The sequence below is a fragment of the Macaca nemestrina genome, chromosome 7, assembly GCF_043159975.1.
Source record: "Macaca nemestrina isolate mMacNem1 chromosome 7, mMacNem.hap1, whole genome shotgun sequence".
NCBI lineage: Eukaryota > Metazoa > Chordata > Mammalia > Primates > Cercopithecidae > Macaca > Macaca nemestrina.
Window position 1 is genome coordinate 151,599,744 of NC_092131.1, and position 275,914 is coordinate 151,875,657.

General features: G+C 41.1%; 4 protein-coding genes, 1 non-coding gene and 2 pseudogenes across 33 annotated transcripts; 4 read left to right on the plus strand and 3 right to left on the minus strand.

The window, feature by feature from the left end:
* The first annotated feature begins 4,614 nt into the window (after positions 1-4,614).
* On the plus strand, positions 4,615-51,499 carry LOC105490462 (ubiquitin specific peptidase 50). Of its 14 annotated transcripts, none has more exons than XM_071066868.1 (9): positions 4,615-4,841; positions 6,832-7,021; positions 7,811-8,006; positions 10,339-10,554; positions 12,781-12,923; positions 21,288-21,420; positions 37,473-37,520; positions 39,545-39,609; positions 51,221-51,499. In XM_071066868.1, exons 1-9 carry the CDS (start codon positions 4,805-4,807, stop codon positions 51,429-51,431), a joined length of 1,239 nt encoding a protein of 412 aa, XP_070922969.1. In that variant the 5' UTR covers positions 4,615-4,804; the 3' UTR covers positions 51,432-51,499. The 14 variants fall into 14 exon arrangements, with proteins under 14 accessions (XP_070922969.1, XP_070922977.1, XP_070922968.1 ...); XM_071066867.1 differs by having other exon boundaries at positions 4,616-4,857; positions 6,827-7,021; XM_071066870.1 differs by having other exon boundaries at positions 4,617-4,857.
* LOC105490448 (ubiquitin specific peptidase 8) lies at positions 50,978-129,382 on the minus strand. Of its 7 annotated transcripts, none has more exons than XM_071066862.1 (20): positions 129,240-129,382; positions 114,373-114,541; positions 110,970-111,114; positions 102,918-103,003; positions 93,339-93,501; positions 90,214-90,256; positions 87,379-87,523; positions 80,814-80,976; positions 75,414-75,558; positions 74,908-75,131; positions 70,031-70,615; positions 67,164-67,250; positions 61,687-61,767; positions 61,079-61,341; positions 58,397-58,609; positions 57,634-57,844; positions 55,944-56,057; positions 54,802-54,944; positions 53,324-53,456; positions 50,978-53,153 (listed from the first exon to the last, which is right to left on the minus strand). In XM_071066862.1, exons 2-20 carry the CDS (start codon positions 114,474-114,476, stop codon positions 52,968-52,970), a joined length of 3,234 nt encoding a protein of 1,077 aa, XP_070922963.1. In that variant the 5' UTR covers positions 114,477-114,541; positions 129,240-129,382; the 3' UTR covers positions 50,978-52,967. The 7 variants fall into 7 exon arrangements, with proteins under 7 accessions (XP_070922963.1, XP_070922960.1, XP_070922961.1 ...); XM_071066859.1 differs by having other exon boundaries at positions 55,944-56,180; XM_071066860.1 differs by lacking the exon at positions 129,240-129,382 and adding an exon at positions 129,106-129,239 and having other exon boundaries at positions 55,944-56,180.
* Positions 80,983-87,315, minus strand: LOC112428084 (small ribosomal subunit protein uS10-like; annotated as a pseudogene).
* Positions 129,383-133,486: 4,104 nt separating the features above from the next.
* Positions 133,487-136,025, minus strand: LOC105490442 (adenosylhomocysteinase-like; annotated as a pseudogene).
* Positions 136,026-195,099: 59,074 nt separating this feature from the next.
* LOC105490483 (GA binding protein transcription factor subunit beta 1) lies at positions 195,100-269,863 on the plus strand. 10 transcript variants are annotated; one of them, XM_011756206.3, is made up of 10 exons: positions 195,100-195,582; positions 204,254-204,277; positions 239,884-239,991; positions 244,616-244,783; positions 247,458-247,652; positions 249,193-249,340; positions 249,660-249,773; positions 258,541-258,726; positions 262,013-262,128; positions 269,705-269,863. In XM_011756206.3, the coding sequence occupies exons 3-10, from the start codon at positions 239,884-239,886 to the stop codon at positions 269,855-269,857; spliced, it is 1,188 nt and encodes a 395-aa protein (XP_011754508.1). In that variant the 5' UTR covers positions 195,100-195,582; positions 204,254-204,277; the 3' UTR covers positions 269,858-269,863. The 10 variants fall into 10 exon arrangements, with proteins under 10 accessions (XP_011754508.1, XP_070922981.1, XP_011754502.1 ...); XM_071066880.1 differs by having other exon boundaries at positions 249,193-249,304; XM_011756200.3 differs by lacking the exon at positions 204,254-204,277.
* Positions 195,589-203,195, plus strand: LOC139355436 (uncharacterized). Its single transcript, XM_071066882.1, has one exon. The coding sequence runs from the start codon at positions 195,845-195,847 to the stop codon at positions 196,190-196,192; it is 348 nt and encodes a 115-aa protein (XP_070922983.1). The 5' UTR covers positions 195,589-195,844; the 3' UTR covers positions 196,193-203,195.
* On the plus strand, positions 203,053-203,155 carry LOC112428733 (U6 spliceosomal RNA). Its single transcript, XR_003020782.2, has one exon. It is a non-coding gene; the product is annotated as a U6 spliceosomal RNA (small nuclear RNA).
* Positions 269,864-275,914: the final 6,051 nt, after the last annotated feature.

The window sequence follows — 275,914 nt, forward strand, 5'->3', positions numbered from 1 at the left end:
GGCCAGGCGCAGTGGCTCACACCTGTAATCCCAGTACTTTAAGAGGGCAAAGTGGTTGAGCTTGAGACCAAGAGCTCAAGACCAGCCTGGGCAACATAGTGAAACCCCCATCTCTACAACAAAATTTAAAAATAGCTGGGTATAGTGGCATGTGATATAGTCCCAGCTACTCAGGAGGCTGAGGCAGAAGGATTGCTTGAGCCCAAGAAGTTGAGGCTGCAGTGAGCCAAGATCACGCCACTGCACTCCAGTGAGCAACAGAGCGACACCCTGTCTCAAAAAAAAAAAAGGAAGAAAGAAAATATCAGATGTGCACCCATAAAAAAGGATGAGTTCATGTCCTTTGCAGGGACGTGGATGAAGCTGGAAACCATCATTCTCAGCAAACTAACACAAGAACAAAAAACCAAACACCACATGTTCTCATAAGCAGGAGTTGAGTAATGAGAACACGTGGACACAGGCAGGGGAACATCACACACCAAGGCCTGTCAGGGAGTGGGTGGCTAGAGGAAGGATCGCATTAGGAGAAATAGCTAAAGTAGATGACAGGTTGATGGGTGCAGCAAATCACCATGGCATATGTATACCTATGTAACCTGCACGTTCTGTACCTGTATCCCAGAACTTAGAGTATAATTTAAAAATAAATAAATAAAATATCAGATGTAATCCATTGAACAAAACAGTAATTTGTGAGTCCATGCTGATTAAAATAAAAGAATAAACAGAGACATAGCCAGGTGCTGTGGCTCACGCCTGTAATCCCAACACTGTGGGAGGCCAAGGTGGATCGCTTCGAGCTCAGGAGTTCAAGACCAGTATGGGCAACATGGCGAAACCCTGTCTCTACAAAAAATACAAAAATTATCCAGGCATTGGTGACACGCGCCTGTAGTCCCAGCTACACAGGAGGCTGAAGCTGGAGAATCGCTTAAGCCTGGGAAGTGGAGGTTGCAGGGAGCTGAGATTGTGCCACTGCACTCCAGCCTGGGGGACAGTGAGACCCTGTCTCAAAAGAAAAAAAAGAGAAACTTCTCTTTATAGTAGAGTACCAACAGATGAATGAGTCAGAATAATGATATTAGAAAATCACCACTTGGCAATCACCATAGCAAAAATTAATCCGGCCAAGAAACATCAATTGCTAAAACTAGTGTATGAAAGTTTGATGAGGAACAGCATTTACACAGTCTCAAAGTCCTCCCTGCAAAATGCTTCCTGATGATTACAAAAGGAAAAACTACATTGGAGAAACCTGGGAGACCCCACTTCATTCAAGTTATCACAGTTAATCACAGTTCACATAACCAGTGCTGGGACAAATCAAAATTGTATAACATTTGATACAAATGCAATATGAACACAGCTTCACTTCAGTGATATTCTTCATAAAAATGCATAATGTGAATCTAACATGAAGAAACATCAGACAACATTGTTCCCATAATGTTCTTTTATGGCGATTTTGTTTTTTTCTGATCCAGGATTCAGTCCGGATAGATGTAGCTTCTGAATAGAAATTAAGGGATATTCTTCACAATAATTGGTCAGTCATCTTCAAAAGTCAAGTTCATTAAAATCAAGGAAATACATAGAACCGTTTCAGGTTGAAGGAGCCTAAAAGAGACAATGACAACTAAATGCAATATGAGATCTCAGCTAAACCATATCTGGTTTTCCTTTTTGTGTTTTTTGTTTTGTTTTGTTTTGTTTTGTTTTGAGACAGAGTCTTGTTCTGTCTCAAAGCTAGAGGGCAGTGGCGTGATCTTGACTCACTGCGATTTCCGCCTCCCGGGTTCAAGGGATTCTCGTGCCTCAGCCTCCAGAGTAGCTGGGATGACAGGCCTGCCCCACCATGCCCAGCTATTCTTTTTGTATTTTCAGTAGAGACAGGGTTTCGCCATGTTGGCCACGCGGGTCTCTAACTCCTGGCCTCAAGTGATCTGTCCGTCTCAGCCTCCCACAGTGCTGGGATTGCAAGTATGAGCCACCACTCCTGGCTTTTGGGGTTCTTTTTGAGACAGGGTCTCACTCTGTCACCCAGGCTGGAGCACAATGGCACAATCACAGCTCGCTGCAAACTTGACCTCCTGGGCTCAAGTGATCCTTCCATCTTGGCCTCCTGAGTAGCTGGAACTACAGTCATATGCCACCATGCCCAGCTAATTATTATTATTTTTATTGGTAGAGGGAGGGTGGGGAGTGGGGTGGAGGGGGAACGGGGTGGGGGTGAGGGATATTCTCACTGTGTTGCCCAAAGTGGTCTTGAATTCCTGGACTCAAGCGATCCTCCTACCTCGGCCTCCCCAAGTGCTGGGATTACAGGCATGAGCCACTACACCCAGCCCCATGTCTGGTTTTAAACTAAGTTTAGTAGTTTGTTATATAGCACAGAACATTAACACAGATAATCTAATTCATGAACATAGATACGAAACCCTTGAACAAAAAGATTAACAACTAGAACCCAACAATTCATGAAAATAACTGCATCACAAACAAAATATACCTGAGGAATAGAAGATTAGTTTAATATGTGACCATCATTGATAATGAACAACAATAACAGAATAAGGAAGAAAATCTCATGATAACCTCAATAAATACAGAGAAATCTGGTCACAATCATGAATCTATCCATTCATGATTACAACTCTTCAAAACTATGACTGCAAACATCATGCTTAATGGTGAATTATCCAAAGCTTTCTCTCTGAGTTAAGGAATTAGCTATCTCCACTTCTATTCACTAGTTTACTATATTCACTTTTTTCACTATTTTACTGGCAATCCTCACTAGTAAAGAAGGTAAGAAGTAAGACTTAGGAAAAAATTAAACTGATTTTGTTGCAGACAACTTGAATGTGTTTATAGAAAATCCAAAGAACCTATGTAAAAAGTAGACTTAAGTAAATCAAGTTAGGCCATACGTAGTGGCTCACATGTGTAATCTTAGCACTTTGGGAGAGTGAGGTGGGAGGATCGCTTGAGCCCATGAGTTTGAGACCAGCCTGGGCAACATAGCGAGACCCTGTCACTATTTAAATAAAAATCAAAAAATTAAAGAGTAAGTCAGGTTAGAAAGGTTCCTAGATAGACAACCAACATATGACAAATAATTCTATTTTTACCTACCAGCATCAAACACAAAATGAAACTTTTAAAAGACCCTATTGATTAGGAGAAAGTGAAGGACTTGGGAGAGCCTCACTGACAAACAGAGCAAGTTTACAGGATTTAAGTCCTGCAGAACCACCACTGAGGTGACTTCGAGAGATACCTCTGTAAATACATCACAAATATCAAATACCTACAAGACAAGACACCTCTGCTTGCCAGGATTCCTTATCCAGGTGTCAAAGAATGAATATTCTTAATATCTTTGTGTAGCCTGAGAATATATGTAGGTTTTTTTAACCATTTGGACATAAGTTGGGGCGCATACTATGGATTCTTCAATACCTTGCTTTTTTTGACTTACCAGTCATGTATCTGGAGAGAAATCCATTTTAGCAAAAAATATGTCTACTGTATTCTTTATTTTTATTTTTATTTATTTATTTATTTATTTTGAGACTGAGTCTCACTCTGTCTCCCAGGCTGGAGTGCAGTGGCGCGATCTCGACTCACTGCAAGCTCCGCCTCCCGGGTTCACGCCATTCTCCTGCCTCAGCCTCCGGAGTAGCTGGGACTACATGCGCCCGCCACCTCGCCCGGCTAATTTTTTGTATTTTTTAGTGGAGACGGGGTTTCACCGTGTTAGCCAGGATGGTCTTGATCTCCTGACCTCGTGATCCGCCCGCCTCAGCCTCCCAAAGTGCTGGGATTACAGGCGTGAGCCACTGCGCCCGGCCTATTTTTAATTTTTTAAACTTGCAGAAGAGTTGCAAGAATAATGCTCGTTAGTGGGCCTTCACTTGGATTCACCAACTGCTGGCATGTGGCTTTATAGTATATGCTTTATCACTCCCCTTCCTTCCCGTCCTCGGGTTCCTGTTTCTTCCTGAACCATTTGAAAACAGGTTGCATATATCATGCCCCTGTCCCCCAAAAAACTTCAGTGTGTATTTTCTAAGAACAAGGGCATCCCCTTGCATAAACACAGTACAATTTTATCAAATTCAGAAGATTCAACATTAATAGAAAAAACCATCTGCATATTATCCATATTCAAATTTCATCGATTGTTCCCATAATGTTCTTTTATGGCAATTTTTTTTTTTTTTTTTTTTTTTTTCTGATCCGGGATTCAGTCCGGATAGATGTAGCTCCTGAATAGAAGTGAAAGTCCTCCCTCCCCAGGGTGAGGAAATTCCCTCAGGGCTCCTAGGTGTGGTGTAGTCGCTGGTAAGGGGGAATGAGTGCCCAAAGCAGGCAGGGTTGCTGTAGTGTCCACTAACTCAGTGGTGGTAAATCTTTTGTGCACATGTAAGTGTGTGTGTGTGTGTGTATAATATATACACACGCAAGAGAAACTGAGTGATGGAGGAAGGGAGGTTATATGTGTAATTCATTCTCTGAAGCCTAATCTTTTTAAAACATTTCAGACAACCAAGTAACAGTGTCTCATGGCAACATGCTAGAATCTTGAAGGTGAATGGAAAGGATTATGATGTATAGAAAATCCAAGTTGGAGTGGTGCCTGATACAGGTGAAAATCAGTTTGCAGCTACTGGAAGAGAGAGGAGCATATCAGTTGTTTAAAACAAAAAGCCAGTGTTAACAGGCTCAGAGAAATGAAGTTGAAAGGAATAGTTGTAGCTGCTGAATAGAAGCGAAATTCCAACGTGGTTCCATTAAAATGACTTCTCAGCGATCTCTCCCTGCAGATGACTTCGGTATCTACTATGTCCTGTGAGCCTTGATCTACTACAGCTTTCTAGATAAGCCCAGCTCAGAGGAGTCAGGGGATACATGCTACATTCAGGAGGGTTCTCCCAGGTGTGACCCATGGGAGGTCCCCCGAAAGGAAGGAAGATTGTGCCTAATATCTTGGCAATAAATACATGTTCTTCCTAAAGGGTGACAGTCTAGGACCTCCTGTGATATCAGTGAGTAAAAGTGAAAATGACCATTCTTATAACAGTGAACACTTTTCAAACTGGCATAACTGTGCTTAAAAGCATGTGAGGTCACTGTCTCATGGAGGCCAACTTTAAATACAATATATGGAAAGAAAAATCCCAGAGGACATAGATACCGGGTTGCCTGGCACGATATAAAAAATTACAAGAGGGGCTGGGTGCGGTGGCTCAAGCCTGTAATCCCAGCACTTTGGGAGGCCAAGACGGGCGGATCACGAGGCCAGGAGATCGAGACCATCCTGGCTAACACGGTGAAACCCCGTCTCTACTAAAAAATACAAAAACCTAGCCGGGCGAGGTGGCGGGCGCCTGTAGTCCCAGCTACTCGGGAGGCTGAGGCAGGAGAATGGCGTGAACCCGGGAGGCGGAGCTTGCAGTGAGCTGAGATCCAGCCACTGCACTCCAGCCTGGGCGACAGAGTGAGACTCCGTCTCAAAAAAAAAAAAAAAAAAAATTACAAGAGGAAGCTCTGTGCAGGGAGAGGAGGTGCCCTTCGGAACCCTCAGTGTTCTCTCCGTGCAGGCAGGTCTGGCCAATTCACATGAACACTCTAATCCTGTAGCTTACTGGGAAGGACATCCTAGACCAGTCACTTAAAAAACTTTTTTAAGTTGTCATTTATTGATGAACCTGTGTCAAGTACCTTGCATGATACCTTCATAATCCTCACAACCATCCTATAAGGCAGATGACATTATTCATATTTTATAGACAAGAAACAGACATAGAATCCCAGATCCTATAACTAGTAAATGGCATAGTTGGGATTTAAACTAAGATCCATTTTTTACAAAGTCTGTGTGCTTTCTCCTTTCCATGTATATATGTGTGTGCGTATTTATATGTATATAGCTATATACATATATACATATATGTGTGCTCTTAAGATATCTATATGCATGCTCTTAATATGTGTATATGTTATGCTTTCGATATATATGCTATATATACATATATACACAAATACACACATATATAAATCACATATATAGGCAATCTTAATATATATAAATCCAAATATCTCAATGGATAGATATATTGGGAGAGAGGGAGGGAGGCAAACAGATGATAGCCAGGTATTCCTTTTCTCTACATACCACCACACACCCCGCGAGTAAATGGCTAAATCACTTCAAACCTGACATCTCATCTGTAAAATGGGATGTAAAAATAATTGTTCCTGCCTTACACAATTGTTGAGAGATTTAATGGGAAAATGCATGTTAAGTACTTAAATAGTGCCAGGCTCACTACCTGATAGCTATTGTTTTATTAACTTTTAATAATAATAATAATAATTTAATTACTTGTCCAGCAAGTTGTCGGTTGTCTTGCTTTGGTTTTAGAAAGAAATTTCTATCTGTCTTATTTGGCTTCAGGCACTTGTTCACAGTTCTGTTCTAAGTAATGTAATTTTGTTTTTAATTTAATTTAATTTAATTTATGTAATAGAGACAAGATCTCACTATGTTACCCTGGCTGGTCTCAAACTCCTGGCCTCAGGCAGTCCTCCCACCTCGGCCTCCCAAAGGGCTGGGATTACGGGTGTGAGCCACTATGCTCTGCCATGCTGTAATTTTAGACTCCAAGTTCCCATACTTCCTGTCCTTGGTGGGGAATGCATTTGGAGGAAGTCTTATTAAGAACTCTTCTTTATTTCACAATATTGAGAGGCTTATTGTCATTTGTACTTATTTTGTTCTCTCAAAACCCTTTCTTTCCATGTGGCACCAACACAGTGCAGAGTGCACAGATTACTATGATACCCTTCCAGTTAAGGAGGCTGATGGGAGCCAGCCCTGTTCTCAGGGCGTCACTGGCTTGCGGAACTTGGGCAACACATGCTACATGAATGCCATCTTACAGTGTCTCTGCAGCATCTCGCCGCTGGTGGAATACTTCCTCTCCGGGAAGTATATCACTGCTCTTCAAAAGTAAGCCCATTTGCATTCCCTGCAGCCCAGCTCCCACCCCCACTTCCCCACAGGTGAGGTTAGAGAAGGAACTCTGGAATCCCTATTAAGGGATTAAACAAACAAGTCAGTAGAGGTTGTAGCTTCCCAGATAACATGCGAGAGTAAGTAAAAGTGGGAAGGGCAACCAAGAAATGAATGCAGCTCCTTTATTTTTATTTTTATTTTTTAAATTTTTGTTGTTGTTGAGACAGGGTCTCGTTCTGTTGCCCAGGCTGGAGTGCAGTGGAACGATCTTGGCTCCCTGCCACCTCTGCTCCTCAGGTTCAAGTGACTCTCCTGCCTCAGCCTCCTGAGTAGCTGGGATTACAGGCACGCACCACCATGCCTGTCTATTTTTTTTTGTATTTTTTTGTATTTTTAGTAGAGAGGGGGTTTCACCATGTTGGACAGGCTGGTCTTAAACTCCTGACCTCAAGTGATCCACCTCTCCCAACCCACCACCTCGGCCCCGCAAAGTGCTGGAATTTCAGGCATGAGCCTCTGAGCCTGGCCTCCTTTTTTTTTCTTTTAGACAGAGTCTTGTTCTGTCACCCAGACTGGGGTGAAGTAGTGGTATGATCACAGCTCACCGCAGCCTCGACCTTCTGGGGGCTCAAGCGATCCTCCTGCATTGGCCTCCCAAAGTGCTGGGGTTACAGGCATGAGACACCACGCTCTTCCATTTTGAGACTAATTTCCCAGGCTTGGGTGATGAAGTGCCTTCTTTTCATTAAATCAGCCAGAAACATATCCCTTTCTTCTTCCAAGCGATTGCAGTGAGGTTGCCACTGCTTTTGCCTACCTGATGACAGACATGTGGCTGGGAGACTCAGACTGTGTCTCACCAGAAATATTCCGGTCAGCTCTTGGCAACCTCTACCCAGCATTTACGAAAAAGACGCAACAAGATGCTCAGGAATTCTTGATTTATGTCCTAAATGAACTTCATGAAGCTCTAAAAAAGGTAAGTAGAATTAATGACCTTGAAATAGGATAGTTCTGCACCTTTATCAGCAACTTCCATTTTTCCTTCTTTTGCTTGTTCAGTTAATATTGTCTACTTTGTGCCAAGCACTGTGGTAGGTGTCCCATGGAGAACATCCAAGTTAGTATTTCAATGTGTAGCTGTATTTACCAAACTTACTTGTCATCAGAATCACCTGGGAAGATTTTACAGCACAGATGTTAAGGCACATACTCCAAGGGTAATGAATTAGAACGTCTTTGGGGAAAGCTTACTTGGCATTTCCAGTGGTCAGCCAGGCGTGGGAAACACTAGTCTACTTTTCTTTGGAAATAAAGGCTGCATGGACTAGTTTTTAAAAGTGCAAAATATATTCCTCATGAGAAATATAGAATTTTATAGCTTACATTTTCTTGGGACCTACAAATCCATGAAAATATTAAGCTTGATATTAGATTAAGCAACAGATCTACGCACTACAAAATTTCATCCTCGTACCAAACACGCCTAACCTGAGTTCATCACCGAATTAGGACATACGTTTCATTAAACATGAAGTCATCAGTTACTCTAGAGGTTTTGCCTTTATTTACAAAACTCACTGCCCTTAGTCTTGGTCTGAGACCCACATTCTCTGAAAATGTGTCCTTGACTTTATGTAATGTCCTTCTGCTAATGTTACCTCACTGCACCTCTAATACCCAGGGAATGGTTAGCATCGAGATTGCAAACTATAGCTATTAATTGTTCTCATTGGCAGGCCTCAGTTCCGTTTTTCATTTAGAGTAATAAAAAAAATTCATGGCCGGGTGCTGTGGTTGACACCTGTAATCCCAGCATTTTGGGAGGCGGAGGCGGGTGGATCACTTGAGGTCAGGAGTTCGAGACCATCCTGGCTAACATGGTGAAACCCCATCTCTACTAAAAATACAAAAATTAGCCGGGCATGTTGGCGGGCGCCTGTAGTCCCAGCTACTCGGGAGGCTGAGGTAGGAGAATTGCTTAAACTCAGAAGGTGGAGGTTGCAGTGAGCTGAGATCTCGCCACTGCACTCCAGCCTGGGTGACGGAGTGAGACTCCGTCTCAAAACAACAACGAAAAAAAACCAACAATGAAAAGAAAGAAAAAAAAAACGTATTCATGGCAGCACTTTTTAAAGAGAAGAGGCGAATGGGCAGTAAAAATCCCTCATGTCCTCTTCTACAGCCAATCTGAAACAAATAGCATTCTGTTTCCCAAGATCAGACTAGGAATTAGGGGAATGAAGTTACTGTCAGGGTGGAATACTTTGGCAGCAGAGTGTGACGAAACAAGCAAGCAGAAGTGGAATGGTGAGCACAGCCCCAAATTAGAGCCAGCTGTGGAGCTAACGCATCTTCAAAATGTATATTCTACTGAGGCTCTTCAATCACTGAAAACTCAGGGTGTGCCCCAGAAACGCTGTTGCTGAGTATGAGCTAGATCCAAACCAGGCCACAAGGCTAGTTCTGCCAGGCTGCCTTAGGAATTTCAGATTTGCTCTCTTATCTTTTTTTTAAAAAATTAACCCTGTAGAGACAGGATTTTGCTATGTTGCCCAATCTGATCTCAAACTCCTTGTCTCACGTGATCCTCCCGACTCAGCCTCCCAAAGCACCACCATTACAGACGTGAGCCACCATGCCTGGCCAAGATTTGCTCTTTTAAAAAAGTGTTTTCTAGAAGTTAAAGGAGAAAAGGCTACAGAATTTAACCTGGAGGGACTGGAGACAGGAAAGATTGGATTTCTTAATATTTTACCTTTAGATCTGCTTGAGTGACCTAATGCTAATTTAGCTTACTTACCCCCTTCCCAGGAAAAACTAGCTCCCAAGGCTGGTAACTTATGGGGCCATGGGTATATGTTTTACCAGAGTTAGGGTGTCATCACTCCTCTGTTTCACCTAAAGGGAAAATATCTGAATTATCAGAAATTACACATGATATATATACTTTCAAGGATATCTTACTTTATTGTCTGAATCCAAAACTAAGTGGTTTCTGGTAGCAATGTATCATTCTGATAGAAAAAAAAGCAGTCATGTCATTGAAAACTTTTTTTTTTTTGAAACATGGTCTCACTCTGTCACCCAGGCTGGAGTGCAGTAGTGCTAACACGGCTCACTGCAGTCTCGAACTCCTGGGCTCAACTGATCCTCCAACCTCAGCCTCCTAAGTAGCTGTCACCATAGATGTGTGCTACCACACCTAGCTCATTTTTTTTTTCTTTGTAGAGATGGGATCTCACCATGTTGCCACAGTCTTTTTTAAATAACCAGTAATTAATCTGGGTGAAATTTGCTCCTTGATTCAGTACCACTACCCCCGGAGAAGATCACACGAGAAAGGTTCTGCTCAGAGATGCTGCAGGAAGTGGATTACCACTGAGACATCCGTCATCACCCAGCTGTTTGAAGGGCAGCTCAATTATAGCATCGTGTGTTTAAAGTGTGAGAAATGCACCTACAAGAACGAAGTCTTCACTGTCCTCTCACTCCCCATTCCATCCGAATATGAATGCTCCCTTCAGGTAGGAATGCGGTATTCCTGGACACTTTGTCTTGCTATACTCTCAGCCTGGATTTTCTCAGGGCTATTTCCTACATTTGTTTAGTATGAGAGGCAGCTTTATAACTTTAATTTTAAAAGAAATAGGCTGGGCGAGTGGCTCATGCCTGTAATCCTAGCACTTTTGGCCGAGGCAGGCGGATCACCTGAGGTCAGGAGTTCAAGACCAGCCTGGCCAACATGGTGAAACCCTGTCTCTACTAAAAATACAAAAATTAGTTGGGCATGATGGCGGGCACCTGTAATCCCAGCTACTTGGGAGACTGAGCCATGAGAATCGCTTGAAGCCGGGAGGTGGAGGTTGTAGTGAGCCAAGATCGCACCACTGCACTCTAGCCTGGGCGACAGAGTGAGTCTCCGTCTCAAATAAGTAAATAAATAAATAAATAAATAAATAAATAAATGAAAGAGGAAGTCCATGATGACAGAATTTTTTTTTTAGGGACATACTGGTCAAAAGTTACTAGGAATTCAATCATATTTTTAAATGTACTCAATGAAATAGCCTGATTGTAAAATTGGAAATATAGTGGGGTTTATTCAGTCTATTGAGATAGATTTGTGCATAAAAGAAATTTGTAATTTCTAGAAAAAATTTGTGACCCTCCCTTACCCCAGAGGTCTGTAAGGCCCAGACTTGGAACTAGATATAAAACATTCTAAACTCTCAGTCTCGCGCTCTTATATTTTGGACTAAAGCTGTGAAATGTTTTGGAAAGACAGAATGGAATCTAGTGCCTTGGTTTACCTCTCAAATTTTCTTCGCCACAATGCCAAAAGTTAATCTGTAACTGGGGATGTGGGCATGGGGTGAGTGGCAGTAGAAGGCAGCCAGCGATAAGGAGCAAACAAGGGGCAGACAGCAATAAGTTTTCTTGCAGAATTATATAAATTTATATTTTTTTCTTCCTAAATTATGAAAGCACATTTTATTGCTAAAAGTTTTACCTACCAGAATTGGAGAATAGAATCCTATTACTTATTCAGCACTGGGCTTTGTTTCTCAGCTCAAACTGCTAAAGATTGTTGGAAAGAAATTCCAAACACCCAAGTAAGGTGCCAGTGGGTCCTCTGCAAACAAAATCTGTGCTCATCTTCTTCTTCCAGTTAGTGGTTTGCAGAACCAAGGACCTGGCCACATTGAGGATCTCTCCTATGGATATGGGGTCTAATTTTTCCCTGTTCTGCTATCTTTATCATAGGCCACCCCCAAACCCTGAAAGTCATTTTTGTCACCAGATCATTTTAGCAATGAGATGAATAGCATAAAGCAGCTGCCTGATTTCACTGGTGAAAATTGCAAAGTTGCTTGAGCCATTACAGGCTCAAGCCTGTAATCCCAGCACTTTGAGAGGCCAAGGCAGGCGGATCACGAGGTCAAGAGATCGAGACCATCTTGGCCAACATGGTGAAACCCCATCTCTACTAAAAATACAGAAATTAGCTGGGCATGGTGGCATGCGCCTGTAGTCCTGGCTACTTGGAGGCTGAGGCAGGAGAATCGCTTGAACCCAGGAGGCGGAGGTTGCAGTGAGCCAAGATTGTGCCACTGCACTCCAGCCTGGTGACAGAGCGAGACTCCCTCTCGAAAAAATAAATAAATAAATAAAATAACAAATAAATAAATAAAAATTGCAAAATCACTATTATTCAGGAAAAAGAAAAGTTAAAATGCTGATTTATAGGCTGGGTGTGGTGGCTCACGCCTGTAATCCCAGCACTTTGGGAGGCCGAGGTAGGCAGATCACCCCCTTTCTACTAAAAATACAAAGATTAGCTGGGCTTGGTGGTGCGCGCCTGTAGTCCCAGCTCCTTAGGAAGCTGAGGCAGGAGAATCACTTGAACTGTGAGGTGGAGGTTGCAGTGAGTCGATGCCACTCCAGCCTGTGCAACAGAGCGAGACTCCATCTCAAAAAAAAAGAAAACAAAAAACCCAAAAAACTGATTTATAGATTATAAGTGAGGTAGGCACTCAAATCCATCTCAGTAACAAGAAAGAAACACCTTCTAGGTGGATTTTACAGGTATCTGGCTGCAACTAGTGAGACTGTTATCTTCTGGACTTGTTGACTTTGAGAAAAGCACTGAGAATTACATTTCCTCGGCATTTGCAAAATTCCAATAGAAACAGAGAGTGCAGGTCGCAGTTGATCCAATTTGGTCACCAAATCCTTTTTTTCCTGAACAGGACTGTCTCCAGTGTTTTTTTCAACAAGACACACTGACCTGGAACAACCAAATTCACTGCTCCTTTTGTGAAACCAAGCAAGAAACTGCCGTGAGGGCTGGTATTTCCAAGGCACCCAAAATAATTATTTTTCACCTTAAAAGGTATGGATTTTTACATTTTGTGGGCACGTATTTTCGAACAGCTTTCTAGAGATGTAATTCACACGCCAATAATTGGCCCATTTAGAGTATACAGTTCAATGATATTTGGTATATTACATTATTGTTTTTAAATTGTGATAAAATACATACAGCATAACATAAAACTTTGCCATTTTAGCAATTCTAATCATACAATTCATTGGCATTCATTATTCACAATGTTGTGCAACAATCATCACTGTTTCTAAAACTTCTTCATCACCCAAACAGAAACTCTGTAACCTTTAGTAACTCCACATTCCTGCCCCGCCAGTCCCTGGTAAGATACTTCAGTGATGGTCTGTCAAGGTCTTTGGTGTATTTTAAAAATTGGGTTGTTGGTTTTGGTTTTCTTTCTCTCTTTTCTTTCTTTCTTTCTTTCTTTCTTTCTTTCTTTCTTTCTTTCTTTCTTTCTTTCTTTCTTTCTTTCTTTCTTTCCTTCCTTCCTTCCTTCCTTCCTTCCTTCCTTCCTTCCTTCCTTCCTTCCTTCCTTCCTTCCTTCCTTCCTTCCCTCCTTCCCTCCTTCCCTCCTTCCCTTCCTTCCCTTCCTTCCCTTCCTTCCCTTCCTTCCCTTCCTTCCCTTCCTTCCCTTCCTTCCCTTCCTTCCCTTCCTTCCCTTCCTTCCCTTCCTTCCCTTCCTTCCCTTCCTTCCCTTCCTTCCCTTCCTTCCCTTCCTTCCCTTCCTTCCCTTCCTTCCTTCTTTCTTTCTTCTTTTTGAGATGGAGTCTCACTCTGTTGCCAGCTGGAGTGCAGTGATGTGATCTCGGCTCACTGCAACCTCCACCTCCCGAGTTCAAGCTATTCTCCTGCCTCAGCCTCCCTAGTAGCTGGGACTACAGGTGCATGCCACCATGCACAACTAATTTTTTTTTTGTATTTTTAGTAGACATGGGGTTTCACCATGTTGGCCAGGATGGTCTAATCTCTTGACCTCATGATCCGCCCGCCTCGGTCTCCCAGAGTTCTGGGATTACAGGTGTGAGCCACTGCGCCTGGCCAACTTGTTGGTTTTCTAATTGTTGAGTTTTAAGATTTCCCTTCCCTTCCCTTCCCTTCCCTTCCCTTCCCTTCCCTTCCCTTCCCTCCCCTCCCCTCCCCTCCCCTCCCCTCCCCTCCCCTCCCCTCCCCTCCCTTCTTTTTTTCAGTCTCTTGCTTTGTCACACAGACTGGAGTGCAGTGGTGCAATCTCAGTTCTTGCAGTCTCCACTTCTCTGGTTCAAGCCATTCTCCTGCCTCAGCCTCCAGAGTAGCTGGGACTACAGGCACCTGCCAGCATGTCTGGCTAATTCTTACTTTTTTTGGTAGAGACAGGTTTTCACCATGTTGCTCAGGCAGGTCTCGAACTCCTGAGCTCAGGTGATCTGAATGATCTGCCCACCTCGGTCTCCCAAAGTGCTTGGATTATAGGCATGAGCCACTGTGCCTAGCCAAATTTCTTGTATATTTTCAATAGCAGTTCTTTACCAGATGTGGTTTTTTGTTTTTTTGTTGTTGTTGTTGTTTTGTTTTTTTTAGTCCATGGCTTGTTTTTTATTGTCTTGACAGTTTTGTAGAGCAGAAAATTTTGACTTTAATGGAGTCCAGCTTATCAATTCTTTTGTAAAGGAGGCCTTTGGTGTTGTAGCTAAAAAGTCATTGCCAAACACAAGATTATCTAGATCTTCTCCAGTGTTATCTTCCAGGAGTTTTGTAGCTTTCTGTTTTACGTTTTGGTCTGTGATCCATTTTGAGTTAATTTTTGTGAAGGGTGTAAGGTTTGTGTGTGGATTCTTCTTCTTCTTTTTTTTTTTTCATGTAGATATCCAGTTGTCCCAGCACCATTTGTTGAAAAACGTTATCTTTTCTCCATTGTATTACCTTTGTTCCTTTGTCAATGATCAGTTGATCATATCTTTGTGGGTCCATTTCTCAGCTCTCTTGTCTATACCATTCTTTTTCTAATTTTTTTTTTTTTCAGCAATACCACACTGTCTTGATTATTCTGGTTTTAAAATAAGTTTTGAAGTTTGGTAATGTCAGTCCAATTATGTTTTCCTTCAGTATAGTTTTGGCTACTCTGGATCTTTTACCTCATCCCATAAACTTTAGAATCATTTTGTCAATATCCACAAAATAAGTTATTGGGATTTTGATTGGGATTACATTGTATTTACAGATCAAATTGGGAAGAACTGACATCTTGACAATATTGAAGCTTCTTATCCATGAATATAGAATATATCTCTGTTTATTTAGGTTCTTCTCGGATTTCTTTCATGAGAATTTTCTAGTTTTCCTTCTATAGGTCTTGTACATATTTTGTTAATTTTATAACTAAGTATTTCATTTTTGAGGGTGCTAATGTGAATGGTATTGTGATTTTTTTTATTTAAAAATTTTTGTTTGAGACGGAGTCTTGCTCTGTCACCCAGGCTGGAGTGCAGTGACACGGTCTCGGCTCACTGCAAGCTCCGCCTCCCGGGTTCACACCATTCTCCTGCCTCAGCCTCCCAAGTAGCTGGAACAAAGGTGCCCGCCACCTCGCCCGGCTATTTTTAGTAGAGACAGGGATCCCCCGCGTAGCTAGGATGGTCTCGATCTCCTGACCTTGTGATCCGCCCGCCTTGGCCTCCCAAAGTGCTGGGATTACAGGCATGAGCCACCGCGCCCAGCCTGGATCTGTCCATTTCTGACAGAGGTGTGTTAATATCTCCAACAATAAAAGTGGATTTATCTATTTCTCCTTGCAGTTCTATCAGTTTTTCCTTTGTGTGTGTGTGTGTGTGCGCGTGTGTGTGTGTGTTTGTGAGACAGAGTTTCGCCCTGTTGCCCAGGCTGGAGTGCAGTGGTGCAGTCTCGGCTCACTGCAAACTCTGCCTCCTGGGTTTAAGCAATTCTCATGTCCCAGCCTCCCGAGTAGCTGGGATTACAGGTGCGTGCCACCACATCTGCCTAGTTTTTGTATTTTTAGTAGAGACAGGGTTTAGCCATGTTGGCCAGGCTGGGCTCAAACTCCTGACCTCAAGTGGCCCGCCCACCTCGGCCTCCCAATGTGCTGGGATTACAGACATGAGCCACGGTGCCCAGCCAGTTTTTCCTCATGTATTTTGACCCTTTGTTGTTAAGTGCATGTATGTTAAGAATTTCTATGTCTTCTTGAAAAATGGATCCCTTTATCATTATATATGGCCCTTTTTATCCTCAATCACTTTTTTTGTTTTGAAGACTGCTCTGTCTGAAGTTAATATAGCTACTCCCACTTTCTTAGTGGTAGGATGGTTTGTTTTCCTCCATCTGTTTACTTTAGTCTCTATGTGTCTTTATATTTCAAGTATGTTTCTTGTACACAGTATATAGTTGAATTTTGTTTTTGATTCACTGTGACAATCTGTGTTTTAATTAATGTATATAGACCACTGACATTCAAAGTGATCATTGATGCTGTTGGGTTAAATATCTGTTGTACTTGTTACTGCCTTCTATTTGTTGCCCTTGTTCTTTGTGTTCCTGTTTTTATCTACCACTCTTTTCCTGCTTTTTGTGGTTTTAATTGAGCATCTTATATGACTCCATTTTCTCTCCTTTATTACCATATAAGCTATACTTTTAAAAACATTTTTTAGTGGTTGCCTTAGAGTTTGCAATATACGGCCGGGCGCGGTGGCTCAAGCCTGTAATCCCAGCACTTTGGGAGGCCGAGACAGGTGGATCACGAGGTCAGGAGATCGAGACCATCCTGGCTAACACGGTGAAACCCCATCTCTACTAAAAAATACAAAAAAACTAGCTGGGCGAGGTGGCGGGCGCCTGTAGTCCCAGCTACTCGGGAGGCTGAGGCAGGAGAATGGCGCGAACCTGGGAGGCGGAGCTTGCAGTGAGCTGAGATCCAGCCACTGCACTCCAGCCTGGGCGACAGAGCGAGACTCCGTCTCAAAACAAAAGAGTTTGCAATATACATTTACGACTAATCCATGTCCACTTTCAAATAACACCATACTGCTTTCCTTGTATCACTGCTGTCATTCATTTCACTTATATATAAAGATACACAAGAATATATATGATATATACATAAGCATACATAATTGAATATATTGTCTCTATTATTGTTTTGAATAAACTGTTATGTTAGATCAATTAATAATAAGAAAAAAGTTTTTATTTTACCCTCACTTATTCCTTCTTCAGTGCTCTTTCTTTATGTCGATCCAAGCGTTTGACCTATATCATTTTCCTTCTCTGTAAAGGATTTCTTTTAACATTTTTTTTTTTTTGAGATGGAGTCTTACTCTGTTGCCCAGCCTGGAAGGCAGTGGCATGATCTCGGCTCACTGCAACCTCTGCCTCACGGGTTCAAGCGATTCTCCTGCCTCAGCCTCCCGAGTAGCTGAGATTACAGACCTGCACCACCATGCCAGGCTAATTTTGTATTTTTGGTAGAGACAGGGTTTCACCATGTTGCCAGGTGGTTTTGAACTCCCTACCTCAAGTGATCCACCTGCCTTGGCTTCCCAGAGTAGCTGTGATTACAGGCATGAGCCACCATGCCCAGCCTCTTTTAACATTTCTTGCAAGGCAGGTCTACTGGCAAAAAATTCCCTTAATGTTTCTTTGTCCAATGACGTCTTTATTTCCCTTCACGTTTGAAGGTTAATGTTACAGGGTACAGAATTCTAGGTTGGTGGTTTTCCTCCCTTTTAACACTTTCAGTATTTTATTCCACTTTCTTCTTGTTTGCATGGTTTCTGAGAAGTTAGATGTAATTCTTATGTCTGCTCCTCTATAGGTGTGCTTTCTGCCCCCAATCTGGCTTCTTTTGGGATTTTTTTCCTTATCTTTGATATTCTGCAGTTTGAAAATGAAATGCCTAGGTGTCATTTTTCTGGTATTTATCTTTCTTGGTGTTCTCTGAGCTTCCTGAATCTGTGGTTTGGTGTATGGCATTAATCTGGGAAAATTCTCAGTCATTACTATTTCAAATATTTTTTCTGTTCTTTTCTCTTTCTTTTCCTTTTGGTATTTCCATTATACAGATGTTACATCTTCGTAGTTGTCCCACAGTCCTTGGATATTGTTGTGCTTTTTTTTTTTTTTAAGTCTATTTTCTTTCTTTCTTTCTTTTTTTTTTTTAGTAGAGATCCAGGGACGGGGGCAGGGGCTCTTACTTTGTTGCCCAGGCTGGTCTGGAACTCCTGGGCTCAGGCGATTCTTCCACCTTGGCCTCCCAAAGTGCTGGGATACAGGCGTGAGCCACCGTGCCCAGCCAGTCTTTTTCTTTCTTCTTTTCAGTTTTAAAGATTTCTGCTGAGGTTCCTCAAGCTCAGAGATTCTTTCTTCAGCTGTGTGCAGTCTACTAATAAGCCCATCAGAGGCTTTCTTCACGTGTTAGTGTTTTTTTCCTCTAGCAGTTAAAAAAACAAAAACAAAAACAAAAACTAACCACTATACTAACAAGGATACCTCTAGCATTTCTTTCAGTTCATTCTTAGGATTTCCAGGTCTCTGCTTACATTGACCATCTGTTCTTGCATGCTGTCTACTTTATTCATTAGAACCCTTAGTATGTTCATCAGTTTTAAATTCTCAGTCTGGTAATTCCCACACCCCTGCCCTATCTGGTTCTGATACTTAACTGTCTCTTCAAACTGTGTTTTTCGCCTTTTAGTATGCCTTGTAATTTTTTCCTGATAGCCAGTTATGATGAACTGGGTAAGAGAAACTGACGTAAACAGACCTTGATGATGTGGTGGTAAGGCGGAGGGGCAGGGGAAGCGCTGTATAATCCTATGAGTGGGTCTCGGTCTTCTAATGAACTTAAGCCTCCAGACTACGAACTTCACAAGTGCGCCTCAGTCCCTTCACACCTGCTTCGGTGGAACAGGATGGTTATGCGTGGGCTGGAGTTAGGTGTTTTCCTCCCCCCAGGTCAGTTAAGCTCTGATAAAACCCCAGCAGGTTAGGCTCTGGTTGATCAGTTTCTCCTGTGGGCGGGCGTGAAGAGCCGGGTGCGCCAGTGTATTCCAGAATGGTTCCTTTCCCTTCTTCCTCCTGCCAGAACCATGAGGAGAGTTGTCTCTAATACTTACCGTGCGAGTGTGGTTGGGCTCCTGGAGGGAAAACTCACGAAGTAGGGGCCCCCCGTGACTGGATTCTTTGGAGTTTTTAACTCTCAGACTCTTCACTGAGCCTCTAGCAAATTAGTCAATTACAGTCCAGGTTTTCCTACGCAGACCTGTTCCCTCAGAGGTTTCTGCTCGGCAGTGTTGGCTCTGGTAAGTTTGTGATTCTCTGTGTTTGCTGGTCTGTGTTTCCAATTTTGGGGGCAGTGGTTTGTCCTGTGACCTCACCGCTCTTTCAGCTCTACGAAGAGCTGTTTATTTTCCTTTCGGTTAATTCTTTCCTTCCCGAAGGAAAATAACCAAAAGTTTTATTTAGCTTTTAACTTGTTAGGACAGAACGGTGACTTCCAAGTGTCCTTATGTGTAGAACTGAAAACTAGACGTCTCTCATCATTGCTTTCGGTGTTCAAACTGTTCAAAATTGGCCAGTGGGAGCCCCTTCAAGTTAGCTCCTGGGGTCCCATGAGTTTATTAGGGTATGCTTACAAAAAAAAGTATCATTTTTAGTGCACAGTTCTGTGAATTCTGACAAATGCATGCAGTCATGTCGCCATTACAACCAACATATAAACCATTTCCATCACCTCAAAAAGTTCTCTCATGCTCCCAACTAATCACTGTCCTTCCCGACCCTAAGCCTATAGAAATTGCTCATCTGATTCCCAACCTTATAATTTTGTGTTTTTCAGAATGTGCTATGTCATACTGTATGTAGCTTTTAGTTTTTCTTTCACTTAGCATGATTCTTTTGAAATACGTGTTGTTGCATGCATTAGTGGTCCCTTTTTTACTGCTGTGTGCTATTCCTTTTTGTGAGTGTACCACAGTTGCACGTCTCCACCAGTTGATGGACATTTGGGTTGTTTACAGTTTTGAGTAGTTAGGAATACAGCTTCTACAAACACTAGCAGATAGCTTGTTATGTGGGCCTAAGTCTTCATTTCTCTTGGGGTGATACCCAGGTATAGAATTGCTGGATCACATGGCATTCCCTTAGTTTTTTGAAAACAGGGTATTTTGCTTTCTGGCACAAGAATGTCTCGATCTCAGTAATTTCCCAGCCTCAGACCTACATCAGCCATTTTTCCAAAATGAACATAATTTTTTTTTTTTAAAGCTTCTGAGTAACTGATGTGAGCCTAGATTTACAAACTTAGGATCTATGTAACAATACAGAATGTGAAAGATTTTCACAAAATGTTCTTATTAAAACATTATATTAAAACGTTAAAAAAAAAACCTCAGAGCTTGAAAACAACATTGCCAAGACTACCTGTGCCGAAATCAAGATAAGGAAAAGCTGAGTCAGCTTGGTTAGAATAAACAGGTTCAGTTGGAGCAAAAGCCTCAGGAATTATCAATGTGGTTTCCACTTCCCCAATGCTGAGAGCCTTGGTTATCCCTTTCTTTTTGCCCTACTAGATTCAAGTTTAGCTTGAATCTTTACTATCTCACTCCCTGATTCAACTTCCAGTCTCATTTTGGTGAGGTTTGTGGATGTGGTATTTAAATAGATAAGAGAAAAGTAATTTATAAGTCTGTACCAAATAATCTTTCCAAGAAATTACTTTTTTTTTTTTTTTTGAGATGGAGTCTCGCTCTGTCGCCCAGGCTGGAGTGCAGTGGTGTGATCTCAGCTCACTGTAACCTCCACCTCCCAGGTTCAAGTGATTCTCCGACCTCAGCCTCCTGAGTACCTGGGATTACAGGCATCCACCATCATGCCCGGCTAATTTTTTCGCATTTTCAGTAGAGACGAGGTTTCACCATGTTGGCCAGACTGGTTCTAACTCCTGACCTCAAGTGATCCACCTACTTCAGCCTCCCAAAGTGCTAAGATTTCAGGCGTGAGCCACCACACCAGGCCAGAGATTACTTTTTTTTAGAGATAGGGTCTCACTCCATCACCCAGGCTGGAGTGCAGTGGCTCGATCATGACTCCCTCAGCCTCCCTATGCTCAGGTGATCCTCCTACCTTAGCCTCCTGAGTAGCTGGGACTACAGGTGAGAATTCTATGTAGAGACAGGGTTTTGCCTTGTTACTCAGGCTGATCTCAAACTCCTAGGCTCAAGGGATATGCCTGCCTTGGCCTCCCAACATTGTGGGATTACAGGCATGAGCCACTGTGCCCAGCCAAGAAATTACTTTTAAGATACTTGGAATTTGTCATGTAGACAAATGAGTGGTTCACAAGCTTACTTTGTATTTTACACATTATCCCTGCAGGTTTGACATTCAGGGTACAACGAAAAGGAAGCTGAGAACGGATATTCATTACCCACTCACTAATTTGGACCTCACTCCTTATATTTGCCCAATTTTCCGGAAATATCCTAAATACAATCTCTGTGCAGTGGTGGTGAGTAAAAACAAACTGGTAAAAGTAACCCAATTTTGGCCGGGCGCGGTGGCTCACGCCTATAATCCCAGCATTTTCGGAGGCTGAAGCAGGCGGATCACGAGGTCGGGAGATCTAGACCATCCTGGCTAACACAGTGAGACCTCATCTCTACTAAAAATACAAAAAAAAAAAAAAAAAAATTAGCTGGGCGTGGTGGCAGGCACCAGTAGTCCCAGCTACTCGGGAGGCTGAGGTAGAAGAATGGTGTGAACCCGGGAGGCAGAGCTTGCAGTGAGCCGAGATCGCTCCACTGCACTCCAGCCTAGGCAACAGAGCGAAACTCCGTCTCAAAAAAAAAAAAAAAAAAAAAAGTAACCCAATTGTAAAGAAAACTCTAGAATTATCTGCTCGAATCCCTATTTCTCCTGTCTGTCCCTGACTTCTTTTATGCCCTACTTTAAAAATATATAGACCAGGAAACTCTCCACTTTGACCTAGACAAGTAGAGGAACAAAGAAATAAAATATACTGTTCACTGCCTCTTTATTTTCTCTCCACTCAGTGGCTATTTTAGATCTAAGGATACTTGCAAATTGTGCTCCTAGAGGCAGCAGGAGAAGTTGGTTCCAGTAGCTTAACATTGCTTTTGAGACAGGGCCTTGCTTTGTTGCCCAGGCTGGAGTGCTGTCGGTGGCGCAATCACAGCTCACTGCAGCCTCCAACTCAGTGATCCTCCCCGAGTAGCTGAGACTACAGGCATGTGCATTTACAAGCAGCCGAGACTACACGCATGAAAATACAGGCATTTTTTTTTTCTTTTAAAGTAGAGATGAGGTCTCACTATGCTGCCCATGCTGGTCTTGACCTCCTGGGCTCAAGGGACCCTCCCACCCTGGCCCCTTAAAGTGCTGGGATTACAAGCATCAGCCACCAGGCCCAGCCTTTGATAGCTTTATGTTGAATAACCATGAACCACTTTGTGGCCAAAGCCGCAAAACAGTAGGTACATACTAGCCACAAGATTCAATGCCTGTATACAGCCAGGCCTAGAAAAACTCTGGGGTCCCCATGGTTCTAAGTCAACTATGATCAATGAAGATTTCCTGAAGGAAAGAAAGCATGGAGTATAATTTAGACCAAATCACCGAATTCACATCAACCATCCCCAAGTAGCAAGCCTCTCTGGGTTTCTGTTCTGGATCACAGTGTTAAAGATCTGTCTCAGAACATACTCATATTTCAAATTGTACCTGGAGGCCCAGTTGTGTCTACATCAAATGGTTGAGACGCCCGCTGGAGCCCAGTATGATTCACGAGAGTCCACCGAAGTCTCATTTGCCTCTTCAGCTTATTGTTGAATTAGTGTCTTCGAAAATGTGAATCCCACTGGTCTTCCTCATGAGCAGCTCTCGGAACCGTACCTCCACACTTGAACAAAATTATCAGCTCAGTATTTTGTGTGTTCACTTCGAGCCTCGATATTCTCCTTTCCAATTTATCCTGCTCCCAAACATGGTTTTTCTTCTCTCACTTCCTTGCTTGGGAATCTAGAGTGGCATTCTCTTCTCTATTATATCAAATGCAGACTCTGATGTAGATTCCCAAACAGTGCAGGAACTGCCTCCTTTATACTTTACTATTTTTATTTCTCATATAGATGTTTCTGCTTTAAGAAAATCCAAATGACAAAAGTCTGAATTTAATATAAAAATTGTAATTATTGCTGGACTCACTGGCTGCCTCTTGTATTAATAATTCCAGCAATTATGGTGGCTGAGGTGGAAGGATTGTTTGGGGACAGGAGTTAGAGTCTATGGTGAGCTATGATTGATCCTCTGCACTCCAGCCTGGGTGACAGGGCAAGACTCCATCTCTTTAAAAAAAAAAAAAAAAGTATGTGCATTATGGAAATATATATGTTTATATAAAACATCACCCCAAACCTCCTATAAATTCTTAGTCCTAGGCCAGGCACAGTGGCTCACGCCTATAATCCCTGCACTTTGGGAGGCTGAGGTAGGAGGATCGCTTGAGTCCCGGAATTCAAGCCAGCAGCCCTGGCAACATGGAAAAACCCCATCTCTTAAAAAACAAAAAACAAAACAACAACAATAAAAACTTAGTTATTTTAGTAGTCAAACTATTATTGGTTGATTAAGCGGCCAAAAGTTGGTTTTGAAAGAGAACTATATTTAGAATTTGCTGCAAATTGATTCATCAGAGATAAAAACTAAGCATCTGTGAGGCTGGGCATGGTGGCTCACATCTATAATCCCAGCACTTTGGGAGGCTGAGGTGGGCAGATCACCTGAGGTCAGGAGTTTGAGACCAGTCTTGCAAACATGGTGAAACCCCATCTCTACTAAAAATGGAAAAAAATTAGCTGGGTGTGGTGGCGGGTGCCTGTAATCCCAGCTACTCGGGAGGCTGAGGCAGGAGAATTGCTTGAACTTGGGAGGCAGAGGTTGCAGTGAGCGAGATTGGGCCACTGCACTCTAGCTTGAGCGAGTGAGACTTGGTCTCAAAAAAAAAAAATAAAATAAAATAAAATAAAATAAAAAACTAAGCATCTTTGAAATTGTGATGTATGACAGTAGGACTAAAACCATCTAGAGCTTTGCTACTTAAAGTGTAGCCCTCAGGAGAACCATAGCATTGGCACCACTTGTTAGAAATAAAAAATCTCAGGCCAGGCGTGGTGGCTCACACCTGTAATCCCAGCACTTTGGGAGGCTGAGGTGGGCGGATCACGAGGTCAGGAGATTGAGACCAGCCTGGCCAACATGGTGAAACCCCATCTCTACTAAAAATACAAAAAAAAAAAAAAAAAAATTAGCCGGGTGTGGTGGCATCCGCCTGTATTCCCAGCTACTCGGGAGGCTGAGGCAGGAGAATCACTTGAACCCGGGAGGCGGAGGTTGCAGTGAGCTGAGATTGCGCCACTGTACTCCAGCCTGGACGACAGAGAGAGACTCCATCTCAGAAAAAAGAGAAAAAAAGAATCTCAGGCCCTATCTCAGGCTCACTGAATTAGAATCTGCATTTTAATATCCCTGTGTGGTTTCTGTGCATAATGAAGTTTAAGAAGCATACATCTCTAGACTAGAAGGGAAGGATTCCCCTGCGCCATCCTTAAAAGAGATTTATCCAGCCTTTGCATGAGCCCTTGAATAGTTTACTGCTTTGCGAGACAAGCTCTTTATTTGCTAGATTCTTTGTTAGATTTATTTTATGAACACTTACATAGCATTTGTTATGTATCAGGCACTGTTCTAGGCACTTTACAAATAAGCATTTAATCCTTATTCTAGCCTTTGAGGTAGGCACTCTGTATTATTCCCATTTTACAGAATGGGAAACAGGCACAGAGAGGTTAAATGATTTGCCCCAAATCATTCTGCCTACAAAGAGCAGAGCCAAGACCGGAACCCAGGCAGGCTGGCTCCAAACCGTCTTGCTCTCATCTCTGACGCTGTGCTGCCTCTGATTGTTAAGCATGTCTCTATACTGAGCCCAAATCTACCTTCCTCCTTGTAGAGTCTTCCCATTTGTCCTCATTCTGTCCTCTGAAGCAGTGATAGCAATATGTGTGTGGCTTACAGTTAACAAATGCTTGTACATATGCATTAGCAAAGCAAAATACCTTTTTTTCTTATACGTGTTCCTTCAAATATTTGAAAATGGCAATCATATGCTAACAATATCTAACTCCTTCAACCCTCCTCAAATCATTGGTTTCTAGAAAGAGTGTTTTTTAAAATGATGAAATACTTTAGGCACAGAAGTCTGAACGGAATAAGTAGTCATGCTATTTGCCACCTAGGTAAAGAAATAAAACACAGGCCAGGAGCAGTGGCTCACGCCTGTAGTCCCAGCACTTCGGGAGGCCGAGGCAGGAGGATTGCTTGAGCTCAAGAGTTGGAGACCAGCCTGGGCAACATGGTGAAACCCCATCTCTACAAAAAAATTAAAAAGTTAGCTGAGCGTGGTGGTACATACCTGTGGTCCTAGCTACTCAAGGGGCTGAGGTGGGAGGATCACTTGAGCCGGGGAGGTTGAGGCTGCAGCAAGCTGAGATAGTGCCGCTGCACTCCATCCTAAGCAACAGAGGGAAACTCTGCCTAAAATAAAATAATAATATAATACTGTAGATAAAACCCCCTGTGTATCTTTAATGATCTCACTCCCTTCCATTTCCTGATGTAACCATTACCCGAATTCGGTGTATATTATTCCCATGCATTCTTTTCCACAAATGTTTGCATTCTCTGTTTTGCATATTCTCTATATCTGGTATCATACTGAACATACTCTTCTATAGATGCTTTTTCTCTTCAATATTATCTTTAATGATATTAATCCATCAATACATTAGCTTTTTAATTTATTAATATTTTAATTGATAAATCAAAATTTTATACATTAATGGGGTACAATGTCATGTTTTGAGAGATTATGTATCTATATACACGCACGCACACACACACACACAATGTGGAATGATTAAATCAAGCTAACATATTTCTCACCTCACTTATTTTTTGTGGTGAGGCATTTGAAATTTGCTCAGCTATTTTGAAATACACGATACCTTTTATTTACGATAGTCACTCTGCCATGCAATAGGTGTCAGATCTCCTCACTGAAACTTTATACCCTTTGACCAAAAACTCCTCATTCCACACTCCCCTCCCCAGCCTGTGGTAACCACCTCTACTCTCTACTTCGATGAGTTCAATTTTTTTTAGATTCCACACGTAAGTGAAATCGTGCAGTATTTGTCTTTCTGTGCCTGGCTTATTTCACTTAGCATAGTGTCCTGCAGTTCCATCCATGCTGTTGCAAATGGCAGAATTTCCTTTTTAATGGCTGAATAGTGTTCCAGATATATCACATTTTCTTTATTCATTTATCCACTGACAGATGCTTAGTTTGATTCCATATCTTGGCTTTTGTGAATAATACTGCAATGAGCATGGGCGTGTAGATATCCCTTCAACGTATCGATTTCAATTCCTTTGGATGTATATCCAGAAGTCAGATTGCTGGTAGTAGGGTTTTTTTGTTGTTGTTTTTAAAGACTGGGTTTTGCTCTGTCACCCAGGCTGGAGTACAGTGGCACAATCATGGCTCACTGCAGCCTTGAACTCCCAGGCTCAAGCGATCCTCCCACTTCAGCCTCCCAAGTATCTGAGACTACAGGCATGTGTTCCCACACCTGGCCTGGTTTTAGTTTTTCAAATCTTTATACCATTTTCCATAATAACAGTACTAATTTACATTCCCACCAGCAAAGTACAGGATTCCTTTATCTCCACATCTTTGCCAGCACTTGTTACCTTTCATCTTTGTGATAATAGCCATTCTAACAGGTGTGGGGTCATCACTCATTGTGGTTTTCGTTTCTTTTTCCTTAACGCGTAATGATGTTGAACATTTTTGTCATGAACCCACTGGACATTTGTATGTCTTGAGAAATATCTGTTCTGGTTCTTTGTCCATTTTAAAATCAGGTTATTTGTTTTCTTGCTAATGAGTTGAGTTCTTATATATTTTAGATATTAACTGCTTATCAGATGTATGGTTTGCAAATATTTTCACCTATTTGTGTTATCTCTCCCCTTAGTTAATTGTTTCCTTTGCTGTGCAGAAGCTTTCACATTTGATGCAATTCCCTTTGTCTATTTTTGCTTTTATTGCCTGTGCTTTCAGGGTCACATTCAAAATAATCATTGCTCGGCCAGCGTTGTGGAGCTTCTCCAGGTTTACTTATAGTTGTTTCATAGTTTCAGGTCTTATGTTGAAGTCTGTAATCCATTTTGAGCTGGTTTTTGTTTATGATATGAGATAAGGATCCACTTTGATTCTTCTGCCTGTGAATATCCAGTTTTCCTGACACTATTTATTTACTGTCCTTTCCCTATTTTATGTTCTTGGCACCTTTGTGGAAAATCATTTGACCATAAATGCCTGGATTTATTTCTGAGCATTCCATCCTGTTCCACTGGTCTACAGGTCGGTTTTTATGCCAGAACATGCAGTTTTGATTATAACAGCTTTATGTAACAACATATTTTGAGATCAGGGAGTGCGATGCCTCCAGCTTGGTTCTTTTGGCCTGATTGTTTTGGCAATTTGGGGGTCTTTTGTCATTTCATATAAATTTAAGGATTTTTTTCTATTTCTGTGAAAAATTTCATTGGAAGTTTCATAGGGATTGCATTGAATCTGTAGATTGCTTTACATAATATGGACATTTTAGCAATGTTAATTTTTCAAATCTAAGAATACAGGATATCTTTTCATTTATTTGTATTTTCTTCAGTTTCTTTCTTGGATATGTAGAGTCTTCAGTATCTTTCACCTCCTTGGTTAAATTTACACCTAAGTAGTTTTTGTTGTTTTTGCTGTTGCAAATGGGATTATTTTCTTAATTTCTTTTTTGGATAGTTTGTCATTAATGTATAGAAATGCCACTGTGGCCGGATACAGTGGCTTATACCTGTAATCCCAGTTCTTTGGGAGGCTGAGGTGGGAGGATTGCTTGAGTCTGGGAGTTCAAGACCAGCCTGGACAACATAGGGCGACCCTGTCTCTACATAAAATTTTAAAAAATAGCCAAGTATAGTGGTGCACACCTGCTACTCCAGAGGCTGATGTGGAAGGATCGCTTGAGCCCAGGAGGTTGAAGCTGCAGTGAGCTGTGATTATGCCACTGCACTCCAGCCTGGGTGACAGAGCAAGACCCCATCTCACCAAAAAAAAAAAGAAGTGCTACTGATTTTTATATGTTGATTCTGTATCCTGAAACTTTATTGAATTCATTTCAGTTCTAACAGTTTTTTTTGGTGGAGTTTTTAGGGTTTTCTCTATATAAGATCATGTCCTCAGCAAACAGAGAATTTCACTTTTTCTTTTTCTATTGGCATGCCTTTCATTTCTTTCTCTTGCCTAATTGCGCTGGCTAGGAATTCCAGTACCGTGCTGAAAGGAAGTGGTGAGTGGCTGGATGTGGTGGCTCACTCCTGTAATCCCAGCACTTTGGGAGGCTGAGGCAGGCAGATCACTTGAGGTTAGGAATTTGAGAACAACCTGGACAACATGGTGAAAACTTGTCATTACTAAAAATACAATAAAATTAGCCTAGCATGGTGGCACACACCTGTAGCCCCAGCTATTCAGGAGGCTGAGGCAGAAGAATTGCTTGAACCCGGGAGGCGGAAGTCTGCACCATTGCACTCCACCTGGGTGACAGAGTGAGACTCTGTCTCAAAAAATAAAATGAAATAAAAAATATGATGTTGAACTAGATCTGCTAGTATTTTGTTGAGGATTTTTGCATCTATGTTCATCAGGGCTATTGCCTTGTAATTTTCTTTTCTTGTACTGTCCTTGTCTGGCTTTAGTATCAGGGTATTATTGGCCTCATAAAATGAGTTTAGAGCTATTCTCTCTGGTTCAATTTATTGGAAGGGTTTGAGAAGGATTGATACTAGTTCTTTTTTAAATGTTGGGTAGAATTCAGCTGTAAAGTCGTCTGATCCTGAGCTTTTCTCTGATGGGAGACTTTATTACTAATTCAATTTCCTTGTTATTGATATATTCTGCAACCTTCTCCTGGGCTCAACTGATCCTTCCACCTCAGCTTTCCTAGTAGCTGGGACTATAGGCACATGCCATCATGCCTGGCTAATTTTTGTATCTTTTGTAGAGATGGGGTCTCACTATATTGCCCAGGCTGGTCTCAAACTCCTGGGCTCAATCAAGCAGCCCACTTGGCCTTCCAGAGTGTTGGGATTACAGGCATGAGCCACCGCGCCTGGCCTTTTCAGATTTCCTATTTCTCCATAGTTCAATTTTAGTAGGTTGTATGTACCTAGCAGTTTATGCATTTCTTCTAGGCTATCCAAATTTGTTGGTGTATAATTGTTTATAGTAGTTTCTTAGGATCCTTTATATTTGTGTTACCAATTATAATGTGTCCTCTTGTTTCTGCTGTCTTTTGAGATGGAATCTTGGTCTATTGCCCAGGCTGGAGTGCAGTGGCACGATCTCGGCTCACTGCAATCTCTGCCTCCTGGATTCAAGTGATTCTCCTGCCTCAGCCTCCCAAGTAGCTAGAACTACAGGTGTGTGCCACTATGCCCAGCTAATGTTTTTATTTTTAGTACGGATGGAGTTTCACTGTGTTGGTTAGGCTGGTCTTGAACTCCTGACCTCAAGTGATCCACCTGCCTCGGCTTCCCAAAGTGCTGGATTACAGGCATGAGCCATTGCACTCGGCTTCATTTCTGATTTTGAGTTGTCTTTTTTTCTTAGTCTAGCTAATAGTTTGTCAATTTTGTTTATCTTTAAAAAAAAAAAAAAAACTCTTAGCTTCATTGATTTTGTTGTTGTTTTTCTAGTCCTTGTTTATTTCTGCTTTGACCTTTGTTATTTCCCTCCTTCTGCTAATTTTGGCCTCCGTCTGTTGTTCTTTCTCTAGTGCCTTGACGTGTAGTGTTAGATTGTTGAGATCTTCTTTTTCTGAAATTGTTTTTAAAATTAATACATAATAATTGTACATACAAGGTACATGTGGTATTTTCATACATGTATACAATATGTACTGATCAAATTGGGGTATTTTAGCTGGGCACGGTGGCTCACGCCTGTAATCCCAGCACTTTGAGAGGTCAAGGCTAGTGGATCACCTGAGGTCAGGAGTTCAAGACTAGCTTGGCCAACGTGGTGAAACCCCATCTCTACTAAAAATACAAAAATTTGCTGAGCTTGGTGGCGTGTGCCTGTAGTCCCAGCTGCTCGGGAGGCTGAGGCAGGAGAATCACTTGCACCAGGGAGTTGGAGGTTGCAGTGAGCTGAGATAGTGCCATTGTACTCCAGCCTAGGCAACAGAGCAAAACTCCATCTTAAAACAAACAAAAGAACCAGATTGGGGTATTTAAGGTTTCCATCACCTCAAACTTTTATCATTTCTTTGAGTTGGAAGTATTTCCAATCTTCTAGCTATTTTGAAATATGCAAATAATATGCAGTTATCATTAACTATAGTCACTATTATGCTGTCAAACACTAGAACTTATTCCTTCTATCCATGTTTGTATCTATTAACCAGCCTCTCTCTTTATCCTCCCCAAGTCCTTTCCAGCCTCTGGTAACTATCTCTACCTCCATGAGATAAACTTTTTTTAGCCCTCACCTATGAGTGAGAACATGCAACATTTGTCTTTCTGTGCCTGGCTTATTTCACTTAACATAATGACCTTCAGTTCCATCCATGTTACTGCAAATGATGAGATTTCATTCTTTTTAGGAATGAAGAATATTCCTTTTTTTTTTTTTTTTTTTTTTTCTGGGAAGAGACAGAGTCAGCCAGGCGCAGTGGCTCACACCTGTAATCCCAGCACTTTGTGGGGCCAAGGCAGGCAGATCACTTGAGCCCAGGAGTTTGAGACCAGGCTGAGCAACATAGTGACACCCCATCTCTACAAAAAATACAAACATTAGCTGGGTATTGTGGCACATGCCTGTAGTCCCAGCCCCTAAGGAGGCTGAGGTGGGAGGATCACTTGAGCCCAGAAAGGTTGAGGCTGCAGTGAGCCGAGATCATGCCACTGCATTTCAGTCTGGGAGACAAAGGGAAACCCTATCCCAAAAAAAAAAAAAAAAAAAAAAGACAGGGTCTCTCTCTGTCACTCAAGGCTAGAGTGCAGTGGTAAAATCATGGCTCATTACAACCTCAAATTCCTGGGCTTAAGAGATCCTCCCACCTCAGCTTCCCGAGTAGCTAGGACTACAGGTGTGCACCACCATGCCCAACTAAATTTTTAATTCTTTTTTGTAGAGACAGAATTGCACTATGTTGCCCAAGCTGTTCTCCAATTACTGGCCTCAAGTTATCCTTCTGTCTTGACCTTCCAAAAATGTTGGGATTACAGGCACAAGCAGCTATACTATGACCAGCTCGTATCTTGGCTGTTGTGAATAGTGCTGCAGTAAACATGGGGGTGCAGGTTTCCCTTTGATATGATTTTCTTTCCCTCGGATAGATGCCCAATAGTGGATTGCTGGATCATGTAATAGTTCTGTTTTTAGTTCTCTGAGGAATCTCCGTGATGGTTTTCCATGACGGTTGTACTAATTTACATTCCCACCAACAGCATCTAAGAGTTCCTTTTTCTTTGTATCCTTGCCGGCATTTGTTATTTGTATCTTTTTGCATTCTAACTGAGGTAAGATGATATTTCAGGGTGGTTTTGATTTGCATTTGTTAGACGATTAGTGATGTTGAACATTTTTTCATATAGCTATTGGCTATTTGTCATCTTTTGAGAAATGTGTATTCATGTCCATTGTGCACTTTTGTGTTGTGTTGTGTTGTGTTGTATTGTATTGTATTGTATTTTTTTGAGATGGAGTCTCGCTCTGTTGCCCACGCTGGAGTGCAGTGGCATGATCTCAGCTCACTGCAGCCTCTGCTTCCCAGGTTCAAGTGATTCTCCCACCTCAGCCTCCCGAGTAGCTGGGACTACAGGGGTGTGCCACCATGCCTGGCTACTTTTTGCATTTTTAGTAGAGATGAGATTTCACATGCTGCCCAGGCTGGTCTTGAACTTCTGACCTCAAGTGGTTCGCCCACCTCTGCCTCCCAAAGTGCTGGGATTACAAGTGTGAACCACCACGCCTGGCCCTTTGCCCACTTTTTAATGGGATTATTTCTTTTTTTGTTGTTGTTCAATTGTTTGAATTCCATGTATATTCTGGATATTAGTGCCTTATCAAATGAATAGTTTGCAAGTATTTTTTCCCCATTTTACATGTTGTCTCTTCATTCTGTTGAATGTTTTCTTTGCTATGCAGAAGCTTTTTAGTTTAACATAGTCCCATTTGTCTATTTTTCGTTTTGTTGCCTGTGCTTTTAAGGCCTTAGCCATAAAATCTTTGCTTAGACCAATATCCTGAAACATTTTCTCTGTGTTATCTTCTAGTAGTTTTATAGTTTCAGGTCTTATGTTTAAGTCATTAATCCAGTTTGAGTTGATTTTTTTGTTTTAATGTGGTGAGAGATGGGGGTCTGGTTTTATTCTTCTGCAGATGGATACCAGTTTTTCCAGTACAATTTATTGAAACAGGTGTCCTTTCCCCACTGTATGTTCTTGGCACCTTTTGAAAAATCAGTTGGCTGTAAATGCATGTATTTATTTCTGGGTTTTCTATTCTGTTCCATTGGCCTATGTGTCTTGTTTTTATACCAATACCATACTGTTTTGGTTACTATAGTTTTATAGTGTATTTTAAAGTCAGGTAATGTGATGCCTTTCTTCTTTTCTGATATAGATGTTTATTGCTATAAATTTCCCCCTTAGAACTGCTTTTGTTGGCTGGGTGTGATGACTCACGTCAGTAATCCCAGCACTTTGGGGGGCCAAGGCTTGAGCCCAGAGACTAGCCATGGTGAAACCCTGTCTCTACAAAAATTGAAAAAGTTACCCAGGCATAGTGGCACATGCCTGTAGTTGCAGCTACTTGGGAGGATGAGATGGGAGGATTACTTGAACCCAGGAGGTTGAGGCTGCAGTGAGCCGTGATCATGCCACTGTACTCCAGCCTGGGTGACAGTGAGACTAGGTCTCAAAAGAAAAAACAAACAAAAAAACTGCTTTTGCTGCATATCATGAGTTTTTGTATGTTGTGTCTCCATTTTCATGTGTGTCAAGGTATTTTATGATTTCCTTTTTGATTTATTTTTGGACCCGTTGGTGATTCAGGAGTATACTGTTTAATTTCCACATATTTATGAATTTTCCATGATTTCCCCATTATTGATTTCTGGTTTCATGCCATTGTGATTGGAAAAGGTACCTAATATGATTTCAATCCTTTTACTTTTTTTTTTTTTTTGAGATGGAGTTTTGCTCTTGTTGCCTAGGCTGGAGTCCAATGGTGCGATCTTTGCTAACTTTAACTTCTGCCTCCCAGGTTCAAGCAATTCTCCTGCCTCAGCCTCCCGAGTAGCTGGGATTACAGGCATCCATCATCACACCTAGCTAATTTTTTGTATTTTTAGTAAAGATGGAGTTTCACCATGTTGGCCAGGCTGGTCTCTAACTTCTGACCTCAAGTGAACCACCCGCCTTAGCCTCCCAAAGTGCTGGGATTACAGGTATGAGCCACCGCGCCTGGCCTCCTCTTACATTTTTAAAGTCTTATTATATGACCTCTAACATATGATCCTGGAGAATGTTCTGCATGTGCTTGAGAATAATGTTTATTCTGTTGCTGTTAGATGGAATGTTCTGTATATGCCAGATCTGTTTAGTCTGAGTGTAATTCAAGTCCAATATTTCTGTATTTTCTGTCTAGATAATGTGTTCATTGCTGCAAGTGGGGTATTGAAGTCCCCTACTGTTACTGCATTTCAGTCTCTCCCCTCATATTAGTAATTGCTTTATATGTTTAGGTGCTCTAACATTAGGTGCATGCATATGTATTTATAATAGTTAGATCCTCCTGATGAATTGACCATTTTATCACTATACAATGACCTTCTTTGTCTCAGTTTACAGTTTTTGACTTAGTCTGTTTTGTCTAGTTATAGCTACCACTCTAGCTCTCTTTTGGTTTCCATTTACCTAGAATATCTGTTTCTATTTCTTCACTTTCAGTCTATATGTATCCCTACTGCCTCTTGTAGCTAGTATATTGTTGGGTCTGTTTCTTGTTTGTTTTTGAGTTGGAGTCTTTCTCTGTCACCCAGGCTGGAGTGCAGTGGCGTGATCTTGGCTCACTGCAACCTCTGCCTCCTAGGTTTAAGCAATTCTCCTGCCTCAGCCTCCCGAGTAGCTGGGATTACAGGTGCCCACCACCACGCTTGGCTAATTTTTGTATTTTTAGTAGAGACGATGTTTCACCATGTTGACCAGTCTGGTCTTGATTTCCTGACCTCGTGATCCACCTGCTTTGGCCTCCCAAAGGGCTGGGATTACAGGCATGAGCCACTGCATCCGGCATGTTTTTTTGTTTATTTTTTTATCCATTTACACTTAAGATAATAATTGATATTTGCTACTGCCATTTTGTAATTAGTTTTCTGGTTATTTTTTAGAGCCTTTGTTTCTTCCTCTCTTGCTGTCTTCCTTTGTGATTTGATGGTTTTCTGTGGTGGTATGATTTGAATCCTTTCTTTTTAGGTTTTTGCTTTGTGGTTACCATGGGGATAACATAAAACATCTTTTACTTATTACAGGCTATTTTAAGCTGATAACAACTTAACATTTTAATAGCAATCAAAAACTATACTTTTACTCCCCCTCAATATTTTATGATTTGATGTCAAAATTTACATTTCTGTAATTTGATTGATACATTAGCTTTAGTACACTCATTTTAACTGCCTTTATTAATCCATTGTAACTATCTATCATTTCTTCTGTTGCTGGGCAGTGAGGTTATATCAAATACTTTGCTTTTAGAAACAATACTGTAGAATGCATTGACATACACTTAACACATAAATTTGTTTTTGTGTATGTGTATGCATGTGTATGTTTTACCAGACAAGAGAACTACAGTCCGAAATCTCTCCTTTAATCTATTAATGTAGTAAGTTACATCAACTGATTTATTCCTTAATTTTGTTTTTGCTAACGGTGTTTAAATATATATATATATATATATACACACACACACACACACACACATATGTATTTTACATCTATTATCACAACTGAGAGAGTAACCTATAATTCTCTTAGACTGCCCTTTTCTGTTTTGGGTATCAGTCTTATTAGAATAAGCCTCATGGGCTGGGCACAGTGGCTCACGCCTGTAATCCCAGCACTCTGGGAGACTGAGGCGGGCGGATCATCTGAGACCAGGAGTTCGAGACCAGCCTGGCCAACATAGTGAAACCCCGTCTCTACTAAAAATACAAAAATTAGCCAGGCATGGTTGCACACGCCTATAATCTCAGCTACTCGGGAGGCTGAGGCAGGAGAATGGCGTGAACTCGGGAGGCAGAGGTTGCAGTGAGCTGAGATCACGCCACTGCACTCTAGCCTGGGCGACAGAGCGAGATTCTGTCTCAACAACAACAACAACAACAACAAAACACGAGGCTCATAAAGTGAGTTTGTCACTCTTTTTTCTGGCACAGATTGTATAAAATAAAAATCTGTTTCTTGAAAATCTGTTAGAATTAAGCAGGAAAACCATCTGGTCTTGGAATTTCGTTTTTCTTGGTGGGTAGATTTTAAAATGCTGACTTAGGCTGTTTTAGCCATTATAGGTCTAGTCAGGGTTTCTATTTCTTCATTGTTTTTTTAAAAATGCTTTTTTCCTTTTTTTTTTTTTGAGACTGTGTCTCTTCTCTGTTTCCTAGGCTGATGTGTAGTGGTGCACAATCTCGGCTCATTGCAACCTCCGCCTCCTGAGCTCAAGTGATTCTCCCATCTCAGCCTCCTGAGTGATTGGGACTACAGGCAAATGCCATCATGCCCAGCTAATTTAAAAAAAAAATTTGTAGGCCAGGGATGGTGGCTCACGCCTGTAATCCCAGCACTTTGAGAGGCTGAGGCAGGCGGATCATGAGGTCAGGAGATGGAGACCATCCTGGCCAATGTGGTGAAACCCCATGTCCACTAAAAATAAAAAAATTAGCTGGGTGTGGTGGCATGCACCTGTAATCTCAGCTACTTGGGAGGCTGAGGCAGGAGAATCACTTAAACCCAGGAGGCGGAGGTTGCAGTGAGCCGAGATCTCGCCACTGCACTCCAGCCTGGCAACACAGTGAGACTCCTTCTCAAAAAAAAAAAAAAAAAAAAAAAAAATTGTAGAGACAGGGTTTCTCCATGTTGCTCAGGCTGCTGTGGAACTCCTGGGCTTAAGCAGTTGGCCTGCCTCAGCCTCTCAAAGTGCTGGGAATACAGGTATGAGATACTGCCCCCGACCAAAAATAACCTTTATTGAAGTGAACATATATACAGAAAAGTACACAAACCACGAGGATAAAACTTGATGGATTTTCAAGTGAACATACCCATGTAACCAGCAGAACAGAGTTGAAATGGAATGTTACCAGCACCCTATCTGCACTTGTACCTGCCTTTGAGTCTGGAAAACCACTGACTTCTGTCAGGACAGATTTATAGATTTTTGCCTGATTTTATGCTTCATATAAATGGAATTGTATACTATATCCTTTTTTGTGTCTGGCTCCTTTCATTCAAAATTATGTAACATTCATCCGTATTGTTGTATGTATTGTAATTTATTCATTCTCATTGCTGTATAGTATTCCATTGTATGAAAATACTACAATTTAGTAATTCATTGTACCATTTAGGAACTTTTGGGTAATTAATAGCTTTTGACTATTGCAAAGAGGATTGCTATAAACATTCTTGTTTTTTTGGGGAACATAATGTACACAATTCTTTTGACTACATACCTAGGAGTGAAACTCCTGGTTCAAAAAAATGCATATGTCTGGCTTTAGTACATACTGCTCAGTAGCTTTCCAAAGCGACGGTACCAGTTCATACCCCCACCAGCAATGACTGGAAGTTTCAGTTGCCTTAAATCCTTGTTAGCATTTGGTAGTCTTTTGTCCATTTTGTTTTGGCCCTTCTGGTTGCCCATATAGTAGAATGGCATTGTGGTTTAAATATCTACTTAAATTCATGTATTTTCTTTTGTGAAATGCCTAAACAAGTCTTTTGCTCTTTTTCCTATTCTGTGGCCTTTTTCTTATGGAATTGTAGTTCTTTTTAAATCTTGGGTGTACATTTTTAAATTACCTTCTGTGGCTTGATTCCGCACTCTTTTTTTTGAGACGGAGTTTCGCTCTTTTCTCAAACTCATGACCTCAGGTGATCCCCCTCCTTCAGCCTCCCAAAGTGCTGGGATTACAGGTGTGAGTTGCCGTGCCCAGCTTACTTTTTCATGAAATATTTTAAAGATATATCCATATTGTTGCATGTGGTTATAATTTCACTAGCCTATGATGTACATTGTTTGAATATATCATAAAGTATCCATTTTCTTATTGACTGACATTTCATTGTTTCCAGATTTTTGCTGGCACGAACGACATTATGGGGACATCCCTGCATGTATATGTGTGTAAGAGTTTCTCTCATGTATATACTTAGGAGTGAGGTCGCTTAGATCATAAAGTATGTGCATGTTTAACTTTCTAAGTAATGTTGTTTTCAAAGTGATTATACCAATACATACCCCTACCAGGATCATCAGACTTCTTAACTTTTGCCATCTAATGGATATAAAATTATCTCATTTTAGTCTTTCCTATTCTATGAAATATTTGTCTTTTGCACATTTTTACAAACTGGGTTATTTTTCTTATCGACTGGAAGGAGTCCTTTACATGTTCTAGATCCTGTCTTGTTATATGTTATATGTGTTAGAAATAACTTCTCTCAGTTTTTGGTTTGTTATACGTGATCTTTTTGTTTCCCAATTTTATTAAAAAGAAGTTCTTAGAGATAATTCACATACCACAAAATTCAGCTTAAATGTGTTCAGTTGTGTTTTTTGTTGTTTTTGTTTTGTTTGTTTCTGAGACAGAGTCTGGCTCTGTCACCCGGGCTGGAGTGCAGTGGTGTGAACTTGGCTCACTGCAACCTCTGCCTCCTGGTTTCAAATGATTCTCATGTCTCAGCCTCCCGAGTAGCTGGGATTACAGGTGCACCACCATGCCTGGCTAATTTTTAAAAATATTTTTAGTAGAGATGTGGTTTCACCATGTTGGCCAGACTGGTCTGGAACTCCTGACCTCAAGTGATCTGCCCATCTCTGTCTTCCAAAGTGCTGGGATTACAGGTGTGAGCCACTGTGCCTGGCCAGTTCAGTGGTTTTTAGTACATTCACAGAGTTGTGCAGTTATCACCACAATCCAGTTTTAGAACATTTTCGGTATCCCCAAAAGAAATCCTGTAACCCGTTCCTTCTCCCACAGTCCATGGCAACTACTAGCCTTATCTCTCGCACACTCTCTCTTTGTGTGTGTGTGTGTGTGTGTGTGTGTATATATATATATATGGACTTTTTTTTTTTTTTTTTTAAAGTCTTGCTCTGTTGCCCAGGCTGAAGTGCAGTGGCACGACTTCAGCTCACTTCCGCCTCCCAGGTTCAAGGGATTCTCCTGCCTTAGCCTCCCGAGTAGCTTGGATTATAGGTGTATTTTTGTATTTTTAGTAGAAGTGGGGTTTCACCATGTTGGCCAGGCTGGTCTTAAACTCCTGATCTCAAGTGGTGCACCCACCTTGGCCTCCCAAAGTGCTGGGATTACAGGCATGAACCACTGCTCCTGGCCTCTACTTTATATTTCTTTTTTTTGAGATGGAGTCTCCCTCTGTCGCCCAGGCTGGAGTGCAGTGGCCGGATCTCAGCTCACTGCAAGTTCTGCCTCCCGGGTTTACGTTCTCCTGCCTCAGCCTCCCAAGTAGCTGGAACTACAGGCGCCTGCCACCTCGCCCAGCTAGTTTTTTTTGTATTTTTTTAGTAGAGACAGGATTTCACCGTGTTAGCCAGGATGGTCTCGATCTCCTGACCTCGTGATCTGCCCGTCTCGGCCTCCCAAAGTGCTGGGATTACAGGCTTGAGTCACCGCGCCCGGCCTACTTTATATTTCTATAGATTTGCCTATCCTGCGTATTTTTAAAATTTTATTTATTTTATTTTTTGAGGCAGTATCTTACTCTGCTGCTCAGGCTGGAGTGCAATGGTGCAATCTCAGCTCACTGCAGCCTCAACCTCCCGGGCTCAAGTGATCTTCCCTCCTCCTTCCCTCGAGTAGCTGGGACCACAGGTGTGCACCATCACGCCCCAATAATTTTTGCATATTTTGGTCGAGATGGGGTTTTGCCATATTGCCTAGGCTGGTCTCAAACTCCAGACATCAAGCAATCCACCTGCCTTGGCTCCCCCAGGTGCTGGGATTACAGGCGTGAGCCACAGTGCCTGGCCTATTCTGGGTATTTTAATAAACAGAATCATAGAATATATGACCTTCTGTTTTTATCTCCTTTTATTCAGCATAATGTTTTCAGGTTTCATTCATGTCATAGCATGTATCTGTACTTCATTCCTTTTAATTGCCAAATAATACTCCATTGTATAGGATATACCACATTTCCTTTATCCAACCAATGATGGACATTTGGCTTGTTTCCACTTTTGGCTGTTGTAAGTAATGCTGCTATGAACATTTATATATAGGATTCTCTGTAAACATGTTTTCATTTCTCTTGGGTATATACCAAAGTGTGAAATTTCTGCGTCATATGGTAACTCTGTTTAATCTTTTGAGAAACTGCCAAATTGTTTTCCAAAGTGGCAGCAGCATTTTCCGTCCCCACCAGCAATGTCTGAGGTTCCAGTTTCCCCACATCCTCAACTAGACTTGTTATTGTCTCTCATTTTTTATTCCATCCCATACAAAGTAGGTATGAAGTGGTAAGTCATGGTTTTGAGTTGCATTTTCCTAATGACTAATGATGTGGAGCATCTTTTCAAGTGCTCTCTCTCAAGTTTTTAAAATAAAAATTTGCAAACATTCAGAAAATCTGAAAGAATTGTACAGAGAACATTGGTGTACATCATCTGGGTGTGGTGGCTCACGCCTGTAATCCCAGCACTTTGGGAGGCCGGGGCAGGCGGATCACGAGGTCAGGACATCGAGACCATCCCGGCTAACATGGTGAAACCCTGTCTCTAGTAAAAATACAAAAAAATTAGCCGGGCGTGGTGGCGGGCGCCTGTAGTCCCAGTTACTTGGGAGGCTGAGGCAGGAGAATGGCGTGAACCCGGGAGGCGGAGCTTGCAATGAACCGAGATCGTGCCACTGCACTCCAGCCTGGGCGACAGAGCGAGACTCCGTCTCAAAAAAAAACAAAACAAAACCAAAAAACAAAACATTGGTGTACATTTCAGCTGGATTCAATTATCAACATTAAGCAGTGTATACATTTGTATTACTTGTACTTTCTCTGTATATATATATATATATGTGCACATCTATACACATGTATATCTAACTTTTTGCCGAATTATTTAAATCTTATGACACTTTGTAGATCAACTTACATCTCTTAACCACATTCTTCTACATACCCACAATAGCAGAATTATATGTAAGAAAATTTAAAATTTCATCACTTATATTCATAGATTCATATTCAAATGTCAATTGTCACAAGGTTTTTTTTTTTTTGTAACTTTTTTTTTCAAAGACCAGAATCCATCCAAAATTCACAAACTGCATTTGGTTGTTGTATCTTTTAGTAATTGCTGACAATCAAGTTTTAATTTGGTTGGAACATCAATCTTTTCTAGTTAGTCCTTTTCTGTGTCTCATTTAAGAAATCCTTTCCAACCCTGCAATTACAAAGATATTTACCTATATGTCTTCCAAAAATTTAAATTGTTTTGCACTTCTGACAAAAATGTAGTATAAATTAGGGATTCAATTTCATTTTTCTCCATATGAACAACCAAATGTCTCAGCCTCCTCTTTTCCTCAGTAACATATAATGCTGGCTTTCCTATGCTGTATGTGTGTGTTGGTCAACTTGTTCACATTTGGGCTAATTCCATACTGTATTAATTACAGCTCTAAAATACATATTAAATTTATTTAATATTAATTGAATGCTTAATTTAGTTTATGAATATTAATTATAGCTATAGCTTTGAAATAAATATTGATATCTGGCAGAGCAAGAACCATCATTATTCCCTAAGTCATTACCATCACAACTTTATTCTTATTCTTCAGGAGTATTTTGATTATTCCTGGCCCTTGTCAATTTCTGTAAAAAATATAGGTGTGAGCCATGTATTTCTTTTCAGTCATTTTGGTAACTTATTCTCCAGATATTTGTCTGTTTCATCTAAGGTCTCAGTTGGCTGGCATCAAGTTTTTAGGGTATTAACAATAAATTTATTCTGGATCTGTAGCTATTACATGTTTTTTCATTTTTAATTTTATCATTGACTTGTCTCTTTTTTTTTTTTTTTGAGACGGAGTCTCGCTCTGTTGCCCAGGCTGGAGTGTAGTGGCGCCATCTCAGCTCACTGTAAGCTCCACCTCCCAGGTTTACGCCATTCTCCTGCCTCAGCCTCCCGAGTAACTGGGACTACAGGCGCCTGCCACCACGCCCGGCTAATTGTTTTTTGTATTTTGAGTAGAGACGGGGTTTCACCATGTTAGCCAGGATGGTCTCGATCTCCTGACCTCGTGATCCGCCTACCTCGGCCTCCCAAAGTGCTGGGATTACAGGCGTGAGCCACGGCGCCCGGCCTGTACTTTTTTTTTTATAGAGGGGGGCTTCGCCATGTTGCCCAAGCTGGTTTCAAACTCCTGGACTCAGGTGATCCATCTGCCTTGGCCTCCCAAAGTGCAAGGATTATAGGCATGAACCACTGCAGCAGGCTAACATCCAAAGTATTTTGTCTTAAAAGATCAACTTTTACTTTTTTTTTAATAGGTTACTCCTCTTACAGTGTTACCTCTTCCCTCTACTCCCTTAGGGTTTAATCTGTTATGTTTTAATGTTTTAAACTGAGTGTTCAGTTTATTAACACTCAGTCTATCCTTTAAGATACAAGCATTTAAAACTACAAATGTCTATTTGCCACTTTCTCTGCCTGTCTTTTTTTAATTATAGAATATTTCAAACATATACAAAATTGGACAGCATAACAAACCCCCATGCATCCATCAGCTAGCTTGCGAAGCAAGAGATTTGAATATAAAATAAATGATCAATTCATCTTAATACTGACCCACTCCCTTCTTGGCACCATATTAATTTTGAGACATTCTCAGACATCAGTGCATCCCATGTTTTGATATAATATTTTCATTACTATTTACTTATAAGTGTTTTATAATTTCTTATTTACAAAGTTACTTAGAAGTGTTTTTATAATTTCCAAAAGCATTGATTTTTTGTGGGGTATAATTTTGAATTGACTGCTAATTGTATTGTGTTCAAAAACTAGGGTCTATATTAAACTGTTTTTTGGTTTTTTTTGAGACAGAGTCTTGCACTGTCGCCCGGGCTACAGTGCAGTGGCTTGATCTCAGTTCACTGCAACGTCTGCCTCCCGGGTTCAAGTGATTTTCCTGCCTCAGCCTCCTGAGTAGCTGAGATTACAGGCGCCCACCATCACGCCCAGCTAATTTTTTGTATTTTTAGTAGAGACAGGGTTTCGCCATGTTGGCCAGGCTGGTCTCGAACTCCTGACCTTGTGATTCGCCTGCCTTGGCCTCCCAAAGTGCTGGGATTACCGGCATGAGCCACCACGCCCAGCCTAAACTAACTCTTTTATGTTTGTTGAGACAGTGCAGTTCTATTTCAGGAGTCAGATACTTTATGTCATCTAAGTATGTGTTATAAAAGCTGTATCTATACTAATATTTTTGTCTGCTTGATCCATAGTTGAAATCTTCCATTATGATGGTAGACTTGTCAAAACTTCCGTATAGTTCTGTCATTTGTTTTTAACAAATCTGTTTTGTTAGGTAGGTAGCAGTTTCAAATTATACAATTTGGGTGATTTAAACCTTTTTTCATTATAAAGTGACTCATTTATAATACATTCTATCTTAGAGACCATTTTAGCTGATGTATAGCTACTTTAACATTCTCTTGGTAGTTTCTACCTATGACAAATTGAGCATCCCTAATCTGAAAATCCAAAATGCTCCAAAATCTGAAACTTTTTAAGCACCAACATGATGCTCAAAGAAATACAGCTTTTCTGAGTTCTAAATGTTATATAGCGCATAGAACTGGATTTGTTGTTGTTGTTTTTTTTTTTTGAGATGGAGTCTCACTCTGTCACCCAGGCTGGAGTGCAGTGGCATGATCTTGGCTCACTGCAACCTCCACCTCCCAGGTTCAAGCAATTCTCCTGCCTCAGCCTCCCAAGTAGCCGGGATTACAGGCACATGCCACCAGGCCCAGCTAATTTTTGTATTTTTAGTAGAGACAGGGTTTCACCATGTTGGCCAGGGTGGTCTCGAACTCCTGACCTCAGGTGATCTGCCCGCCTTGGCCTCCCAAAGTGTTGGGATTACAGGCATGAGCCACCACACCTGGCCTAGAACTGGATTTTTATTTTTTTATTTTTATTTTTTGAGATGGAATCTCCCTCTGTCGCCCAGGCTGGCAGCATCTTGGCTCACTGCAAGCTCCGCCTCCTGGGTTCAGCCATTCTCCTGCCTCAGCCTCCCAAGTAGCTGGGACTACAGGCGCCCTCCACCAAGCCTGGCCAATTTTTTGTATTTTTAGTAGAAACAAGGTTTCACCGTGTTGGCCAGGATAGACTTGATCTCCTGACCTCATGATCCGCCCGCCTCGGCCTCCCAAAGTGCTGGGATTACAGGCGTGAGCCACCGCACTCAGCTAGAACTGGATTTTTAAAATCCAGTAAATATTTGGTAAATTTAGTACATCCCATGTATTTCAACTAGTAATAAATTCGGATTTACTTGTCATATCTTCTTTTGTGTTTATGTTAGCCTTATTTTTCTAATTTCCAGTCCCCAACCTTGTTGGCACCAGGGACTGATTTTTGCGGAAGACAATTTTTCCACAGACAGGGTTTTTTTTCCCACGGACGGGGGCCGGGGCGGGCATTGTTTTGGGATTGAACTGTTCCCCCTCAGAAAATCAGGCAGTAGATTCTCATAAGGAGCACGCAACCTAGATTCCTCACGTGCACAGTTCACAATAGAGTTCGTGCTGCTGTGAGACTCTAATGCAGCAGCTGACCTGATAGCCGGCGGTGCTCAGGCAGGTTTGCTGCTCGCCTCCTGCTGTGCAGCCAGGTCCAGAACAGGTCAGGGACCGGCAGCCCCGGGGGTTGGGGACCTCTGCTGTGTTGTTTCCCCTGTTGTTCTTGCTGCTACTAAATTGATAAAGCTTTCTTTATTTTCCCTCTACAACTTTGAAAGTTATACATTTTGATTCTTTAGTAATTATGCTAAAAACTACAGCTTCCATACTTAAAGCCTAAAGTTAATTAGATCCTTATACTCTGCTCCCAAACAAATGGAAGGCTCTTAGAACATTGTGATTCTGATCACTGAACTATTGTTTTCCGCATTTTTTGTTTTTGTTTTTGAGACAGGGTCTCGCTCTGTTGCCCAGACTGGAGTGCACTAGGGGAATCAATCATAGCTCACTACAGTTTTGAACTCTGGGCTTAAGGGATCCTCCTGCGTCTGCCTGTCAAGTAGCTAGGACTACAGGCATGCCACTGTGCATGGCTAACTTTTTTATTTTTTTTTAGAGACCAGGTCTCACTATGTTGCCCAGGCTGGTCTCAAACTCCTGGGCTCAAACGATCCTCCTGCCTTGGCCTCCCAAAGTGCTGGGATTACAGGCATGAGCCACCATGCCCAGCCAGTTTTTACTCATTTTTTAATATGCCTCTAAAGCAGACATTATTTATCATGGTTTTCTACAGTTCATATTGGGTTATATTTGCCTGGATCTTCATCAGTCTTTTTTGTTAATCACTGTCTATTATGTATCACTTCTTCCTTCTTTATTCAATTTTTAAAATTCATGTGGCACATATTTCAGTAGGCTTTTCAGTGAGGGTCTATTATCCTAAAGTCTCTCAGTCTTTGAAAAGTCTTTAGTTCACTTTCCTTCTTGGATAATAACTAGAAATCAAATTCTAGACTGACAGTTATTTTTCTCTATTATTTTGAAGCTACTGTATTGTCTCTGATTTCTATGGCTGGTATGGAGAACTTCTACCAGCAGATTAGATTCTTGTGGGCAAACTTTCTTTCTGGTTACTTTAAAGCTTTTTCTCTTTATCTCTGTTGTTCTGCAGTATTATTTTTATTTATCCCTGGCTCACTGCATTTCCTAAATGTGAAGATTCGTGTCTCATTAATCATTTTCAGCCATTATCACTTTTAATATTGCCTTGCTCCTCTACTCTTGATTCTCTCTTCCTAGAACTTCTACGGGACATACGCTGGATATTCTCATTCAATTTTTCATGCCTCTTAACCCGTATTTTCCATCACTACTCCATTCTTGCTAATTTACCCAACTTCAATTTATAGTTTATTCATTCTCTAATTCTCTGTCCTAATATCTTCATTAAGTTAATTTCCAGTGCAGTTGTACCTTGGTATCTGCAGGGAGGTGGTTCCAGGATCCCTTTGACTACCAAAATCCACAGATGCTCAAGGGCCCTATATAAAATGGTGTCTTTTATGGTGTTTTTTGAGACAAGGTCTCATTGTTGCCAGGCTGGAGAGCAGTGGCTCAGTCACGGCTTATTGTAGCCTCGACCTTCTGGGCTCAGGGAATTCTCCCACCTCAACCTACCAAGTAGCTGGGACTATAGGCACGTGCCACTATGCCTGGTGAATTTTTGTATTTTGTGTAGACAGGATTTTGCCATGTTGCCCAGGCTGGTCTAGAACTCCTGGGCTCAAGCAGTCTGCCCACCTCCATCCCCCGAAAATGTTGGGATTACAGGTGTGAGCCACCATGCCAGGCCTGGAGTAGTATTTGCATGTAACCTATGCACATCTTCCCATATACTTTAAATCATCTCTGGATTACTTATAATATCTAATACAATATAAATACTATGTAAATACTTGTTACACTGTATTTTAAAATTTGTATCATTTTTATTGTTGTATTGTTTTTTCAAATCTTTCCCATCACTTTAGTTGATTCTGAAGATGCAGAGCCCATAAATATGGACGGCCAGCTATGTTGTACTTCCCATTTCTGAAAATTCTATTTAGTTTCCAAAGTTTGTTTCCTTCTTCTAAATATATTTAATTTTAAATATACTTTATTTGTAGCCTCTGCTTAATAATTCTGTTATCTAAAGTCTTTGGGGGTTTAATCTTTTTCTTTTTTTTTAAATTATACTTTAAAGTTCTAGGGTGCATGTGCACAACGTGCAGGTTTGTTACATATGTATACATGTGCCATGTTGGTGTGCTGCACCCATTAACTCGTCATTTACATTAGGTATATCTCCTAATGCTACCCCTCCCCGCTCCCCACAATAGGACCCGGTGTGTGATGTTCCCCTTCCTATGTCCAAGTGATCTCATGGTTCAGTTCCCACCTATGAGTGAGAACATGTGGTGTTTGGTTTTCTGTTCTTGCCATAGTTTGCTGAGAATGATGGTTTCCAGCTGCATCCATGTCCCTACAAAGGACACAAACTCATCCTTTTTTTATGGCTGCATAGTATTCCATGGTATATATGTGCCACATTTTCTTAATCCAGTCTGTCACTGATGGACATTTGGGTTGATTCTAAGTCTTTGCTATTGTAAATAGTGCCGCAATAAACATACGTGTGCATGTGTCTTTATAGCAGCATGCCTTATAATCCTTTGGGTATATCCCCAGTAATGGGATGGCTGGGTCAAATGGTATTTCTAGTTCTAGATCCTTGAGGAATCGCCACACTGTTTTCCACAATGGTTGAACTAGTTTACAGTCCCACCAACAATGTAAAAGTGTTCCGATTTCTCCACATCCTCTCCAGCACCTGTTGTTTCCTGATTTTTTAATGATTGCCATTCTAACTGGTATGAGATGGTATCTCATTGTGGTTTTGATTTGCATTTCTCTGATGGCGAGTGATGATGAGCATTTTTTCATGTGTCTGTTGGCTGTATGAATGTCTTCTTTTGAGAAGTGTCTGTTCATATCCTTTGCCCACTTTTTGATGGGGTTGTTTTTTTCTTGTAAATTTGATTGAGTTCTTTATAGGTTCTGGATATTAGCCCTTTGTCCGATGAGTAGATTGCAAAAATTTTCTCCCATTTTGTAGGTTGCCTGTTCACTCTGATGGTAGTTTCTTTTGCTGTGCCAGAAGCTCTTTAGTTTAATTAGATCCCATTTATCAATTTTGGCTTTTGTTGCCGTTGCTTTTGGTGTTTTAGACATGAAGTCCTTGCCCATGCCTATGTCCTGAATGGTATTGCCTAGTTTTCTTCTAGGGTTTTTATGGTTTTAGGTCTAACATTTAAGTCTCTAATCCATCTTGAATTAATTTTCGTATAAGAAGTAAGGAAAGGATCCAGTTTCAGCTTTCTACTTATGGCCAGCCAATTTTCCCAGCACCATTTATTAAATGGGGGTTTAATCTTATTGCCTTCGGACTCTTATGATAAATTGTCTCCTTGCATGTTCTGTTATTTTGAATTGTCATCCCAACTTCATTGGGGTTTCATATGTGGATATCCTGTTCAGTCTGAGTTAACATGCAACAACCCAGAAATTCTGTTTCCTTCTGGCAATTGCCCTAGAAATACTTTTCATATTAAGTTCACAGGATTCTCAGACCACACAAGTAGTATAAATTTGAATCCCAAACTGGTGAGAAGGTGGGTCCACGGTGACAAATTCCCAGGAATGGCTTTTATTCTCTGTACCGTGAGTCCAAGCTAACACAAGTACTAGAGGGTGGATTTTTGTTTTAATCCTTTCATGGAGGGTGAATGTCTTTAAAGGTCCTGGCTTTGTATGGGGATCTCAATCCAACTTCTCACCTTGTAGGGGGCCTAAGACTTTGCCTCTAGTGTCCTTGCGTGACCTTTAAAACCCAAGCATACTGGTTACAGAGACCAGGGACTGTCTTTACGCTCAGGCAGTCACAAAGCATAAACCACACACCATACTGTTGTTAAATTTCCTCTTTAGGGCTCCGCCCAGGCTGGAGTGCAATGGCACCATCTCAGCTCACTGCAACCTCCATCTCCCAGGTTCAAGCGATTCTCCTGCCTCAGTCTCCCAAACAGCTGGGATTAGTCACGTGCCACCATGCCCAGCTAATTTTTATATTTTTAGAAGAGATGGGTTTTCACCATGTAGGCCAGGCTAGTCTCAAACTCCTGACCTCAAGTGATCCACCTGCCTCAGCCTCCCAAAGTGCTGGGATTACAGGCGTGAGCCACCACGCCCGGTAGAACCTTGATCTTTTAAATGTGAATTTTGGATATTTCTATTACCTGTAAGGAGAGAGGTGGAGAAGATGAAGGTAGAAGGGAATACTGAATAAATAACTCCTGTGTACTAGCTCTCAATACATGGGATGTTTGATAACAGATCTACAAAACAAGTCATGTTAATAGATGAGAAATTAAAGCTCAGAAAGGTTAAATAATTTCACTAAGGTCACCATGTACTATTACACCCGAATTCACAGTTGAAATTAACTAGATAAATCCATTTTCATTCTGGACATGGTGGTGTATACCTGTAGTCCCAACTATTTGGGGGGCTGAGGCAAGAGGATTGCTTGTGCCTAGGAATTCATGTACAGCCTGGGCAACATAGAAACTGTTTCTAAAAATAAATAGGCTGGGTGCAGTGGCTCACGCCTGTAATCCCAGCACTTTGGGAAGTGGAGGCAAGTGGATCACTTGAGGTCAGGAGTTCAAGACCAGCCTGGCAAACATGGCAAAACCCCGTCTCTACTAAAAAAACGAAAAATTAGCTGGCTGTGGTGGTGCATGCCTCCAGTCCCAGTTACTTGGGAGGCTGGGGCAGGAGAATAGCTTGAACCCAGGAAGCAGAGGTTGTGGTGAGCTGAGATCATGTCACTGCACTCCAGCCTGGGCAACAGAGTGAGACTCCATCTTAAAAATAAATAACTTTGGGAGGCTGAGGTGGGAGGATCACGAGGTCAGGAGATCGAGACCATCCTGGATAACACGGTGAAACCCCATCTCTATTAAAAATACAAAAAATTAGCCGGGCATGGTGGCACGCACGTGTAGTCCCAGATACTCGGAAGGCTGAGGCAGGAAAATCGCTTGAACCTGGGAGGCGGAGGTTACAGTGAGCTGAGATCACGCCACTGCACTCCAGCCTGGGCGAGAGAGAGAGACTCCATCTCAAAAAATAAATTAAAAAAGTTAACAAATAATCAATTTTCTTCCCTCTACACCAGAGGTCAGCAAACTTACTCTGTTAAAGGCCAAACAGTAAATAGTTTAGGCCTCGTAAGCCATACGGTATTGGCTGCAACTATTCAGTTTTACTGTTGTATCATTAAAGCAGCCACTGAAAAGTGTAAACAAATGAGCATGACTGTGTTCCCGTAAAACTTTAAGGACATTGATATTTGAATGTCATATAATTTTCACATGTAACAACACTATTATTACTTGGATCTTTTCCCCAACTATATAAAAATATAAAACCCATTGCTAATGCATGGGTCTTGCAAAAACAGCCTGGAGTCGACCCATGGGCCGTGGTTTGCTGACCCCTATCATACACTGTGACTCCTCCTTGGAAGTACACCCCTCTAATGCCTTTGTTCCAAACAATACTGGGTTGGGAAAGACATGGAAAAAGGAACATGAGACACATTATTTTTTGTGCTCTATAGGTGATTGAGGGGTGGCTGCTACATAGCTCCCTCAATTTGTGCTGTAGCAACATGTAGTTAAGATCCTTATTCTAACACTGAATGTCTCTTTTGTGGCTTATCCTAACCTTAAAATTGTAAGTTTATTTAAGTAAGATCTTTTTTTTTCTTTTTGAGACGGAGTCTCGCTCTGTCGCCCAGGCTGGAGTGCAGTGGCCGGATCTCAGCTCACTGTAAGCTCCGCCTCCTGGGTTTACGCCATTCTCCTGCCTCAGCCTCCTGAGTAACTGGGACTACAGGCGCCTGCCACCTCGCCTGGCTAGTTTTTTTGTACTTTTTTAGTAGAGAGGGGGTTTCGCCATGTTAGGCAGGATGGTCTCGATCTCCTGACCTTGTGATCCGCCCGTCTCGGCCTCCCAAAGTGCTGGGATTACAGGCTTGAGCCACCGCGCCCGGCCCTTTTTTTTTTTTAAAGACAGGGTCTCACTCTGTCACCCAGGCTGGGGTGCAGTGGTACAACCACGGCTCATTGCAGCCTCGACCTCCTCCCACCCCAACCTCTCAAGTAGCTGGGATTACAAGTGTGCACCACTATGCCTAGCTCATCTTTTTTTCTTTTTTCTTTCTGTTTTTTGAGACGGAGTCTTGCTCTGTTGCCCAGGCTGGAGTGCAGTGGCCGGATCTCAGCTCACTGCAAGCTCCGCCTTCCGGGTTTACGCCATTCTCCTGCCTCAGCCTCCCGAGTAGCTGGGACTACAGGTGCCCGCCACCTCACCCGGCTAGTTTTTTTGTTTTTTTTTTTGTTTTGTTTTTTAGTAGAGATGGGGTTTCACCGTGTTAGCCAGGATGGTCTTGATCTCCTGACCTCGTGATCTGCCCATCTTGGCCTCCCAAAGTGCTGGGATTACAGGCTTGAGCCACGGCGCCCAGCCTTTTTTTTTTTTTTTTTTTTTTTAAAGATATGGGGGGTCTCGCTATGTTGCCCTGGCTGGTCTTGAACTCCTGGACTTAAGCAATCCGCCTGCCTCAGCCTCCCAGAGTGTTGGGATTACAGATGTGAGCCACTGTGCCCAGCCTGAATTATCTTGTTGTAAAATTTCCTTTAATGCTTAATAGTTGATGTTTAGTAAGTGCTAACTAAATATTCACTGATAAACATTAATCAGATGCTGCCAAATATTGTCTTTATTCACAGATGATAATCAATGGGCACAATATATAAGCAGTTACAATGAAATGAGAAGCAATATAGCAGTCGGGCTATATGCATGATTTAACGACAAAATTACCACTTTTAATTTAGTATAAGGGACAATTTAAAAAGCATTTCTTGGCCCTATCATTTCTGTTCCAGTAGTTAGTGTTTGTATGTGAATACTAAGTTTGACATTCCTTTCTCCCATAGAACCACTTTGGTGATCTGGATGGTGGCCACTACACTGCTTTCTGCAAGAATTCATTCACCCAGGCCTGGTATAGCTTTGATGACACACGAGTCAGTGAGATTCCAGATACTTCCGTTCAAAATGCTACGGCATATCTCCTGTTCTATAGCTGCCAGCCCTTTTCCATACCAATACAAAAGCATTAAGAGCCAGGAAAATGGTGTTTCCTGAACACTGCAAAACAAGCAATCAGCATCTGGTGGTAGAATTTTGCTTGGTCATTAAACTCGTAGAACTTACTTGCATTATTAACATTTTTATGCCTTGTGGGCATGTTATACAACCTTTTATCTTAAGATAAGTCTGTCAATCAGAAGATGGGTCCTGGGTCACTTAAAAAGGCAGTGTGAATATAATACAGTGCTAATGGATGGAGGCCTTCAAAACACTGCAGATTATATAGCGAGTTCAGGTTTCAAAATTTGGCATTTATCAGAAAATATCTCTTAATTATATATATTCAACAAATTATTTCCCAAAGATACTCATGAAGCTAAACAAAAACAATTTTTGTTCAAATGGCTCTGAGTTTAAGAATATGATTTGAATATATCTGATACAATAATTTAGCCAAGAAGTAGTGTCTTACACTAACTGAAAAACATGGAAAGTTGTCAGCTTCACAGTTTGAACCGATCCTTTCATCATCTCCTTGAGAGCCTGCTAATGGTGGTATCTTTCTGAAGCACTTTTAGAATCTTATTTTTGTATGGAGTGTTTTACTGACTACATAGGTAGCAACTGAGTCCCTCGGTTAAATAAGTTATAAGCTCCTTTAACCCTCTTAATACATCACTCTGTAAAGATGTCATTTACAATGCAGTTCACTTTGCAATCATGCCTGACTCCCAGCATTTTTTACTTTAATATTTAGAATGAATATTCTCAATATATGAGAATCCTAGTCTTCAAAGTATGACTCTGGGTGTTATTATATAGCACGTGTGTATATAAAATCTATGGTTTTACTGTCCCATATTTGATAATACAATATTAAAGACAGAACACCCACAGGGTTGTAAATTATTTTTCTCATTAAGATTTTAATGTAGCTGTAAATGAAATTCTCATTTTAAAAAAATTAAAGTTTCCATTTTATTTTTTTTAGAATAAAGATTTAGTGCACAAATACAGCCCAAAGCCAACAGAAAAATCGCTTTGCCCTGTCATTTCCCTAAGAAAGCACTGAAGTTACTCAAAATAGGCTGAAAGAAAAAAAGCAATCCTCTGAGTTCTAGGTTTCACAAAAGGACGTGTTAAACTATGTACATCGATTTGATGTGCAAGTATGCAATAAATATGTACACATACATTCCTATCTGCTTTACATCATTCTAGAGTATTCATAGTATATCAAGATGGGATTTAGAAATGTGAAAAGGCCATAACAGTGAAAAGGAAAAAAAAAGATACAATGGTTTTTAGACCAGTAGAATAATAATGCTTAGCTAGTTAATTATTTTAAATTTGGAGCAGACTAAAAAAGTTGTTTTGAAATAAATGGTACCTGTAAGTGATGCTTACTGCAATACTTGTTAAATGTTATTTGTCAGCACTGACCGGAATTATATAGTGCTAGTAACACAGCTCCCACTGTCCTAGAATTCCTCTAATCGGTCAGCTATAGCTACCATTATCTTGATAAGCATTTCAAGAGTTGTGTTGCTGAGCCTTTTAAAAGATAACTAGTTTATAACCTATGTCTCCTTATGTGGCTACATCAGTTACTCGTGGTCCCAGTGAAGTATAAAAGAGGATGTAAGCTGCTGACGATTTCACAGAAGAAACGGAGATATCAGAAACTTCATGATCATCAAACTTAAACCACCGTTGTCTTGCTGCATTTTTACAATAGGCTGTGTAGTGGCCTCCATCCAGTCCGCCGTAGTGATTCTGTGCCAAACAAGATAGAAAAATCAATTCAATTTCAATTGTTTAAAATATGCCAATAGTTTCAAAGCTTTATGTTATTCTTACTCTTCCTTGAGGCAGGAAACCACTTGAAACTTTTTTTTTTGAACTTGCTTTAAAACAAAAAGTCTTCAGTTCAAAGAGATACTTACTGAAACAGAAAACAAATTATATTTCTTCAAATTGTTCTTTGGACCAATAACATACTGTGACAAGTCAAGGTTTTCTAACGGGAAGTCCACAGATGTCTGTAATTTTTGTTTCCACCTGCCATCGTAGGAAAAACTGCAGAACAAAACATTACAATTACACTGACAGAGGAAGATACCGGGATGAATCCTCATTCATTAACATCCAGGTTTTTAGCCAGCACTATAAAATCCATTTCAAATACAAAGACTTGGAATTTTAGTAGTAGAGGAACCTGTTAAAGACATTTGGTTTCATTTCCATTTTACAAACAAGAAAACTGAGGCACATGGATATTTAATGATGTGCCTAAGGTCAAACAGCAAGAATGGTAGAGGTAGGACTACACTCTGGTCCAGTTTCAACTGCTACATGAGTCTTCTACGAAGGTAAGACCCACATGTTTATAATGCTGATCACCACAAAAGAAAGAATGAGAGCTGCTCTTGAGTGAAGCTTGTACTTCAGAGGAAACCAGAGCCAGGAATTGACAGTAGGGAGACTACTGACTAAAATAATGCCATTCAATCCATTATTCTGCTCCTTTAAACATTAAAACAATGATATCTTAGTTGGTGTAATATGGTTATTTCAGAATTTTCTAACTTTTCAACATTTAAAAATTTTAACAAATGTGTAATCACTTATAGCATGTTTATACTTCCACAATCCTCAAATAGGACAACGGAAAAAACTTTACACAAGAGAAATCTGAACATGTAAATGTTGAAATTAACATAAGGAACTAAGAATCTCAATACAAGATAACACATTTTTAACAAATGCTTTTTTTTTGACAAAAAAAGTGCAACTTCCTTTAAAAAGCTTTTCAAAAAATCAACTCAAAGTTCTTGAGTTACATGGATTATGTGAAGACCAAAGAATCAGCAAAAGATCTGGTTCGTGTTTTAGAACGCTTGTCATTATTCCTTCTATTATAGGACTAGATCTGTTCCATCAATTGGAAAAATCTGGACAAAATTATCTCTGCACTTAATGGTATCATTAACATATTTTACTGTTAAAATACTTTAAAATTATAAATTTCATTTAACACAGAACTAAGTCTGTTGTGCTTTAGTCTGCTGTTTGTTACATTTCATGTGCTAATTTGCATTTGAATTATACGGTAACATTTTTATACATTTTCACTTGATGCTTTGTAATTTAAAATTATATCTGAAATGCAATATTTTATTTTATAGAAACTGAGTCATAAGGAATTACATGAAATGGTGGTACTGTCATTTTGCTCTGATACTGACAACACTGAGGTGAACTAACGGTCTCATTTCTGCTTTATTTTCCTAGATCTACTGTAACCAGATAATTGTCCTTTGTTATGTACCCATGGCAGGTAGTACAACAAGTATAAATTACACAGGACTTAAAATTCCTTCATTTAACTTCACTGAACAGGAAGAAAAACTTTCCCCTTTACCGTTTCAGATGCACTAAAAGTACAGGTGGTAACTTCCAGATTTCTATCTTTTTTAGAGAATCTCGTCGAGCTCTGCAATGACTGCAGTAAAATCTGTTGTTATCTGTGAGTTTTTCTTCTTTGGAAAATAATCTAAGGCAATCCTGGCAGAAAAAAACAAGTAGCAGATCAGATACCCGTTAATTCGTTTCTTCAATACTGTCAGAGAGCACCTATTTAGTCAGTCATTCTGCAGGCACCAGTGATTCAACACCAATCTACACAAAAGAGTTCCTGCCTTCCCAAAGCTTGTGATCTAGTGAGGAGCATAGACAAGTGAACAATGACAGCAGAGTGTGGTGAGTGCTACCTACAGTGTGTTGTGATAGGACCCAGGAAAGCCCCTAACCTGGTCCATCAGGGAAAACCTGTTAGAAGAAATGACATTCTGGAGGTACTTTAAAACTAAAGGTATCAACAAGCTTTTAGATAAGAGACATTGTTGATACATGGAAAACAGGATATTTATTTGATATCCCCATGTAAAGCAAATGCTTACCAAAAGTATGCCTAAGTTAGTCAACAGACAACTCTCCAAATTAACTTTTAAAACTTTTTAAAAACATTAACAATCCTGAAAGAATATTTAATAAAGGCATCTTTAAAAAAGAAATTTCTAATTCTTTCTAATCTACATAGGCCTAATTATAAAACAGAATTTATGTTGAGTTTTGCCAATAACATTTTTTTTTTGTTTTAAGACAGAGTCTCGCTGTGTTGCCCAGGCTGGAGTGCAGTGGTGCGATCCTGGCTCACTGCAAGCTCCACCTCCCAGGTTCATGCCATTCTCCTGCCTCAGCCTCCCAAGTAGCTGGGACTACAGGCGCCCACCACCACGCCCGACTAATTTTTTGTATTTTTAGTAGAGACAGGGTTTCACCATGTTAGCCAGGATGATCTTGATCTCCTGACCTCGTGATCCGCCTGCCTTGGCCTCCCAAAGTGCTGGGATTACAGGCGTGAGCAACTGCGCCTGGCCGAGTTTTACTGATAAAATGTTTATAAGGGTAAAGACCAGAAATAAATTGAATAATATACATCTCTATATCCATAAGAACAGCATTTTTATCCAATACATCATTTTCTCTCTATCTTAAACTTACCTGTAATGTACATTTACTTGTGGATGCTAGCGGCAGAGACAAATACATGAAGGCCTCAAATGTCCTAGACTTTTTGTGACAGGTGAGGCACTGTACTGTAGATTTGAATTGACCCTGAAAAAGTGCAACAATAATAGACTCATTGAGCTGCTTGTGTTTCTGCCAGGCATGTTCTGCAGCTTTAAAGTCATCAAGATGTTCATTATTTTCTTCTTTATATCTCTTCCGATTATCAGCCTGGAAATAAGATTATTTAAGCTCTATATTAATATCTCAAAGACAACAGTTAAATAGAAATTGAAAGAATAAAAGTAAATACAAACACTTCGCAGATTTAGAAACACCTGTAGTTCTCATAAAGGAGTTCTGATCTTATTGAGTGTGGCAAAAAATAATTCTAGCCAAGAATACCGAAAAAACCCACTTTATCAGAAGAATGTGACTTGTTGAAATTTCCCAAATTTTTATTTAAAAAGCTGAAAAGGGCCAGATGTGGTGGTTCACGCCTATAATCCCAACATTCTGGGAGGCCAAGGCAGGAGGACTGCTTGGGGCCAGGAGTTTGAGACCAGCTTGTGCAACACAGTGAGACCCCCATCTCTACTAAAAAAAAAAAAAGAAAAAGTTAAAAGTTTGGTTTTGAGAAAAGATATCTCATATATAGCTGGGAACTAGGGCTACAACTGGACGGATATAATTTTGTTGCCCTAGCCTCATTTTTTATATATATATATACACACACACACACACACACACACACACACACAGATATTTTTGTGTAGGTGTATATATCTGTTCAGTGGTTAAGAATGGTGACCCCAAAAGTATGTGAGATAAAAAGTGCTAAAAAGAAGTTGTAGTACAGAAATGGAGGGTGGTCACTGATGTATACATACATGCCTTTGTAACTAGTAACATGAGTCATTTGGTTACATGGATTCTTTTTTTTGAGAAAGAGTCTCACTCTGTCACCCAGGCTGGAGTGCAGTGGTCACTGCAATCTCGGCTCACTGCAACTTCCGCCTCCCAGGTTCAAGCGATTCTCCTGCTTCAGCCTCCTGAGTAGAATACAGGCACATGCCACCACGCCCAGCCAATTTTTGTATTTTTAGTAGAGATGAAGTTTTGCCATGTTGGCCAGGCTGGTCTCAAACTCCTGACCTGAGGTGATCCACCAGCCTTGGCCTCCCAAAGTGCTGGGATTACAGGCATAAGCCACTGTGCCCAGTCGAGTAATTCTTATTTTAGAAGGATGTATAAGAATAAAGGCATGTGCCACTTTCAGCAAGGGACTAGGAAAAAGAAAAGAGTAAGGATATGTACAATAACATATATATATTATATATGTGAAATTATATAAATATACAGTAAAAATGCTGAAACTCATCTTTTATAAGATCATTTATGATTTTACTTTCACATACATGTGGGTCACAAACTCCAATAACTATTGTAACATTTGCAAATTTCTCAGCAATACTGCTTGCTAACTAGTAAATGCCAGCTGTACATGCTTCAAACACTGCACTTACCAGTGTTTCATAATTCTCTCCCACAGCCACTGTTTGAATGAACAAGTGCTGGGCTATCACCAACTAGAATTTTAAATTGCTATGAAAATAATAAAAATACAGCGCTACTGAGCAACCCTAAAGAGTCTCTGCAACTTAGAAAAAATCAAATTTCTTACTTTATTTAGATCTTCATGGAGACCATCCATTAGGAACAGAAGCAATTCTTGTGAATCTTGCTGACTGTATCCTGCAAACTGGTCATTGATCTTCCCAATGGTGATTTTAAAGTCTTTTGGACTGATATATCTATACTGTCCTGTCCACAGGGCTTTCATGATTATACCAAATTCTTCTGCCACTTCACCTTTATGCCCCAACAAATTTGACCTGTGCAAATAAAAGTTACAAAAGACAATAGGAAGTTTAAAAGTTCAGCAAGGTACAGTGGATTCTTGATGTCAACATGAAATTATTCACATACTGTAGCCCTACACCAAAATGCTTGCTTATTCACAGGTTTACTACCAGATTCACTTCAAAGATCCCAAAATTCAGGTGTTGCCCATGTGACAGGATGAAGAGATGGGGCCTTTACAGAGGTGCTAAGGCCATGAGTGCTCCCCTCCCTGGAGAATAGGATTAGGTGCCGTTATTAAGGGGCTTGACAGGAGGAGGTTGTCCTCTTGCCCTTCCACCTTCTACCATGTGAGGATGCAGCAAAAAAGCTCACCAGATACCGGCACCTAGATGATGGCCTTCCCAGTCAAGAACTAAGAGAAAATAAATTTCCATACTTTACAAATTACCTAGTCTCAGGTATTTTGTTATAGCAGCAGAAAACTAATGGACTAAGACAGTAAATATAGTTAGATCATCCTTTTAGCATTATAAAGCATCATTATTTAGGATTACAATGCAAAAAGTATGACATTTATTTACCTGTTAATATCATCCTGATAACAGTTTCGGTTGAAATAATCAGCCAAATGTGGAGCATTACATAGGCACTGCAATATTGAGTTCATATAACAAGTATTTCCTAAGTTACGAAGTCCAGTAAGAGCTGGTCCAGAACCTCCAAAAACAGGATTGAGGTTCCGAATCTGAGAAGCAGAAAGCCTTGAGATCTCAGCTTTAGGATAACATGTTGGCCTGAGGAAGAAAAAAGGATACAAGATGTCTTAAAATGCTGAGTATATGAAATTGGGGTTCTATACTATAAATGGCGGCCAACTGTAGCACCTGTACCACAGGCATTTTGTAAACAGTTGATATGTTAACTCATAAGATGCTGGGCCTTCCAAGACATTTCATATTTAGGTTAACATTAGTCATATGACTAAGGTCTCTCCATGAAACACATCCTTTAACCTCTGAATGTGGATCATGGTTCTTAGAGACACCATGAGATAGATTATCTCGCTTCTCATGAACTAGGAGCTCTAGTAGAGAAGGCTCTTTTCAACTCCTTTAAATGATCCTTGGAAGTTTGGCATTATCAAATGTTTGAACTCACCCAGAATGCCAAACAAGGAAAAATTAAAAAACAACAACAAAAAAACGTGGCCAGGTGCGGTGGCTCACGCTTGTAATCCCAGCACTTTGGGAGGCCGAGGTGAGCAGATCACCTGAGGTTGGGAGTTCGAGACCACCCTGACCAACATGGAGAAACCCCATCTCTGCTAAAAATACACAATTAGCCGGGTGTTGTGGCACATGCCTGTAATCCCAGCTACTCGGGAGCCTGAGGCAGGAGAATGGCTTGAACCTGGGAGGCGGAGCTTGCGGTGAGCTGGAGATGTGCCATCGCACTCCAGCCTGGGCAACAAGAGTGAAACTCTGTCTCAAAAAATAAATAAATAAATACCGTGGAGTAGATATCAAGGGAAGCAGAGGTTATTTGGGTACTATTACTTAAATTTTAGAGTGTTGACTATCCACGGATGGCTAGTCAAAAAATACAGTTCCAGCTGGGCGTGACGGCTCACGTCTATAATTCCACCACTTTTGGGAGGCCGAGGAGGGCAGATCACCTGAGGTCAGGAGTTGGAGACCAGCCTGGCCAACATGGTGAAACCCTATCTCTACTAAAAATACAAGAAGTAGCTGGGCATGGTGGTGGATGCCTGTAGTCCCAGCTACTCAGAAGGCTGAGGCAGGAGAATCGCTTGAGGAGGCAGAGGTTGCAGTGAACTGAGATCAAGCCACTGTACTTGAGCCTGGGTGACAGGGTGAGATTCCGTCTCAAAAAAAAAAAAAAAAAAAAGAAAAAAGAAAAAAAAAATTCCTTAGTTGCACTAATCACGTTTCAAAGTAGCCACAAACCATAGTGGACAGTACAGACAGAACATTTCTATCACCACGGAAAGATCTGCTGGACAGTGCTGGGGCAGAGAATGCCTTCTAGACTTCTGTAATATGGTGTTTTTTATTTATATGTGGAACTACTAGAACTGCTGAAGCATAAGGAAAATCTTAACTGATAGGTCTTTTCTCTTTTTTAATCAATCCTTAATGTTCTTCCACCCCTAAAAGTATACTGAGGACAGATTAAACTATATTTCAATCAGCTCTTCTTTACATGCACTCAGGTGCATGTACTCATGTGCTTTTTCTGTTCAATATACATAAATACATGAACAGCAAATGATAGTCCTTAAAACACTATCAAATTAACACACTTTACTAAGAACGATGATTCAAGAAGAAATTAAATCTCACTAGTTATTATAATGAACCCTAAAATCTGTAACAAGATTAACAGAATTTTTAAAAGCTCCTTCGAATACCTAGCAGGGTAAGTTCTCAGGAGGAAAAAATTTCAACTTTCTTAGGATGTGTTACTAACGAGGCTTAAAAGACAGCCTAATTAAAATTCCTTAGCAAATACAAATGTATAATAAATGGGGGAAAAAAACCCATTTATTTATACTTCCACCTATTTCCCCCCTCCTCCAAGAAAGTAAAGATTAGAAGTGGTACACACACTTTAAAATCATCTCCTCATAGCCCTATCAGTCATAAGCTAAGAGGATTCCAAAAGGGACGAAGCCAGAAGTATAGCTAAATAAAACACTATTTTGGGAAACTCAACCTACTGGTCACTATTTGTAAACAGAATAGCAAAAATACAATGAAGGAAAAAGGAACAGAATAAGGATTAGAGGCTGATATACTAAAGTGCTTGTTATTTTAATACTGTAGGAAAACTTCACTCACATTACTGGCTAAGGGAAAAAAAAGTTTGGAACTTGAGTGCTGCAACAAGGCAAGCTCAATAATCCTGAAAATTATGGTCCTCAAAGGGAGATTCAGGGACCACAGGAGGTCTATGAAAAATGTGAAGGTACTCTGGCATAAGGCTGTAAAACATAACAATGATTTTATATCTACATTAACACTTAAAATAATCCTCTCTGGTATGATATTAAGTGAGCACTTGGGAGAAAAACCAACAACATTTTCTCTATTCATTTGTTTTATTCTGTGGTAAATAATAATGGCTGGTATAGCCATCCACAGAAATTTCCAGCTCCCTGACACTAACATGCTGATAGATTCAGAGTAGAAATTTTGAAATACAGCACATTATTTTAGTTCTAGGAGTTAAGATAAACGTACTTGTTTTCTCGATTAACCGTTGGAGTTACTGTTGGCTTCCTCTTCTCTTCCTCCTGAATAGCCTGGGTTATATCTGGGGAGGAGTAGGAACGCTTCAGTTTGGAAGGTTCCCTATCCCGCTCAGCAGGAATCTGTGGCTTGGCTTTATGAGTTGGAGGGGTGGAAGGAGGTGCAGATGAAGGAGCCATTTCCGGTGGGTACATATGAACAGTGTTGGTGGGTGAATGATAATAACGAAAGGTTCCAGTGATTGGGTCAAGAAACTTAGATGGAAAAGAAAAAAAGAAACAGGTCAAAAATCAAAAATAAGCATTATATAAACAAATTACTCCAAAGTATTCTGCTAAATTTACTTCTGGATTAAAATAATTTGAATAAAATGGTGATAAACTTCAAAATAAATTAAGGTTTTAAAGTAATACACCATTTCTAAATGATAAATGCCAGAATGCTCATATATTGTAGCCAGCATCTCAGGTTGGGTATTGAGAAATCTCATAATGGAGAAATGGAATTGCCTCTGCATTACAGAAGATGTAAAACAAACAAATTTTAAAAACATTTTTTAGGAACACAGTGGCTACTTCATTGCTAATTCTGACTTTTACCTTGGCCCAGCCTGAAGGCAGTCCTGGTACAATCCTTCCCATTTCTTCACTTCGTGCTCTTGTCAAAGGTTCTCGTTGAGCCTAATTAAAAAAAAAAAAAAAAAAAAAAAAAAATCGTTTTTTTCAATTAAATTTTGTCATATAAAAACTTAAGCCACTTGTACCAAAGAATCAAAAAACCTTGCCTTGGCTGCCCTTCATATTTTAAAAGACAGATTCAGAGATGAAAAAAAATTATATTTTTCTCAAAGTCCAAACATGACTATACCAAGGTGTAGAGGAGTATGTCTAAGCCTGTAATGATAGCAGCTGGCGAGGTGGAGGTAGATGGCCTTCTGTGGTAGTTCACGGGGAGGAAGACAGTAGATCCAAGCAAATAAGAAAGGTTACTTTTTTTTTTTTGATTTTGCATTTCAAGGTAGTTTAGTCAAATTTTTTTTTTTAGTTTTCCACAGTAAACGATTACATAAAATATAAACCTAATGTATTCTTCAGGACTGAGTGTGCCCTTTCTCTGTATGCTAAGAGGTGTAAGTAGAGAATAGATGATATAGCATCCTAGCAAATGAATATTCACAAGAAAGGCTACAAAATTTCATTATCATGGCTTATTCTAAATCTACCTAAAGTCATCTTGCTCTGCTAACATTTCTTCTATATTCATTCATTCCACAAAATACTGATGAAATGTTATATAAGTAAAAACCAATATATTGAGGCATCAACCTCAATATAATTGAATATGATACTTCCACTTCCTTTAAAAATTATTAATAGAAAACAAAAACACTTGATGAACCACCCATTTCTATTTTTATATTCTTCATGTCTTAAAATATATACATTCTAGGCCAGACAGGGTGGCTCATACCTGGAATCCAGCACTTTGGGAGGCCAAGGCAGGAGGATCTCTTGAGCCCAGGAGTTTTGAGATCAGCCTGGGCAACATAGAGAGAACCCATCCCTACAAAAAAATTTTAAAAAATTACCCAGGTTTGACCAGGCACAGTGGCTCACGCCTGTAATCCCAGCACTTTGGGAGGCCGAGGCAGGTGGATCACCTGAGGTCAGAAGTTTGAGACCAGCTTGGCCAACAAGAGAGTAGAAACCCCATCTCTACTAAAAAAAACAACACAAAAATTAGCCAGGCATGGTGGTATGTACCTGTAATTCCAGATACTCAGGAGACTGAGGCAGGAGAATTGCTTGAACGTGGGAGGCGGAGGTTGCAATGAGCCGAGTGTGCCACTACACTCCCGCCTGGGTGGCAGAGCAAGATTCCGTCACCAAAAAAAAAAAAAAAAAAAAAAAAAAAAAAAAAAAAAAAAAAAAAAAGCCAGGCTTAGTGGCATGCACCTGTGGTCCTAGCTACTCAGGAAGCCAAGGTGGGAGGATCGCTTGAGCCCAAGCGGTCAAAGCTTGAGCCCAGGTGGTTAGGTGAGCTATGATCATGCTACTATACTACTGCCTGTGACAAATTCTGTTGAATACAAACATGTAATAAATAGAATCTGTGTGCTGGAAAAAAATTCTGTCAAAACGAAGGCAAACAGCACAACTAAATATCCACATACAAAAAGATGGATTTAGATCCTTACCACACTGTATATAAAAATTAACTTGAAATGGATCATAGATCTAAGGACTAAAACTAAAACCTTAAGAAGAAAACAGGAGAAAATCTTCATTACTTTATGACTTTGGGTCAGACAAAATGTTCCTTTGATACAATACCAAGAGTACGATTCACATGAGAAAAATACGACAGAATGGACTTCCACAAAAACTTTTGTGCTTCAAGAAACTCCATCAAGAAAATGAAAAGATAAGCCACATATTGGGAGAAAATGTTTGCAAATATCATTTATTTAAAAAATTTTTAGAGATGGGGTTTCACTACATTGCCAAGGCTGTTCTGGAACCCTTGGCATAAATGATTCTCTTACCTCACTCTCGCAAGTAGCTGGGTCTGCAGGTGTGTGCCACCACACCTAGGCTTATACTGATTATGACCTTATGGATTTCAAAAACACTGCCATCAAGCATTTAGCACAGTCCTAGAGACATAGCGGTTGCTCAGCAAATACAGTAAGTTTTAGCAGTGAGTAAATCTTGAGAAGGCTGAGCCTTCTTAATACCTGAGAATTACTTTAAAATGTTATTTAATCAATACTTGGTTGTCTGTTGCATTTTACACAGAATAAGTGTAGAGTGGATTATACAGTATGAGATTTAAGACAGCCAGAAGACAACTTTTGCTTTCCTTTCAATGTTGCCAAAGATCTGGGCTGTAGCTGGTGTGAAGCCCTGCTTAAAATGTCAGGACCAGTGGGAGTAACTGCGAACCTCAATTTTCACTTTCTGTTTGTTAGTCTTCACTTTGTGCTTCTGGTCATTTAATCCCTACTTTCTCTTTAAAAGGAACAGAAGAAGCGAAGGCGTGTGTGTGTGTCTCTCTGTGTGTGTGTGTGTGTGTGTGTGTGTGTTTTCATTTTCTCTTATTGTTAACTCATTTTGACTAAGGCTTAAGTTCTTAATCTTTGTCAGGCTTACACATCTTAGGAAATTTTATTTTTGTTCTTAGAAGAATTTTAATAAAATGTGTTTTTTTTATTTTTTATTTTTTCATAGGTTATTGGGGTACAGGTGATACTTGGTTACATTAGTAAGTTCTTTTTAATTTTTTTTTCCACAGGGAGTCTCACTCTGTCACCCAGGCTGGAGTGCAATGGCCTCATCTTGGCTCACTGCAACCTCTGCCTCCTGGGTTCAAGCAGTTCTCCTGCCTTAGCCTCCCAAGTAGCTGGGACTACAGGCGCCCGCCACCACACTCGGCTACTTTTTGTTGAGACAGGGTTTCATCATATTGGCCAGGCTGGTCTCAGACTCCTGACCTCAAATGATCCTCCCGCCTCGGCCTCCCAAAGTGTTGGGATTACAGGCATGAGCCACCGTGCCCAGCCATTAGTAAGCTCTTTAGTGGTGATCTGTGAGATTTCAGTGTACCCATCACCTGAGAAGTATACAATGTACCCTATTTGTAGTCTTTTATCCCTTGCCCCCAAGTCCCCAAAGTCCATTGTATCATTCTTACATAACATGTTTTTAGTGGGTTATGTGTTATATTTAGTTAATCTTAGATCTAAACAAATAAATTCTATAAATTATTTGACTTCTGTAGTTCATGAACATTTTTTTGTATATCAATATGTTTGTTGTTGCTGTGGCCCTTTAACTATTGCAGTCAAAAATAAGAAAATTGTGAATTCAGTCAGTCATTCTAGTCTTAATATATTTTATGTCATTTTTCCCCCTTTTGTTTGAGATAGGCTCTCACCCTTGTTGCCCTGGTTGGAATGCAGTAGCATGATCACGGCTCACTGTATCCTTGACCTCCCCAGGATCAGGTGATCCTCCCACCTCAGCCTCTCAACTAGCTGGGACTACAGGCAGGCGCCACCAAACCTGGCTACTTTTTTATATTTTTTTCTAGAGACAGGGTTTTGCCATGTTGCCCAGGCTGGTCTTGAACTCCTGGGGCTCAAGCGATCCACCTGCCTCAGCCCCTCAAAGTGCTGGAATTACAGGCATGAGCAACTATACCCTCACCCCCCTCCTTTTTTTCCCCTTTCTGTGGAGAAAAGGGGTCTTGCTATGTTGCCAAGGCTGGTCTCAGATTTTTTTTAATGGCAAAATACAGCAGAATGACTTAACAAAAATTTAACATGTTAAATTCACACGGATTTAGATCGGATATGGAGTCGGTCCTCTGTATTCATCGGTTCTGCATCTGTGAATTCAACCATCCACAGATTCAAAATACTTGAAAAAAATAATTCTGGGTGTACTGAACATGTGCAGGCTTTTATTATTCCCTAAAAAATACAGTATAACATCTATTTTCATAGCATTTACACCGTGTTAGGTATGTAATCTAGAGATGATTTAAAGTATATAGGAGGATGTGTATAGATGATATGCACACACTACACCACTTTATGTAGGGGACTCGAGCATCCTCAGATTTTGGTATGAGAGGGAGGTCATGGAACCAGTCATCTACAGATACCAAGGGAAGACTGTATATATATCCCAGAGAAGACAGATCTATGGAGACAGAGAGTAGACTCAGGGTTGCCTGGGCTTTAGGGTAGCCTAAATTGGGCATAGGGTCTCTTTGGTGTGATGGCAATCTTCTAAAATTGGATTGTATTAATGGTTTCACAACACTAAATTACTAAAAAAAAAAAAAAAAAAAAAAAAAAATCACTGAACTGCATGTTAAAAATGGGTGAATTTTATGGTATGCAAATTGTATCTCAAGATCTGAAGGAAAAACAAAGTCAAAGATGTCTTCTTCTTTTTTTTTTTTTTAGATGGAGTCTCACTCTGTCGCCCAGGCTGGAGTGCAGTGGCACGATCTTGGCTCACTGCAAGCTCCACCTCCCTGGTTCATCCATTCTCCTGCCTCAGCCTCCCAAGTAGCTGGGACTACAGGCACCCGCCACCAAGCCTGGTTACTTTTTTTTTTGTATTTTTAGTAGAGATGGGGTTTCACCTTGTTAGCCAAGATGGTCTCAATCTCCTGACCTCGTGATCTGCCTGCCTCAGCCTCCCATAGTGCTAAGATTACGAGTGTGAGCCACCGTGCCCAGCAAAGATGTCTTATACAAAGCCTATGTGTTTTAAAAATTGTGATGAAATACACATAACATAACATTTACCATCTTAACCATTTTAAGGTGCACTGGTTAGTGACATTAAGTATATTGCTGTGCCAACAATCTCTAGAACTCTTTTCATCTTGTAAAACTGAAACTCTGTACCTACTGAACAATAACTCCCCATTTCCTCTTTCTCTGGCTCTGACAACCACCATTCTACTTTCTGTCTCTATAAATTTGCCTACTTTACAAACCTCACAGAAATGGAATCACTCAGTATTTATCCTGCAACTGGGCTTATTTCACTTAGCAAATGACCTCAAGATTCATCCATGCTGTAGCGTGTCAGAATTTCCTTCCTTTTTAAGGCTGAATAATATTCCGTTATATGTACATATCCCATTTGTTTATGCATTCACCTGCTGATGGACATCTGGGTTGCTTCCATTTTTCAGCTATTATGAATAATACTCTAAGAACATGGGTGTACAAATACTTCTTGTTTGCAATTCTTTTGGGTATATACCCTGAAGTAGAATTGCTGGATCATATGGTAAGGGCTAAACATTTTTTACTTTCATAAAATAAATAGAATATGCTGTCAAACTTTAAACAGGAAGACAAACTCTATTTCCTTTAGCATATAAATGGAGTGATCGTGTAAAAACAAGCAAAACACCAGCTACCAAAGATGGCAACGATCCCCTTACACTGTAGATCTCATGATAAAAGATGACAGTGTGGTACGATAATCACATAGTTACAATCCACGTTTGGTTTTTTTCCAGTGTTTTCCTGCAATGAACTACTTACTTTATTTCTTTCGGTATCGTCTGTATCCTCTCTAAAAGTTCCTGTCCTTAGAATTCCACTTTCTGGTTGTCCTTTAATCTTAAATGGCTGTAAAATTATTAAAATTACAGAAGTGAAAGAAAACTTTAACTTTCCTTCCAACATAAAGCTACTAGTTAACACAACCGAATCTATGAGACTGAAAATGTAAAAGGAGAAAACAAGGCCTCTGAAAATTTTATTATATTTAACTGTCACAGTCAAAATACTTAAAAAACTAAAGAACTCTGATGAATCAGTGAAAAAAAAAAAGATGAAAATCAAAGTGGATTGTGAAGCACTGGTTCACATTACATGGCCAAGTATAAAATGCTGATCATTAATGTATATTCCCCAAGACCTAATTTGAACATTATCTTTTTTTTTTTTTTTTGAGATGGAGTCTCGCTCTGTCGCCCAGGCTGGAGTGCAGTGGCACGATCTTGGCTCACTGCAAGCTCCACCTCCCGGGTTCACGCCAGTCTCCTGCCTCAGCCTTCCGACTAGCTGGGACTACAGGCGCCCGCCACCAGAGCCGGCTAATTTTTTGTATTTTTAGTAGAGACGGGGTTTCACCATGTTAGCCAGGATGGTCTTGATCTCCTGACCTCGTGATCCACCTGCCTCGGCCTCCCAAAGTGCTGGGATTACAGGCGTGAGCCACCGCGCCCAGCTGAACATTATCTTTTACTTAAATATTATTATGATTTTGGTTACCTTGAAAGGAGTTGTGCTTCAAAAAATTTAAAGTATTCAAGAGAATGGAGAAATTAAGATACAGACCAATAGTCAAAAATGCAAAAATCTGTATTCATATCTTCTTATAACACCATACATTCTTTTTTTTTTTTTTTTTTTTTTTTTGAGGCCGAGTCTCGCTCTGTCACCCAGGTTGGAGTGCAGTGGCACGATCTCAGCTCACTGCAACCCCTGCCTCATGGGTTCAAGCGATTCTCCTGCCTCAGCCTCCCGAGTAGCTGGGACTACAGCGCACGCCACCACACCTGGCTAATTTTTTGTATTTTTAGTAGAGACAGGGTTTTACCGTGTTAGCCAGGATCATCTTGATCTCCTGACCTTGTGATCCACTGGTCTAGGCCTCCCAAAGTGCTGGGATTATAGGCGTGGGCCAACACGCCCAACCCATAGATTCTTTTTAAAAACTCATTTTAGTTTTATATCTTATTTTAAAATAACTCTACTAAAAACTTTAAAATTAGTGATAATTTTAACAAAATTTATTCTAGAATAAATTACATATTTCTCCTACTTTTAAAAGGAGCACACAAGGAATGCAATCTTAGATGTGTAGGAATATTTGGCACCTATATACTAAATGACTCCACAAATACGAATGATTTAAGTTCTAAAGACTGCATGCCTCTAGCATAGCAAGATGGAAAGGAAGTGGCTTTGGAATCTCACTGTCTATGTGATGATCTTAAGCAAATATTTAACCTCTAAACTTCAGTTTCACTTGTAAATTAAATACCTTATAGGATTATCATTAGGAGTAAATAAGATAATGCAGTGAAAATACCTGGCATATACTAGCTACCCAATGAATAATACTTAAATTGTCTCTTGGAGCTCACATGTTTTGCTCCTCCTGTGAATAAAGTTAGAGCGTTTTAGTACATGGGCTTCATATCCCTAATCTGGGGTGTTTAGAAGGTTTTTGCATGGAAGCTATCTTTTTTAATAGCAGAGGTTACCAGATAAGTGTTCCCTGGATAAGAGCGGCTTGACTATGAATTAATTTTGGTAACATGCCTGAATGGTGTTTGAGAAGTATAGAAGTTAACATTCTGTAAAGATGGTATCCTGCCTTCCATTAGAAGTCATTTTCGCACTGCTAAAAATGTTTTTTCCATTTACATATATGTAAAAAGGATTGTAACTGTTCTTGGTATTATAAATACATACTTGGTGTTCAAAAGGAAAAGGCATTGTTAATGACATAATGAAGAAAAAAAGAAAAGCATGGCATTATTAGAGACTGAAAAAGAATAACAAAAAACGTCCCCTAAAATTACGGCTATCAATTTTGGGTGTGTAGCCAAGGGCAAAATTAATTGGGTTATTTGCCAATATTATTTGAATAGATAAAGCAAGAAAAAAAATGACACTGATGTGACCAAAAAATCATTATATGCAAAGATAAATGTTGGGCCATTTAGATGTCACTGATTTTGGATATATTCTAAACAGATATAAATTTTATCATACAAATATTGGCATCTAGTTCCCCCATACTGAGGAGATTATATTTCACTCTAGTCTTTCCATGATCATATATCAAACATAAAAATGAAGAATGTAACTATTTATCTCAATTATTTGAAATATCGCCAGGCATGGTGGCTCACGCCTCTAATCCCAGCACTTTGGGAGGCCGAGGCAGGTGGATCACCAGGTCAGGAGATCGAGACCATCCTGGCTAACATGGTGAAACCCCGTCTCTACTAAAAATACGAAAAATTAGCCAGGCATGCTGGCATGCGCCTGTAGTCCCAGCTACTCGGGAGGCTGAGGCAGGAAAATGGCGTGAACCCGGGAGGCGGAGCTTGCAGTGAGCTGAGATTGTGCCACTGTACTCCAGCCTGGGTGACAGAGCGAGACTCCGTCTCAAAAAAAAAAAAAAAAAGAAAAATACTGCATTTTATAGATGTAAAATACAAAAAGCAATTTCATTCCCAACCAATCATTTCATAAATGTACGGCATTGGCCTCAAAGGAGAATAGGTGAGCAAATGTGGATAGATCAGTACTTTCTATCACCCCTGAAAAGACTATTTGAAATGCCTGCCCTTTTCACTTTGTTGGCAATATGTACTGTTTCTGCTTACCTTGCTTGAACCTGAATCCCCTGTCGCAGATGTATGGGGCACATCTCCTGTTGACTTTTTCTGTACTTCTGGGGTTGGACACCTTTTCCCCCTGTCTTCTACAGATTTCTTGGCATCAGAAGTTTCATGTTCACTTTTACTTTGTCTTTTTACTCCTGTTATTTCTTTGCCCCTCTTTGCTGAGGTTTCTTTATCTTCTTTCTTGGCCTGTTCACTTTCTTTCTTCTCCATTTCTTCTTTTGCTTTTTGTTGCTTCTCTGTAATTTCATTTTCTTCAGCTTCTTGTTTCTTTTTGGTTTTTTGTTCTTGTTCTTCCCTCCTCAGTTTCTCTTTCTGTTCCTCTTGCTGCCTTTCCCGAAGTTCTTTTTCTTGTTTGTTTTTCTCCATTAGAAGAGCAGTTTCTGCATGAATACGAGCCTTTTCTTCATCTGTTAACATGAGAGTTGGAGAGAAAACTACTGGCTTGGTGGAACGATCAGGAATAACTTTTCCATTCTGAGGAGATTGTTGCTCATGGTTTGTACTTTCAGATTTTGTTCTATGCTCTTCAGGCAATTTGACTGCTGGTTTTTTAGTACGATCAATCTAGAGCAACAAAGAGCAAAACATTTTTGTCAAAAATCAGGAAATAACCTCAGTTCTTGAGATCAAGTTGTGATAAAAAGAAGTGTCACTTTGTGGAGACAACATCTATCAGGCCATCTACTTGTTAATTACTCAGTGTCAAGATTTCTCATAAAACAGAACTTGAATGGGAGATATCCAAACATCACTGGAACTTACATCCTCTTGATCAACTTTCAATTCTTCCTGAGTGTTTTGTATACAAAAGAGTTAAAAATGTCTTTATTTAAAAACATAAAACCTAGACCTGGGCATACCTAGACTTAAGTTCCACTTCCAGGTATCCAAATGCCTACCCAATATTTCCATTTGAGTGTCACTGCATATATCTCAAACCTCATATAGCCAAAATGGATTCACGAATTCCCCCACCCCCGCGAACATGGTCCTAATCTCATGGATGTAACCACTCTCCCAATAGTTGCACAAATCAAAAACCTGAGTCCCATGATATGTTCTTCCCATATCCTTCTACACGCTGATAATTTTCCTCCTATATCTGTCCCTCCATCTCTTCTACCACAGGCCAAGACCATGCCAACCTCCTCTCTCACCAGGACTACAGCATAGTTTTTTTTTTTTTTTTTTTTCTTTGAGACGGAGTCTCGCTCTGTGGCCTAGGCTGGAGTGCAGTGGCCAGATCTCAGCTCACTGCAAGCTCTGCCTCCCAGGTTCACGCCATTCTCCTGCCTCAGCCTCCCAAGTAGCTGGGACTACAGGCGCCCACCACCTCGCCCGGCTAGTTTTTTGTATTTTTTTAGTAGAGACGGGGTTTCACCTTGTTAGCCAGGATGGTCTTGATCTCCTGACCTCGTGATCCACCCGTTTCGGCCTCCCAAAGTGCTGGGATTACAGGCTTGAGCCACCGCGCCCGGCCTATAGTTTTCAACTAGTTGCCCATCTCTTCTCTTGTCCCCGCTCCCCAATCTGTTTCTCCACATTATAGCCAGAGTACTCACTTTAAAACAAATTTGATTTGCTACCCACTATGCCCTCAGTACACCTAAAATCTTTACCATAGCCTGTAAGGCCCTGTGTGATCTTACATCTGCCTACCTCTCCAGTCATATGGTTGTGTATACTGGCTATACTTGCCTTAAAAAAAAATTATTCAAAGATGCCATGCTCCTTCCCAATTTAGGTCTATCAGCTGTTCATCTAGATAATGCCCACATTAGGTCTTGGCTTACACTCTCCCTCTGAAAAGACTTCCCTTGTCCCTAGAACTAGCCAAGTCCCCTGATACACGCTCTTATAATACCTTTTTCTTCTCCCTCTATTGGAATTCTGATCAAGTAACTATAATTACTTGTTTAAAATTTTCTTCCCTCCTAGAATATAAGCTCTAAAAGGATAGAGACTGTGCCTGGCACAGTTAATAACTATGTTACTGAGGGAACAAATGCAATCTTCCCTAACAACTTTTACAGGAGGTAAAATACTAACTGGTTTCCTTCAAGTTGCGTAATAAATTACCTAAGTTCCTGATTTAATGAGTTAAACGTTTATTACCTCAATTTAACAGAATATTAACACTAGAGAAGTGACCCTACCATCATTTCTTGAGAATACTGTGTAATGAAACAAAAATAAAAACTTTTAAGAACATCTGCCAATAACAATCTATATAGTGTTCTTACAAAACGAATTTATGTTTTTCTACTAGAAAACAAAGAAGTTGCTGGGCACAGTGACTCACGCCTGTAATACCAGCACTTTGAGAGCCCGAGCTGGGTAGATCACTTGAGGTCAGGAGTTCGAGACCATCCTGGCCAACATGGCAAAACCCCATCTTTACAACAAATACAAAAATTAGCCGGGCGTGGTGGCATGTGTCTATAATCCCAGCTACTCAGGAGGCTGAGGTGGGAGGATTGCTTGAACCCAGGAAGTCCAGCTGCAGTGAGCTGTGATCGTGCTACTGCACTCCAGCCTGGGTGAGAGAATGAGACACTGTTTTAAAAAAAAAAAAGAAAAACAAAGAAGTTAGCGTACAAAAAATAATTTTTTTCCTGTTCAGTTCTCTTTCTGCCTCTTAAAAAAAAATCCTTTGTCTCTTTTTCTGCATGTATTTGAGAATAAAGTAGGAAGAACCACTATGGGGATGAGGTTAACAATAAGAGGTGGAACAGAAACAAAAATAAATGTTGTTTCCATTTACATTTTGGTGGCTTGATCTATTTTTCCCTAATCTTACAAGTATAGTTATGATCATGTTACTCTCAAGCTTAAAATTCTTTAGTGGTTCTTTGTGCCTACAGGACAAAATTAAAATTTGATCCAAGTCTCTCTTGATGACTCTTGTCCATCCTTCTAATCTTACCTACTATCATAATTTCCTCTCTCCAACAAAGACTAGCGCCCACATATGCCAAAACTGTTCAATGGCCCCAGAGCATGCCCTATCCCTTTGGTCATACAATTGTCTACGTGTTTCGTCCATCCTCAAATCCTACTCTTAAAGCCCAGATAAAATACTGTCTCCTCCATGAAGACATCCTTGATCTTCTCAGCTAGAATATTCTCCTTGCTCTGTGCGCCAGTGACTTGTAGAGCAATTATGATATTTTGCCTTATGTCGTGGCTGATTTTATACAGATCTCTCCTTCTAAACATCAGAAGAATCCATCTCTTGTATTTACAAACTTTCATGCTGTCTTATTTTTTTTTTGAGACAGAGTCTCACTCTCACCCAGGCTAGAGTGCAGTGGTCCGATATCGGCTCACTACAACCTCTGCTTCCTGGGTTCATGTGATTGTCCTGCCTCAGCCTCCTGAGTAGCTGGGACTGCAGGCACGCACCACCACGCCTGGCTAATTTTTGTATTTTTAGAAGAGATGGGGTTTCACGCCATGTTGACCAGGCTGGTCTGGAACTCCTGACCTCAGGTGACCCACTCGCCTCTGCCTCCCGAAGTGTTGGGATTACAGACGTGACCCATAGCACCCATGCTGTTTTTTATACAGATCTTCAAAATGTGTCTAAAAAATTATACGTATCTTACAAAGTTATGTTGGGACACAAAAGGATTAGGGTTTAAACAGATTAAGTTGAAAGGAAATGCAATAACATAAGTTCTTTTCAGACTTTCCTAAATTTACCCTTTAAGAAAAGTTGTTTAATCACATCTATTTAGTCTGCAATTTATTCTGCAATACTAAAATGCCTTAAAAAAATGAAGAAATGAACCACTTCAGTTTATAACAAAAAATTACCAGATTTTCTATTCAATACCTGCTCCACAAATCAAATGTCATCCACTTTAAATGTGAAATACTGTTTTAAATATATCTGGGGAAAAAATCAAAAATGAATGCTAAAAATGTTATTGGGAAATGCATGGAGGGGGAACATTAGTTAACCTTTCTTTAAATAAAGCCAAATGAAGGAAATAAAGACTAAAATTTTTTTATTTGTAACGTCTTGATTATTTAAAAACTTTTAAATAATTATTGTTAAACATGCCTGTTATTTTTTTTTTTTTTTTTTTTTTTTTTTTTTTTTTTCATGCCTGTTATTTGCATGTCAAATTCTAAGGAAATGGAACTAAACTATTGTTTTAAAACCAAAATACTGACATCACATACCTACCATATGTAAGCCAAGCTATTTATGAAAACACTATGGGTCAAATTATAATACAAAAAGTCCCAAAAGGGCTATTCTAATTCACTGTGGTAATGCAATCTTTTACTGGCATTGTTTGTAGCAAATGGATTGCCAACTGGCTTTGGAAATCCCTTGAATTATCTACTCTAATACAGGCATGGCAATAACACTGAATTATGATGAAAAATTTTTAAACAAAAAATTTATTAAAACATACAGATTCTTCTCATTGATACTTTTTTCTAAGATGTTAAAGGTTATATATTAAACTTCATTTCTATACTGTATTTTTATTTTTTTTTTTTGAGACAGAGTCTTGCTGTCACCCAGGCTGGGGTGCAGTGGTGCAATCTTGACTCACTGCAACCTCTGCTTCCTGGGTTCAAACAATTCTCATGCCTCAGCCTCCCAAATGGCTGGCATTACAGGCACCCACCACCATGCCCAGCTAATTTTTGTATTATTAGTAGAGAGGGGGTTTCACCATGTCGGCCAGGTTGGTCTCAAACTCCTGACCTCAGGTGATCCGCCCCTCTTAGCCTCCCGAAGTGCTGGGATTACAGGCGTGAGGCACTGTGCCCAACTATACTATATATTTAATATTAAAACAAAAGCGAGAATAAAGTTAAAATCAAGAACATACCTGTGGAATATTCTTTATACTAGGCACTGGCTGAATTATGGGTGAAACATCAGATTTAGAAGCAGCAACTGGTTCAGCTGGAGTTGATATATTCAGTGGTCCCATTCTCTCATTTTGATCACTTATCAATTCTATATTTTCATCTACTTCTATAGATGGAGGTGGTATCTGGGCAGCAGGTTTAGAAGGAACTGATTCTTCCAATGAGGGATAAGTAAAATCCACTAAAATTCCAAAAATAAAAATGTTTTTTAGAATAGCAAAGCCCATACACAGTACTTACATTTCTCATGCATGTTAATGTAATAATTAAAAGTAAACTAAGTGAAAAAACAATTACAACAGTCTTAAAGAAAATGTGAACTTCCAGGCTTATATTTGTATGCCTGAAAACAAACTGCTCTCTAATAGGACAAATGCACACACAACCAAGAATGTTACTGTGAAAACAATTTTAAAGTATATTTTACCAAAGCAATTTTAAACAAAAATTTTCACATACATACATGAGATAGACACCTCTTCATTCTGGCGTCGTGGGGGTGGAGTGACCTTAGCATTTGTTGTATACTGGGGATAACAAAGGAGCCAGTTTTCATAGCCTCCCTCTAAAACCAAAGGCTCATTGCGCAGGATAGTTTTACTTTCCCACTATAAATAAGGAAATCGTATTTTTAATATGGCAGCAATCTATCAACAGCTAAAAACACAACAAATCTAAATTTTGAAGTTGTTCCCTTAACGACAAGATTTATCTTCTAAATAATGACAAAATGAGAACTGAATTCAAAATTCAACATTAAATAAAACAGTTATATAGGTGAGGTTTTAAAAACCATACAAATAATCAATGATCTTAGAAGAAAAATTAGAAAATAAATTACTAAATATAAAACAAAAATGACCCATAACATCACCACCCCAATACACTTTACATTCTGGAGTTTACTCTTATAGAGAATTTCCAATAAAACCTTTATGATGTTGCTTTTCTATGAACATCCTTCATCAATACAGAGCTATATCATCATTTGCAATGACTAGGTAATATTCGACTACTGACTGACTGACTGATTGAGACAAGGTCTTGCTCTATCACCCAAGTTGGAATGCAATGGCATAATCATGGCTCACTGCAGCCTTGACCTCCTGGGCTCAATTGATCCTCCCACCTCAGCCTTCCCAGTAGCTGGGACTACAGGCATGCGCCACCACGCCCAGCTTATTTTTGTACTTTTCATGAGCTGGGGTTTCGGCACGTTGCCCAGGCTGGTCTCAAGCTCCTGGGCTTAAGTGATCAAGCTGGCTCAGTCTCCCAAAGTGATGGGATTTATAGGTGTGAGCCACTGCGCACGGCCTATTCTACTTTACACACACACCCCAAAACTGAGTCAATCATTTGGGTTTTTTTTCCCCACTTAATTATAAGCATGCTGAAATAAACACAAAAGATCCTGATACATGCACATACCTAGTCACCTCCTTAAGGAAAATTCCCAGAAAGGGAGTTGCTTAAGCTAAGGTACATGAACATTTTAAGGTTTTCAACAGATGGCTAATCTTAGAAATGGTCACTTAAAAATATATATAAATATATTGGCTGGGCACGGTGGCTCATGCCTGTAATCCCAGCACTTTGGAAGGCCGAGGCGGGAGGATCACCTGAGGTCAGGAGTTTGAGACCAGCCTGACCAACACGGTGAAAACCTGTCTCTACTAAAAATACAAAAATTAGCTGGGCGTGGTGGCAGGCACCTATAATCCCTGCTACTTGGGAGGCTGAGGCAAGAGAATTGCTTGAACCCAAGAGGTGGAGGTTCCAGTGAGCTGATATCGCACCATTGCACTCCAGCCTAGGGGATAAGAGTGAGACTTCGTCCTGAGGAGAAAAAAAAAAAATTATATATATATTTATATTTTAAAATTTCTTAAGGATAATTACCTAGGAGTAGAATTGCTGGTTTAATATAATGCCCAGTTGCCCTTCAGAAAGGCTATACCAATTTATACACTTAACCAACAGGATATGAGAATGCCCATTATACATCTTCATAATTTTTACAAAACTGATGAACATAAAATGGTATCTTGTTTTAATGAGCATTTCTTTATTAGCAAAGTTGGACATTTTTTCATTTATTTACTATGCATTTATATTGTTCTATGACTTAATTATTTAATAATTGCATCCTTTGTCCCCTTTTCTATAGTTATTTGCAATTTTTTTAGTAAATAGTGAATGTACTCTGAATATTAGGGAAAAAAGGTCTTTGTCATATATATTGCCAACATTTTTCCTGATTTTTACTTTATGTTTTTTTTGTTTGTTTTTTAAACACAGTTAAATGTCTTTTCTTTTTGAGATGGAGTTTCTTTCTTTTGCCCAGGCTGGAGTGAAGTGGCGTGATCTTGGCTCATTGCAACCTCCGCCCACCGGGTTCAAGCAATTCTCCTGCCTCCCCCTCCTCAGTAGCTGGGATCACAGGTGCCCACCACCATGCCCGGCAAATTTTTGTACTTTTAGTAGAGATGGGGTTTCATCATGTTGGCCAGGCTGGTCTCCAGCTCCTGACCTCAAGTGATCCACCTGCCTTGGCCTCCCAAAGTGCTGGGATTACAGGTGTGAGCCACTGTGACCAGCCATAAACAGTCTTCATTTTCCTTTACGACATCTTGGTTTGATATCAAGGTAATAAAAAATACCAATGCTTTCTCCTAATAGTTTGCTGTTTCAATCTATACATTTATATCTTTTATTCATTTGAGATGTAGCTTGGTCTAAGAAATAAGGTAGGGATCCATTCTCTTTTATTTACTGGCTAGGCAGTTGTCCCCAAACCATTCATTTCAATCCATCTTTTCCTCAATGATTTACGTCACCTTTATCATACACTAATCATTTACATATCTTAGTTTGAACTTTATGAAATTGCCGAACTGCCATTTGTAGGTCAATGCCAGTTGAATCCTGGCAGTTTCATATAATTGTCCCATACTTAGGTATATTTCTGGGTTCCCTATGACATAGCATGAATTGTTCTAAGGCTTTTAAGACTGCCTTTCTGAAGGGCAATCAACTGACCCTCCTACCAGCAGAACGAGTTTTCTTCTCACCACATGCTCACCAGCATTCAGTGCTATCATTGTTAATAATTTAACAAATTGGCCGGGCGCGGTGGCTCAAGCCTGTAATCTCAGCACTTTGGGAGGCCGAGATGGGCGGATCACGAGGTCAGGAGATCGAGACCATCTGGCTAACAGGGTGAAACCCCGTCTCTACTAAAAAATACAAAAAAATTAGCCGGGCACGGTGGTGGGTGCCTGTAGTCCCAGCTACTCGGGAGGCTGAGGCAGGAGAATGGCCTGAACCCGGGAGGCGGAGCTTGCAGTGAGCTGAGATCTGGCCACTGCACTCCAGCCTGGGCAACAGAGCAAGACTCCATCTCAAAAAAAAAAATAATTTAACAAATTAACTGGGTGTGGTGGCTCACACCTGTAATACCAGCACTTTGGGAGGCTGAGGCAAGAAGATTGTTTGAGTATAGGAGTTTCAAGACCACCCTGGGCAACATAGTGAAATATCATCTCTACAAAAATAAAATAAAATGAAATTAGCTAGGATGGTGATGCACACCTCAGCTACTCAGGAGGCTGAGGTGGGAGGACTGCCTGAGCCCAGGATGTCAAGGCTACAGTGAGCTGGGATGGCACCACTGCACTTCGGTCTGGGCAACAGAGTAAGATATGTCTTCAAAAAGCAATAGGTAAAAAGAAATTTTAGAATTCAAAAAATAAAAATTACAGAAAAAAATAATTTAACAAGTTGAACTGAGTACAGTAAGTCCCCTTGTATCCGTAAGATTCAACCAACCAGACTTAAAATACACTTAGATGGGCCGTGCACGGTGGCTCACGGCTGTAATCCCAGCACTTTGGGAGGCCAATGTGGGCAGATCACTTGAGCTAAGGAGTTTGAGACCAGTCTCGCCAACATGGTGAAACCCTGTCTCCACTAAAACTACAAAAATTAGCCAGGTGTGGTGGTGGGCACCTGTAATCCCAGCTATTTGGAAAGGCTGAGGCAGGAGAATCGCTTGAACCTGGGAGGCGGAGGTTGCAGTGAGCCAAGATCACACCACTGCACTCCAGCCTGGGTGACAGAGTGAGACTCCATCTCAAAAAATAAATAAATAAATAAATAAAATAAAATAAATAAAATAAAAAATATACTTAGATGCCCAACACAGTGGCACATGCCTGTAATCCCAACACTTTGGGTGGTCAAGGTGGGAGGAATGTTTGAAGCCAGGACTTTGAGACAAGCCTGGGCAACATAGCAATACCTTGTCCCTACTAGAAAATTTTTAAAAATTAGCCAGGCATGGTGTGCACCTGTAGTCCTAGCTACTCAGGAGGCTGAGGCAGTGGGATCACTTGAGCCAGGAGTTCAAGGCTGCAGTGAGCTATGATTGTGCCATGGCACTCAAGTCTAGGTGACTGAGAAAAAGTTTGTCTCTAAAAATTAAAATTAAAATTAAAACATAAATAAATTTAAAAAATATATAGTTAGGCCTATGATAGTTATGTCTGTACTGAGCATATACAGACTTTTTTCTTGTCACTATTCTCCAACAAATATGGTGTAACAACTATTTACAGAGCACTTTTTATTAGTTATTATAAGGAATCTACAGAGGATTTAAAGTATATGAGAGAATATGTGTAGTTTATATGCAAATACTATACCATTTTATGTAAGTAAGAAACTTGACTATCCATGGATTTTGGTATTTGTGGGGGGCTCTAGCACCAATCCCCCACAGATACTGAGGGACAACCGTATTATTTTTTAAACCTTTGTTAACTTGATCAGTGAAAATGGCACTCGCTTTAATATGCATTTATCTGATACTAGTAAAGTTGCTCATTTTTATGGTTAAGTCCACTTGCATTTCACTTTCTGTTCATGGCTATCTGTGTGCACAACTTATTTTACTATTTTATCTTAAGTATTTTTCTTATTTGTAAAAGCTCTTTGGATTTCAGGTATTTTAAACCACTGCCATGTGTGTTGTAAATATTTCTGCCTGTCTTCTGCCTTGTAATCTTTTTTTGTGTGTGTGTGAGACAGAGTTTTGCTCTTGTTGCCCAGGCTAGAGTGCAATGGTGTGATCTTAGCTCACCACAACCTCCGCCTCCCGGGTTCAAGAGATTCTCCTACCTCAGCCTCCTGAGTAGCTGGGATTACAGGCGCATACCACCATGCCCGACTAATTTTTTGTTTTTAGTAGAGACGAGGTTTCTCTACGTTGGTCAAGCTGGTCTCAAACTCCTAACCTCAGGTGATCGGCCTGCCTCAGCTTCCCAAAGTGCTGGGATTACAGGCGTGAGCCACCACACCTGGCCCTGCCTCGTAATCTTATAAGATCTTTTCCCACCTAAGTTTTAATTTTACCACGCCCAGCCAAAACAAATCTTTTAAACCTGAATTTATAAAAAATTCTACAATCAAAGCGGCTGCTCAAGCCTGTAATCCTAGCACTCTGGGAGGCCAAGGCAAGTGGATCACCTGAGGTCAGGAGTTTGAGACCAGCCTGGCCAACATGGTGAAACCCCCTCTCTACTAAAAATACGAAAATTAGCCGGGTGTGGTGGCTCACACCTGTAGTCCCAGCTACTCAGGAGGCTGAGGCATGAGAATCACCTGAACCCGGGAGGCAGAGGATTGCAGTGAGCTGAGATCATGCCACTGTACTACCACTTGGGCAACAAAGTGAGACTCAGTCTCAAAAAAAAAAAAAAAAAAAAGATCAATATTTCAGTATTAAAGATAAACAACTAGTTAACATGCCTTTCTAACAACCAGAGGTGCCCTGCAATTACAATAAACAATGAAACTTGCAAACCTTGAAAAGTGCATCTTTCAGACTCCGGAGAACTGTTCCAATCTGTAAATCTTTGGCAGAACTAAACCAGTCAAGAAGTACCACATACTCCACATTCCCCCTCTTCTTCCATGTGTCTTTAGAATCATCTGGGAGGTGTGCTTCAATCCAACTAGCAGTGACTCTGAAATGTATTAACATTGAAATTGGGGCAAAAGTCAACAAGAGGTCCTAATATACTAACAGAAGACACTCAGTTTTGTTCTACAGTCTTGACCACACCACAGCAAATTTTAAGTAGATTTCTTTCTAAGGTGAGATTATATATTAAGATATTAAACAGCCTAAAATGTTTAACCCCTTCACTACTGTATAATATTGGAACATAGTTTTAGTAGTTATTAGAGACTAAAAGAAGACTGAATTCTTTTCATTCTGACCCTTTAAAAAAAAGTGGGGGGAGCAAAACTGAAAACAGAGAAAATTATCTGAGCTCCTCTTTCAGCCAAATATAAACTGGGTAATATTATTCATATTTCAGTTCTCTTATACCTGTATAATAGTCCACCATATACCAGGATGTTTATTCAACAAACACATATAGCATTTACCATGTGCCAGATACTGTTCTAAATGCTTTATTCTCATTGAACTCATTGTGTCTTCACAACAATCCTGTAAGACAAACATTATTTCTATTTTGGGGAAAGTGAGGCACAAACAGGTTAAGTGACTCGCTCAAGATAAGTGGAGCCAGAATTAAAATTCAGGCAATCTGGCTCATGTACATGTTCTCTGCTATGCTGCCTCTTAAAAATGTCAACTGTGAATAGCACCAACTCTACCTTAAAGCACAATGTTCACATCATCGTTTGCTCACATAAAAGCTGAAGTCCGGCTGGGCGTGGTGGCTCATGCCTGTAATCCCCAGCACTTCGGGAGGCCGAGGAGGGTGGATCACCTGAGGTCAGGAATTCAAGACCAGTCTGGCCGACATGGTAAAACCCCATCTCTACTAAATACAAAAATTATCCGGGCGTGGTGGCAGGCACCTGTAATCCCAGCTACTTAGGAGGCTGAAGCAGGAGAATTGCTTGAACCCAGGAGGTGGAGGTTGCAGTGAGCCAAGATTGTGCCACTGCACTTCAGCCTGGGCGACACAGCGAGACTCCGTTATCCAAAAAAAAAAAAAAAAAAAAAAAAAAAGCTAAAGTCCTTACAATGGCCTGCCACAGACATACACCCCCAAGGCTCAACGTGGTCATCTCTAACTACTGGCCCCCTTTACTCACTCCAGCTACTAGCTTCCTTGTTATTCCTGGTTCATCCAGGCATGCTCTTCCCTAAGGGCCTCTGCTCTTGCTTTTTCCGTCTGGAATCCTCTTCCCCCAGATAGCTGCATTACTCATTTCCCTTATTTCTTCAAGATTTGCTAATAACTTCTCTGTGAGGCCTTTCTAAACACACACACATGCATACGCACACACAACATTCCCATTTCCACGGCACTCCACATAAGAAAAGCTAAACACTGCAAGCTTTTATTGTGTGTCTTACCTATCTCATCTCTCTGTTAAAAGCTCCAAAGACAATTTTTTGTCTGTTCAATGGCTTAGCCCAGCACTTAGAACATAGTAACCCAGCCCATAGAAAGTGTTCAGTGAATACTGTTTTTATCAGCTGGACGTGATGGCTCACACCTGTAATCCCAGCCCTTTGGGAGGCCAAGACAGGCGGATCACCTGAGGTCAGGAGTTCGAGACCAGCCTGGCCAACATGGCGAAACTCTGTCTCTAATTAAAAATACAAAAATTAGCTAGAAGTGGTGGTGCATGATGGGAGTCCCAGCTACTCGGGAGGCTGAGGCAGGAGAATAGCTTGAACCCGGGAGGTGGAGGTTGCAGTGAGCCAAGATCACGCCACTGCATTCCAGCCTGAGCGACAGAGCAAGATCTCCATCGCAAAAAAAAAAAAAAATTGGTTTCATAATTGAATGAGTGAATAATACAGATTCACGCCTCTAGGTAAGGAGCTCCATATTATTCTTAGCAAAGCACTTAGTATATAGTGGCATTTCAATATTTAACTGATGATACTGGCAAGCTGGGCAGGACTGGTACAACTTTTATCCACAAGTAAAACCAAATAATTAAGATCATTTTAATTTTAAAATCCATTTCCTATATAATATTGTTACTATATCTTCTAGGAAGTAAAGAAGTAGAATAAATATAAAATATTGTCTAATAATATCCTCTCCTGATACACACAGATCAGAAGGATGCTTGGTCAACAAAGAAGGAAAAAAAATAAAACGTGATATTCTTAAAGACTATTTCCAACCTGGGGTATATTTACCTAAATACTGTTTTCAGGATTAGTATTCTACAGAAAAGACTTTCGGAAACGACAGTATCCGCCAACATTTCTCAAACTTCTATCTTTTATGTACCACCTTCACAATTTGCTTTAACTCTGCTCTACTTGTCCTTTATTAAATTTAATTAATTTAATAAAAAATACTTTTTTACTTAAATAAATTTAATAGGAAATTGTATGGCCCTAAATACATGAAAAAACAGCATCATATCCAATAAGTAAAAGGTACATCTGAAGATAAATAAAATATTTAAGTAAACTGTGCTACAGTCACACAACAGAATACCATATGGCAATGAGAATGAACAAACTACAACTACACACAACAGAGATGACTGTCACAAACATAGGTTGAGTATAGAAGACAGATATAAAAGACTACATATTATAAATTCCATTTATATAAAGTACAAAAGCAGACAAAAAATATATTCCATTAGAAGTTCGTGGTTTCCTTGGGCAGTAGTATACGGGTAGTAACTTACAGGAGGTATACTGGGTTCAGGAGGGATGATAACGTTATGTTTCTTGGTCTGGATGCTAATTAAGTGGGTGCATTCAGTTAATGAAAATTCATTGGGCTAGATGCTTAGGACAGGAGTACTTCTGTATATATACTATAATGTATTAAAAGTTAAGAATATGGGAGCTAAATGGTAAGAACTTAAGAACACAAAGAAGGAAACAACAGACACTGGGGTCTACTTGAGGGGGGAGTGTAAGAGGAGGGAGAGGAGCAGAAAAGATTTAACTATTGGGTACCGAGCTTATACCTCGGTGATAAAATATGTATGTACAACAAACCCCTGTGACACGTTTACCTATGTAACAAACCTTCACATGTACCACCAAAGCTAAAAGAAAAGTTTAAAAAAGAAACAGGCTGGGCACCGTGGCTCACACCTGTAATCTCAGCACTTTGGGAAGACGATGCGGGTGGATCACTTGAGGCCAGGAGTTCAAGACCAGCCTGGCCAACACAGTGAAAACCTGTCTCTACTGAAAACACAAAAATTAGCCAGTGTGGTGGTGCACACCTATAATCCCAGTCACTTGGGAGGCTGAGACATGAGACATGAGGATCAAATGAACCCGAGAGGCGGAGGTTGCACTGAGCCAAGATTGTACAACTGCACTCCAGCCTGAGCAACACGGCGAGACCCTGTCTCAAAAAAGGGGGGCGGGGCACGCTGGGCACAGTGGCTGGCTCACACCTGTAATCTCAGCACTTTGAGAGGCCAAGGCAGGTGGATCATTTGAGGTCAGGAGCTCAAGACCAGCCTGGCCAACATGGTGAAACCCAGTGTCTACTAAAAATTAAAAAATTAGCTGGGCAAGGTGGTGCGTGCCTGTAATCCCAGCTACTCGGGGCTGAGGCAGAAGGATCTCTTGAACCCAGGAGGCAGAGGTTGCAGTTGGCTGAGATCGCACCATTGCACTCCAGCCTGGGTGACAGGGCAAGACTCTGCCTCAAAAATAAATAAATAAATAAATAAAATTAAATTAAAATTTAAAAATTTAAAATAAATACAATGAAATAAAAAGCTTAAAATTTTAAGACGAGATAGGCCGCATGCAACGGCTCACATCTATAATCCCAGCGCTCTGGGAGGCTATGGTGGGAGGATCGTTTGAGCCCAGGAGTTTGAGACCTGTCAAAATTAGCTGGGCATGGTGGCGTGTGCCTGCAGTTCCAGCTACCCAGGAGGCTGAGGTGAGAGGATCACCTGAACCCAGGAGGTCAAGGCTGCAGTAAGCCGTAATCATGCCACTGCACTCCAGCCCAGGCACAGAGTGAGACCCTGTCTCAAAAATAAATAAATAAAAATAGATAATGAAAAAATACAGTAATCACTATCAGCTAGTTGTAGGTATTGCTACCTATAGAAAGCTCTGAGACCTTTTCCCTTCAGTTAGAGAGGTAAGCAAGTATTTAAAAGATGTACTAGCACCAAACTGAAACTCCTTTAAACTGACTCAAAAGGACTGTAACATAAATTAAAAGGGAATAATTTTCTCAGTGTGCATTTCATTGTTCTTTAATCTTCAACCTAAAATCATCTTGAGTTTCATAGTAGTCCAAATCTCACATTTTGGAAAACTTCCATGTAAACTCAATAATAAAGACCACCAGCTCTCTATTAATACAGATTAGACTACCCAAAGACTAATTATAACTTTATCTATTCAAATCCTGGGAATATATTCACATGTTTAATTAGACTGAGCACTCTAATTTTTTTTTTAACAACTGGTAATCAATTTATTAAAATAGTTGACTTAAGCATCTCCAATAGGAACTTCCACCTCAACTCCTGACTCAATACTGAAGGAGGTAATCTGCTTAACAATCTCAGAACGGATGTGCAAGTTAATGAGTTGTTTGTGGATTCTCATCTGGAAATGATCCCATGTCTTAGAACCATCACCAAAAGGAGTTTTTCTTGTAGCGATTCTCCAAGTCTTAGTAGGCATTTGAACTGGTTCTTTCACTTTGAGATTCTTGTTCTTTGCTCCTCTGATCAAGTCAACACACACCTTCTCCAGGGATTTTATGCTGCGGCTCATAAAGAGTGATTCTAAATCAGTGAACTGCCACCTCCAGCTCCCCGGGTGTTTTTCCAGTATCTTTAAAAGCCACGGGTGCTGCGTGGCTTCCGGACCGACTGGTTCCTCAGCGAGAGCAACAGCAGTGTGGCAGGAGCAGGAGCAGGAGCGGGCTGACCACAGCTCAGCACCACCTTTGACAGTGTCTTTCTCAAAGAGTTGTGTTTTTTTTTTTTTTTTTTTTTTTTTTTAATGAGACGGAGTCTCCCTCTGTAGCCCAGGCTGGAGTGCAGTGGTGTGATCTCGGCTCACTGCAACCTCCGCCTCCCAAGTTCATGCTATTCTCCTGCCTTAGCCTCCCAAGTAGCTGGGATTATAGGTGCCCGCCACCACTCCTGGCTAAAGTATTTTTAATAGAGATGGGGTTTCACCATGTTGGCCAGGCTGGTCTGGAACTCCTGACCTCAAGTGATCCACCTGCCTCGGCCTCCCAAAGTGCTGGGATTACAGGTGTGAGCCACTGCGCCTGGCCTAAGAGCTCTAATTTTTAAATAGCTTATTTACAAAACACTCTATGCTTCAGGTCAAACATTTATCAAGCATCTACAATATGCCAGGAACTATACAGATTTTATTATCTAATTTTAAAAATATATAATTTTAAACCAAGACCAAGAGAGGTAACAGGATCTATATAAGAATGCTAGAAATAGTGAAAATAGCCCTGTATCTGGAGGTTTAGCTCTGCCACTATGCCATGATTTCCAATATACAATATACCCATGCAAGTCACTTTAAATTATTTTATAGGTTAAAGGCCTTCTTACCAAAAAAGAAAGAAAAAATTTTAAATTAAGTCCTTACTCATGCCAGGACCCGTGCTAAAGTCTGTGTGTGTGTGTATATAATGTTTCTCATTTAAATCTCCTGAAACCTCTGTAAGATAGGTTCTACTATTATCCCCATTTTACAGATGGAAACACGAGCTTAGAAATGTTAGGTCACTAGCTAGTAATAATGCAATTAGTAAGTGATAGTTACTTGAATAGAGTCTGGCATTAGAAACTATACTCTTTTAACTTAAGCACACACACACACAAAGTATTTGTATAGCTTCTATCACAGATAATATAGGGAATTTCAATATGTAAAACAATTCAATTAGTTCACAATTTTAATCAATTTGGTACATACGATTCACATGCTTATAAACAGAAAATAACAGGAAAAATCAGTTAACAAACACTTGGGGAGAGAGGGAAAAGGCAACTTCATTTGTCTTTTGATAAGACTCTAAATATCACAAACAGGAGAAAAATAGCCAAATAAAAAGTTAGCAAATCCGTAACTTCAACCTTCAAAAAGGGTCAAGTGTGTCTTTAAAAAGCCAAGATTTAGGGAAGTCCCATTTGGGCACCCCTCACTCTCCCAAGTGAGAGAGTTGTTCTCCTTTCTCTTTCTTTTGCCTATTAAAAACCTCTGCTCCTAAAACGCACCTCCCCCTCCCCACCCCCACACACAAAAAGAGGCAAAGATCTAAAAGGTTACCAGGAAAGACTACTTTATCACATTTAGCTTGGATCCTAAGTAGTAACATTTACTAAGGTCCACAGTTTACTACTTACTACACAACATAATACTTTACTGCACAGTAACCCACCCTGGACTGATGGCTTCTTCAGGAACACTGAGAGAATGTAAAATACAGGAATCCTGATAATCCTGCATTCTTCGAGCATCCATTATAATCAAGCTGATGTTTTTATCCGTCATCATTGTGTAGAGTTCCTTTGCTGTGATTGCTCCTTGGAATTGAGAGAGACAGTATAAGTGACAAGAAACAGCACAAGATGTGCTGACATCACAAAACATAGGACAAACAGCTTTTTCTAGAAGAGCAAATTATACTGAATATATATGGATGCCATATATTTACTACCCAATCATACCATTTATTATCTTGTAAACTAACGTTAAATATAACTTGTTTTTTTTCCTGAGACAGGGTCTCATTTTGTAACACAGGCTGGAGAGCAGTGGCACGATCTTGGCTCACTGCAACCTCCACCTCCCAGGTTCAAGTGATTCTCCTGCCTCAGCCTCCTGAGTAGCTAGGAACATAGGCTGTTACCACGTCTGGCTAATTTTTGTAGTTTTAGTAGATATGGGGTTTCACCATGTTGACTAGGCTGGTCTGGAACTCCTGACCTCAAGTGATCTGCCCACCTCAGCCTCCCAAAGTGCTGGGATTATAGGCGTGAGCCACCACACACCCAGCCTTGTGTTTTTAACATTTATCAAGAAACCAGTTCAGTGCTCTGTTTATAAAGACTTAAAAATCAAAACTTTGTTGAGTTTACAGCTACATCTGGTATTGACTCTGATACCAATATAAAATAAAGGACATTAATATATGTGTCTTAGGAAAATAATATGTTTTCAAAAATTTAGACATTAGAAAAATGCTAACTGGAAGAAAGAAACATCTATGGTTCTAAAATTCTGGAAAGGTTCTAAATTCAAAAAGTCTATGATGGCAGTCTTATGGTAGCTATTCGAAAAACTTAGATATCCAAGTATTCTTAGAATAACAAGTCAAAAGCTTGCTATTCTACATCGGAGGTTGAAAACTATGGCCATCTGTTTTTACAGGATCACTGCCACACTAGTTTGTTTACACATTTTTTCATACGGCAACAGCAGAGATCAATAGTTGTGTCAGACACCACAGGGCTCTCCAACCCCATAAGGTTCCCCAAGCCTAAAATGTTTACTATCTATCCCTTTAAGAAAAATTTGCCAATTCTCATTCTACTTGATGTTCATTTGTTAGCTCCCAGCCAGAAGGAAAAAAGATTATTTTACCTTCTAAGAAGGCTAACAAAAAGGAAACTAAGTAAAGCTAATGCAATATTTAATTTATTTACTTTTGGGGAAGGGCGGCAATCTGTCAAAATAAATATTCCCTATGTTACTATTTTTCCTTAGCCCTACTGAAGTGAAAGATTAAAAGGCACTACAAGAGAGCTGAGATTATATAAAAAGCTGTTTCAGCAGTAAGCTGTGAGAAGTAGTCTCAGTAGCTCCTATGCTAAAAGACCTATAGCTGCTAATAATCATCCTCCTTCCATCTCTAGCCATCAAGTGTTAAGCTAACAAAACAGACCAAAAAAGCTGATAACAAACCACTGAGAAGGACATTTAAGCAGGATGACATACAAAGGAACGAATGCATAAAAACTAATCTTGGAATGAATCAGTAATAACTTTTAGGGAAGTACCTTATAGCATACTCAGTTTATTTTTATAATTGTTGTATGGCAATATTTTAAGTACAGAATTGATTTTACTATTACCTATAATTATGTTTAAATTCAGCCTTTTCTCTGATCCAAGTACTAACCAGGCCCGATCCCACTTAGCTTCTGAGATCAGGCACATTAGGTGCTATGGCTGTAGACAAGGTAAACCTTTTCTGAGAGGAAAATGTCTCTAGTAGATGAAGAGAATTTGCTGTCTTGTTTAGGTCACATATTTGTCACTAGAGCGTCAACACCACCTATGGATAACTTCCATATTACTGGTTTGGAGTTGAGACAGGGTCTCACTGTCATAGGCTGGAGTATAATGGTGTGATCACGGCTCACTGAGGCCTCAACCTCCTGGGCTCAAGTAATTCTCCCACCTCAACCTCCTAAGTAGATGGGACTACAGGCGTGCACCACCACACCCAGCTAATTTTTGTATTTTTTGTAGAGACAGGGGTTTCACCATGTTACCTAGGCTGGTTTTGAACTCCTGGGCTCAAGCAATCCTCCTGCTTGAGTCTCCCAAAGTGCTGGGATTACAGGCATGAGCCACTGCACCTGGCCTGGATTTTTTTTTTAAGGGGGATGGTAAATGACTCTTAAATAATTTAGTCTTTGACCACAGAATGGATGTGGGGAGAAAAAATTAAATCTACAACCTAGTCATAAATGATAATAAGTCCTACTTAAAGTTTACCATGTATTCTAAGAATTTACATATATTAGTTCATTCAACTCTCACAACAACCCTATGAAATAAGTACTATTATTATCTCCACTTTACAGACAGGGAAACAAAGGTAGAATGTTTAAGTAACATGCTGAAAACTACGCAGAAAGGGAGAGGGGGAACCAGTATTCGAACTGAGAGTCCATGCTCTTAGCCATTATTGCTAAACTGCATCTTGAAAAGAAAACAAGTACAAGCTTTGGTTTTGACATTTTTCAACTGCCTATTACCAGTTTAACATGTAAGGTTAAAATTATTCATAAAATATCCCCCATAAATACATAAAAATAACCTCAGACATTTTCAGTATAATCGGACAGACCAGGAAAAATAATGAAGCTTACACAGAGATTAGACAACGATGCTGACAATCTCACTGTATAAAACCTGATGCTTATTCTGATCAAAAGATCTCAGTCAGAACCTAAGACAACTTCCTCTTTCTGTACACACTTACCTTTCTCTTTGGTCTCACATTTTTCATTCTTTTCACCATTGCTCTATTAAATAGGGGGAAAAAAAAGTTTCAACTTTCATAGACACAAAAAATTCAACTTTAATACTTCATTTACTTCACTTAAACGTAAACTCTAAGAAAGGAAGTGTGCAGAGTACTGGCTTTTTATAAAAATGCGGACGAATAATAATGATAATAAAAGATTTCTTTGGCAATAGACAACAACTAAAATAACTAGCAACCTTTCAGAATCATAGAACTTTTCCTCAAAATTTACTTCATTTAAAGACCAAATACAATTTAACAGCACAAACTGCTACAGAAATTTAATATTTAATTTTATTAGAAAGTACTTCTTACAATTAAACAAAAATTCTGGCTATCCAATTCAGTGTCCTCCACCACATAATTAAAGCAAAATGAACTAATACAAAGTATTGCTTATGTAGTTTATTTTTTTCTTTTTTTTTGAGACAGAGTCTCGCTCTGTTGCCAGGCTGGATTGCAATGCCACCTCCGCCTCCTGGATTCAAGCAATTCTCCTGCCTCAGCCTCCCGAGTAGCTGGGACTACAGGCGCATGCTATACGCCCAGCTAATTTTTTTATTTTCAGTAGAGATGGGGTTTTGCCATGTTGGCCAGGATAGTCTTGATCTCTTAACCTTGTGATCCGCCTGCCTCAGCCTCCAAAAGTGCTGGGATTATAGGCGTGAGCCACCGTGCCCGGCCTATGTAGTTTACATTTTTTAACCAAGACAACATGGGATAATCCTGTAAGGTACTAACTCATTTTACAGATGGGGAAACAAAGGACGCACTTAGACCTTTTTTGTTGAGATAGGGTCTCACTCTAATGCTCAAGCTGGAGTGCAGATGCATGATCACTGCAGCCTGAACTTCCTGGGCTCAAGTGATCCTCCCACCTCAGCCTCCTGAGTAGCTGGGACTACAGGTGTGCACTACCACAACTGGCTAATTTTTTAAAAAAAATGTTTGTAGAGGCCAAGCGTGGTGGCTCACCCCTGTAATCCCAACACTTTGGGAGGCCAAGGTGGGCGGGTCACCTGAGGTTGGGAGTTCAAGACCAGCCTGACCAACATGGAGAAATCTTGTCTCTACTAAAAATGTAAAATTAGCCGGGCATGGTGGTGCATGCCTATAATTCCAGTTACTTGGAAGGCTGAGGGAGGAGAATCGCTTGAACCCGGGAGGTGGAGGTTGCAGTGAGCTGAGACTGCACCACTGCACTCCAGCCTGGGCAACAAGAGTGAAACTCCATTTAAAAAAAAAAAGTTTGTAGAGACGGGGTTTTTCCATGTTGCCCAGGCTGGTCTCAAATTCCTGGACTCAAATGACCCATCCACGTTGGCCTCCCAAAGTGCTGGGATTACAGGTGTGAACCACCACACCCAGGCAACAATGACTTTTTCATGAAAGGGATGATGATCCACACAGAATGATAACTAAAAGCTACAAAATGCCTAAGAAAAAAATCAAAGCAGAAATTTTCCCATGGATTTCAACTTATATTTTAGGAAAGATAGTTTCCGAGGAGGTAAAGAAAGGGAGGTACAGTGATAGATGGCAGCTACAGACTAAGTCACTGATAGCTTTTGGCAAAGAGATGATGTAGCTGAAAAGACCACAAGTAGTCACTAAACAGATGAGAAAAAATGGGAGAGAAGCCAGGCACGGTGGCTCACTCCTGTAATCTCAGCACTTTGGGAGGCCAAGGTGGGCAGACTGCTTAAGGTCAGAAGTTCAAGAACAGCCTGGCCAACATGGTGAAACCCCATCTCTACTAAAAATATGAAAATTAGCTGGGGGTAGTCGTGGGTGCCTGTAATCCCAGCTACTCAGGAGGCTGAGGCCTAGGAGATTTAGTTGAACCCAGCAAGCAGAGGTTGCAGCAAGCTGAGATCCCACCACTATACTCCAGCCTGGGCAACAGAGTGAAACTCTGTCTCAAAAAAAAAAGAGTCAGGCGCGGTGGCTCAGGTCTGTAATCCCAGCACTTTGGGAGGCTGAGGCGGGCAGATCACTGGAGGTCAGGAGTTGGAGACCAGCCTGGCCAACATGGTGAAACCCTGTCTCTACTAAAAATACAAAAATTAGCCGAGTGTGGTGGCGGGTGTAATCCCAGCTACTTGGGAAGCTGAGGCAGGAGAATCGCTTGAACCCAGGAGGTGGAAGTTGCAGTGAGCCAAGATCACGCCATTGCACTCCAGCCTGTGCGACAAGAATGAGACTGTCTCAAAAAAAAAAAAAAAAAAAAAAAAAAAGAGAGAGAGAGAGAGAGAAAAAGGGGAAAACTGGGGGAGAAAAAGGAGGAGAAAGCAAAGGAAAAAGAATGAAAAGAATGAGACCTCAGAAACAGATAAAAGCCTTGGTACCAAAGTAGTATACTAAATCTTTTAATGTAAATTACATGATTAGAAAGAAGAAACTTAAAAATCGTCTATTTCAATACTATAATTTGGGAAACAAGAAAACAGTCCCAGAGTGGTTAAAAAAGTGTTGACACAGGACCAGATGCAGATATAATAAATCACAGCTCAGCTCAAATGATCTTTCTATTGCTCTAATTAAGTTTATAATGTCTGCTAAAAAACGAATTAATGCACAGAAAATATTGCTATAGAAATTCATAGAAAAATCTGAAGTCAACTGAGGCTAGAATATTTAATTCAAATTATTTTCTTTTTTTTGAGACAGAGTTGCTCTGTTGCCCAGGCTGGAGTGCAATGGTACGATCTCGGCTCACTGCAGCCTTTGCCTCCCGGGTTCAAGCGATTCTCTCACCTCAGCCTCTCTAGTAGCTGGGACTACAGGCGCACGCCACCACATCCAGCTAACTTTTGTATTTTTAGTAGACATCGGGTTTCACTACGTTGGCCAGGCTGGTTTCGAGCTCCTGGCCTCAGGTGATCTGCTTGCCTCGGCCTCCCAAAGTGCTGGGATTACAGGCGTGAGCCACCATGCCCAGCCTTAAATAAATTTCTAATTAAAACATTAAATTTTATCCTTGTTGCCTAAAAGAACTTTATAGTGGTATCTCAACTCTTTTTAAGCAAATCATCTGATAAGCAGAAATGGTCTTTTAACTCACATTAAATTTGAAATACCTTTTGGGTTTTGTCTTTGGAATCCAATACATTCTCCAAAGAACCTTTAGCCAACGTGCCACCATCCTCTCTTCCTGTTTCCTGTCTTTTCTGTTGTAGCCGCTGTGCTTCCTCCTGCCTGTCCTTTTCCTCAAGTTTTTTCCGGACTTCGGCTTCTTCATATCTAGTTGAAAAAATAAGTCAAGATTGTCTTTTATTGGCGTTAATTGTGGAAATTAGAGTTTCAGTTCTGTAAAATTAGTATCCTGCCTTGAGTTATTTCATGGCTACATGCTTTCTCCCTCCACCACAATTCACACATCTGCCGCCTGAGGTCATTTGTGGATTTACTTCAAATTGCCCAGAACTCTTAAAAAAAAACTGTATGTTCTCAAGTTGAAGTTATTTAGTCCTTTTTGCTTTCTCTCCTACTAATTTCAACCTTTTATATTGATTCAAATCTGCTGCAATTTGCTTTTCAAAGAAAAAATCCTAATTCTTTCGGCAAAAGAAACAGCCCAAATATCACACTTACTTTATAATTTAGGATAAAACTGTAAAAAGGAGCATTCAAAAAGCAGTGGAAAGTATTACCAAAGTCCCAAGTTACGTTTTTTTAAAGGATGACTTCACTGAAATTTCCAACTTGTTGGCAGTTAAACAGTTATCTGAACTACAGTTAGCAGATATCCAAGGAATTTAGAACTATTCCCTACTAAATTATAGGTGGCTGAGTGCGGTGGCTCACATCTGCAATCCCAGGACTTTGGGAGGCCAAGGCAGGCGGATCATGTGAGGTCAGGAGTTCGAGACCAGCCTGACCAACATGGTGAAACCCCATCACTACTAAAAATACAAAATTAGCCAGGCGTGGTGGCGCATATCTGTAATCCCAGCTACTTGGGAGGCTGAGGCAGGAGAATCACTTGAACTGGGAAGGCAGAGGATGCAGTGAGCCAAGATCATGTGACTGCACTCCAGCCTGGGTAACAGAGTGAGATTCCATCTCTAAATAAATAAATGAATGAATGAATGAATGGCAATGTTTGCTATTATTGCCAGGACAGACTGTATGTTACCATAGACCTGCAATCTTGTTTGCCCTAATTATCAATGCTCGGCAATGCCTGTGAGTTTCAAATTTAAAGACAGAGAAAGAGAAGACAGAACAAGGAAAAAAATAAATAATTGACTAGGGTCAATAATTAGTAAAAGATGAATCAATAGTTTCCATTTTATTATTCTTCATTGTATCTTTACATTTTATATGCTCTTTTTTTCTTTTCTTTCTTTTTTTTTGAGACAGAATCTCACTGTCACCTAGGATGGAGTGCATTGGCGCAATCTCAGTTCACTGCAACCTCCATCTCCCAGGTTCAAGTAATTCTCCTGACTCAAGACTACTGAGTAGCTGGGACTACAGGCACACACCACCATGCCTGGCTAATTTTTGTGTTTTTAGTAGAGACAGGGTTTCATCATGTGGCCAGGCTTGTCTCAAACTCCTAACCTCAGGTGACTCACCTGCCTCGGCCACCCAAAGTGCTGGGATTACAGGTGTGAGCCACTGTGGCTGGCTGTGTTTTTTTTTTTTTTTCTCTTTTGAGACACAGTCTCACTCTGTCACCCAGGCTGGGGTACAGTCGCGTGATCTCGGCTCACTGCAACCTCTGCCTCCTGGGTTCAAGTGATTCTCCTGCCTCAACCTCCCAAGTACCTGGGACTACAGGTGTGTGCCACCACACCCACCTAATTTTTGTATTTTTAGTAGAGACAGGGTTTCACTATGTTGGCCAGGCTGATCTTGAACTCCTGACGTCCGGTGATCCACCCGTCTCGGCCTCCCAAAGTGCTGGGATTACAGGTGTGAGTCACCGTACCCAGCCTTATATGCTCTTTTGAGTGAATACTCCAAAATGAAAAATTTCTAAATAAACAGAAAAAACTATATAGAAAAGGTGACTATTCAAAGAATTGTGCCAGCTTCACATATTTAAAATTTTAAGTTTACTTTAAAGATGACTTCTGAACTCAAAATTATTTGGTACCACACATTTTCTTTTTTTTTTTTTTTTTTGAGACAGAGTCTCACGCTGTTGCCCAGGCTGGAGTGCAGTGGCGCGATCTCGGCTCACTGCAAGCTCCGCCTCCTGGGTTCACGCCATTCTCCTGCCTCAGCCTCCTGAGTAGCTGGGACTACAGGCACCCGCCACTGCGCCCGGCTAATTTTTTGTATTTTTAGTAGAGACGGGGTTTCACTGTGGTCTCGATCTCCTGACCTTGTGATCCGCCCACCTCAGCCTCCCAAAGTGCTGGGATTACAGGCTTGAGCCACCGCGCCCGGCCCGGTACCACACATTTTCAACATCATGTTAATAGTGACCAAAAATGTGCCATCTATCAATAAGATCATTCATGCACCGAACAAGAATTACATCTTTAGCTCTTGTAGAAGAAATCAGCATGTCACACAAAGCTGTGTTATTCCTCAAGTGAAAGAAATATTAGGAAAATAGGGCTTCTCCTCTAAATATCTGAGCAGTTAATTTCTTTTTTTTTTTTTTTTTTTTTTTTTTTGATGGAGTCTTGCTCTGTCGCCCAGGCTGGAGTGCAAAGGCATGATCTCAGCTCACTGCAACCTCCACCTTCTGGGTTCAAGCAATTCTCCTGCCTCAGCCTCCTGAGTAGCTGGGATTACGGGCGCATGCCACTGTGCCCAGCTAATTTTTGCATTTTTAGTAGAAAAGGGGTCTCACCATGTTGACCAAGCTGGTCTTGAACTCCTGGCCTAAGGTGATTCACCCTCCTTGGCCTTCCAAAGTGCTGGGATTACAGGTGTGAGCCACCATGTTCAGCCATTAAGCAGTTAATTTTTTTTTTTTTTTTTTTGAGACAGTTTCACACTGTCACCCGGGCTTGAGTGCAGTGGCGGGATCTCGGCTCACTGCAACCTCCGCCTCTCAGGTTCAAGTGTTTCTCCTTGCCTCCACCTCCCAAGTAGCTGGGATTCCAAGTTCCCACCACCATGGCCCGCTAATTTTTTTGTATTTTTAGTAGAGACGGGGTTTCACTATGTTGGCTAGGCTGGTCTTGAACTCCTGACCTTGTGATCAGTCTACCTTGGCCTCCCAAAGTGCTGGGAGTACAGTCATAAGCCACCCTGCCTGGCCTAAGAAGTTAATTTCTATCTTTATGCTTAGCAATTCCTTCTGAGTTATTTATTCCATTGACTGAAATGATCACTAATATTGATAGGAACATGGTGATTATGACACACTATTTTAAAAATGCTATCCTTTAAAAAATAAAGGTAGGAGAGAGAATTCTAATTTTGGTAATGGCTTAGTAGTTTCCATTGTTCTGAACCGCTCACAACTATAACCTCTGGATGACCTACAACTACCTGAAGGATTGGAAAACTGCCATAATCAGGAAGAAAGTAGATGGGGTTGACACTTGAAAGAAACGAAGGGCATTAGTAAGATTCCCATTTTTTATGGTTTCACACCTAAGGCAGGCCTCAGTGCTGAAAACAGCTAAAATTCCAATAGAAACCCCAATCCCAGAGAACCAGAGTTCCAAATTCTTTGTATAGACTTGCCCAAATTGCCAGCTGACACCTGAATTAAGCACACCTGGGAAAGATACTAAGGCGACCAGCTAAGTCTAAAAGAATTGAAAAGAATGTCAGTTGCCACTTACCATAGACAAGACAGAAAACTTTTCGTTTGAGTATAGCGAAGTTAACTGCTTATTGGGACAAAACAACAACAATGACGACGACAACAATGACTACTATTCAGAGGACCAAAGAAGAGTGCAGAGCCTATAAATTTATCATTCACAATGTCCAAAGTTACTAGTACCAAAAAAAGAAAAATAGGACAACAACAAAAGAAAAGGCACTGCATACTGACTCTAAGATGATGCATTTAGCATACAAAGATTTTAGAGCAGCTGTTACAACTATGCTCAAGGGCATAAATGAAAATGTGCTTGCAATAAATGAACAAATAGGAAATCTCTGCAAAAAAATAATAGACACTATAAAAAAGAACCACATCAAAATTCTAGAATTGGGCTGGGCGCAGTGGCTCATGCCTAGAATCCTAACACTTTGGCAGGCCCTGGTAGGAGGACTGCTTGAGCCTAGAGCTTGAGACCAGCTTGGGAAACATGGTGAAACCCTGTCTCTACAAAAAAACACAAAAAAAACTAACTGGGCTGGTGGTGTGCATCTGTAGTCCCAGCTGTTCAGGAGGTGAAGGTGAGAGAATCACTTGATGCCAGGAAGCTGAGGTTGCAGTGAACTGTGTTCACGCCACTATATACTCCAACCTGGACAACAGAGTGAGACTCTGTCTCAAAAAAAAAAAAGGAAGAAATTCTAGAATTGAAACATGTAACTGAAAAAAATTCACTCAATAGAAAATTGGAGATGACAAAGTAAAGTCAGTATTTGAAGGAAGAATTGGCCTGGGCAATATAGTAAGACCCCATCTCTATAAAATATAAAATTAGCCAGGAGCAGAGGTGTGTGCCTGTAGTTCTACTGATGTTATGAGGCTGAGGTGGGATTGCTTGAGCCCAGGAGTTTGAGGATGCAGTGAGCTAGGGTCATACCACTGCACTTTAGCCTGGGCAACAGAGTGAGACCTTGTCTCAAAAGAAAAAAAGGATGAAAGAGTGATAAAAATTATTCAATCCAGGCTGGGCGTGGTGGCTCATACCTGTAATTCCAACACTTTGGGAGGCCGAGGTGCATGGATCACCTGAGGTCAGGAGTTTGAGAACAGCCTCGTCAACATGGTGAACCCCCACCTCTAGTAGAAATACAAAATTAGCCAGGTGTGTGGCACACACTTGTAGTCCCAGCTACTTGGGAGGCTGAGATAGGAGAATTGCTTGAACCTGGGAGGTGGAGGCTGCAGTGAGCCAAGATCGTGTGCCACTGTACTCCAGCCAGGGTGAGACAGAGTGAGACTCCGTCTGAAAAAAAAAAGAAAATTATCCAATCTGAAAAACAAAGAGAAAATGATTAAAACAAAACAAAACAGAACAAAGCCTTAGGGATTCACTGGACAAAATCAAAAAGCCTATCGTATGTATAGCTGGAATTCCAGCAAGAATATGAAAATGAGGCAGAAAAAATGCTTAGTATCAGAAACAATGGAGGCCAGAAGACAGTGGAATAGCAGCTCTGAAGTGACAAAAGGGAAAATTAAAACCTGTCAACATAGAATCCTGTAAGAATGAAGATGAGGGCGGGGTGTGGCAGCTCATGCCTGTAATCCCAGCACTTTGGGAGGCCAAGGCAGGCGGATCATCTGAAGTCAGGAATTCAAGACCAGCCTGGCCAACATGGTAAAACTCCATCTCTACCAAAAAACACAAAAATTAGCCAGGCGTGGTGGTGTGTGCCTGTAGTCCCAGCTACGTGGGGAGGCTGAGGTGGGAGGATCGCTTGATCTTGGGGGTGGAAGTTGCAGTGAGCCAAGATCATGCCACTAGACTCCAGCCTTCATGACAGAGTGAGACCCTGTCTCAAAAAAAAAAAAAAGTATTCCCAGAGGTTAAGAGGGACATAATGATAAAAAGGTCAATTCATCAAGAAACCAAAAGGGCCATAAATGTTTATGTGCCTAAAAACAGAATTTCAAAATACATGAAACAAAAACTGAGAGAACTGAAGGCATAAATAGATACAGTTAAATATTTTAACACCCTTCTCTCAGTAATTGTTACAACTTGAACCCCCACCCCACAATCAGGAAAGACAAAGAAGATCTGAATATTATCAGCCATTCTGACCTGAATGACATATAGAGAACAGTATATTCAACAACCACATTTTCTTTGCAAGTGCACATGGTACACTCACCGAGAGACCACATGCCGAGCCATAAAACAAGAATACATTTAAAAGGACTGAATGTCTTTAGCCACAATGAAATTAAATTAGAAATCAATAAGATATAAGAAGAATCCCACATATTTGGAAATTAAACAACACATTTCTAAATGATCCACGGGTCAAGGAAGAAAGGGAAATTAGAAAATATTTCAAAATAAATTATAAAGTTCTACTGGGAAAACAACAGATCTATGAAAATTAGTGTGTTAAAATAAAATAAATGGAACAAAAGTGAATGATGAACCCATCAAGAGATGTGAGAGGAGAAAAGAAAAACTGAATAACTTCAGATAGAATTTTACAAAAACAGATGTTTTACCATATTCCATCTGCTTAGGCAATATGCAGGGATAATGGATTCTCAAATCTCCAGCAGGACCTTGCTTATTGGTGTGCTCACTTCCCCCACTTCTCTACTGCACTGTGTTAAGAACTCGGTCATAGAATAGCAAGCATGTATCCCTATTATCTCTATGGAAACATCAACACCACTTTCCTGCCTATCTCATATGCCAGCATCATTTCACTGTTAGAAACAGAAGTGAAAGAGCAAAATTATGCAACTGTTTTACCTTGCCTCCTCAATGCAAATCACTAGAGGGCCAGGACGAAAAGTATTACAGAACAAGAATGCTTCCACTATTAATAACAACGAAAATAGTACAAACACTTACTGAGTATTTGATATGTGCCAGACACCATCTAAGTGTTTGTAAATGTTAATTTTCTTAATGCACTATGAGGCAGGTTTTATGATTATCCTAGTTACGGATGAGGAAACTGAGGCAGAAGGAGGCTAAGTAATTTGCCCAAGCTCACACAATTAATAAGAAAAAAACTGGGATCCATACCCAGGGAGTCTGGCTCCGTACACTTACCTACTGCTCTATATTTCTTCTCTAGCAGTGTTCTATGCTGGAACAGTATGTGAACTGTCTGCCCTAAGAAGTAAGCACAGTCAGCCTAAATCCTTTTGAGAGCAGAAATGAAAAAACTTTAAGATTCTTTTTTCCTATTTTCTTCTCTTATCCACACCTTACCGCCTACCTTGCATTTGTTCTACAGTCTCCATAAATCTAATTGAATTAGAGCTGGTGTCTCTCCTACTTTGCAGCTTCAGTTGGTAAGCTGAAGTGAGAGCAAGGCATGCTCTCTGAAACTGACTTGTGATTATTTTACCCGCTTAATCCCTTTTACTAGGATTCTGATACCTCCAGACTTGGTCAAAATTACGTCTAAGACCTCCCCTAACATGAATGTAACAGAAATGGATTAAGTCTATGGTATGAGAGGTGTCCATGAAAAAAGACAATAATAAGAAATGGGACAGGCAAACAAATGCTTAACAAGTATTCCTTAAAGGCAGGTGATATTGAAATCTGTTTTCTAGCCACTTTCTAGGTCTTTTTGCTAAAGCGTTTTTTTCAGAATCTGGGACTATATCTATAGTGGCCACCCCAGAGCCCATGCAGCCACCCCTGGGACACGGGACAGCAGGCCACGGACCCTGCTGGGCACACACGCCTCCATGGTCGTAGACCATGACGTCAGATGACTGGGCAGAATTTAGCAGAAAATTTATCCCAAGATGTTGAGGGCTTTCACTTTAAAGCTATAATCTATTCTCCAAACCTAGAGAGCATATACTCTCATGCCTGTTCTCAGACTGCCAGCCTGACAAGAGAGAAATCCTAGTCATGCAGATTTCAGAGACTTAAAGGAGGAAAAGAGCTCTGTGGTTGACTTATTACAGAATTAGGACAGGACAGATATGAAGATATGTTCACACAGAGTTGCTCTAAATATCCATGAAAGACACCAACATGGGGCAGGAGGCTGGGAGAGGACAGACAGGGAAAAAAACAGAGTGAAAAGGCTCTCCACATCTAGCTGCAAAATAACCTATACACAGGAAAAATTCAAAGTACATTTAACAAGCCTTAGAATTGCAAAGGACCCAGCAGTTATTTAGTAACAGGGACCTCATTACACTGAAAGATGAGCCATTCTATCAGGCCATAAAAAGTAAATATCTAAATAATGAATCATTTTCTCGATGACTTCCTTTATAAGTTGAGAGTTATTTTATTTTTTTGAGATGGCGTCTCACTCTGTCACCCAGGCTAAAGTGCAGTGGCAAGATCTCAGTTCACTGCAACCTCTGCCTCCTGGGCTCAAGCGATTCTCCTGCCTCAGTCTCCTGAGTAGCTGGGATTACAGCTGCCTGCCACTTTTTTTGTATTTTTAGTAGAGACAGGGTTTTACCACGTTGGCCAGGCTGGTCACAAACTCCTGGCCTCAAGTAATCCAGCCGCCTGGGCCTCCCAAGGTGCAGGGATTACAGATCTGAGCCACTGCTCCTGGTCAGAATATTTTTAAATACAAGTAACATATGATACACTGTTAGTGAAAAAAAAATTCAAGCCAGGAAAGAAATATGTCACCCTGGTTAAATCTTTCGGTTTCCTCCTTCTATTTATTATTTGCATCAAACATCTCTCAGTTTGCCGTTTTTCACTAGCCAGGCTTTGGCAGCTTGTATCACTTAAAACCAGTTCCATTGTTCTCTCCTGTATCACATTGCTGAGAATGCTTTTGGTTTTATCTATTAACATTTTTTATGCTACAGATACAGGCAGAAATTTATCTACTAGGAGCTACATGACAACATTATGTTGTTGATAAGGGAAACAATTTAAATTTTAAAGAATGACTAATGGCCAGGTGCAGTGGCTCATGCCTGTAATCCCAGCACTTTGGGAGGCCGAGGTAGGCGGATCACCGGAGGTCGGGAGTTCCAGACCATCCTGACCAACATGGAGAAACCTTGTCTCTACTAAAAATACAAAATTAGCCGGGCATGGTGGCACATGCCTGTAATCCCACCTACTCGGGAGGCTGAGGCAGCAGAATCACTTGAACCCGAGAGGTAAATGTTGCGGTGAGCTGAGATCACACCATTGCACTCCAGCCTGGGAAACAATAGTGAAACTCTGTCTCAAAAAAAAAAAAAAAAAAAAAAAAGACTAATGACTAAAAACTGAAACATACTGTTTTTGTTTTGTAATTATTTTTATAAACCTTGTAAGCAAGTCATGGCAAATACCAGAATCAGTTTTTTTTTTCTAAATTTAAATAACTTCTGTAACTAAGCAGATCAAAACTAACAGTAAATACTTCATTCCCATAAGCATAGTGTCCAGGAGCAGAATGCACCAAAGAACATATGAAGAATTAAATTTTTCTAAAGAATACTGCCAGAAACTTACAAATATTATAACTCAGAAATACTGGGGCCAGGAGCGGTGGCCCACACCTGTAATCCCAGCACTTTGGGAGGCCAAGGCAGGTGGATCATAAGGTCAGGAGATCAAGGCCATCCTGGCTAACACGGTGAAATCCCGTCTCTACTAAAAATACAAAAAATTAGCCGGGCGTGGTGGTGGGCACCTGCAGTCCTAGCTACCTGCAGTCCTGAGGCAGGAGAATGGCGTGAACCCAGGAGGGGAGCTTGCAGCGAGCCGAGATCGCACCACTGCACCTCAGTCTGGGCGACAGAGCAAGGCTCTGTCTAAAAAAAAAAAATTGGACTATTATACGAATCGTCAGATATAAATCAGTAAATCTTAAATATTATTTTTATCTTCTAAATTTACATTATTTTAAGTATTTCATAATATCTGTACCTTAGTTTAAGGCTTTCAGAGAGTCTTTCAGCTTCTTCAACGGCTTTTTTGATGTTTGCAGGTCCAAGAACTGAATGGAAATAATCCTAAAATTATAGAAAAACCATCCCATATTGTTAGTACTGGGCATTGCATGTAACACTAGTGCTAAAATCATTAAACTCATGGTGCTTATATAAAGGGAAGTTTGTTTTATTACGATGGAAGATTTTTAAAAACTTTTAACCTATACACACGTATAATTTATTCTCCAAATGTCTCAAAAGTATGTCTTCATACCATTAGTAAGTTAAAAAGATCCACTAGTTCATAAATTTGACTTATTTGTAAGTCACCATTAAAAAGTATAAATAACATTCTTGTTATTTATAAGTGCCAAAGAAAAAAACCTTTCAAGAATAAAGTATCTTTTCTTATTAAAAATATGTACCTAGTTTTCTTCCTCTGGTCTCACAATGAAGCAAACTGTGTACAGATACAACATGAAATTTGTTGTTTACTTGTTCCAAACAGATATTTTTGCTTCCACCTGTACTTTACCTATACATTTACACATTAGGAAACTCTGAGCAACTAAAAAAACCAAATGATAGAAAATAAATAATTAATAGTATAATCTAGGCCAGGCACGGTGGCTCACACCTATAATCCCAGAACTTTGGGAGGCCAAGGCGGCCATATCACTTGAGAACAGGAGTTCAAGACCAGCCTGGCCAACATGGTGAAACCCCATGTCTGCTAAAAATACCAAAACCAGCTGGATATGGTGGTACATGCCTGTAATCCCAGCTACTCGGGAAGCTGAGGCAGAAGAATCACTTGAACCCAGGAGGCGGAGGTTGCAGTGAGCCAAGATTGCACCACTGCACTCCAGCCTGGGTGACAGAACGAGACTCTGTCTTGGGAAAAAAAAAAAAAAATTATAATCTACCTTTAAAAAATGCAAACGGTAAAAGGTTTGGCATATAATTTACTGACAAGTACAATGAAGTTGTTGTTGCTTTTTTTTTACATCACTACTCCAAGAGGTCACTCATTAGATACTACAATCAGATATTTTCAAATCAAGGTTGGTATGACATGGCAGTAGCTAGTTAAGTCAGTTGAATGACTCCTGGATCAAGGATTTGCCACAACATGTCAATATGACTTTGCAAATAGAGCCTACTAGCACAGTTTATTACAAATTATAATAATCATAATTTGTAAAAAGAAGGGTTGTAGCTCAGAAGTACCCATCTTTGGCTCTCAGTCATGAAGAGCTGTAATGGTGGAGCCACATAAACATATATAACAGCCCATATAAACAGATATAACTTACAGATTACTTATGATACAAATAAACAAACATAACATAACTTCTGTAACTAGGCAGATCAAAACTAACAGTAGGCTGTGTGTGGTGGCTCACGTCTGTAATCCCAGCACTTTGGGAGGCCGGGGCGGGTGAATCACCTGAGGTCAGGAGTTTGAGACCAGCTTGACCAACACGGGGAAACCCTGTCTCTACTAAAAACGCAAAAATTAGCCAGGCGTGCTGGCGCGTGCCTGTAATCCCAGCTACTCGGGAGGCTGAGGCAGGAGAATCACCTGAACCCAGGAGGTGGAGGTTGCAGTGAGCTGAGATCGTGCCACGGTACTCCAGCCTGGGCAACAAGAGTGAAACTCCATCTCGGGACGGGGGAAAAAAGGAAAACAAAACAAAACAAAAAAACTACCAGTAGGCTGGGTGCAGTGGCTCACACATGTAATCCTAGCACATTGGGAGGCTGAGGTGGGTGGATCACCTGAGGTCAGGAGTTCAAAACTAACCTGGCCAACATGGCAAACCCCCGTTTCTACTAAAAATACGAAAATTAGCCAGGCATGGTGGCACGTGCCTGTAGTCCCAGCAACTTGGAAGGCTGAGACAGGAGAATTGCTTGAACACGAGAAGTGGAGGTTGCAGTGAGCAGAGACCGTGCCACTGCACTCCAGTCTGGCCAACAAAGCAAGACTCCATTTCAAAACAACAACAAAAACTAACAGTAAATAATTCATTCCCATAAGACCAGTGTCCAGTAGCACAATACAACCTGGAGCATATGAAGAATTAAATTTTCCTAAAGAAAACTGCCAGACATTTACAAATATTATAACTTAGAAAAACTGGATCTGAGCTCTAATCCAATATACCAGTGCTCAACAATCTATCATTCTAAACACTTTTTAAATTTCAAAAGAGTATGTGGTAACACAAGAATAGAATATGAATGACATAGCAAAAGTTTTAATTTTTGTGTCCCAGTTAACATAAGACTTATTTTTAAGAAGAAAAACCTGTTGATGGCCAGGCCGGGTGGCTCACACTTGTAATCCCAGCACTTTGGGAGGCCAAAGCAGGTGGATAGCTTGGTCAAGGCTTTAGTGAGCCATTATCGTGCCACTGTACTTCAGCCTGAGCAGCAGAGTGAGACCCTGTCTCAAAAAAAGTCTGTTGATAACAGTTATCATATGTCTATCTAGCCTAAAAGTAGATCATGCTTTCTTTGGTTGATTCTTCTAAAGCCTAAATATATTAGAAGGACCCTTCACTATGTAATTCCAATAAAAGTGTGCAGTTTGTTCAATATCATATCAATTGAACATTACAATAATTTCAGTTAGCACACTATGTCCTGACTACTAATGCAATCTCTTAACAGAAAGTAGAATGTAATCATTACATTAACAGAACCATTTAACAGAAATCATAATGTAATCATTCTGAATAAACACAAAATGCAAAGTAAAACCAAAAATGCTATGACTTGTTTTATTCATTTTTACACATGAACTCACTAAAAAGCCAGCCTGTAAGCCCAGCTTAAACCTATTTAAACACAAAACATTGTTTATGTTTGGGCATGTCTGTTACACACTACCAGATATCCCCCTAATACTAGTGAGGTTTCCTGTCAATTATGTATCTCTGTGCTCTTAAAGGAGCACAGTTAAAGTAAGTATAAATACTTTCAAAATTTTAATAGAAGAAAAAGATAACATCCAATTATTACATAACTAAAAACGTTTGCTTCTCAGGTTTACCAGAACTTTCCTGACTCCTGAACATATGAATTCAAACAACTTTCATGATATCCTAAACAAAAATAGGTTTACCAATAAATATTAAGAATTTTCAAGAAAGTCACAAAAATGTTAAAATACAATTCTAATTTTATCTAGAATTTGCTACACTAATATTTTCAATACATTTTCTTTCTCTGCTTTTTCGGATAACCCTGAAAAAATTATTCACAAGCTGACTTTTTGATAAGTAATAAAATGTAGTGTCCTTCTCTACTAGTGAGAGAGCTTGCTAAATTAATGTTTTATCTAAATCTCAATTTTCTTTTTATTTTTGAGATGGAGTCTTGCTCTGTTGCCCAGGCTGGAGTGCAGTGGCGTGATCTTGGCTCACTGCAACCTCTGCCTCCCAGGTTCAAGCAATTCTCCTGCCTCGGCCTTCCAAGCAGTTGGGATTACAGGCGCCTGCCACCACACCTGGCTCATTTTTTATGTATTTCTAGTAGAGACGGGGTTTCACCATGTTGGCCAGGCTGGTCGTGAACTCCTGACCTTGTAATCCACCTGCCTCAGCCTCCCAAAGTGCGAGGATTACAGGCATGAGCCACTGTGCCTTTTTTTTTTTTTTTTGAGACAGACTCTCACTCTGTCGCCTGGGCTGGAGTGCAGTGGCGCTATCTTGACTCACTGCAACATCCGCCTCCCAGGTTCAAGTGATTCCCCTGCCTCAGCACCCCGAGTAGCTGGAACTATAGATGTACACCACCACGCCCTGCTAATTTTTGTATTTTTAGTCGAGATGGGGTTTCACCATGTTGGCCAAGATGGTCTCAAACTCCTGACCGCAAGTGACCTGCCTGCCTCAGCCTCCCAAAGTCCTGGGATTACAGGTGTGCCACTGTGCCCCCTTTTTTTTTTTTTTTGAGACAGACTCTCACTCTGTCGCCCGGGCTGGAGTGCAGTGGTGCTATCTTGACTCATTGCAACATCCGCCTCCCAGGTTCAAGTGATTCCCCTGCCTCAGCATCCTGAGTAGCTGGAACTATAGATGCACACCACCACGCCCTGCTAATGTTTGTATTTTTAGTAGAGATGGGGTTTCACCATGTTGGCCAAGATGGTCTCAAACTCCTGACCGCAAGTGATCTGCCTGCCTCAGCCTCCCAAAGCGTTGGGATTACAGGGGTGAGCCACTGTGCCTAGCCTAAATCTCAAACATTTTCTAGTATAAGAGTGAAAATACAAGTTTCTAAGGAAGTTCAATGACATATATTCAGTCCCTACCTGATTTAAAGGGTAAAAAACAGAAAATACCTTGTTAGTAAATTTAGCACCTCACATACTTGAAGAACACTAGAGAGGCTGGGCTACAGAAAATACAACAAAAAACAGTTCTGCAACTGGGCAAGGTGGCTCACACCTGTAATCCCAGCACTTTGGGAGGCCAAGGCAGGCAGATCAATTGAGCCCAGGGGTTCGAGACCAACCTGGGCAACAGGGTAAGACCTTGTTTCTACTAAACATTTAAAAATTAGTCAGGTGTGGTGTTGTGTGTCTGTACTCCCAGCTACTCTAGAGGCTGGGGTGGGAGAATCAGCTTAGCGCAGAAGTCGAGGCTGCAGTGAGCCATGATTGTGCCCACTGCACTTCAACCTGGGTGACGGAAGTGAGATTCTGTCTCAGAACAAACAAAAAACAGTTCTAAGACAGAAGCAGATGAAGCGCCCTGGACACAGCAAATGAAAATAATCATTTTTCTGAAAAACAGGAACTGAACTACTGAATCATATGAAATAATGGCCTAAGTTACCTGAGCCTTTGCAGAGAGCTTCTCAACCTGAACTTCTCTGCCTCGATACTCCCTTTGGAAATGCAATAGAGACTCTATGGAAATGGAAACATCTCATCTATTTAAATGTACTCACTACCTTCTCAAGAAGAGGAAAAAAAAAAGAGGTAGCTACAAAAATATTCCCAACCTTGTCATAGAAAAAACATAACTATTAACTTCCAAGAATAAAGCAAAAAGTAAACAAGAACATAAAAACAAAAACAAAAACAAAAAAACCTGGTTGGGCGTGGTGGCTTATGCCTGTAATCCCAGCACTTTGGGAGGCCAAGGCGGGTGATCACCCAGGGTCAGGAGTTTGAGACCAGCCTGACCAACATGATGAAACCCCGTCTCTACTAAAAATACAAAAATTAGGCCGGGCTTGGTGACGGGTGCCTGTAATCCCAGCTACTCGGGAGGCTGAGGCAGGAGAATCGCTTGAACTCGGGAGGCAGAGGTTGCAGTGAGCCAAGATCGTGCCATTGTATTCCAGCCTGGGCAACAGAGTGAGACTGTCACCAAAAAAAAAAAAAAAGAAAAAGAAAAAGAAAAAAAACCCTACCACACAGACAAAACAGCAAACAACAAAACTGCCAAAGTTATCCAAATTTCAAGACTTTCAAAAATATTTACTTTAGTGAGCACCATTTACACTATGTTTTAAGCAATTCTACTTTAACATATTTCATAGACTGTGCAAAAACTTGTTTGAATTTAGGAAGGCCTCTGTCTCTTATCTGCAGATAAGTATGTCCAAAAATGTTAAACAATATTTCTCCCAGAGCAGGACTAATTCAACCATTGTGGACAGATGAACGAACCTCCAAATTGCAAGGGGTCCCTTCTTCAAAGATAGAGCTAAAAACCTAGTAATTGGCCAGGCATGATGGCTCAAGCCTGTAATCCCAGCACTTTGGAAGGCAAAGGCAGGCGGATCACGAGGTCAGGAGTTTGAGACCAGCCTGGCCAATATTGTGGAATCCCACCTCTACTAAAAATACAAAAATTAGCTGGGCATGGTGGCACACACCTGTAGTCCCTGCTACTCGGGAGGCTGAGGCAGGAGAACTGCTTGAACCTGGGAGGCAAAGGTTGCAGTGAGCCGAGATTGTGCCACTGCACTCCAGTCTGGGCGACAGAGCGAGACTCCGTCTTAAAAAAAAAACAAAAACAAAAAAAACCTAGTAACTATTATTAGAATAACTTTGCTAATGAGAAGAAACACCAGCAATGATTTATCACCATTAAATAAAATATTAAAGTCATTCCTTAACAACCAAAAGTCACACTCCTCTAAAAATAAAAATAAGTGGACAGGCACAGTGGCTCACAGGATCATGCCTGTAATCCCAGCACTTTGGGAGGATGGGAGGGGGGGAGCGGATCACAAGGTCAGGAGTTCGAGACCAGCCTGGCCAACGTGGTGAAACTCTGTCTCTACTAAAGATACAAAAAAATTAGCTGGGCGTGGTAGCGAGAGCCTGTAATCCAGCTACTCGGGAGGCTGAGGCAGGAGAATCGCTTGAACCTGAGACGCAGAGGTTGCAGTGAGCCAAGATCGTGCAGTGAGCCACTGCACTTCAGCCTGGGTGACAGGGCGAGACTCCATCTCAAAGTAAATTAAAAAAAAAAAAAAGATCAAAGAAAAAAAGAAATTTTGTTATTTCAATAAGTCAATTTAAATAATACAAGCCAATTTCTACAACCAAAGAACAAAATAAAATCTTATTATTAATTGAGAGTGGCTTCTCTACCAAGTAAAAAATCTACAGGCAGTATTTTGTTACTACTGACAGGCAATAAAATTGTTTCTAAGTAAAGGTAAACCCAGCAACACAACATCCTTCACATTTGTTTAATGAGCCTCTACATTCTTCACATTCTTCTTTTGCTAGTTTGTTTTTTGTTTGTTTGTTTGTTTGTTTGTTTTTTGAGATGGAGTCTCTCTCTATCCCAAGGCTGGAGTGCAGTGGTACGATCTTGGCTCACTGCAACCTCTGCCTGCCAGGTTCAAGTGATTTTCCTGTCTCGGCCTCCCAAATAGCTTGGATTACAGGCGCCCACCACTACACCCAGCTAGTTTTTTTATTTATAGTAGAGAGAGAGTTTCACCATGTTGGCCAGGCTGGTCTCGAACTCCTGATCTCAGGTGATCCACCTACCTTGGCCTCCCAAGTACTGGGATTACAGGTGTAAACCACCACGCCCAGTATTCTTTTGCTAGTTTCTAATACAAATGAAATATATCTATTTTCTCTATCAACACTTATCCTAGTCATCAGTTTTTTCTCTTCATTTATATTGCCCCTGCCCTCCCTATCCATGGTTTCAGCCAAATGGAAGACAAGCACCTGTTCATAGGATTAAAAGCAAAAAGAAGTTTAAAGATTTGGGGAGTGGGCTGGACGCAGTGGCTCATGCCTCTAATCCCAGCACTTTGGGAGGCTGAGGCAGGCAGATCACCTGAGGTCGGGAGTTCGAGACCAGCCTGGCCAACATGGAGAAACCCCATCTCTACCAAAAATACAAAATTACCCAGGCGTGGTGGCACATGCCTGTAATCCCGGTTACTCGGGAGGCTGAGGCAGGAGAATCATTTGAACCCAGGAGGCAGAGTTTGTAGTGAGCCGAGATCACGCTATTGCATTCCAGCCTGGACAACAAGAGTGAAACTCCATCTCAAAAGAAGAAGAAAAAAAGATTTAGGGAGTGATCAGTATCAATTTTGCAAACTGAGATTTTTAATATGGCTACAATGTCGGTCATATATAAAAAGCTGTCACATAAAAACAAGAGACTAAACCTTGAATCTTAAGAAAGTACAATAAAACTACTATTTAAAAAACAGCCATGTTTTCTTACTTAATGAGCAAACTCAATTCTTCTACTTGACCTAGCAATGATTAATTACCTCAGAAAAAAATTATGAATCTGTATGTTGCTATAAACTTGTACTAATCCATGGCAAATCCAACAATATGCATGAGTTCACACATTACACACATTTGTAAATAATAACACTGTATCTTTAGTTTCCTTTTTCTATCTACATGAGAGAGATGATGCTGCATATAATTTGAGCTAAATTTCATTATTACTTAAAATTTTTAGAAAAAAATCAATAGCTCCATTATGCAAAATAACTTAGGAAATAACAATGCAAAAATAAAAGGTACCTGCTGTTGCTTGAAATCAGGTCTTTTTTTGATAAGATTATAAACAGTCACGTATTTCATATATAGCACGTAGGCCCTTTCCTCATCACGATCTAATCTGCATTCTTCTGCTGTCTTAAAGATCTTCAGGGCACTGTGCACATAACTTGAAATTAGAGAAAAAAAATAATTAAAGTACTTGACATCTGGGAAAAAAATACAGGTCATATACAAAGTCCACAGATAATCTTTATCAGGGGTCCCCAACCTCAGGGCCACAGGTTGGTACTGGTTCATGGCCTGTTAGGAACCAGGACACACAGCAGAAGATGAGTGGTGGGCTAGCCAGCAAAGTGTCATCTGTATTTACAGCCACTCCCCATTGCTTGCATTGCCACCTGAGCTCCGCCTCCTGTCAGATCAGTGGCGGCATTAGATTCTCATAGGAACACAAACCCTGTTGTAAACTGCACATGTGAGGGATCTAGGTTGTACACTCTTTTTTCTTTTTTTTTTTTTTTTGAGATGGGGACTAGCTCTTGTTGCCCAGGCTGAAGTACAATGGTGCGATCTCTGCTCACTGCAACCTCTGCCTCCCAGATTCAAGTGATGCTCCTGCCTCAGCCTCCCAAGTAGCTGGAATTACAGGCATGTACCACCATGCCCGGCTAATTTTTGTAGTTTCAGTAGAGACAAAGGTTTCACCATGCTCGTGAGGCTGGTCTCGAACTCCTGACCTCAAGTGATCCTCCCATCTCGGCCTCCCAAAGTACTGGGATTACAAGCGTGAGCCACCATGCCCGGCCAAGGTTGTGCATTCTTTATGAGAATCTAAGGCCCGATGATCTGTCACTGTCTCCCATCACCCCAGATGTGATGGTCCAGTTGCAAGAAAACAAGCTCAGGGATATCACTGATTCAACATTATGGTGAGTTGTATAATTATTTCATTATACATTACAGTGTAATAATAATAGACACAAAGTGCACAATAAATCTAGTGCACCTGACTCATCTCAAAACCATCCTCCCTAACCCTGGTACATTGAAAAATTGTCTTCCACCAAACCAGTCTCTGGTGCCAAAAAGGTTGGGGACCGCTGATCTTGATAAAGCAGATTTCATGATTTAGGTAACACTACTTCAGAATTGATAAAAGTTAGATGCAAGTTTGGATACAACCAACTTATATAGACCACTTCCTCTGGGATAAGGGTAGTGCTAGAGGTAAACCACACATTGCTAGAAAGGAATCATCTGTCTTAGGCCTGACCTTAAGGATTGTCCTATCTAAAGGTGGCTTTACCTTTCCCATTGTTTCCCATTTGAAAATCACTCAACAGGAGTTAAATAGAGTTGTTTTCTGTTACCCCATCAACATTACCAACTTAGCAAGATAAATAGCCCAATCCCTCTCTTACTCTTTCTGCCCTTCAAAAGATCTTTTAATTTTAATTTTAATTTTATTTTATTTTGAGGCAGAGTCTCACTCTGTCGCCCAGGCTGGAGTGCAATGGTGCAATCTCAACTCACTGCAACCTCCGCTTCTAGGGCTCAGGGATCCCTCAGCCTCCCACTAGCTGGGATTATAGGCCCATGCCACCATGCCAAGTTAATTTTTGTATTTTTAGTAGAGATGTGGTTTCACATGTTGCCCAGGCTGGTATCGAACTCCTGACCTCAGGTGATCCGCCCACCTTGGACTCCCAAAGTGCTAGGATTACAGGCGTGAACCAGCATGCCCGGCCTCAAAAGATATATATATATATTTTTAAATAGAATCTTACTCTGCTGCCCAGGCTGGAATGCAATGGTGCAACTTCAGCTCACTGCAACCTCCACCTCCCAGGTTCAAGTGATTCTCTTGCCTCAGCCTTACCAAGTAGCTGTGATTACAGCTAATCACATGCCTGGCTAATTTTATATTTTTAGTAAAGATGTGGTTTCACCATGTTGGCCAGACTGGTCTCAAACTCCTGACCTCAGGTGATTCACCTGCCTCGGTCTCCCAAAGTGCTGGGATTAGAGGTGTAAGCCATGGTTCCCAGCCAAAAGTTATTTTTTTATTGTTATTATTTTTTGAGATGGAGTCTCACTCTGTCACCCAGGCTGGAGTGCAGTGGCATGATCTCAGCTCACTGCAAGCTCCGCCTCCTGGGTTCACACCTTTCTCCTGCCTCAGCCTCCCGAGTAGCTGGGACTACAGGTACCTGCCACCACGCCCGGCTAATTTTTTAAAATTTTATTTTTAGTAGAGACGAGGTTTCACTGTGTTAGCCAGGATGGTCTTGATCTCCTGACCTTGTGATCTGCCCGCCTCAGCCTCCCAAAGTGCTGGGATTACAGGCGTGAGCCACCGTGCCCAGCCCAAAAGCTCTTTTTTAAACGCCCATTTTGTCTTTAGTAACGTTTCAAAATTCAGTTCATTCTGGCATTTTCCGTTCTGACTTTCTTTAAAGTTTCTATCATTCTCTGGCCAGGTGCAGAGACTCACGCCTACAATCCCAGCACTTTGGGAGGCCAAGGCATGGAGGATCACTTGAGGCCATGAATTCAAGACCAGCCAGGGCAACATGGTGAGACCCCATCTCTGTAAGAAATTTAAAAATTATCTGGGCACTGGGGCACAAGCATGTGGTCCTAGCTACTTGGGAGGCTGAGCCAGGAGGATCACTCAAGCCCAGGAAGTCGAGGCAGCAATGAGCAATGAGCATGCCACTGTACTCCTCTGCCTGCATAAGACAGCAGACCATGTCTCAAAAAAAAAAAGAAAGAAAGAAATTATTATTTATGATTATTTTTGAGACAGAGTTTCGCTCTTACTGCCCAAGCTGGAGTGCGATGGCACAATCTCAGCTCACTGCAACCTCCGCCTCCCAGGTTCAAGCGATTCTCTTGCCTCAGTTTCCCGAGTTGCTGGGATTACAGGTGTGTGCCACCATGCCTGGCTAATTTTTTGTATTTTTAGTAGAAATGGGGTTTCACCATGTTAGCCAGGCTGGTCTGGAACTCCTGACCTCAGGTGATCTGCCTACCTTGGCCTCCCAAAGTGCTGGGATTACAGGCCTGAGCCACCATACCCGGCCAAAAAGGAATTATTTTTATATCGTGTTATGAAAAGACAATGACTTGTGGCTGAATATTTTTTTTTAGAAGCTTCATAATCTTAGCCTCTTAAACTTTATGACCTAGAGGTCATATCTGCATGATCTGTCTGGAGAGTAGATAATATGCATATGAGCAGAATATATATGTATTGTGCTAGAATTACATTAAGACCTTCTCTAAGGAGGTCTTATTTTATTCGTGTGATGGTGTTATTTTCAAATAAACTTTAAATTAACATTCATCTAACTTTAATATGGAAATGAACTAAAAATTAATAATATTTGATTCAATCAAACTAGCAAAGGATACATCATACCTCTTAGTGCTTATTTTCTCTGGTTTAACTTCCGTCTTCTTATTGAGGTCTTTTAGTGAAGAACTGAGGTAGAGTTCTTTAGGAACTGAAGCCACAGCAGGCATGATGAATTATCTTTACTTTTCCCCTTTCACAATGGATGCTATATTTCCTTAAAAGTAGTTCTTTTCTGAAAGAAATACAAATAATTATACTAATTTTCCTCATTAACAATAAAACAAGTGAGCCGTTTAAAAAAATAAAACTCCTAAACCGTATCCTTTGCTAACAGGGTTAATTTTAAATTATTTACAATATCTATTTCAGGAGTTTAAGATACGCAGAACATGAGTGAACAATTTAATAATTTTTTTCAAATTTTAATTAACCAAATGAATTACTTTTTGTATCATTTTGCTTTAAGAGTTGGGAATCTTACCTGTCAAAGGAACTAGCGGTAAGAATAATAAAAGTTTTTACATGTTTCTTCTGTTAAAATAGCATTAATGTATAGATTATAAGTAGATGGAATTTTTATCTAGAAACATTTCTCTTTGCTCATTGACGATACCCGTTTATTTAAAGTGATTTCTTCCTGTTTTTTTTTTTTGAGATACGGTCTCACTCTGTCACCCTGGCTGGAGTGCAATGGCACGATCTCGGCTTACTGTAACATCCACCTCCCGAGTTCAAGCAATCCTCCTACCTAAGCCTCCTGAGTAGCTGGAATTCCAGGTGTTCACCACCATGCCCCAGCTGGTTTTTGTGTTTTCAGTAGATATGCAGTTTCATCATATTGGCCAGGCTGATCTCAAACTCCTGGCCTTAAGTGATCTGCCTTGGCCTCCCAAAGTGCTGGGGTTATAGGTGTGAGCCACCATGTCTGGCTACTTCTTTCCACTCTCTTAATAATCTTCATTCTATCTGTTCACTATTATTAAACAAATGGATATCAATGAACATCTAATTGTAAAAAGCTAAGTAAGGTACAACTTGGAGCAGGGGATGGGGAGGCCTCTGCTCACTTATGGAAATTCCAAAAGCATCCCAATTTGCTTTAATTCTAGTAACATTTTATATTAAATATTAATACTTTGTGATTCATTGGTACTCATCCCTTTTAACCCTGTGCACATGAATCCACTGTCTTAGTCACCAAACCATTTTGTTCTCTGAATATTGCATTTTTATCATTTTCACTTTTTTTCTATCTATACTTGCTCCAGGTATCTATAAACACATGTTGAACCAAACACTTTAATTTGTACTTTCAGATCTATGCATTTAGAAACAATGATCTAATATACAAACATTTTCTATACTTTACCATCCACCCTGGGTCCTGTGTCTAAAGCTGTAGTGATAGGGGAGAAAAGGTCTCTGGACCACACTGTCACACCCAAATGGGTCAACTGATATCAAATACGTCCTTCTAGCGAGGTATCTAATTCATCAACAATTCATCATCAAACCTGCAAAGAGCATCCATTAAGGAAAGAGTATGACAGGGTTCCCCTGGGTTTCCTCATACTTATAGAGACAACAGCATTGTTTCAATGTCAGTGTAAATCATCAGGAGACTTAACTTGCAACAGTAGGCCTCGTGTTAAAGAGAGGTATTAAAGCGGTATACAAGGTATGGTCTCTGATTCTCCAAGAAAAAATAGTTTAACCAGAAAACATACCCTCCCCGCCTTACCACCTCATTATCTCCTGCCCATTCCCCACAATGTTGAATGAAAAACCAAGAATATGTGTAATATGATACTCTACATAAAGTTTAAAAATCAAACTGAATTGAACAATGTATTGCTTAATGATATAAACGAGGTAAAACTATAAAGACAGACAGAAAATGATAAACACAATGTTATATTTCTTGGGAGAGGGAGAGTTGTAATCAGGGAGACACATATAAGGAGCTTCAGGGGTACAGCAAGGTTCTATTTCTCAAACTGGGTAGTATGTGCACAGGTGATCATTTTAGTATCATGCTTTATAACATATAAAAGAATATATGTAGTGTACTTAAAGTTTTAAAGAAAGAAATAAAATAAGCATAACAATGCAAACATGAGTAAAGCAATGCAACATACATAAATATGAAGAGAGTACCCAAAGAGATGTAAAAGTTAGGAAGTTATGGGTTAAACAAGCAACTAACAAAAAATATACATTAAAAAAATATATTGATTAAAAAAAAAAGACTTGGAACATTGGGGCCAGGCATGGTGGCTCACGCCTGTAATCCCAGCACTTTGGGAGGCCAAGGCAGACAGATCACTTGAGGTCAGGAGTTCAAGTCCAGCCTGGCCAACATGGTGAAACCCTATCTCTACTAAAAATACAAAAATTAGCCAGGCATGGTAGTGCATGCCTGTAATCCCAGCTACTCAGGAGGCTAAGGCAGGAGAATCACCTGAACCTGGTGGGTGGAGGTTGCAGTGAGCTGAGATCATACCCCTGCACTGCAGCCTGGGTGACAGAACAAGACTCTCTCAAAAAACAAAATACAACAAAAAAAAATTAGCTGGGCATGGTGTCAGGCACCTATAATCCCAGCTATTTGAGAGGCTGAAGCAGAAGATTCAACTTGAACCTGGGAGGTGGAGGTTGCAGTGAGCCAAGATTGCGCCACTGCACTCCAGCCTGAGCAACAGAGTGAGAATCCGTCTCAAAAACAAAACAAAAAACCCAACAAAGTTTAAAAAACTAACGTGGAAGAGAAAGTTGTAAGCAGTAGTAATACAACATAGTATATCAAACTATAGAGTTACAAATATTACAGTATAAGAAAAATCAAGAGAGAAGATTAAGTATGACTAGAAGGATCTTGGAAGTCATCATCAAAGAGACAATATTTGATGTGAGTCTTGGTGGGGGAAGGTTTTTCAAAGAGATGAAGAGCAGGATGAAGAAAAGAAAGTAAAGAACATCTTTAGGAATCAGCCACTACACAGAATGAACAAGGATCAACAAGGCAGTGGGGAAAAAAAATAGACTTGGAATAGGTAACGGAAGGCTTGAATGTTACTAAAGCATTTACTTTGTTTTCTAAAGATAGCAGGGCTCTGAAGTAGGGAGGTAAGTGATTGAAACTAAGAAGAGTATAAAGTTAGGCGGTGACAAACTAGATAGGGAAAAGACTAGTTATCTATTATAATGATCCTAGGGAAAGATGATGAAGGTTAGAACTAGGGCAGTAGAGATGGAATAGAGGAAGCAGATACAAGAGACACTGCAAAGGTAGAATAACAGGACTTGGCAAATGATTAGACACAAGGAGGGAAAGTACAGGGATAAGATTACGATGTCACCAAAGATTTTAGCAAGGGTTTCTAGGAGAAAGACTGTACTTTTTAAAAGCTTCCTTTTCTGTCCCAAATCTTCCATTTGATTTTTGGAAAGAGTTCAAATAAGTAACAATCTTCTCTGATAATGTCTACAGTCCATTAAAAACCCATAGTTGTTTCTATTTTTATTAACAAAATCATGTAAGTTATACAGTCACTTAATGATGCCTAGTGTTAAAAATATTTTCAGCATTGTTTTAATATGCTATTTGAGCCTCTACAGTCACACACATTTCTGCAGAAGTCAAACAGAAGGTAAAGGGTATTTTCCCCTAATCAAGTGAGAAAGCGAAACATATAAGTAATTCCTCAGTATCTGTAGGCGAGTGGTTCCAGGACTTTTCCCACAAGTACCAAAAATCTGCAGACGCTCAAATCCCTGATATAAAATGGTATAAGATTTGCATATAACCTTACTTTAAATCATCTCAAGATTACTTATAATACCTAATACAATGTAAATGTTATATAAACAGTTATATTGTATTGGTTAGGGAATAATGACAAGAAAAAACTCTGTACATGGTTCAGTACAGATGCAATTATTTTTAAAAAATATTTCCAATCTGCCACTGTTAGAATTCACGGATACAGAAGGCTGTGTATCCAACCTAAATCTATGTGAATTTAACATGTTACATTTTTGATAAGTCATTCTGCTGCATTTTGCCATTAAAGAAATCTATAGACAGACATAAAATATATTAGACTAGAATGACTGAATGAACTCAATTTCCTTATTTTGGCTGCAATCGTTTAAAAAAAATAAAAGAGCAGCAGCAACAGCAAACCCACTGATACTTATACAGAAATGTGCATTAACTACAGAAGTCAAATAATTTGCAGAATTTATTTGTTTAGATCTAGGACAAACCATAACATACAATGCATTAAAATTATCTTACGTAGCTGGGTACGGTGGCTCACGCCTGTAATCCCAGCACTTTGGGAGGCCGAGACAGGTGGATCGCTTGAGGTCAGGAGTTCAAGACCAGCCTGGCCAACATGGTGAAACCTCATCTCTACTAAAAATACAAAAATTACCCAGGTGTGGTGGTGCACACCTGTAATCCCAGCTATTCAGGAGGCTGAGGCAGGAGAATCGCTTGAACCCGGGAAGTGGAGGTTGCAGTGAGCCAAGATCGCACCATGACATTCCAACATGGGCGACAGAGCAAGACTCTGTCTTAAAAAAAAAAAAAAGTATGCTTCAAAAAGGATTGCAAGTGAAAAAATATATATATATGTATATGTAAGAAAAATTAACATGCAAAAAATAAACAACAAAAAATAAAAATTCTTAAGACGTGTAAACCTGACAAAGATAAAGAACTTCAGCCTTAGTCAAACAGCAGTGCTCCAAAAGTGAAACCCAAGTGTTGAAAATGAGTTAATAAAGAGAAAATGTTCTTTCTCTGACATCCTTCTGCTCCTTTCTAAGAGAAAGAGTAGGGATTAGATGACTGGAACCACAAAGTGAAGACTAAAAGGTAAAAAGTGAAAATTGAGGTTTGCAGTCATTCAAACTGGTCCTGATTTTAAGCAGGGCTTCACACCAGCAACTCCCAAGGTCTCTGGCAACATCGAAAGGAAAGCAAAAGTTGTCTTTGTTGGCCACCCACCATCTCTCCCTATTTCTGCCCTTAGGCAGCAACAATACTCAACGTAAGTATCTTCTTGCTGTCTTAAATCTCATAATCCACTCTACACTTATTCTATGTAATGTGCCACAAACAACTAAGTATTGATTAAATAACTTTTTTTTTTTTTTTGAGACGGAGTCTCACTCTGTCGCCCAAGCTGGAGTGCAGTGGCATGAACTTGGCTCACTGCAACCTCCACCTCCCAGATTCAAGCAATTCTCCTGCCTCAGCCTCCCAAGTAACTGGGATTACAGGCACCCTGCCACCATGCCTGGCTGATTTTCGTATTTTAATAGAGACGGGGTTTCTCCATGTTGGCCGGGCTGGTCTCGAACTCCTGACCTCAGGTGATCCACTCTCCTTGGCCTCCCAAAGTGCTGGAATTACAGGCGTGAGCCATCGCGCCTGGCCGATGAAATAACATTTTAAAGTAATCCTCAAGTATTAAGAAGGCTCAACCCTCTCAATATTTAATCACTGCTAAAATGTATGGTATTTTCTGAGCAACTACTATGTCTCTAGCACTATGCTAAATGCTTGAGGGCAGTGTTTTTAAAATCCATTAGAAGGTCATGATCAGCATTTAAAAAAATAGTAAACATCAGACTATGTCACACATAGTAAGGTTAGGTACTGTTTCATAAAATTGTTTCAGTTATATACGTGTATATGATGTAACACTGGATGAAAATGTAAAATGTATTTCTTAATATAGGTGACAATTTTAAAATATAAGTATGGAAGTCTCACACTACTGCAATGTAACTCCAAGTATGGTCCAATGACCAGTGCTGATTAGGGAACTGTTTGTTATCAGTTTGTGATAAAATAAGAAGTTTGTGACAGAATGTAGATCAGTTAAGCACACTGACCTTTTTACAGTAGTAGCAAGACTTTTTCCATGCAAAAAGCAGTGCACTGACTGGGCGTGGTGCCTCACAGCTATAATCCCAACACTCTGGGAGGCCGAGGTGGGAGGACTGCTTGAGCCCGAGTTCAAGAACAGATATTTATGTTGAGTATTGCTGCTGCCTAAAGGGCAGAGATAGGGAGAGATGGTGGGTGGCCAATAAAGTGAGACAAAAAATTTTACAAAAAATTAAAAAATTAGCTGGGCATAATGGGGCACACCTGAAGTCCCAGCTACAAAAGAAACAAACTTAAGTTCCATCTCTTCCATCCTTTATGGTCCCAGTTCTTGGAATTTGTTTCTTCATGTGAATCTTATAATGTTTGAGATCTACATCATTCCTTAAATATAGTAATGGGACCGGCCGGGCGCGGTGGCTCAAGCCTGTAATCCCAGCACTTTGGGAGGCCAAGACGGGCGGATCACGAGGCCAGGAGATCGAGACCATCCTGGCTAACACAGTGAAACCCCGTCTCTACTAAAAAAATACAAAAAACTAGCCGGGCAAGGTGGCGGGCGCCTGTAGTCCCAGCTACTCGGGAGGCTGAGGCAGGAGAATGACGTAAACCCGGGAGGCGGAGCTTGCAGTGAGCTGAGATCCGGCCACTGTACTCCAGCCCGGGCGACAGAGTGAGACTCCGTCTCAAAAAAAAAAAAAAAAAAAAAAAAAAAAATATATATATATATATATATATAGTAATGGGACCAACAGACAATTACTATAAGGCTTTAAAATCCTCATACACATGCAGTGCTCGTGATGATGTGATGAGGCAGAGTGAAACTGGCCTTGAGGATAGAATTTAGCTAAGAACAGGGTAAGAAAGGAGGACATCTGGCTGGGCGCAGTGGCTCACGCCTGTAATCCCAGCACTTTGGGAGGCTGAGGCGGGCAGATCACTTGAGGTCAGCAGTCCGAGACCAGCCTGACCAATATGGAGACACCCCGTCTCTACTAAAAATACAAAATTAGCTGGGCGTGGTGGTGCACACCTGTAATTCCACCTACTCAGTAGGCTGAGGCAGGAGAATCTCTTGAACCCGGGGTGGGGATGGAGGTTGCAGTGAGCCAAGATCGCGCCACTGCACTGCAGCCTGGGCAACAAGAGCGAAACTCCATCTCGAAAATAAATAAATAAATAAAAATAAGAATAATAAGGAATATTACAGACGTTATTGGGAAATAATCAACTGGGTAGGGGGAAAATGTTGACATGTCTTTGAATCCCTGGCACCTATCTCTGTAGTCCTCACATAGTCACCACTTTAATAAATGCTTCTCCCTGTCAGCTGAATTTAACTAAAAGAAACAAAAATAAATGTTGACTAACAAGAATAACTAAATTATGGAGTCACATTCTGGAAAATTTTGAAGCCATCTAGAATTCTTTATATTTGATTCAGCAGGCAATAAAAGCCAGTTCTTGATGGGAGAAATAGTATCTCAAGATGGTCAAATTAGGGATATGTAAGTAAGATTGAAAGGAGATGAGAACAAGGGAATGATACTATGGAAAAGAGTAACTAGAAGGTCACTGCTAGAAAAGAACACAAAATGGTGGAAACATGCTTTGGTAACTGGTTGATTGAAACAGTATTTTCTCTTGCTCACACTCACGCACACACACACACACACACACACACACACAAATACCCTGCAAAATATTAAGAGCAGTAGTGCTATTAACAAAAAAATGAATACTGCAGTTTAAAACTGATCAGTTTACAGCAGCATTTCTTGACCTTGCCATCACTCACATTTTGGACCAGATAAACATTTGTTGTAAGAGGCTGCTCTGTGCCGTGTGCACTGGAGGACGTTTAGCAGCATCCCTAGCCTCTACCCACTAGATACCAGTTCACTATCATCCTTCCCTTCCAGTTGTAACAACCAAAACTGTCTACAGTCATTGCTAAATGTGTCCTGGAAGGCAAAATTACCCCCAGTAAGAACCATGTGGTTTACAGCAAAGTAGGTAATTCAATGTGGAAAATGTTGAGTGTATGCTAAAGGAACATCTAAAAATGTAAATATTAACTATAAATCAGTTCTATGTGAGAGCAGACAGATACTAAATCTGTTTATCAACTAATAAGGCATCAATGTTGATTTTGATAATCCCTATTGTTTTGGAAGATAAGTATTGACACCAAAATTATATGTTATCTAGGATTTGGTGAACTGCTGGGCAACACAGTGAGACCTCATCACTACAAAAAAAAAAAAAAAATTAGTGGGGCACGGTGGCATGTGCCTGTGGTACCAGCTTCTCGGAAGGCTGAGGCAGGAGGGTTGCTTGAGCCTGGGAGGTTGAGCTTGCAATGAATCATGATTACACCACTGCGCTCCAGCCTGAGCAATAGAGGGAGACCCTGTCTCAAAAATAAAATAATCATATTTTCTTCAGTTTTATGTACATTTTTAATCTTCTATAATAGTTTTTAAAACACAGACATTATTTACACTAGTAACTAAAATCAGGAGGATGAACCACTAAGGAAATGAGCTCTCGTTTCTTTACAGCTGAAAAGTTAACTTAAAGGGCCCAGAATAGGGGGAGTCTAAAGGAGGAATCGATCAGAAAAGGAAGCAGGAGTCATTAGAATGATGGAAAACCAGGAAAGTATAACATGAAAACCAAAGAAAGAGAGAATAGAGTATTTCAAGAAACCTTTACAAAGTTCTTAGAATGCCATGAGAATAAAAGAATAAACTAGCCCTAGTTCTTTTTTTTTTTTTTTTTGAGATGAACTCTCACTCTGCCGTCCAGGCCAGAGTACAGTGGCATGATCTCAGCTCAGCACAACCTCTGCCTCCCAGGTTCAAGCAATTCTCTTTTCTCAGTCTCCCAAGGAGCTAAACTAGCCCTAGTTGTAAAGAGTGACTGTCTAAACTGGCTTCAGTTAGGTAAACAATAGAAACCTACTATACACAAGGTGCAGTGTTGTGATACAGGGGATACTAAAAAAAATACACCTCTTAATAAAGTTTCTGCCTCTTAAAATGAAAGACAAGTACATAATGGTAACAAAGTAAAGTATGGTTTAGTGCTGTGATATAGGCACTTAGCAAACCAGGCCAATGTCTGTTCATTTTATTAAGGACCATTACCAGAAACTAAAAAAAGGGTAACTGTTTTCCAGAATAGATATCTACATTTATAACTTTAATTCATTTATTTTGTCTTCTCCCTCATTGCTTAATTTTTTTAACTGATGCAAAATTGTTAAGTAGGGAGCCAGATCACACTCAACATGTACCAAAAACATAGTTCTCAATCCCAGCTGTATGTTAGAATCAGTTACCTAGAGAATTTAACAAAAAAATTGATGCTCAGATTCCACTCCTAAATAATTAAATCAGAATCTTTAGGGATTTGAGATATACACACAGGTATTTATTTATTTATTTTCTTATTTATATATTAAACAAAATAAAGACAGAGTCTCACTATGTTGTCCAGGCTAGTCTCAAGTTCTTGGGCTCAAGGGATCCTCCTGCCTCGGTCTCCCAAAGTGCTGGGATTACAGGCATGAGCTGACCTTGCCTCGCCCATATAGGTATTTTTAAAAACCTTCCCAAATGAATTCTAATATGCAGTCAAGACTGGAAATCATCAATATAAGAATGAATATAAACATGTTGCTAAAAGCAACAAAATAATACGAAGGCAACAATTTGTTTCCAGCTGAAATCAGCATCTTAAATCATTCAACCTACCAAAATTTAAAAAAATCATTTTCATTTTTAAAATTCTGTAACTGAGAAATTAAAATAACACCTCCAGGATTCTTATGCCCACAACTTTTTTTGTTTTGAAATTGGTATTATAATGTGTAATTATTTCATTTCACACTATTAAAAAGACATGTGGGTTCACATGATTATTGGTGTTTCAGAATTCAGTGCAGTAGTCCCCCTTTATCCACGGTTTCACTTTCCATGGTTTCCGCTACTTGCAGTCAACCACAGTCCAAGAATATTAAATAAAAAATTCCAGAAATAAACAATTCATAAGTTTTAAATTGTGCACCACCTCACTTCGCCCAGCCTATGACATGAATCATCCCTTTGTCGTGTATCCACACTGTAGATGCTACCTGCCTGTTAATCACTAAGTGGCTGTCTCAGTTACCAGACTGACTATAGCAGTATTATAGCGCTTGTGTTCAAGTAACCCTCATTTTACTTAATAATGGCTCCAAAGCGTAAGAGCACAGATTCACATATGCCAAAGAGAAGCTGTAAACTGCTTTCTTTAAGCGAAAAGGTGAAAGTTCTCAACTCAGTAAGAGAAAAAAAAAAAAAAAAAAAAAACATGCTGACGTTGCTAAGATCTACGGAAAGATCTTTTTTTTCTGCAAAACTGTGAAGAAGGAAAAAGAAAATTTGTGTTGGTTTTGCTGTCACACCTCAAGCTGCACAAGTTATGGCCACAGGGCATAACTTTTATTACACTATATTGTAATTATTCTATTTCATTATTAGTTATTGTTGTTAATCTCTTGCTTCTAATTTATAAGTTAAACTTTACCATAAAAATGTATTTATAGGGAAAACATAGTATATATAGGGTTCAGTACTATCTGTGGTTTCAGGCATTCACTAGAGGTCTTGAAACATATCCCCTGCAGATAAGGGGAAGACTGCTGTATTACTAAAAACTAAATTGTAGGCTGGGCGCGGTGGCTAATACCTGTAATCCTAGCACTTTGGGAGGCCGAGGTAGGCAGATTGCCTGAGCTCAGGAGTTCACGAACAGCCTGGGCAACACAGTGAAACCCTATCTCTACTAAAACAAAAAAAATTAGCCAGGCATGGCGGCGTGTGCCTATGGTCCCAGCTACTTGGGAGGCTGAGGCAGGAGAACTGCTTGAACCGGTGAGACGGAGGGTGCAGTCAGACAAGATTGTGCCACTGCATCCAGCCTGGGCGACAGAGCAAGACTCCGTCTCAAAAACAAACAAACAAACAAAAAACGAAATTGTAATGTGTTAGTCAAAAGAGACAAGGCTTAGTTAAGCCATATTCACTATACATGAGAACTGTTTTACTTGAATTAGTATGGTATTAGTCAGGTGTGGTGACGTATGCCTGCAGTCCTAGCTACTTGGGAGGCTGAGGCGGGAGGATCACTTGAGCCCAGGAAGCAGAGGTTACAGTGAGCCAAGATCATGCCACTGCACTTCAGCCTGGGTGACAGAGCAAGACCTTGTCTCAATTTAAAAAAAAAAACAAAGGGCTACATGCGATGGCTCACGGCTATAATCCCAGAACTTTGGGAGGCTGATCACCTGAGGTGGGCAGATCACCTGAGGTCAGGAATTCAAGACCAGCCTGGCCAACATGGCAAAACCCTATCTCTACTAAAATACAAAAATTAGCCGGGCGTGGTGGTGGGTGCCTATGGTCCCAGCTACTTGGGATGCTGAAGCAGAAGTGCTTGAACCCACGAGGCGGACACCGCAGTGAGCCGAGAACACATCACTGCACTCCAGCTTGGAAGACAGAGCAAGACTCCGTCTCCAAAAAAAAAAAAAAAAAAAAAAAATTAGTATGGCTATAAATGTAGAATTCTAAATAAGTTTAATATAATATGTCATCATTCAGTACTAGTAAATTCTATATTATGGAACTGTTGCAGGCCTTACTTTCCATTTATTAATCATATGACTTTCAACAAATTCCATAAATCACTCCCAACATGACCACCACTGCTCTTCAGTTTACTTTCACCTGCAAAATGAAACAGGAATGATTTGTCTGCTTCTATAGGGTGACCATAGGTATCAAGTGAAAAAATATACAAAAACATGTTTTGAAAACTGTAACATGCCGGCCGGGCGCGGTGGCTCAAGCCTGTAATCCCAGCACTTTGGGAGGCCGAGGCGGGTGGATCACGAGGTCAGGAGATCGAGACCATCCTGGCTAACATGATGAAACCCCGTCTCTACTAAAAATACAAAAAACTAGCCGGGCGTGGTGGTGGGCGCCTGTAGTCCCAGCTACTCGGAGGCTGAGGCGGGAGAATGGCGTGAACCCGGGAGGTGGAGCTTGCAGTAAGCCGATATCGTGCCACTGCACTCCAGCCTGGGCGACAGAGCGAGACTCTGTCTCAAAAAAAAAAAAAAAAAAAAAAAAAAAAAAAAAAAAAAAGAAAACTGTAACATGCCATTAAAACATAATGCATTATGGTTAAAGAAATTGGAAATAGGTTGGGCGCGGTGGCTCACGCCTGTAGTCCCAGCACTTTGGGAGGCTGAGGCGGGTGGATCACAAGGTCAAGAGATCGAGACCATCCTGGCCAACATGGTGAAACTCCATCTCTACTAAATACAAAAATTAGCTGGGCGTGGCGACATGCTACTTGGGAGGCTGAGGCAAGAGAATGGCATAAACCCAGGAGGCAGAGGTTGCAAAAAGCCGAGATCGTACCGCTGCACTCCAGCCTGGCGACAGAGCAAGACTCCATCTCAAAAAAAAAAAAAAAAAAAAAAAAAGAAATTGGAAATTAGAAGCATACCTTATTATTCATCTGCTATATAAATGCAAACAAGAGTCCAATACAACTTTGTCATCAAAATTACAGTAGACAAAGCATGGCCACAAATTCTTTGACATTTTTCCCTCCAAAAGTGAGGGTTGGATACTGGTCTGACTGCTCTAACCAACAGAGTATGTTGGAAATAATGTTGTGCCTATTTCTGGGTTCAGGCTTTTTGGGAGACACGCAGCTTCTATTTCCTGTCTCCTCAAACATGTATTCTTGGAACCTAACCACCATACTGTTCACGTCAGAAGTTCAAGTCACGTGAAGAGGCTATGTGTGGGTATTCCAGTTGACATTTCCAGCTGAACTCCTAGCCAACATCAACTGCCTTCACATGAATTAGCCATTTTGGATGTCCAGACCAGCTGAGCTCTCGGATGACTCCAAACTCAGCTGCTTATCTGAATACAAACGCATTAAAGTCTAGGTGAGAACCACTTAGCTAAGTACAGGCAGGCCAGAGAAACAGGAGAGATACTAAATTATAGTTTTAAGCCACTGTGTTTTGGAGTGATTTGTTACGCAGCAATAGGTAACTGGGACAACAACAAGGTATTTTTTAAATGTTTCCTTAATTATTTCTAATTTTATTAGCAACATATCCTTGAAGACTTTTTTTCCTTTCACTTCCGTAAATATGAGCACATTTTCATGTAGAAAAGTTCATAATAAAGTATAATGCTAGACTTATGAAAAAAATTTAATGTACTGGTTTTATTTTCCAACTGTCTTACTCAAAAGTCATTTTGATTATTTTCCATTATGTCCACGCTTTTTATTTTAATTTTTTGAGATGCAGTTTTGCTCTTGTCACCCAGGCTGGAGTGCCATGGTGCAATCTCAGCTCACTGCAACCTCTGCCTCCCCGGTTCAAGCGATTCTCCTGCCTCAGCCCCTGGAGTAGCTGGGATTACAGGCGTGTGCCACCATGCCCAGCTAATTTTGTTTTTTAGTAGAGACCAGGTTTCGCCATGTTGGCCAGGCTGGTCTCGAACTCCTGACCTCAGGTGATCCACTCTCCTCGGCCTCGGAAAGTGCTGGCATTACAGACGTGAGCCACTGCGCCCAGCCACGTCCACATTAATAAACAAATGCCCATAATGATTAATAAAGTCCAAGTAAATATATTAAAAAATGAAATGCTAAAAGTCACCTTTAAAACATTTTTGTTAGTTTTTCTTATCCATTGTTTTCTAAAAAAAAATACATGCCTATGTGCAAAATTTCATTAATGACAGGTGTGTATATATATATATTTTTACTACTACAGGGTCTTCACTATCTAATATTAAAGATGCATCCAATGTGTCACAAGAAAAGGAATACCTATTTCAAGGCAGCCATATCAACATGATAAAGACATAACACAACCGATATCACCTTCCAGATATGCTTAATGGTCCAGGGATATGTTGTAAGGAGAAACTACCCAAATCCATCATGAATGACATTCACCAACGAATCTTAAACAGAATCGGCTGAAATGCAAAATCTGCTTACATGGCAAAGCCGCAGCAGAGCAAGCCTAAAACAGGAACACTTCCTTAACAAATAACCACTTGGCATTTTTAATGGCTGCAGCAAGATATTTACAAAACTAAGGATGCTTCGCAGATTCAGAAAAGGTAATATCCTTTAGATACAAATCCCTTTCATCTGAAACCCTCAGGTCTCTTAAATTCTAAATTCCTTAGGCTCTGCAACACCTCCGTGTCAGGTAAATATTTTGTTAGTGATTAAGTGACTTGTTCAAGGTCACAGAATGAACTGGAGGCAAGAAATAAACCCAGGAGGGTGGTCTGCAGCTTTCTATATAAATGCACATCGCTGCAAGTAAGGATTCCGATAATTTCCAAGGTGGAGTGGCGGCGAAATTAACTTGTCCCACAACTCTAGGTTGGAAGGCACTTTTTAGGGGGGTGGGGAAAAGCTTCTATTTGAGGCAGTCATAGTTTTAACTCTGATAAGCTTATAGGGTCTTTAAACTCCTACTTCACTAAAATGAAGTGTGACTAGGGAAGAGGAGAAACTGGGAAACAGTTTTAGGAGCTGTAGTAAGGCCTGGGATTGTAGGCAGATTGCAGAGAGTAAAATAAAAAAAATAAAAAAAACCAAAAACAAAAAACCGGAAGCAAGAGGAAAGAGGTCAAAGTCGGGTATAAGTGTCCAAGAGAACGTAAGAATGGTCAAAGCCACCTTTTAAAACCGAAAAACCGCACGAAACTCGCTTGGCAATCCTAGATGGGTGGCGTAAAAGACTCAAGGTTGGGCCCTTCCTCTCCACAAGCCGGTTCTACCTTTCGGAGTTGTCCCACTCCTCTCCGCGGACAGGGCTTGTCTCCCGGGTGACCAGCAGCTGGTGGAAGGAGAGGGGGTTCACAGCGGACGACTTCCCAGAGGACAGGTGCCAGGGCCCAAGACCCGCACTCACCGTGACGCCCGGCGCGCTTCACTAACGCCAGCCTTCTCGCCAAACGCCCATCTCCCAAGAACTCGAGGGAGAATTAGCCTTGGCTATCAGGACGGAAGCCAGCCCAGCTCATCCCCTTTTCCCGATTTGCATTGCGAGGCGACGCGTCGCGTCTCCAGACGTCACGGTAGGGGCTGGGCTTCGCGTGCGCTCCTTGACTTCTCTCTTCCACCGCCCTCCCCCTTTCGGTGAGGGCCGAGCGGCGGGGCGAGGGAGGGTCGAGGGAGGGTCGAGGAGGACGTTATGGGTGGGCGGCGGCGGCAAGGGCGGGATTTCTCTGAGCCGGATCAACACAGTCGGCCGGTTCCGTACCCCCCGCACTGCACCCTGCATTTCCGGGTTGCAACCGGGCGGTAGCCAAGCGGCCCAGGTTCGCTTCGCATCCTGGGCCTTGTGGAAGAAGCGAGGTTGCTCTTGCGTCCCTTTACTACGTTATTTTCCTCCTCAGATTGGAAATTAGAAAAAACTTAAAAGGGGATTTAACGCCCCTCTATTTCTGTCTTAACATTCTCTGAAGCCAAGCCTTTCTTTGGTCAAAGAAAAACAGGTATTATCCTAAAACATATTTTATGTACAATTTTTAACGTCATTTCAAAGGCCCCGTCGAGGCCGGGCACGGTGGCTCACGCCTGTAATCCCAGCACTTCGGGAGGCCGAGGCCGGCAAATCATGAGGTTAGGAGTTCGAGACCAGCCTGGCCAATATGGTGAACCCCCCCCCCACCCCCCATCTCTATTAAGAATACAAAAAAATTAGCTTGGCGTGGTGGCGCCCGCCTGTAATTCCAGCTACTCCAGTGGCTGAGGCAGGAGAACTGCTTAAACCCGGGGAGGGGAGGTTGCAGTGAGCCGAGATCGCGCTGCTGCACTCCAGCCTGGGCAGCAGAGCAAGACTCCGTCTGGTTGGGGGAAGGCCGGTCTAACAGAAACGAAATGAGAGGTCTGAACTTTCTCGCGAGCTGATCTTTGTACTCTCTTAGAGAAAGGTGATTGGATGCTCCGGTTATCTGTAAACATAAAATTGATTTGGGTGGAACTTTAAGCAGTAGTCACTAAGGCCTCAGGAACACTCCGGGTGTCTTAGGGATGGGAAATCTGGCAGCAAGATCTAGTAGACGCTTTTAAGTGAAAGTGTGTGCCACATTGTACAGTGTACACTGCTCGGGTGATGGGTGCACCAAAATCTCAGAAATGACCACTAAAAAACTTTTCCATGCAACCTGTTACCCCAAAACTACTGAAATGAATTTTTTTTTTAAAGGATAAAATAAAGTGTGTTCAATGAATTTGTAATGAAGGCCAGTTTCAGTGGCCCAGGCCTGTAATCCCAGCACTTTGGGAGGCTGAGGCAGGAGGATCCCTTGATCCCAAGAGACAGAGACCAGCTTGAGCAACAAAGGGAGACCCCCATCTCTACAAAAAAAAAATTTAAAATTAGGCTGAGTGCGGTGGCTCATGCCTGTAATCCCAGCACTTTGGGAGGCCGAGGTGGGCAGATCACTTGAGGTCAGGAGTTTGAGACCAGCTTGGCCAAAATGGTGAAACCTCGTCTCTACTAAAAATACAAACATTAGCTGGGCGTGGTGGCACGCACCTGTAATCCCAGCTACTCAGGAGGCTGAGGCAGGTGAATCGACTGAACCAGGAAGGTGTAGGTTAGATCATGCCACTGCACTCCAGCCTGAGCAACAGAGCGAGACTCCTCCAAAAAAAAAAAAAAAATCTAAGTTACAAATAGCATTTCCGTTTTCCATAGAATCTAAAACTCCCCAAAATTTCTGTGAACTACAGCAGTATTTTCTCCACTTGGTAAGAGACATAAGGACAGCTTAACTACCCTTCTTTATCCAAACTAAGTTAAGAACAGCCCAGGTTTCCTGATTCTCACTCCCAAGTAAAACTAAATAGGTTTTATGTATGTTGCAGCTGTTGCACCCTTTTCCTCTTTGAAATAAAACTTTTCTATTTGTTTGGGGAAAGAAAACATGACTGAAAGTCCAAAGTGTTAGCTTAGAGCTCAAAACACTAGCTGCTGTTTCAAGGTCCAGTCTCCATGTGGACGGCTCATGGCCTGTTTAAATTGTTGCCATAAGGAAATGGGGCAGAGTGTTGCCAATTTTCTGATTTTCTGTGCGTGGGAAAAATCTCCAAACTGCTTTTTAAATTTGGGGAATATTATATATATATATATATATATATATGTGTGTGTGTGTGTGTGCGTGTCAACTAACGTAATCCATATACACACGAATTGTTAGTTGACAACAACAGTATACATAAAAAAATTTACAAACACTGCAAAACAAATAAAATCCAAGCCATCCATTTGTGACCACAGTCATAAGCATTAACTTAGCCAGGGGCTTTCAGATAATTCTCTGTTAAAGAGGAAGTCTGAGAAAAGACTAAGATAACCAAATGAACATAATGTCAAAGAATGAAATCATGGGAACAATTTGGATTTTGTTCCAAAGTCAAGTGTTTTTTAAATAATCTTTCCATACTTCATGTTTTGTTCTATAGAGTTCAACGTTTTAACTTCCATGGCCCTTTAGATCTCTTTCGAGCACATTCCATGATTTTTCTTCTGATCATACTCCCTCCACAAAACCTTTTTCGGCTGGGTGTAGGGGCTCACAGTTGTAATCCCAGCACTATGGGAGGCTGAGGTGCATGGATTGCTTGAGGTCAGGAGTTTTGAGACCAGCCTGGGCAACATAGCAAGATCCTATCCCTACAAAATATTTAAAAATTAGCCGGGCACGGTTGGTGCATGCCTGTAGTCCAAGCTACTTGAGAGGCTGAGACAGGAGGATTGGTTGCGCCCAGGAGTTTGAGGCTTCAGTGAGCTCTGATTCCGCCACTGAACCCCATCCTGGGTAACGGAGTGAAGACCCCGTCTCTTTGAAAAGAAAATAATAATAATTAATTTTTTAAAACCCCTTTTTCATTTCCCAACATTTTTTTGGCTACTATGATCTCTAAGTGTTACTTCAAATAATTTCCAGTGAATCCACACTTGATGTTGCAGGGCCTGAGTTTGCTGCAGAAATATAATTTCCCACACTCTATGCCTAAAGGGGATTCAGAGCTATCACTTTAAACCAAAAGTATTGATTTTTAAAGCTGCTTAGACAGCAAAGTCAGGAAAGGTACTCTAAATGTTTAACAGCAATCATCTTTGGGGTATGGGCATCTTGGTAGGTACAGTGTGGTGAACATCCGTATTTTACTTTATCCGCCTGAGAGACTATTTGAACTTGTTACACTGGATGTGTATTACTTTTATAATCAAAAATAATTAAGATTTAAAACAACGTATTTGACTAGTAAAAAGCACATTATGTAAATCGGTTTAATAATAATGTTAAGGAGGCCATTTAGCAATGATTTGACCGAATCCATATCAAAGTTTGATTGAATTTTTTGGAAATCAGATATTTTGTTACTCTCTGCCCTGTTCTCTGTGAAGTCTTTTCTTTAAAAAACTACAAACTTATCCGAACAGTAGTTCACAAAACTTTGTTGTCCTCTTCCTCCGTAGAAATTAAAACCAAATATATATAATTAAGAAATCATGATAATACTCTTCATTCCTATAAAAATAATTAAGATAGACCTATAGGATTGTTGAGCATGGCTGCTAAATATAGTAACTAGTAACCACAGCTAGTTGTAAAATTAAAAATTCAGTTCAGTCAAAGTAGCCATATTTCAAGTGCTCAATAGCCACTAGTGGCCCAGCAGATATAGGCTATTTCCATTATTAAAGAAAGCTCTAATGGACAGCACTGGACTAGGACATGTATTCTGTATTTTTCCCCTCACCCACCATCCAATAATGAATAATAGTTCAGAGTAAAAGTGGAAAAAAAATGTGTATTGTAACCAACCAAGCAGCAGTATCTGTGGCACCTAGAATCTAAGTGGTCATCAGCTGTTCAGAGGCATGGCCTGTATTTGATCATAGCTTTAATTTACATGCTATCCAGCATAAGCAGTAGTCCAAAATCTGGTTCGTCTTCCAATCATTTAACAAGTACTTGCTGAATGCATGTTCTATGCCAGGCATTGTTTTAGATTCACAATATAAAATTCCTGCTCAACACAGAGCTGACTTACATTCTAGTCAAGGAGACATACAATAAGCAAATATGCATATAGTATGTGAAGTGCTAGAAGTGTTAGAAGAAAAATAAAACAGGATAAAGGACTAGCAAGGACAGTGGTTTTTGTTTGTGGGTTTTTGTTGTTGTTGTTGTTGTTGTTTTTTGAGACAGGGTCTTGCTCTGTTGCCCAGGCTGGAGTACGGTGGCATGTTCATGGTTCACTGCAGCTTCGATCTCCCAGGTTCAAGTGACCCTCCCACCTCAGCCTCTCTAGTAGCTAGGACTATAGGCATGCATCGCTATCCCCAACTAATTTTTGTATTTTTTGTAGAGATGGGGTTTTACCTTGTTATCCAGGCTGGTCTTGAACTCCTGGCTGAAGTGATCCTCCCGCCTAGGTCTCCCAAAGTGCTGGGATTACAGGTGTGAGCCCCTGTGCCCGGCCAACAGTGATTTTGTGTGTGTGTGTGTGTGTGTGTGTGTTTTGGCACTAAGATTTTTTTTTACCCACCTTATTGCTTTCTTTAAACATTTGTATAAACATTATAAGCCAAATTATTCTGTGGGGTTGTGATAGAAACCATCTTGTTACAAAGTGGTGGCAGATCTATGCCTGCTTTTACATTTTAATGGCCCCTCTCAACCTCTGGCTGTTACTTCTCTATCTTTTCTCAGTTGTCCCTTAACAGTCTATTCTAACCCCTGTAAAACAAGGACTAAAAGTACCAACCTCATTGTTATGAGGTTTAAGAGAAGGCCCAGCACTAAGCCAGGCTCTCAGGAAAATTCAAACAGTTCCTCCTTGCCCTTCAATATAGCTCCTTCTCATCTGTCACGGGCTGAGGAACCACTGAACCTGTAAACCAAGCACACGGGTATAAGTCCACAGACCAGATAAAGGCCTAGATGGTAACGTATTAATACTTGGGTTTTGTCACTCCACCACCAACTTCCAGGCTAAGGAAGGACAGACTTAGTGAGCAGTTCCAAGACCACTGAGTTCATGGTTCCCTGTGGCTGCCTCCCTTGTACCTCCATCATGATCAGGGCTTGAGGAGGGTCCTCTCAATTCCCTTTGCCACGCTTGGAAAAGTATGAGGGATGCAGCACAGGCTGAAAACTGAGTGACCAACCCCAGGGAGTTGATGGGGAACACTGGCAAGCCAATCACAAAGTTGATGCCATTTGCCCTTAGGGAGGAGAGGCGGGGCCTGGGCAAGGACAACAGCTGGACCAATCACAAAGTTGATGCCATTTGCCCTTAGGGAGGAGAGGCGGGGCCTGGGCAAAGAGGACCGCTGGAAGGTGAAGGACAGGCCTGGCTCTCAGTAGTGGTAGTGATCCAGCTTGAAGGGATTATCACGGGACATGCCCAGATATTGGGCCTGCTTCTCAGTCTGCTTGGTCAGTTTCATGTTCACCTTGCCCAGATGGGCTTCAGCCACTGCCTCATCCAGCTTCTTGGACAGGAAGTGAACCTCAGTGGGGTACTTGTTTGAGTGGGTTCACAGCTCAATCTGCACCATCGCATGGTTGGTGAAGGAGTTACTCATCATAAAGCTGGGTTGGTCCATAGCACAACCCAGGTAGACCAGCTGACACTCAGCCAGCAGGATGGTGCCACGCCCATTCTTTAGCCAGTACTGGTCCATCTGGGGCTTGATGTTCACCTTCTTCATAGCATTCTTGTTGAGCCACCTGACATCGATTTCCACATCAGAGTGTCCGGTGTTACACACGATGGCATCATCCTTCATCTGTTCAAAGTGCCTGTTGGGCAGCTAGCCAAGCATGATGTCAACCTAGCCTGTGGTGGTGACAAAGATGTTGCCCTCCTGACAGGCCTCGTCCATGGTAGTCCCCTCATAGCCCTTCATGGCAGCCTATAGTGCATTGATGGGGTCGATCTCGGTGATAATGCTGTGAGCGAGCCCCGAAACCCTGCAGGGCCTGGGCATAGCCCTTGCCCACATCACCATAGTCCGCTACCACAGCTACCTTGCTGGCAATCATCACACCTATGGCCTACTTGATGCCATCTATGAGGGACTGGTGGCAGCCATAGAGGTTGTCAAACTTGCTCTTGGTGACAGAGTCATTAACGTTGATGGTGGACACCTTCAGGATCCCACTGTCCATCATCTTGTATAGGTTGTGGACCTCAGTCGTGGTCTCCTCAGAGATGTCTCTGATGCCCAACAAGAGCTGTGGGTACTTAGTGTGGGTGAGGTTGGTAAGGTCCCCACTGACGTCCAGAATCATGTTGAGGAGCTTGTCCTTGAAGTACAGTGTCTGCTTGATGCACCACAGGTACTTCTCCTCCATTTCACCCTTCCAGGCGTTCACTGGACTCCCAGCCTTGGCAGTGGCAGCTGCTGATGGTCCTGGATGGAGAAGATGTTGCAGCTGGACCACTGCACTTCAGCACCCAGGACAAGGATGGTCTCAGTGAGGACAACTGTCTCCACGGTCACGTGCAGGCAGCCAGTGATGCAGACACCCTTCAGTGGCTTGGAGGCTCAGTACAGCTCCTGCATGTGCATCGGGCCTGGCTTCTCGTTCTCCTCAGTGTCCAGGGCCTTCCACCCCCAGGCAGCCAAACCAGTGTCAGCAACTTCGTAGGGTAGTTAATGAGACATACTGGTGGTGCTTCTGCACAGAATGATGGACATGGGCAAACAGAACCAAGCCTCAAACTGGGGACAGGCACAGGGCCGGCAGCACTGGGCAGGGCAACAGTGGTATTTGTAATGGATAGTCAGGGAAGGACTCCCTGTGAAAGTGACATTTCCGTAGAGCCTTTGGTGAACAGAGGGAATAAGCCATGGATACATATGGGAGAAGAGCAGCCAGGCAGTGGGAGCGGCACAGGTGAAGGCAGTGAGGCAGGAAAAGGTGGGTGTGCTGGAGGAACAGCAAGGAGGCCATATGGCTGGCATAGAGTGAGTGAGTGGGATCATGATAAGAGATGATCTCAGAGGGGTGGGAAGGGAATGGAGCACAGATTACATAGGACTTTGTAGGTCACTAAAATATGTTTATCCAGAATAATGCAAGAAGTGAATAATGTTAATAATTTATTTTAAAAATGTAGCTTTTATTCATATGATACAATTAGCAACATTGTATAAAAATTTTCATTGCAATTTTTTTTTTTTTAGCCAAAGCATAAGTATCCTGTGGTTTATTTACTGAGCATTTATTCTTTTCTATCCATCTGTTTTTTATTGCCTAAAGACAATGATTACCACTGGTTCACATAAAATAAATTTAACAGTTTATTTGAGCAATAAAGGATTCATGAATGAGGCAGCACTCAAAATTGGAATAAGTTCAAGGCTGAGTGCAGTGGCTCATGCCTGTAATTCTAATACTTTAGGAAACTGAGGTGGGAGGATCGCTTGAGCCCAGGAATTCAAAACGAGCCTAGGCAACATGGTGAGACCTTGTCTCTACCAAAAAGTTAAAAAAAAAAAAAAAGCCCAGCATGGTGGTGCATGCCTGTAGTCCCAGCTGCTTGGGAGGCTGAGGTGGGAGGCTTGCTTGGACCTGGGTCAACGCTGCAGTGAGGTGTGATCGTGCCACTGCCCTCCAGCCTGGGTGACAGCACAAGACTTTGTCTTAAAAAAAAAAAAATAGAAAAAAAAGAATAACTTCAGAGAGCTCCACTTTAACAGCATGAGCAGCAGCATGCTTATAGGCTGAACATGGAGGCAAAAGTAAAGAAGTAACTTCATTGGCTACAGCTAGGCATTTGCCTTGCTTGGGCATGATCCAGTGGAAAGTCCCTAGTTATATGACAAACAGCTGGCTGGCTGTCATTGGCTGGTAGTTCGCTCTATGATTGACTGAAGCGTGGCTTGGGGTGTGTGTGTTTAAATTTAATCAATTTCTCAGAGAACGAAGAGATCTAAGCAAAGCATACATACTCAAGTATTTACATCTCCAATTTACCCATCAAATAAATGACTTCCCTGGGGAAGAGCTAATAAAGAGGTGCAGGAAGGTCAGGAGCTACACTAATTACATTCCCTCCACAAGGAAGAAACATCAAAAGTGGGAGAGAAAGTTCCTCCCTCGTGATTGTCCAACAATCTAAAAAAAAAAGAAAACTCTAGTTCACAGACATACAAGATATTAGCATCATGAAAAAGAGGAACATGCCAGGCACAGTGGCTCACGCCTGTAATCCCAGCAATTTGGGAGGCCGAGATGGGCAGATGACGAGGTCAGGAGATCAAGACCATCCTAGCTAACACTATGAAACCCCGTCTCTAATAAAAAAAATACAAAAAATTAGCCGGGCGTGGTGGCGGGCGCCTGTAGTCCCAGGTACTTGGGAGGCTGAGGCAGGAGAATGGGATGAACCTGGGAGGCAGAGCTTGCAGTGAGCCAAGATCGCGCCACTGCACTCCAGCCTGGGCGACAGAGCGAGACTCCGTTTCAAAAAAAAAAAAAAAAAAAAAGAGGAACATTTGCTAGAATTTAAAGACCCAGAGATTTGACGATGCATATGAATAGCTAAAGATAATACACTCATAAGTAATTTTTTTCTTTTTTTCTTTTTTTTGAGATAGAGTCTCTCTTTGCCTAGGTTGGAGTGCAGTGGCGCAATCTCAGCTCACTGCAACCTCTGCCTCCTGGACTCAAGCAATTCTCCTGTCTCAGCCTCCTAAGTAGCTGGGATTACAGACTCATGCCATCATGCCTGGCTAATTTTTGTATTTTTAGTAGAGAGGTGTTGGCCAGGCTGGTCTCGAACTCCTGACCTCAGGTAATCCACCCACCTCAGCCTCCCAAAGTGCTGGGATTAAAGGCGTGTGCTACTGCGCCTGGCCTGAGTTTTATTTTTTAATATGAAGTTATACTTCTCTCTAATTGGACTGAACTTACCTCAATAAGGTAAGAGATGCCCTCTCATTCTATGATTTCATGAGTTAATGAACAACTCTGTTTACTTTTTAATCCCTTCTTGATTTTACAGTTAGGTCTTCTCTCTGCCCTTGTTTGTTTCATTTAAGCTAATTAGAGTTTTAATCTGGTTAGTAGGTTATTGAGGGGTTCCCCATTCCACTGATTACTTTGTCTTCTTCTGAACCTTCCCTGCTTTTATTAGCTCTTTCTCACAGTTGTGATACTTGGAATACAGTATTAGAAATGGAGATGCACATGGTTTTATCCCAACAAGGGAAAGTTTTCAGTGTTTGAGCCTATCACACAAAATTTTTACGTACTGATGGAGATCAGCAAAGACTTACTTTATCTTCTTTTTTTTCTGTTGTTGTTGTTGAGACGGAGTCTTGCTCTGTCACCCAGGCTAGAGTGAAGTGGCGCCATCTAGGCTCACTGCAATCTTTGCCTCCCAGGTTCAAGCGATTCTCCTGCCTCAGCCTCCTGAGTAGCTAGGACTACAGGCGTGTGCCACCACGCCCGGCTACTTTTTTGTATTTTTAGTGGAGATGGGTTTTCACCATGTTGACAAGGCTGGTCTCAAACTCCTGACCTCAAGCAATCAGCCTGCCTCGACTTCCCAAAGTGCTAGGATTACAGGCATGAGCCACTGTGCCCGGCCAGTCTTACTTTATCTTTTTATGAACTCAGTCATAAAAAGGAATGAAATAATGTATTTTGCAGCAACTTGGTTGGAGCTGGAGGCCATTATTCTAAGTAACTCAGAAATGAAAAACCAAATATATGTTCTCACTTATAAGTGGGAGCTAAACTATGAGGATGTAAAGGCATAAGAATGATATAACAGACTCTGGGAACTTGGGAGGAGAAGGGAGAGGGAGATGAGGGAGAAAAGGCTACATATAGTAGTCTTTTGGGCACGGCTTACACTGCTCAGGTGATGGGTGCACCAGAATCTCAGAAATCACCGCTAAAGAACTTATCCAGGTAACTGAAAACCATCTGTACCCCAAAAACTATTGAAATAAAAATAAAAATAAACTTCTTATGAATTGTCTCTGCAATTTTGTCATATTAACATTAACTGGCAAAATGAGAATCCCATTCAACAACCATAGGAACTGTTGAGCTATAAATGTATTGAATTGAGATCATAACATCAACACACATACTTAAGTATTTTCTATATATTTACAAAAAATAGCTATTAAATTTTAGCTGTAGTAATATTTTAAAGGAAGCACATAACTTAAAGAAGATACTTCTTTAAGTAAAAATTCTAAAAAAAAAAAAATATGGCTGGGCCCAGTGGTTTACACCTGTAATCCCAGCACTTTGAGAAGCCAAATCAGTATAATATCTTGAAGCCAGGAGTTTGAGACCAGCCTGGGCAACATAGTGAGACCCTGTCTCAATGATAATAATAATAAAATAATAATAATTTCTATGGAGTGGCTCGTGCCCGTAGTCCTAGCTATATGGGAGGCTGGGGTGGGAGGACTGCTTGAGCCTAAGAGGTTGAGGCCGCAGAGAACCATGATTGCTTCACTGCACTCTAGCCTGGGCAACACAGCAAGACCTTGTCTTTAAAAAGAGAAAAAAATTCTAAAAAAATTTCTGCAATTTATTCTCATTTATGTGAGTCCTAACTAACAAGTAATATGAGGTCATCTATGGGACTAGAAGTGTAATGTTTTTATGGAGTGCTTCTTCCAAATCATTGGTAAATGTATTAAATAATACATGCCTGGTGGTTTTCAAACTTCCATGTTATCAAGCAATACATGGCTTGAATAAACAGTACAACAATACCCAGTGTAGGCCCAAAACAAAAACTTGCAAACTTGCAAACTCAGGGCTAAACAAATGCATGGGATCCTCTAGTCTCTCACCAACCCATAGAAAGCGGTGTTTGCTGCTGATATGACTGGACACACCTTTGAAAGTGTTTCAGAAGAGAGATCAGACTCACTGCCACCTCATTTATCCATGAAAGAGTTTGGAGGGAGCAGGGATCACTCAGCCAGTTTGGAAAATGTGGAGTTTTTCTATTGGGGTTAGAATAGTGTTGGTCTATATAACAAACTTTTAGACACCCATCACCTGGGGAGTTTTCCATATCAATCCTGCTTTCTGCCTTAGGCTGAGCCAGCTTGTTGCTTAGCTGCCCGATGAGAGCCGGAGTACCTGGGTTGTCTAGTAGACAGATGAGTGTGTCTTTCCTTAAGTATGTACAACAGCCAACCTGGTGTTTTCACTCAGTAGGTAAAGAGATGGAGCCAATAATTTTTTTTTTTTTTTTTTTTGAGACAGAATCTTACTCTGTAGCCCAGGCTGGAATGCAGTGGAGTGATCTCAGCTTTCTGCAACCTCCACCTCCCAGGTTTAAGCAATTCTTCTGCCTTAGTCTCTGGAGTAGCTACGACTACATGTGCACACCACCACGCCCAGCTAATTTTTGTATTTTTAGTAGAAATGGGGTTTTGCCGTGTTGGCCAGGCTGGTCTTGAACTCCTGACCTCAATCAATCCACCCGCCTCAGCCTCCCAAAGTGCTGGGATTATAGGTGTGAGCCACTGCACCCAATCCCAAGAAGCATTTTTAAATGCTCATGGTGACTCTCATGCTGGTGGTCACAGATTGCCCCTGAAGAAAGAAACACTACCCAGTCATGAGACAACATTCTCTTCAATCTGAATTTGCTTTTTAAATAGCTGTGAGAAATCTTGCGGAAGATTTCTGAAATTTTAACTAGATGATGAGATTCTTTATATAGTTACTGGGAGTTTATAATCTTATCTCTGTAATATTTTTAAATTCTAAATCTCCCAGTATGTCATTCTATAATCTGCCAAATGCAGAGGTACAATGTATAAACCATTTTTAATGGTTCTTTTTGTGATAGAAATGTATGAAAGGGCAATGCCATTCTGGTTGTTTTTCCTACATTTATATAACAAATTATAACAAAACTGTTAAAAAGTTTTGTCACTGAGGTGCGAGGATATTATGTATGTAAACATATAGTAAGAGTGTGAATATGTGTCCTCTCTGTGGGTCAGAATAGTGTGTGAACTGGGTATTTCTTTTTTGAGACGGAGTCTCGCTCTGTCACCCAGGAGGCTGGAGTGCAGTGGCGCGATCTCGGCTCACTGCAAGCTACGCCTCCCGGGTTCACGCCATTCTCCTGCCTCAGCCTCCCGAGGAGCTGGGACTACAGGAGCCCGCCATCATGCCCGGCTAATTTTTTGTATTTTTGTAATTTTGTATTTATAAATAATTTTTTGTATTTTTAGTAGAGACGGGGTTTCACCGTGTTAACCAGGATGGTCTTAATCTCCTGACCTCGTGATCCACCCGCCTCAGCCTCCCAAAGTGCTGGGATTACAGGCGTGAGCCACCATGCCTGGCCATGACCTGGGTATTTCTATGATTACATAGTACCTCTGTAGATAGGTGAGCATATTTCAGAATGTAATGGAGTGTCTGTGTATTGTATATAAATGGAGAAAAATGAGATGACTGGATGAGCTGGTTTATATATCTCTGTCTAGGAGTGTGATAATTTAGATTATGGGAAAATTCATAAGTAGACTTTTTCATTGTTTCATAATTGGACTATATGCAAAAGACGAAGTGATTTATATTTTCTTCTTTTTATGAGAAAAGTGTGAAATATGATTAGCAGATTATATTGATGATTTCTGTTGTTCCAACTCATGTTTCAATATGGATAAACACAAAATTTCCATAGAATCTTGTATATGAAAAAATCTCATATTTATGTTACAAAAAGATTAAATATACACAGTAGGTGCTCAGTGTATGTTACCTGACTGCAAATGTAGCTGACACCAAGGAAGGAAAATTAAGGAGTGGTTTAGCACACTTCAGTAATCTCCACCAGCAACCCCTCTCCTATTCTTTAATGGAGACAGGGAACACTTTTATCAATTTTGTTGTAAATCACCATGTAAATACACCTTCAAGCCTGCCCTTCCAAGCTGATTGGATTCCTATGCCCTTAATATACACAAAATCCGAAACTGGCAATGACTCTGATTCACTAATATATGTTGCCTTTGAGATAATCTGGCTCTCTTTCCACAATTAATTTATTTTTCACAATAAATTTGTTATTCTATTTAGCAACAAGATCAGGTAGACTGACAGACAAGATCATTTAAAATCCCTATGTCTCCAAATCTCTTCCTCTGACTTATGCCACCATTAAAAATTCATTCCTTACTATGAAAATGTAGCATCTTGACTTGAGACCAGGAGTTTGAGATCAGCCTGAGCAACACAGCAAAACCAGTCTTGGAAAAGAAAAAAAAAAAAAAAAGAGGTAGCATCTCTGGGACAACCTTCTGTCTTAGCATTTAACTATTTTCAACTATTTTCCCAAACCAGGCAGCCTATTAATAATGAAAGGGAATTAAATACATGACAGGTAAATTTTGATAAGATTATCAAAATTATCTACACTTTCAAAGTGAAGGTAACAAAGATGAAAGTATTGTGGGAGCCAAACATTTCGCAGGGAGACCTTGGGCAGCTGAAAGGCTACACGAGGAATTGGAACATATAAACTCTCCCAGTTAAAGGAGGACACAAGGTCTAAAAGAGAAGGTCCATGTACTTCCCCATTTCAACTAGAATCCAACTCCACAAGAACTTTGTAAATCACATATATATGGTTCGTAGTTTAATCTTTCCATCCACTGATCCAGGAAAATTATACTCTGCTAGTAATAACTATGTTCATACACAATTATTTTGGGCACAATTTCTCTGACATGGATAGAATCTTCTTCCAAAACTGAAATTTTAATGTAAATTTGACTTTTTTTTTTTCTTTGAGACCGGGTCTCACTCTGTCATCAAGGCTGGAATGCAGTGGCATGATCTCCGCTCACTGCAACCTCCCCTTCCCAGGCTCAAGAAATCCTCCCACCTCAGCCTCCCTAGTAGCTGGGACCACAGGCACACACCACCATACCCAGCTAATTTTGTATTTTTTGTAGAGACAGGATTTCACTATGTTGCCCAGGCTGGTCTTGAACTCCTGGACTCAAGCAATCCTCCTGCCTCAGCCTCCCAAAGTGCTGGGATTATAGACATGAGCTACCCTGCCTGGCCAAGACTATTTTATTATAGACTTAAACATTACATGTTCTGAAGCTGTATTCATTTCTTAATAATCATTGATATTGATTCAAATAATTTTATGACTAGAAATGAGTGATCCCTTTGATTTTTTTTCTTTTTTTTAAGACAAAGTCTCACTTTGTCACCAGGCTGGAGTGTAGTGGCGCAATCTCAGCTCACTGCAACCTCTGCCTCCCGGATTCAAGCGATTCTCCTGCCTCAGCCTCCTGAGTAGCTGAGACTATAGGTGTGCACCACTTCGCCCAGCTAATTTTTGTATTTTTAGTAGAGGCGGGGTTTCACCATGTTGGCCAGGATGGTCTTGATTTCTTGACCTCGTGATCTGCTCACCTTGGCCTCCCAAAGTGCTGGGATTACAGGTGTAAGCCACCATGCCCGGCCGATCCGTCTGATTTTTATATATCAATATTTATATTCTGCCAAGAAATATTGTGTAACTTGACTGATTCATTTATGAACTAATATGCCTCAGAGCTCTTTCATCTCTTTTGCACCTCTGAGCCTTTTGCACTATCTATCCACCTAGAAAACTTTGTCCTTCAGAACAGAGTTCATACTTTATCCAGGCTCTGTGAAGGAGGCAGGCAGAACAAGCAACTCCTTCTATATTCCTGTTGCACCTTGTACATAAATGCTTCCTTTAAGCACTCGTCATATTTGTGGAATTATTACTTATCAACCTTTTTTTCTCCTCTTTAAAAAAATCTTGTTTGACTTTCTAACATCTAGTGTAGTGTCTGGCACTTGGTGGTCAATTGGAAACCAATAAATGTTTGATTAATTGGCAAATAAAACTTCCTACTGAAAACATTAAATAGCTGCCTATCACTTTTAAGATAAAATAGACTCCTCAATGCAGCATACAGGGTTTTTGTGCTCCCTTCTCCAGTTTCATCTCCTGTTAGGCCTCCACAACACCCTAATTTCTAGCCATGCTGAACTATGGCAGTTCTCTCAACAAGCTTAGCTTCCTTGCATTTACTTCTGTACTCTTTGTTTACCTGGAACATTCTCCCTCCGCTCAAACCATTTGGCAATTTCTGTTAACCTTGTAATCTTCATCTCGTTTTCTCTTTCCTGCAAACTCTATTTTCATCCCCTCCTTGCCCTTTCCACTGTGCTCCCTCAGCATTGTGTAATTATCCTTAGTGTAATTGTTTGCCTTTTGGTCTACCAACGGCAGAGTAGAGACCACAGCCTATTTCCCTCTCCTATTCTGCAGCTCCTTGAGGACCAGATGTAGCCCCATTGCTGCCACTATGCTTTGTGTGTTTGAATAGAACTGAGGGGTGGGGGGCACCAAGAGTGAAAGGAGGAAGCACAGCAGTTTTTGAAAGCAATGCCCCTACCATGAAGTTTGCTCAATTCCTGCCTTGTAGGCCGTTACTCTGAAGATGGGATGTTTGGCTTACAAACTACTCGGCAAATATCATTTTCCAACAATGCTAATTATCTCGCAATGGTCCAACAAGGTTTGGCAAGCTCAGTGTTTCAGGAACAATTCTCGTGTCAGAAACAATTCAGCATTTCAGAAACAACTGCAATCTAAGGAATCATATATAGAAAGATTAAAAAACCATGGATGTCTTTGAAAGTTTCTAACTCCAGGCCAGGTGTGGTGGCTCACTCCTGTAATCCCAGCACTTTGGGAGGCTGAGGCGGGCCAATCATGAGGTCAGGAGTTCGAGACCAGCCTAGCCAACATGGTGAAACCCTGTCTCTACTGAAAATACAAAAATTAGCCGGGCATGGTGGCACATGTCTGTATTCCCAGCTAGTCAGGGGGCTGAGGCAGGAGAATCGCTTGGACCTGGGAGGTGGAGGTTGCAGTGAGCCAAGATCGCGCCACTGCACTCTAGCCTGTGTGACAGATGAGATTCTGTCTAAAAAGAAAGATTCTAACTCCAAACTTAAATTGGGAGACAATGAAGGAAATGAAATCACTTCTTCCTTCTGACAATGTACCCCTTCCGCAGACTCCTCCTCCCACCAACACTTTAGGCTTTCATGCTGCCACTGTCATTCCTAGCCTCCCCCTGCACCCACCCTAGCATCCTACCCTCCTTCCCCAGGGCCTTTCCTCTTCATGGACCTTTGCGAATTCATCCTTTCCAAGGAAATGATTTCTGTCTCTCTGCCTATTAGCCAGATGATCTGGCAATCTTTAATAAACATTAATGGATAACCTCCCAAAACTCTTCGAAAACATTGCCTTTGAACTAGACCCTTCCGTTAATAATGTCAGTGTTTTACCCCAAGGTACACGTCCCTGCCTGTTGGGACAGAGAAGTGCTCTAGATTGTCTGCTGGAGTTTCATAACATTTACTAAAAATGCCTTCAAATTTCATGTGTCCCTGCCAATTATCTCCTGGCACATAAAAGTAATCTTATATACTCAGTGTTTCTTTTTATGCCCTTTTCTCGGGCCTACCAGGAAACATCTTTCCTGGCAAATGGTGTCAAACTGAAGAAGCTAAATCTTTGGCCAACTGTAAGAGGAAACCTCAAAATAAGAACAAAGAAATTAACCAGAGCGTGCAACCTAACATGCACAGGCTGAGAATCTTTTTTCACTTTTCCTTCCCTCTTTTTTTCTCCCTTCTTTCTTCCTTCCATTTATTAAACAAAGTCTATTCCAAAGTCTACAACAAAAATTTCCTGGATGAAACTGCAGATAGCATACTGTAACAATTAAGACCACAGGCTCTGGAATTAGATGCCCCTGTGTGAATCCTAGCTCTGCCAGTTAATAGGTATGTGACCTAGGCCAAGTTATTTCATTTCTCTGCCCCTCCATTTTGTCATAAATAGAGATATTAATAATAGTTGCTACCTCATAGGGAGGCTGTGAGTCAGAGTAAGTTATTTATTACCTAAGAAGTGCTTAGACACAGAACTGTTCCCCCAAAATATTAGCTACAGTTAACTGCTGCTTAATTCTAGGTGGCTAATGGGACTGAATTAGGGGTCCAGTGGAGTGTGGGGAGAAAAAGGTTTTTAGGTAAAGGAAATGTTTTATGTGGAGTCCCTGAAGGAGGAAGGAGGTGCAGAATATGGGGAAACTGATGAAAGTTGGTAGTAGCTAGTGAGGTAGGCAGGGGAGAGATCATTCAGGGCCTTGTAGACCATATATAGGATTCTGTTTTCATCCTAAAAGCAATGAAAAGCCCTTGAAGGGTTGTTAGCAAGGAGATGACATAATTTGATTTGCTTTTCTAAAGATAACTCCTGTTGCTGTGGGAGAGAATAGTTTGAAGGCAAGCAAGAGGAAATACGGGGAGATCAGTGAGAAGGTGGGTGTAGTTGTCAGGTCAAGATGATGTATTGCCTTTGACCAAGTTGGCAGTAGTAGACATAGAAATGGACAAGGCAAAAAGCCATCTTTAAAAAATTTAATTATTATATTTTTTGAGATGGAGTCTCGCTCTGTCACCCAGGCTGGAGTGCAGTGGTGCATCTCGGCTCACTGCAACCTCTGCCTGCCAGGTTCAAGCAATTCTCCTGCCTCAGCCTCCTGAGTAGCTGGGACTACGAGTGCACACCACCATGCCCGGCTAATTTTTTGTATTTTTAGTAGAGACAGGGTTTCACCAGGCTGGTCTTGAACTCCTAACCTCATGATCTGCCCGCCTCGGCCTCCCAAAGTTCTGGGATTACAGGCATGAGCGACTGTGCCTGGCAATAGGCCACTGATGAGTTAGAACAGGATTGCATGCTAGAGGCAAGAAGAGGGTGTAACATGTATGAGGAGGGAAAAAACATAATGATGCTAGTGTCTAACTTGAGCCACTGGGTGGATGATGGAGCCATTCCTTAACATGGAGACCATTAGAAAAGGATTAGGTTGTGGGAGAAGAGGAGAGGACTTAATATTGAATATGTTGGATTTGAAATGGCTGGGACACCTTCAAGTGGAGTTAGATTGGATATATGGGTCCAAGACTTGGAGATAAAATTTGACTTAGCTGCTTTTTTCTTTTTCTTTTTCTTTTTCTTTTTTTTTTTTTTTTTTTTTTTGAGACGGAATCTCGCTCTGTCGCCCAGGCTGGAGTGCAGTGGCGCAATCTTGGCTCACTGCAAGCGCCGCCTCCTGGGTTCACACCATTCTCCTGCCTCAGCCTCCCGAATAGCTGGGACTACAGGCGCCCGCCACCACGCCCGGCTAATTTTTTGTATTTTTAGTAGAGACGGGCTGGATCGCGTCCAGCCGACTTGGCTGCTCTTAAATTTGTCAAGGTGAAAAGGACAACTTCAGTTAGCGAGGGATAGTACAGTAATCAATAGGCCGGGCGCAGCGGCTCACGCCTGTAATCCCAGCACTTTGGGAGGCCGAGGTGGGCGGATCACCTCAGGTCGGGAGTTTCAGACCAGCCTGACCAACATGATGAAACTCCGTCTCTACTAAAAATACAAAATTAGCCGGGCGTAGTGGCGCATGCCTGTAATCCCAGCTACTTTGGAGGCTGAGGCAGGAGAATCGCTTGAATCCGGGAGGCGGAGGTTTCCGGGAACCGAGATTGCGCCATTGTACTTCAGCCTGGGCAACAAGAGCGAAACTCCGTCTCAAAAAGAAACAAACAAAAAAACAGTAATCAATAAACAAGTCCACATTTGGTTAAGAGAGGAAAAACTTTCCCATAGCTATTGGTTGGAGCATGAGGGACAAATAGACTGCTTAGAAAGACTGGATTTCGGCCGGGCGTGGTGGCTCAAGCTTGTAATCCCAGCACTTTGGGAGGCCGAGGCGGGCGGATCACGAGGTCAGGAGATCGAGACCATCCTGGCGAACACGGTGAAACCCCGTCTCTACTAAAAAAATACAAAAAAACTAGCCGGGCGAGGTGGCAGGCGCCTGTAGTCCCAGCTACTCGGGAGGCTGAGGCAGGAGAAGGGCGTAAACCCGGGAGGCGGAGCTTACAGTGAGCTGAGATCCGGCCACTGCACTCCAGCCTGGGCGACAGAGCCAGACTCCGTCTCAAAAAAAAAAAAAAAAAAAAAAAAAGGATTTCAAGCAAGCATTTCAACTTACCGGGCGCAGTGGCTCATGCCTGTAATCCCAGCACTTTCGGGGGCCCAGGCGGGCGGATGACGAGGTCAGGAGATCGAGACTATCCTGGCTAACACGGTGAAACCCCATCTCTACTAAAAATACAGAAGAATTAGCGGTGCGCGGAGGCTGAGGCAGGAGAATGGCGTGAACCTGGGAGGCGAAGCTTGCAGTGAGCCGAGATGGCGTCATTGCCCTCCAGCCTGAGCAACAGAGCGAGACTCCATCTCAAAAAAAAACCTAATGTAAAACGTATTTTACTTGAAGAAAGGGAAAAGGAGGCAAGCAGAGAGTTTCTATGTCTAGTTTTGAAACACGTTTCTGCTGCAGATCAGAACTATCAACGAAGAGCAACTAATCTTTTGCAAACTGAAAAACTCCCACAGGCTTAGATTTTAAGTGGGCACTCAAGGTAAATATAGCGCTTTCTGGAGTCTGAAAGGTCTCTATTAATTTTGCTTAAACATTCCAGGCTAAATTATCAGAGCCTCATATCTGCTGCATAGCTTTGAAGTTAATCTTTCAGAGACTCTTCAGACATCGGACTAAGTCTTTTAGAGCTTTTGAACAAAGCTCCAGTTATGATGAAAGATATCAATTCATATTTTAAGATTGAGCCACCTATATAAAATATTGTGTCCATGAGGATGTCAGAAAAGATACTTTTGCTATAGAAAATCTCACACAGGCCTGGCACGGTGGCTCACACTTGTAATGCCAGCACTTTGGGAGGCCAAGGAGGGTGGATGACCAGAGGTCAGGGGTTCGAGACCAGCCTGGCCAACGTGATGAAACCCCCGTCTCTACTAAAAATACAAAAAATTAGGCAGGCGCCTGTAATCCCAGCTACTTGGGAGGCTGAGGCAGGAGAATCGCTTGAACCCAGGGGGGCGGGGGTGGAAGTTGCAATGAGCTGCAATCACACCCCTGCACTCCAGTCTGGGCATGACTCCATCTCAAGAAAAACAAAACAAAACAAAACAAGACAAAAAGGGCCTGGCGCGATGGCTCATGCCTGTAATCCCAGCACTTTGGGAGGCGGAGGCAGGCAGATCACGAGGTCAAGAGATCGAGACCGTCCTGGCCAACATGGTGAAACCCTGTCTCTACTAAAAATACAAGACTTAGCTGGGCATGGTGGCACTTGCCTGTAGTCCCAGTTACTTGGGAGGTTGAGGCAAGAGAATCACTTGAACCCAGCAGGCAGAGGTTGCAGTGAGCCCTGTGCCACTTCTCTCCAGTGTGGCGACAGAGAGAGAGTCCATCTAAAAACAGAAGAAGAAGAAGAAGAAGAAACGGTACTAAAGGGAGGAAAAAAAAGATTTGTAAAGGGGAGTGCATTTAAGGTATGAAGGAAAAAAAGGAAAAGAAAATAGATACCCAATATTGATTTATTTGGGTTTCTTTGAGTACTATTAAAGCGGAAAATGCTTTTATATGTGTATTAGTCGTTCTTAATTATTCCTTTACAACTTTATACTGGTATATTGTGTGATTTGAGAAATGTTTTTGAAGTTATTCAATATTATTTGTTGCACCACGCACACATTACTAAAAGTGTAAGAAAGTGTCTTAGTCCATTTGCGCTGCTACAACAAAATTCCTAAGACTGGATAAGTTACAAACAACCGAAATGTATTTCTCACAGTTCTGGAGACTAGGAAATTCAAGATCAAGGTGCCAGCAAGTTTGGTGTTTGGTGAGGGCTGCTCTCTGCTTTCAAGATGGTGCCTTGAAAACTGTCCTCACGTGGTAGAAGAGACAGAAGGACAAAAAGGCCAAATGATACATGAAGCCTCTTTATAAAGGCCTTAATTATATTCTCAATGGAAGAGTGCTCATGACCTAATTGCTCCTCAAGACCCCACCTCTTCACACTAGTGCACTGAAGATTAAGTTTCAACATAAATTCTGGAAGGTCACAAACATTCAAACTATAGCAGAAGGCAATTAGGAAGAGGCAATACCTAACCATATTTAAAGAGATGTCAATATTTGGCTGGGCATGGTGGCTCACGCCCGTAATACCAGTACTTTGGCAGGCCGAGGCGGGCAGATCACCTGAGGTCAGGAGTACAAGACCAGCCTGGCTGTTTCTACTAAAAATACAAAAAATTAGCTAGGCATGGTGGTGCGCACCTGTAATCCCAGCTACTCGGGAGGCTGAGGCATATAGATATATTTTTTTGAGACAGAGTCTCACTCTGTCGCCAGGCTGGAGTGTGGTGGCATGACCTTGGCTCACTGCAACCTCCTCCTCCTGGGTTCAAGTGACTCTCCTGCCTCAGCCTCCCGAGTAGCTGGGACTACAGGTGCATGCCACCATGTTCAGCTAATTTTTGTATTTTTAGTGGAGACGGGGTTTCACCATGTTGGCCAGGACAGTCTCAATCTCTTGACTTCATGATATGCCTGCCTCAGCCTCCCAAGGTGCCGGGATTACAGGCGTGACCCACTGCGTTTGGCCGGCTGAGGCATATTTATTTGGTTTGTTGGCACTGAATATTTTGAGGGAAGAGATATATATTAGGTTGAACCATGTGAAATTGCCGGTATCTGACTATTTGACTTATCAAAATGACATTTCATCTGGTTCAAGCTGCTGTTTTGGTGTGTGGACATATTATGGCTGAAAATAACTTCATATTTTTCCAAGGGTCTCAAAATACTTCGCAAACTTTGTTTCTCTCATGCCATTATTTTTCCTCTGTAGCCCTTTATCAGCTGCTTAAATTTATGGCTGCAAGGTTTTTTTGTTTTTTGGGGTTTTTTTGAGACAGGGTCTCACTCTGTCACCCAGGCTGGAGTACAGTGGAGCCATCTTGGCTCATTGCAAACTTTACCTCCCAGGTTCAAGCGATCCTCCCACTACAGCCTCCTGAGTATCTGGGACCACAGGTGCCCACCACCGCGCCAGGCTAATTTTTGTATTTTTGTAGAGATCGGGTTTCACCATGTTGGCCAGGCTGGTCATGAACTCCTGACCTCAAGTGATCTGCCTGCCTCAGCTTCGCAAAGTGCTGGGATTACAGGTGTGAGCCATTGCGCCCGGCCAAGCTGCGAGTTTAAGTCACAAGATAACACAAGTGTGCACTGTTTTTACTCTTTGTGAAGCAGAAGTGGACAAAAAAAGAGGGCAGTGTCCACTTGGTGACAGTGAAGACATTCATTTTAAGCCTCCCTAATGCAAACAAAACATCCAGAGCTGGTTAAGGAAGTTTTTAATTTGTAAATTTGTGCCAAATGGGTGCATAATTTGGCTCTTTGAATTTTAGTTTAAATTCCCTCTCTTCCCTCAATGATCCTGATATCTGACAGTAATGAAGGGTTCAGTCCCTTGAGTGCATAACTTAACAATAATTAATGGCCTCCCAATCCCTGGCCAAACCTTGGAGAAATCTGGAGCAACGTGGAATAATTTGGGGTCATGTGGGGTCATTGTTTCAGCATAATAAAAAGATTGATTTTCTAGGTTTGAAAGTACAGATATTTTTGCTGTAACCAAGAAGATTATAGAGAACTCATTATATATATATATAGTTTTTTTGTTTTGAGACGGAGTCTCACTCTGTCACCCAGGCTGGAGTGCAGTAGAGCAATCTTAGCTCACTGTAGCCTCCATCTCCTGGGTTCAAGCAGTTCTCCTGCCTCAGCTTCCCGAGTAGCTGGGGTTATAAGCGCACATCACCATGCCCAGCTAATTTGTGTATTTTTGTTAGTGAAAGGGTTTCACCATGTTGGTCAGGCTGGTCTTGAAGTCCTGACCTCAAGTGATCTGCCTGCCTTGGCCTCCTGAAGTGCTGGGATTATAGGTGTGATCCACTGTGCCCGGCCCTTCTTAAAAATTTTTAGAAATAGAGATGGGGTCACGCCATGTTGCCCAGACTGGTCTGGAACTCCTGGCCTCAAGTGATCCTCCTGCCTTGGCCTTCCAAAGTGCTGGGATTACAGGCATGAGCCATGGCCCCTGGCCAGAACTCAGACTTTAATGCCACTCTTGTTATCCCTGGACCCAGTAAGAAGGAACGGGAGAGTCTCTTGCCCAAGGGAAAGTAAAGTAACAATGGCTCTCATTCCTCCCAAGGCAAAGTGCTTGCTGAAGGTGAAGAGAAGGGGCATGAATTGATCCTGGCAACCTGTGTGTTCCATGTGGATGGGACTGGGAGGGAGGGACTAATGATTTTGACTACAGGACCTAGTGGGTTCAACAGCCACCACAGGGGCATGAGGAAGCATTCTGTTATACCTAGATGCCCTGAAATTGAGGGCTAGATCTTTTTTTTAATGTAATGTAGCTAGACATAATCTTGTTCATAACTTGGACCTTCTAGACTCCAAATAATATAGGGTTCAGGCCAGTGACCAAAGGGAGAAAGCCTCATTACAAGGTAGCATTTGCTTGAGGTACCCAAAAGTTTATTTCCCTCTCTCCCCCCACTGTCAGGCACTCCACCTACATGGCAGGATTGGGCCTGAGGTAGACCCAAGTTCAGTGTTTGGACTGAGATTGGAGTGAATTAGAGGAGCAGACTTACCCTTAATATTTTTGGGACCCAGGACACAAGGACAAATGAAGGTTTATATACCATATATGTAAATATTCATTTATTGTTTTTTTGGGATTATTTTTAGTCATATATGTACATTTTTTGTTTATGTTTTGAGACAGAGTCTCACTCTGTCACTCATGGTGGAGTGTAGAGTGGCATGATCTTGGCTCACTGCACCCTCTGCCTCCCAGGTTCTCCTGCCTCAGCCTCCCGAGTAGCTGAGATTACAGTCATGTGCCACAACATCCGGCTAATTTTTTTTGTATTTTTAGTAAAGATGGGATTTCACCATGTTGCCCAGGCTGATCTCGAACTCCTGGCCTCAGGTGATCCGCCTGCCTCCACCTCCTAAAGTACTGGGATAACAGGCGTGAGCCACCACACCCAGTCCATATATGCAAATATTGAAAAGTTATAAGACAAGCTAACAAACTGTTACAAAAAATATGTTCTGTCCTCCTGCATTTATAAATACATTTTAATAATTAAAGAAAAAAAAAACCCAAGTCGGGCACAGTGGCTCACGCCTTTGATACTACCACTTTGGGAGGCTGAGGTGGACGGATCACCTGAGGTCAGGAGTTCGAGACCGGCCTGACCAATATGGAGAAACCCAGTCTCTACTAAAAAAAGATACAAAAATTAGCTGGGTGTGGTGGGCGGTGCCTGTAATCCCAGCTACTGTGGCGGCTGAGGCAGGAGAATCACTTGAACCCAGGAGGTGGAGGTTGCAGTGAGCCGAGATCGGGCCACTGTGCTCCCGTTTGGGTGACAGAGCAAGACTCTGTTAAAAAAAAAAAAAAAAAAAAAACCTAAAAAAATGAGTGTTATGCCTGGCAAAATACCAAGTGAATTTAATTACCATCATGTATGTCTGAGTGTTTGGTTGATAGTCCATTAAAGTCTGAATTGGTATAAAAATGAAGGCCTATACGATTATAAAATTATTTAATATTTACTTCATTACATTTATTTTATTTTCATTTTAGCAAAGTCATTAATCATATTGTATAATCAAGATTTTTTACAAAATTATAATTTGTGTTTTCTTGAGGGTCATGGTCTAGGATTTAAAAACAGAAGGTAATTGTAAGCCAGGATGTGTGCCTGTAGTCGTGTTACAGGTAGTTACTCAGGCATGAGCGGGGCAGAAGAGGGCTTCCCTCTCACCCCACCAGGAAGGTCAGGTGACCATCAGGTGATAGTTTGGCAGTTATTACACTACCTCTCTAAAAATGATAATTGGCAGTCAACACCAGAGAGAGGCAATTTCCTGACGGTCCACAGCTTTCACACTAAAGTGGTAACTTAAGATTGGTAATCAGCTTTCAATACAGTTGCAGGAATTGGGCGAGTGAGCTCCAGCAAGTTCATTGAGAGACAAAATGGAGCCAGGTACGGTGGCTCACACCTGCAATCCCAGCACTTTGGGAGGCCAAGGCGGGCAGATAATGAGGTCAGGAGTTTGAGACCAACCTGACCAACATGGTGAAACCTCGTCTCTACTAGAAATACAAAAATTAGCCGGGTGTGGTGGCGAGAGCCTGTAATCCCAGCTACTCGGGAGGCTGAGGCAGGGGAATCGCTTGAACCCGGGAGGCGGAGGTTGCAGTGAACTGAGATTGTGTCGCTGCACTCCAGCCTGGGCAACAACAGCAAAACTCTGTCTCAAAAAAAAAAAATAAATAAATAAATAAAAAAAAAAGTCAAATGCTGCACTTGTCCTTCAAGTTGCCTTCTTGGGTTTCTTCCAAGTGTACTTCCCTTTCTTTCCTACTCTAAAGCTTTTTCTTCTTTCTTTTTCTTTTTTGAGATGAGGTTTCCCTCTTGTTGCCCAGGCTGGAGTGCAGTGGCACAATCTTGGCTTGCTGGGACAACCTCCACCTCCTGGGTTCAAGTGATTCTTCTGCCTCAGCCTCCCAAGTAGCTGGGACTACGGGCGCCCGCCACCACGCTTGGCTAAATTTTGTGTTTATAGTAGAGATGGGGTCTTGAATCCTTGACCTCAGGTGACCCACCCACCTTGGCCTCCCAAAGTGCTGGGATTACAGGCATGAGCCACCACGCCCGACCCTATTTTTAAAATTTTAAAAAAGAAATGCTCATTGGAGAATTTCATATTTTCAGATTTGGAATGCTTGATTGGTAATACAAATATTCCAAAATCTAAAAATATTTGAAATCTGAAACACTTCTGGTCCTAAATTTTTTTTTTTTTTTAATTCTTTTGAGACAGACTTGTGCTTTTGTTGCCCAGCCTGGCATGCAATGGTGCAATCTCAGCTCACTGAAACCTCTGCCTCTGGGTTCAAGAGATTCTTCTGCCTCAGCCTCCTCAAGTAGCTGGGATTACAGGTGCCCGCTGCCACGCCCGGCTAATTTTTTGTATTTTTAGTAGAGGTGGGGTTTCACCATGTTGGCTAGGCTGGTCTCAAACTCCTGACCTCAGGTGATCCACTTGCCTCAGCCTCCCAAAGTGCTGAGATTACAGGCGCCCAGCTGGTCCTAAACATTTTGAATAAGAGATACTCAACCTATATTAAGAGAATAGTTTTGATATTTTGAATCCCCAAAATGAAATTGGGGGCCTCCTGGGATTCCCAGACTGCAATTTGAAAACCATTGCCATATATCAGGGTTTTTAGTGCAGTGGCATTATCTCGGCTCACTGCAACCTCCACCTTCCAGGTTCAAGGAATTCCCCTGCCTCAGCCTCCTGAGTAGCTGGGATTACAGACATGTGCTATGCCTGGCTAATTTTTGTATTTTTAGTAGAGACAGAGTTTCACCCTGTTGGCCAGGCTGGTCTTGAATCCCTGACCTCAAGTGATCCACCTGCCTCAGCCTCCCAAAGTGCTGAAATTACAGGTGTGAGCTTTTGCACCTGCCCGAGACTCCATCTTGCAAAAAATATATTGTGGATAGTTTTATTTTTCACAAGATTTAATGACATTTTCAAGACATTAAAATTTTCAACTGTATTCAAATAAATTTGATTGTTTTATTTTTATTTCTTATAATTTGTATTCTGCCCTTTGTTTTTAATAATTTTAAATATCCTAGAAAAGTAACTTTTGTTTATTTATTTATTTATTTATTTTTGAGATGGAGTCTTGCTCTGTTGCCCAGGCTGGAGTGCAGTGGCATGATCTCCGCTCACTGCAAGCTCCGACCCCCGGGTTCATGCCATTCTCCTGCCTCAGCCTCCTGAGTAGCTGCTACTACAGGTGTCCACCACCATGCCCGGCTAATTTTTTTGTATTTTTCGTAGAGACGGGGTTTCACTGTGTTAGCCAGGATGGTCTCGATCTTCTGACCTCGGGATCTGCCCACCTCGGCCTCCCAAAGTGTTGTGATTACAGGCTTGAGCCACCGCACCCAGCCAGAAAAGTAACTTTTATTTTTTATTTATTTATTTTTTTTGAGACGGGGTCTTGTTCTGTCACCCAGGCTGGAGTGCAGTGGCTGCATCTCAGCTCACTGCAAGCTCCGCCTCCTGGGTTTATGCCATTCTCCTGCCTCAGCCTCCCAAGATGCTGGGACTACAGGTGCCCGCCACCTCGCCTGGCTAGTTTTTTGTATTTTTTTTAGTAGAGACGGGGTTTCACCGTGTTAGCCAGGATGGTGTGGATCTCCTGACCTCGTGATCCGCCCGTCTCGGCCTCCCAAAGTGCTGGGATTACAAGCTTGAGCCACCGCGCCTGGCCAGAAAAGTAACTTTTAAAACACACTTAATTTTAATTTTTAAATTCCCTACATTTATTTATTTACGTTTTTATGCAAATATATTCAAATTATACAGTGCGTCTACAATTACTTCTTTTTTTTTTCCTTACAGATGGAATCCTGCCATGTTGTCCAGGCTGGCCTCGAACTCCTGTGCTCAAGCAATCCTCATGAGTCACTGGGACGGTTACAGGTAGAAGGATCTGAGATACCAGTGGTGAATCCATATGCCGCAATCTCAATTCTTGCCTCCTCAGAGGGAAGAATTTGACTGAGGGGCATAAGGCAGAAAAAGAGACCAAGGCAAGTTTCAGACCAGGGGTGGAAGTTTATTAAAAATCTTTAGAGACCAGGCACGGTGGCTCATGCCTGTAATCCCAGCACTTTGGGAGGCTGAATCGGGTGGATCACCTGAGGTCAGGAATTTGAGACCAGCCTAGCCAACATGGTGAAATCCCGTCTCTACTAAAAGTACAAAAATTAGCCAGGCGTGGTGGCGGGCATCTGTAATCCCAGCTACTTGGGAGGCTGAGGCAGGAGAATTGCTTGAACCTGGAAGGTGGAGTTTGTAGTGAGCTGAAGGTTGTACTGAGCTGAGTACCACTGTACTCCAGCCTGGGGGACAAAGTGAGAATCTGTCTCAAAAAAAGGAAAAAAAAAAAAAAAAGGCCAGCCGGGTAGGTTGGCTCACGCCTGTAATCCCACTACTTTGGTGGGGAGGCCAAGGTGGGCAGATCACTTGAGGTCAGGAGTTTGAGACCAGCCTGGCCAACATAGTGAAACCTCATCGCTACTAAAATACAAAAATTAGTCGGGCGTGGTGGCGCGCCTGTAATCTCAGCTACTTGGGAGGCTGAGGCAGGAGAATCGCTTGAACCCAGGAGGCAGAGGTTGTAGTGAGCCAAGATCATGCCACTGCACTCCAGCCTGGGCAACAGAGCCGGCCTCTATCTCAAAACAAAACAAAACAAATGTACAGTGGAATTTTCCAGAGCCTGTACTAGCAAATCGAATGCAGAAGCAGATGAGAGTCCATCTGTTTTCTATTAAGCCAAACATTGAAGAGATTTGTAAAAATGTAAAACAATGTCACTCTTCTTGCCAATTTTTTTTTTTTACGTTTACTAGTTTCTTATAAGGGATATCACAAAGCTGTAGATGAAGAGATGCGTAGGGCGAGGTATGAAGAGGCACAGAGCTCCCATGCCCTCTCTGCCTGTGCCAGTCTCCACAGCCTCCATGTGTTGAGCTATCCGACAGCTCACTGAACCCTGTCTTTGTGGGTTTTTTTTTTTTTTTTTTTTTTTTGAGACAGAGTCTTGCTCTGCTGCCCAAGTTGGAGTGCAGTGGCACGATCTCAACTCACTACAACCTCTGGCTCCTGGGTGCAAGCAAATTCCAGCTAATTTTTGTATTTTTAGTAGAGAGGGGGTTTCACCATGTTGGCCAGGCTGGTCTCAAACTCCTGACCTCAAGTGATCTGCCTGCCTTGGCTTCCCAAAGTGCTAGGATTACAGGCATGAGCCACCGTGCCTAGCCCGTCTGGGATTTTTTTTTTTTTTTTTTTTTTGAGACGGAGTCTCGCTCTGTCGTCCAGCCCAGGCTGGAGTGCAGTGGCGCGATCTCGGCTCACTGCAAGCTCCGCCTCCCGGGTTCACGCCATTCTCCTGCCTCAGCCTCCCGAGTAGCTGGGACTACAGGCGCCCACAACCGCGCCCGGCTAATTTTTTGTAATTTTTAGTAGAGACGGGGTTTCACCGTGGTCTCGATCTCCTGACCTTGTGATCCGCCCGCCTCGGCCTCCCAAAGTGCTGGGATTACAGGCGTGAGCCACCGCGCCCGGCCCCGTCTGGGATTTTTATGGAAGCTTCAGGACATCAGCATTCCTTCCCCCAGGGTATAGAGTGGGACCCACTCATGGGAGGTCTTAAGATACACAATTAGAGGCCGGGTGCGGTGGCTCAAGCCTGTAATCCCAGCACTTTGGGAGGCCGAGACGGGCGGATCACGAGGTCAGGAGATAGAGACCATCCTGGCTAATATGGTGAAACCCCGTCTCTACTAAAAATACAAAAAACTAGCCGGGCGAGGTGGTGGGCGCCTGTAGCCCCAGCTACTCGGGAGGCTGAGGCAGGAGAATGGCGTAAACCCGGGAGGCGGAGCTTGCAGTGAGCTGAGATCCGGCCACTGCACTCCAGCCTGGGCGACAAAGCGAGACTCCGTCTCAAAAAAAAAAAAAAAAAAAGATACACAATTAGAAAGTCAGGGGAACTTAAGAGAGAAAGGAGGGCAGGACAAGGTCAGAGGCCTGCCCCTGAGGCCTAACACACCCAACATTATAACAAAAGACTGTAACAAGAGCTTTGGGAGTTATGAACCAGGAACCGTGGACAAAAACCAATAATATCATAACACGATTGGCCACCTCCTGGTTTTTGATTATGGATCCTTTACATCAAAAATATATATTATGCACAATCATTTATAATTAATCCAGTCCATCATAGTGTAAGAATGTCTCTCAGGATGAAGTCACTCAGGTTTGCAGGTTTCCTCTCAATCTCGTCAAGTTCCTGAAAGCAGGAGTGGCCTTGGTAAATATACAGCTTTACCCTTTCAGGCATCTGGGATAATTGAGCTAAGGGACAATGTCATCTCTTGCTCTGAGACTCTTTTGAATTGTTAACATAATGTTGAATTTTCCTCAATTAATAATCCATTTATTTCTTTACTCTCAGCTACTATTTCCCCTTTCCATTAATACCCAAACATTTTCACCTTTGGAAGGAACATTAGACTTGCTGCCATGCTGGCCTAGATTGCAGGTAGCAATACAAGTCTAACAAGTAACTCCTCCTCATTCCACTCCTATTCAGATAGGGTAAGGTTACATACGTGCAAAATGAGCTATTTTTACCTCTAGGCAATATAGTTGCATTCACTGTTAGCCTCAATTTTGCTAGTTGGGGTGAAGGCACAAATCACCCCAGTCAGGCCCTTAGGAATTTTGACGTAAGGCTTAAAAACATAGTTATGGTTTTTTGCTTAGAAATCATCCCTGCTGTTCCAGCACTTGTAGTTGCAACCCTGTGGTTGGTCCTAGGACAAGTGGTGCATCAGAAGGGGAGGAAAAATAGTTGTTTTTTTTTTCCCCCTGGGGTGATTTGGGGAAGAAAGAAAATAGTATAGTTCTTATACTAGCATACTCCTCCCTTGGCAAGAACTGCATAGTCATAGCAGCATCCTTCCCACCCTCACTTCCCCAGATCAACCAGAGAAATAGAGAAAAAATCTTGCAGGGACACTCTAGTCCTATTCATGTTGAGTGTGAGTACACACTCATGAAGGCATATAAACCAGCTCTGTGTGCTTTTATCACCCCTTGTTTTAGACAACCAATGCTTCAATTGCCTGTTCTATTTCTACATCAAACTATTACTCTAAGGAGGATATCGCTCTGCCCATTGTTGGATGTTATGGGCTGTGCAGTGAGGGTGTTCCTTGGTCTGAAAAATTATGGTCAGCCATCCAAATCCGTGCATTTTTTTTTTTTTTTTTTTGAGATGGAGTCTCGCTCTGTCACCTAGGCTGGAGTGCAGTGGCGTGATCTTGGCTCACTGCAGCCTCCGCCTCCCGGGTTCAAGCGATTCTCCTGTCTCAGCCTCATGAGTAGCTGGGATTACGGGTGCGCACCACCATGTTTGGCTAATTTTTATGTTTGTATTTTTAGTAGAGACGGGGTTTCACCATGTTGGTCAGGCTGGTCTTGAACTCCTGACCTCCTGATTTGCCCACCTTGGCCTCCCAAAGTGCTGAGATTACAGCTGTGAGCCACTGCCCCCAGCCTCTGTTTCTTTAATGGGACTCAGAGCATTTTCATTTTCCACTGGATAAGCAAAGCCCACTCCAGAGTCAGTGTCTATTCCTGTCCAAGACCCATTTGTAGCCCCCTAGGGTTACTAACATCAGTCTCACTTGCCAGCTGTGATCAGGGCCTTCTCACCAGGAAGTCTGCCCCACAGCCATGAGCAGTCTCTGTCTCTCTTGCTGAGAAACAGAACAGTTCTTCCTGGCATTTTGTGTCTCAGAGGGTGCGAAAGGAACATGTCTACATTCAGCGCATCTCTGTAGTGCTATGATGCCCCCATATCCGCTCATTTCATGAATCCAGGTGGCCACCTCAAGGGAGCACATGGGGATATCTGCTTGTCAATTCCAGTCACCTTCCAAACCTGAAAGGGAGTTCTGATGGGTATTGATGTGTTCTACTTTAACGGCCTCTCAAATCTCCATAGGACTTGCTCCATATGGGCATTCTTTTAATAGGCCAGGTTTCCATGGCTCTCTAGGCTGAGTGTATGGTCAGGTACATTGGTCACTGCCCATGAGTCAGTAAAAACCCAAACACAGGGGCTTGTACAATTGTTCAACTCTTCCATCAGTGTTAGAAAAACAGCATGCAATTCAGCCCACCAAGCAGATCTGGTTTTACCTTCTTGGATCAAAGTATTAGCCTTCCAAACCAGATGGTGTCCATTTTCTTAGGAATTGCTATCCATGCACCAAGCACCTCTTGGTTGGTCAGTTGAGAACTGTTTATCGGGCACTGTAGAATCCAACAGTTTCTCACACAGTTCCAGAGTCAGTCCTAGGGGAAAAGAAACTCCCTATTCAAGAGTAGCTCTTTCTTGCATTCCCTAGGTAGCATGATCCTCTATGAACCATTTCCATTTTCTTATGAGCTCTTCTGGGCACTGCCACCCACATTAGAATGTTTCTCTGACACCACCCAAGACAGTGTGGGTATTTCAAGTGTCATAGGAAGAGTTTCAGCTAAGGTTTCATAGCAAGGCACTAAATGCCCCTCAAGTGGAAATTCTCTAGTCTAAAGACCCAGTAGTTGTTTCTGGGAGGTGCTCAGCGGCTTCTGCCATAAGCCCCGGGAAGTACTTCACAGAGGGTTATGCAGTGGAGAATTTGTCTCTACCAGAATTCCAGCTTATACTCTGCACTAGGTGGGCTCGAGCAATCTTACTGGTTCCTATTTAGCCTTAAAGAAATGCAATCACTTCATAGGAAGTATGTTCCTATAAATATACCAACATCATAATCCCTTCAACCTTTACATTTTGATATTCTAGTTTCAGGAACTTCTTTTCTCCACCCCCAGATAATTTCACCCTCTCTTCTGCAGAAGGTTTTGGGTCCCTAGCCAAGGACTGAGTCAAAGGACTCTGGCCCTTTTGTCAATCTTTTAATTTTATTATTTATTTTGAGACAAGGTCTCATTGTGTCTCCTAGGCTGGAGTGCAGTGAGGCTATTATGGCTCACTGCAGCCTCTACTGCCCCGGCTCAGGTGATCCTCCCAACACAGCCTCCCAAGTAGCTGGAACAGCAGGTGGATACCACCACACCCAGCTAATTTTTTTTTTTTTTTTTGTATTTTTTGTAGAGACAGAGTTTCACCATGTTGCCCAGGCTGGCCTCAAACTCCTGGGCTCAAGCAATCCTCCTACGTTGGTCTCCCAAAGTGTTGGAATTACGGGCGTGAGCCACAGTGCCCTGGCTTCAGTCTTTAACCCTGGCTTCAGTCTTTAAAAAAATTGTCAGTGGCTGGGCATGGTGGCTTACGTCTGTAATCCCAGCACTTTGGGAGGCCGAGGTGGGTGGATCATGAGGTCAAGAGATCCAGACCATTCTGGTCAACATGGTGAAACCCCATCTCTACTGAAAAATACAAAAATTAGCTGGGCGTGGTGGTGCGTGCCTATAGTCCCAGCTACTCAGCAAGCTGTGGCAGGAGAATCACTTGAACCCAGGAGGCAGAGGTTGCAGCGAGCTAAGATCGCGACACTGCACTCCTGGCAAGAGAGTGAGACTCCATCTCATAGAACAAACAAAAACAAACAACAACAACAACAACAACAGCAACAAGTTTTCTGCCAGGTGCAGTGGCTCACGCCTGTAATCCCAGCACTTTGGGAGGCCAAGGCCAGCGGATCACCTGAGGTTGGGAGTTCGAGACTAGCCTGACCAACATGGAGAAACCCATCTCTACTAAAAATACAGAAATTAACCAGGTGTCATGGCGGGCGCCTGTAATCCCAGCTACTCGGGAGGCTGAGGCAGGAGAATCACTTGAACCCGGGAGGCAGAGGTTGCAGTGAGCCGAGATCGTGCCATTGCACTCCAGTCTGGGCAACAAGAGCAAAACTCTGTCTCAAAAATAAATAAATAAATAAATAAAAAATAAATAAAAACCAGGAGCAAAGACCAAATATATATTTCTTATTGTATCATATATGTTAACATAAGTAATATATTTTTATTAAAAAAAACTTTAATTTCCAAAATAGAAGAAAAATTGGGGAGCCACATAAACTATGGGGACATGTTCAAACCACAGCAATGGGATATCTCTACACTTTCCTCTCAATTTTTGCCATAAGCTTAAAACTATATCTGTAGATTTAACCTACATAAACAAAATCCCTTTAGGGTCCTACTTTTTTTTTTTTTAAGACTTTATTTTTCTAGAGCAATTTTAGGTTCACAGCAAAATAGAGAGAAAAATGCACAGATTTCCCATATACCCCCTGCCCACCTGCACGCATATCTTCCTCCATTATCATCATCCCCCACCAGAGTGGTACGTTTGTTAGAATTGATGAACCTACATTGACACATCATTATGAAAGTCCACAGTTTACATTAGGGTTTTTTCTTGGTGTACAGCCTGTCAGTTGGGACAAATGTATAATTACATGTATCCACCATTTTAATATCATATAGAGTATTTTCACTGCACTAAAACTCCTCTGTGCTCCATCTAGACATCTCTCTCTCTCTTTCCTAACCCCTGGGAACCACTGATCTTTTTTTTTTTTTTCTTTTAAGACAGAGTCTCAGTCTGTCGCCAGGCTGGAGTGCAGTGGTGCAATCTTGGCTCACTGCAACCTCCACCTCCCAGGTTCAAGCGATTATCCTGACTCACCCCACCGAGTAGCTGGGGCTACAGGTGTGTGCCACCACGCCCAGCTAATTTTTTGTATTTTTAGTAGAGACAGGGTTTCAGCATATTGGCCAGGATGGTCTTGATCTCTTGACCTAATGATCCGCCTGCCTCGGCCTCCCAAAGTACTGGGATTACAGGTGTGAGCCACCACACCCGGCCATCACTGATCTTTTTACTGTCTCTATATTTTTGCCTTTTCCAGAATGTCATATAATTGGAATCATGAAGTACAGAGGCTTTCAGATCGACTTCTTTTTTTTTTTTTTTTTTTTTTTTTGAGGCGGAATTTTGCTCTTGTTGCCCAGGCTGGCTTGCAATGGCACGATCTTGGCTCACTGCAACCTCCGCCCCCAGGGTTCAAGCAATTCTCCTGCCTCAGCCTTCCAAGTGGCTAGGATTACAGACGCCCGCCACCACACCCAGCTAATTTTTGTATTTTTAGTAGAGACAGCGTCTTGCCATGTTGGCCAGACTGGTCTTAAACTCCTGACCTCGGGTGATCCACCCGCCTCGGCCTCCCAAAGTGCTAGGATTACAGGTGTGAGCCACCGTTCCCAGCCTAGATCCACTTCTTTCACTTAGTAATATGCATATAACTTTCCTCCATGTCTTTCTGTTGTCTGAATGTATCACAGTTTATCATTCACCTACTGAGAAACATCTTGGTTGCTTCCAAGTTTTGGCAATTGGCTGGGAGTGGTGGCTCACGTCTGTAATCCCATCAGTTTGGGAGGCTGAGGCGGGCGGATCACCTGAGGTCAGGAGTTTGAGACCAGCCTGACCAACATGGAGAAACCCTGTCTCTACTAAAAGTACAAAATTATCCGGGCGTGGTGGCACATGCCTGTAATCCCAGCTACTTGGGAGACTGAGGTCAGAGAATCGCTTGAACCCGGGAGTCCGAGGTTGTGTGTCAAGATTGCGCCATTGCACTCCAGCCTGGGCAACAAGAGTAAAACTCTGTCTCAAAAAAACAAAACAAAACAAAAAACCAGAAAACAAGTTTTGGCAATTATGAATAAAGTTGCTATGAACATCTGTATGCAGATTTCTGTGTAGACATGTTTTCAACTTCTTTAGGTAAATACCAAGGAGTATGATTGATAATGGATTGTAAGGTAAGATTATGTTTAATCTTGTAAGAAGCTACTAAACTCTCTTCCAAACTGGCTGTATCATTCCTTGTCATTTAACTGGATAGTTAAAAACAAAAACAAAAACAAACCAAAACTGGCTATATCATTTTGCATTCCTATCAGTAATGAATGAGAATTCCTGTTGCTCCATATCCTCACCAGCTTTTGGTATTGTCATTGTTCTGAATTTTGGCCATTTTAATAGGTGTGTAGTGGTATCTCATTGTTGTTTTAATTTGCTTTTCCCAAATGCCATATGATGTGGAACATCTTTTCATATGTCTATTTTCCATCTGTTCTCAAACTCCTGACCTTAAGTGATCTGCCCACCTTTTTCTCCCAAAGTGCTGCTGGGATTACAGGCATCAGCCACTACGCCCAGCCCCTATTTTCTGTCTATATATCTTCTTTGCTTTCTTTATTTTGTTTTATTTTGTTTCGTGGTTTTTTTTTTTTTTTTTTTTTTTCAGATGGAGTCTCTCTCTGTCACCCAGGCTGGAGGACAGTGATGCAATCTCGGCTCACTGCAACCTCTGCCTCCCCAGTTCAAGGAATTATCATGCCTTGGCCTCCCTAGTACCTGGGATTATAGGTGCACACCACCACACCTGGCTAATTTTTGTGTTTTTAGTAGAGATGGGGGTTTCACCATGTTGGCCAGGCTGGTCTCAAACTTCTGACCTCAAGTAATCCACCTGCCTTGGCCTCCCAAAGTGCTGGGATTACAGGTGTGAGCCACCATGCCCAGCTCCATGTATATTTTCTTTCTTTTCTTTTCTTTTTGTTTTTTTTTGAGACGGAGTCTCATTCTATCGCCCAGGTTGGAGTGCAGTGGCACGATCTCAGCTTACTGCAACCTCTGCCTCTCGGGTTCACATCATTCTCCTGCCTCAGCCTCCCGAGTAGAGTAGCTGGGACTACAGGCACCCATCACCATGCCTGGCTAATTTTTTATATTTTTAGTAGAGATGGGGTTTCACTGTGTTAGCCAGGATGGTCTTGATCACCTGACCTTGTGATCCGCCTGCCTCGGCCTCCCAAAGTGCTGGGAATATAGGCGTTAGCCACCATGCCTAGCCCCTGTATATTTTCTTTAGTGAGGTGTCTGTCCAGGTCTTGAGCTCAATTTTTAAATCAGATTTTTTAAAAAATGGTTGCATTTTAAGTTATTTGCATATTTTATTTTTTAATATTTTTAGTAGAGACAGGGTTTCACCATGTTGGCCATGCTGGTATTGAATTCCTGGCCTCAAGTGATTCGCCTGCTTTGGACTCCCAAAGTGCTGGAATTACAGATGCAAGCCGCCGCACTTGGCCAAAGAGTTCTTTGTATATTTTAGATAACACTCCTTTATCAGATATGTCTTTTGCAAATATTTTCTCCCAGCCTGACTTGTCATTTCATTCTATTGTGGACCTCATTTTTATTTTTATGTTTTGTTTTTTGAAATGGAGCCTTGCTCTGTGGCCCAGGCTGGAGTGCAGTGGCATGATCTCAGCTCACCACAACATCTCCCTCCTGGGTTCAAGCAATTCTCCTGCCTCAGCCTCCCGAGTAGTTGGGATTATAGGCACCTGCCACCATGCCCAGCTAAATTTTTTGTATTTTTAGTAGAGACAAGGTTTCACCATGTTGGCCAGATTGGTCTCGATCTCCTGACCTCACGTAATCCACCCACCTTAGCCACCCAAAGTGCTGGGATCACAGGCGTGAGCCACCACGCCTGACCCTGTTATTTTGTTTTGGTTTTTGTTGTTGTTTGTTAGAGACAGGGTCCTGTTCTGTTGCCCAGGCAACAGTGTGTATGCAGTGCTGTGATCATAGCTCATGGCAGTCTCAAATTGCTGGGCTCAAGCAATCCTTCTGCCTCACTCTCCTGAGTAGCTGGGACTACAGATGCACACCATCACGGCTGGCTAATTTTTAAAACTCTTTTGCAGAGATGGGTCTTGCTATCTTGCCCAGGCTGGTCTTAAACATCTAGTTCAAGCTATCCTCCTGCCTCAGCCTCTCAAAATGCTGGGATTACAGGTGTGAGCCACCACACACAGACTTCTGTGTTCTTTTTTTTGTTTTTTTGAGATGGAGTTTCGCTCTTATTGCCTAAGCTGGAGTGCAATGGCATGATCTTGGCTCACTGCAACCTTTGCCTCCCAGGTTCAAGTGATTCTCCTGCCTTAGCCTCCCCAGTAGCTGGGATTGCAGGCCCTCACCACCACACCCAGCTAATTTTTTTCTTGTATTTTTAATAGAGACAGGGTTTCATCATATTGGCCAGGCTGGTCTTGAACTCAAGCAGTCTGCCCCGCTCAGCCTCCCAAAGTGCTGGGATTACAGGCATGAGCCACCGTGCCTAGCCTGAGACTAGGTAATTTATAAAGGGAAAAGGTAGCCGGGCGAGGTGGCTCATGCCTGTAATCCCAGCACTTTGGGAGGCCAAGGTGGGAGGATCACGAGGTCAGGAGTTCGAGAACAGCTTGACCAATATGGTGAAACCCTGTCTCCACTGAAAATACAAAAAGTAGCTGGGCATGGTGGTGCATGCCTGTAATCCCAGCTACTTGGGAGGCTGAAGTGAGAGAATCGCTTGAACCCAGGAGGCAGAGTTTGCAGTGAATCGAGATCAAGCTAGTGCTCTCCAGCCTGGGCGACAGAGTGAGACTCCATCTCAAAAAAAAAAAAAAATTAGTTGGGCGTGGTGGCACACGCCTGTGATCCCAGCCACTCAGGAGGCTAAGGCAGGAGAATAGCATGAACTCCGGAGGCAGAGGTTGCAGTGAGCTGAGATCGCATCACTGCACTCCAGCCTGGCAACAGAGTGAGACTGTTTCAAAAAAAAGAAAAGAGGTTTAATTGGCTCAGGTTCTGCAGGCTGTACAGATAGCATGGCTGGGAGGCCTCAGGAAACTTTCAATCATGAAGGTGAAGGGGAAGTAGGCATATCTTCACATGGCCAGAGCAGGATAGAAGGAGAGAAGGGGGAAATACTACACACTTCTAAACAACTGGATTTCATGAGAACTCACTCATTATCATGAGAGCAGCAAGGGGGAAAATCCAACCCCAAGATCCAATTACCTCCCACCAGGCCCCTCCTCCAACATTGGGAGGGATTACAATTCGACATGAGATTTGGGCAGGGAAACAAATCCAAACCATATCAATTATATTAGACCTATGGTTTAAAGAAGAAAAAGACCACGTGGGTTCCTTTGGAACCCCTGAGTCCCAGGAATCTTAAAGTCCACTTATGTTTACTTAGAAACTAATTAACCAAATAAGAAATGGGCAGGGGCTAAAGGAGAAATCTTCAAAACTTTCCATTAAAAACCAGGAGAATAAATGGAAAGACACATCATGCTCTTGGATTACAAATGGAAACGTTATTTAAAATGTCATCTCCCTCCAAATCACGTTTTGGGTGGAATGTAATTCCAATAAAAACGTGCACATTTGGTCAGGCGTGGTGGCTCATGCCTGTAATCCCAGCTACTTGAGAGGCTGAGGCAGGAGAATCGCTTGAACTCGGGAGGTGGAGGTTGCAGTGAGTCAAGATGGCACCACTGTATTCCAGCCTCGGGGCAATAGAACGAGACTCCGTCTCAAACAAAACAAAACAAAACAAAAGTGCACATTCTCTGAACCAGCAATGTATTATTTTAAAAATCAGGAATCTCTAATATTAAGCCTAGTTTTATTTTTAAAGCTCATTTCAGGGAGTCTCTCTAGACCTATTCAATTTCAGGGGCTGCCTATAAAAACAAAATTAAAAAAAAACTTTGTTCCTTTTTTTTTCTCTAGCATTTAGATTACTGTATTGAAGAAATTTTTATATAGTTGTCTCTCCTGAATGGTGAATAACTTATGAATAATGAAGCTGCCAAAACCAAGGCATTGCTGACATCCATCCCCCTCCATTATCATTATTTCCTCCTGAACATGATGTTAACATCCAAATGTTCTCAAGGAGACTAGAAGACTAGAATGTGGCAACAAGAATCACCAAGGCATTACCAAACTGAGGATCTCCATAGTTGTAGTTATGCTAGACTTTCTTTATGGTTGTGGACTCCAGACTAAATGGATGTTATTATCCATGTGATTATTTGAGGAACTTCATTAGTGTTGTGTGTTTTAAGGGAGATAAGCTATATTCTATAACAACTAGAGGGTCCACAAAGTCCAGAACTTAGTGTAATATTCTGTTCTATGGAAATGATTAGAACATTTTAAGATGCGGACAACTAGGTACTTAGAGCTTTCGAAGGAAGAAACTAACGAGAAGCATGGATAATTTTAATAAATAGATAAATCAGAGGAAAAATGACAAATTACAGTTTTGATTCAAACCTATTATGAGAATATTGACAGATTTGAGACCTCTAACTTTAAAAAGTCCTGTAGTATAATTTGCGTATAGAGTAAGGGCACAAATCATAAGTGTATATTTCAATGAATTTTCACAAATTGAGCACATCTGTGTAACTATTATCAGATCAAGAAAGATAACACCTCTATCCCAGAAATCTTCCTCCTGTCCCTTTCCAGTTGCTACATTGTACACCCTTCCCCCCACACACCAAGGGTAACCATTATCCTCTTTTCTCTCCTCTTCCTAACCACTGAACTACCAGAAATATCCTCTTTTCTAACAAAATAGATACTTTACTTGTTTTTGAACTTTATATAAGTGGAATCATACAATATTAATTCTTTTGTCTCTGGCTTCATCATTCTGTTGTATAATTTATCCATATTGTTGTGCGTAGCTTTGGTTCTTTCATTCTTATTATAGAGTAGTATTACACTGTATGATTATACCACAATTTATTCATTCATTTTACTGTAGGATATTTAAATAGAATCCAGTTGTTTCTACTTATTATATCCTAAGATTAGAATTGCTGAGTCATAGGGTTTGGATTTGTTCCAACTCCTTGCCAACTCTTGGTATCTTCTGTCCTTTTCATTTTTGCCATTTTGATGGGTATGTAGTGATATTCCATTGTGGTTGCAATGTACATTTCTTTGATGACTAAAGACTCTTGAGTAGCTTTAAAAATGTTTATTGGGGGCCAGGCACCGTGGTTTAAGCCTGTAATCCCAGCACTTTTGGAGACTGAGGTGGGTGGATCACCTGAGGTCAAGACCAGCCTGACCAACATGGAGAAACCCCATCTCTACTAAAAATACAAAATTAGCTGGGCATGGTGGTACATGCCTATAATCCCAGCTACTCAGGAGGCTGAGGCAGAAGAATCGCTTGACCCTGGGAGGCTGAGGTTGCAGTGAGCCAAGATTGCACCATTGCACTCCAGCCTGGGTGATAAGAATGAAACTGCATCTCAAAAAAAAAAAGAAAAAGAAATTTATTTCCTGGATTGGCCTCCTGAGTAGCTGGGATTACAGGCACCTGCCACCATGCCTGGCTAATTTTTTTGTATTTTTAGTAGAGACAGGGTTTCACCATGTTGGTCAGGCTGGTCTTGAACTCCTGACCTCAGGTGATCCACCTGCCTCAGCCTCCCGAAGTGCTGAGATTACAGGCGTGAGCCACTGTGCCTGGCCTGGATAGTCTTTTATAAAATGCCTATTCATGTTATTTGCCCATTTTATGATTTTTATTTTATTTTATTCTTTCTTTGCAATCTCAAAAGCTCACAAGGCTGTTTTTTTCTTTTCTTTCTTTCTTTTTTTTTTTTTTTTTTTTTGAGACGGAGTCTTGCTCTGTCGCCCAGGCTGGAGTGCAGTGGCCGGATCTCAGCTCACTGCAAGCTCCGCCTCCCGGGTTTTTACGCCATTCTCCTGCCTCAGCCTCCCGAGTAGCTGGGACTACAGGCGCCCACCACCGCGCCCGGCTAATTTTTTGTATTTTTTTTAGTAGAGAAGGGGTTTCACCGTGTTAGCCAGGATGGTCTCGATCTCCTGACCTCGTGATCCGCCCGTCTCGGCCTCCCAAAGTGCTGGGATTACAGGCTTGAGCCACCGCGCCCGGCCTCTTTTTTTTTGTTTTTGATATGGGGTCTTGCTCTGTTGCCCAGGCTGGAGGGCAGTGGCATATCTCAGCTCACTACAGCCTCCATCTCCTTGATTCAAGCAATTCTCATGCTTCAGCCTCCCGAGTAGTTGGAACTACAGATGCACACCATCATACCTGACTAATTTTTGTATTTTCAGTAGAGACAGGGTTTCACCAAGTTGGCCAGGCTCGTCTCGAACACCTGACTTCAAGTGATCTGCCTGCCTTGGCCTCCCAAAGTGCTGGGATTACAGGTGTGAGTCACCACACCCAGCCAAGGCTGTTTTTTTTTTTTCTTATATATGTAAAAATTCTTTATATATTCTGGGTATGAGTATTTTAAACTTATCAGCTTGGCGTGGTGGCTCACACCTGTAATCCCAGCACTTTTGCAGGCCAAGACAGGTGGATCATTTGAGCCCAGGAGTTTGAGACCAGCCTGGGCAATGCAGTGAGACCCTGTCTCTATTTTTATTTACACACACACACACACACACACACACACACACACATACATATATATAGGCGTGAACTACTGCACCCAGCCAAAAAAATTATGTTAAAATGTCTTCTTTCACTCTGTGGCTTCAAAAAAAATTTTTTTTTGAGAGAGAGTCTAACTCTGTTGCCCAGGCTAGAGTGCAGTAGTGTGCAATCATAGCTTATTGCAGCCTTGAACTCCTGGTCTCAAGCTATCCTCCCAGCTCAGTCTCCCGAGAAGCTGAGACTACAGGCACATGTCACATGCTAACTTTATTTTTAATAGAGACAGAGTCTCACTATGTTGCCCAGGCTGTTCTTGTACTCCTGGGCTTAAGTGCTGTCCTGCCTCAGGCTCTCAAAGTGCTGAAATTTCAGGTGAGAGCCACTGCACCTGGCCTGTAATTGTTTAATAGTCCCAATTTATACCGTTCCCCTCCTTTATGATTGGTGTTTTTTGTGTCCTATTTTAAAGAATATTTTTCTGTTCTAAGATCATGAAACTATTCTCTTGTTTTCTTCTAGAGGTTTTATTGTTTTACTCATGACTTTAAAAATGTATGAGTTAGAGTTGTAAAAATCAACATCTATCCAAATTAAACAGTGATTTTTAAAGAGCCAGTCACAGAGTATTGTGACATCAAATCTGAAGTAGTTGAACGAGCAGCTCTTGCAGCAGGAACACTAGGAAATGCAGTCACACAACTCCCACTCTACTTTTCAGCAATGTGTCCCTTACTAAGTAGGCCATGTTGCAAGCCAGTCAGAAATTGGTTTGATTGTCAAGGGACTAGAAAAAAATAAAAAATAAAACGGGGTGAGATTTTCCACACAGGAAAGAAAAAAAGAAAGTGAGATCGTTTAAAGTAGAATCTGAGATTACTGACCTCCTATTTCTGAAAGTTCTTGTCATAGAAATATCTTTCCAAGGGTAACTGCTCCACCAATACCTCTGATGCTATGACCTTGCTCTGTCTCTTATCCTTTCCTTCACCTTCAGTTTTCTCCGTTTTCCCTTTCAACCTAAAACAAGCTCAATCTCCCCAATTTATCCGACAGTAAAAACCCTCAACTGTTTTTCTCATTGTCAAAGGTCAGAAAAGAATAGTCGTATTTGCTCTCTACTTTCTCACTTCCCATTTCTTAACCACTTAACCCATCTTGTCAATTCTCTTACCAATCTACAGAAACTGCTCTCTTGAAGACTCTCAGAATTAGTGTGTCCAAACTGAATTTTTTTCACTTCCCCCAAGCCTTATCTCTTATGTTTCTTACTTGTTAATGGTACACCATCCTCTGAGACACTCAGGTTGCCAAAAACAATACATGCCTGCCTGCAACACTTCTTCCATTTGGCCCCTCCCTTCAATTCCTCCTGCCATATTCTGTATCGTCTCATTATCTCTTACTTAGTAGCTATTTTAATGATCTCTTAATTGCCCTTCTTGTTCCTGGTGTGTCCTAATCCAACCTATCCTGAACAAGACTATAAACTTAATCTTCTCAAATCAAAGTTCTAATCTTACCATGTCCTATTATGAAGATCTTTAATGTTTTTTTTCCCCATTGTCTTTAGTTCCAACACAAACTGGACCCAATTCATGAATTCTTTTTACTTAGCTGGGATCACAGGCATGTGCCACCATGCCCGGCTAATTTTGTATTTTCAGTAGAGATGGGGTTTCTCCATGTTTGTTGGGCTGGTCTCTAACTCCCAACCTCAGGTGATCTGCCCACCTCGGCCTCCCAAAGTGCTGGATTACAGACGTGAGCTACAGTGCCTGGCCTGGAAGATAATTTTAATCTCTGCATCCCTAATGTCCAGCATAACACTTTGCCCAGAAATATCTATGATAGACCGGGCGCAGTGGCTCACGCCTATAATCCCAGCACTTTGGGAGGCCAAGGAGGGTAGATCACCTGAGGTCGGGAATTCGAGACCAACCTGGTCAACATAGTGAAACTCCGAGACCACACCATTGCACTCCAGCTTGGGAGACAAGAGCAAGACTCCATCTCAAGAAAAAAAAAAAAAAAAAAGAAACATCTATGATAAATCTTTATAGACTGAAATGAATGAACTCATTTTTGATCTTCTCTAGCTAAAAGTAAATTGTCGGCTGGGCATCGTGGCTCATGCCTGTAATCCCAGCACTTTGGGAGGCCAAGGCGGGCAGATCACCTGAGGTCAGGAGTTCGAGACCAGCCTGGCCAACATGGCAAAACCCTTTCTCTACTAAAAATACAAAAATTAGCCGAGCGTGGTGGCACGCGCCTGTAATCCCAACTACTTGGGATGCTGAGGCAGGAGTATCGCTTGAACATGGGAGGCGGAAGTTGCAGTGAGCCGAGATCACGCCATTGTACTCTAGCCTGGGTAACAGAGTGAGACTCCATCTCAAAGAGAAAAAAAAAAAAAGTAAATTGTCTTTATTAAATTGCCATAGCTTTTTCTCTGTACATCTGATGTCACATCATTTTCTACCATATGTAATTGTTATTTATGTACCCTGATGGATGGTTATACCCTAAAGGTCAGAGACTTTGCCTTAACATCTGAGAGCCTCAAGGAGGCTAGTAAGAGGGCCCTTACTATATAGGCTCCCTACATCATTGTCACACCTAGATTTGACTTTGATCAGGATATACTGACATACCTCAAGAGTACAAAGTTCAAAAACTAAAATGATAGGGAGGGATAGGCCAAGGCAAGCTACTAAGAGACCTAGTTTGCCCCGGTATTTAGAAACTTGTAATACAGGTTTCTTCTCCACCCCCCCATCAGATGGAGTCTCGCTCTGTCACCCAGGCTGGAGTGCAGTGGTGCAATCTCAGCTCACTGCAAGCTCTGCCTCCTGGGTTCACGCCATTCTCCTGCCTCAGCCCCCCGAGTAGCTGGGACTACAGGCGCCTGCCACCATGCCCAGCTAATTGTTTTATTTATTTATTTATTTATTTATTTATTTATTTATTTATTTATTTTTTGAGACGGAGTCTCGCTCTGTCACCCAGGCTGGAGTGCAGTGGCCGGATCTCAGCTCACTGCAAGCTCCGCCTCCCGGGTTTACGCCATTCTCCGGCCTCAGCCTCCCGAGTAGCTGGGACTACAGGCGCCCGCCACCTCGCCCGGCTAGTTTTTTTTTTTGTATTTCTTAATAGAGACGGGGTTTCACCGTGTTAGCCAGGATGGTCTCGATCTCCTGACCTCGTGATCCGCCCGTCTCGGCCTCCCAAAGTGCTGGGATTACAGGGTTGAGCCACCGCGCCCGGCCTGTTTTGTATTTTTAGTAGAGACAGGGTTTCACCATGTTAGCCAGGATAGTCTCGATCTCCTGACCTTGTGATAGTCTCGATCTCCTGACCTTGTGATAGTCTCGATCTCCTGACCTTGTGATCTGCCCGCCTTGGCCTCCCAAAGTTCTGGGATTACAGGTGTGATCCACCGCACCCAGCCAGAAACTTGTAATACAGGTTTCTACAAATAAGGTTAGTATTGCTGCCTGGGAAAGCTATTCATTTATTTATTCATCAATTCATAAATCACTTTGTGGAGAAGAAGGTGGATGCATTTAGAGCAGTTACTTTATGCCAGGGATTTTCACATACATTATCTCCAACTCCCCACAACAACACTATGAGATGAGCACTATTATGCTAAATTTATAGATAAGGAAAATGATGCTCAGAGTGCTTTAGTGACTTAATATTCATGGAGCTGATGAGTGACAGAATCAAACTTGAAAGCAATTATGTGTGTGTTTAAAGCATGAGCTCTTGTCCACCTTGTCATGCAACACACTGAGAAGGTTTCTGGAGAAAAGACTGAAGAAACCTTGACTCATAACCTGCCAGAACAAAGGGTCAAGCTTGCATCAAATATGTATTGAGGAAATCCTTAAGGAACAAAAATCAACTTGCCAAGTTTTATCTTAAGCACCAGGGAAATGCCTGCTTCCCAAAAAAGCTAGGGTTAATGTACATTTCCAGAAGGGATGGAGAAAAGATAGTAGTTATGATTGTGGGAAAAGGGAGTGGGAGCTACAGGATTTATAGTTGGGTATCAGAAACTTTAAAACAGATTGGAAATCAATAGAAACTCACTCTAATGGAATACACATTGGAGGCGACACATTTGGATCTTAAGTATACTGGGCCCTAGATATGCTCTATTCGGTTCAGCTAAGTAACATTAAGTATTCTGGGGACTGTGGCAGGTGTGAGGAATACAAAGAAACTAACGGCTCCTGCCTTTAAGACACTGAGTCTTGCACAGCAGTCTGTTGGTGGGAAGAGGAGACAGGGTGCCAGGGTCGAGTCTTTTCTAAAAGGCCCTGGAAAACCCGGAGTGATCTCGTCCCAGACGCAGGAGAGAAGGGAATCCATGGGTTATTAACAGCAGGCAGGCCAAAAGTCTCAGTTTACTTAACACTAGGCTTGATTATCAGTAATATTCTCCTTTTATTCAAAGGTAGCACAATATATACACTTTCTGCACCTTCCTTTTTAAATTTAATCTATCATTAAGTTTATATTAAACAGAAAATATTTGCCTATGAGTACTTATCAATATTCCTTATACTTCCTCCTAGGTCGTTAATCTGTCCCTTGACTTGTTTATTTTTTTGAGGGGGGGGGTACAGATTTTTTTTTTTTTTTGAAGACTGAGTGTCACTCTGTCACCGGGCTGGAGTACAGTGGTGTGATCTTGGCTCACTGCAACCTCTGCCTCCCGGATTGAAGCGATTCTCCTGTCTCAGCCTCCTGAGTAGCTGGGACTATAGGCGCACACCACCACACCCAGCTAAGTATTTTTTGTGTTTTTATTAGAGATGGGGTTTCACCATGTTGGCCAGGATGGTCTCAATCTCTTGACCTCGTGATCTGGCCTGCCTTGGCCTCCCAAAGTGCTGTGATTACAGGCGTGAGCCACTGTGCCCGGCCTGTTTTTGATTTTTACATGGTTGACTTGATCAATTTTTTTCACTGACTTCTGATTTGAGTCAGAATCAATAATAGTATAGCTTCTTCAGTGATACTTTTTTTTTTTTTTTTTTTTTGAGACGGAGTCTCGCTCTGTCGCCCAGGCTGGAGTGCAGTGGCTGGATCTCAGCTCACTGCAAGCTCCGCCTCCTGGGTTTACGCCATTCTCCTGCCTCAGCCTCCCGAGTAGCTGGGACTACAGGCGCCCACCACCTCGCCCGGCTAGTTTTTTTTTGTATTTTTTAGTAGAGAGGGGGTTTCACCGTGTTAGCCAGGATGGTCTCAATCTCCTGACCTCGTGATCCACCCATCTCGGCCTCCCAAAGTGCTGGGATTACAGGCTTGAGCCACCGCGCCCGGCCTTGTTTTTGTTTTCTGAGACGGAGTCTTGCTCTGTAGCCAGCCGAGGCTGGAGTGCAGTGGCATGATCTCAGTTCACTGCAACATTTGCCTCCCAGGTCCCGGTTCAATTCTCCTGCCTCAGCCTCCTGAGTAGCTGGGGTTATAGGCACACGCCATCACGCTCAGCTAATTTTTGTATTTTTAGTAGAGACAGGGTTTCACCACTTTGGCCAGGCTGGTCTTTAACTCCTGACCTCGTGATCTGCCTGCCTCAGCCTCCCAAAATGCTGGGATTACAGGCATAAGCCACCGTGCCTGGCCGATCTTGTGTTTTTGTCTGGTCAAAGGATATCTCTGTGGATAAAACTGGAGTCTGTACTTTTGTTGTCATTAACTCTCTCTGGCCTGGAGATGCAGAAAGCCAGAGGCAGGGAAAGCGTACTATCCAGCTGCGAGTCTATCTTGCATAAGCAACTCTATGGGCTAGTCAGCAAAGGACTGCTTTAAGCATAGTTGGGTCTAGGTTTGCCTAAGTATGGTGACTTTTTTTCTGAGGTGGGGGCAAATTAGAAGGAATTAAGAGAGTATAAATACCCAGAACCCATGTTAAGACCTCAACAGGTAGATCCTTTCTTGGGTCTCTAACCACAAGTGCTTACAAAATCTGGTCTCTTCACATACTTCAGCGTGAGAATTTAGTTAACCTCTGCTACACCATGTGTAATTCATAAAGCTCCACTATTACAATCGCTTCCCTATACTGAAAACCTGGAATGTCCTTGAGAAGAATGAGAAAGCAATGACTGAATGGCTGGGGTGGCTGCTCAGTGTTGGTTGGGAATGTTTGTACCTTGCATTTACTCTATCTCCTGAGCTGCTGAGCTGTACAGGCATGCCTTCTGATTGAGAAGATGTGTAATACGTAAACAGGAAGGAGGGCAAACACAAGTGTGTTGGGATTGAGCTATTAGTTTGTTCTGAAAGTGAGACAAGACCCAGTATATTGAACAGTAACCAACACAAATATAGGTAATAGCAGTCAAATAAATTCTTTTTTTTTTTTTTTGAGACGGAGTGTCGCTCTGTTGCCCGGGCTGGAGTGCAGTGGCCGGATCTCAGCTCACTGCAAGCTCCGCCTCCCGGGTTTACGGCATTCTCCTGCCTCAGCCTCCCAAGTAACTGGGACTACAGGTGCCCGCCACCTCGCCCGGCTAGTGTTTTGTATTTTTTAGTAGAGACGGGGTTTCACTGGGTTAGCCAGGATGGTCTCGATCTCCTGGCCTCGTGATCCGCCCGTCTCGGCCTCCCAAAGTGCTGGGATTACAGGCTTGAGCCACCGCGCCCGGCCAAAGAAATTCTTAAAGAACGAAAATTTCCTAAGTTAGGTCTAGAATTTTGCCAGTTCACTGTTTCATGGCTTCCTTATGGTGTAGACACCTTAGGTCCTGCCTACTGACTCTAGCTGCTTTAACAGGAAAGAAGAGGACAAATACCCCAAAAATCTTCCATGAATTTTATTGTACATGTTGTGTCAGGCTTTCACTCCTAAAAGAAACAGCAGGGGAAAAAACATAGTCAGGCATGTCTGAGAAGCAGCATGGTACAGTAGAAATAAAACATGAGCTTCCAGGTGGAACACCAAATGGGGGAAAAGTTATAATTTTGCTATTTTTTCTCTTTTAGACGGAGTCTCACTCTGTCACCCAGGCTGGAGTGCAGTGGTACAATCTTGGGCCACTGCAACCTCTACCTCCCCGGTTCAAACAATTCTCCTGCCTCAATTTCCCAAGTAGCTGGTATTACAGGAACCTGCCATCATGCCTGGCTAATTTTTCTATTTTTAGTAGAGATGGGGTTTCACTATGTTGGCTAGGCTGGTCTTGAACTCCTGACCTCAGGTGATCCACCCACCTTGGCCTCACAAAGTGCTGGGATTACAGGCATGAGGCACCATACCCGGGTGATTTTGCTATTTTTGACCTGCATATTACTTATTTTGAATCTACATTTTCTCATTTGTAAAATCAGGGGTAACACCTACCTTGCTTCAAGTGATCCACCTGCCTTGGCCTCCCAAAGTGCTGGGATTACAGGTATGAGCCACTGTCCCCAGCCTCTGATTTCTTTTTTTTTTTTTTTGAGGCGGAGTCTTGCTCTGTCACCCAGGCTGGAGTGCAGTGACACGATCTCGGTTCATTGCAACCTCCACCTCCGGGGTTCAAGCGATTCTCCTGCCTCAGCGCCCAAGTAGCTACGATTACAGGCATGCACCAGCATGCCCAGCTAATTTTTGTATTTTTAGTAGAGACAGGGTTTCGCCATGTTGGCCAGGCTGGTTTCTAACTCCCGACCTCAGGTGATTCGTCTGCCTGGGCCTCCCAAACTGCTGGGATTACAGGTGTGAGCCACTTTGCCTGGCAAGCAGCCTCTGATTTCAACTCAAGAGACAGAAGAGGATCCCAAATTCCAAGCAACTCCCAAGATGCAAATTAAAATATGGAAACATTAAATTGAAGGATTTCCCAATAGTTACCTGCAATACCTAAAGGTCACTGTTTCCAAATGGTGCAAGAACTACACAAACAGTATGTTGGTTGCTGTTAAACTCAAGGACAGGACACTATTAACAGACCTTTATGAGTCTATGGGAAACTAGAGACACGTTGTCTTAGCTTGGGATGCCATAAAACTACCATGGGCTTAAATAATAGAAATTCATTTCTCATAGTTCTGGAGCATAGGAAGTCCAAGATCAAGGTGCCAGCCAATTTGGTTCCTGGTCGGGGCTCCCTTTCTGGCTTGCAGGTGGCCACCTTCTCACTGTATTCTTATATGGCTTTCCTCTGTGCTCTTGAGTAGGAAGATTTCTTTTTTTTTTTTTGAGACGGAGTCTTGCTCTGTCGCCCAGGCTGGAGCACAGTGGTGCGATCTTGGCTCACTGCAAGCTCCGCCTCCCGGGTTCACGCCATTCTCCTGCCTCAGCCTCCCGAGTAGTTGGGACCACAGGCGCCCACCACCACACCCAGCTAATTTTTTGTATTTTTAGCAGAGACAGGGTTTCACCGTGTTAGCCAGGATGGTCTTGATCTCCTGACCTCATGATCCGCCCGCCTGGGCCTCCCAAAGTGCTGGGATTACAGACGCGAGCCACCACGCCTGGCTTCTCTCTTAAGGTCACTGATCCCATTATGAGGGCCCTACTCTCATGACCTATCTAACCCATATTACCTCCGAAGGTTCCATCTCCAGATACTATCACATTGGAGGGTGGGACTCCAAAATATTTTATTTTATTTATTTATTTATTTATTTATTTATTTTTTTGAGACGGAGTCTGGCTCTGTCGCCCGGGCTGGAGTGCAGTGGCCGGATCTCAGCTCACTGCAAGCTCCGCCTCCCGGGTTTACGCCATTCTCCTGCCTCAGCCTCCCGAGTAGCTGGGACTACAGGCGCCCGCCGACTCGCCCGGCTAGTTTTTTTGTATTTTTTAGTAGAGACGGGGTTTCACCGTGTTCGCCAGGATGGTCTCGATCTCCTGACCTCGTGATCCGCCCGTCTCGGCCTCCCAAAGTGCTGGGATTACAGGCTTGAGCCACCGCGCCCGGCCCACAATATTTTATTTATTTGAGATGGAGTCTCACATTGTTGCCTAGGCTGGAGTGCATTGACGTGATCTCAGCTCACCACAACCTCCACCTCCCGGGTTCAAAGCGATTCTCCTGCCTCAGCCTCCCCAGTAGCTGGGACTACAGGTGTGTGCCACCATGCCTGGCTAATTTTTGTATTTTTAGTAGAGACAAGGTTTCACTATGTTGGCCAGGCTGGTCTTGAACTCCTGAATTTGTGATCCACCCTCTTCAGCCTCCCAAAGTGCTGGGATTACAGGTGTGAGCCACTGTGCCTGGCCTCCAATTTTTTTTTTTGGAGACTGTTTCCCTCTTGTTGCCCAGGCTGGAGTGCAATGCCACGATCTCGGCTCAGTGCAACCTCCACCCACTGGGTTCAAGAGATTCTCTTGCCTCAGCCTCCCAAGTAGCTGGGATTACAGGTGTGCACCAACATGTCTGGGTGATTTTTGCATTTTTAGTAGAGACAGAGTTTTGCCACGTTGGCCAGGCTGGTCTCAAAACTCCTGACCTTAGGTGATTCACCCACCTCGGCCTCCTAGTGCTGGGATTACAGGCATGAGCCACTGCGCTTGGCTAATTTTTTTTCTCTTTTTCTTGAGACAAGGTCTTGCTCTGTCACCCAGACTGGCATAATCATGGCTCATTGCAATCTCAAACTTCTGGGCTCAAGCAAGCCTCCTGAGTAGCTGGGACTACAGGTGTGTGCCACCATGCCTGGCTAATTAAAAACTTTTGTTTTTTTTTGTAGAGATGGGGTCTCACTAGTCCAGGCTGGTCCCGAACTCTCAGACTCAAGCAATCCTCCCACCTAGGCCTCCCAAAGTGTTAGGTTTACAGGTGTTGAGTTACCATGTCTGGCTTCCAAAATATGAAGTTTTGGAGGACATAAACATTTAGTCTATAACATATATTAAGTTGGCACACTACAAAGTGAGCAAAAGTATAGACATCCAAATAGCTGGGAAAAGGTGAGAGCATTAAGGACATGCAAACATGTGAATATTTCTAGCCATTTGCCAGATTTACTTATGACCTTAACAATGAAGCTAGAGCTGAACCAAGCTACTGTTTTCTGACTAAAGAGATGTCTTTGTAAGCAGCAATGTGAGGTAACCCACAATGAGGAAAACTTAGTCGTAAAGGAGAAAAGCAAGAGAAATAGAGAATTAGCAGGATCTTTTTTTGTTGTTTGTTTGTTTTTTTTTGAGACGGAGTCTCGCTCTGTCGCCCAGGCTGGAGTGCAGTGGCGCGATCTCGGCTCACTGCAAGCTCCGCCTCCCGGGTTCACGCCATTCTCCTGCCTCAGCCTCCCGAGTAGCTGGGACTACAGGCGCCCGCCACCGCGTCCGGCTAATTTTTTTGTATTTTTAGTAGAGACGGGGTTTCACCGTGTTAGCCAGGATGGTCTGGATCTCCTGATCTCGTGATCAGTCCGCCTCGGCCTTCCAAAGTGCTGGGATTACAGGCGTGAGCCACCGCGCCCGGCCAGGATCTTTTTTTTAAAATAATGAATTCATGAAACATGAAAAATGAATGATATTTGTGAAAATGGCAAAACATATTTTTACCATTTCGGATATATACAGTGACAAGTTCTTTTGATACCATGCCCTAGACTGTATATTACCCCATATATTCAGCAGTTATCTCAACAGGTATCATGATATTTTCAAAACCAAAAACCGCAATTTTTTTTTTTTTTTTGAGATGGAGTCTTGCTCTGTTGTCCAAGCTGGAGTGCGATGGCACGATCTCGGCTCACTGCAAACTCCGCCTCCCGGGTTCAAGCAATTCCCCTGCCTCAGCATCCTGAGTAGCTGGGATTACAGGCACCTGCTACCATGCCCGGCTAATTTTTGTATTTTTAGTAGAGACAGGGTTTCACTATGTTGGCCAGGCTTGTCTTGAACTCCTGACCTCAGGTGATCCGCCTGCCTTGATTTCCCAAAGTGCTGGGATCCAAAATAGTTTTAATTAACTTTAACGGAGGAATAGGTATCACCTAGTTGGTTTTTTTTTTTTTTTTTGGGCAAGGAAAAAAGTGATACCAAAATACCTTAACACTTACAAGGAATGAAAAGTCCAAAACCATTTAGAAATTACTGATTTTTTAAAAAAGCCTTAAGTGGCTGAGTGTGGTGGCTCATGCCTGTAATCCCAGCCCTTTGGGAGGCTGAGAGGTCAGGAGTTTCAGACCAGCCTGTCCAACATGGCAAAACCCCACCTCTACTAAAAAAATACAAAAATTAGCCCAGTGTGGTGGAGCACAACTGTAGTCCCAGCTACTCAGGAGGCGCACGCCAACATGTCCGGTGGAAGATGGCTTGAGCCTAGGAATTTGATGCTGCAGCAAGCTGTGATTCTGCCACTGTACTCCAGCTGGGGTGCAGAGTGGGAGACATTCTCTCTAAATAAATCACCTTAAGTGTTTTTCCCAAAGATATTTCTTATGACTTTCAAAAGAGATACACAGAGTGCTGGGTGCAGTGGCTCATGCCTATAATCCTAGCACTTTGGGAGGCTGAGGCAGGCAGATCACTTGAAATCTGGAGTTTGAGGCCAGCCTGGCCAACTTGGTGAAATCCTGTCTCTACTAAAAATACAAAAATTAGCCAGGTGTGGTGGGAGGCGCCTGTAATCCCAGCTACTTGGGAGGCTGAGGCTGGAGAATCTCTTGAACCCGGGAGGCGGAGGCTGCAATGAGTAGAGATCGCCCCACTATACTCCAGCCTGGGCAACAGAGCGAGACTCTGACTCAAAAAAGAGGTATACGTAGTCACTTAAATTTGTGTAGATCAGGCACTATTAACACAGTTTTCCAGATAGTACTGACTACTTAAACATGTCAAAATAATAATTACTAGTATTCGAGTCCTTACTTTTCTTTTTTTTTTAAAACGGAGTCTTGCTGTGTCGCCCAGGCCGGAATGCAGTGGCCGGATCTCAGCTCACTGCAAGCTCCGCCTCCCAGGTTTACGCCATTCTCCTGCCTCAGCCTCCGGAGTAGCTGGGACTACAGGCGCCCGCCACATCGCCCGGCTAGTTTTTTGTATTTTTTAGTAGAGACGGGGTTTTCACCGTGTTAGCCAGGATGGTCTCGATCTCCTGACCTTGTGATCAGCCCGTCTCGGCCTCCCAAAGTGCTGGGATTACAGGCTTGAGCCACCACGACCGGCCGAGCCCTTACTTTTCTAAGCACTTTATATTTACTTGATCCTCTCAAATACAAGGTAGATTCTATCATATTCCCCGTTTTATAGGGGGGAACTGAAGCATAGAGATTATGCAACTTCTAAGCAGTTGGGTGTCAAAGATTAAGATGCTCTAGAAACCCATGATTTGTAAAATGAATAAAAAGTTTGGCAAGTCAGAGACCCACTCCTTTCCTCCTCCTGTTACTTTTACTCCAAGTAACTCAGATAATTATTCCTAAAAATCTTTCTTCACACCCTGGTAAAAATCCCGTTTAGGTGGAATTCATAGCCCAATATCCCTTTCTCCCTCCCTGTACCACCTCAGCACTGAAGCAAGATTAATTAAAAATCTTTTGTTTTCCTCGAGTCTTACTCTGTAGCCCAGGCTGGTGCAGTGGTGTGATCCTGGCTCACTGCAGTCTCAACCTCTTGGCTTCAAGCAATCCTCCCACCTCAGGATGAGTAGCCATCACTACAGGCAGCACCACCATGCCCGACTAATTTTTCGGCATGGTGTAGAGATGGGATTTTGCTCTATTGCCCAGGTTGGTCAAAAATCATTTTCGGTTCCCATATTAGGGAACTTTTTAACGAAATTAGTGATTTCTTCCTCCTTACCATGTTAATTTTCTGCAACTCAAAGGCTGAAGGATCCTTTTAGATTCTGCTAAGCTTGCACATTTGCCCAAAAAAAGTGTGGGTGGACCTATTTATAGTTATTCCTGGTTCCTCTCCAGGTTTGCTGGTCATTTGACAACCTAAGCAACCATGTTTTTACTAGTTGTGGGTGTGTAGCTGCAGGAGCAGCAGTCAAAAAATTCTATATCCTGAACAAATTCTGTCAACTGAACCCCATTTCTCTCATTTTAACCCAATGATACTGTTACTGTTCCTGAAAAGATTAATTAAGACTTGAAATAACCCTCAAAAGCTGGTAGGTAAAAATCCAAAAACTTGGTAGCACTCTAATCCATCAGCAATGCTGGGGTGAAAACATTTGGTACATAGAGGGCAAAATAAAAATACATACATGGCTTTTTGCAGAGCAATTCCACCTCTGGAAACTGAGATGAGACATATTTAAATATACAAGGAAAGATGTACATCCAAGGATAATCATTCAAGCACTAGTTTGAGTACAAAAGAAACTCAATGTCCCTAAACTGGGTCATAACTAAGTAATGTGCAGTGGTTAAGAAAAAACGTCGCTTTTTGCACTGAGATGGAAAATCTATCTCAAGTCCAATGTGCAGAAGGGTTTGTGTGGTATTTTCTCTTATATAAAAATGGGGAAGGGGGGAATAAGAACATTTATTCTTACATAGATATGCATGAAAAAATGTGTATGTGGAAAAATATACAAGAGGCCGTGCACGATGGCTCATGCCTCTAATCTCAGCACTTTGGGAGGCTGAGGTGGGCTGATCACCTGAGGTCAGGAGTTCAAGACCAGCCTGGCCAACATGGTGAAACCCCGTCTCTACTAAAAATATAAAAATTAGCCGGACGTGGTAGCGTGCACCTGTAGTCCTAGCTACTTGGGAGGTTGAGGCAGGAGAATCGCTTGAACTCGGGAGGCAGAAGTTGCAGTGAGCCTGGGCAACAGAGTGAGGCTATGTCTCAAAAAAAAAAAAAATATATATATATATATATACAAGAAACAAAAAGTAGAGGTTACTTCAGTAGTGGTAACTGGATGGGTGGGAGTGATGATTAAAAAAAATTTTTTTGAACCAGTGAATGGCTTATCTATTCAAGTAATTTAAAAAAATTGGCTAGAAGTTCTAACCAACCAACCAACAATTATTAAATGCCTGCTTGTCTTAAAATAGTCTACAGGCTAGGTAGCCCAAATGCATGCAACCTTAACTCTGAGATACAAAATATAAGGTTGAATGAAGAGGCTATGCCTAACCAATTTCTGGAAATCAAAGTTGTTGGTGCCTCTGGGGAATTCTGATCCAGTGACTTGGCCAAATAATTTCACTTGCTTATTGGTGGTCTTCTCTAGAACTCAGATAGAGCAGGGAGACAAATAGAGATAGGGTGAGATGCTCATCCAACCAAGTGAAAAATTTTCAGCAGTGTGTCTGCCAAAAATCCACACATTATTCATCTGTAAACCTAAAAACAGGTAGGAAGGAACCAGTAATTGTTTTATGGTACAGAATTGTTCAAAAATTTTCTTTAATGTTTTAATGCTATGTGTATAGTAAATGAGTTTAATAAATCTGGTAGGAAAAAGTCTTCCTCATTGATTACTGTAGTTTATACATTTTAAGGAGATACTGATGCTTTTCAAAAGGCATGTGTTCATCACCAGTAGAAGTTATCTTTCATCTTTCATTCCAAGTATTAATGACCTTTGATTGGCAAAACCATCTTGATCTTATGGCCGGGCGCGGTGGCTCAAGCCTGTAATCCCAGCACTTTGGGAGGCCGAGACGGGCGGATCACGAGGTCAGGAGATCGAGACTATCCTGGGTAACACAGTGAAACCCCGTCTCTACTAAAAATACAAAAACTTAGCCGGGCGAGGTGGCAGGCGCCTGTAGTCCCAGCTACTCGGGAGGCTGAGGCAGGAGAATGGCGTGAACCCGGGAGGAGGAGCTTGCAGTGAGCTAAGATCCGGCCACTGCACTCCAGCCTGGGTGACAGAGCGAGACTCCGTCTCAAAAAAAAAAAAAAAAAAACCATCTTGATCTTTTCTCTTAGAATGTCAGGGGACTAAAACTGCACTGTAAACAGTGAACAAAATTATATAACACCACAGCATTTCCCCATGTGCAGGATCCATACCACTGGTGATAATCAAGATGGTTCTAGGCAGTACATGAACAAAGCAGTAAACAGCACTGAATTACACAACGTTATTCCTGTTTACAGGCCAGGTGTGGTGGCTAATGTCTATAATCCCAACACTTTGGGAGGTCAAGATGCGTGTCTCACTTGAGCTCAGGAGTTCCAGACCAGCCTTGGCAACATGGCAAAACCCCGTCTCTACCAAAAATACATAGAATTAGTCATGCATGGTGGCTGCGCTTGTAGTCCCAACTGCTAAGGAGGCTGAGGTGGGAGAATCACCTGAGCATGGGAAATTGAGGCTGCAGTGAGCTGACTATATGCCACTGTATGCCAGCCTGGGCAACAGAGTAAGACCCTGTCTCAGGAAAAAAAAAAAAAAAATCTGTTCTTCTTTCAAGCCTTGAGATTCGAAGTGCTTGGTTGGCAAGAGTATCTAGCTAGAATTTAATAGCTGGTTTGTTTTCATTATACTAATTTTCACATTTACTATCTTGACTTTTTTCCCCCCTTATTGACAGGCGTTTACAACACAAATGTATGTCTGGATTACCCACATTCACAGAAGTGTTAAAGACAGGAGTGCAGGTGCTGCTATGTTATAGGAACCCCTTGGTTAAAAAAACACAAAAATCCAATGGTCTTTTTCCAGGGCTTATCTTTCCTCGACCTAAATTCTCCCCATGGTCTTCTATAACACACACTTAGCCTCTCCAGGAATGGTGTAGTACATAGAATAAACTGGAGTCAAGCTGGTTTTGAATGCTTGTTCTTTTTACTGCTGTCTGAGTCTACAAAGTCAGTCGACCAAATACCAAATGAGGCTGAAATTGGCTACCCTGGAAATGGAGAGGAATAAATGAGATAGTAAATGTAGAGCAGCTGGCATACAGTTTAACAGATGCTCAATAAATGCTGATTTCCTTTCCTCCTTCGCTTCTCCTTCTCTGTCCTTCAGTACCTTTCTCAGTATTCTCTCCCACTGGTTTCCCTTCACTGTCATGGCTTTATTATTATCTTTCTAGGAATGGATAATTTCTAATTTTCTATCACCAACTCTGACGTTTTTTCAGAGTACCAAATCTTAGCTTTTGTGTCTGTTTAATAATTCTACCTTGATACTCTGGCATCATCTTTTTTTTTTTTTTTTTGAGATGGAGTCTCGCTCTGTCGCCCAGGTTGGAGTGCAGTGGCCGGCTCTCAGCTCACTGCAAGCTTCACCTCCCGGGTTCACGCCATTCTCTGGCCTCAGCCTCCTGAGTAGCTGGGACTACAGGCGCCTGACACCTCGCCCAGCTAGTTTTTTGTATTTCTTAGTAGAGACGGGGTTTCACCGTATTAGCCAGGATGGTCTCGATCTCCTGACCTCGTGATCCACCCGTCTCGGCCTCCCAAAGTGCTGGGATTACAGGCTTGAGCCACCGCACCCAGCCTCTGGCATAATCTTAAACTCAATCCACATAAAATATAATTTCTCTTTCTACAAAAAACACGAAGGCAGTGGGGGTAAGGTGAGAGTCACAGGAGATGGAGTGAGGAGCCACAAGCTCAAATCTTTTTTTTTTTTTCGTCCCCATCATGGCAATTTTTTTTTTTACAAGTTCACTGGTTTTTAGTCTATGCTCTACCTAATCACCTGAACATGTCTCCTAGCTTAATTTCATGTTTTTTTGCCTGTGATGGAGTGATAAAATGACCATTTTCTGTTTATAACTTTTTGCAAGCTTAAAAAATGCCACATAAAATTGCTACTGACATCTGATTCAACATGATGGGATGAGGGAAGGTGTTAAGGATGATTGAGATTTTGAGCGTGAGTTCTGCAGTGTCTTTTGCCTCTGTCTCGCCTTTCCTTCACCATTGTCATTCCCCAGAATTCAGGCCTACCTTATCTTTCACATTTGTGCTGCATTTACAGAAAAATTGGCTCAGTAAAGGAAATAATAGTTGGTAATATGTATCCAGTATTGCTCAGGAGTTTTAAAAATAACTAACCATGAAATATATAATATATATACTGAAAGTACATTTTTCTCCAAAAAACCTACTTCTCGATAAATCATAGAAAGAACACTCATGTAATACCAGTGTCTTAGAATGTTAGGCTTATTTGGCTTATGGTTTTGCAGGCTGTACAAGAAGCATGACAGCAGTATCTGCTCCCAGTGAGGGCTTCAGGCTGCTTCCACTCGTGGTGGAAGGCAGACGGGAAATGACATATGCAGAAATCACATAGCGAGAGAAAGGAGAGAGGAGGTGCCAGTCTCTTAATGAACTCACTCCTTCCAGAATACCAAGCCACTTATGAGAAACCCACTCCCACAACCCTTCCCACCAGGCCTCACCTCCAACACTGGGGATCAAATTTTAACATGGGACTTGGTAGGGTCAGGCAAACCAAACTCAAACCATAGCACCCTACTTAGGAACAGAACATCAACAGCACTCCAGAAACACCCATTACCTCTCAAGCACTACGCCCTGCAAAGCCAGCTATTTCTTTTCTTTATACTTTTACTACCTAAACATATATTCCTAAATCTAGATTGGTTTGCCTGTTTGTTGAACTTCCCATTTCCCAAAGTGGTCATACCAATATACATTTCCAGCAGCCGTGTAGTTTTAGTTACTCCAACTCTTAACAAACATTTGGCATTTTCTGGGTTTTTCATTTTAGCTATTCTGTTGGATGTGAGATTAAAATCTCATTTAGGTTTTAATTTGCATTTCTCTAATGATTAAATTAGTTGAGTACCTTTTACATGTTTTTCGGCCATTTACATGCCTTTTTAAAAAAATTTTTTTTAAGGAACTAATATTTAGATACCCTCTTTTGTGAGGTGACTGTTTAAGTTTCTACCCTTTTTTTTTTTTGAGATGGAGTCTTGCTCTGTCACCCAGGCTGGAGTGCAGTGGCGTGATCTTGGCTCACTGCAACCTCTGCCCCCTGGGTTCAAACAATTCTCCTGTCTCAGCCTCCCGAGTAGTTGGGATTACAGGTACGTGCCACCACGTCCGGCTAATTTTTATATTTTTATTAGAGATAGGGTTTTGTCATGTTGGCCAGGCTGGTCTCAAACTCCTGACCTCAGGTGATCTGCCTGCCTGGGCCTCCCAAAGTGCTTGGATTATAGGTGTGAGCCACTGCGCCTGGCCTCTACCCATTTTTTATTGGCTGTCTTATTTTTTATTGATTTATGGGAGTCTACAAATTCAAGATAGGAGCAAAGAGACATATTTCTATTGTAGAAATGAATGCATTTGGCTAGGTGTGGCAGATTACATCTGTAATCCCAGCACTCTGGGAGGCTGAGGTGGAAGGAACACTCGAGCTCACGAGTTCGAGAACAGCCTGGGTAACGTGGCAAAACCCAGTCTCTACAAAACATACAAAAATGAGCTGGGCACGGTGGTGTGCACCTGTAGTCCCAGCTACTCAGGAGGCTGAGGTGGGAGGATTGCTTGAGCCCAGGTTGAGACTGCAGTCAGCCGAGATCACTTCATGGCCTTCTAGCCTGCATGGGCGACAGGGTGAGACCTTATTCCCTCCACCCCACCCCCCCAAAAAAGAAATGAATTCATCTGTTTGATGCTGTTAGAACACCACTAACTACCTTTACTTTGGCCCCAAATTCACAAATGAACCCTCCAGAAGGTAATGCAGTTAACTTCATGCATTCTCTTTAAACAATGTACTAAGTCTTTATGCCAGGGAATTTGGTATTAACAGATACAGTACAGGTCTCTCATTTCAAAGTAGTATTCCTTTTTTTTTTGTTTTTGTTTTTGAGACGGAGTCTGGCTCTGTCGCCCAGGCTGGAGTGCAGTGGCGGGATCTCAGCTCACTGCAAGCTCCGCCTCCCGGGTTCATGCCATTCTCCGGCCTCAGCCTCCTGAGTAGCTGGGAGTACAGGCGCCCGCCACCTCGCCTGGCTAATTTTTTTTGTATTTTAGTAGAGACGGGGTTTCACCGTGTTAGCCAGGATGGTCTTGATCTCCTGACCTCGTGATCCACCCGTCTTGGCCTCCCAAAGTGCTGGGATTACAGGCTTGAGCCACCGCACCCGGCCTCAAAGTAGTATTCCTAATCAAGAAGGAAATGAGAGACCTGTATTGGAACCGTCTTTAACATCTTTGAGGTTGGTGAATTTAGGTAAGTTATTCAACCTATTTTAGCCTCAGTTTCTTCATTGGAAAAATGGGGCAAACAATACTTATTTTACAGAGTTGTGAGGATTAAATGAGACAATATATATAATAGGCTTTGCACAGTGGCTGGCATACAGGAAACGTTTAATATATGGTAGCTACTATAAACTCGGTTATTTCCATATAGCTTTCCATGTCTACATGGAGGGAGAAAATGAGCAATGTCCGTTGTAGTTCAGCTATTACAGTTTTCACTCCAAAGTAAAAAAGGCATTTAGATTTACGTAAGTCTTCTGGGAGTTTGGTTCTTCTGACTCCCTTCATCTGTGAGACCATAGGTACTTTTATGTAATATGATAAAAATTATTAGAAAAAGGAAAAAACGGCCAGGTGCGGTGGCTCACACCTGTAATCCCAGTACTTTGGGAGGCCAAGGCAAGTGGATCACCTGAGGTCGGGAGTTGGAGACCAGTCTGACCAACACGGAGAAACCCCCGTCTCTGCTAAAAATACAAAATTAGCAGGGTGTGGTGGCGCATGCTTGTAATCCCAGCTACTTGGGAGAGTGAGGTAGGAGTACCAATTCAACTCAGGGGGGGTGGGGTGGGGGGTGGGCGGAGGTTGCTGTGAGCCGGGATCGCACCATCGCACTCCAGCCTGGGCAGTAAGAGCGAAACTCTGTCTCAAAAAAAAAAAAAAAGGAAAAGAAAAAGGGAAAAAAAGGCCAGGAACGGTGGCTTACGCCTGTAATCCCAGCACTTTGGGAGGCCGAGGCGGGCAGATCACAAGGTCAGGAGATCAAGACTATCCTGGCCAACATGGTGAAACCCCGTCTCTACTGAAAATACAAAAATTAGCTGGGTGTGGTGGTGCATACTTGTAATCCCAGCTATTCGGGAGGCTGAGGCAGAAGAATTGCTTGAACCTGGGAGGCGGAGGTTGCAGTGAGCCGAGATTGCACCACTGCACTCCAGACTGGCGACAGAGCAAGACTTATCTCAAACACAAAAAACAAACAAACAAAAAAAAGGGAATAAAGATATATGCAAAGTACAGTCCCTCAAATTTTTATTAGACCCACAGAAATAAAATTAGTCTGTTAAATTGCTATAAGTTTCTACATTTACTTTCTGTAAATGACTTGTCATGGATGTGTAACAAAGGGCTTACAGACTGGCACTGCCCTGTGGACCACACTCTTGGTGGAACTGCTCTAGAGTGCTGACAAAAATCAGACTTTGAATCCACAAGGCTGAAGTCAAAGCAACTGAAGGGTGTCCTGACTCACAGCTGGCCACCTAGTGGCCTCTTTCTAGTCATAAGCACAATGTTGTGTCACTCCTTAGTTCAAAAACCATCCATTGTTCTGCCTGACTCAAGGGTAAAATCTCAGTCCTTTAATCTGACATCCAAGGCCTTCCAGAGCTGGTTCTAAACTTTTTAAGTCTGACTTTCCACTATTCTCTATTTCACTAGACTGCACTGTCCAATATGGTAACAACTTGTCCCACTTGAAATGCAGGAAGTGAAATGAGGCTAATTTAGGAACCGAATTCATAATCCTAACTTTGATTTAAAAATAAAATTTAAAAATACACACGATTCGATTACCGTACAACTTTTAAGTATGTTTGGAACGACTTGGATATGTGAATCTATTTTTTCAGCTGGAAATTTTACGAAATCAAGTACTGAGATATGTTATAAGTATAAAATACACACCAGATTTCAAATGCTTAGTTATGAGAAAAATGTAAAATATTTTTAATGTTTAGTTATTTTTTATATTGATCACATGTGAAATAATATTTGGATATACTGGGTTAAATAAAAGGTGTAATTAAAATTAATTCCACCTAGACAACATGCCCCAAACCTAGGCATCACTATTGATTCCTCCTTTTCCTCATTTAATTGGTGAGCAAGATAGGTCAGCTTTTTGGATCCATCCACTTTCCTCATCTCTACTGCTACTATCCTAGTCCATGATACTCTGTTTCGTAAATCCTTCAACGGCTTCCAGTGCATGTCACCTTATCGAGGCTGAAGACTTCACCTCCTATCATTCCTTCTTTTGGTCAGTAGACTTCAGCTACACTGACCTTGCTGTTCCCTAAACACAACAAACTTCTCACCTTAGGGCCTTTGCCCTGCTATTTTGGTCTCACACTCTGTTCTTACGTCCTTTCTAATACCTTCTCAGTGAGGCCATCTCTGATCAACCAACCACCAAAAGTCTGCTCTCTTTTCCCCAGACTAACACTTCATCCAATCAGCCTTTAATTCTCTTCACAAACTTTTTTTTTTTTCCTTTTTGAGACGGAGTCTCGTTCCATCGCCCAGGCTGGAATGCAGTGGCGAGATCGCGGCTCACTGCAGCCTCCATGTCCTGGGTTCAAGCTATTCTCCTGCCTCAGCCTCCGGAGTACCTGGGATTACACGAGCGTGCCATTGTGCCCATCTAATTTTTGTATTTTTAGTAGTGATGGGGTTTCGCCAGGTCAGCCAGGCTGCTCTCTAACTCCTGAGCTCAGGAGATCCACCCACCTCAACCTCCCAAAGTGCTGGGATTACCGGCGTGAGCCACTGCACCCGGCCTTCTTCACAAACTTACGGGATATTTTCTCATTTTAAAAACTTGTTTATATGCTGTTTCCCTCTAAAAACAGGAGTAGGAACCGTTTGTTTTGCTGCTGCTTTATTTCATTTATTCAGCTGCTTTATTTCTTCCAACAGTGTTGAATGAATATCTAATTGCTGACTACACGTATCTGTCTGGTTGGCTCACAGGCACTTCGAATTTTACATGGTCGAAACAGAGAGTTCTTTCTTCCCTAACATATATTCTCTTATTTTGTTTCTAATCTCAGTGAAGATATTACTGTCCTCGTAGCTGCTCCAACTCATTTGGCAGTCACCTCTGACATCTATTTTCCTCAGTCATTTTCAGTTAACGAAATCTCCCAATAACCACTTCATCTTCTTCACAACTACTTGCCACCAACTCAGTCCAAGTCATTGTTGGCTCACAGTCTACTGTTTACTCCAAACTCTTTTCCTTGCCTCAAATTTTTGTGTAACAGTGATCTGTCTAAAATGAATTCAATCCTGATTCTTCTACTTAAAATCTTTCAATATCTTCCTCCTGGCTCTCAGAAGCTCACTTCTGCACAGAGCATTCAAGGCCTTCACAAGCAGACCTCCAGCACTGTCTTCTTTACCCAAAAATCTCTCCAGTGTTTGCCTCCAAACATCGGTACTTACTGCTTCGTATCTAGGTCTTCCACAATACCCTTATTAAAGCCAATTGCTTCTCTAGTCCCATTCCATTTTATTCCTCCCTCTTGGTTTAGTAAGGGGTTCCTCCTTTATTTGATTCCACAGTATTAAGTAGCTTCACTCTCATCATACTGATGATGCCTACTTACTTGTCTACATTCTACAGCGTAAGATTAATGAGGGAAACGATTTTCTAACAATAATTAGCTGAATGTTCACTCAAACAATGCTCATTCTGGGGGCAACGATTTTCTAACAATAATTAGCTGAATGTTCACTCAAACAATGCTCATTCAAACAATGCTACAGAAAAACATCAGCATTTTGACAAATTTCTATTAACTAAAGCAATGAAAATATTAAATCAAAAGAAAACATAGACTATGGTTCCTACGCTTTTTTTCTGTTTTAGCCACAATGCTTTAATAAATTACGCAAAGACTACAAACCTTTAGTACATCAATTGTTACAAAAGCCTAAGTGGAGAAAGATTACTTATCTGAGGCTGCACAAAATCAGTGGGCAATGTGGATTTCATTTAAGCTTGTCAGTTCTCCTGGATTAAATTCTTGGCGCTGTCTCACATACTCCCAAGTCCTAGATGTAGGATGCTATAAGTTGCAGTTACTAGGTTGGGAAAGCCATGCCCTGACTCCCCTGCGAAAAACATATCAATATGTTAAGTTCCTTAGCAAATCACATCTAGATTAAGTTCATAAAGCTTTTTTTTTTTAACCTTGCAATCTCCAAACTTTTGCTACTTAATAAAATACAACAAAAGTTTTGACATTCCAGCCACGGAAAAACAGATCTCTACCTCTGAGGTGGCAGTAATCCAAGCAGTTACTAGGATCTACGAAATATGAGGCATCGTTAGAATGCTCGGGAAAAAAATCTACAGAAATATGTACATCTTCGTCATGAATCTGACCGTTGAGTTTATGCAAAAGTGGAAAAGGAACCTCACTCGTTCCTTCCCTGGTACCTTCACAGCGTCTCCCGTCCCAGTTTGACTAGTTGAATCTAGGGACACTTAAAAGGTAAATCCTAGCCTCCTGTCCTTCCGTCTCCCAGGATTCTGCTAGGCCGCTCAGTTGGCAAGCTTAAAGTCCAAAGATTCCGCACTCTCCGTCTTTAAACGGTTATGTCACAGAGACACGAAGGTTAGCACAGAACATTAGTTTCCAAACTACTACCCACCGCAGAAACAGGCGGGAAGGCTCCGCGGCCACCCAGCCTCTCCGCCGCGCACATGGCCGGCCGCAGCTCCCACCCCCGCTGCCGCGCAGGCGCCGGGTGGGCCGGGACTTGCGGTCGCCGAGAGCGGATCATTCCGCCGCTTTCTTTGTGTGGCTGAAGCGCTAGAAATGGCATACTTTCATTCCTTTCGTTAAAAAATCAGACTCTCTTTCCCCTCTCTCCCCGTGGGAACAGAGTCAGGGAGTGGGTAGGAGCGAGATCTGCCGATGAGTGCAGAGGCGGAAAATCCTCGGGCGAGCAGCTGACGAGGGCCGGGTCCGGGAGGGATGCTGGGAGCTTGACTCACTCGCACACCATGTGTCCCTCCGCGCGCAGCACGGGGGACTTTTCGGTGGGGATTTTGGGCGCCGACCAGACGCGGCATTTTCGGAAAATAGCGCCCTGTGCTGCTGAAGCGCTTTGTGTGTAGCGGGGCCGCGTCAGCCCGGCCGGGTACGAGGTGCCTCGGGTCCCCGCACCACCTCCTGCTGCCTTCCCGTCGCCGCTCCCGAAGCTTTTCCAGGTCAGTGCGGGTCTGTGTAGGGCCCTGTTACCACCGGATGTGGAAGTTGATCTCTTCGCTGGTAAAAAATAATTCCACTTCCCCCGGAACCCAGATCATCCCCGCGATTTCCTGTTTATTGCATTAAGGCGCCGGGTTTCCGGGGCTCCTGGCCCCGCTTATTCCGCGGGGGTCGGCGGGGTCGGCCTGGGCGCCCGCTCCGCCTGCGCCGCCGCTGCGCTTTGTCCGCTGGGCACCCCGCTTCTGGGAGGGGCGGGCAGACATGGTGGCGGCCGCCGCCCCCTCCTCGGCCCTGGCGTGCGGCGGCCTCCTCGCGGCTGCCCGGCGGGCCGGTCCCGAGCGGCAGCCCCGGGGTGGCGATGGGGTCGCGCCGAGGCAGCGGAGGTTCTGCGGGCGACTGGAGGTTGGCAGTGGGCGGGAGGAGGAAGGCAGGCGCGGCCGGGCCCGGCCTCTGGCGCCGCGGTACCCTTTGTCTGGGCAGCTTGACGGCCCCGCTGGGCTCTCCGGAGAGGGGAACGGGCGGCGGGGGCGGCGGGTCCTGGGCGCCCTGTGCTGCGGGGCCGAGAGGCGCTCGGGCCGCGGCGGGATCGGCCGGCCCAGACAGGGTTAACGGGAGAGCCTGGCCAGTCCCGCGCGGGGCCCCCGCAGCGACAGCCTTGGCCGCGGGGACTGGAGTCCTGAGGGGGAGAAGCCTGCCGTTTTGAAGGCTTGGGACTTCTGCCCGAAAGACTTCGCCGCCGAGACCCGCGGGTGCACGGCCTCAGGGAAAAAGTGAGAATTTTGCCAGGTCATCTCTGCCAGGGCACAGTTCATCAGTGTGTATTTAGTGTGTTTCGGTGAAGCTCTCCAAGTGTGTTGAATCAGCGTGCCTAGCCTCAAGGGTGCATCGTGAAAACTGAAACCAAAGGAATGATACAGGCCTGCTTTGTGTGTGTCTTCCCACTTGAAGCTTGTTTTCAGTACAAATACTCTTGCTTTAAACCTGATTGGACTGTGGCGAGCGGACATCTGTTCAAAGGAGGGGCCGAGACCACAGTACTTCTGAAGGGGGCTTGATAATGTGGAAACATTTTAAGTTTTCTCTCCGGACTGTTTTGCTCTTTCAATTCAGGCAAGTTACTGAAGTACGTTTTTTATCTAGAAAAAGGTTTGATGTAGGCTGTAAATGGTCCTTGTAAAGTACATTGCCATCCCAGAATGAAAAGATCCACTCTCATTTATTATGCAGAAGTTAGTGGTCAGACATTCTTGTAGATAGTTTATCTCATGTAAAGACCCACCCAGCTTGGTTTAAATTTTTTTCTCACTGACGTATAAACCATCAGCTTTGATACTTCCATTTTCAGGGTCAGACTTTGAGGAAACTAAAGATGGCTTTGTTTTTTTTTTCTCCCGGGTTTTTTTTCCCAAAAACAAAAAATACATCCATTACATGTTAACATAGATGATTTGTTAAGAGTAACATCTTGCATTTTTGCAAATCTTTTTAATGCCTGGTTTAATAGAAGATTCTCAAAACTACGTCACTGTTGTGGTTAGCACACCATGTAACCTCTGGAACACTCCACTGTACACTCATACTTTTTTTTTTTTTAATACCAAAAAACAGAAATGTGTCATTCTTACCGTGCTTTCACCATACAAGTCAAATCAGGATGTTATGCAAGACACATTTTAACAAGACGAATAAGATTGATTCCCATACTTTTTTTTACCGGGCTCCAGCTTTTTTTAAAAGTTGGAATTTAGGTACCTAAACAAAATCACAAATAATGACTGCATAATCTTCCTATGATCTTGGAGACTCAGGAACATTTGAAAATATTCTTAAGTGATTAAAAAATTTAATTCTAGTACGTACAATGATTTACACAAGTAACACGTGAATTCCACATTACATATGCTATTAACACTGGTGTGTAAATGTTATTTTAAAAATGAAACATGCTGAAAACTATAGGAGGTGCAGATTCTACGGAAAACTAGTTCTGCAGTGAGTCCTTTGGTGAAACGAATAGTTCGCAGATACGTATCCTTAGAGTTCTTTGTCTCTTTGAATCATTCTGGGTTTTCTAGGTTGGGAGACAATTATACCTAACTGATTAATGGATAAAAATTTAAGGCCATACTTTAATGGTTTTGAAAGGAAGCTAAGTTTGTTTCTAGTTGTTACTGTGAACTCTAGTCTGAATCTGTCAGTCTGTAGTTCTCTACTGTTCCATCAACAGGAAGCATCTGGTCATTCTTGGTGTAATTGTTAGAAAATACCAGGTGTATTTTTAATGTTTGCTGTTTAAATGAAAATAGATTGGATCTTGGTTAAGTTTACTTGGTTTGGCCAGGCACAGTGGCTCACGCCTGCAATCCCAGCACTTGGGGAGGTGGAGGCGGGCCGATCACCTGAGGTCAAGAGTTTGAGACCAGCCTGGCTAACACGGTGAAGCCCCATTTCTACTAAAAGTACAAAAAATTAGCCGGGTGCGGTGGCGTGCGCCTATAATCCTAGCTACTTGGGAGGCTGAGGCAGGAGAATCGCTTGAGCCAGAGAGATGGAGGTTGCAATGAGCCGAGATAGCGCCATTGCAATCCAGCTTGGGCAACAAGAGCGAAACTCTGCTCCGTCTCAAAAAAAAAAAAAGTATGCTTGGTTTTAGTTTGTTTTTTCCTCTAACATTGTGTCATTATAATGGACCACATCTCCTGTACCATGGATGTTTTGTTTTGTTTTGTTTTTCTTTTGCCCTTCATTACCTTGTTAGAAATAGTAACAGGTAAAGTTCACATGTCATGAGGAATTCAGAAATTACATGAAGTTTTGCATCATGAATTTATTTTTGAGGGTGCTTGAGGTGGTTACCCAGTCTCTGTTTGCAGGTAGCCTGAGTTCAGATGAACTCTCTGATGGCCTTCATCTCTTCTGACTTTGCAAACGTTAAAAAACAAACCCACACAAAATCTCGAAGTTCAGAGCAACTTAGTTTCCTTAGTGTCATCCTTCCCCTCCCCTCTCCTCCCCCACAACTAGTAGGATTTCCAGCTAGTAATCACAATGTTTCTATAGCCTGATGTGCCTACTTTGGTATAGCTATAATTAGTATTATAGTTTTCTGAAGATGTTTGTTCCATCATGCTTTCTAGAAGGTAAATCTAGCACTAGATGAGATCAGTATTAGAGCCTGTGTTTTTTCTCAGTGTTGACATCACAGTGCTCTATACAGAGAAGATGCTTTGGTGCAATCAGCTGTCAGTTCGGTTGTTGGTGGGCTAGTGCACCTTCCTCTGTCTCTCTGTCTGTCTGTCTGTCTCCCTCCCTCCCTCCCTCCCTCCCTTCCTTCCCTCCTCCTCTCCCTTCTTCCCTCCCTGTGTTCCCCTCTGAACCTTTTCTTTCTTTGACAGGGTCTTGCTTTCTCTGTTACCCAGGCTTAGTGCAGTGGTGCAGTTATACTTCACTGCAAGCTCCACCTTTCAGGCTCAAGCGATGCTGCCTCTGCCTCAGCCTCCTGAGTAGCTGGGACTACAGGTACCTCCCAACGTGTCCGGCTAATTTTTAAATTTTTTTGTAGAGACGAGGTCTCACTATGTTGCCCAAGCTGGTCTCAAACTTCTGGACTCAAGTGATCCTCCCACCTTGGCCTCCCACGTGTTGGGATTACAGGCGTCAGCCACCAAACCTGTTGGAGAGTAATTCTGAAGATGGTAGAACAGCTTATTGAAAGAGCAAGGTGTTAGCCCCACTTTACTTTGTACTAGTTATATTATACGTGGGGTATTGAGTTGGCTTTTTGGGTAGCATACTATCATAAGTGAGACCTTGTATTCATTCTCAGACTTTATCAGAATAATCTGGAGAGCTAATAAGAAACCACACAGAGGCCCAAACTTAACATAGGGTAGGAACGGACCTTTATTTTTCTCATTTCCAAGGTGGTAGACATCAAAGTGTCAAAATCACTTATCTGTAGAGCATAAACGAGGACCTTGATCATGAGAGAAATGGAAATGAGAAAAAGTTGAAAAAATTGGATATTTGACCTAAAGAAGAGGAGCTTCTTTTAAGAAGTAACAGCCACCTTTAAGGATTTGGTGTTCTGTCACACAGAAGGATCAGATTTGACCAGAAGGAACTAGGGTCAGTGGGTAGAAGTTTAAAAGAAACAGATTTCTGCTCTATTTCAAGAGGAATTTCCTCAAAACTGTGAAAATAGAATGAGTTGTTTTGGGTGGTAGGCTGTTCCTTTTCACTGACAGATTGAGGATTCTAGAGTAGAGGAATCGTGCTGAAGGAGAATTTGGGCTAGGTGTCTTCAAGTTACCTATAAACTTTGAGGTTTTATTAAATATGCCAAGGTTTATAGGTGGAAGAACAAAAAACTAATTCAGTGAAACAAGCTGGTTAACTTAACTGGATAATAGTTTTTGCCTTTTTTGATAAAGAGAAATGAGTATTAAGTGAGAAGGCTATTTAATGAAGGACTGTAAACCACACTGTAATTTGGCAGATTCAGAAGCCTTAAAAATGGGCATACTTTCTGACATGGAAATTCCCTTTAAAGAATTTTTTTTTTTGGTGTAGTAAAGGTGTGTGTGAATATTTAGCTGTGAGCATACCAATTGCAGTGTTGTTGGTTATACAAGCTGTGTGTTAATGCCTTTGACCCCCACGGTAATCATATGGAGTGGGTAGTACTATTTCTGTTTTTCAGAAGAGAAAACAGGCATAGAGAAATGAGGTTGCTTGCTCAAGATACCTGAGTTACTTAAGTTTTAGGGCCAGGACTTGAATCCAACCACTGTGACTCTAGAACCAGTACTATTGATCATTATATGGTAAAACTGTAAACCTAAATGTTTCACAGTGATTGTTAGGGTCCATCCATACAGTGGGGTACTGCCTTCTCAGCCATGAAAATAATGATAGAATAATATAAATACATGAAAGGATGTCTTGGTATATGTAAGTGAGAAAAAGTAAGATTTAAAAACATGATTCCATTTGGTAAAAAAACCCATAATATATTGATGTTTGGGAGGATATGTGCCAAATTGTTAAATGGTTATTTCTGAGTGTAGTTTTATAGGTGATTTTTTTTTTTTGCTTATCCAAATTTTCTAACTTCTACAATGACTATAAATTATCATGTGTTGTAATTAAGATATTAAGATGTTATTTTTCAATAAAAAATAAATATGTTACATAAGCTGAGAAATTTGGGTTTTATACTCTGCATTTTAAGCAAGTTTGTAGAAATTGTACATAAATGAGAATTTGTAAATGCATGTAGTGTTTTGTAATTTTTTGTTTGATTCCTTATTCTGGAAGTAATACCAATTGAGTAGAGAAACATATCACTGACTCCTAGCACCTAGCATAATCAATTATCCCATTTTCTTGTGTTTTGTTACTCTTATGTGTAATGTTTTAAATATTCATCCCAGTGTCATCCCAGTTAGTCACACTCTAGCTGTGTGATTTTAGGCAGTTTACTTAATCTCTCCATGTCTCAGTTTCCTTCTTTGTAAAATGGGGATTATTATAATACTTAGCTCATGATGATTGGAAAGATTAAATGAGTTATTTCATATAAAGTGAACAGTATCTGACACATAGTTAATAGCTCAATAAATGTTAGCAATTATAGGATCACAGTCCACCATTCAAACTCTTAGAGTCTAATAGGTTATGGAATTAGGAATTTTTTTTGATAAGGGCAAGGTAGTAATGTATAGCCTTCCAATAGAGTCCAGTGCAGTATCCCCCTTCAAAAATGTTACTGTTTCTGCAGCAAAATGTATCAATGTTTGCACTAAATAGGATAAAGACTGTAAATAGCTTCATATCAGTTTGGGTAAGGTTTACCACAAGATGAGTTATTTTGGGTTTCAGAAGTTTTTTGGATTTTTGGAATTGCAGATAAGGAACCTATAAAATACTAATTTTGATAATATTAAAACATCTTTTCATGGCATTATATAGTTTTATAGTGCATGGTAAATTAAAGTCAATTAAAATGAAATAATGGAAAATGTCCACCTCCATCTCCTTTGATTAAAAAAATACTGAGCACACTGATACTATGATTTTTAAAAAAAATTTTTTTTTTTTTTGAGATGGAGTCTCTGTCACCAGGCAGGAGTGCAGTGGCACGATCTTAGCTCACTGCAGTCTCCACCTCCTGGGTTCAAGTGATTCTCCTGCCTCAGCCTCCCGAGTAGCTGGGACTACAGGCGTGCGCCACCACGCCCAGCAAATTTTTGCATTTTTAGTAGAAACGTGGTTTCACCATGTTGGCCAGGATGGTCTCGATCTCTTGACCTTGTGATCTGCCTGCCTTGGCCTCCCAAAGTGCAGTGATTACAGGTGTGAGCCACTGTGCCCAGCCTAAAAGTTTCGCAGTTTAAAATAAAAAAAAAAAATGGCTGGGCGCATTGTCTCATGTCTGTAATTCCCGCACCTTGGGAGGCTGAGGCGGGTGGATCAGTTGAGGTCAGGAGTTCGAGACCAGCCTGGCCAATATGGTGAAACGCCGTCTCTACTAAAAATACAAAAATTAGCCAGACATGGTGGCGTGCGCTTGTGTCACAGCTACTCGGGAGGCCGAGGCAGGAGCAACCCTTTAGCCTGGGAGGTGGAGGTTGTAGTGAGCCGAGGTTGCGCCACTGTACTGCAGCCTGGGTGAAAGAGCAAGATTCTGTCTCAACAGAAAAAACAAAACAAAACAAAACTGAAACTTTAAAAAACTACTCTTGTTGGTCCTGACTGTGATTCTATTTTTAAGAATATTTTAAACCCACTAATGCTGTGATTATATTATATAATATAGAATCTTTTTTTTCTGAATGAGGCTTGAGCATTCCTATAACCCAATTAGCTTGTTTATGTCTCATTACACTTGAGGGATAAGATACTTTTACTATGGTGGTTTACTATAGTAGTGATTCTTTTTTTTTTTTGTGAGATGGAGTTTCACTCTGTCACCCAGGCTGGAGTGCAGTGGCGTGATCTTGGTTCACTGTAACCTCTGCCTCCTGAGTTCAAGTGATTCTCCCACATAGCTGCAGTTACAGGTGCCTGCCACCACACCTAGCTAACTTTTTTATATTTAGTAGAGACGGGGTTTAGCCATGTTGGCTAGGCTGGTCTCGAACTTCTGACCTCAAGTGATCTGCCCGCCTTGGCCTCCCAAAGTGCTCAGATTACAGGCATAAGCCACTGCGCCCAGCCTATAGTAATGATTCTTTAAAGGAGGTGGGTAGATGCCAGTATGATACCTGTCTTTAACACACCCATTCTGTGCGTGTAGAGACTGAGGTGGTTTTAAAATGACAGAACTGAACTTTGGAATTAGGTCGATTCTTCTCATTATGATAACGGTTTTGGATGTATAGCCCCTTCTGACTCCTGGAATCCTTTATGTCCACAGCACTTCCCATGTATCCAAACAGAGGAAAAAATAATTAGTAGTCTAGTGCTTGTTTCAGCAGCAAATATACTAAAATTGGAACGATGCAGAGAAGATTAGCATGGTCCCTGCACAAGGATGACACATAAATTTGTGATGTGTTCCATGTTTATTCTTTTTAATGATAAAAAATAAAAAAAATATGTGTGGTAAGTGAATGATCTAAAAATTTCCTTTACGCCCTGAATGGCTTGTGTGAACTCTGTGTCTTTGCCGATGTGATTATTCTTCCTATGTTCCTTTACTTGTTCCATTCATAGAGACCCTCAGTTTCTCTCCCTTAGTGCTATGGTCTAAATACTTGTGTCTCCCCATAATTCATGTTGAAATCTTAACCTCCAAGATGATGGCATTAGGAGGTGGGGCCTTTGGGAGGTGATTAGCTCAGGTGGGTAGAGCCCTCACAAGTGGGATTAGTGCTCTTAAAAAATAGACTCCAGGCTGGATGCAGTAGCTCATGCTTATAATCCCAGCACTTTAGGAGGCTGAGGTGGGTAGATCAGGAGGTCAGGAGTACAAGACCAGTCTGGCCAAGATGGTGAAACCCCATCTCTACTAAAAGTACAAAAATTAGCTGGGCGCGGTGGTAGGCGCCTGTAATCCCAGCTACTCGGGAGGCTGAGGCAGGAGAATCGCTTGAACCTGGGGAGTGGAGGTTGCGGTGAGCAGAGATCGCGCCACTGCTCTCCAGCCTGGGTGACAGAATGAGACTCTATCTCAAAAAAAAAAAAAAAAAAAAAAAAGGAGACTCCAGACAGCTTGTTAGCTCTTTCTTCCACATGAGGTTACAGCAAAAAGACTGCTGTCTAGAAGCTGGCCCTTACCAGATACTGAATCTGCCAGTGCCTTATCTTGGACTTCTCAGCCTCCAGAACTATTAAAAATGGTTTTCTGGGCTGGGTGTGGTGGTTCATACCTGTAATCCTGGCACTTTGAGGAGGCTGAGGTGGGAGGATTGCTTGAGACCAGCCTCGGCAACATAGACCCCATCTCTACAAAAAAAAAAAAAACACAAGAAAATCATTTTCTGTTGTTTAGTAAGCTACCCAGTTCATGGTATTTTGTTACAGCAACCCAATCTAAGACATTTAACTTACTCCTGTATGCACTAGATACAGTCTGCACTTTGACATCGGTCACTTATTTTATATTTTACTGAACGCATATTGTCAGATTTTTCCACCATCGATTTCTTCTGTTTTTCCTCACAGGTCACAGCATATTTGTGGAGGAAGGTGAGTAATTATGAAGATTTCTTGGCCACTATAAATTTATGCTGAACAATTCCAAATAGGCCCTTCCTACTTCTTGGCAATCATCTTATTAATTGCATTTTTCTGTTGTCTTATATTCCTTCTTCCTCTTTAACTCTTAATAGATGCCATTTACTTCTATTTAAGTGAAAAAGGAAAACAGGATACAAGCTTGCACATTTTTTTTTCATTGTAACCATGACAAATCACTGTTCTTTCATCTTATTTTGTAAATTGAATAGAAGAAGAATCCTGCTGCCACAGTTAACTACCTCTCTGGTCACTTTGATTTTTTTTTTTTTTTTTTTTTGAGACGGAGTCTTACTCTGTTGCCCAGGCTGGAGTGCAGTGGCACAATCTTGGCTCACTGCAACCTCTGCCTACTGGATTCAAGCAATTCTCCTGCCTCAGCCTCCCGAGTAGCTGGGACTACAGGCGCGTGCCACCACGCCCGGCTGTTTTTTCTATTTTTAGTAGAGATGGGGTTTCACTGTGTTAGCCAGATGGTCTCGATCTCCTGACCTTGTGATCTGCCTGCCTTGGCCTCCCAAAGTGCTGGGATTACAGGCGTGAGCCACTGCGCCTGGCCTTGATCATTATTTGCAATGTTTTTTCTTCGCTATCTTAAAATATGTACAGACTTCTGTACTTTGGGAGGAAAAAGAATCAATTTTGATGAACTGCTGCTACTGTTCTATCTGCTGCGTTTCTCTTCTTTATTTTCAAAAATTTTAAGAATTGACTTACCGTTGTTGCCCTGAGTTCTTACTTTTTTTTTGAGACAAGGTCACACTGTGTTGCCCAGGCTGGAGTACAATTGCAGCTCACTGCAGCCTTGACCTCCCTCGGCTCAGGTGATCCTCCTACCTCAGTTTCCTGAGTAGCTGGGACTGCAGGCATGTACCACCATGCCTGGCTAATTTTTGTATTTTTCTGGTAGAGACAAAGTCTCACTGTGTTGTCCAGGCTATTCAACTCCTGAGTTCTTTTACTACTTCTTTCCTAAATTACGCAGTTTTGGAATATCATAATTCAGATTGTTGCTTCAGAGGACATCTTTTTTGTCAATAATAACGGCTTCATCCTGACTCTCTTCAGCTAGTATATATGTGTTACTATTTCCACCGAGGCTTCTTAATGTTCTTTCCTTGCCCTTTGTGTTAAATTTGCCATCCTGGTTTTCCCTTCTGACTACTGCTTTTCTGTTTTCTTTGTTGTTTCATGAGCCTCTTAGCACTGTTAGTCTCATCAGTACTTGATTATCTATTCCCCTCTCAGATGTTTAATATGCTGATGGCTCCCAAATGTGTGTCCCATCCATGTTTATTGCTCTAATAGTTTACTGGATATTTCTGTTGGAAAACTCAAGGAATTTCCATCACTTTTAGATTTATTATTATTCAGCCTCCCACCTGCTTTCAGCATTTCTCTTAATTTTGTCATACTTAAATCTTGAAGTAGTCTGCGATGCATACTTTTGCTTTCTTCTTTTTGCCTATTATTTACTTCCTTTAAACTTTAGATTTTCCTTCCCTGAATCCGTTTTGCATATGGCTGCCAGAATGATTTTCCTGAAAAATTTTTGAACCCATTGCTAAACATATAAGCCTAAGGGGAGAACATGTGCTGTTGACCTTTGCACTGTCTATTCTGTCAAACAAAGTGAATTGAACCTGTGCTGAATAAATGTTTGAAAGGGTCACCATTTGCTCAAAAATTTGAATGGCTCCCAGTTGTTTACAAGATAAAGTCCAAATTCTACTTCTGACTTTCCAACCTTTTTATATTCTTTTTCAGCCTTATTCCTTACTGTTTAACATTATTAAGCTGGGGTTTCCTCTGTAATATACCTTGCTTAAGCACAACTCCATGCATTCTTCCTTTTCCTTGCCTGTCAGAGCCTACTCAGGGATGTTTGCCCTGCGGCCGGCACTGTTCTAATCTCTGGTGTTAGAGTAATGAACAAAACGAAGACAAAGTCCCTGTTTTCTTGGAGCTGACGTTTGTGGGGAGGGACTCATAGTAAATAAATATGTGATATTAGGTGGTAATGAGTAAAATGAAAAGGAATAAAAGTAGGTAAGGGGAGGCCAGGTGCGGTGGCTCATGCCTATAATCCCAGCATTTTGGGAGGTCAAGGCGGGCAGATCACAAGGTCAGGAGATCAAGACCATCCTGGCCAACATGGTGAAACCCCATCTCTACTAAAAATACAAAAACTAGCTGGGCGTGGTGGTGTGTGCCTGTAGTCCCAGCCACTCGGGAGGCTGAGGCGGGAGAATTGCTTGAACCTGGGAGGCGGAGGTTGCAGTGAACTGAGATGGCGCCACTGCATCTCCAGCCTGGCGACAGAGTGAGACTCCATCTTAAAAAAAAAAAAAAAAAAAGGAGGTAAGGGGATAGATTGGTGAGATGTGGTAGCTATCTTAGGTGGTCTGCGAAAGCTACTCCCTGGGCATCCTGGAGTGCAGGAGCAAGCCATGCGGTTAAATCTTAAGTGAAGAGTTTTCTAGGCAACGGAACCAACATGTGCTAGACCCTAAAGTGCGAACACATTTGCCTTGTTCAAAGAATTGCTAAGACTTTTGTGGCTAGAGCACAGTAACTAAGGGGGAGAATGAGAGAGGAGCTGAGAAGAGATGGTGGGGAGACAGGTTATGCTTCAGATGTTAAGTCCTTCATTGAAGAGGCCTTCCTTGACTGCTACAATTTGTTAATATAAACCTTGGAACCTATCAACTATGGAAGTAGCTCTCAGATGATTGTTTATTCTGACTTCCAATAAAAAATACATCTTATATGGTAATTGTCTATTTATGTTACTGTGTGCATGTGTGTGTGTGTGTGTGAGATAACTACATTTAATATATGCTGATATTTTCAAAAACATTGGCTTTAACCCACTAAAGTGATTTCACAGTCTGTTAATAGGTCATGACTAACAGTTTGAAGAGCACTGATCTATGGTATCTATACCCGCTTAAACAAAACACTGAACTACAATCTACTTTTGTTATAATCCACACATTTTTTCAGTTTGTGAAATATTTTTGGTTAAAGATCTTACCTTCAATTTGTGTGTTTGTAGGCTTACAGTGTTTATAATAATGCTGAATAGAAAGGACTTGTTTAATTTGGCAAACATCTGTTGAGTGGTGTATTAGAAGCTGCTAGATACTAAAATACACGTAAGAATAAGATAAACTATTAGCCTTTACTCCTATAAGGGTTAAAAAAAAAAAAAAAGATAAACCTCTATCTGAATTCCTAAGGTTTATGAGAGAGGAAAGCTTGTAAATAAATCATTTGTAATGTGATGGAATCTATTTAATAATGGAAGTGTGTTAAGGCCACAATGAGAGAATAAAGAAGTGATTAATTCATTTTGCTGAGAAGGTCAAGGGAAACTTTTTGGACGAGGTGATGTCTGAACTGGGTTTGGAGGGAGAATAGAACTACTTAGGTAAGTTTGGGAGGGAACGACTTCTTAGGCAGGATAACATATAAAGGATTAGAATCGTGAGAGAGAATAGCACATGAGGGTATTGTAGATAACTCTATATTAAAATATAAATGCAAGGGGGAAATGTTGAGTGAAGAGGCTGCAGTGAGGCACAGGTCATATCCTTGAAGGTCTGAGATGCTTTGAAGTTACCACTTACTGATTATGCATATTAGGGGAAAATACTGTATATCAGAATTAACTTGTAGGAAGTTGCCATATGGGAAGTAAGATACCATCTCTCGATAATTCCAAAACAGCCAGTTTTTCCTCTAGTGATGAAATATATCACCGTTTCCTCAATTGTGCCCTAGAGGAAGATGGCTTACATTTATGGGCTATGTTGTACAAAATAAAATCGTATGAAATGTTAACTTATCTATTCATTCCATAAGATGCATTTGAAGAACTGAGACCTACTGAGGAAATAGATTCATATTTCAGGCTCATGCTGGGACTTATGTTTATTAAATAGAATGGTGAGTAGCCAAATGTTTAAATCTTCTTTTTTTTTTTTTTTTTTTTGAGACAGAATTTCGCTCTTGTTGCCCAGGCTGGAGTGCAGTGGCGCGATCTCGGCTCACTGCAACCTCCACCTCCCAGGTTCAAGTGATTCTTCTGCCTCAGCCTCCCGGGGTAGCTGGGATTACAGGCATGCGATACCATGCCCGGCTAATTTTGTTCTTTTAGCAGAGACGGGGTTTCTCCATGTTGGTCAGGCTGGTGTCGAACTCCCGACCTCAGGTGATCTGCCCGCCCTGGCCTCCCAAAGTGCTGGGATTACAGACGTGAGCCACCACACCTGGCCTAAATCATTTTCAAGTTAAATATACATATAGTTCAGTGCCACTGTATTCTATGGGTGATTGGAATGCATAATTACATCTACATTCATTTTGGAAAGGTATTTTGATACATTTGACCAAACCACAACTTAAAACTTTATGACAACATTAACATTTAGAATATACAAATTTTAAAGAAAAAAAGAATATACAAATTTAAAACAGACTGAGAGGAGTATGCAACATATGTAATAAACCAGAAATATACATATTGCACTCCTACAAAGAGAATGAAACGATAAAATAGGTAAAGAATATGAATAGGCAGTTTCTGAAGAGGAAACATAGTGGCCAACAAACTGATAAAGATGCACGGTCTCATTAGTAGTTTGAGAAATGCATGTTAAAACACAGTAATAGCATACTGTGCAGCTGTATAAAAAAACGAGGAAGTTCTCTCTGTGAACTAATAGGAAAAGATCTCTGGGATGTGTTAAACAGGAAAAGCAAGTGGGGAACAGTGTTATGTGGTAATGTTATTTATTTATTTTTCTGGTGATTATAGAAATGCTGGAAGGATACTCATGAAACTAGTAAAGGTGATTACTTGTTGGAGTTGTGGGTCCAGGCTGGGCCGAGGAGGAGCAGTGAGTAGTGTAAATATTTCCGCTGAGAATATTCAATGTATACATTTCTGTGTTTGGGCTTTTGAGCTATATGAAAGTATTGCCTATTAAAAAAAGAAAAAGATGTGAAGTAGACTTTATAGAACTTGACGAACAACTGTCTTAGTCCATTTGTGGTACTGTAACAAAAATATAAACTAGTGACTTATAAACAATAGAAATTTATTTCTCACAGTTCTGGAGGCTGGGAAGTTCAAGATCAAGGTGGTGCCAGATTCCGTGGCTGGTGAGGGTCCATTTCCTGCTTTACTGATGGAGCCACCTTGCTGTGCCCTCATATGGTAAAGGGACAAAGCAGTTATCTGGCAGTAATTCATCCATGAAATTATGAATGGAATGATAAGGTTTGCCCTCATGACCTAATCATCACTCGAAGTCCCCATCTACTAATACCATCACCTTGGGGTTAGGGTTTCAACATGTTAATTTTGTGGGGACACAAACATTGAGACCAGCTGTATGTAGAAGATGAGGGAGAGGGAAGAGTTGAAGATAGCTCCCAGATTTCTAAATTGGGAAGTAAAGAGGCTGTTAATATTATCAGGTAATGCAGAAGGAAGATTAGGTTTTGGCATGTGCCTGGGAAGTTCTGGACATGCTAACTGACAAACCCTTACTACTTTTTAGTTTAGTGTTGGTATAATTTATGTACTTTAGATATGGAACTTTTGAGCTTATCTTAAACATGAATGTTAAGTAGTCATCAAATATTCTTTATCCATGGACATATTCTGGGTTAATTTTTAGAAAATTATGACTAATTCTATAATCATAATAGAGACACTGATAAACACAGGTAGAATGTAGATAGAGAAATAGAGAATGTATATCTGATAAATATATAGCTTAGGTGGAAAGTAAGAGCTTAATTTATTAACATGGTTTCAAGAAGCTTTATTTTTTTTTTCCAAGATGGAGTCTTACTCTGTTGCCCAAGCTGGAGTGCAGTGGCACAATCTTGACTTACTGCAACCTCTGCCTCCCAGGTTCAAGTGATTTTCCTGCCTCAGTCTACCAAGTAACTGGGATTACAGGTGCCTGCCACCATGCCCTGGTTAATTGTGGGTTATTTATTTGTTTGTTTGTTTTTTGAGACGGAGTATCACTTTGTTGCCCAGACTGGAGTGCAGCAGTACGATCTTGGCTCACTGCAACCTCTGCTTACCAGGCTCAAGCAATGCTCCCGCCTCAGCCTCCCGAGTAACTGGGACTACAGGCACGCACCACCATGCCTGGCTAATTTTGTATTTTTAGTAGAGACAGGGTTGCACCATGTTGGCCAGGCTGGTCTCGAATTCCTGACCTCAGGTGATCTGCTCGCCTTGGCCTCCCAAAGTGCTGGGATTACAGGTAGGAGCCACCGCACCCAGCTGCTGGTTAATTCTCGTGTTTTTAGTAGAGATGGGGTTTCACCATGTTTGCTAGTTTGGTCTCGAACTCCAGATCTCAGGTGATCTGCCTGCCTTGGCCTCCCAAAGTGAGACATGAGCCACCGTGTCTGGCCTATGGTTCCAATTTAATGACATCTTTTGATATCTGAAATTCAAAGAAACAAAAATATATATGAATAAGGAAGTCATCATGGTAGATGAGCTTATGCTGTAATATTTAAAACTGAAGTTTAGGCCAGGTGTGGTGACTCATGCCTGTAATCCCAGCACTTTGGTAGGCCAAGGTGGGTGGATCACTTGAGCCCAGGAGTTCAACACCAGCCTGTGTAACATGGTGAAGCCCTGTCTCTACAAAAAATGAAAAAAATTAGCTGGGCATGGTGGTGTGTGCCTGTAGTCCCAGCTACTCGGGAGGCTGAGGTGGGAGGATCCCTCGAGCCCAGGAGGTATAGGTTGTGGTGAGCCAACATTGCACTGCTATACTCCAGCCTGGGAGACAGAACTCTGAAAGAAAAATAAATCTCTTTGAAGTTTAGGGAAGTTTATAACAGCACAGAAATATTTTTTTATGTAGTACCTTTGGGAGTAACTGTATATAAGACAAAGAGATTTAACCTAATGGAGACAAGGAGTCATAACATGTTGGGTGCTACTTAAAACAAGCTCTTTGTCGGGTGTGGTGGCTCACACCTGTAATCCCAGCACTTTGGGAGGCCGAGGTGGTTGGATCGCTTGAGGTCAGGAGTTAGAGACCAGCGTGACCAACATGGTGAAACCCCATCTCTACTAAAAATACAAAAATTAGCCGGGCTTGGTGGCACGCGCCTGTAATCCCAGCTACTTGGGAGGCTGAGGCAGGAGAATCACTTGAACCCGGGAGGCAGAGGTTGCAGTGAGCCAAGATCACACCACTACATTCCATCCTGGGCCACAGAGCGAGACTTTGTCTCAAAAAACAAAAAACAAAAACAAGCTTTTGGTATATAATTTAGAGTTTAAATTTTTTTTTGAGTGAATTATATTTCAGAATCTGATTTTTGAGGTTCTAATATATCCATACTACTTTTACCTGAGTTTTATTTGGCTAGAGTCTAAAATTAAGTAACAGAGGAGCACAGATAAAGCACATACTTGTAGGACTTGCAAATAAATGTAGTTTTTTTCTGGATTTTTGTTAGTAAGGATTTGGGTATGGAATAGTAATGAAAAAGAACTAAGTAATTCTTTGTTTTCTTTTTTAATTGAGACGGGATCTGTCTCTAACACTCAGGCTGGAGTGCAGTGGAGCAATCTCAGCTCACTGCAGTCCTCTACTTGGACTCTGGTGATCCTCTCACTTCAGCCTCCCGAGTAGCTGGGCCCACATGCTTGCATCACCACACCTGGCTATTTTTTGTATTTTTTGGTGGAGACGAAATTTCTTCATGTTGTCCAGGCTGTTCTTGAACTCCTGAGCTCAAGTGATCTGCTTGCCTCAGCCTCCCAAAGTGCTGGGACTACTACAGGTGTGAACCACTGCACTCAGCCAGTAATTTTTGCTTGAGATTCAAAACTTTTAACCATTTATGTCTGAAGATAAAATAGTTTACTAGTAAAAGTTTACTTTTTAAGATTCTTTTATTGCTGGCTTAGTCTTTCAAAAAATGCTTTAAAATTACAAATAATATTATAGAATCTCATAACAGGTGGAGATGGTCTTGTTTATGTGAGAGTGAAAAGGGTCTGAAACGTTCTGCCACCTCCAACCTGTGCTTACCTCTTTAGCCACTGCCCTTCTTGGTACTGAAGTCTGGAGCTTTGGGAATCACAAATTGAGAAATGCTGGATTGGGCTGGGCTAGAGTTTTGGATGGGCTCTGACCTCTTCGTGTGTGTGTGTGTGTGTGTGTGTGTGTGTGTATATAAAAGTAATTTTTTCTTCTTGAGACAAGGTCTCTTTTGTCTAGGCTGGAGTGCAGTGGTGTGATCATGGCCCACTGCAGCCTCAATCTCTTGGGCTCCAGTGATCCTCCCACTTCAGCTTCCTGAGTAGCTGGGACTACAAGCACACACCACTGTGGCTGACTGGCTTGGTGCTCCTGAGCTCAGGAAATCCCCCTGCCTCATCCTCTCAGTCATGTACCACCATGCCTGGCTATATTTAACTTTTTATAATAGATTTGTGTATATTTAATTGTAGTAAACCATAAAATAGACCAAAATCTATATATATTTTATGCATTCTTGACACCTTTTTCTTAAGTTTTTAAATATGCAGTTGGTGAGTTTTGTTTTTGAGACAGTGTCTTGTTCTGTTGCCCAGGATGGAGTGCAGTGGCATGAACATGGCTCACTGTAACTTTGACCTCCTGGGCTCAAATGATCCTCCTTCTTCAGCCTCCTGAGTAGCTGGGACCACAGCTGCATGCCACCATGCCTGGCTAATTAAAAAATTAAAAATTTTTTTTGTAGAGATGGAGTCTCACTATGTTGCCTGGTCTGATCTTGAACTCCTGGGCTTAAGCAATCTGCCTGCCTCACCTTCCTGAAGTGCTGGGATTACAGGTGTGAGACACTGTGCCTAGGCTTGTGAGTTTTTTTTAATTGTCAAAGATCTCAAAATAATTTTTTGTTGTTGTTGTTGAGACGGAGTCTCACTCTATTGCCCAGGCTGGAGTGCAGTAGTGTGATCTTGGCTTACTGCAACCTCCTTCTCCTGGGTTCAAGCAGTTCTCCCTGCCTCAGCCTCCTGAGTAGCTGGGATTGCAGGTGCCTGCCACCATGCCCGGCTAATTTTTGTATTATTTTAATAAAAATGGGTTTTTGTCATGTTGGCCACACTGGTCTCAAGCTCCTGACCTCAGGTGATACACCTGCCTTGGCCTGCCAGAGTGCTGGGATTACAGGCGTGAGCCACCGTGTCCAGCCTCAAAATAATTTTCTAATATATTAAAAAAAAATGTATGCGTGAACTGTGCAATTCAAACCTATGTTGTTCAAGGGTCAAGCTGTACATCAGGAAGGTCACTTCCAAATATGTCTGGTTTCTGGATAATAGTGGCCTAAATTAGACCAATCTTCTTCTTTTTTTGTTTTTTGAGTCGGAGTCTTGCTCTATCGCCCAGGCTGGAGTGCAGCAGCGTGATCTTGGCTCGCTGCAACCTGTCCTCTTGGGTTCAAGTGATTCTCCTACCTCACCCTCCCCAGTAGCTAGGATTACAGGTGCATGCCACTATGCCTGGCTAATTTTGTATTTTTAATAGAGATGGGGTTACACCATGTTGGCCAGGCTGGTCTTGAACTCCTGACCTCATGATCCACCCGCCTTGGCCTCCCAAAATGCTGGGATTCCAGGTGTGAGCCACTGCTCCCGGCCGACCAGTCTTCTTTTTGAAGACAATTGAGAATGTTGGATAAAATACATAGAACATTGCCTTAATAGCTTTGAAGAACTGGGGAATCTGTTAAGCCAAATTCTGGAAGAAAGCCTAAAGCAAGAAGTTAACAGACTATCTGGTGAACTGAAGCCACTTTTGCCTTCAATATGTTTGCCAATATCAAGAAATTTAGATTTCTGTTCATCAGTCTTACGGGGTGAGGTGGACAGAAATTAAGATGCAGAGCCCACCCAACATGTGGACATGTAAAGGCTTATGAGGTATTCTTGCCTGATTAGGCTTGGGCTCCATATATCTATAGCTGAGAGGTAAGGATGAACCAGAACTAACCCCTTTTCATCACCTTTCATCACCTACCTCTCAATCAAATGTCAAGGAACTTCAAGACAAGTTGTGTAGGCACTGAGCAGAGCAGGAGGAAAAAAGAGAAAGGAAACAAGCAAACAAAAGTCTTTACAAAGCTGCGCCCATAGCATAGGTGGGAAAGGGAACCGTAAGCCATACTTAATTTAGGTTGGTTCCTGACTCCAGGTGCTTGTCAGAAGCAAATGCAAATGTTCTCTGATAGAAGGCTCCTTCCTTCATCTTAGGCCTCCCCACAGTTTTTTAAGGACAGTAATCAGCCCATAGTCAAAAGATAACTAGACATACAAAGAGACAAGGAACCATAGGCATGAACCAGTAGAAACAACAGACAGCAGAAAAAGATTTTCAGAGGCACGATGTAATAGAATTAAAAGATATGTAATGAAACAACCAAGTTTACTGTGTTTACAGAAATAAGTGACAAATTTGAGAATAGGGAATAGGAAATGATTTATTTTTTTAAGTGGCATCATAGTTTTGAAAAAAACAAATAGAACTTTTAGAATAAAAAATAACTGATTAGGAGTTTGAGGCCAGCCTGGGCAACATGGTGAAACCTTGTCTGTACAGAAAATACAAAAAAATTAGCTGGGTATAGCGGCATGTGCCTGTAGTCCCAGCTGCTCAGGAGGCTGACATGGGAGGATTGCTTGAGCCCAGGAAGTCAAGGCTATAGTGAGCCAAGATGGTACCACTTTACTCCAACCTAGGTGACAGAATAAGACCCCGTCAAAAAAAAAAAAAAAAAAAGATAAAGTAACTGAATTAAAAACCTAATGACTCAATTTGCAGCAGATTGGACACATCAGAAAAATTATCAAACTGGAATATAGATTAGATAAAATTTTCCAGAATGTAGCATAGATGATGGCTAGAGGCAAAAAGATGGGAATTATAGAAGACAGTGTAAGACATATGGGGATAGAGTGAGAGAGTCTTAATTGGAATTCCAGAAGGAAAGGAAGACAGAATGGGACATTTGAAGAGATGATGGCTCATATTTTCCAGAACCAAGGAAAAATACCAAACCAGGATGCAAGAATTCCAGTGAATCCTAATTAGGATAATAATAAGTCCACACCTAAACACATTGTAATAAAGTCACAGAAAGCCAAAAGTAGCTGGAGAAAGAGAAAACCATCAAAAGAGCAAGAATTAGAGTAATAGATGACTTTTCTTTTCTTTCTTTTTTCTTTTTTTTTTGAGATGGAGTTTCGCTCTTGTTGCCCAGGCTGGAGTGCAATGGCGCAATCTTGGCTCACTGCAACCTCTGCCTTCCGGGTTCAAGCAATTCTCCTGCTTCAGCCTCCCTAGTAGCTGAGATTACAGGCGCCCACAACCACACGCAGCTAATTTTTTGTATTTTTAGTAGAGACAGGGTTTCACTATATTGGCCAGGCTGGTCTCGAACTCCTGACCTCAGGTGATCCACCTGCCTCAGCCTCCCGAAGTATTGGGATTACAGACGTGAGCCACCGTGCCTGGCAGGATGACTTTTCAACAGCAACAGTGGAAATCAGCAGACAGCGAAATGTCTGCTATGTGAAATGAAAACTACCTGTCAATCTAGAATTTTATGCCCAGTGAAAATATATTTAAAGAATGATGGTAAAATAAGGGTATTTTCAGATAAAAACAACTTGTCATCAACATCTCACCTGTGAAAGATTGTTTAAAGCAGCACTGTTCAATAGAAGTTTCTGTGGAAATGGGAATGTTACTTATTTTTTTCTTGAGACAGGATCTCACTCTGTCACCCAGGCTGGAGTGTGGTGCAATCATGGCTCACTGAGCTAAAAACAATAAATTTATGGATTAAGTAATGTGATAATGTGATAATAATGTGATCACTCAGGTGATCCTCCTACCTCAGCCTCCTGAGTAGCTGGGATCACAGATGCACATTACCTCGACCTGGCTAATTTTTAAAATTATTTGTAGAGACGAGGTCTTGCTATGTTGCTCAGGCTCAAATTCCTGTGCTCAGGTGATTCTCCCACCTCAGTCCTAGAAAGTGCTGGGATTATAGGTGTGAGCCACCACATTTGGCCTGGAAATGTTCTTTGTCTGTGCTGTCCAATATTGTAGTCACAAGCTACATAGGGCTATTGAGTACTTGAAATATGACTAGTGTAACCAATAAACTGAATTTTTAGTTTTACTTAATTTTTATTAAATAGCCACATGCACCATATTGGACAGTATGTTTTTAAAGGATATACTTAGGACAGAATGAAATTGATCCCAAATCACAAAATGAAATGTATGAAGAGTAAATGAAAGGTAAAGAAAATGATACATATTTAGAGAATGAAAATGAATATGGATTGCATTAAACATAGTAAAAATATCTAATGGATAAACACAAGGGAATAACAAGTAGGATAGATAGAGTCTAGGATTTAAGGTTCTTGTCTTACCTAGAAGGATAGTAATTAAAAACTCTTTGTTATGGAAAATTTTAAATATGTAAAAGAGAAGAGTATAATGAATCCTTATGTATTTATTACCCACCTTCAACCATTATGAATTGATGACTAAAGTGTTTTTATATATATCCCAAGTATTTTAAAGTAAGTCATAACAATCACATTATTTAACCCATAAATATATTGTTCTTAGCTCATAAAAGGTATGGGCTTAAAGTATAATACCAGTATCATATACAGAAAAAAATTAATAATAACTCTTAGCATTACATACTTAGACAGTATTCATATTTTCCCAATTATCTAAAAAAATTATTTAAAAAATTATATTTGTTTTTTTCAAACTGGAATCCAAACAGGGTTTACATATTGCATTTGGTTGATGTGTTGCTTATGTCTTTTAAAAGCTATAGATTTTTTGGGAAAAGAGAGAATAAAGATTTTGATTAGACTTTACTGCATGGTATAATTTCTAGAAAACCAGTAAAAGAACAGAAACAAGAGAGTGTAACTTCCAGATCAGTAGAGGAAATAAATAGAACGTTAAAAAAGAATTGAGGTAAAAGAAGGCAGCAGAAACAAAGGAGAGAAAAGAAACTGGACAGGGGGTGGGCATAATCCCAGCACTTTGGGAGGCCGAGGCAGGTGGATTGCTTGAGTTCAGGAGTTCGAGACCAGCATGATCAACGTGGTGAAACCCTGTCTCTAGTAAAAATACAAAAATTAGCCGAGCATGGTAGTGCATGCCTGTAATCCCAGCTACTTGGGAGACTGAGGCAAGAGAATCGCTTGAACCCAGGAGGTGGAGGTTGCAGTGAGCCAAGATCATGCCACTGCACTCTAGCCTGGGCGACAGAGCGAGACTCTATTTCAAAACAAAACAACCAAAAACTGAACAGGGGACAAATGGAAAGCACAAAATATGATGTTAGATTTAACTTAAATATATAGTAATTAAAGGTAAATTGTCTAATAACCACACAGGTATCATCCAGGCCTGAGGTGCCAGCAGCTCTTGCCTGGAATAATTTTCTAACTAGTACGCTTGCTTCAGTTCTTGCTTTCCACTATGTATTAACCATATGATAACAAGAGTAGTCTCTTAGCAATGTAAATCACATCACAACACTCTCCTGTTTAAAACTTTCTGACAACTTGGTAGTAATCTCAATAAAATTTACTCTTTACTAGTGCCTATAAGGCTCTATGTGATCCAGCCCATTCATATTTCTACGATTGCATTTGCTGTTATACTTCTTCACTGTAGCTCAGGGCCCTTACATTTGCTGTTCCATTTCCCTGAATCACCAGGGTCAGCCAGAATTCTTAGTTCTAAGCAGTCAAATAATCTCTGGTTAATTGAACAGAAAAGGAATTTATCACAGGAAGAAGTTGCTACCACTACTGTCATTGGAATCTGCTGCCATGTTTACCACAAAGGGTTCTACATACTCTCTGCTTTTTTAATGCACTATCTTCTACATTAAGGTCCAGCACAGATGCTTCACTTGTGGAGTGGAGGTCATACGACTGTACCCTTGCCATATGGGAAGCAAGGAAGGCAAATAGTCGGTAGTAGACAGAGGTTTCTGCCTTCTTTCAAGATGCATATGGAAGGGAATTCCCCAAGGACAAGAAGGTGTTTTGATGCTAAGCAACCAAGAGAATGACTTGTGCATCATGATGCTTTCTTTGGATCCTCCCTTGGTTTGCTTTTCCCTTTCATTCCTGTTTCTACTCAGTTGTCACCTCAGAGAGGCCTTTCATAATCACTTTCTCCAGAATGGCAATTCCCTATCCCTAATCTAGTACTCTGTTTCTTACTCTGCCTTACTTTTTCTTCATTCCGTTTATCACTGTCACAACCACTACTACTACTACTATTTATTTACTTCTTTATTGTGAAGTTCTTATCCCAGAACATAAGCTCCTTGCTCTTCATATGCTCAGTAAACGTTTGTTGAATGAAGGAGAAGTATATAGATTATGCTATAAATTGCTGAGGAAATTTAAGAACTCAAAGTTTTGTTGGAGAAAAGATCATTTAAAAATGGGCTTTGAAGTATAGAATTTGGAGAGAAAGAATGTAACCATTCTGAAGTGGGAAAATCGCATGAGGGGACATTGGGTCTGGAATAAGGTAAGTGTGTATGGGATGAGGAAGGAGAATTGTTTAAAATCAGATGACTGTCAGGGCCCTATATTAAGAGAAAAATGGATGAAGTAAATGTGTGAGGCAGTTGACAGAGGGACTCAAATTGCAAGGTAAGATCTTGTGATTGCTAGAGTAAGAGATAACTAGTTTTTTTTTTTTTTTTAATTAAAAAGTTTGTGATGGGCCAGGCGCGGTGGCTCACGCTTGTAATCCCAGCACTTTGGGAGGCTGAGGTGGGCGGATCACGAGGTCAGGAGATCGAGACCATCCTGGCTAACACGGTGAAACCCTATCTCTACTAAAAATACAAAAAATTAGCCGGGCGAGGTGGCAGGCTCCTGTAGTCCCAGCTACTCGGGAGGCTGAGGCAGGAGAATGGCGTGAACCCAGGAGGTGGAGCTTGCAGTGAGCCAAGATTGCACACTGCACTCCAGCCTGGGCGACAGTGTGAGACTCTGCCTCAAAAAAAAAAAAAAAAAAGTTTGTGATGGTGTTTTCACATAGCCAAGTACTATGCAGCTGTAAAACAGAATGAGAAAAATCTCTATGCAGTATTTTCCAGGATACATATTAAATGGAGGAAAAAAGCAAAATACAGAACAATGTGTTTAGTATGTTCCTTTGGTGTGAGAAGTAGGGAATGGTGGCTAGGCGTGGTGATTCATACCTGTAATCCCAGCAGTTTGGGAGGCTGAGGCGGGAGGATTGCTTGAGCCCCGGAGTTTGAGACCAGCCTGGGCAACATGTCAAAACCTCATCTCTCCAAAAATTAGCATTAGTCAGGTGTGGTGATGCGTGCCTGTAGTCCCAGCTACTTGGGAGGCTGAGGTGGGAGGATCACCTGAATCTGAGAGGTCGAGGCTGCAGTGAGCCATGATCACACCACTGCATTCCAGCCTGGGTGACAGAATGAGAGCCTGCCTTGAGGAAAAAAAAAAAAAGGTAGAGTGGAAGTGTGGAGAATAAGAATATGAGAATATGCAAATTTGTTTATGTTGCAAAGAGAAACACTGAAAAGACAAATTAGAAACTAATAACATTGTTACTCTATGATAGAGGGTATGGGAAATACATGAAGTAGGGATGGAAATGTGATTTCTGAATGTGTCTTTTTATTATTTAGTTTTGACTTTTGAATTAGTAAATACACATTCAAAAATTATAGTAAAATCAAAAATTTTTAAATCCTTAAAATTGAAGACAAACTTGAACAATTGCATCCATGTGTATATCAAAATAGTTATTTAAATACATGGAGAAAAACTATTTCAGGTGACTTTGGAGCTTAATACTAAATGGCATATATGCTAAGGATAAAAAGAACTGCAAAAAAACCCCACCTTTATTCATTTTATTGCTAGTTGTAATATTGGTATTTTAATTTTGACACCATATGATATGTATTATAGGATAAAGCCAGTAAATCTTTATGTGAATGTATTAGTAATCAATAGAGATACATGTATAAAATCAAAGAAGCTAAGCACAAAACCTGTAATTTTGAACCTGAATTATAAATGTCAATATGAAATCATCATTTGTAATACACATTTCTTAATCCATATAAATTTGTTCCTTAGCTCTGTCCACTGAGAGGACTTAGAAACACTTTGTCACCTTGGTAGATGTAAGCTCCTCTAATACCCTAATTTTGGTCTTTAAATACTTGTACTTGAAATAATCCAGGACTCCTTGAAGAAATGACTGATTCTGGGTCTGGGGCAGGGGACATGCATAATGAACCTGGAACACTTGTGCCAAAACCAAGAAAGCTTTCAAAGATGGAAAAGCCAAATTGAAAAGGCTCTCCTTGGCCAAAATTGGGACAATGTGAACATCAGAAGAAATAAGGAGAATAATTTATTGAGAAAATGATTATATAACAATAAATAGAACAAATGGAGGTGGCTAGGTGGCTATTATTCTTTACTGTGAAAATTGGTAATGAAAAAATTATATATTTGAACTGCCTTTTGAGTGGGAACCATTTTATGTTTAATGAGGAATGCCAAATAACGTAGAAGGAATTAAAGAATTTGAAAGTGACAATTTATTACAACCTGTTATGAATAATTACTTTGGGCTAGGATCATTAATGGGTGCTAAAACTGTTAGACAAAAATGTTTGATTGGGAATTGGATATTCCCATGGAGCCAAAGTATGATTCCACAGATTACTAGATTACTAGATTACTAGTTGGCCTCAGGCTAAAAGAATATAACTTGACGTTGGAAGGATTAGACTATCACTAACCTAGCTATTATTCTTAGTATAATTAAAAGTGAGCCAAAAAAGATGTGCTTCCTGATGTGCTTCAATATCAAGCACGTTGCTATTGAAATTTTTTGTCTAAAATTTTAAATCTGAATTTTAATTAACTTCAGAGACTTAGTTTGTAAGGCATATGGAAGATCAAGAAATTACATGCTATCTTGAGGAAGAAATTAAAAAAACTCAGTATGAGGTACAGATGAACCGACCATTCTCTTCAACAAATCAATGTCATGAGGGAGAAAAACGGGAGAGGTAGATGGGAGAAAGGGAAAGTGTCCTAGAATAAACTTGATTTCGAGATAGAGTAACCAAATACAACATGTGTAAACTGTAAAGTTCCTTTTTTTTTTTTTTTTAAAGGAGTAGGATGAAGCAAGATGACCAGCTTTTAATTTAGAATGTCAGTGATGGGTATAGAGGTGTGTATATAATCAAACACACATATACAGTACATATTACATATATGCATGTATATGTTCTATATTCGAAAATTTGTATAATGAAAATTTAATTTTTTTGTTTACAGATACTTAGGTTATTTGGAATTTCTTTTTTTTTTTCCTGTTACGATAATGTTTTTATAAACATTCCTTTCCTTGTTTATGTGTTTAAGAGTATACCAATATAGGGTAGCTAGCAGTGGTGTCCCTAGGTCAAAGAGTAGGCACAGCTTTTTTTTTTTTTTTTTTTTTTTTTTAGATGGAGTTTCACTCTTGTTGCCCAGGCTGGAGTGCAATAGCATGATCTCGGCTCACCACAACCTCCACCTCCCAGGTTCAAGTGATTCTCCTGCCTCAGCCTTCCAAGTAGCTGGGATTACAGGCGTGCACCACCACACCCAGCTAATTTTGTATTTTCAGTAGAGACGGGGTTTCTCCATGTTGGTCAGGCTAGTCTCGAACTTCTGACCTCAGTTAATCTGCCCACCTTGGCCTCCCAATGTGCTAGGATTACAGGTGTGAGCCACCACGCCTGGTCGGCACATCTTAAACTCTACTAGATGTTCATAAGTTGTTCTTCAGAATGATTGTATTGGTGGGGATTTTGGACAAGGGAATCATGAGACATATGTCTTCCCTACTAGATGGTGAATTCTTTAAGGGCAGGTACTGTGTAGAGGTTCAAATATAGAAATGTTTGATTGAATGCAATCATATTTTAGGAGGATTGCCTGGCAGCAGGATGGAGAAACTTGAGTTAGGTCAGCTGAGAGACCATTGTGATGTTTAAGGTATGAGGCAATGAGTGTGTAAGACCAGAGGTAGTAGAGAGGAGGGGATGGATATGAGAACTCCCGAGAAGAAAGGATCAGAATGTATGCATTCTTTTTGTTGAGGAGAATATGGATGGTTCATTTTTGTGACTTACAAGAACCAGCAGTTTATTGGCTTAACTTGGTAGGAAGCAGGTAAGTTATACTTCCCTAATTAAATCAAAGGCATCTTCTGGCTAATTCCAGTAGAGTTCTAGCCTTTTCTTTATCTTCTGCTTGCACTCTTTTCAAGCCTCCGTTTTTTTCCTGGGATACATTCATGTGATTTAAAAGCAACTGATAGTCGAATTGGGCAAAGACACAGTCAGTGGCAAAGATGAGGAGGATTTAGTAGAATCTATGGGCTCCTTCCTTGTCAAATGAATTTGTGAAATCTTCCAAGGATAAAGGCTGTCTCCTCCTATGGTTTTTAGAAGGAAAGCGTATTCAGCACCATAACGGGCAGTTCATCATGTGCAGTTTTTATTATTATTTTTTTAAAGACAGGGTCTTGCTCTGTTGCCCAGGCTGGCATGCAGGAGTGTGATCAGTGCAGCCTTGACCTCCCAGGCTCAAGCAGTCCTCCCACCTCAGCCTCCTGAGTAGCTGGACCACAGGAGCATGCCACCAACCCTAGCTAATTTTTGTTTTTCGTTTTTTTTTTTTGAGATGTCTCGCTCTGTTGCCCAGGCTGGAGTGCAGTGGCGCAATCTCAGCTCACTGCAACCTCTGCCTTCCAGGTTCCAGTGATTCTCCTGCCTCAGCCTCCCCAGCAGCTGGGATTACAGGTGCATGCGACCATGCCCAGTCAATTTTTTTTTTTTATTGTTTAGTAGAGACGGGGGTTTCACCATGTTGGCCAGGCTAGTCTCAAACTCCTGACCTCAGGTAATCCACCCACCTCAGCCTCACAAAGTGCTGGGATTACAGGCGTGAGCCACCACGCCCGGCTCTTGGCTAATTTTTAAACATTTTTGGAGAGATTAGGATTTCACCATGTTGCTCAGTCTGGTCTCAAACTCCTGGGCCTGAGTGATCTTCCCACCTTGGCTTTCCAAAATGCTGGGATTACGGGCATGAACCACCATGTCTGGCCTAGATGAAATTTTTCTAAAAGAATCCCCTTGGCTGGGCATGGTGGCTCATGCCTTTTGGCACTTTGGGAGGCTGAGGTGGGTGGATCATCTGACGTCAGGAGTTTGAGACTAGCCTGGCCAACATGGTGAAACCCTGTCTCTACGAAAAATACAGAATTAGCTGGGTGTGGTAGTGGGCGCCTGTAATCCCAGCTACTTGAGAGGCTGAGGCAGAAGAATCACTTGAGCCGGGGAGGCAGAGATTGCAGTGAGCTGAGATCATGCCATTGTACTCAAGCCTGGGTGACAGAGCCAGACTCCATCTTAAAAAAACAAACAAAAAACAAAACCCTTATATCTTATTTTAAAACGTTGTGACTTCTTGCATATTCTGAAGTTAGTGACTTCAAGAAGTTTGACCAGGCCAGGCGTGGTGGCTCACGCCTGTAATCCCAGCACTTTGGGAGGCCAAGGTGGGCGTATCATGAGGTCAGGAGATCGAGACCATCCTGGCTAACAGGGTGAAACCTCGTCTCTACTAAAAATACAAAAAATTAACCGTGTGTGGTGGCGGGCACCTGTAGTCCCAGCTACTCGGGAGGCTTAGGCAGGAGAATGGCGTGAACCCAGGAGGCGGAGCTTGCAGTGAGCGGAGATCACGCCACTGCACTCCAGCTTGGGTGACAGAGGGAGACTCGGTCTCAAAAAAAAAAAGAAGTTTGACCAATGATTCTAGAACAGCTCTCTCCAGTAGAAATATAGTGAGCCACATATTATCATTATTATTTTGTCATTGATTGCTCCATTCTACATCCACAGAAACAGACCCAGACAGGGAGTGATGAGATTTGCACCTGGGTCACACAGCTGATCTGTGGCAGAGGTGGGGTCTCAACTTCTGGCTTTTAGCCGTGCCTTTTTTTTTTTTTTTTTTTTTTTGACATAGCATCATATTGCCTTAGTGCCCTCAAAATATTATTTGTCCAGTTTGTAGTTACTGACTATTGGAGGCCAAGTCTTGATCTAGTCCCACTTACCATGGGGTACACTTGTCCCTCTTCCTCATGGAAACAGTTTCATCCTGACACTGAGGTCTCAAAGAACATTTCATCCTTTAGGGACTTCACCTTTTTTAAATCACAAAATTTACTTAGGACCTGACATTTAGAGTCAGAAAGGAACACCCATTACTGAGCACCTTCCTTGGGCATGGTGTTTTCAGGGAGCTACGCATGTCTAGTGGGGCCGGCCCTCTAAAAAGTGGAGACAAGAAACAACCTACTCATAATCCCACAGTCTCCCCAAGGAGCCAGAGATTCTTGGGTCTAGCTAACCTCCTTTAACTATTTTCTAAACAGCTAGTACTATAACCTTAACTTGTACCCATAAAAAGAACCATGGAGACCAGGTGGGGTGGCTCACACCTATAAACCTAGCACTTTGCGAGGCCGAGGCGGGTGGATTGCCTGAGGTCAGGAGTTTGAGACCAGCCTGGCCAACATGGTGAAACCCTGTCTCTACTAAAAATACAAAAAAATTAGTCGGGCGTGGTGGCATGCTCCTGTAATCCCAGCTATTTGGGAGGCTGAGGCAGGGGAATTGCTTGAACCCGGGAGGCGGAGGTTGCAGTGAGCCGAGATCGCGCCACTGCACTCCAGCTTGGGCGACAGAGTGAGACTCTGTCTCAAAAAGAAAAAAAAAAAAAAAAAAAGAGCCACGGAGACATTGGGAGCATTCAGGGCAGTGGATCACTGGAGGGGCTTCAAAGCCAGGGGAGCCCACTTTTGAGGCTGAATGTCTCACCTACTAGCTTTGTGACCTTGGTCAGGTGACTTTTCCAAACCTTGGTTTTCCCATCTGTAATGTGAGTATAGGCAGCACAGCCCCTACTCCTAGGACTGTGTGTAGGGAGATGGTGCTTGGGCACACAGCACTCACCGAATGCAGGTCATTAACAGTGGGAGACAGCAGTAACTAAGGTTTATTGAGCACTTACTGTTGACCTGGTGCTTGCCGTCAATGAACTCATTAAAAAAATTTTGAGATGAGGTCTCATTCTGTTGTCTAGACTGGAGTACAGTGGTGCAATCACAGCTCACTGCAGCCTTGACCTCCCTGGGCTCAGGTGATCCTCCCATCTCAACCTTCTGAGTAGCTAGGACCACAGGTGTGAGCCACCCGCCCAGCTAATTTTTGTGTATTTTTTGTAGAGACAGAGTTTTGCCATGTTGCCTAGGCAGGTCTCAAACTCCAGGGCTCAAGCAATCCACCCATCTTGGCTTCCCAAAGTGCTAGGATTACAGGCATGAGCACCACACCCAGCCATTTTTTTAAAATTAAATTTTAAATTTTATTTGTTTATCAATGAATGAATGAACAACAGGATCTGACTCTGTTGCCCAGGCTGGAGTGCAGTGGCACAATCGTGGCTCACTGAAGCCTCAAACTTCTGGGCTTAAGTGATCCTCCCCCAGCCCCCAGCCTCCTGAGTAGCTGTAGCTGGGACTAGAGGGAGACCCCACTATACACAGCTAATTTTTTTTTTTATTTTCGGGAGGGATGATGTCTCTCTCTGTGTTGCCCAGGCTGGTCTTGAACTCCTGGGCTCAAGGGATGCTCCTGCCTCAGCCTCCCCAAATATTGGGAGCAACCGTGCCTGGCTAATTGCCTCTAATCCTCAGAACAACCCTGTGAGAGAGGTTGTGCTATTTCCCTCATTTTACAGATGTGTAAACTGAGGCGTAGAAAGGCGGAATGACCTCTCCCTGCCTCACTTCTGGGTCCTTGGCCACTTCTTGCCTCTGCACGTGTTTTTTTTCCTTTCCCTTAGGCAGGGATAGAAAAAGGGCATCTATGTTGTCTTCTGGGGCCTGTAGTGAGAGTAGTGCATTCTATTAATTATGATTGGTTTTATTGTCATGGCTCCTAAAAATGATGGGCCAGCAGGGACTACTGCAGTACCAAGGTTTCCCATTTCCCCCATGGGCCTGATCCTAGGGTAGCAGCTTCCCATTCCTCTGCGGTGGTGCCTGCAGCTACAGATTTAATTTAAAAATTTCTAGTAGCCACTGTGCAGTACAGTCTCAAACTCCTAGGTTCAAGTGACCTTCCTGCCTTAGCCTCCCAAGTAGCTGGTACTGCAGGTGCACGCCACTGTGCCCAGCAAAATTAATTTTCATAATAGCGTTTAATCCCTTATATCTAAAATATTATTACTATTATTTTTGGAGACAGTGTCTCACTCCTGTTGCCCAGACAGGAGTACAGTAGTGTGATCACAGCTCACTGCAGCCTTGACTTCCTAGGTTCAGGTTATTCTGTCATTTCAGCCTCCCAAGTAGTTGGGACTACAGGCGTGTGCCACCATGCGTGGCTGAATTTTTTGTATTTTTTGTAGAGACCAGGTTTTGCCATGTTGCCCAGGCTGGTCTTGAACTCCTGGCCTCAAGCAATCCACCCACCTCAGCCTCTCAAAAGTGTTGGAATTACAGGCGTGAGCCACTGCACCTGGCCCTTCCAAAATACTGTTTCATCAAGTAATCAGTATAAAAGTTATTAATGAGATATTTTACATTCTTTCTTGATGGCAAGTCTTCAAAATCTGGTATGTTATATTTATAGCACATCTCAATTTGGACTAGCCACATTTCAATGCCCAGTATCCTTGTATAACTAGTGGTTACTGTATTGGACACCTCATTTTTTTTTTGTTTTTTGTTTTTTTTTGAGATGGAGTCTTGCTCAGTCGCCCAAGCAGGAGTGCAGTAACGCAATCTTGGGTCACTGCAACCTCTGACTCCTTGATTCAGGTGATTCTCCTGCCTCAGCCTCCTGAGTAGCTGGGACTACAGGCTTGCACCACCATATCCGGCTAATTTTTTTTTTCTTTGTATTTTTCACCATGTTGGCTGGGGTGCTCTCAAACTCCTGACCTCAAGTTATCCTCTGGCCTTGGCCTCCCAAAGTGCTGAGATTACAGGCATGAGTCACTGCGCCCAGCCCGGACACCTCAATTTTAGAATATACCCATTTGAAACCTTTGAACTCAGTTTGGTGTACTGATTTGATCTACTGTCATTGAGGGTGGTCTTGAGCTGATTTTGCTTTGTAATATTATTGCTAGTTATTAGACAAGTTCTGGCTTCCTGCCTAGATTTTTCTATGCTAACTTGGCAGGTCCAAGAGTAATTCTCAGGGTCCCAGACGAAGCCAATACATTTATTATGTTCACAATTTTCTCTTTTGCCTAAAAAACAGGATTGACCTCAGATTTTTTTTTTTTTGGTCACATCTGTCAATTTGAGTTGCTGCCAATAAAAAGATAATATTCAGGCAAGTTCCAGTCTTGTTTAGTTATAAGAAATTTTGTTACAACAAGGTTGATATAAGTATTCAGTAAGCATTCTATTATGATATTTCCTAGGGTTTGTGAAATTTAGATTACATTAAAAAAAGTCAAACGTTATGATGTTTTTGGTTATTCCAAGTATTTCTGGAGTTTCTACTGTGTGCCAAATATTGTTCATTCAATGGATTAATATTTGTTGAGCTTTTTTTTTTTTTTTTTTTTCTGAGCCCAGGCTGGAGTACAGTGGCGTGATCTCGGCTCGCTGCAACCTCTGCCTCCTGGGTTCAAGTGATTCTGCTGCCCCAGCTTCCCGAGTAGCTGGGACTACAGGCACCTGCCACCATGCCTGGCTAACAGAATGCCCTTTTAAGGAAGACTTTAAAAGTGATAAAAGGGTTGCCGCATCTTTTACTTCTTAAGTCTTTCTCTCCTTGTGTGGTAGTGGGATGTCCTCAGATTATGGTTACTGAAAGAAAGTTATCTTAGAAGGAAGTTTTTTTAATCAACTTTGTGAGTATGATTTCATTGGAACTGGTCTTGACTTTAGGAAGATCTGGCTCTGAGATCAAGGTTCTGGCTGTGGGGAGTGGAGACCTTGTGGAGAAACAGTTATTCTTGTACACTGATAGTGGGAGTATAATTTGCTACAATTTTTTGGTAGATAATTTGGCAGTGTCTAATCACAATTAAAATGTGATTTTAAGCAAGTCTAGCAATCCTGCTTCTCACAATAATTTCTAGAACAATGCTAACTCGTGTGTATTGCAGCACTATTTGTAAAGATGAAAAATTAAAATAGGATCATATAAATAATATACTGTATATTTGTTTCCTGTTCCTATAGTGTAATAATTTCCTATTTGCTATAACAAATTACCACAACCTTAGTGCCTTAAAACAACACAAATTTATTATTTTATAATTCTGGAAGTCTGAAGACCTAAAATTAGGATTTCGGCAGGACTGTTCCTTCTGGAAGCTTTAGGAGAGAATCTGTTTTCTTTCCTTTTCTAGCTTCTAAAGAATGCATGCATTTCTTGACCTGTGGCCCCTTCCTCCATCGTTAAGGCCAACAGCATAGTATCTTCACATCTCTCTCATCCTCTCTCTGATCTCTGCTTCCTTCTCCCTGACTGTGACCTTTTGCTCCCAGTGTCACATCTCCTATTCTGATCCTCCTGTCTCCCTCTTACAAGAACTCTTGTGATTACATCATACTTGGATAATCCAGGATAACCACCCTAGTCAGGATCCTTAATTTAATCATTTCTGCAGAGTTCCTTTTGCCATGTAAGGTAGCATATTCACAGGATCTGAGAATTAGGATCTAGACATCTTTGGGGGAGCATTATTCAGCCTGTCACACTCCATAGTACTGTGCAGCCAATAAAAAAACTGTGTGTACTGACACAGGAAGATTTCACTGATAAAACAAGAGGATTGGCCAGGAGTGGTGGCTCACACCCATAATCCCAGCACTTTGGGAGGCCAAGGCAGATGGATTACTTGAGGTCAGGAGTTTGAGACCAGCCTGACCAAAATGTTGAAACCCCATCTCTACTAAAAATGCAAAAATTAGCTGGGCCTGGTGGTACATGCCTGTAATCCCAGCTACTTGGGAGGCTGAGGCAGGATAATTGCTTGAACCAGGGAGGCAGAGGTTGCAGTGAGCCAAGATTGTGCTATTCCATTCTAGCCTGGGCAACAAGAGCAAAACTCCATCTCAAAAAAATAAAATGAAAAAAAGAAGATTGCTTGTGAATGGGGAAAAAAGCAAGTTGCCAAACAGTATAGTATGATCCCTTTTTGTGTGTTTTTGAATTTTAATTTTTTATTTTTGCCCACCCTCCTGACCCCTTTGCGTGTTTTTGTTTAAAAAGAAGTAAGCATTGTGTGTATGTTTCTATACGCATAGAAAAGATCTGAAAGAATGCATACTAAACATTTGGATAGTAGTTACTTCTGAGAACACAAGGATGTGTTGAGATGACTTTAAACTGTGTAATTCTTATGTACAGTAAACGTGTTTGTTTATTGTGATTTTATTTATTTATTTATTTTTGAGATGGAGTCTCACTGTGTCGCCTGGGCTGGAGTGCAGTGGCGCGATCTTGGCTCACTGCGACCTCTGCCTCCCGGGTTCAAAACAATTCTCCTGCCTCAGCTTCCCAAGTAGCTGGGACTACAGGCGGCTGCCACTACGCCTAGCTAATTTTTTGTAGTTTTAGTTGAGATGGGGTTTCATCATGTTGGCCAGGCTGGTCTCAAATTCCTGACCTTGTGATTTGCCCACCTCAGCCTCCCAAAGTGCTGGGATTATAGGCGTGAGCCACCGCGCCCAGCCCTGTAATTTTATTTTTATGAAAGTATATGTGCAGAGTTCTGACTTATAAGTGGGAGCTGAACAGTGGTTATACATGGATATACAGAGGGTGATAATAGGGAGGGTGGGAGAAGGGCAAGGGTTGAAAAATTCCCTGTTGGGTACAGTGTTCACTATTCAGGTGATGGGCACATTAAAAGGCCAGACTTCACCATTATGCAATATATACATGTAACAAACTGCACTCGTACACCCTGAATCTATAAAAAATAAAAACTTTTTTGGCAGGGCACTGTGGCTCACGCTTGTAGTCTCAGAATTTTGGGAGGCCGAGGCTGGCGGATCATTTGGTCAGGAGATCGAGACCATCGTGGCTAACACGGTGAAACCCCGTGTCTACTAAAAATACAAAAAATTAGCCGGGCGTGGTGGCGGGCGCCTGTAGTCCCAGCTACTCGTGAGGCTGAGGCAGGAGAATGGCGTAAACCCGGGAGGCGGAGCTTGCAGTGAGCCGAGATCGCGCCTCTGCACTCCAGCCTGGGCGACAGAGCGAGACTCGGAAGAAAAAAATTATACGTGCGCATAGTTGAAAAAGTAAAAAAAATAAGCCTTCTGATGAAAATCCTATAGTCAGTTGTGTTATTTCTTCCCACCCCAGAACCCTTTTTCCCAGAGGTCTCCATTTTATGAATCTTTTAGCTCTTCATATTTCTAAATAACAAATGTATGCTATTTCTTGATTTTTTTCCACATTAGATACCTTTTGACTTTCTACTTATGAAGATGAGGCTTCAGCTGTTTTTCCCTCACCATTTATCTTTTCAATATGATTACACTGAAAATTTTGCTCTACATTACACCCCAGGAACTGTTATTCTTAGCTAATCCACGTCTGTACCACAAAGGAAATGTGCGTGTGTGTGTGTAAAGGGAAAACTATACAAGGGACATGTATACCTTTATGGTATAGTTTTTTTTTTCCCTTCTGAAAAATAGTCTAGTTTTTTCTTTTCTTAGTCTTCTTGTATCCGTCATTAACCCATCCCAAACTCTCCACTGGCATTCATTCTCTTCTTGGGAGACTTACCAGCCTGTCTTTTCCTTGGAGACCTCCTTCCTGGAATTGTGTTCTCTGGCTCCCATCTGGGTTTGCTTTCTATGCCTGTGTCACAGTTGTTGTCTTGGGGTCTCCCTTCACCATCATTTTGGGTACTTTCTCCTATTCTGTTTATGTTGGATCCTTTATTTCCCGAAGGCCTTGATTATTCTTTCTGGTTTACTCTTGGTTTTGGTGGAACGTGTCATCTAGTGGTTTTCTGAAAAAGGGGTATATGGGAAATACATATATGGATATAATATTTGAAAATATCATTTAAAAAAAAATAAAGGGGAAAATAACTCCATTAGGTAAAATGGGCATGGGGGAAAAATCCAAATATACCAGAGTTCACGTGATGATTTTTCTGTTCAAAGGAATTACACTGGGAGACACTAAACTTAAATCGTTGGAGGACATGCCCTTTATATCCCAGCAGATTCCCAGTGTTCTCCAACTTAGGACACAGGAAGAATTGAGAATAAGGGTCGGATTTTAAGATCAAAACTAGGGTTCTTTGGTAAATGTTTTTACTTTTCACTTGCTTCCTCTGCAAAATGGAGACAATAGTGATCTTGTTAAGGCACTTTAGATAAAATGAGACAATACAGATAAAGAGCAAGATGCTAGGGACTGTTTTTATTATTATTGAAATTGTTTTCTTATGAGACTGTAGGCAGCTAAATTTGGAATATTTTCATACATGTACACATGATTATAATATGCTAAATTTTACTTGGAGTCATATTTTACATACTTTTACTATGAGAAATGCTTTCAATATCTAATGTACATTAAAGACTTTATCACCTTATCTGTAACCTAATTTTGAAAAAATGCTTTTTAATAAAAGTTTTAATATTGCATTAGTAATATATGCTTGCTATAAAAAATGAAAACTTAGAAAAAAGTAGAAAAAAGGGAAAATTCATAATTTCCATTAACATGGTGTATTGTTTCCAAGTTTTTTTTTTTTTTTTTTTTTTAATTGTTTCTTTCTTTTTTCTTTTGAGACGGAGTTTTGCTCTTGTTGCCCAGGCTGGAGTGCAAAGGGGCAATCTCGGCTCACTGCAACCTCCACCTCCCGGGTTCAAGTGATTCTTCTGCCTCAGCCTCCTGAGTGGCTGGGATTACAGGCGTCAGCCACCACACCCAGCTAATTCTTTTCTTAATTATTATTATTTTTAGTAGAGACGGGGTTTCACTGTGTTGGCGAGGCTGGTCTTGAACTCCTTACCTCAGGTGATTCACCTGCCTCGGGCTCCCAAAGTGCTAGGATTACAGGCATGAGCCATCACGCTCAAACCCAAGTGTTTTTCTGTTAAGATCATGGTATATATACAACTTAGAGTCCTGATTCTTAAACTGTTACATAGTGTTTGTAAATACTTTCAAATGAATATATATAGTATTATTTTAAAAATATTTTTATCTTTTAGAGATCTGTACTGAAATATTTAGAGATAATATGGTATAATGTCTAACACTTGCTTCAAAAGAGTGGGTGGAGGTGGGAAATGAGTCGGCCATAAATTGATAATATTTAAACTAAATGTTGGCTATGTGGAAGTTTATTATACGACAGTCTACTTTATATATATTACAAATTTTTCATAATGTAAAATAAATAAATCACTACAGTATTCCATTATGACATATCTTTTTTTTTTTTTTGAGATGGAGTCTTGCTCTGTCGCCCAGGCTGGAGTGCCGTGGCGCAATCTTGGCTCACTGCAACCTCCGCCTCCCGGGTTCAAGTGATTCTCCTGCCTCAGCCTCCCAAGAAGCTAGGACTACAGGCGCCCGCCACCATGCCTGGCTAATTTTTTGTATTTTTTTAGTAGAGACAGGGTTTCGCCATGTTAGCCAGGATGGTCTCGATCTCCTGACTTCGTGATCCACCCGCCTTGGCCTCCCAAAGTGCTGGGATTACAGGCGTGAGCCACCGCGCCCAGCCTGACATATCTTAATGTCTTTAATCATTGTTTGTAGTTGTTTTTTTCCTTATTTTAAATAGCATTAGCATTAATATATTTAGGGTTTTGAAAAGTTTCCTTATGATGGTTTTATATGAGTAGAATTATTAGTCAAAGAGTATGAACATTTTAAAGACTTTAGATGTGTGTGTAGGATGTGTGTGTAATACAAAAAGTGGAGAAAATCTTTAGGAGATTTATATTGGATTTATAATTGTACTTATTGAGCATAAGAATTATATAAAAAGTTTATTTTAAAGTTTTAATGTGAGTAAAGGCTTATTAAATATAATAGGTGTAAACATTTTTAAAATTCATACTCTTTTAGAGTGTTAGTAACCACTCACGTGGAACTAGTACTTTATGATTTTATAGAGCTTTCATGTCCAGTAGATGCCATAATCCTCACAACCACTCTATAAGCTGTAAATTACAGAAAAATTCAAAACAAAATACTCTAAGCTTTAACATGTAATTATTGGTAGTAATTCCTGTTACCACTAGATGGCTCTCTTGGCGTGTCCTTTTGAGCAAAAGTAGCTAGTTTGTATAATAGATTTATTATTAACATACATTTTTTTTCTTTTCTTTTTTTTTTTTTTTTTTTTGAGAGGGAGTCTGGCTCTGTTGCCCAGACTGGAGTGCAGTGGTGCAATCTCAGCTCACTGCAGCTTCTGCCTCTCAGGTTCAAGCGATTCTCCTGCCTCAGCCTCCTGAGTAGCTGGGACTCCAGGTGTGTGCCACTACACCAGGCTAATTTTTTGTATTTTTAGTAGAGACGGGGTTTCACCATATTGGCCAGGATGATCTTGATCTCCTGACCTCGTGATCCACCTGCCTCGGCCTCCCAAAGTGCTGGGATTACAGGCGTGAGCCACCACGCCCAGCCTTAACATACATTTTAATTGGAGTAAAGAACTTATTTGCCACACCAAAAAAGCAATATATTTTTGTTGTTAAACTAAATGATTAAAAAAAAAACTAGCACTTTATCTCTGATGATTTTTGTTTGTTTGTTTTTGAAGCAATCTTGCTCTGTTGCCCAGGCTGGAGTGCAGTGGAGCAATCTCGGCTCACTACAACCTCTGCCTCACGGGTTCAGGGATTCTCCTGCCTCAGCTAGCTAAGTAGCTGGGACCACACCAGGCTAATTTTTGTGTTTTTTTTAGTAGAGATAGGTGGGGTTTCACCATGTTAGCTAGGCTGGTCTCAAACTCCTGGCCTCAGGTGATCTTCCCTTTTCGGCCTCCCAAAGTGCTAGAATTACAGGCTTGAATCACTGCACCCATCCAGAATTTTAATATATAAATATTGAACTGAGTAAATTAGTGACTTGACCTGGAGCTATGTTCCCCTTGGTCAGTGTAGTTATGTTATTACAATTGAGTTCCTCTAAGGGTCAAAAACTACGATGAGTGTGTGTGGTCCCTGTTAGGTGAGACAGAGTGAAAATGCTACGATTTTGTTGTTTTCATTATTTAAAACTACTAATTATCTTGACAAGAAAATCAGAGCACCTTTGATTTTTGTCTTGCTTGATATTATGTGTATTTTCTTCCATTTATTTCAATCTTATTAGATCCATTGCCACCTTTTTATAATAAATATTTTGTATTGCCCCTTCTGCTAACTTTAAATGAAAATCATCGTTGCTGGGTGCAGTGGCTCATGCCTATAGTCCCAGCACTTTGGGAGGCTGCAGTAGGCAGATCGCTTGAGCCCAGGGGTTCAAGGCAAGCCTGAGCAACGTGGCAAAAACTCATCTCTACAAAAAATACAAAAATCAGCCAGGTATGATGGTGCACTCTTGTAGTTGCAGCTACTCGGGAGGCTGAGGCGGGAGGATTAGTTGAGCCTGGGAGGTCGAGTCTGTCGTGAGCTGTGATCTCGCCACTGTACTCCAGCCTGGGCTACAGAGAGAGTCTCTATCTCAAAAGAAAAGAAAGAAAATCATAGTTAATGTTACTGATCTGCATGATTTCAAAAAAGTCATGTTTTGATTATAATATAAAGGATAATTTGAAAAGAAGCAATTTATAATAAAATGTGTATTAAAATATGTAAATACTTGAGCACACTGCATTAGATGTCACAGTGAGTTAGTAAAATGCTTATGCTGGCACATAAAATCACTGTGAATGTGATAGCTGAACAAGCTGATTGATATATGATATTGGTGATGCACATGCCAAAGTGGCATTGACATGATTTTCCAAAATGACAAACAACTCTTAGTAAATTTCTGAACAAAACAAATAGATTTATAGTACGGCTGCATTCTAGAATATTTGGAATACATTAACACTGTGGAAAAAATACATTTTGTTTCCAGCCTTAGATATGTTTTCAGTGGAATCTTTGAAAATTATCCAGAACATGTGACAATTCTTTGTTCTACAGGACTATTCCCTCCTTTGCTGGACCTCTCGTATCCATGGCGCTTGCCCATTAAATGCTAGCAGAACATCTGCACCTTCAGTCCCCAAAATGCCGCCATAAACATACAAAGGGCTCTCAAGGGGGCAGTGCTGCTGCCAGTGAGAACCACTGATTTCCAAGAATCCATCTCATTAATGTACCATATGGCTGTATTGCTCATGGAAATTTAAAACCAGAGTAACTTAAGTGTATTTGGTCCTAAACTGTGATATGTTTTGAATAATTAGGACAATTGAATAATTATGGACAAAGTTGATTTGTTCAAATGCTTCATGATTTTATTATAATTCATGTAAGCAGATATATGATTGATATTTTAAGTTCCCAACATTCTACATTTTCTTTATTTTTTTCCTGCTCATCCCATCTAGTAAGTCAGGAACATAAAACTTTCCTTAATGTTATCATTTGCTTAGTTGACAGTCATACAATGTAATTTGTCCCTTTGAAAAAAACATTTTTAAAATTAGGTAATATAGTAATGTTATAGAAACTTTGTAAAATGAAGACAAAATTTCCCATAATCATTCCATCCTAAACAATTGTTAATATTTTTCAGTGTTTTATACTTTATATGCGTATTTTGACAAAAAAGTTTTATATCTTTTCATGATGTGGCATAAATTTTTTGTTGTTTATATAGCTTCAAAACTATTAGGTTAAATTACTGCATTTTGTTCCTTTCGATTCTACAATTCAATCATTTTCCTACCTTTAGATTGGTCACATTATAAGAATTATTATATATAATATATATGTGTATGCATATATAATCTTTACTGATAGATCTGTTTCAATATATCTTTAGAATAGATTCTTAGAAGTGGGGTCACTTACTGGGTCAATGAACTCAGATATTTTTGTAACTTGTTAAATTTGCCAAGTTGACTAAAAAATAAAGCTGATCCACTTATATTACTATCAGCATATCTGAGTTGTCAATATATCAAAGTATCAGTTTCACCTAATTCTTGGCTGCATCAGTAATTACTTTAAAATTATTTACTTTTTGTTAACCTGATTAGCAGTGACACTGAGCATTTTTTGCCCTTGTGAATTATTTCTATTTTCTTTTCTTTAAAATGTATGGCCTGTCTTTTAACTATTGATGTGTTGGGTCCTTGCTGTTTATTTCCCGCCCCTTTTCATTTTGAGTCAAGTCTTTTAAATAAGTAAAACATGACTGTTTCTTCTAGTCATTTTTGTGGTAAATATATTTCTTTGCCATTTCTTATTTTATTTTGATTATTTTATTTTAATAGTATAGAAAATACTATGTGTTATCAAAGAAAGAACATAAGCTAGAGGGTCAAAAATCAGGGTTCTGGACAGAGATACTTATAGTACTTGTTATATTTGACAAAGGACTCATATCCAGAACATATGTGAGAATGCTTACAAATCAATAAGAAAAAGACAGACAACCCAGTTTCAAAAAATGGGGAAAAGCCCTAAACTGGCACTTCACAAAAGATACTCAGATATCTAAACCATTTGGCAGTATGTATGCTGAATGAATGCAAACTGATTTTATATTACCTGCGTAAAACCTATTTAAAAATGTTTATTTTTGGAAAGATATATTTCATCGTAAAGCCAAATTTATATCATTCAGAGTATAGGTGCTATATTTGTTAGTGTGACCAGTTCAGATTTTACCGTACTTCTGTAGGAGAGAGGTCAGTTTCTTTTTGCTTTATCTTGCCGTTTAATAGGAAATTATTTTTGCAGGTTTCTTGCCTGTTGAATATGATGTTAATTTTTACTGTCCAGCAGTTACATATTATCTAGGAAAAAAATGCCTCATTGGAGATCAGTAATCTCTATAGATCTTAGTGACTTTAAGCAGGATTGAGGAGTATCTTGGCTTTCAGTGACTCCATCAAGGTTATGAGAGAATAGGAGAAAAAAAGGAAAGGAAATCAGAAATGCAAGGATGAAAATGTTGCAAGTATCACAGAGAAGTGTATTAAAAAAAAATCCCATATAAATCCCACAAGTACATGTGGTGGTTTTTCCTATTCTTTACTCCAGAATATAATATAGATTTTTTTTTTTTGGAGATGGAATCTCACTCTTATGCCCAGACTGGATTGAATTTTTCGTAGAGACAGGGTTTCACCCTGTTGGCCAGGCTGGTCTCGAACTCCTGACCTCAAGTGATTCGCCCACCTAGGCCTCCCAGAGTGGTGGGATTACAGGTGTGAGCCGCTGTGCCTGACCATAATATAGATTATTTTTATCCTTACAAATGAAACAATTCTAAGAAATTCTTTCCTGCCTTGTGATGAAGGCCTGTTTGGGATATGTATATCTCACCTAATTATTGTGCAAGCCTCCAAGTGTTAGTATCTGTCCCTGGTTACCTCTTTTGTGCTTGATTATTCCCATCTTACCTAATTCATTAAAAATTATAGGCATAATTCTGTTTATTTTCATGGACAGCTTTTCTTATAATTACCCCTTTTAGATTTCTTGACAGCCCTTTTAATGATGTAGAACATTTCAGTTCTTCCTGGCAGAAATAACTTTTTCAAGCCCCATTTGCCAACTTCCTTCTCACACATACACTCCTTTCTGTTCCTTATTGAGTGCAGGTTGAGTATCCCTTATCTGAAATACTTAGTCCAGAAGTGTTTCAGATTTTGGGTTTTTTCAGATTTTGGAATATTTCCATTAATACTTACTGGTTCAGCATCCCTAATGCAAAAATGCAAAATCTGAAATGCTCCAATGAGCATTCCTTTGATGCTTAAAAAGTTTCAGATTTCAGATTTTTGGATTAGGGATACTCAACCTGTAATAATAGTTCATACAAGGAGAGATACACTGATCAACCTGCCATTACTCTTTATAACTTATTTCCTCTTGACTACTTACCTAACCCTCAGAGTATATACTTTTTTTGAGATAAATTTATACCCCAGGCACATTTTTTCATTGTAAATCTCAGGGGTTCCATATTTCCCTTCCCTACAGGCCTAAAATTCTGCTTTTCCTTATTTACGATACTGTGTAACATAATTGAGTAATCTTCCAGCTGGATAGTCTTTCTGGGTTTGGAAACTTTCTTCTGAGAACTGTCATCCTTTGAATTTGAATGTTTGTGATACATTCAAATCTTAATTTACCTATATTCTACTGTCATAATCTTTTTTTCTGACATGTATTTCAATATTTCTTATTCAAGAAGACACAAATACATACACACCCATGCACACCTTACATCCCAGGCTGGGACATTAGCCTTTTCAGATATATTAAATTCAAGACACAAGATACTCTTTCCTGTTTTTTTTTTTTTTTTTGAGACAGAGTTTACTTTGTCGCCCAGGCTAGAGTGCAGTGGTGCGATCTCGGCTCACTGCAACCTCTGCCTCCTGGGTTCCAGTGATTCTTGTGCCTCAGCCTCCTGAGGAGCTGAGACTATAGGTGTGAGCTCCCACACCCAGCCAATTTTTTATTTTTAGTAGAGATAGGGTTTTACCATGTTGTCCAGGCTGGTCTCGAACTCCTGGCCTCAAGTGATCCACCTGCCTCAGCCTCCCAAACTGCTGGGATTACAGGGGTATGTCGTCGTACCTGGCCTCTAGCCTCTAATGAGACAGATAGTCTATTCATAATACTATTACTCTCTTTTTAGTATTTTCATAGAATGTGAATTATTTACTTTCTGCAAGAACTTAAATATACATTGCATGTAGGAGGGCAGAAAATTTGTATTTTAAAATTTTGAACACATTTACTATTGCAAAATAATTTATGGTAAGTTTAGTTTAATTTGCACCAACAACAGATGATAATATCTTGCACTTTATTTACTTTTATGAAAAATTTTATTGCTGCAAACCCTCCAGTGAAAACAATTAGTTGCCAGTTTTAAATTTTAGACCAGCTTGGCTGAGCGTGGTGGCTCATGCCTATAATCCCACCACTTTGGGAGACCAAAGCCGGCAGATCATTTGAGGTCAGGAGTTTGAGACCAGCCTGGCATCAAACTCTTTTGAAGGGATAATTGAGAATTGACTTATTAATAAAGACAGGGAGGGAAAATGTCATGTCATAATGTATAAATGGAGATTTTGATGTTCAGTTCATCTATGTTTTGTTTAGATGTCCCTGGTAGATTTGGGAAAGAAGCTTTTAGAAGCGGCACGAGCAGGTCAAGATGATGAAGTTCGTATTTTGATGGCAAATGGAGCTCCTTTTACTACAGACTGGGTAAAGAATGATTTTAATGTTGTGTGTTTTTTTCCTTCTCATTTTTGAGTTTTTGCAGAGAAAAATGTAGTCAGGATTGTGTTTATAAGTGATAAAAAAATTTTTTTTTTGCAAATTCGTTTATTATTTTAGAATTATAACCGTCCTAAAAGAAGTGGTTTATATTATTTTCTTTGATACTGGATAACCTTATCCAAATATTTCATCCACAAAGATTTTTTCTTTCAAACTTTGGAGTGCATTAATGTGGCATGAATATAAACATGTGTCTGCTTGGGATTTAATTTAAAGGCTTTATAAATAGCACAGTAGAATTTATAATTCAGAAAGATACTGATAAAGATTGGCGTTAGTGTTACAGTCACTCCTAAAGAAAAACAAGTTTATGTTTCAATTAGTACTTGTAAAACTATTGCGAACATGATCAAAGAGGAAGAAAGGAATGGGAATGAGATCTTGACAACTATAGAAAGAAGGCAGTTGTGGGGAGGGCAAAAAAACATAACTCTTTAATTCTGGGGGCAAATAAAAAAGCATTGTATTGGGGATATGGAATACTAGGAATCTGAATTAACCCTCCCATTGGTAACAACTAAAAATTCCAGATTATTGGTTTTGTTGTTTTCGCCTTCCTTTCTCTTGTTATTTTTACATTTTTCATGAAAAACAAAAAATTTTTTATTATAGAAAATTTCAAATATGTATCAATCCCTGTAATACTCTTTACCCAACTTCAAAAATTATCAAATCATGATAAATCTTGTTTCCTCTATAACTCTGTCTACTGTATTATTTTTTGTTCTGTGTTATTTTAAAGCAAATTCCAGGGACCATATCATTTTGTCCATAAATATTTCAACTTGTATCTTTAAAGAATAAAGACTTTTTGATTAAATATGTTAAAGAAAATCTTCTTAAGTACACTGCTGAGTTAGAAAGAAAGAGCTAATCAACCTGAAAAACCAAGTGAAGGCTAAAACCCAGAGAAATTTTACCTAGAGAACATGAGGTGAACTCACACTTGTCTGGTGGGTTTTTTTTTTTTTTTTTTGAGACGGAGTCTCGCTCTGTCGCCCAGGCTGGAGTGCAGTGGCGCGATCTCGGCTCACTGCAAGCTCCGCCTCCCGGGTTCACGCCATTCTCCTGCCTCAGCCTCCCGAGGAGCTGGGACTACAGGCGCCCACAACCGCGCCCGGCTAATTTTTTGTATTTTTAGTAGAGACGGGGTTTCACCGTGGTCTTGATCTCCTGACCTTGTGATCCGCCCGCCTCGGCCTCCCAAAGTGCTGGGATTACAGGCGTGAGCCACCGCGCCCGGCCGTCTGGTGGGTTTTCTACCTCACTGACTTGGGGTACTAAAGATAAAGACCTGAGACTGTTCATGGAGAGAAGTCTGATAGGAGATCTTTTCTCATAATTCTGGAATTCCAAAGAGCTGCACCTTCAGTGTAAGGTTAAGCAGGAATACCCTGTCCCTCCTCCTATCTGCTCCTGCCCTCGTCCCTGTTGCCATGATGCTGCAAAGATAATAAGCTGATGTGAACCAAGACATCAAATGGAGAGAGGAAAAAAATCTGATAGTGAGAATTCGGAATCACAAGGCATCCTTTGTACACACTTGCAGCCTGAACTCATAAATACTTGTGTAGTCTAAAAAACTGTAAACTGAGAAATGAGTTTGAAGTGATCTTTGGACTAGGGATTACCCCAGGTTCCTGACAGAAGCAGATGAGTATCCTCTCTGGAGGAACCTGGCTTCATCCCAGGCTTCATATCCACAAATGAAATTCAAAGGAAAGTGAGCAGTCAGAAATAACTAAACACATGGACACATGCCAGTTTGAACAGTAACCTGCTAAAACAACTGTCAACAGAAGCAGACCTGTAAGGACTTGAGATAAAATTTTAGTAACAGATTAGAAACTGCTAAAGAGAAAATTAGTAAACTGAAAGGTATGAAAAAAGATGATCCAGACTATATCACAGATAAAAATAGATAGAAAATGTAAAAGAGATGTTAGGAATCATGAAGGATCATGTGAGAAAGTCTAATATCTGATCATAGATCCACAAAAAGAGCAAAAATAGGGATGAAATAATTCAAAGAGGTAATTGCTGATAATCTTCCAGAACTGATGAAAGATGGCAGCCCACAGATTTGAGTAGCCTAAGAAATCTCCAGCAGAATCAATTTAAAAACTAATCCATATCTAGATACATCATAGTGATGTTGTAGTACCTCAAGACAAAAAGATCTTTTTTTTTTTTTTTTTTTTTTAAGATGGAGTCTCGTACTGTTGCCTGGGCTAGAGTGAAGTGGTGCAATCTTGGCTAACTGCAACCTCCACCTCCCGGGTTGAAGTGATTCTCCTGCCTCAGCCTCCCAAGTAGCTGGAATTACAGGCACCTGCCACCATGCCTGGCTAATTTTTTGTATTTTTAGTAGAGTTGGGGTTTCAATATGTTGGCCAGCTGGTCTTGAACTCCTGACCCTGTGATCCACCTGCCTCAGCCTCCCAAAGCCAAAAAGATCTTAAGAAGGATTAGTATCCATAATACATAAGGAATTTCCATGGGTTAGCAATAAAAAGACAAGGCCATAGAAGACTGACTTTATATGGTACTTTATCAAGGAGAAAGTTTGATTAATAAACATGAAAAGATACTCAACTACATTAAGATTGAGGCAAATGCAGAGGAAAATCATGAAAAACTATTATATATCCACCAGATTAGCAAAAACAGTTGATCAATACCAAGGCTTGGTGAGGAGATGGTGGGAACTCTCACATATTTTTGGTGGAAGTGTGGAATTGGTATAATCGTTTTGGAAGACAGTTTGGCAGCACATAGTAAATTTGAAGATGTACATACTGTATGATGTAGCAGTTGGGCTTCTAAGACTATTCCCAAGAGAAATGTGTTCATGTGCCTGAAACATATACAAGACTTCTGTATTTAGCAGCAACATTATTCATAATAACACAAAATTGGAAACAACCCGAATATTCATCAATACTGGTTAAATTAATTGTGGCTTACTCATTCAATGGAATATTATAGAACACAGAAAATTAGCAAGCTGTACTTATATTTATTAACATGGTGAATCTCATGAATATAATATCGAGCAAAAGAAGGCAAGTCACAGAGAAATACATGCAGTATAATTCTGGAGGCTGAGATGGAAGATCGCTTGAGCCCAGGAGTTAGAGGTTACAGTGAGCTACGATTGCTCCACTGCACTCTAGCCTGGGCGACAGAGCAAGAACCTGTCTCTAAAAAAATGAATTAAAAAAAAAACCCAAAAGCTACAAAAACTACATGGCCAGGTGTGGTGGCTCATATCCATAATCCCAGCACTTTGGGAGGCTGAGGGAGGAGGATCGCTTGAGCTCAGGAGTTTGAAGATACGGTGAGCTGTGATCACCCCACTATACTCTAGCCTGAGTGACAGAGTGAGACCCTGTCTTAGAAAACAAAACAAAACAAAAAAACCTGCATATATGTGTATATGTTTTGCATCAATAACCAAGAAGGGAAAGTCTCAGAAGACAAAAATAAAAAAGTAGATCCTAATGTCAAACTGAGCAAAGCTCCTGGTTGCTAAATTGGCTGTTGAGATATTTTCATTAAATACTGACATTTAAGAGTATAGAAAAGGTTAGATAAAGAAAAAGTGACAAAGCATGGAGAAAGAAAGGATTGTTTAAGGAATTTATTTGATCTGCTGAGATGACCTTCGCTTGAAAATGTAAGGTTTAGCTAAGTTCATTGGTGTGTGCCTGTAGTCCCAGCTACTCTGGAGGCTGAGGTGGGCAGATTGCTTGAGCCCAGCAGTTCAGAGCTGTAGTGTGTGATAATTGTACCTGTGAATAGCCATTGCACCCCAGCCTGGGCAACACAGTGAGGCCCTGTCTCTAATTAAGCAAACAACAATCAAACAAACAAACAAATAAACAAAAAATATATATATAGAGAGAGAGATAGGACTAAGGACTTTTATACATATATCCCACTTAATCTCTTCATAACATAGTGAACTTTTTTTTTTTGAGATGGAGTCTTGCTTTGTTGCCCAGGCTGGAGTGCAGTGGTGCAATCTTGGCTCACTGCAACCTCTGCCTCCCGGGTTCAAGTGGTTCTCCTGCCTCAGCCTCCTGAGTAGCTGGGATTACAGGCACATGCCACCATGCCCGGCTAATTTCTGTGGTTTTAGCAGAGATGGCGTTTCACCATGTTGGCCGGGCTGGTCTTGAACTCCTGACCTCAAGTGATCCATCTGCCTTGGCCTCCCAAAGTACTGGGATTACAGGTGTGAGCCACCACGTCTGGCCACTGTCTCTTAATTTCTAATGAAATTAATTTTGTTCAGGCAGTTTATCTGATAAAAAATAATGAAGAAAGAAAATTTGAATTAAAGGAAATACTGGATTTTTTTCTTCATTGAGAGTGGGAATTCTTCAAGGCATCTATGAAGAGGATGTGATAAGCATGAATCTAGTCATTTCTTTTGAGTTTTGAGTTACTATGTAAACAGATAATGTAAAGAAAATCTTTACTATATAAACAGAAGTGTACTAACAATACTGTAAATGTGGATTTTTTTTTTTCTATGGTACAGTTGGGAACTTCTCCACTTCATCTAGCAGCACAGTATGGTCATTATTCCACCACAGAGGTACTGCTCCGAGCTGGCGTAAGCAGAGATGCCAGAACCAAAGTGGACCGAACACCATTACATATGGCAGCTTCTGAGGGCCATGCCAGCATAGTAGAGGTTTTACTTAAGGTATGTGTTCTCTTTTTGCACTTTGCTTTTAAAAGGCTTTAGAGTTTTATAAGAAGGAGAGGGAACTAGTTTTTGTTAAATGCATACTTAGTATTTTATCTATAGTATTTCATTTTTTGTGTGTATAAGCCCATTAAATGAAAATTATCTTACAGCTTTCATTTCACGAGGGATAAAACTTTCTTTAGGTATATTCTCAGTTAAGCCAACTAATTTATTTCTTGGACCTTGGTCTATCTTACGGTGAGGGACTACAGCGTTTCTTTCTTTCTTCTTTTCTTTTTTCTTTTTGAGACGGAGTCTCTCTCTGTCACCCAGGCTGGAGTGCAGTGGCACCATCTCGGCTCACTGCAACCTCCACCTCCCGGGTTCTCCTGAGTAGCTGGGACTACAGGCACCCACCACCACGCCTGGCTAATTTTTGTATTTTTAGTAGAGATGGGATTTCACCATATTGGCCAGACTGGTCTCGAACTCCTGACCTTGTAGAAAATTTTGAAACATAGAGTGATAGATGTTCTGCTTGATCCTTCTTATTCTGGCCTCTAGATCAGCCTATCAAAGAGAAATACAATGGAAGCCATAAATGCAAATCACGTATACTGTAATTCTAAATATTCCAGTAGCTACATTTAAAAAGTAATTCTAATTTTATATTTTATTTAACCCAATATATACAAAGATTATCATTTCAACATGAAATCAGTATAAAAATTATTATTATTATTATTATTTTTCTGAGATGGAGTCTAGCTTTGTTGCCCAGGCTGGAGTGCAGTGGCACGATCTTGGCTCATAGCAACTTCCGCCTCCCAGTTTCAAGCAATTCTCCTGCCTCAGTCTCCTGAGTAGCTAGGATTACAGGTGCCCGCTAACCCGCCTGGCTAATTTTTGTATTTTTCGTAGAGATGGAGTTTCACCATGTTGGTCAGGTTGGTCTCTAACTCCTGACCTCAAGTGATCTGCCTGCCTCGGCCTCCCAAAGTGCTGGGATTATAGGGGTGAGCCACCACGCCCAGTCCAGTACAAAAATTATTAATGAGATGTATTACATTCTATTTTTTTGGTATGTTTTTCAATTTCAATGTGTGTTTTTTTTTTTTTTTTTGGATGAAGTTTTGCTCTTGTTGCCCAGGCTGGAGTGCAGTGGTGTGATCTTGGCTCACCGAAACCTCTGCCTGCCAGGTTCAAGTGATTCTCTTGCCTCAGCCTCCCGAGTAGCTGGGATTACAGGCGTGCACCACCAGGCCCCGCTAATTTTTTGTATTTTTAGTAGAGACAGGGTTGCTCCATGTTGGTCAGGCTGGTCTTGAACTCCCGACCTAAGGTGATCTGCCCGCCTTGGCCTCCTAAAGTGCTGAGATTACAGGCATGAGCCACTGCACCTGGCCTCAGTGTGTGTTTATACATATAGCACATCTCTATTCTGGCTAGCAGCATTTCAAATGCTCAAAAACTACATGTGTCTATTGACTGTCATATTGGACAATATATCTCTAGTTAGCTTACTTTCAGTTCTTTATGGTGCACTGGTTTTCTTTTTATAATTTTTTTATTTTTATTTTTTCTGGGTTACAGTGGTTTTGAAAGCAAAAGATTTTTTTTTGTGGAAATGAGGAACCAAGGGACCAGCTGCTATACAAACATTAAAGAAGCTTTTAGAGGAATGCTCATAGTTTCCTTCATTTCTTATGCCATTCTAGCTCTTTATGCCCATAGCTGGGTGACTGAAAAAATAATTGCCTCATTCCTAAGAAATTAGAAGGAAAACAGGAAATTCAGCATGAGAGAAAAATGATTAAGTTGACAGATTAAGTGGTGATTGTAAGTGACAGATTAAGTGGTGATTGCTGGGACATGTGTATGTGTGTGTGTGTGTATATATATATATATATTTTTTTTTTGTTTGTTTTTCTTTTTTCTGAGATAGGCTCTCACTCTGTCACCCAGGTTGGAGTGCAGTGGTGCAATCTTGGCTCATTGCAACCTCCGCCTCCCAGGCTCGAGCAATCCTCCCAACTCAGCCTCCTGAGTAGCTGGGATCACAGCTGTGTGCCACCACACCCAGCTAATTTTTTGTTATTTATTTATTTATTTATTTATTTGAGATAGCATCTCGCTCTGTTGCCCAGGCTGGAGTGCGGTGGCATGATCTTGGCTCATTGCAACCTCTGCCTCCTGGGTTCCAGTGATTCTCCTGTGTCAGTCTCCCATGTAGCTGGCATTACAGGTGTGTGCCTCTGTGCCTGGCTAATTTTTTTATTTTTAGTAGAGATGGCGTTTCACCATGTTGGCCAGGCTGGTCTCGAACTCCTAACCTCAAGTTATCTGCCTGCCTTAGCCTCCCAAAGTGCTGGGATTACAGATGTTAGCTACCATGTCTGGCCCTTAATTTTTTGTGTTTTTTTGTATTGTAGAGATGGGGTTTTGCCATGTTGCCCAGGCTGGTTTCAAACCCCTGAGCTCAGCCGATCCAACCGCCTCGGCCTCCCAAAGTGTTGGGATTACAGGTGTGAGCCACTGTACCTGGCCTGGAACATGTATTTAACATATACAAATAAAGAATTGATTATGTTATTTGTTCTTACTTTAAAGCACAGACTAATAATTTCATATCAGGAATTTTTAATATAATATTTCATATGTTAGTAATCTCTTTGAAATATTTTTGTAGCATGGTGCTGATGTCAATGCAAAGGACATGTTAAAGATGACAGCTCTCCATTGGGCCACAGAACACAATCATCAAGAGGTGGTGGAACTTTTAATCAAATATGGTGCTGATGTACACACGCAAAGTAAATTTTGTAAAACTGCATTTGATATTTCAATAGACAATGGAAATGAAGATTTAGCAGAGATATTACAGGTAACTTTTGACTTTTAATTTAAGAACATAAAGAAAAAGAATTATCAGTAGAGGGATCTCTTATATTGTGGATGATTTAAACTATTTCGTTTGTAGCCTTTCATTTTAGGCTTAGTTATTTTGGATAGGCCTTTTTCTCTTTCACTTCCTCTTTGTTTATTAGTATTCATTTTCTTGATTATAAGGCCAGTCTTTTCATTAACGTTAGATAAGGTGATGACTTTCTGATTTTTAAGTTTCTAAATTTCCCTTTAGACTTTTTTTTTTTTGAGCCAGAGTCTTGCTCTGTCACCCAGGCTGGAGTGTAGTGGTGCGATCTTGGCTCACTGCAACCTTTGCCTCCTGGGTTCAAGCAATTCTTCTGCCTCAGCCTCCTGAGTAGCTGAGACTACAGGTGCATGCTGCCACGCCCGGCTAATTTTTTGTATTTTTAGTAGAGGTGGTGTTTCACCATGTTGCCCAGGCTGGTGTCGAACTCCTGAGCTCAGGTGATCTGCCTGCCTCGGCCTCCCAAAGTGCAGGGATTACAGGTGTGAGCCACTGCGCCTGGCCCTAGACATTTTATTCTATTATTTTTGTTGCATTTTGATACTATATGATTTTTCCAGGTCTACTATAAATGACTTTATAAAAATTAAAAAATGTATATATTAGCAACCGTAATAACATCCCTTGAGTGAGTGATGCAGTTTGATTTGTTTCTTTTATTTTTCAACATCCTCAAAAAGATCTGCTGTTTTTGGCTTTTGGGAAGATTTTTCTAGTAACTAACATTACTTCTCTTATTTTCAGCCATATGACATAATATAAGTTATCTTCTTTAATCAATGCCTCTTCTTGCCTGTTTGTTCCTGATCCCAGCAGTAGAACTCTTCTTTTCTAAGACTGTCTAACTCCTTTGAGCTTTCACTAGTTACTTAAAAGATGTTTTATGTTCAGGAAAATGAATTCTACCATGCCTCTTTCCATTCCTTTTACTCTTAGGAGTGCAGTTTGGGGGTTGAAGATGGGGAACGATTAATTGAGAAGGACATGCTTTATATATGTGGTATTATGTATTGCCAAATATAGAAGAAATAATTAAATTTCTATAGCTACAGAAATATTTTTTGTTTGTTTGTTTTGTTTTGGTTTTGGTTTTTTTAAGATGGGGGTCTCACTATGTTGCCCATGCTGGTCTCAAATTCCTGGGCTTAAGCACTTCTCCTGCCTCCACCTCCTGAATAGCTGGGATTACAGGCACCTGCCACCTCAACCGGCTTGATGTCCAGTTGTTCTTTGTTCTGTTAAAAACCTTTTAGATACTCATTTCTCCTCTCCCAGGATTTTGCTGCTTTACCTAGGAGGGGGACTCGGGATATAAATATATACCCATAGTGTGCCCCTACACTGTCAGGGGACCTTAGACATATATTTCCACTTGTACTATGTGATTATTCTTTGAGAATATTCCTTTACATGTGTGTTTGTATTATATGGAGAATTTGTGCTATATGTTCTGGTTATAATTCTGAAAACACTGTGGTCATTTTTTCCCTAGATTGCTATGCAGAACCAAATCAACACAAACCCAGAGAGTCCTGACACTGTGACAATACATGCTGCAACACCACAGTTTATCATTGGACCTGGAGGGGTGGTGAACCTAACAGGTCTGGTATCTTCAGAAAATTCATCCAAGGCAACAGGTATTGAGATGCATATAGGATAGGCTTTGGGATTTTATGCTTTAGTAGGTATTCATCATTTTAAGAAAGGACTGTTGGAGAACAAGGGTAAGATTCTATCAGCCACCTTGGTTTTCTTTGGCATAACTGGCAAAAAAAATTTTATGAGACAAAACAATCTGAAGAAAGGTGATACTGCAAAATTTACTGCAGTATTACCTTTCAAAAGCTAATGCTATCCAAGCTTTGTTTAAGAGTCAAATAAGGTAAATAGAGTATCAGAAATATGCATTGGATTAAGCTCCTTAGAAATTCAAATCTATTTTCTTTTTTCTTACAGATGAAACGGGTGTATCTGCTGTTCAGTTTGGAAACTCTTCTACATCAGTATTAGCTACATTAGCTGCCTTAGCTGAAGCATCTGCTCCATTGTCCAATTCTTCAGAAACTCCAGGTTAGAAAAGCACGTCTAATGTGTACATTAAAATTGCAGATTCAGGCTGGGTGCAGTGGCTCACACCTGTAATCCTGGCACTTTGGGAGGGTGAGGCGGGTGGATTGCCTGAGGTCAGGAGTTTGAGACCAGCCTGGGCAACATAGTGAAACCCTGTCTCTACTAAAAACACAAAAAATTAGCCAGGCGTGGTGGCACATGCCTGTAATCCCAGCTACTCGGGAGGCTGAGGCAGGAGGATTGCTTGAACCCAGGAGGTGAAGGCTGCAGTGAGCTGAGTTTGCGCCACTGCACTCCAGCCTGGGTAACAGAGCAAGACTCTGTCTCAAAAAAAAAAAAAAAAAAAAGAAAACAAAAAAACAGTTGGAGATTCAAATATTTACAAAGGCCAGGAAGACAATAAAAGGCTAAGGTGTGCAGGATTGAGATTACGCCCGGCTGAAGAGTGGGGCAAGGGCAGGGAGTCATCTGTGACTGAGCTCTAACTGATTATAGTCATCAGCCCAGTATTCCCAAATTCTGTTTTTTAATAGGAAGCTGTGAATCTGGATTTTGAAAGAACATTAAATCTTGGTAACTAATTGAAAAACAAAACAAAACTTTTGTGGCTCATAGAAAAAAATGTCCCTGTATCTAAGTTGGCCCTTGATTTACTAGTTTGTGACTTTTTGTTTAAACAACTTACTTTGGCTGGGCATGGTAGCTCACACCTGTAATCCTAGCACTTTGAGAGGCCGAGATAGGTGGATTCCTTGAGCCCGGAACCCTGGGCAACATGCTGAAAGCCCATCTCTACCAAAAAATATAAAAAATTAGTCAGGTGTGGTGGTTGGTGCCTGTGGTCCAGCTGCTCAGGAGGCTGAGGTCAGAGGATCGCTTGAACCTGGGAGTTCAAGACCAACCTGGCCAACATGTTTCTGAAACCCCGTCTCTACTAAAAATACAAAAATTAGCTGGATGTGGTGGTGTGCCCCTGTAATCCCAGCTACTGGGGAGGCTGAGGCAGGAGAATGGCTTGAACCCAGGAGGCAGAGGTTGCAGTGAGCTGAGATTGTGCCACTGCATCCCAGCCTGGGTGACAGAGCAAGACTCTATCTCAAAAAAAAAAAAAAAAAAAAAGTAATGGGTGGGCATAGTGGCTCACATCTATAATCCCAGCACTTTGGGAGGCTGAGATGGGTGGATCACGTGAGGTCAGGAGTTCAAGACAAGCCTGGCCAACATGATGAAACTCCATCTCTACTAAAAATACAAAAATTAGCCGGATGTGGTGGCATGTGCCTGTAATCCCAGCTGCTCAGGAGGCTGAGACAGGAGAATCGCTTGAACCTTGGAGGTGGAGATTGCAGTGAGCCAAGATTGTACCACTGTGCTCCAACCTGGGTAACACAGGGAGACTCTGTCTCAAAAAAAAAAATAAATAAAATAAAAAATAAATAAAAGATTAAGTATGTTATCACCAGAGTAAACAACTCAAAGCTCAATTTGCACATACTCAGGCAAAGCTAAATCTGCCACAAATTATTTCTCTGACTTCTGGCTATCCAGTTTCTTTAAAATCAATTGTCAGACTCATCCTGATTCTCGAAATGTTTATATATATCTTTTCAAGAGCTTGTTAGAATCTGGAAAATACAGTAGTGGTACCTCCATTTTATATATAATGAAACCAGTTTGTGGAAGTTGAATAATTTTATCAAAGGGCATGTGGCTATTAAGTAGAGAAAGGAGGATTATGCTCAAAGTCTGACTGATTCCCAAGGTATGTGTCTGTGACCACTATCATGTACCATCTGTCTTATGCAGCTTATTCACATGGTCTGTGGGCTCTTTTAGAATGTTTATAATTTGGTTTGTGATATTTGAATTACACAATATTGAATTATTTGTGTAATTTTCATTTTACCTTATTTCAAGCAAAAGCGTCACTATTACTTTTGGGATGTATCTGTTTCTGTAGCTTTTTCTAGTAATAGGTAGTCTGTTGAAATAAGTGTTCTGCTACTTTCTTGCCCTTTTAAAATGATGTTGGCCAAAATATAGTGTAAGCTCCATCAGTACACTGATTGTTACTGCTCATACTCTTTTCTTTTACTAGCTAAGTGGTACAATAAACATTTTTCCTGGGTAGAAAACAGCCAGAATGTAGCAGCAGATGGACTGTATTTTAAATGGAAACTAGCTGGTTGGCATGGTCCTATATATAAAGAGAAGGCAATTGTGGTAGTCCAGGGTACCATGCCATTTCACTCAGGAATTATGGCTTTAGATAGCACCTTCATGTCTCTTCATTTTGGAATGACTTGCAAAATGGAAATGATTTCCATTTGGAAGTCAGTGGAATTAACTTTCCATTAGAAAATGGAAATGACGTTAGTACCATTTTTGACATATACCACACATATTAATGGTAGTCCCATGAGAACCTTAGAATGTCTATTATAATATTTTCATTGAGAAACCAAATGATACCTCTGTCTTTTCTTGATGTTCTAGCAAATATAACAGCAGGTTGTCAGTGCTGGATGATTAAAATAGCTCATTGAATTACTATTGTTGTTCAGTGGAAAGAGATTACTTTTAGCTGGAGTTGGGGGTGGGTGTGGTGGAGGGGAATGTGTTGAGTTGTGCTCTAAAGAATGGGTAAGATGGGCCGGGCGCGGTGGCTCAAGCCTGTAATCCCAGCACTTTGGGAGGCCGAGACGGGCGGATCACGAGGTCAGGAGATCGAGACCATCCTGGCTAACACGGTGAAACCCCGTCTCTACTAAAAAATACAAAAAACTAGCCGGGCGAGGTGGCGGGCGCCTGTAGTCCCAGCTACTCGGGAGGCTGAGGCAGGAGAATGGCGTAAACCCGGGAGGCGGAGCTTGCAGTGAGCCGAGATGGCGCCACTGCACTCCAGCCTGGGTGACAGAGCGAGACTCTGTCTCAAAAAAAAAAAAAAAAAAAAAAAAAGAATGGGTAAGATTTAGATAGATTGGAACTAATTCCAACTCATACCATTTTGTGTGATTTTCATTTTGAAAGTCATTCCAAAATGAATAGACAGAAAAGTGAAAGCTTTTTTTGGGGGGGGAATTGTGGATATATATTTTCTTATGAGGAAAACCACCACCATGTTGTACATTATTTATTAGTATACAGAAGCAATCACATTTTCCTGTCTTTCTACTAAGGCTTACAGGCCACTCTAGTGGATCATGGAATCTTCCTAGAGGAAGAAACATTTAAACTGAAAATTAAAGTAGGCATTAGTCAGGCAAAAGTTTGGGGAAGAACATTTTAGCAAGAGGGACATGTGAAGCTTTTGAGACAGGAAAGAACTTGACTTTTTAGGGGACCCGGAGGCCAGTGCGGCTAAACTCAGTAAGTGGAAGAGTCACTCAAGGTGACTGAAGGTGAGATTATATAGGACTTTAAAAATGATCCTTTGGCAGGTTTAGAAGAATGCTTTGGAAGGGAGTTTTGTTTGGAGTCTAATGCAGTCAACCAGGGAAGAGTTATCATAGTGATAGCGTGAATGAAGATTTGACAGAGACAGTGAGTGAATAGATTAGAGGGTTATTTGGGATGTAGAATTAGAAGCTGTGATTGGTTAAGATGGAGGCCTTACATCTGTAGTGTAGTTATCTGGCTCTTTAAAAATATTTTTTCATCTCTTATTTCGTAGCTCTAGCCTGTAGTCCTATAGCAACTTTTCTTTGCTTAGCTTTATTCTTCCTTGTGGTCTAATTATACAATACCTTGATTAAATACACATCTGTGATTACCCTTCTTTTTTGTCTTTAGAGCAACTTCTGGTAATTACTAATAAAGTGGTTTTTCCAAAGGTGTAATGCATCTGGTGCCTTTAAAATTTCCCTCCTTTCTTATGTGTCAAAATAGGGGTTCAAAAAAGAAAAACAATAAAAATAAAAAGTTCTGTCCATTCTTCCTAAAAGTGAAATTTGAACCAGATATGTTTTGCAGATTGTTTTTTGGTCTGTATAAAAAATAGGGTAATACAACTCAGTTGGCTTTAAGGGATACATACTGGGCCTCATGAGGTTGTTTTGTTTTTGCTTTTTTGTTTTTAATTTCAGGTTAAACTGCTGCCATAATACCTTTGAAAAGTTTTTTTTTTTCTTCAATGAACATAGTTTCTACTTTATTTATTTTATTTTTATTTTACTTTATTTTATTTTATTTTATTTATTTTTGAGACGGAGTCTCGCTCTGTCGCCCAGGCTGGATTGCAGTGGCGTGATCTTGGCTCGCTGCAAGCTCCGCCTCCTCCTAGGTTTGCACCATTCTCCTGCCTCAGCTTTCCGAGTAGCTGGGATTACAGGCGTGCGCCATCATGCCCAGCTAATTTTTGTATTTTTGGTAGAGATGGGGTTTCACCATCTTGGCCAGGATGGTCTCGATCTCTTGACCTCATGATCCACCCGCCTTGGCCTCCCAAAGTGCTGAGATTACAGGCATGAGCCACTGCGCCCGGCCCATAGTTTCTATTTTATTATTTAAATGTTTCTATGTAGAATTTTCAGTCTTTTAGGGCATTTCAAAGACAGTGTTCTTCCCTGTCTTATTTCATTTTTATGGCATCCAAATTCAGAATTCTTGTTGAACAAGAGATCTCAGATGTCTTCAAAGGTGCTGCAGATTATCTAGGCTTTCTTTAAATATTACAACTTGACTTTTGAATTAGATCAGTGAATATTTATGTTATAGTTTTTTTTTAATCCAGGGAGCTTTATGTTTTGGAATATAAATATATTTTTAAAAATCAATAATCTTTTAAGAGTTTTTAGGCTTTCTCTTTTATTCTTACATGTTTCAACATTTTACTGTTAGATTGTTCTTAAAGCTTCTGGGGGGCACTTTGTCTTATATAATTGGTTTCCTTTTAATTTTTTCTTAAATATCTTACCATAGCACAACTTAAAAAGAAAGCTTGTTAGATGAAAGGCAAGAACTCTTTTATTTTAATAATAGTCATTGCAAATAGTGCAAAGATGAAAGTTCTTGAATTGTGCCTTGTGTGTGATCTTAGAAATTTCTTACATATGATTAAGCTTTAAAATATTTACTAACTGTAGTTAGTATTCAACTCAAGTGAACATTTCTTTTTCATATGGATAGTTTTTTGAAAAAATCAAAGCAATACTTAATGTGTTTGAAAATCCTACTAGTAGTTCTGTTGACTATATTACTATTTTATGTCCTACTTTTCATTTTGTAATTATCTTCCTGAAATTTTCTTAAGTGCTTGGTGATAAAACCTAATCATAGTTTAAGGTAAACAAAAATTACAAGAGAGCTCAAAACATAAAGATTGTTTGCATTTTGAGTGTTCTGTGGTTTGTATTGTGATCCTTGATTACTAAGTAACACAGTAACAGTCGAAGCCAGGCCTGTTGAGTACATCGTGAAAACCAGTTTCCTAGTATTTTTCCTGCCTTAAAAAAAAAAAAAGCAGTTCCTATATTTATGGCTTCTCTGTCTTAGTAAATCCTGTGATCACTGATATCCATGATGCCCTACTGTGAGTTGATAGAAACTCAGCATGTTTCAGAGCAACTGTGTATCTGGATGGTAGCTCGATTTTAGTAGAGTGGTTTTATTTAATTACACTTTTTGTAAAATTACCCTTTTCGTAATTACACTTTTGTAATGTGTAAATAACACATTAAAAACCATGCCATTTAGAAATAATTTTTAATGTCATTCCTCTTTTTGACCTAGTTATAATTAATTTTTTTATATGTAGATAGTTTTCAAACCCACAGAAAAATTGGAGGATGAACCTATATAACTTTGACCTGTATTCACCAACTATTAACATCTTGGCATGCCTGTATGTTCTCTGACACATGCGTGCATGTACACACACACACACACACAGACACCCCTTTATTTTGCCAAGTTATATGAAAGGAGGCTGGAGACATCATGATGTACTTCACCTTTACTTTGGCATGTATATCTCAGGAGTAAGAATAGCCTTCTACGTATCCACAGCTCCATTTTATTTTCTAAAAACATCAACATTAATCACAAAAATTATCTGATATATGGTCCATTTTCAAGTTGTCCTCCAAATGTCATTTATAGTCAGATTTAGTTCAGACATTTCCAGGAAGAACACCAGTGAATTTTGTAACCTCCCAGCGCATCACGTAAGGAGGCACATAATATCAGCCCATCCTGATAAGAACCACTTGGTGGAATTGTGACTGCCGGCTCTTTTCAGGTAGATTTTCCCCTTTGCAACTAATAGTAATCTTTGGTGGGATACTTTGAGAACATTTGAATATCCTGTTTCCCCACAAGATTTTACCAGTGCTTTTAGCACCCACTACTGATCCTCGCTTGAAGCAATTATTACGTTAGGAGTTACAATGATTTATCTTAACTTGTCTTTTTTCAATGTTAATTAGATGTCTTTCTATCAGGAGGACCTTTCCCATTTCCTCCTTTCTCTCCTTTTTATGAGGTATTATGATAGATTTTTTTTTTTTTTTTTTTGAGATAGAGTCTCACTCTGTCACCCAGGCTGGAGTGCAGTGTTGTGATCACTGCTCACTGCAACCTCAACCTCCCAGGCTCAAGGGATCCTCCCATCCCAGACTCCCAAATAGCTGTGACTACAGGTGTAAACCAACAAACCTGGCTAATTTTTAAATTTTTTGTAGACAGGATTTCACTGTTACTCAGGCTGGTCTTGAACTCCTGGGCTCAAGTGATCATACTGCCTCGGCCTCCTGGAGTGCTGGTATTATAGGCATGAATCAGATAGAAAGATTTTTTAAAATTCAGGCTGGGTGTGGTGGCTCACACCTGTAATCCTAGCACTTTGGGAGGCCAAGGCAGGCGGATCACGAGGTCAGGAGTTCGAGACCAGCCTTGCCAACGTGGTGAAACCCCGTCTCTACTAAAAATACAAAAAAAAAAAAAAAATTAACTGGGTGTGGTGGCATGCACCTGTAGTTCCAGTTACTCGGGAGGCTGAGGCAGAAGAATTGCTTGAACCTGGGAGGTGGGGGTTGCAGTAAGCCAAGATCGCGCCACTGCACTCTAGCCTAGTGACAGAGTGAGACTCTGTCTCAAAAAAAAAAAAAAAAAAAAAATTCAATGGATAGTAATCCATTACTATCATTCCTTTTGATGCTTTTTTATTGAAGTGCAGTTTAATATACAGAAATGCTTATAGATTATAAGTGTGCAGTTTGAGGAATTATCACAAAGGGCTCACAGAGGATAATTGTAAACATTGTATAAACATTGCTCAGTTCATAAATGGAAGGTAGACAGTACATATTCTTTTGTGTCTGGTTTACATCACTTAGTTTTGTTTTTTTGTCAGTTTCACCCATGTTTTGCATACAGTCAAATTGCTGTGTTTGAGTCTACCATTGTTTATTTATTATCAAAGAATATCTGGGTTGTTTGTAGTTTTTTACTAGTATGAATAAAGCTACCATGTACTTCTACATGTCTTTTGGGATCAGTAGTGGGTGTAGGATTGCCTGTGAGAAAGGATTTTGGCAGTATTAACTTGCAATTTCTCTACCCAGACAAGGACACAGGTACTGCTTTTGCTGCCAGAATCCTCTCTAAGGCTCTCATAAATTATTAAGAGCGTATTTGGGGATTTTATTTGTGGAAATGTTAATATATTATACTATTTACTATCACATAGTACCACATCTGTATACCACTTATTATCAAGGCAAATCCTTGCTCACTTAATCCAAAAAGAGAATACTCTTTATTCTGTATGTCAACTTATATATAAATGTAAATGGAGTATAATCATATTCAAATTCATCTTATGAATTGTGGATTTTGTTTTGTTTTGTTTTGAGACAGGGTCTTGTTCTGTTGCCTATTCTAGAGGGCAGTGGCATGATCTTTTCTCACTGCAACCTCTGCCTCCCGGGTTCAGACAATTCTCCTGCCTCAACCTCCTGAGTAGCTGGGATTATAGGCATTCACCACCAGTCCCTGCTAATTTTGTATTTTTAGTAGAGACGGGATTTTGCCATGTTGGCCAGGCTAGTCTCAAACTCCTGACCTCAAGTGATCCTCCCGCCTCGGCCTCTCAAAGTGCTGGGATTACAGGCCTGAGCCACCAGCACCCGACTGAATTGTGAGGTTTTATGAAACAGATACAACCTTCGTCATGATATTAGATCTTCTAAATTTTATACCTCATACAACCAAATGAAGAGAAATTGTTTAACCACTCACATGTGAAGATAGTTGAAACTTATGTATTGTAAATTACGAGAGACTTATAATCAACTGGTTGCATAGATATTTCCAACACCACTGGAGACTGAGTTTTAAAACCATGTACAAATTTTCCTGGGTAAGAAAGAAGCAGGGGACCAGGTGTGGTGGCTCATGTTTGTAATTCTCAGCACTTTGGGAGGTCAAGGCAGGAGGCTTGCTTGAGGCCATGAGTTTGAGACCAGCCTGGCCAACATAGCAACACCTCATCCCTACAAAAATAAAACTAGTCAGGGATGGTGGTACATACCTGCAGTCTCATCTACTTGGGAGGCTGTCAAGAGGATCACTTGAGTGCAGGAGTTAAGGATGCCGTGAGCCATGATTGCACCACTACGCTCCAGCCTGGGCATCAGAGTAAGACCCTGTCTCTATTTAAAAAAAGAAAAGAAAGAAGCAGAGAAAGCAAAAGTAGCAGACAAAGCAATAATAGGTTTCTATTCATACTGTTACATATGTTTGCTGAGTTTTCTTTTTTTTTTTCCAGTAGTGGCCACGGAGGAAGTAGTTACTGCAGAATCTGTGGATGGTGCCATTCAGCAAGTAGTTAGTTCAGGGGGTCAGCAAGTCATCACAATAGTTACAGATGGAATTCAGCTTGGAAATTTGCACTCTATTCCAACCAGTGGAATTGGTCAACCCATCATTGTGACCATGCCAGATGGACAACAAGGTTAGTAGTAGACATTTTTATAAAGTTTGTGTTTGTTTTTATTTTATTTTTATTTTCTTTAAGTCTTCTCTGCAGTCCAAAGAGATTGTGTTTATTTTTAATTCTCAGGAAATTATGATATGTGTTCCAAAGAATTTATTTTTGCCTTGAGTTATATTTGTATAACCCTTTGCAGGACACCTAATTACCTAATTTTATTTGCTTAGGCTAATTAAAATTAAAATTAGCTTGCTTTCTCTGAGTATATACTAGGTGGAAAGAGAAATTGGCCCTAAAGTATTCTGGTTGAAAAATGAGCTTAAATGTCACCACAAATAATACCTGAAATAAATAATTCAAATCAGCATTGGACAATAGTTTCCTAGATCATTTAATGCAATTGGAATACCATGTGAGCTTTTAAAAATATCACATAAGAAAAAGCTACTTAAAAAGAATTTGGAGCCTGGGCAACATGGTGAGACCCCATGTCTAAAAAAATTATAAAAAATTAGCTAGGCATGGTGACATTTACTGATAGTCCCAGCTACTTGGGAGCTCAAAGTGGCAGAATTGCTAGAGCCCAGGAGGTTGAAGCTGCAGTGAGCCATTATCGTGCCACTGCATTCCAGCCTGGGGAACAGAGAGAAACTCTTTCTCAGAAAAAGAAAAAGAAAAAAAAAAAAGGTGGACTTAGGACTTGTAGTAGGAATATGGTAGCAAATTTTAGCAGCTTTATTGTGAATTCTAACATTTTTCTCCTTTTGGAAACCACAAAGGCTAACAAGATGAAACAAAAGCCTCAACTACATTTTCAGTAAAACTAAAAGGCTGAGAAAACCTCAGAATTCCACATTTTTAAGTGCTGCCAAAAGCATCTGAAGCCATTACAGCCAGAGGGCAAGAGGACTCTCATGGAAATCCACACTGGTGCATCAAGGAAAGAAAAGGGGTTAAGCTCAGCAATAAAGATAAACATGCTTTCTCAGAAGTATAGGGCCCCAGACTCAGTAGGAAGTGCTGAATGCAGGACTAAGATAGAATAGGGCATGAATACTGAGGCAGAGAGAGAAGCTGCAGAAAGTATCTAACTAAGCATTGCCCTGTACCTTGTCTCCCCCTAAAAATAGTGTCCACACATAATCTTGGAGAAAATGACTAGGGCTGGTATGGTGGCTTGAGCCCATAATCCCAGCACTTTGGAATGCTAAAGTGGGAGGATTGCTTGAGGCCAGGAGTTCAAGACCAGCCTTAGCAACACAATGATACTTGTCTCTACAAAAGTAGAAACAACGAAATTAGCCAGGTATGGTAGTGTGAACCTGTAGTCCCAGCTACTTGGAAGGCCGAGGCAGGAGGATCGCTTGGGCCCAGGAGTTTGAGGCTGCAGTGAACTATGATTGCACCATTGCACTCCAGTGTGGATGACAGAGCGAGACCCTGTCTCCAAGAAAATAAAGAAGAAAAGAAAATGAGTAGGATTGTAGAGCGTGTGCCTTTCATGGCCAGTGAAGGGCAGGGCTAGAGGTAGAACTTCACCTAAACCAGGTTTGGTTTTGAGTGGCAGAGGAGGCATGACACTGAACAGAGACCAGATTTGGAGAAAGGAGTTTGTTGCTGTAACAGTAGAAGAGGGAACACTTGGCCTGTAAAGCCTGGGAGGCCATTCTGTCCCACTCTGCTGAAATCTTCTGCTAATAGCTGGTCTGAAATTGGATTAGGGTCAGATGCTTTCACAAAGCGTTAAAGAACTAATTCTAATTTTTAGAAAAGAAGAAAGCTTTAAAAATATTTGTATCAAGCAGACGTAACATTGTTTCCAAAACCTGTATCATTATGCAGACTAATGATTTCTCACAGCTCTGAAGGCTAGAAGTGCCAGGTCAAGGTCTTGGGGCAGGTTTGGTTTCTTCTGAGGCTGCTCTCCTTGATTTGCAGATGGCCATCTTCTGGCCTGTCCTCACATGGTCTACCTCAGTTTGTTTGTGTTATCTGTGTCCTAATCTCCTCTTCCTGTAAGGACACCAGTAGTACTGGATTAGGGCCCATCTCATTTTACCTTAATTATCTGTTTAAGGACCCTGTCTCCAAATAGAGTCACACTCTGAGGTACTGGGGGTTAGGACTTCAACATGTGAATTTGGGGAGTGGGAGTACCATTCAGCCCATAACAAAGATCACGTTTTTTTCTGTAATTAGCCAAATTGATTCTAAAGTTTATGTTGATGGGGCAGAGGGAAGAAGAATAAGGAAAACTCTGGAAAAGAATAGCAATGAGAGAGTTCTACTGAATATTTTAAAAAAATAAACTTTTAAAGCCTTCCTGAATAAAAAATATATAGTTAACATGTGAATTATATAGACTGTACAGTCTAATAGATATAAATTCTCATTTTTTCCAAGTTAATTTATAAATGTCATGAATAAAAAAGAAAACTCGAATTCTCAGTATCTCTAATGTTTTAAATTACATTGTACTAAATAAATATTAGTTTTACTATTTTAAAATTTTTATTTACATTTATAGCTGTCACTAAGAGGGTTTTTCATGTTTTGGCAAAAAATTTTAAAGGCCATGGAACAATTATAATTTTCCCCATTGTGATTATTAGGATGGCTTCAGGTGATTTCAGCTTGCACAGTCGTTTTTATGTTCCTGTACTGCTGTGCAAAGCAAGGACAACCTCTCTATATAATTACATTTATATAAAGAGCTACTAAAAACTGAGAAAAAGCCCAACAGTCCAATACAAAAACAAGCAATGTTTATGAACTCTCAGTGCTCATAATGGAATATCCACTTAGTGGATATTAAGAAGCTAAATAAACAGAAGCTCTCTATGTAATGATGTAAGATACTGTAAGTATCTGGAGTGAAAAAAGCAGATGCAGAACAATGTATCTGTTGTATATATGCTACCTTTTACGTAAGAAAGGAAAATGAGAATGTATACTAATTTTTAAACAAATTAAGGATAATACATAATAAATTAATAAAATGATTATCTGTTATCGGGGTGGGCATGAAGCCTCTCAAAATATGCTTGTTAAATATTTTGATGTTTGAGTCATGAATGAATATATTATCTATATAATTTAAAAAATATATGTAGGTACAGTAAAAAAGCAAGAAGGTAATAAAGAAGACATATATGGATAGTCTCATAAAAAGCAGATCGATGATTTGGAATTATTGTTTTGGAATGTACTTATTTTAGATGAGTAGCATCAACAGTGTCAAGACTAGTTTTATTTCTAATAAATCTCTCTGAAAATGAAGTAATACATAATTTTTTTTTCATTTTAGTATTAACAGTACCAGCAACAGACATTGCTGAAGAAACTGTTATAAGTGAAGAACCACCAGCTAAGAGACAATGTATCGAAATAATTGAAAACCGGGTGGAATCTGCAGAAATAGAAGTAAGGAGTCTTTTACCCGGTGTGCTTTGCCGCAGTCATCCAAAATAAATTCAATTTTTTTTGTCTTTTATATTTATTACTGACAGTATTGTTTTGATACAGAATGAAAGTGCGTAGTATTTTCATTTTGTTTATTTTTGCCTTATACATATAGCAAGCCCTCAATAAATAAATATTGAATGAATGAATGAGTGAGTGAAGAATTTGTTTTATAATAGTCTGTCATCTTGACAACACTGGAATGTCTTTGGTTCTTGCACTTCATCCTTTATATTTTAAACTTACACACACCATTCTTACAAGTCACTAAGGAAAATACCAGTATATATTGGCTAAATTTTTTTTTTCATTCAAAACTGAAGCTAAAATACCTAATTGGGCTAGGGGGTCCTCTTAAAGAAGGTCGATGTTTGTCAAATGGGTTATTTTTAAAAAGCAGTAGATAATTGCTTCTTTCAAGGAAAGTAAATGAATTTAGACTAGCTGTTCATAGGATTCAACTTTTTTTCCCCTCCCCCAGAGTAATTTGTAAGTGTAAACCAGTTTGTAGGTGTAACCAAACCATAGTTGCTTCACAGGTTTTTTTCTTGACTGACTGTAAATAAAATTTTGCTCCATGAACTTGATAATAAATTATATCAAATGAAAACAAGGTTATTCTTGAATAACTTTGAAAGAACAACTGCAACCACTGAACTTGAAATCAGATGAGTTGAGTTTGAATCCCACCTCTTGTACTGTTAGCATTGAGGCAAGGAATCTTATCTTTCTGAGTTGCAGTTTTATTGTGTTCCAAACTGGAATTTAGAATAATAATGTCTCCATTTTTGGGTTTTTATGAGAATTGAAAAAGTCAGCATAGTCATACAATATTTATATCTGATATGTGTTTGTAGTAAATTTGGTGAATATTTAGTAATTTTTTGTAAAGGTTCTTGTTATAGAAAGGAGATTTTTAAAATAAGCCACTAAAAGGTAACATAAGTCAAACTAAAGACAATGAGAAAATACCCTTTCTAAATTCATGTAAATATAAGACTGGTACATCTTTGGCCACACCACAAATATATTATTGAGTTTAAAAGAATCTGATTAATGGTTTAACCAGAATATTTGGTAAAATTATGACTTTAAATATTGATGTTGGGTTGTTTTATTTCTTCAGGATTTAAAGTGATGTGTAGGATGTTAAAGTTTTTATTCACAAACTAACAATTTTTCCATTGAATGGTATCAGTATACTTATTATTTAATACTTTTTGTTGTTTTTCTGATATGTCAGATGATCTTTTTCAGACACATAAGGTAAAAAAATGTACTTCGCTTTAACTCTTTAATAAAGTATTATTTTAAAATTACTTGAATTTTTTATTAAATGTAAGCTTATTTAATTCAACAGATTATATTTTTAAACAATGAATGTGCAGCCTGTACCTTTATTTACCTAATGACCAGGGAGCATTGCTGTTTCCCTCAAAGTTTAGCCTGATTTCTTTCTTACAGTCTTTGAGAGACCAGGGAAAATAACTGCAAATAACAGGGAAGTATGAATTGAGAGGTGTATAAAATAACTAGGGCCCAGGAGATGGAGCTTTAGGGAGATTCGGTTTCAGCTTGGTGTGAAGAACAGTGGTTTTCGTTTGCTTGCTTTGTTTTGATTTTAGTAGAGAGAGCTTTCTGGTAATGGAAATCTTGTTCTCCATCACTGGAAATGTTCAAGCCAAGCTTGCCTGACCTCTTAGGGCTATTTCAGAGAAACCTGGAAGCATACAGTGAGTATACAGGTAGTGGTAGGCTGGAGATATAGAATGAAGAGATGACCTCCAATGTTTTCACCAAACCAGGTAATCATTTCCTTATAATACGTGAAGTTGTTATTTTGAATTTATTTTCTTAGGTGGCCAATGGGGTTATCTTGGGGGGAGACTTTTATACTCCTGAGGGACAGCTTGGCCATTAACTGAAAAAGTTTCTCTAAAGCAGCGTCAGAAGACATATTTGGTTGTCATGACTAGTGGCATTCCACTGACATGTAATGGATAGAGGCTGGGTAGACATCCTACAATGCACAAGATAGCCTCCCACAATAAAGAATTGTGTGGCCCAAAAATATCAATGATGCTGAGATTGAGAAACTTAAAGAAATTTGGCCGGGTGCGGTGGCTCACGCCTGTAATCCCAGCACTTTGGGAGGCCGAGGCGGGCGGATCACAAGGTCAGGAGATCGAGACCACCGTGAAACCCCGTCTCTACTAAAAATACAAAAAATTAGCCGGGCGCGGTGGCGGGCGCCTGTAGTCCCAGCTACTCAGGAGGCTGAGGCAGGAGAATGGCGTAAACCCAGGAGGCGGAGCTTGCAGTGAGCCGAGATCACGCCACTGCACTCCAGCCTGGGCGACAGAGCGAGACTCCATCTCAAAAAAAAAAAAAAAAAAAAAAATTAAAAATTATACAAAATCTAATGTTTGGGTTTTCTCCATGTATCTGTGACTGCAATGCCCAGAGTGACTCTCCATAAAGAAGGTGCTAAGAATTGGCCAGGGGCAGTGGCTCACGCTTGTAATCCCAGCACTTTGGGAGGCCAAGGTGGGTGGATCACCTGAGGTCAGGAGTTCGAGACCAGCCTGGCCAACATGGCAAAACCCCACCTCTACTAAAAAATACAAAAATTACCCGGGTGTGGTGACACACGCCTGTAGTCCCAGCTACTTGGGAGGCTGAGGCGAGACAGTCGCTTGAACCTGGGAGACAGAGGTTGCAGTGAGCCAAGATTACGCCATTGCACTCCAGCCTGGATGACAGAGTGAGACAAAAGAAAAAATAATAATACAATAAGGTGCTAAGAATTTATGTTTATAGTTTCCCAACTAACAATGGAGAGGTTTTCCAAGAGTCTCTGGAAAAATTACTTTAAACTGTAGAAAGTGTATTGTACATTTTGTGGGCTTTACATCTGCATATAGCAATATAGGAAATAAAATAGGTTTGTTTTTTGGAGAGAAAGGTGTGAATAAGACACCAAATTGCAATAATGTATATAATTTTATCTTCCATTTATTACTGCATTGAATATATTTTCCGGAAGAGTGTTATTTACAGATTTCCAAAAATAAACGTTAGACTATTCTGAATTGAAATTAATCTTTGTACATGTGTAAGAAATATATTTAGTGTATTAGGAGTAACAGATTTTGTCTATTACTTTATTGTGTGACTTCAGGAAATACCTTTACATTTTCTTTCCCATGGAGGTTAAAGATAAACATGTTTATTAGTAAATTTTATTTTATTTAATTTTTTTAGAAAGAGTCTCACTCTGTTGCCCAGGCTGGAGTGCAGTGCTGCGATCTCGGCTCACTGCAACCTCCGCCTCCCAGGTTCAAGCGATTCTCCTGCCTCAGTCTCCTAAGTAGCTGGGATTACAGGTGCATACCACCATGCCCGGCTAATTTTTGTATTTTTGGTAGAGATGGGGTTTCACTGTGTTGGCCAGACTGATCTTGAAATCCTGACCTCAGGCGATACGCCCGCTTCAGCCTCCCAAAGTGCTGGGATTATAGGCACGAGTCACTGCTCATGTCTGTAAATTTTATTTTTAATGAAATATTTGTGTCCTTTAACTGGTAGTAGATTTGAGATCCTTAGTGCTCTCTAAAAAACTGATTTCTGTAAACTTTATAAAATGTTTTATTTGATGCAAAGTTTTTCAATCTGTGTTTTTTTTTTTTTTTTTTTTTTTTTTTTTAATGGCTATCTTTCCTGATCTGCCACAATTTAAAAATGTTTATAGTCACATCTCTCTCTGGTTTTTTTTTTTTTTTTTTTTTTTTTTTCTTTTTTCTTTTTTAAGGCAGGGTCTCGCTTTGTCACCCAGGCAGAAGTGCAGTGGTGCAGTCATGGCTCACTGCAACCTCAAACTCCGGGGCTCAAGCAAGCTTCCCACCTCAGCCTCCCAAGTAGCTGGGACCACTATACCTGGCTAGGCTTTTTTTTCTTTTTGTAGAGAGGGTGTCTTGCTATGTTGCCCAGGCTGGTCTTGGACTCCTGGCCTCAAGTGATCCTCCCACCTCCGCCTCCTGAAGAACTGAGATTACTGAGATTACTGGCATAAGTCACCATATCCAGGTCATTTCTCTCTCTTTTTTAAAATTAATGTTTTTATGTATGTTTTTATTTATTTTTTGAGACAGGGTCTCACTGTGTTGCCTAGGCTGGAGTGCAGTGGTGCATTTACAGCTCACTGCAGCCTTGACCTCCCTGGGCTCAAGCAATCCTCCCACCTCACAGCCTCTTGAGTAGCTGGGACTACAGGCATACACCACCATGCCTGGCCAATTTTTGTATTTTTTTGTAGAGATAAGGTTTTGCGGCCAGGCATGGTGGTTCATGCCTGTAATCCCAGCACTTTGGGAGACTGAAGTGCGAGGATCTCTTGAGGTCAGGAGTTCGAGATGAGGCTTTGCCCTGTTGCCCAGGCTAGTCTCTTACTCCTAGGCTCAAGCAATCCTCCTGCCTTGGCCTTCCAAAGTACTAGGATTTCAGGCATGAGCCACTGCATGCCCAGCACCCAGTCCATATCTCTTTTTTCTAAGGCTGGAGAAGGCAAAGTTTTTTCATAAATGGCCAGGTACCAAATATTTTCGGCTCTGTGGACCCTACAGTCTCTTTGTCAACTACTCAGTTCTGCCATTGTAGTGAAAGCAGCCATAGACAATTTGAAAATGGGTGGGTGTGGATATATTTCAATAAAACTTTATTAAAACAAAATCATAGTTGTCATGTTTGGCCCAGGGCAGTTAGAAAATTGACGTTTACACACAAGCAAACGGCTCACATATCCTGCCCAGTTTATCTCTTTTAAAAAACATTTAGGCCAGGCACAGTGGCTCATGCCTGTAATCCCAGTGTTTTGGAAGGCCAAGGCAGGCGGATCACGAGGTCAGGAGATCAAGACCATCCTGGCTAACATGGTGAAACCCCATCTCTACTAAAAATACAAAAAATTAGCCGGGCGTGATGGCGGGTACCTGTAGTCCCAGCTACTCGGGAGGTTGAGGCAGGAGAATGGTATGAACCCGGGAGGTGGAGGTTGCAGTGAGCCGAGATCATACCACTGTACTCCAGCCTGAGCGAGACTCCGTCTCAAAAAAAAAAAAAAAAGTATAGTGTTAATTATACTTTCAATCTTAAAGATTAAATGTATTCAGCATGCAGTGCTAATGATCTTTGTCTTCTAGGTTTTATAGAATTAGCCAAAAAATGCTGTGAAAATGAGTTTTTTTATTTCACCTAGTAGGCAGAAGGGAGCTATCTTTTCATTTTTATCAAGATAAATTGTACTTCTTGAAGTTAAAATATGCAATATGGAAAATAGGGTTAGGCTCTTTTCACTGTTAGACTACCTCACTCGGTTTGCTTTCATCTTCTGCAATAATTGTGAATCCTTTCCTGACTCTAAATGTTAATAAATAGGTAATACTAGAAGATGCTTTAGAGTTAACCTCTTCCAATATTTCCTGCTAAATCAAGGTAAATTTTTACCCATGTTCGAAACTTTGGCTACCAAAGGATTGGTGTTATTTTTCACATACATGTAAGTTTGTGTTTGTTTTTTTCTTTTTTCTTGTTTTTTGAGACAAGGTCTTGCTCTGTCACCCAGGCCAGAGTGCAGTGGAGTTGCTCAATGCAACCTCAACCTCCTGGGCTCAAGTGATTCTCCTGCCTCAGCTTCCCAAGTAGCTGGGACGATAGGCGCATGCCACCATGCCTGGCTAAATTTTGTATTTTTTTGTAGGGGTTTTGCCATGTTGCCCAGGCTTGTCTCGAACTCCTGGGCTTAAGTGGTCCGCCTGCCTTGGCCTCTCAATGTGCTGGCTTTACAGGTGTGAGTCACTGTGCCCGGCCACATGTAACATTTTAAAACACATGCATGGCTGTGGACACTCCTGCCAGAGCTGTGGTCTAGCTCCTGGGAAGTAACATCCAACCTTCCACCCCTCACCCCTTCCATTGGTGTCCTTAAAGTCCTGCAGTCCGTAGCCAGGGTACTGGCATTGATTGCTTACCTTGGACTCATCCCAGGGTGTCTTTTCTGACTTGTTCCTATCTTGGCTGGAGTTAGGATAAGAGGAGGGAAGAAGAAGTGTTGGGAGGCAGCAGGATAGGGCCTGGGCATTGCTTAAACTGGAGGTAAGGGGCATTCCTTTCTTCTACTTGTACATTTTGTGTAATTGGATTCCAAATGAATCACTCCCACATCTGGTGGGCCCATGAGAAAAAGAAATGTTGGATCTCGCTTCATTCCCATTGTGGGGAAGGAAGTGGAATAACAGAAAGGCAGGGGGATTATACATGCTCCTGCTTGTGGACCAACCGTGTGAATAGTGAAGGTGAGGAATCCTTTGGTGTTGGCAATGGACAAGAGTCAAGGAGGCAGAGGATACACAGAATAGGATATAGAGAAAGAGAACCTCATACTGTGCCTCCCCAGCAGTCGGCCAACCACTTACCTTTAGTTCCCTCTGACCAATTATCTTGTCCACTGCGGACCCATCATTCTTGTGACAGTCCGAACCCTGGCCTTCACCCTACTCAGAGGTCCTGGGCATCTGTGATGAGGTTGCTTCATTCCTAAGACCATGGAAACTAACCTTGGGCTTTGGTCTGTGGAGGCTGAGCTTTTGTCCTTGTGCTTGCTTAGAGGTGTGGGAATGGGTTCGTTGAAATGTTTTTCCTTGTTTTTCCTGCAATAACTGAATAGGGGCAGAGTGAGGAGGAAGAGGAGAAAGAATACCGTTTTCATTGGATTGGATTTGTGTTTCACCTCTCAGTTTGCTGAGGAGTTTAATACATACATTTTATACCTATGTAATTTAATCATTGATAATTTCGTATTTTATTGGTTTATGAAACAGTATAATTTAGGAAATACTGATCTTGATCAGCACTCTTCATTTTAAAGGTGAATTATCTTGCTTGCTATTGTAAATGAAAAATAGTTTTAAAAGCAGTAATGTTAGAACCCTATAAATCTAACTCCTTAGTATGTGACCTTGGGAGAGCTACATCATCCCTGAGCATCATTTTTCTCATCTGTAACTTGTGCATAATATCTGTCTCAGAAGCTTATTGTTGGAAATCACCCTGTTTACTCATATAGTGGGTGCTCAGTAAAATTGTTTTATAATTATTACCTTTAGGTAAGAGCACAACAAATGGAAATATAAAGAGGTGTGGTTGTGTATTTCCCTCTTAAAAACTCTTTGTTAGTTTTTGTAGTACGTATAAAAGTACAGGTGCCCAGTTTGGAGTCTTTCTGTTAGTCTTATTTCTAAATAGGAAAATAATTTCCTTGCGTTTGGAAACTGATCCATATCTCATAATGTGGAGCACAAAATTAGGGACTTAAATATTAGTGAATTGATTGAAAAGGCAAGATGTCTAGGAAATTTCAGTACATGGCTACTTTTAGCTACTACAGTTTTGTTTTTTTTTTTTTTAATTTGAAGGATGCATGCCTATATGTATTAAAAATGTATTTTTGCCAAAATTAAAAAAAAACTATTCTTTTAATTAGGAGAGAGAAGCTCTTCAGAAACAGCTGGATGAAGCAAATCGAGAAGCACAAAAATATCGACAGCAGCTCCTAAAGAAAGAACAGGAAGCAGAGGCCTACAGACAGAAGTTGGAAGCTATGACTCGTCTTCAGACTAATAAAGAAGCTGTTTAATTGAAACGAACATGTAGTTTGATTTTACTTTTGGTCAAGAAAGAATACAGTCTTGAACTGTACACAACAAAGGTACAGCCATGGGAATACAGAATGATAGAAGAGACTACAGATTGATAATTGGACTTAAGCCATGAGCTCTGAATTCTTGTAACATAAAACTTTACTTTAGAAGTTGTGAAATGTATTTAAAACTGAATTCTGTAAATAGTTTTTGTTTTTTTTTTACAGTTCCAAATGAGTTGATAAAGATTGTTGAAGAGATCCAAAACCACAATAAGCCACTGTTTTTGTGAATTCTTTTTGATTTTAGTACAAACCTTAATTTCTCAGAAACAGAACAGTTTTAAGGGTGATCGTTGCTGGTTAGAGCAAATGTTGTGTAATAATTATGGTGGACTGATGCTGGAATTACTCCTATAGGTATAAACCTCTATACAGAGAGAAGATTTCTCCCAGGAAATCTTTGTACAGCTTTAAGTTGTGTCAGATTCTCTGAAAACATTTTTTAGAAAGCAAAATTTTTATATTTGTTCAATTTCAGCTATACCCAAGTAGATTTACATGTATATGAAGCAAATATTTTTTAAAATTTCTGTTTGTACATATTCTGCATGTTTTATAATTTCAAAATGCATCACTTACATAGGTATTTCTCCCACAGAAATGATGAAAGTGACCAGGAAAAAAAAAACAAAAACCCCTTTACTCTATAGGTCATTGAAACTAAGTAAGCTAGCAGCTGGTTTTATTGGAATGACAATGTTCTCGGAAGGAGCAGCCTACAAGATAACTTGAATTTGCCAATTCTGCAAAATCTGTGCTTTTTCGAAAATTTAATAGTGGGGACGTGAAACTGTATTCTGTGCCTTCCATCATGATTTCCACATGAAAGCACTTTAAGGCACTGGATTTTAAGATAATGTTTTTGGAAAACTCAATGTATATGAGTTTCTGAAATATTTTATGGACTTATTTCTCCCCAGGAAATTATTCTTATGGAAAAAAATTGCTTTTGTATGTAGAACAGGAACTTTTTGTACTACAGTGATGCAATAGACATGTCTAATGTAACTTCTACTTTTCCCTTTGAAAGCTCAGTGTCTGTGCTGTGACTTGCCCTCATCACAGTATTGTTGAATTCCACAATGTATGGACATTAAACACTGGCAGACTGTTCACTTTTTCTTTTTTTTTTTGGTAAAACATTACTTCAAACCCCTTTTTCTTGCTTTATTTTTCAATGTTTTATTGCTTTATGAACTGTTTAACCCTAACATCCCTCTAGGTTATCTATACTGTATAAAAGAGCAATTACCCTTAAAACTGTACTCTGGCCTACTTTTCTATTTTGCAATTAAATATCTTTTTCACATATGTTCATTGTAGACTTATGTTTTTATCACATCTTATTAACACATTAAAAATGTTATCCTACTGCATATTTGAGCTACCATATGAAAATATTTTATACTCTCCACAGTGTGACGTTAAAATTCCTGAGGTAGCTCTTGAGAATTTGTTAACTCTCTCACTGGAATTACCAGTTTATTTGTTAATGTAATAAAGGGATCTGTGGTCTGCCCGCCTGATGGTTACTACTGGAAGCGCTTAAAAAGGGTTTAGGGCAAATTGAAGAACTCTGTAAGGAAGAGGAAAAAGATCTTTTTCAATTTTCCACTAAATTTGACATATTTTAAGTGATCCAAAAACTAGTTTTTAAAAATGCCAGGGGCGGGGCACGGTGGGTCACGCCTGTAATCCCAGCACTTTGGGAAGCCGAGACAGGCAGATCACAAGGTCAGGAGTTCGAGACCAGCCTGGCTAACAGGGTGAAACCCCGTCTCTAGTAAAAATACAAAAAATTAGCCAGGCATGGTGGCGGGCGCCTGTAATCCCAGCTACTCAGGAGGCTGAGGCAGGAGAATTGCTTGAACCCGGGAGGCGGAGCTTGCAGTGAGCCGAGATCGCACTACTACACTCCAGCCTGGGCGACAGAGCGAGACTCCGTCTCAAAAAAAAAAAAAAAAAAAAAAAAAAAAAATATATATATATATATATAAATAAATAAATAAAAATAAATGCCAGGCCATATTTCCAGTAACATGAAGTGAGTTTTTCTGCAGTCCTGAAAAGTCAATAGAGAATGTCTGTTTCTGGTTACAGAGAGCATTAATTTGGCACATTAATTTGTCATGTGAGGCAGGGTGCTGGTACAGCAGCCAGGTACCCTGACGTGGTGCAGGAGCAGAGACGGGCCAATGTCTTCACCCCAGAGTGCAACCACTGTAGAGTTTTGCTTTCAGACCAGGCTGGCCTTGAAAAGCCTCAAGACAATGTTGGGAACAAGTTTGTGAAAGCTAACTTAATGTTGTCTTTGACTTCCAATCTCCTCTCCTGCTTGAGACTTTACCTGGTGCAAGAAATAATTTTGATTCCTAATAACAACAGCTGGCATAGATGGGAGAAAATAATTGGTGCTTAAAAGGAGTAAGTCTGTGGTAGCATCAGGTACTCAGGTATCTATGGCGGAAGCTCACCTTTTTCAGAGTCGTTGTTATATAACTTACAATTTCTCAATCATTTACATCTCATTTACTGTTCTGTAAAATCAATACTTAGACAAGAATTTGTAATTAAAACTTAAAATGGGTTTCTTTTTCCCTTCACTTATTTCATACTGTTTTCAGGTGGGCTGTAAAAGCTTTTCATTCTAGTCATTCTCAATGGTGCTCTGAGCAGAGGATTTAAAGAACTGACAAAAATAAAAGTCTGTGAAATAAAAGTTTTCAGAAATCCACGCAGTTGTTTCCACTACATATCCAAATGATGGATTTGTAGTTAGCAGTCATCTGGTTGCCACATCACTGGTTAATTGTTTCGACATATATATGAACAAACACCTTCTAGAGCAACCTTTCTCAACCAGGGTTCTGCAAGACAAGCAAGCCATTTAGTGTTTCGGTGTAATGAATTATTTTCTTTCCTATGCACCTAGAATCGTTCTTGTTACGTATTATCTAGACACCGAGTTCATTAGGCATCTTGACTGCCCAATTACTTGATTCAGATTTAACACTTCCCTCTGTATAGTCGCTGGACCTCTAGAATTATAAATTCTAGGTTGAATCTGTGATGCTTTCATAAAGCCTCATCTGAGTAGTATCTGTAGGGACTGTGCTTCTGAACTAATTGTTATTTATTGTTATTCATTTTATTTATATCTTAATTGCTTCACAAAAGGACTTGTGATGTCATTTGCTTTCATTGGCTTTTAGGAATTATTTTCTTAACATCAGTCTTTTGTGATATGAATGGCAGAATAGTTCTTTTACTCTGCCACTGGACTGCTCTATTTCTCTGTGGTGGTGGAGTGTTGGGAAGAAAATTAAAGAGAAAAGGGGATAAATGGGAAATCTCATGTAATGAAAACTATACAGATGGTCTCCAAGTTATGATGGTTTGATTTGTGATTGTTTGACTTTACAATGGGTTTATCGGGGTATTAATTGCATTTTACATTTATGATATTTTTGACAGGATGAGTTTATCAGGACGTAACCCCATTGCAAGCCAGAGAGCATCTGTACTTGTTTGTAATAAAAAGATCTGCTTACAAATATATTTGTCCAAAATGTGACTGATGAAAATCTCTACCAGTATATATGTCTTCAACGTGATCGTTTATGATGTTATTGAAAATTAGAAGAAATCCTTGCTCATAGCAGGAATTGATGAGTTGATAGAAATGTTTATGAGTACCTTATTCTGATGTTACTGATTTTTTCCATACTACTGTATAACAGTTTTTTCATGACAAAATCTATAAAGTTTCTTTGTGCTTTAATACCTGAAAGACCTTGAGAGCTGACTCAGAATAAAATAGAGCAAGAAGAAAAGCCTTTTCAGGTAAAATCACAAACAAAGGAACCTTAATGTCCATATGGATGGGTTCCCAAGGCATTAGCACTCAGGCTTATATAGCAAATAGAAAAAAATATTTTCCATTCACCTGTTTCTATTGAATAAATAACTCCTCCATTATGTCAGGTCAACTTAGGAATGGACTAACTAATAGATTGGTTATTTCGTCAAATAATATTTACCGTGCTTGGATTTCATTATAGATAACTAGTCTGTTGTAGTTTTGAATGATGTCTGCTATTTGCTTCCTCTGTTAGTTGAGAAAACCGGATGCACATGGACTCAGTTTGACGTAAGCTCTCCATATTCATTCTCAGATTATTTTGTGTAACCTACGATGGAAAACATACTATCATCATTGGAAATATGCTTCTGGTTCCAAACCAAAATTTTGATATCAATATTTTTGTGACCTATTAAAACTATTTTCCAAATCTATAGATACACGATACACAGTCTTGGTCTTCTTGATACACAGAGCTCTTTTAACTTTTTTCACTTCAATGATAGTCAAATTTTGAACATAATTTGGATACAATTTCTAGGGGCTCTTTATTTTCAGATAAATATTGTAACTACCCCCTCAAAAGCACCAGTTGCTTTTCGGAAAAATTTTGACCTGGTTTCTGAGATTCTGTTCATTCTGCTTTATTAATTGCTTCCTCAGTTTTGTTTGTTTGTTTGTTTGTTTGTTTTTTGAGACGGAGCCTCGCTCTGTCCCCCAGGCTGGAGTGCAGTGGGGCAGTCTCAGCTCACTGCAACCTCCACCTCCCAAGTTCAAGTGATTCTTGTGCCTCAGCATCCTGAGTAGCTGGGACTACAGGCACACACCACCACACTCAGCTAATTTTTATATTTTTAGTAGAGCTGGGGTTCACCGTGTTGGCAGGCTGGTCTCAAACACCTGACCTCAAGTGATCTGCCTACTTCGGCCTCACAAAGTGCTGGGATTTCAGGCATGAGCCACCGTGCCCGACCCTAGCTTCATCAGCTTTTAATTTGGATAGTTTTGATCTCATGTGCATGGTTGACATGTAATGTTTTCCACATCTGTAAATACGTAATATTATCGAATACAATCTTACTACTGATGGATTACATGGATTATAATTTTGAATTGTGTGGATTATTTAAATGTCTTCTTGGTTTTTCTATAAGCAGTTTTCCCATATATTTTTGTGTGCCAGTTAACAGTAGAGCATTTGTTTTTGCATTACTATTTTTCATTTTTCTAGACTTACCATCATCATCATGACTCTTAAGAATTGTTTAAATTGCATTCATTTACTATGTTTTGAAGTTTTCATGAAAGATCAGAGAATAATAAAATATCCATGTACCTACCACCCAAATTTAATACATCTTAAGTGGCCTTCCTTGCTTTAATTCTTTTGAGAAACAGAATGTTATAGATGTAGTTATTTTGTTTTCTCCCCATAACCCATTCCCTTCCTCTCTCCTAAAAGGTAACCAATATCAACCACTATCCTGGGTGTGAGATGTTTCTATCTACATTTTTACATTATGCTTTTATTATAGACCGTATTTCAGAAATATATGTTTTGTGTGGTTCTTTAACTTTATTAAGGCTATTGTACTATATAAGTAGCATTCTGCGTATTGATTTTTTCAGGTAAATGATATATTAGATATTCATGTTTATACTTGAGTATCTAAGTCATTCATTTTGACTGTTATATAAAATTAAGAATGTATCATAATTTGTCATTTTTCTCTGTATAGAAATATCATTTCGAATTTCTTGCTAATGTGAATAGTGCTATAATGAACATCCTTGTATATTATCTCCTTATAGCGTATGCAAGTTTCCCAGAGGCATGCACCTAGTAATGAAATTGTTAGGTCTACAGTAGTCAACCTTACTAGATATTGTCAAATTGCTTTCTAAAGTATAATGAGGGAATAATGATAATTTTCATCTCACCACATCTCACCAACACCTGATACTGTCACATTTTTAACATTCTTGTCGGCCGGGCGCGGTGGCTCACACCTGTAATCCTAGCACTTTGGGAAGCTGAGGCGGATGGATAACCTGAGGTCAGGAGTTCAAGACCAGCCGGACCAACATGGAGAAACCCCGTCTCTACTAAAAATACAAAAATTAGCCGG

Bases quoted from the DNA above. Each gene is read 5' to 3' on its own strand.
- LOC105490462 (XM_071066867.1), top strand. From the start codon at position 4,805: ATGACTTCTCAGCGATCTCTCCCTGCAGATGACTTCGGTATCTACTAT. The intron at 8,007-10,338 runs GTAAGTAGAATT...TCCTTGATTCAG, and splicing joins TTCATGAAGCTCTAAAAAAG to TACCACTACCCCCGGAGAAG. The intron at 12,924-21,287 runs GTATGGATTTTT...TTATCCCTGCAG, and splicing joins ATTATTTTTCACCTTAAAAG to GTTTGACATTCAGGGTACAA.
- LOC105490448 (XM_071066859.1), bottom strand. From the start codon at position 114,476: ATGCCTGCTGTGGCTTCAGTTCCTAAAGAACTCTACCTCAGTTCTTCA. The intron at 54,945-55,943 runs GTAAGTTTAAGA...TTTTTCTGCCAG, and splicing joins CAAGTAAATGTACATTACAG to GATTGCCTTAGATTATTTTC. The intron at 53,154-53,323 runs GTAAGTATCTCT...TGTTTGGCACAG, and splicing joins ATAATTTGTTTTCTGTTTCA to AATCACTACGGCGGACTGGA.
- LOC139355436 (XM_071066882.1), top strand. From the start codon at position 195,845: ATGGTGGCGGCCGCCGCCCCCTCCTCGGCCCTGGCGTGCGGCGGCCTC.
- LOC105490483 (XM_011756206.3), top strand. From the start codon at position 239,884: ATGTCCCTGGTAGATTTGGGAAAGAAGCTTTTAGAAGCGGCACGAGCA. The intron at 249,341-249,659 runs GTATTGAGATGC...TTTTTCTTACAG, and splicing joins AAATTCATCCAAGGCAACAG to ATGAAACGGGTGTATCTGCT. The intron at 258,727-262,012 runs GTTAGTAGTAGA...TTTTCATTTTAG, and splicing joins CATGCCAGATGGACAACAAG to TATTAACAGTACCAGCAACA.